The following is a 243,798-nucleotide window of genomic DNA, read 5'->3' as shown; positions in this document are numbered from 1 at the left end:
ACCGTCATGGAGGAGCTGGAAACTGCTTTAACAGTGGTTTTAGTTAGAGCTGGAGCAGTTTACGGATGGGATTACCTGGCGTGATGTGTGTAACAGCAGATTTCTGGGCTCAGTGACAGGGGACAGCCATGGGCAGCCTGAGCTGGGGTTTTGGGGATGCTGCAGAGGGATTTGGGGTACACTGCAGGGACCTCAATGGCTGTGGGGAAGGAAAGGCTGAGCAGAGGCAGGGCAGCGAGCCCTTGGCTTGTAGGCTCACACTCCTGGTAGTTCTGGGAGCCTTCAGTGAGGTTTTGGCAGAGGAGGGGTGAGTTTGCTCCTGCTCACAATCTGAACCTCTGACTCTCATTTCTCTTCCTCTCCCTTCCCCTACTAATGTCTCCCCAGGGAAAGTTCCTGCTGCAGTAATAGGGAGGAAAAGACAAATCACAAAAGCAGAGGGCTGGGGGATGCCGGGCGGGCGGGGAAGCAACTCCAAGGGGCCGGGGCCGGCCTGCTGGAGCAGACTCAGGAATGCTGGAGAGGGAGTGGCAGCGGGGCACTGGAAAATGGATATTCAAGGGAGAAAAAGATTTTTAAAATCAATGTTAGCAGGTCCAGGAGATAAAACTGCAGTGATTTCCCTAGAATGACATGGTTATAGCCTCATACCACAATTACATTTTATTTGGGTGCCCTACGTGTGCATTCTCACTGCTGAAGAATGCACTCAGACTGCTTCCAGCTTTTCCCTGTGTCGTAAATTGCTGGAATTTATAGCACTTACTTGGGAAACTGTGGTGATTTCCCCATTCCATATTTAACCCATGTCACCCAAACCACCTAAACTCCATCTGAATGCGAGTTGTATGAAGAAAAGTGGTATTAATAAAGTCAGAAACAAGTCTCTGGAGGGAGTGGCCAGCATGAGATGGTAATCCTGAGTTACACAGGCGATTTCTGGGTCAGCCAGACCCTACAGCACAGGGCTGGTATCCCCAGCCAGCTCCAGTGTCACTCAGGCCGGGATTTCCACCACGGTTTTATCATCAGCTTCGCAGGGCTGTGGATATCCCTTTCTGAATTTTGCATGGGCTGGTAACGTTTCATTTTGATTTGAATCTCTAGCCCTGATCAAATGGCTGTTCAGCAGACAGGAATAGGAGAAGGGGCTGGAAAACATGACTAAATATGGCTGTGTTTCTGCTTGCTACAGACTGCAGGATTAGCGGCCCCTTCTTGCCAGCAGCCACAGCTGAAGTTCCCAAGGTTTGAGGGGAGCTATAGCCCAGTCCTCTCCCCGCCATTTAAAATTATTTCTTTATTTGCTTATTTATTTTATTTTTTGTTTTTGTTTTCCACAGAGAAATCTGCAAGCCATTGTGTGGGCTAGCAAACTTGGCACCCTCCAGCTGCCTATAAAATTGCATTAGGCGTTTATATTTCCTGTAGTGGATTATGTGTTGTCTGGATTTCAGATGATTCCAGGCGAGAGGCTTAGCTTTTTTTTTTTGGGGGGGGGGGGAGGGGGGGGGTACAAATTGCATTTGAAATAATTTAATCTTGTTGGAGACAGCAGAGCACTGGCAGTCAGCAGATGGATGTGTTTCGAGACAGATGCAGGCAGCTTCCCTGCCTGGCACTCGCAGAGCTGCTCCAGCCCCGTGTGCACAGCACAGGCACCAGAGCCCTTGTCCTGTCCATGAGCACATCAACAACCTCATTGACTGCAGTGATATTTCTCATGCTTAAAGTTAAGCAAGTGCTTGAATGTCACACTGACTCACAAGTGAGGGATTTTTCGCGCCCTCCCAGAGTCAGTTCTGTGACCCAGCTGGCTCCACACACATCGGGAGCTTATCTGAAATCTTGGTATTCATGCAGATGTAGCATACATGGGGGATTTTCTTTTCAAACTGGAGGTTGACTTACTTTGAAAATATCCTCTTGGCTTGTATACAGAGTATTTATTGTGCTTTACCACTGTTTTCTAATTTGGATCTGAGGCCAAAGAGGCAGTAACTATTTTTAGAGTGGAGAAATCACACTGAAAAAGAAAAAAGGACAATTATGTTTTCAAATCTTATTTGAAATCTGAGCTGCATCAGCAGCAAATGGCATTGTGAAAGGGTAAAATCAGATTGCAAGTGCTTATTGGTACAATGTTAGCATAAATTCACAGAGCACTTTTCTGCACGAAGGAAAATCGATCATCGTTTGCTGCAAATGTACAATCTCAGGGCACGATTTTTGAGTCATGTTTATGCGAGTGAGTTGAGTCTCAAGTCCCTGTGATGCGAATGCTGCACTGCTGGACAGCCAGCAGGTGGAGTCATCTATAATGGATGTGCTGTGGTCTGGAAAGTTGAGTAAGTACGGGACGGGACACGTGGAAATTTCAGTTGGAAGCTGAGACCAAGGAAAATATAAGCAATGGAACTGGAAAACTGTGAGCGTGGCAGATACAAACAGCTAAAGCTTTAGCAGCAACAGAGGAGGGACCTGCAAAATGTTTGGAACAGTGAAAAGCTGGAGCAATCCTGGAAGCACTGCTGTGGCTTGGATCCCGAGGCGTAATTCATGCTGTTGTAATTTGCACAGATGGCGGATGTCTCAAGGGAAGGCTTGAACAGCTGGGAAACATCAGGGTGTGGGCCAGCTTCAACCACACACCCTTTCTTTATCCCTGAATCAGTCACAGGAGTGAAAGGTGATACCGAGATCGCTGCAGAAAATATCTGCAGCTATTCTCTGTGCTGGGAGATGGCTCCTCTTGCACCGTGAGTCCTGTTAAGGACCAGCTTAATTTGGCATTTCGTGTGTAAGAATGAACTTTCAGAAGCTTTTCAATGAACCAGTTAGGGAGGAAGAATCAGCCTCAACTCCAGAGATCAGTCATGTAGTAAACTGAGTTGTAGCTGAAGGGCCCTAATAAACAGGGTTCTTCACTGAAAACGAACGGGAGTTATGTGATAACCCTGCCCCCCGCCCCATTCTGTTCCACGATGTGCCCAGCCACCACAGAAAATGTTTTGCTTTGTCCTTTGCTCTATCTGCCTGTTACACCAGGAATGAATGTTGCCTCCAGCAGGGCATTTGCCCTTCTCAAGCTGTGCGGCCTCCAGCCTATTTGGAAATGCGCAGTTGCAAATAATGATTGGTATTCTCTCTTTGTCTGTGTGCCCGTGTAAGCTGGGTATGTCAGGCTGCTACAGACTCGTGTCTGAGAGAGCAGAGGGTGGCACAGCCCTGAGGTGCTTCAGAGACACAGCCAGAGAGGTGCAGCCAGGCCTCTGGAGCACTGCACCCACAGCAGCCACTGCTGGCCCCTGATGTGGAGTCCACCTCTGGTTCACTCATGACAGGCAGCCGAGGGGAACAAGCGCCAGGTATTTCCCAAGTACTGGATCTCTGGCATCAGTGGGTAGGGGAGAGCCAATGAGGTTTTTTTCCTTCTGGTCCGTGTCCCCATGAAGGGAGGTACCCTGTGGTACCTCTGTGGCTCACACTGTTTATCTTGGTCATTACCTCGGTCTTATTTATCCAGTCAGCCCTGTCATCTCAACGGGAACACAAGAGACCCTTCATGTCCCACATGTGCTCTTCACACACCTTTCTGCCATTACACGTTTTTAGGATATAGAGGGATGCTGTTTCATGTTAGAAGTGCTGAAGGATCTACTTTATTCCCCATGCCCCCAGGCATAAGCAGTGCAGGCAGATGGCATTTCTATGCTAATTGCATCCATGCAGGTAACTGCATCTGTGCTGCAGGTGCCATTTGGGACACCTGAAATGCCACACCTGCTGCACAGCCTGATGCCCCACAGAACCACAGACCAAGCAAACAGCAACCATAAATGTGCTGCAGGGATGTTTGCAGGAAACAGGAAAATGAGTCAGGAAGGTTTTGCTCTGAGCTCTCTGGTGGATTCCCAGCTGCTGACATGACACTGCTGCCTTGCTGGAGTGCCGAGGGGCTTGGAGGCGTTTCCTGAGGCCAGGTGTCCTCATTGCCAGAGGTGGCACTGGGAAAACAGGGGGTGCATTGTGGTTGCTGGCCCAGTGAGTGACAGCTGCAAGCGCCTTGCGTCACAGTGACATATTGATGTTGGCATTGTGCCTCTGCTTGGGCACTGGCATCCTCCTGGCACACGGTTTGGGCCAGGTGACAAGGTCTTCGGATTTTGCTGACTTAGGTTATGTATTTTCAGCTGTGTGCTAATTGGTTACAGGAAAAGGCAGCTTCTGTGGTAAAATTTTGTAGCAAATTGCTGGCCTGAGATAAGGAAGAAGAAACATTTACCCACAGTAGTTACTACTGAAAGCTCCATCGCTGCTTCCGGCGAAACCAGGACCAAAGTCCAGGCTGAACGTTACCTTGGCGGCACTTTGTCACCTGTGGGAGCACTGTTGTCGGGAGGAACAGCATTTGGCTCCAGAGGTTTGTCTGACTGGACAGAAACTGCAGGAAGGAGCAGAGTAGGGCACGGTGCTAGACCCCACCTGGCTCACTCAGCAGAGAGACAAAATCCTCCATGAAGGAGAGGAACAAAGCTGCTGGAGGCTGACAGGGCAAGAGGGAGCTGGTCAGCAGGGTGAGATACGCGGTGTAGATGATGGAAGCAGCAAGAAACAGTTCTCAGTTGTGGTGGTGGAAAGAAGACATTTGCTTTGAAGTGTCTCTGCATGATTTCTATGCCTTAGAGCCAAAGGCTAATAACCGAGTTTGTGCCTCTCTTCATGTCTGTGCCTTAGAACCTTCATGAGTCACTGCCTCTGCTCCATTCAAGCACCTTCTGGGACCCAGCCCTTTGTACTTCCATAGATGTTTCACACCCAGCATCCTGATGCCACCTGATTTCCAGCCCAATGGGAGCACCAGCATATGTTTCTCCAAGGAATCTCTTCAGAAGGTATCCTTCTGGGGGAGGAAACCACCACAATTTTATTCTAAAATTGTATGAATCTGTTCAGGAAAGATACACTCTTCATGCCAGCTTCTGGGAGCTCTCTGCAAGGATAACACATCCTAGGATTGCCTCTCTTTGATCTGTCAAAGACAAAGCGCTGGTGAGCGCTCTGCAAACTTGCCCATGAATTCACAGCACATAGGGGCCTTTGGGAAGAGTGCTGTGCAGCAGAGGAAGGGTTAACAGAGTCAGCTGTCTATTTAGTATGTCTCAGATGTCACATACAAATACCTAAAAGGCAGCTGGGTTGTGTGAAAGGAAATCAACGGATTAAGATTGTGTCTCAGCTCAAAAGCTTTTTTGTGACTTCAGGAATGCCTCATATCCCATCTGTTAAATGGAGATAATACCTATCCCACAAACATACCATGAAGATAAATTAATTAATCTTATTTTAAGAGGAAATGGAAAGACCTGGATAAATGGCAGTATGCAGCAACACGGCAGCAGTGTCAGAAAGCTCACAATGGCACAGAGCATGGTGGTGGCAGCTGCAGGTCACTGTCACCAAACTGCAGGTCACTGAGGACCCCTCTCAGCTCTTTCCACCTGCACCACAAGTCAGGGTGCTCCCCTGGCAGGCTGCATACCACAGCCAGCTGAAAATGCCTCTCCAAGGGATGTGCCTATGGCACTGCCAGCTCTGCCAGGAGCTGCTGTGCAGCACAGACCATGTGCACACAGGATGCAAGGCAGAACTGGCAGCAGCTTTGGCACCTGCATGGCAGGAGATGGTGGAAATGGGGTTAGGAGAAGGAAAAGAGAAAAATGGAAGCTGGGCATCATAAGGCAACTCCTTTCTTTGATATCCCCAAGGGAAGTGTCAGACACACTCTCACTTACCACAGTGAGAGGAATGCTCCCAAGATTTCTCTCCTAACTGTTTATTCCTAACTTGTCTGAAGGTTGAAGCCTTCTGCAGCTCCTCACAGGCAATACCTTAACCTGGACCATTCATGTAGAATTCCTTGTCAAAAGTAGGGGGAGAAAGAGAAATACAGAAAAGCTGTTTTTCTCTGTATGAGCAGCATCCCAGTCATGAGAATTTCAGCTTCTTTCCGAGCCAAGAATGGACTGAACACGTTCCTTCACTGTTGTTTGACAGTCTGGCTCATTTTATCAAACCCAGTCAAGATGAATGAGACATGTGTTTACCCTTGGTGGGTGAGCAGACAAAAGCTGAATGTAATTGTCTTCTGGGTGCCTGCCACTCCGTGGGGATTTACAACCATTTTGAAAAAAAGAGATTTCCCCCGTCACTGGAGGAGACAAGCTGGCACCTCAGCAGAAAACATACCACTTAAAATAGCTTTCAATGTGGCCTTGAAAACTATTTTTGGATGAGGAAAAATGTGGTGTAAAGGAAGACTGGAGTCATGTATGGTAACTGTCACTCAAAACTAAAGGCTCTGTAATTTCATGAAGATCAACAGATGTAGCATGTACAGGGGATATGAAACACTAAGATAATCTAACTGGTCCCCAGGCTTTCTTGCACATGGTGATATTCTAGAAGTCAAGAAAGGCTTCCTCACACTGACCAACTCCATTTTTAGTTTCTTCCTTTTTCTCCAAATTGTTGGCAGGCAGGAGTGTCATTCCCATCCCATAATCAAGCCAACCACAGATTTGTATTATGATCTGTGGATTAGCTTCCCATCAAGTTGCCATGGCTTCCAGACTACGTTCAGGACAACGCAGGCTGCCTATGCCTTCCTCATTCTAGAGCAGATACTGCACTTAGTGCTACCATATAGCAGCTGAATAATAAAAACAACTTTATGTGTTGGTAGAGGATCCCAAATTTGTTCCTCAAGATCAAAACCATGGAGACACACAGAAGGGCTGATGAACAGGCTTTGGGCTCTTGCAGACTGGTGTCTCCATCTGGTTGGACGTCATATGCAGCAGAAAAAACGAGAAGATATATTTATACGTATGTAGGTGCAGCAGAAACCCACGGAGGCCATTAGGGACAAGAAACCAGCACAGCCCTTTCTCAAGGGATCAGATGTGCTTTGGGGCTGCGAGGTGAGCCCTGGAGGGAGGTGCAGGGAGGAGGCCTGGAAAAGGCCGGAACGCACACAAGGCACCGAGGGATGCGAGGCCGCTCTGAGCAGGATACGGGGCTCCGGAGCTGGGCAGCACATCCCGTGCCGCTGGATCCTCCTAACCTAGAGCGGGGGCACCCATCACCCCAGATTCGCCTCAGCTCCTTAGGGAAGCTCTGCGGAAACCTCACGCCGACAGGCAGCTCTGCGCCGGCGGGGCTGGGATCAAGCCGGCCCGTGACGGGGGACCCGGCTGTGCCCGAGGGCTGGGTGCCCCGCACTGCTCCGGCCACCGTGACCGCCGCAGCCCCGCCGAGGGTCCCAGAGGGCGGTGGCGGCCGGAGGGCGGTGGCGGCCGGACCCGGTGCGGGCTGGGCCCAGCCCCGGTGCCGAGCGCGGTGCGGCGGGGCCGGCCGGGCCGGGCCGGGCCGAGCGGCCATTTCCCGCCGCCCCGTGCGGCTCCGCGGCGCCCGGAGCCCCGCGCCGGCCCCGCCCCGCCCCGCGCTCCGCCCGCGCCCCGCCCCGCCCCGCCCGGCGCCGCCGCCGCCGCCGAAGGTTTCCGAGCGGGGGTCGCGCTGCTCCGGCGGCGTTTCCGGAGATTGCCGAGGGGCTCCGGCCCCTCCCCAGCCGCTGCCGAGCCCGTGACCGAGGCGCTCCGGTGGGTCGGAGCCCGGCGCGCCCGCTGCTGCTCCGGTCGCGGCGCGGGGCTCGCCGCCGTCCTCCTCCTCCTCCTGCTGCTGCTCCCGCTCCTCCGGCAGCGCCGGGCGCCGCGGTGACAGAGCGGGGCGATCGGGGCGGGGGGCGGCCGGGGCTCCGGCGGCGCGGATGGCGGAGGGCGGCCAGCCCCCGCAGCAGCAGCAGCCACAGCCGCAGCTCCTGGCCGGTGGCGGCGCGGGGTCCGCCCGCGGCGTGAAGCGGGAGCCGGAGCTGGAGCAGCCCATGCCCGGCGGGGACGGCGCGGAGGGCGGCCACAGCAAGCGGCTGCGGACGGAGGCGGAGGCCGACGGCGGCGGCATGCAGGTAGCGGGCAGGGCCGGGCCGTCCCCGGTTCTCCCTCCCGGGGCTCGGCCGGGCCGGGCCGCGTTGATTTCGGTTTGCGGGATTCGGCGCGTTGCGCTCGGGCGTGCGGCCCTTTCCCCGCGGGCAGCCAGGCGAGCGCGGCTCTCCCGAGCCGAGCCCGGCGGCTCCCGGGGAGCAGCCCAGCACGTGGGGCGGCGGCGCGGGGCCCTGGGGGAGCCGCCGCCGGGTCCGCGCCCCGGGCACCGCCGGGCACTGGGGGAGGCCGCGGGGTCGGGGTCGGGTGCGGGGCGCCGGCAGCGCTCCGGGCCTGGCGGGGTTTACGCGCGGCGCTTGGGGCTTGCACAGCGCCGGGAGAAATCCCAGGTGCTGCTTGGGAAGGGGGAAGCGGAGCAGTGGGGAGTCTTCTAGGGTGGTTCAGAGTCCCACGTTTCTGTCGTCTCCTGCCAGCGCGGTTTGATCGTCCCCAAAACATCGCTTGTTTCAGGTGCGTTGGCCTTTGTGTTTATGGGGTGATGCTGCCAAGGTGTTTCTGCCTCCCTTTGTCTGGGTGTTGTGGAGGGTTGTTTTATTACGGCAGTTGCACTGGCCTTTTCTACTTCTCTCTCTCGTGATGAGAATATCAGAGCTCTTTGGAAGCAGCGTGATTTATTCATCTGAGCTTGTTTCTCTTCTCACCTTTTCTGGGGTTGGTAAGCGCTCCTGGCTTTCCAAAGGGAGCATCCTATTCTTTCCACGGTGCTTCTCATCAAGATGCTCAGTGCTGGCCAACACTCTTCCCTTTTTATTTCCCAGGCTGTCCCCAGTTTTCACGCTCAAGAATTACTTATTTTTTAAACAGCTTGTGGCAGGAACGTTTTGTTTGTGTTCTGTCTGATGTTCAGCCTTTCATGGTGGTCTCTCCACCCCACAGCATCAGTCTTTCCCAAGTGTGACAGTGTGGCCTGAGCGCTTGCTGGAGCTTTGTACCCAAGCGCTGCTGCTGCTGCTTGTGCTCTCCCAAGGGCCAGTGCCCATCGTGCAGTGCTCCTTTATCCCTTGAAGTAGTGTTTTCTCCCACACGCAGGTATGACTCAGGCAATGTGTACAATTGCAAGGAGAAAGATGCTCAGCATCGCAGTGTTTGTACGGTGTGTCTTGCTAGGAGTTATGAATGAGTGCACAAGCATGGTGACATGAAATTCTTCCAGCTCCTCAGCGTTCAACTGAGGCAGAGATCCTGTGTACTTAGAGAAGATGCACAGTTTACCCTGCACATAGTGGTTTAACTGGCTGTTTTTGATATAAACCTGGGTAAATCAACTGAAAATTGCCCAAGAAGGGACTTGGGCTGGTTTAGCAAAAGTCTGGTGTTTCTTTTTTTTTTTTTTGTTTTTTTTTGTTTTTTTGTTTTTTTGTTTTTTTGTTTTTTTTTGTTGTTTTTCATTGCAAATTAGTACAATTTCTCTCCAGATAAAAGACTCCCTCCTATATGTACATTGACAAGTGTCTTGTCTGTTCAATGAATGGTAAGATTGCAGTGTTCAGCCATGGAGCTACAACAGTGTGTGTGTGAAGCAGTTTGTGTAGTGCTGGTGGTCATGATAGTAGGAATTGGTTGTCAAATTAATTAGCAGAAAGCTGGGGTTTATTTCTGTACCAAATAGTGGGAAACAGTGGAGAAATTAAGTGAGGTGCAACTAGTAGAGCCCAATTTTTAAGTGTGTCTGTAGTCAGTGTAGCTGTTCTTCAGATTAAGACACTCATATTGTACTTACTTGGCATTCTTAATTTTAATCTTTCCATATGTATGTATATGGAAAATTTTTTCAATCCTTTTATTATAAAAGATGAAAATAAACATATATATGTATGTGCAAATACATACCATCATTTGGAACTAGGTGATCTTTAAGGTCCTTTCTAACCAAACTGTTCTATAATTCTGTGTCCAGAAGTTTCCCTTGACTTTTTTTAGTTTTAAAAAGTGTAGTTTATATATTTGGAGAATCTTCTCGTGTTTGCAAGCAAGAAGTACCAAATTAGAAGCCAAACTTACCAATAATATCAGAGGTAGGAAAAATATCGTCTTTAATGTTTGGGAAATTCGGTATCTTTTTCCTTAAAAGACAAAACACAAGATTGCCCTTCATAAGGATTTCTGTTCAGATAGTGCCTTCTTTTGAAGTACCTTATTTTAGAATAACAGCTTCTTTTTAGAAAAATCTCTATGTTTAACTGTATGTAATGCTTGCAAGAGGAATAAAGAGCCTATTCTTTAATGGTTTTTTTTCCTCCCTCTCCTATGTACTAGAGGCTTTCTGAAAGCTGGAAATCAGACCAGCAACCGTTGTACCTTGTTTTTCCTGGAGATCCTGTCAATTTTCTACTTCCTGTTCCAGAGCCACGGGTTGTTGCTGTGTAAACTTGGTGACCTCGTGTCTCTGGGTTGATAGCAAGGAATCACGGAATGCTGCTATGCCCCCCCACCATTTCTTCTTTGAATAACCTGTACCTACCGATGGCTCAGGATATAAACACAGTGTGTAAGGCTGAAATAAATCATTTAGCTGTACAAATTACTAGTGTAGCTGTAAAACTAATAGATTTTTGGGGGTCTATTAGCATGAAATATCAAAACTAGGCTATAGGGAGATAAGACAGTAGCTAGTTATTAATACCTTGGGACTGGGGGTACCTGAAAGCTTCGAATAGCCCCTAGATTTACTGTTCTTCTTGTTTTCTGCTTTCTCAGGCCAGCATGCTCAGACAGCTTATGCAGTTAGGGTTTCATTATCTAATCCATCTTTGATCAGGCTGGATAAATGGTGTTTGGCCAGTGCTGATCTTGTTAGGAGGGTGGTGTAAAGCTGCTTGAGTTGGGATTGGGACAAATCGGATCATGGCTGCTATCTGCTTCTGGGACATATTTCAGCTAATCGTGGCGTGGGAGGAAAAGGTCTACCAGGAACTGCTGGGTTTTAGCTCTCTCTGTGCCATAAACGGCAGAAGTCAAATGCGACCGGCCAGGAATGTCACCTGGAAGTATTTGGACAGGTTTGTAAGCTTTGGCCCCAAAGGTACTGCTGATTTAACTGTATAAATACTAGCAAGGAACTGCCTCATGCTCTGTTTGCTGACTTGGATGATTGAATCATTTGGATCAGCTTGCTGATCTGGGTAAAAATAATGCTTAACACAGGGGAGAAGACAAAAAAAGAAAGTTATATTAGCCTAAGTCACTTGTGAAACTGCACTGAAATGCAGTTGTTGATGCAGCTGTATTTGCTTCTTGTTAGAAAATACTGATTGCTGCAGAGATGGAAGAGAAAGTACCCTTGCAACAATCTCTCTCCTCCTCTGCTCCTTGTGTGATGAAAGATGAGAAGTGTTGTGGCTAGCTGGGAAGTGTCCCTTTCTCTTTCAAACTGCAGACAAGGGTGTTATTCCAGGGTGCTGTTTTTGTCTTCTCCTTCTAGGTGCTAGAGGTGTACAGACAGTTTACTGCTGGAAAAGTTACTAAACTATCATCCTCTTGTTTTGCATGGGGCTGAATGAGTTAATCAGCTCCTCTTTTACTCCCCAAGCTGAATTTTGATTTAACTTTTTATGGGGTCTAGGCTGGTTAGTAAATTAAAATCATACTTTGTGGTAGTACATAGGTGGAATTAGATGCAAAGTGTGAACAGAGGTGATCTGTTCCTCTTTCATGGATGACTTGTGTGCTCAGTGTCCCTGAGTATTTGGAGAATTACCTTTCTTGCAGCCATGAGCGTGGCCAGCTGGTCAGGACAGACAGTTAATGCAGCTGTGGTCTGTGCCTTGCCCAGTCCACATAAACCTTTAGTGACAGCAATGAGTGGTGACTTTGTGTTGTCATTCAGCCATGTCAGCACAGGGTTCATAAAGATGACTAGTGGTGTTGAGATCAGTCCCCTGTGACTAAAAGATGATGTAATAGATGATAAGTCTTTGCTCCACAGGAAAGTCTGTGGTTTCTCATCCTACTGTGAGCCAGAAGATGGTCTGTGACACCCTCTACCAGCCTGACTTCTTTCCAGCACAGTGACTGGAGACCTTGGACCTGCAGGGTGCCACAGAAAGGGGACAGTGGGGCATGGCTGGTGCTTCATGACAGCTGGTGTCCTTGTCCAAGCTGTGGCCTGTTTGTGGTGCTCCAGAGGATGGCAAGAAATCAGTCTGCTGATAATTTCTAGATAGATTTGGGTTTACAAGTAAGAGGGCTGACTGGGATTGTAATCAAGACGGGGGCAGTGAATAACAGCTTTTGTGCTGTGAGGGACCCTTTGGAAGTCTGTATTTTTATATCTTACAGAAGAGAACATCTAGTTCCAGTAAATTGTGGAAAAGCTGTGTAATCAGGTTAGCTTTTTCCTCCCTCTTATTTTTCATGGCATGGCTGTCTTTGTAAAGAGATGCAGAGCAGTGCAGGGGATACATGATATTATAGTGCAAGGAATGAAGTTCCAATCTTTCGACCCCTGCCTTGGATCCAGGATGAGGTTTCCTGGGATGCTGTTTCGACAGAGAGTTGCTGATGTGATGAGATGTAATGAATCACCTCTAAGTTTGTTGTTGTTTCTCCGTTTGCTGTTGCCCTTTGTTTTTTTTTAAATATTTGAATGTTATGAGTTAGACTTTACACAGTCTGGGAACACTTAGAAAATCTCCAGTTCAAAGAAAACCTTTGGCAAACAGACTGAAAGTTAGGATTTTAGAGTTGTTAAGGGTGCTTTAATGTTGGCTCTTTTCTTGCCATATTCAGGAAAATAGAAAGTCCAAGTGAAGTATTCTGCTTGCTTTAGTACTCCTCCCAGCTCTCTCAGTATTTCTCTGTAGATTCCAGAGGTTTGTGTTCAGAGGTGATGGCCATGTTTGTGAGGTTGGAAGCCAAACAGAGATCTGGCTCTACTGGAGATGGTTTCCTTCTGCATATGTCTACCAGCTGTAGATATAAGCTTTTTATTTTTCCTTTCAGAATTCCTGTTTAGAAACACAAGCATTCTGGTATTTTGCAGGAGGCCTGCTCTCTCCCTTGCATGTTGGAAAGGTTGCCCACCCAGCTGAGTTTGGAACAGCTTGCAGGCACATCCTGTGCAATACCCTCTGTTTCTCCCAGTGATGCAGCAAGCAGGGCCCCTGCCTTGCCCTTCTGCACTGGGGGTTTGCACTTCTGTGTTCAAGGCAGTCTCAAAGATGTGCTGGTCACTGAAGGTTTGGCAGCTGTGTCCCTGTGCTGCCTTCATGCTTTACTGTGACTGCCCTTTCAGCCCCTGCTGCTGAGGCTGGTGGCAGCAGCAGTGCCAGAACACAGGAGATGCAAAGGAGGCAGCAGTAAAATAAAATGAAATGAATCAGCTGCTTCATTTGCACTAGAGGTAGGGAAGCCAACCCGAAGTTGAGATGGATCTGAATGGGATTCTGTGTGTGGTCTGTGGCCCCCTGGAAACTGCTGCTGAAGGACATACCCCTGTTAGCTTGGAAAAATAAAGCCTGTTGTTAGCAGTGTTTGGTTGGCTGCACAGAAACCTCTGCCCCTCTGGAAAATGCAGGAATCACATTAGTTGAAGATGTTTTAAAACCTGTCACTCTGTGCTGCTGACTTGCCTTGTGGCACTCAGCAAACCTTAGTTTTTGTATGAAGTGAAGGAGAAGGGCAGATGTTTTTGTTGTCTGGACATCTCTTATTTAATTTGCCCGTCTCTGATATTACTTGACCTTCTGTCTGTGTGTTTGCTGTTGAAATGCAGTGGCTGAGGGATCAGAGGAACATCCAGAAGAGAAGTGAGAGAAGCAATTAGAGGTAACGAGTTCCAGTTCATTGGAGCATTCTGTTGATCTACATTTTACAGTGGTATTGAGTGGACACCCGAGTGTAGCTGTCATGAGATAATCCCAATGTTTAGGGATTAGAGCTGCTTGACTGCATTTTGGGCCTTAACTCCCTTTGCTCTCCAGTAAATTTAATTTTGCCAGCAATCTTTTGTAAATTCAGTTTGAAAGATATGTACACATTTCCCCCAGCATGCTTCCTCCTCCCTCTGCTTCACTTTCTTGCATGCATCTCATTTTTTCCAGGCTGAGTTAGAGATATTTGTAGGAGCCAAGTCCAGCGATGGCAGGGACTGGATGAAAGAGTCCTCACCAGTCCTGGAGCATGCCACCCTCCTGACCCTGCAGTGTTCCCTGTCAGGGCTCTGCCAAGCTCTCCTGCTGAGCTGTGTCTGGCTACCTCCTGCAGGAAAGCTTTGCTGAGAAAGGCCATGTAGTTTTCTAGATTTCTAACCTTTATTCTGCGTTCTCGAAGATTTCCAGGATGTTTGTGAACTGTTCCAGTCTCTCTCTCATTTGGCTTGCCATACATACATACATACAGCATCTATCTAAACCACCCCTGTCAGCTCTCTTGCTGGACCAAAGAAATGGGACTCCAACTCCTTAGCAGTGATACGAGGTATTTAAGTGGCCACAAAGAAAGGAAGGTTCCCTTGTTTAATGAGCAGCATCAGCTGAACTGGAGCTGGATCCAGCATCAGCTTGGGCAGAGCAGGAAACTTTGGCAGTTTCTGTCAGCTCACTTGGGGCGACGTTGGTGTTCAGTCAGCTATACCATTGTGCCAGCTTCTAACCTTTGGAGTGTGGGCAGAGGTTGCTTGTGGTTCACACTGATTAGAAAAGAGGTAATGAGATCTTCTACTTGGATAGGACAGTGGGATTCAGGCTGGCATGTTTTTGAAGTGGCTGTGTGTTACTGGGGCTGTTGCTTATGTTTGCCTTTGTCTAGGAGAGTTTGTGGTGCAGAAAGATTGGATGATTGCTTCAGAGAGCATGGAATAGAAGCACTTGTTGCTGTTCTTGCATGAATTTATGGGGTTTTATCTGCTCATAATTGCCTCAGCAATAATGCAGGTATTAGCATAGAGATCGAGAAGAAGCTGCACCAGTTAAGGGGCAAAAAACCCTCATAATGTCAGCACTTTTTCCCTCTGACTGTGCATAGCTAAATTTCTTTAAATAGAGAGGCTAAAGAATCAACATTATGTGGCTTTTCTGTGTGTCACAAATATCAAAATATGCTCCCCAGAGGCCTCTGAGGCCTTGGGATCTGGATCCAGCTCAGATTTCTTCAAGGGACTGGGGCATTGTGCACTTTAAATTGAGGCTTTCTGCACAGCTTTCCCACTGCTATTTCTGTAGGAGATTCTTGCAGACATTTGGAGTGGTGGTCACTGTTAGGGTGATGCCCAGGAAGAAAATCCCACCAAGGCATCACTAAAAAGCCTTGATTTAGTGCTGTGTGGGCTGAAGGGAGGCTCTAGCTGGGATCCTGGTGCTATAAATTGCTGCTTGTGGTTGCCGTTCTCCTGCCCGGATAGGGGTGGGAAGGTCGCCTTTCCTCCAGCCTGCTCACTGACCTCAGGCAGGGAGCTGGGGGAAGGCCAGGCTCTGCCCAGCTGCAGGGCTGGGCACCTTCTTCCTGGGTCCCTGGATGGAGTAGCCAAGCCTGTCTGTCCAAGCAGCTCCTGTGAGAGATTGTGCTCCAGAGCCATCTCTGTCTGACTCTTTGATTTTATTCTGTTCTGTGTCTTTGCTTCCCTTTTGTGGGAAGAAGAAATGAGAGGAAGTGTAAGCAATGGCTTCTTCGTTGCCCTTTGTACTCTGCTGTCCTGGAAAGCAGGTCCATCAGAGGGCTCTTTCCTACTCTTATTTCATGTTAAAAGCCCTGTGCAGCTTTGGAGCAAAGCTGGACCAGGATGGAGTAGGTCTTGGAGGTGCTTCTCCTTGCCTGTAGGCACTAGTTCTTGAAGCTCAGCTTTGGAGTCACCTGGGGGTGTTCCTGGGATTTAAGACCCCTTACTGAGTGGTGCTGCTTCTGCTGCCATGAGTAGGACCAGCCACCCAGCCTGGGGAGCTCCAAAAGGTTCATTCAGGGAAGGAAGCCTAGGCTGTGATGTTGCTGCAGCACATGGGGCATACCAAGGGAAGTGGGGGCCGGCAGCATGGTATGGGCAGATGTCCTGGGGCCGGTGGCATGTGTGAGGGTGGGAGACACGTGTTTATGTTACAGTGGCCTCAGGAATTATTTGAATCATGGGGGAAACTGAGGCAATAAAGTGTATGCAGCACTGCTGCTGATTTGCAGCAGCAGATTTGAATGTCTCTTGGACAGCCTGCAGGAGAATCCAGCTGGCTTCTAAAGCACCTGCCCATCCTGTAATTTGTTTTGTCCAAAGCAGAAGTTGAAGTGTGTGGAAATCCAGAATGCTCTGAGTGCTCTAGTTCTAGGAAGAGGTGTGCAGCTCTGCAGTGGTGCTGGAGTTAGGTTTGTCCTGGGTGGTCTGGAACTCCAGGTGCTGTCTCCTCCTTGCAGAGGATTGAGGAGACAGAGAAGTGAACCTGGGTGAACCTGTGTACGGCAGGCTGCAGCTGGGGAGACTTTAATTCCTGGTGCATCTGCACTAAAGGGGCTGGGACTCATAGCCAGTAACTGCCCAGCAGGAGGATGTGACAAGAAGGCATCAAGTGAGGTCATAATTCTGTGGTCATAGCTTTTACATTTTTGGAGATGATTTCATCTCTGCAAGTGCAGCTAACGGATGGTGCTGAGGCGCTATTAAACCTAATGGAACCAGTTAAAATGGGTGTAAGGTCAGGTTTTGGACTATGCAATATTTCATTTCTTCTCTTTCATCTCATGTATGACACCAAACTGAAATACTGCAGATAACCTAAACCTTGTACTGAGTACAGACCTATTAATTTTTAATGGTCTCTTCTACAGTACTCACCACAATAGTGTGGGTGCTTCACAGGTACTAATGATTTTATTTTTTAGTTTCCTGAGAGGTAGAAAAGGCATACTGTGTCTTATTGTGGAAGTGGGGGATTGAAGTACCTGGTAGCAAGACAACATTTGCAGAAAAAAAAAAAAAGATTAACATTTACAATCTAATTTATTTTTTTCTTTTTGATTGTAGCTGGGGTTTTTTTTATTGAGGTCAGGTTTTGGTGATGTTTTAATCCTTGATCTACAGCTCTCTGCAGCTTCCACTATATATATATAAATATATATATATATATATATATGATGCCTCCTGCTTCCATAGACTGATGCTTGAGGGTGTCATGTTGGGCAAATGTACAATGATGTTGTCTTTATCTTAAAACCCAGCAAAATAGCTTGAATTAAGGAGATTGGTCAGCAACACGGTGAAATTTTACTTGGAAGATAAGGTTTGAAATTGAACTAACTTTTAAAGTAGAATGGATGCTGCTTGTCTTAAACTACTAAACCACCTAACTTTTGGTTTCTGCAGCTGTTTATACTGCTCAGAACACAGCACTTTTTAGGCTTGAATGTAGTAGGAATTAGGAAAAAGTAGCACATAATCCTGATTTATTGTAACATCCCTGCACATGAGGAAACACTGGAAGTTGCATGGATAGTTGCTATTTTTTAATCTGCAGCCGTTGACTTTTGTAGTTGCTATTTTAGGAGAGAATGTAGCTACACTGCCTTTTGAGTTAAAAAGCATGTTTTGGTCTGTTAAGAGGCAAAGAGCTGCTGTGTGGACAGCAAAGGCAGGAACTGGCTTCTGACCCTGTCCCTGTGCTGGCTCCCAGTGGGGTCTGGCAGCTCTCCCCCTTTCCTTGGAGCACAGGTCTCAGTGTGGTTGCTTGTGGGGTCAGCAGGGAGGACAGAGGCATGTTTGCTGAGGAGACTTCATGACACATTAGGGCTGCAGAGGAATCCTGCCACTTGGGATACAGGTGTCTCAGGTGAAAAATACCTGGTTGATCATGGACTTGCTATTTGCTTTTTGTTTGCTGAATAATGAGTCCTTCATGGGTCCCATCACTGCCTGCTTTTTATTGCTTCTTCGTGGGTATTCAGTTCTCCTTACCCGAGTAAAGGTGGGGCAGAATTGTGTTATAGGGCTGGGGTTTTGTCACTTTCAGAGGGCCCCAGACGACAAGCCTAGTTTTGGCTGGATGCCTGATCTTACTGCTAGGATTGTCAGACTACAACATTGGAAGTAGTATAAAGCTGTAGGGGAGGAATAAACACCCCATCCCACTGCTTTTTGGAAAGAGGATATAAAGACTGACCTGGTAATGCCTTCTTTGTGCCTCTCCATGTGTTGTGGGAATTCCCATTGCCTTGAAGTGAGGGGAGAAGATGAAGCTGGTGTCCTTTCCAAAGCTGACGTTAATCCAGTGGAGACCTGGCATCTGCTAGTGTCACCAGCTGGATCTAGCAGGTTTTTCCCAATCTGACCTTTATACCTTACCACTTCTTGGAAAAGTGACTTCCTGGGCTGGGTAGAATTTCCCTAAGAGGCATGGCAGGTGCCTCATGTTGTGAGAGCTGAGCCGAGATGTCACAGTCACAGACAGAGGAGGCAAGGCCATTGCTGTCGAGGGTGGGATGGACTCAGCAGGAGCTGATGGTGGCATTTGGGAACAGTGCTGTCTGTGTGATGGTTGGACATCAACCATGGGCCAGAGAATACTTCAGAGAAGAGGAGCAGAATGTAAAAGGAAATGGACCAACTGTGGATTTTGATTGTCAGATAGAGAGGGTTACAGTGGAACTTCACTCTGTAGTGTTTCCATCTGTTGTGGTTTAATCTTAGCTGGCAACTAAGCCCCACACAGCTGCTCACTCCTTCCCGCTGGGATGGGGAGAGAATCAGAAGACTGAAAGTAAAAAACTTGTGGGTTGAGATAAGGGCAGTTTAACAGGTAAAGCAAAAGCCACGCATGCAAGGAATTCCTTTGTCACCACTTCCCATGAGCAGGCAGGCTTCAGCCATCCCCAGGGAAAGCAGGGCTTCATCATTTGTGATGTTGATTTGGGAAGACAGACTTCACTCTGAATGTCTCCCCTTTCTCTTTCTTCCCTCAGCTTTATGTGCTGACCATGATGCCATGTGGCATGGAATATCCCTTGGGTCAGCTGGGGTCAGCTGTCCTGGCTGTGTCTTGTGCAATTTCTTGTGCACCCCAGCCTCCTCCTCACTGGTGGGGTGAAGTGAAAGGCCTTGACTCTGTGTAAGCACTGCTCAGCAGTAACTAAAACATCCCTGAATTATCAACACTGTTTCCAGCACAAATCCAAAACACAGCCCCATAACAGCTACTGTGAAGAAAATTAACTCTCTCCAAGCCCAAACCAGCATACAATCTGTCCATCCCTTCTCTCAGTGCCCACTTGTGCACCATCAGTGCTGTTGTGATGGATGTGGTGAATGAGGCTAAGACTGATATTTGAGTATATATTGTCTGACCACCTGATACCTGTCTATATACATACATATGTCTCTTCGTGGCTTTGCCAGGAAATTGAAATTATGTTCATGGTTAGGTCTGGTTTTTGTGTTTGTCTCTGTCCCCTAATTAGATCCTTCCAGGACAGGCTTGCAGCATTTCACTTGCCTGATGTCTTCTGTCTTTCAACAGGAATATCATATGGTCAGGGCCAAATGCTACAGTTTCAGAAAAAGTTTTATCTGTTGATAAATCACAAATTAACACCACTAAGAATTCTTCATGCTTTGTGTTCTGTCTTGAAACCTCTCTGTCTATAGGTCCAATAACATATCTGAGTGTATCTCTCTTTCAGCCAGACCAATGTATAAGTTCTCCTGGGGGTGCTTTTTCCCATGGGGAAGGTGTTGACTTGAGTAGATGGAAGTGCTATGAGACTTCTTGTGTGTATGTTTTCCTCCTGTTATTTATTGCTTTAAGGGTTAAGTAAGAATTCTTTCTTTGCTGGTCAGTGGGTTGATGTTTTCATCTTGGGCAGTATCAAGTATTTGTGACTGCTTGGCATGCCAGGAGTAGCATGAGTTGGGTTTGCTTCAACCACGACCCCTTTAAGGACTAGGAATTCTTTGATGAGTGATTACACTTAACTCTGGACTCTTAGTTGATGGATGTGATGGAGCATATCCATGTTCTTTGGGAAGGTTTCCTTAAATAGGCATGACCTTTCTAGTGAAAACAGGAAAATAGTTTTTGCTCCCCCCCCCCCCCCCCCACCAATGGGGTATGTATTTCATTTTTGGACCTCATGATTACTGCAGACATTTACCATAGGAGTAGCTCATAGGGGTAGAGTTTGGCCACTCTATTGTTCCAGCATTTGTTCCATTCTTTCTGTAGCAGCCACTATTTTTGACCTCTGGTGACCTGGTTCTCCTTTTTTATCTTTTCTGGCATCCAAAACTCTGAGGCATCAGAGAAAGACTAGCCAGTCTGCATGTTTTAATTTGTAGATGGAGAGTGGATAGTGATTCAGTAGATCTGGATCATCCTATGTTCTTGTTTCTGTTGGATTTCAGTAGATGTGTGGAATCTGTGGGCAGAATGGAGAGAATTGGCCCTGTTACCTCAGAATGAGGAACCCTCTGGCTGTGACTTGAATGTGATGACAGTCTGCCTGAAGTTGTGCCTGTCCCTGACCATGCTTGGGAAGTGTAGCAGGAGGTGGGTGTGTTTGACTCTCCTGTGCACTGAAACCTTCCAAGATGCCTGGTGTCTGCTAGTCACTGTTGCTGACAAGGTATCAGCAAGCTCTTTTATGAGGTTTGTGATTAAATAAACATAAAATCTCTGTGCTTGGGCTCTCATGTCTGTTGTAAGGTATTCTGTGAAGTTGGTTCTCTTGGATATGGTGCTTGATAAAGAGATGATGCATGTAGTCTGGAAAAGGTGCCCTGCAGTGGGCAAACTGACCAGACCTGCTGGCACAGTAGTATCAAGTGCTTTGTTTGGCTTGTGTAGTTTACCTAATCCTCAGGTAAATACAAATTTTATGTACACTCTCCTAAGCAATTTCTTATACGGTGTCACCAGTTTCTTGATGCCCGAAATGTTGGAAGCTTGCAATTAAAGATTCTGAGGTCTGTAGATCTGTCTGCTTGGTTCTGGGATTGACAATTTTTACTTTTGTTTTTAGGACAGGATTTTAAAGACCGTCCCTAAATCTCTGAATCCCTTGTACTGGAGTAAACATGTGGCATTGTTGTTCTTCCATGGGTGAATTCCTACCATTGTAAGGCTTTCTCTACCTCTGACTTCCTGGGCAGGATTTTTGATAATGAATACAGTGACATTAAGTAGGGGAGAGCTTCTTAATAGGTCACTTCCCAACTTTACTTTGCAGGTAAATATTTTTGTCTTGTATGGATTTTCCTGGGCTGCAGAGTCTGTTGGATGGTTAGCTTTGCTCTCTGAACAATGTGGTTATACACAGATGGTTATTGCATCGTGGAGGCAACTATCTTCATGAAGTTGCTTGAAAAAAATTACTGTTGCATTTGTACAGGCTGCATTTGAACAGGTGTACTGTGAAAATAAGATTGCAGTGGGAAGGGAGCATGGGATGTGGTTATCAGTGCTCTCCCAAAGGCTGCTCTGTCCCAGTGGAGCCAGGGCAGGTAGTCCTGCCCTTCCCTGGAGACTCAAGGGGTACTGTCACATCTGTTAAATTAGCCCTGGATTGGAGCTGCTGAAAGTGTATCTAGTCAAATGCTAATTCAGAATTTGACTGACATTTCACACACACATTTGTGTGTGAAACTAATTGGCAGGTTAGAAAAAGCAGTGTTGCCTGTAGGAAACTTTCTTCTTACCTGCAAGAGCTTAAACAGTAAAAATGTAAAATATCCAGTATGAAAATTTCTTCTTCCTTGCATGGTTAGCAGTGATAACCAAAAGCAAATTTTTCAGTTCTGTGTTCAGAGCCCTCTGATAGTATTGTCATGGCTTGTGCTTCTGTTTACAGATTTCCCATGTAGTTGAATTAAATTAACAAGACCAGTCAATTCATTGCTGCTGTATTCAAACCCCTGGGCAGCAATGAGACTGGCAGGGATGGAGCATCATTTTCATGTGCTGCTTGGAAAGGGAGGATGTACAGCGAAATGAGGTAGTGTTTCTGCTTGGGGGAGGGGTTTACAGTCATGGCTCAGGTGGCAGATGAAGAGAACTGTAGGTTCCCAGAAGTCTTTTTTTGTCCACTGCTTCCCATGTGGCTCAGTCACTAGGTAGCAGGAGGTTTTTTCTGTCCTGTATGGGCTAGCCAAAGACTAGTGTATCCACAGAGTTTATTCAAGGCAGATAGCATTACAGGAATCAAAACAGAACTCTTGGTTCCTGTTCATTGATTTAATCCTTTGTTTTTAGCAGTTAAATGTCCCTGTATTCTTTAGCCTAGCCTCAGTTATCCTGGATTTGAGCCCCTCTTAAATCCTAATTGCATAGTATTCATGTTAGGAAGAAAGGTGGTGTGAGGTGATGCACAGAGAAATGAAACAAGTCCCAGGTCAGCTGCAGAGGAGCAGAAATCTCAGAGCACTGGGTTCAGTGGCCATCTTTCCTCCCCTTGTTTGAACTAGGTGGCCTCCTTTATTGCTGCCCCCTCCATCTAAAGGGTGGTCCTTGGGGGCTGTTTGGAACACATGGTGAGCTGCACGCTGCTCTTGCCTTGCTCTGCATCAGCTTGCTGTATTAGCAAAAGGTAGTTTGCAGTGTTTTACAGCATCTTTCCCTAGCACCAAAATTCAAAATTCAAATTAATTACATATATGAGTCTGCATGCAGCTGTTGGATGTTTCATATTTTCTTTAGACTTGTGTAAAATACATGATATGGTGGAAAAGGTGCTGCAGATTTACTTTTTTTTTTCCCTCTCCTATGAGTCTGCATAGCTTGTGAGACTGGAATGATACTATATGCTTCGTTTTGCAGCTAATTTGGAATTCTGGGCTTCAGTGTATCATGTTTGCTCCTCTTGTCTGTTTCCTCCAAGTCTTTTGTGTGGAGTTTACAGATACTGGTGCAGTTTGCATAGCAGAAATTGTCCCTTTGTAGCAGCTGGTGAGTGGATGATGGACAGCTGATTAAACTAAACCTTCAAAAGGCTTTTGAAAAAACCCCAGTAATACTAAATTTATGATTTGCAAATGTTGTGTCGGTACTACTGGGTTAGACAGCTTTAGACCACCTGGTGTAAGTTGGTCTGACTGGTAATACCCCTTTACTCTGGGCCACCAATCCTTGTGTTTGTGGGGTATTTACAGTGGGCACAGCCTCTTTGTTGGGGTGCATGGTGTGAAATCATACCTCGAGGCTAAGCTGGGAGTAAATAGGTTCTGAAAGAAGTGATCCTTTCTCTCTGTGCTTCATTTGGCTTGGAGCTTCTTTTTCTTGATTTCATAGAAAATAAGTAATGCCAAAGAGAATAATTTATCTCTAAATTCAGCTGCCTCCACCATGGTGGATGTGTTCCTCTGCTGTCCTTTTGAGAGGCAAGCTGGTGTCCAGTGCTGGCTGTGTCCATCTCAGCAGTGCTGACAGCAGCAGTGTGCGGGGTGATGTGGCACACCATACCCACAGTGCAGCTGCCTGTCACTTCTGTCACCTGGTAGTATCTGTAGCTCCTCAAGGAGAGCCTTTGCACATTTAACACCACCATACCACTGCCCACCCCTCTCACATCCACTTTGCTTTAGAAGTGAGTGGACATCCATTCCTCCTGCAGAAGAGGGGGGTAACTGTTTGCTCATCCACTGTTTCTCTGATCCAAGTGTGTTTTCAGCTCTGTCTTTGTATTTGGTGGCAGGTCCTCCTTCCCCCTGGCGCGTGTCTGCAACGTGCTCATGTGCCGGCACGCGCGTGCTGCCCTTGAAAACAGACCAAACTTATTAAAATCATTGCTGGTTGCCATGGCAGCTGTTGTCGCTGTGGGCTAATAGGAAAGGCAATTACTGCTGCATGCTGGGGAGTGTACGGGGAGGCTCTGGGCAGGGGGGTACAGGCGGCTGCACGCTGCTGAGTTCTGTGACTGATAGCTTGGATGTCACAGTGAGCAAGCAGCAGAGGAGAGAAAGGCAGGAGATGCCCTGTAATGAGGTTTGGCCAGTATTCCACCTCCTGGGCAGGCTCATTGAGAGATTCCCACCCTTCCTTTGATTGTCAGGGGGTTGAGTTTCACGTTTTCAGCTGGGCACAGCGCAGTGCTGCTCAGTGACTCTCAGCTGGCCCAGGAAGTGAAACGGAGCTGGAAAACTTTGTGTGTTGAAGATACTCATCTAGTCCCTTTCCTGCTGTTTCCTCTCTGTGAATATTCCTCTTCAATACTTTGCTGTTTCCTGTAGGTTGAATGTCATGATATAAAATAGCTCCGATTTTCTTGGAGTGAGTAGGATCACTTAAGAAAAGTGCTTCTTATAATGAATTTAAAGCTACAGGAAAATTGCATCCTTCATCTTTATTCTCTGCATTTGGGCAGCATGTGTCCAAGCAATGCCAGCACTGTTTGTGCCAAATGCAAACATGAAAAGAACTGGGATTGTTTTATAGTGCAGAGCTTGTAGAAAATCAGTAAATTCCATGAAAGATTTGAGTTGGGGAAGTAGGTGAGAGCTGTAAATCTTGGGGATATAAAAAACTGCTTTGGCTGTGTTTGACAGAGCACTGTACTCCCAAATTGAAACCCTCTGTCCCCTCCAATTTGTTCTGCTTTCCCTTTTCCTTGTGCTAAGTAATGGCCTGAGACCTTGCTGCACAGGAGCTCTTCCAAGAGGCTCTCTCTGTACATTAAGATGTACATCATAGAAGTTTCTTCTGGCTTACAAAATCCATGATGGTGTCAGTGAAGCTAAAACGATGGCTGTCACCCCCTTCAATAGGGAGACAGATCCCTGGAGGCATGGGGGAGACAAAGTGAGAAGAATAGAACAATCCTCTTGGAGCAGGCAGAATTGGGATCTTGTCTGATTTCTCTCTTTCTGCTGCTCTCCCAGCAGCTGTTTCCAGAGGCCCTGTGGATCATGCCCGTTGGGGGATAGCGCTGGTGACTCACCCGGCTGGGATGGTTTCCGCAGCAGCGTGAGAGCCTGGCTTCCCAGGGAGCCGTGGCACCAGGAACGGGAAGGTTTCTGGTGCGTTTGATCCTTCAGCGAAGATTATGCTGTATCTGTTTAATTAGAGACTGCTGCTTTCTTCACTAGTGTACTAAATATAAATGGAGGAGCTGGTCTAATATACTTGAAGTTGCAAATGTCAGGAGTCAATAGCTTTATTTTCCTCTCGCCAAATCTGATTTGGTTTTAAGTACTGCTGCTAAATCTAATGATGCGGTAATTCCTGTTTGTTAAAAGGAATGAGGGATTTAGGCTGAGAGAGACTTCATGCTCTCCCATCCTGCCTCTGTTTTACAAAGGAAGAGCTACTGGTTTGCAGGTGTTTGTACAGTAAGATCTGAAGGTCAAAAGGCTCAATCTAAATACACTGTGTACTGAGTTTGTATTCAGCTAATATACCGTTCTTAAGGTTTTCTCTCTGCAGTTTTTGGTGCAGATTTGTACATTCCAAGCATTACCTTTGTGAAAGTCAGCAGAGTGCCAAAATTTTTTAAAAATACAAAAAATGCAATAAAGATAAAGAAGTTGCTTCTGGAGCCCAGGCTTCATGTTCTGTCTGGGATTCTTTCTTTGCTGAACTACAGTCGAAGTCCTGGCAGGCCCCAGGGAGATCTGTAATGGGACGGACATCTGTGCTTAAGATGCCTTGCCCTGTTGGTCGGCTGTGCAGGAAAAGGAGTAAGTATCGAATGAGATATTTTTTTCCCCTGCTCTGGGCTCCTACTGAGCACAGTGGACCCAATCTACCTCCATCTGCTTAGCCTTGTGCAGTGCCATTGCAGACACTGTTTGCTTGTGTGTGTCTGTGAGCTGTAGCGCGATGCCTGGGACGTGCAGCTCACTGGGAAGTGCAGCTGGTGCTGCTGCCTGGCCGCTGTGTGCAGTGTGCGATCCCAAATTGGTTGGGAAGTCCTTGAGAGCGGAAACGATGGGGAGAGCTCCTTATGGTGAAGACTGATTCAGTGCTGCTAGCAGCAGCGGGGAGGCTCCGCATCTTGCCCTCGGCTGCAGTAACTGCTGCTTGTTCATGCCCTGGCCGATCTGGAATGATTTTGTCCTGGCCAGTAGGATAATGTGGGCTACCTTGTCTTGGGGCAAAACTGGCTGCTGGGCTGGAGCAGGAGGAAGCATGCTCATTATGTGCTGGAGTCATTTTTGCCGTGTTGCAGCATGTGCTGCAAGATGCATGATTGAAAAATGAGAGCACCTAGAACTTTGGCCTGATCTGCCAGGTCTGTTCTGGCCTCAAGACTCAAGGTCTGGCAGAACAGTTTCAGCATTAGATGTCTCTTGATGGAATGAATGAGGAGGAAAGAAATCCAGGGATACTTTTTGCCCTTTTTGAAATTTTCCCATTCTAATGGTGGCAAAAAGAGGTTGTGTTACTGGAGTGTGTTGAATTGTAATCATTGTCTGTTCTCGGTCTGCATAGGGTAGATGAAAACTGTCCCCACTGTTTCTGTGTGCTCCAGGTCATTGTTAGACTTGGCCTGACATAGACTGACCAGCACAGAGGATTTTTTGCAAAAGCTGTTTACTCTGCTGTAGGATGCAGTATTATAAGCCTATTGCTTTGAAGGTTAACATTTTTCATATCCCCAACACTTGTATATTGTCTTGCCTTATCCCTCTTTTCCCTCCCTGCAGCTTTTTCTGTTTCTGATAGACTAGTCTAACACAAACATTTCCAGGGACAGAGCAATGGCTGCAAGAGAATAGCCTTCAACCTCTTCTGCTTTAAGCTTTGGGAGCAGGGCTGATGGAGAGCACATGACGCTGCCGGTGGCTTTTCCTTCCCGGCGGGACACAGGGAGCTGTGTGTGCGAGGGGAACAAGCCGTGCAGTGTAGTGTGCCGGCGCTCCGCTCCCGCTGGTGGCGAGGGCAGGCCGGGCTGCTGCCAGCGTGGCGCGGCTCTCCGGGCCGGGCCGGGGCTCGCCCAGCCGGGTGGCCCCGGGCGGGAGTGCGCGGAGCGGCTCCAGGCGCTGCGAGCGGGCTTCATCTTTCCTCGGTACGGTGTGAGCGAGCGGGGCGCCTGAATTATTCACTCCTCCTCGGCCTGCTGTTCCTATTGAATTCCCGCGCCGAGGCACCCTGCCAGCGCCCGCTGATGGATTCATTGCTGCGCCTGCCCCAGGGGCGCCCTGTGTGTTCGGGCGGGAGGGGCGGGGGCGGCCGCCTGCGCCGGGCTGGCCCTGCGGCTGTGTGGCTGCGCTCGGGGAGCCCGGCTTGCCCTGCAGCCCTTCCATCCGCGGCGTAGGTGGGCGCCGGCCCCCTCGCTGCTCCAAGGGTTGTTGGCAGGGCTGCGTGTGTTTTTGTCTGTCTCTGCCTTGTAGCCGTGCTGAAGCCTGCCTGGGCTCCCCATCCTCATCGTCTTGTCCCAGCTCTCCACGTGCGGTATCTGGTGTTGTGTCCTATCTGTATTTCATCTTGGTGGAGTGGATTTCTGTGCAAACTACATCCTGATGTTTCACACACCATTTGAGGTTCTCCTTACTTCTGTATCCTGAGCTTTCAGGGGTGATTGTGCTAGAAAAAAAATCACGTTTCACAATTTCTGAGAGGAAATTTTAAAAAAATTGTTCTAATAGAAATCATTTCCCTTTTGTCTATGATGTTGCTCTTAGTAGTCTGAATAATTTATTTTGCTAAACATTTAAAACATATCTGCTGTTCACATTATCACAACTCATAAAAGCTGTTGAAGACACATCTTTATACCTTTGGAAGGAGGTTATCGCTTCTCTTAAAAAGAACTTCTGGATGTATGTTTGGTACCATCTTCATTGTGTAGATCCTCTGCTTTGTTCCTCTGCATTTTCTTTTTTAAGCAATTACAGCAGGTGGCCGGTCTTTGGGGAAGCTTCCTTTGACCCCAGTGCTCTCTGGTCCCAGTTGACAGGGGTGGATGGAGTTTCAGGTCCTCCTCCTGGCTGCACAGAGGAGTGTTTTTTCACCTCTAATTGGATCATGTAAATCGGCTCTTTCTTTGTCTGGTCGTCTTTGTCCAGAATCTCCTTCTGGATTTTGACCAATAAATCAGCCTTGACAATGGATTGACTTTTCCTTTAGTAATTACACTGATATTTGAAAACTGATGTAATTGATTAGTGAAATAGGTGTAATAATCAGAATTATTAATAATAATCAGAACCAATAATATTCCTCAAAACCTGATTTCTGTAGTAGAGGCAATATGTAGGTGATGGAGTACAAAGTAACAAGGGCTTTTTTTTTTTTTTTTTTTTTAAATCCTGCACTGTTACCGCCCTCTGGGACTAGTATTTGATAAAGTGCTAAGGGGTCCCCAGGGTCTGACAGATGCTAGAGAAAACAGAACTCCCTTCCAGAGAGAAACCCAGTCCTTTCACGCCTGTGCAAATGCTGGATGGTGGAGTGGTGCACCTTTCTCCTGGGCCTTGGAAAGCTTTTCTTGTTGGATGTTGTCCTCCCAGCCAAAGGCAGAGTGTTTGAGAGTCACTGGCCACAGTTTGCAGTGTGTGGTTATGTTGGCAATAAGGGAGGATTGATGTGCTGTCCTTTGTATCCCCACTTTGGCACTTATGCCTGGGGCAATGCAGTGTGCTGTTACCTCGGAAGTGGTGGCTACAGTATTGCTTGCTGTGGCTTCTCTGCAGCACAGAGCAGAGTAAGCCAGTGGAGAAGGAGGAGCAAGACAAACCCCAGGAAAGCCTAAATCACAAACTGCATGAGTATCGACTGGCTATTGAATCAAAAAGGCCAGAAGGAAGGGAACAAAGGATAAAGTCATCTGTTTTGTCCTTTGTACAGGCAGGAATGGAGGAGAGGTATACTATTCCCTGTCTATAGAGGAGAGGGAAATGTCTGAAGCAAGCTTCCTCCTATTGCTTTTTTAGTTGGATGAGTGGGAGACATGGAGTTGTGAAGGTGTGAAGCCTTCATGCAGCAACCGGGAGAAAGTCTAGGACTGCGCTTCCTGATTAGCACACAGGGCTTGCAAATGTGTTTTTGCTGTGGCAAAAGCATCCAGCCCCTCCAGAAGAAAATACAAAGGGTTGCAGACTGGGACTCATAAATGGTGAGGCCTGCAGGCAGTGAGTTGGGAAGCTGAGCCTGGTTGAAGTGCGTGGCTTCCAGGATGCAGGAGAGCTGGAATTGCCTGTCCTCAAAATATGGCCCTCTATGCTTTTATGTTCTCTTTGTGGAGTAGAGATTCTAAGTTTTGGAGTTTCTCATTCGTAGCCATTTTGGCTTCAGTAATGGCAGCAGGAGAAACAGAAAACTTTTTCTTCCTTCCTTCTTTTTTCTTCCCCCAGGAGATTTTTGACTGTTTTCTGAAGGGAGCAGATTTTGGTCTTTTTCTCTCATCTTCCTGATCTGATTGAAGAGCAGTGGGGGACAGAATTCAATCTGTGATTTGCATGTGTTCAATCCTTCTGTCCCAAATCTGTACAGTGTCCTTCTGTGCGGCGGATAACAGCTTTCTCATGCAGCACTTAAATCTATGTGAAATTACAGTAGCCTTCTTTTTTTTTTTTCTCCTCCTTCTTTCTTTGCTGCTTCTTCAAAGCTGCAGCTAATCCTCCAGGCACCAGTGCTATCTTTCAACAGGTGCAATGCTGACTTCACATGGGATGAGATTTGGGAGATGCATTTTTTCACCCAGGAGGATTACAAGCTTCATCTTGAATCAAACATTTTTACACTACAGTTGGTAGTGTTGGTGCCTCAGGACTTTGTTTTTGGCACTAGAAAGATGCACTGCAAATTCAGGAATGCTCCTAGACCTTCCTTTTTGTGTCAGTTTTAGAGCTACAAAATCTCCATTGATGTTGGTAGTTGCCTAGAAAGTTTAGGGGTCTGTTATGTTTCAGTTTTGGTCAGGTTCATATATAACTATGTATAATATAGGTGTAAAAATATAAGCTGTATATATACACAACCTTATCTTCTGTGGTCATCATTTAGGTGCTTTCCTGTAATGCATTAAGCAGTGTGACTGCTATATGAGATTAGTTTTGTTCTTTCCTATCCCTGCGAAGGAAAGCAATATAAGCTCTTTTAAGATTAGTTTTTGAAGTTTTTTTTTTCATATTCTTCTTGTGAAAGAAAAGGTATGCATACTTTTAGTATGCCTGATATGAAGTATTCTACATGCCTCATCCTACCTTTGACATTCTCCCCCTAATCAGTGTTCTGCAGTTGGTCTTGTCAAATCTGTGACATCTGTTTGTAGCAGTGGTGGATGGGCCTGTAGCTAAGAGCAGTGCTTTTATGATGGGAAAACCTAGGGAAAAAGGTATTAGCATCTATTTTTGTAGGTCTTCTCCAATTACTGATCTGAAAAATAGCTACCAAGTGTAGATAGATTTAATTGATGAAAATGCCTTTTCCCTCCTGGATTCTCACAGCTCTGGACATAGTTAACGGATCAGGCATGACAGCTTGGTTTTGAGTACTCATTGCTACTATCCTTAGAACATCACTTTGCTCATGAAAACTCAAATAAGCAGCTGCAGTCTCTAGTAAAGCAGCAGCAGACTTGCATTGCTCCATGCTTCTGAGGGACAAAGGAACAAAGTATGAGCCAACATCACCTGTATCTGATTAGGCCATACACTACTGGATGTGTTCTGGCATGAGGAAGGGAGGCCATGAAATGTGATGTTATCATGACTTTCTTCTGTTGCTTCAGATGATTGCTTGATGTTTCTGATGATCGGTTCTTCAAGGGAGTAAAAATTTGGAATCCTAAAGCATTGTTTTAGATACTGTGTAAAGGGTCCTGAAATGCATGGAGATCAAGGACTGGTAGTTTCTAAGGAGGAGTCTTGTCAGCCAAGTTCTCATTGCTGCAGTTGGTTTAAGCTGGTGGGAAACTATGCTTTCATTGAAAGAGAAGCCTTGCCTTCTCCCTGGCTCCAACCATGTGGTCATGCACCCTCCCATGTACAGGTGTCAGGGATTACATGGCCTGTAGCGACCACCTTTGTTCCTGAATCTAATCCTTCTCCTTTTTGAGGGATTAGTTTCCAGGAGGATCAGCAAGCTGATCTGACTTGCAGTTTTCTTCTGTGATTCCTACTGTGCATGCAAGGGGTGAAGTAGGGGTGCACACTTGGGAACCAGAGAGGAAAAGAACCAGAGTGATTTACTTTGTTGGTACAGTGATTTTTGAGGTTGGCTTAATCTGGCTCTAAACCCATACTCTTAAAAGTTTTGTATCACTGTCTAGCTTAAGGGAGTTTGAGGTTTAATCCCTTTATACTTGGGCTGAGCAATGTGCAGAAGGAAGGCTCAAGTAGAACTGAATTTGTAGGACTGCAACTGTCTAGAGCTTTGACTAAAAATGTTGGCTATATTTTCAAAGGAACCTTGAGAAATAAAACAAAAAACCCCAAATGGTGCTTTGGCAGGATTTTAAGATTTGACTGGCCCTCTTCTCTGCTGTTTGCCACAGTGCCTTAGGTCTGCTCCCACTCGGAGGTTTGCTACACTGCCAGTTTCTCTGTACCTAATTTAAGATGTTTGTGTGTTCGGTGGGAGGGTGGCTCCCTTTTTGTTTCCTTCATCTGAATGCCCTGCATAGGAAGATACACGATGCTGTAATTTCAGGAGCCCAGTGCTTTTAGCTCTCTTTTGTTCTGCATTTCATCTGTAGACTCAGGCAGGGAAATGTTACTTCTTAATGCAAAGAAGTCTCCAGGGATTGCACACAGGAGAGAGGTTTTTAGACTAAATTGTGAAGGAAACAAGCTTTAGGTGAATGTGCTGTGACAATCCCTGCCCACACATGCACACTTACAAACCAAGCAGCAATTTCAATTCCATTTTAAAGTTGGCAGAATTGTAATGCTATCCCCTTCCTAAAAGCTCTGTGAAAAATGGTGGTGGGGCGGGAGAGATGCAGAGAAGTGCGCCACGGAAGGCAGGGCGGTCAGGACTTGTGGGTTCTGCACTCCGTGTGGAGCAGCTGGGCGATCGTCTGGCCACGCCTGGAGGGACCGTGGCAGGGGACATGGTGAGGGGGCTGTGGTTATGGCTGCAGGGGGCTGGAATGGGAATGGCTGCAGGGGGCATAGGGTACAAATCAGCGAGGAACTAGTTTGGGTTAGTTCCACTGCCTTGTTCGTTCCATTGTCTTGCAGGCAGGGAAGGGAGGGGGCTTTGATGCTTTTGTATGGTGCTGGCAGGAATGTGTATTCTGGGGGTTTTGAGACCTCCTGGAGGGGGGTGTGGGTCTTTTTCCAGTGGCTTCAGACTATCCATAAAGACAAAAGAGTGGAACTGAGGCTCTGTGAGGAGTTTGTATGCTGTTCCTGAGGACTTCCTGGGCTTTAACTAGACCTAAAGCTCTTAAAAAGAGACAAATGCATTGGAGGCATGTAGGATGCTGCAGGGAAGAACTGTGTCTGTCTCCTGCCTGCTTGACAGACCCAGATCTCACAGTCTCCCTGGTTCCTGGGGTGCAGCAGCCTGGGGCTTTATTACTGCAGTCACCACAAAGCTCTCTGGCACCTTTCTTGACCTTTCTCAGGCCCAATTTCTTACTATGAGCTTGTGCTGTTTAATTACGATCTTATTTTTGTTGTTGATGGCTGTATTTACACACAGGATGTATAAGAATATCCAATACCTGAGACTACTGAAAGTCTCTCACTTAATTTTTCCATTAATAGATAAAGTTCTTGTCCCTTCTGGGCAGAATGGGAAGCAGCAGCAGCTATTCCCTTATAAGCGGGGCTAGCATTCCCATCTGGACCAAACTGAAGAATTCAGACCACTCTGGTTAATTTTGCTCTCCATGGTAGCATGACCTTTCTTAGAAAAGTCTTTGGAGAGGCTTGCCTTGCTTCCCTGCAATGAAATGGAAACAGTAGCTTACTGCAAATACCTGGTTTGATCCCCATATCAGGTGGATGGTGTTTTGTTTTGTATCTTTCTCTCTTTCTTTCTTTCTATCTTTTCTCTCTCCCAATTTTTTTGTTCCTTTTTCTTGAAATTTTGAAACAAAGCATGTACTTAAACTCAAATCTATTCCAGAGAGGATGTGTTCCTCCTCTGTGAGAGAAGGAGATCCTTTGATAAGTGTTCCTTTTCTCCTTCTTTTAACAGTGTTCTAGCTGTGACCATTGCTTGCATGGGAATGCTTTATCCCTCCTGCATAAGTTATTTGCCTAGCTTGGGATATCAGCTGTAGGCTGCCATCCTGTGCAGTTTGTCTAGGCTGGGCATTTTTGGTAGCTTAGGCAGGATTTTGTTTTTTTCATATGCTTCGTAGTAGGGAGCTGTGGCTGCAGCTGCCATGCAGGTAACTCAGGGTAATCATGTTTAGCAAGAGCTTTGCATGAGCAGTGAGGAGGTTTGTATAACACAAGTGGATTCCAAAGAGTCCCTGGTTAATGGCTTAGAAAACTTGTTATTTTAAGACTTTCTTTTTTATTATTTTTATAAATTGCACTCTGGTTACAGAGAGCTTTGGCATGTGACCACATCCCATTCCATCTGTCCCTGGCCCATAAGAAGGTGGCAGTCAGCTATAGGGTGCATGTAAAAAGAAAGGCAAAGGTGTGTTTTCTGTAGTGGAATAGTGTTGTGTTATAGCAGGAATCACTCCTTACTTTTCATATGGAATTGCTTAATTGGGATGTTGAAAGGTTAGCTTTGATTTTGTTTTGATACTTCTCTACATTTTTGTAGGCAAATGTGTAACACTCTGGTGTCTAATTAGAAGGAAATCCCTGAAAAATACTGATGTGTGTGGGAGAGATGAATAAAGGTAAAGCAAAGAGGGAAGGGTAAAAGCAGGCTTTATTTCTTTGTGGAGATAGGAACCCTTGCAAGGGGAGTAACCCTCTAATAAACTGTTACATGAGGATTTATTCTGGTAAAATTCAACAGTCATGACCTCTACTTTTCCCTTTTAAAATTCTCGTGAATGGCACTTTGGAGACAGACACCTCCTTTGTCTTCAGAACATGTGCTGAGGCACTAAGAGGTTGTTCCCTTATCAGAAGGAGCCTGTCAGGGGTGAAATGGCTGGATCAGTCTCTGCTGCCCTTCTGATCCTTGGTACCTCTGAGGCAGTAGGGGAGCCATCACCATGATGATGTGCTTTGCATCGTGGTCCTTCTGTCCTCTTAAGAATAGAATTAGATCTTTTGTGTGTGTCTGGAATATTTGTCTCTGGTGGAGTGGCTTCTCTCAAATCCATGTGCTGATTTATGGCAGAGAAATGGGAGATTTCAAGGGCCGGAATTCAGGATATCCCTGAATGTGCACAGCTCCCATTTGGGGATATTCTGGCTGTGGAATGACTTGCTGTCCGTTTTCCCCCCAAGTTGATCATATTAGGTGCCATTAGTGCCCTGGATACCCTTTGGGATGCACTTTGGGGTGTCCCTTGTAAGCAGAGGGAGCTGCCTTGCTGTGCAAGTTGCTCTTGCAGCAGCACGAGAGGGGGTTCATTCCCTTTTAGAGGTGCCCTTTTGTTCCCTGCTGTTGCAGGGAGAGGAGCTTTCCAGGAGGGGGATGAAGAGGCCAGACTTAATGGTCTTAAGAGTGGATTTACTATTTTTTTTCTATTTTGCGAAGGAAGGCCTGGGAGTTGTTTCTCTCTAACTGTTTCCAGATGGTGCTGCTGGAACACAAAGATTTCCAGTGTGTTTGGGATGGCGGCTCTGAGACCCTCAGCCCCCCAGCACTTCCTGTGCAGCTCCACAATCCTGCAGGCTTAATCAAAACCAGTCCTGGCTGCCGAGGCAGGCTGCCCCAAGCCCTCTGCTTTCTCCCTCCTCCAGGCATTTTAACCCCTTGCCATTACAGCTCCAGCCCATCAGCCTGCCCACCTCACTTCTCTCCGTTCTCAAGCTGGCTCTGGGAACTTGCAGTATCCCAGAGATGAAACTGCATTTGGCTAGACTATTTGAACAATTTATGTCTTTGGGGAAAGGGAAGATGGTTTGTAATGTGAACCTGGGAAAATAATTTCTGTAGCTATGTAGGGCAGCTTATGCAATCAGGCCAGTGTGTCCAGGGCACAGAAAATTTCTCTTGCACCTATTTGCCTGCAGCACTTAGTATACAGTATGATTTTTGTCAGTTGTGTGCTGTTGAGCCTCTATCTCTTTTTTGTGCCAATTTCCCTTAGAGCAAGCCAGACTTAATTTTATATCACAGCCTCTTCACACCCAGCTGACAAATTAGCTTAAGCTTTTTTCTTCTGAAGGTAATATGACAACTATAATTTCATTTGCAAGTAGGAGTACACTTGTTTCTTTTTAGCCTTTGAGCAACAGCCTGTGAACATTTGTAAAATCAGTTAAGAAGCTTGTGATCAACTGACTTCCCTTCTGGATCCATGGTGTCATCTCCCTTGTCCTGTTCTGTCATGTATTCTCCATCCTGTTTTTTTAGAAAACAGAACAGTGAACCGACTGCTAAGGCAAAACTCTGTAGTCCTCTTCACCTTGTGAAAGCTTGTAGTCATCATGTTTGAGCAAGCCAGATTTTCGTGCCATGAGCATGTTGCCCTGTAACGAGTTGGCTCAGTGTAAATTATGTGTGAAATGCTTCCTCAGCCCCATGTAATAATTATGGCATCCAAAGATGCCCCCAGTGCTATATTTTAGAGCTTTGTTGTGAGCCCTGTCCTGTTTCTGTTGAGTAAGAGCATGAAGATGAACTGCCATTTTAAAATGCTTCTGCTTAGTAAAAGAGGAGGGAAATCAATATTTTGTGCTATTGACTTCTGTGCATGCAGAGTGTCCTTGTATTTGCTGGATCACAGACGTCACACAGTGCACAGTATTCCCAGGGGCTTTAACTTGCACTGGGTCTATTGTTGCCACTGTAGGTCATGGACCAGCAGAGTCAGACTGTATTTTCTTCATGCCTGGAGTGGTATGAGGGTGCTGCCATATGTAGTCCAAAGAAAGTGTATGTTTTGCATGTTTAAATTACAGTGAATTAATGAAATCTTATCTCTCTTCAATTATATTTGAGTAGCTGAAAACATCTGTTGGCTCATCTGGAGAATGAAAAACCTAGCTGGAGGAAAGGCTGCTTCTGACCAGAGACCTGCTTCCATTATTTAGGAAAAAAAAGTCCGGGAAGAATCAGCATTGTTATAAAGAATATGTATAAAATACTTCAATTTTAGCTGTGGAAGTACTTTTTGTGTATGAAAATCCCCTTTCTCTGCAGCATTAGACTTGTGTACTGTAACTCCATATGGACATTGTCAGCTTAAAACCTGAGTATGCAGTAAACTTGTTGCATCATGAATATTTTAACAGACCTGAAAGTATTTAAACTTTTCTGTGTGGTTTGGTCAGATGTGTATTTGTCTGTGTTTCATTCTGCGGCCTTTGCTATGCCAATCAGCTATTCTTCCTATTGTATACATATGATTTCACAGAAACCAAGTGCCAGGAGAGTGGAGTTAAGAAAATACGTATTTCAAAATACAGAAAATTGCACTGACACATTTGGGTGGCATCACTGGGGCTCTATTCAACAGGGATGCAGCCATTCCCAAATTGCCCTGTTCTGTCTGACCACCTTGTGGGCTTCCCTAGCCGACTGCTCCAGACTATTCAAACTCTGGTCAGGGCAGGAGACTATTTTTATTAATCTGACATCACTTTCCTTTCTTGTCTTTACTGTGTCACTGGGCTTCCCGCCCGGGGAGCCTCTGGCAGGCCTGGCCTCTCTCCAGCCGGGCTCCGCCGGGGTCCTGCCCCTTCCCGATGGCCGGGTGGAAGGGCTGCGTCCCACAGCAGCCTGTGGGCTCCGTGGGTGCCATGGCCCTGCTACAGGGCTGGGGGTGCAGCTGAGAGGCTGGAGTGGACCCCCGGGACAGGGACCCCCTTCTGCTGTGGGGCTGGAGTGGGTGAGAGGCTGCAGGCGGGAGCTGCATTCCCTGGAGCCCTCTGAGGCACCACAGCCATGGCAGCACGGGAGCTCTCCTGCCCCGTCCTACCGGCTCTGCAGAAAACACGGGGCTTTTAGGATATGGAGCAGGGTGGGGGGGGCCTAGGCCGGAGGCTGCTGTCGCTGCAGCAACAGGGCCAGAATTCCAGGAAGGAAGAGGGGCCGGATGAGCCTCTGTCCGGGCCTCTACTGGGCTCAGAGCAGCTCGGGGGCGCTTCTTTTCTCTCGTGAGCACCGGGTCCCTTCAGCCAGAGCCCTGCGCTGGCAGCCCCACCCCTGCTTCTCCCTGCCTCAAGAAGGGGCCTCAGCCTGTGGGGTGGGTGTCGGAAGCCAGGGCTGTGCTAGCCAGCATTCCTCCCAGCCATCAAGGGCAGCTGTGCACAGTGTACTTGTTGGGGTGGCTTTTATCAAAATCTCAAGCTTTTAGTCCCCAAATACACTTAGAAAAAGGGGGGGATAGGGGAGTGGATGGGTGAGAAGTGGGTGAAAAGTAAAATGTAAGTCCTGCTACTTGCATCCAGCAAATTGTACAGGTTGTTGATGTCAGGGCACTAACAAGGAAGCAAATAAATGGAAGGTCTTCCCTAGATGATGTCTGCACATGTGGAAAACAGCCAAAGCCATGAAGCAAGTTTAATTGAAAGTGAAGACAGCTGAGGGGAAGCGTCCCATACTATAGACACAGTTATTGGTGCTGCAGAGTGATTAGCAAGAGCTGTATATCAAATTAGGATGAGTATGGAGGGAGAAGGGTGACATTAAGATCCATTTAAGAACTGCTTGGTTCAGTTTTTCATTAATAATTGGTAATTCACCCTTAGATGCTACTTACCCCATTAATTTTATCCAAAAACAAGTTGGGGTAGGAGGCAGCACACACAGTTGAGGAGGCACACCGAATGCATCAGATAGACTTGGACAAAGAAATGGTTATTTCCTTTTTGTTTATATGCAATAACTTGTGCAAGTAAGGATCTTATAAAGAATTGCCTATTTTCTTAGCAACTGATAATAAGATCAAGGCATTTACAGTTTTAGCAGTGCTCTGCCACAGTTAAATACTAAAAAGCCTTTTTCAAGATGATCCCCCCACCTGCCCCCCCTTTCCTCAACACAGGGTTTCTGTCTTTCCTGTATGCAAGAAGTAAAACAAAAAAGATGGTGAAACCACTGGGCTGTGATGAACAGCACTGGGATTTCTGTCTGGCTCATGATCTTTACTTTTTCTCAACTGTCACTTTCAGATTAATAGCTTCGTAGCCAGTGTTTTCAGCTTTTTTTTTTTTTCGCATTGTGAACATCTTATTCACTGTGCTCTGAGAAAGTGGCTTCTGTTTGTCTAGTACAAGTCTGATAAATGTGTAGCTTGTGCTATCTCATCACTTCAAAATCCCATTTTGCTTTTGGGAGGAACAAGTAATTTCTTGTTGCCTTTTTTTCATTGCTCTGTGTAGTCCGAGGGTTTCTGGCTTTCTCCCTTCTGGTTGCTTCTTTCCAAGCTACCAGGTTGCTGCACCAGCCTTAGCTCTTGGGGGCAGCCAGAGCAGAGACAGATGAGCTGTTCCTGTGAGTTTTGCTGCTGCTGTTCGGAACCCAGCAGGTGGTTATGGAACTTGAAAGGACTACATTAACCTCACTCCACTTATCCTGGCATTGTCACAAAGCAGGAATGCTGCAGATCCAGGGAAGAGATTGCTTGGTCATGTTTCTGAGATTATCTTTGCAATGGAAAGGACTCAGCACTTGAGGCTGAAGCTTGGATTCAGCAGGAATTGATTTTCTGGCTGGGGGAAGTGTGGATGAACTCACTAAGCTAACGATTCCTATGAGCAAAGTTTTAATCTGCAGACTCTAGGTTTCATTCGGCTATCAGGAAAGAGTTGCTGATCAGGCCTCAGTGATTGTTGCATCCGGCAAAATGGCAAGTTGTGATGTGAAATTGATTGATTCTGGGGTCAGGTTAGTCCAAAAATAGGATTATTGCATTTTTAAGCTAAAATTTAGTTTTAATTTTAGGAAAAGAGTAGAAGGACTTTCAGACCTTCCATTATGTGTTGGAGTTGTGACATTTTCCATAGAGGAATGACTTTATTCCAGTCCTTTGAGGCCTTCCATAAGTTAGTGCCACCTGCAGAGTTGATCACTTCTTCATGGCATCTTTGTTGATTGGCAATTTCTTATGTTTTTAAGATGTGTCTAATTCAGCTGCTCTTAGAATGTGTCAAGTTGAGAGGTATCAAAACTCCGAAAAACTCCAAAGCCTGGCTGTTCTGCATGTGCAGGAGTATCTACTTTGAGCTTCAGTCATCTACAAATGACTGTGCTGAGTTTATATTCTGACCCGAGGCTGTACCTGTGACTTGCAGTTTGTGGCAGACCTTACTATTGCAAGTGCCAGTGGAAAAGGTCTTGTGTTTGCAAGGCTGGGAAATGAAAGAATAGGAAAACTTTGAAATAAATGGGGGGTAAAGACTTTGTGGATTTGACTGAGTTGTGACTTGTACCCTGTCAAATCCAGTTGGCCTGCACAGGGGCTGTTGCTGCGGTACAGCCACAGTGGTCACCCATCCTATGGAAGTGTGGAAGCTCATGTGTGAGATCATCAATATAGTTTGAATAAAATCCCAATATGTATTGCAGAAAGCTGATTTCTGGTATTAGCTTCCAGTTTTATTCTCCCTACTCTAAAGCAAATTGCAAGTGCCTGAGAAATGCCTTTCAGTGGTAAACAAAGTAATGAAACATCCCAGTGGCAGTTTGATTTGATTTTGCAGGCTAGTGCTACCTAACTCAATTTCTTTATGAATGTCTGGCTGCATGTTGGCATCGAAAGAGAATGTAATTGGCAGGAGGGAGCTGTGTGAACGGGATGGAGTTATCTGGGGATTCCCTCTCCCATCAGGCTGCTGCCAGAAGGCAGAGTCCCTCTGTGTTTGTGGTGGGCACTTATCTGTGTCAAACCTTCCCTCTCCCTTTCCCACTTCCATTTGGTGAGATTAGTTTTGTTCATGTGCAGTCAGAGGAGGAGATTGAGCTGTATCCCCAGCCTCTGCTGCCTTAGATTGCCTACTAGCAGGGGTTTTCTGTGTGGATGTTGCTGGACTGTGCTGTTCCAGTTGCAGGAGTTTAACGCTTTCACTTCGTGCTCTGTTTAGTTTTCAACAAAAGCAAACTCCGTATGGAATAATCGTGCAGCAGGCCCCAGATTCACCATTAGTGACCTGTAAAATTGGCAGCACTGGAGATTATTGGCCGGAGACGGTTTCCCTAGGCGCTTCCTGCCTTCTCTTGGAGAGTTAAGTTCAATTAGAGCAATGATACGCACAGCAGGGATTTTGCAAAGAGTCCAGTACTTGGTGGTAGCATTGCTGTATGAAAGGCAAAGAGATATCTTTGGCCTTTTTGTGACCTCAGTGCTCCAGCTGCTGCCCTCTTTCTAACCTCTGCTATCTCGGAACTCTCACTAATGTAACACTCTTTCACCTCTTCTTTTACCTCCTGATGCAGCCATATCCCTCAGGCATTACTAGTCTGCATTCTGTGAGGTTTGTCCTTCAAAAAACAAAGTAGAGATTGTGGGATGTGGGGCATTTCCCCCTCCATTCAATTTTTCTTGTTTCTTTCTGGCTTATTACGTATTGTGGACTGCCCTCAGATCTCTGTAATCATCTTTCTATTCACACTTTTGTGATTTGCTTCTACTTTCGAAACTGTTCTGTTTCTGGTTGTGGTTTCTTGGCATCCAGGTTCTGTGATTTCAGGAAATCCCACAAAGTTCAGTTCTGTCTCTTTTCTGCCACAGCCTTGTGATGATAGTCCCTCTTTATTAGTCCCTTATGTGAAGAACATAATCCTGAAAATAACAATTATATTTTTCTTTCTTTATTGTAACTTTCAGCTTGCATTCACTGCCCATATCCTCAATATCCATTAGGGCAAGTTGTCCATTAATTCCTTATTCTCTTTGTAGAAATCTTTCTGGTTTTGAGGGTATTGAGAGACTTGCACAGGAATTTGTCTGAGATACTGACCTTGCAGGTGTCTGTGTAAGTACTGTTAAAAGCATTCCTGGAATAGTCTTTCAAGAGAAGACCATCTCTCCTGATATAGGGTGGATGTTTATGGTATTTAGCCATACATTGGTAAACTGCAGTTTGTGGGATAAACAATCACAGTGCTTATAAGGTGTACTTACACTGAGGGAGAAAAAGACTAACTGTACATTTCCATCATGAGCTTGTTCCATCAAGTTCATAGTTTAAACTTTGAGTGATGTTGTAGTTGATGATCTCCATTTGCTTCTTCCAATTTCTGTGTTTTTCTTTCTGTTTCTGAATAGTTTGTGGAGTTTTGTGCTTAACCTGCTTTCTGGCTGCTAGTATTTGAGAAGAATGTGCTCACACAGTGGCCAGCCTAATTAATTACTGTTAATCCCCAAAAATTGGCTGCTAAAAGTTTTGTTGTCCTTGAAGCTTTCATACTGTGCATGCTACTGTAGCATGAGAGCATGAGGAGAGGGTGATTGTTTCCTGGCAGGTTTCCACAGAGAATCCCCTGGGTAGGCTTGAGGTAAAGAGGAAGAGAAGGAGGATGGATACAAACTTTAAATAGCATTGCTAAACTCTGCCCTGAAATAATAGCACCTTGCTTTTCAGCAGGAGTTGTGTTAAATTGCATTTTGTGCAAACTGTGAAATTTGTGCCAGTGGCCACAGGCTGTGTGTAGGGTAGGAGACCTCTCTCTGGTAGGAGCTGGCCTTTCACTCAAATGTCCCAGCACAAAACTTTAAACATTCAACAAAACCTCTTTCCTGACAGTGACTGTACATTCCAGTCAGCTTCATGCCCATAATGTATTTGCTTTTGACAATTTGAGATTGTTTTGCTGTGTTTTGTCAGGGCCTCTCTCTCCCTCCTCTCCTTCTCCAAGAGCTGCTGGAGAAAGTGCAGGGCTCACTTGAGTTCCTTCTCACAAGTCATAACAGGAGATAGACTTAGAAAGTGATTGTGGAGGGTGGCTCTTTCCTTTCCTCCTCCTCCTCCTCCTCCTCCTAGCATTCTGCTGGGAGTTGCTTGTGAATGCACTGGGGTACCAGGGTGGAATTGATACAGACTTTGTCCAGTTTGGTTTATCCTCTGCTCAGACAGAAAGGCATGTGAGTGCCCTTTCCCCATTCCAAAGAGGATGTGTTGGAGGGAGAGGAACCAAAAATAAATTTAGAAACAGAAATAAAAATTTAGGAAGTATTATGTTATCTTAATCCTCACTGCACTGCTAAAATAGAGATGGGTCTGGGAATTTCATAGAGAAATTCCAGAAGTGTTGGAGGTTCATATATTCCTGCAGAGAGGATGGTGGAGCTGCCAATATGTGACCAAACATGTGGGCTCAGAATCCCTTCTGGGCTGAAGAAATGAGGCCTAGAGGATTGATTTCCTGTTGGGAGTGTGACATATTGTGCAGGCTTACTGGGTGTTTGAAGTTACATTGACTACTTTTTAACTTCATATTAAACTATTAATATTGTTTTGAAAAGGTAAAAAATATGACACATTTACAGCTAATGTTTAGGAAAACATTTCTTCAAGACTGGGCGAGGTGCACAATAGCTTCTGTAATTTTATGTTCTGGTTTTTTTTCAGTTTTCACCATAATAAATGTGTTTGCATATAAAAATTTTTTGGAAAAGGACCAATATTATACATAACTGATTTTACAGAGGGTAGAGTAGGATTAGTTTAATGCTGATTTTATGGCTTTTATTGTTTTTTTTTTCCTTCTACACAATTTGGCACATGCAGTTGAAAATAAATTTTAGGTGTATTGGCTTACATGGAAAAAAGGAAGTTGGCAGAATGCTTTAGCTCATTCTTCCCCCATTTCATGCAGGGTCTTGTCTTTAGCTGAGTTAAGACAGGCCTATATTTCCTTGCTTTCTATTCCTTGAAACTCCTACATTCACTCTTTGTTTTCTTGTCTTGCAGAACGAGCCTCTGACTTCAGGTTATCATGGCTATCCAGCAAGAGACAATCAAGTAAGTGTCTGATTGCAGTAAATGTGTGTGTCCCTGCATCTCTGTACACTTAGGTGTGTTTTGTCTGACAGTTTCCTGGCTGTCATGTTATGGGGTGAAAATAGTTTTGTTCTATTGTGGATTGTTTGTGGAGACAACATGTGATTAATTGACTGGGGTTTTATGGCTTCCAGCAATATGTGGCAAGACGCCTGGTAAAGGGTTAAATATCATCCACGTTACTAACAGCTCAGGAAATTCTTGATACTTAGAAATGTCACAGCTTAGAATCCCTGTCCTAAGCTCCCACTGTATCTCCTCAGTGTTAATGAATGTAGATGTTCAGTGCCAGTACATGCTTGGCCCTGTTTTATACTTATTGCTGTAATTCTGGCATCTGGGGAGCAAAACAACACTGAGTTTTTGTGAGAGTCTGCTTTGCTGGTGGAGTAGGGAATGACACGTCCTGTTGGATTGTTTCTAATATCTGTGAACTTGTCTTGCATTCCTTTCAAGTCCTGCAGGGCCCCTGCCCCTTGCTCTTATTCAGGATGTGTTCCTACAGCAGTAAAAATTACACTGTTCAGTGCACTGCATCTGTAAGCATTCTCTTGCCTCCTGACAGAAGACAGAAATCCCAGTTGATGAATTTGCTCGATAGAAGGAGGAGATGCTTTGGAACAAATGAAATTTAATGGTTGTAAGATAGAACTGTCACACATTAAATCTCTCTTCTTAGAATGAAGTTTTTTTCAGTGTTCTGCAGTGCTACTGCAAAGCAGAGTATGAACCAGTGTAGCAGGAAATTAATATGCACGGAAAATCAATAATGCAGCACATTTCAGTAATGAGCAAATAACAAAACCAGAATCAAATTCTTTAATACTCTCAGGTACTGCTATATAAAGAAAGTGATTTTCATCATCTCTTGATGAGGTCTGGGTATATGTAATAACAGCTTAATGGGAGCTGTTTTTATGAAGGAAGTGCAGCATAGTGCAGCCTCAGCAACTGAAGAGCTTAAGTCTTTGGTGCCTGGTATGTGAGTACAAGTTTATAGGAGGAAATTATTCAGAATGTCTTCTGGGATATATTAAACTACTAACTAGCACAAATAAATACTGCACACTGGGATGCTGTGAGAGTTGTGTTCCTACTCTGTCCAGCCTAAGTGAGGTAAGCTAGGCTGTGAGGCAGAGCCTGTCAGATCCTTAAAGTGGCTATCTTTTGGCTTTCCCATTCTAGTAGCACCTTCTGTACGATATTTTGGTGCTTCACTTTACCTACCTGTTTAGGGGTGTTTTGATACCTACCAGTGCATCCCACTTCACAGGTTTCCTGTTTCTCATCCCATAAAAACTCTTCTGATTTGAATGTCCAGAACTGCTATTGCTGGCAGATTGCTAGATCAGCATAGATGGGCATGGGAGGGTATACTACAGCCAGGATGTGAAATGAGAATTACAGCTTGGGTAGCCCTGGGGAGCTCTGTATGGGTGAGCATGGGGAGTAATGAATGCTAGCAAGTGTGCATGTATTTCGGATGGCAGATAGCTTTTTCTTGGAGGACAAACAGCTGCAGTTTAACTTGTATGTTTTCATTTAGCAAATGCTTGTAAAAATATTTTTGACTGTTTTTTGTTTAATTTGGTTTTTCTTCCTGCTCTCTATGACATTTTGATCCGTAGTAAGTATTTGTCCTTCTGTCTTGCTTGTGTCCCTGAAGCAGTTTAAATTCAGATCTGGTTTTCACTAATGAGGTTTCAAGGCTTTTAGCTAATCTGATTGCAAGGCTTTAACTTGATAGCAGAAAAAGAAGTCTTCTGTTGCCACAGGCTGGGAGATCAGCAATGGCTGATCCATCACCTGCTTTTTTGCACTGGGAAAGGAGGAAGTGATGTGGGAATATGTGTAGGGGTCCTAACCTTGTAACAAAGTAATTATGAGACACAGGAGCAATTGTGTTGGATTTCCTCAAATTAGGAGCTGGATTTGAGCTGGTGAGGGTAAGTCAGTGTATCGTGCTCGTCCCCATTGCACTACTTTACTGTAAGTATTTGTACTGTGGTTTTTCCCCACACTGTTTTCTTAAGGAGGAATAACAAAGCTGAACTTATTTTTAGGGTTTTTCATCCTGTGATCACAATAGTCAAATTCTGCTCTTTCTTTCACTTTATGTAGCATCCTACTCCTCCTTCATTTGTTTGAATGCCTTTTTCATTCCTTCAGGCTCTGAATGCTGTTAAATTGCTGGCTGCAAACCTTTCACTGTGCTGTTTTTACACCCTCTAGTGGTTAAATCATACCCAAATGTTCCAGATTATTGGAGTTTTTATTCCTGCCAGTGGAAATGTGTGATTGGTTTGAGTCCTCACTTTGGCCACTTGGGAATGCTTAGGTCTCCAGAACAGGGTTTATTTTGTATCTTTTCCCATGTACTGAAGCATTCTGTTGTCACCATGCACGAGCAGCAGTACTGAAACAAGTGAGATGGGGTTCATGTTGAGGCTCTTTCTCACAGAATTCTGGTGTTGTGTGATTGCTTTATGATAACCCAAAGCTCTGGGTGGTTGTGCAGCCCCCTTGTTCCTCCTCTGCCCCACCAGAGGGTCAACTTGCTGGACTTTTTGTGGTCATAGGACCCAGGGAGCATGTGTGCTAAATCATTATTGTATAAGTTTGCCTAAAAAGGTGCTTTCTGTTGCTGAAGTATTGCACTACTAGATCTATGTTACACTCCTGTAAGGAGCTGGAGAGGTCTCTGAGACTGTTCTCAGAATTCAGGGTTTGCTCTGTGGGTGCCTAATGGCCATTCAGGAATGGCAGGATACCCTTTCTTTTCCCAGAGCTAGGCTGATGGCAGGGACAAAGCCCGTGGTAAAGGGAAAATGACAGAATATTGGTGTAACATAGTGTAACATTGCTGAGATGAGAACTAGGTCTTTTGGTGGGGAGAGCTTATTCCCTTGGGACTATTCAGTTTTTCAGCCTTCTGTTAGGTCTGCCAACAAAATGGTATTTCTCTTTTTGTAATGCAAGCGCCTGCCTAAAATGCAGTGAACCAAGACTTCTTTGCTTCATTTCCCGAGCTGTGACAAACAGCTCTGAGGTACTTTGAGCTGGTCTCAACATGGAAAATGACTGGTACAGCTACACTGATACAGCTTTTACATACAGACAAACTCATCAAGAATACATATTCTTCTTCCAGAAGGCTGTTGCATGCTGACTGTGCCAGCTCATTTTGTATATAGCCAAGGCCTATATTATATTGCTCTAGTGCTTTTCATGTCCAAGTGTATTAGACATGATATCTGAGATTTGTTAGAGTGCCGAATACTGGCACATCCATGGCAGAATTTGCAGCTGCACAGAATAATTTTGTTCCCCAACAGGAAGCAAAATGAGCAAGAACACCTTATTTAGCTGCCACTAAAGGGAAGAGAGGAGGAGAGAGAGTTTATGGAAGCAGGAGGTAATTGCATACACCAGAACTGGGTCAGGATGTTAGAGCTATTATACCTCTTCTGTTATGGAAAGTGATCCTCAGCTATCACAACGGGTTAGGATATTGGTTTGAAGCCTCTTTTAAAAGCTTGTACTTCCCTAAGTACAATTCTTAAATCAAACTGAACCATTGGCTTGGTGCTAATGTGGTGGAAACATCGTTACCTATCACAAGTGACATTTCCTTCAACAGCTTAATTTCAGTGGCTGGTTTTCCTTCTGAGCACTCGGTAGGCCTGACCTGCTGTTCTCCTGTATGTAGATGAGGCTGCAGCCCAAGGTAGTGGCTGCCTGTGGCAACTGCTAGGAACAGCTTTATCAGTATCCTCTCAGTTTTGAGTTCAAGCTTAAGGTGAAATGCTGTTAAATCCTCTCCAGTTGTCAGCCTTTCCCCTGGCTCTGCACTCCCTTGCTGCATTGGAATAACTGACGGGGCATCGCCGGCTCCAGGCGGATGTGAGCGCTGCCTTTCCTGGGCCACAGGCTGGTGAGGGGAAAATGAACAGCAGTGGTGGCAGCCTGTGAGAACAGGAAGCCTCCCCGTTGCTTTTTTCCCCTCTCTGTTTGTTTTCTTTGCCCAGTCCTTCTGATGTGGGGAGTTTGGCAAGGAAGACCTTCATCCTGAGATGTGAAGGGTGTGTGAGAGCTCTCATGGGGATGCAGGACAGCAGGTCACTGGGCTTCCTGTTGGAGCTGGCTGCACAGAGGCACTGCTGCTCATTGGTGGTCTCTTGGCAGCAAACAGCAGGGACCTCCACACAGAATTCTGAGGGGGAAACCTGTCCTCTCTCATTTGTGTGGTCTGAGACTCTTTTACCTATCTTTTCTTCTTCTCCATTATGTGGATGAAGTGTGAATTTGGGAATATTGCCACAACTTGATTAGCAGCTAAGTGGCCCAGCATTGATTAGGATATCCACCCAAAAAAACCTCTTTAGTACCAACAGACTTGAGATGCTCTTGCCATGAAGCAAACAAAAATGTCATCCTGGAGGAAAATGGTTTGGTCACTTGTTTGTTTTCACTTGTACCATGATAGCACCAACCACAGTCTCTCTAGTGCCCTGCTTGGTCATTTTTGTAACAAAGACTCCCTGTCTCAAAGTTGAAATCTAAGTAGTCTTCCTGAAAAGTTTTAGTTTTTAATTTACTTTCCTCCTAGTAACTATGAAAATAAAACCTCCAGTGTGTATGTTATGTGGCTCTGTAACCTGTGAGGTGGTGGCAGTGGAAGTGTAAAGTTATTCAGGAGCTAGAAAGGAGCATTGTTTCTGTGGTTTTGGGTTGTTTGTTTCTTACACTCTTTGTTTGAAAAGTGTATTTAATACAAATTATTAAACTCAGGGGCAGAGGGAGGTTCTAGAGAGGCTCAAAGTCTTAACACCTTGCTCTGTGAGTAAATAGCCAGGACAAAGATCAGGAAGCTTCTGAGATCCTCCAAGTAAAATGGAGAAGACCAGGCTTGGTGTTCCTGGTACTTTTAAGGAGTCCCTCTTGGCTTGAAAGCAATCAGCCTGAAATCTGGGATGGGACCAAGCTAATGAGGGAAAACTGCACTAAGCACTAAGCTTATGTTTAAAATTAGGTGGATTGGGGTAAGTCTGCTAAATCTGCTGCATCCTGACTCCTACAGCCCCTCTTCAGGCAAGCAGTGAAGTGTTTCCACACTGTACTGGACAGGACTGAAGGGATATTCTATTACTGACTTACCTGCAGTATCCCATAGAAAATAATGAGCTTCATTTCAGAGAATGTAGTCTGGGCAAAAATGTCCAATGTACTCAGGAGGTGAGAAGCATCTGTGAGGTGGCTGTGCACAAAGGGGTTCAAGAGTGTGTGGGGGAAGAACTGCTGGGATGTTACTGCCTCATGAAGCTGTGAGGAGTTTGGGCCAGTTCAGATGTGCTTGTGGAAAGCCATTTAACACTGCAGGAGGGAAGGAACCTGAGAAGTCCTTTACCAGATTGCATCCCACGCTGCTTAAAACTCACAGTACATTCAGAAGGTAAAAACGTGTTGAGAGAGTGAAGAGAGTTAAGTTAAAACAATGTAAATTGTGGTATGTGAGAAGGAAGATAGAGAACAGAATGTTTAGCTAAAAACTGAAGGAGGAGCTGGTTACAGATTGAAGTTTAAACAATTAAGGATGAGTTGGAAAAGCAAGATCTGCGGAGACTAATCTGGTGAAGCATCTCCCCTGAATCCAGAACTGTCCTGGTCAGGCACTTGCTAGATCACTTGAAGCATGAAGAAGTGGTTCCTTGTTTTCTCATGCCAGACTATATCCCTAAGATGCTGCAAGAAGGGGGATTAAAAAGGGGTTAAAAAAGTTATAAGGGGGATTAAAAAAGTTGTAAGACACAAACAACCAAATAGCTTAGCTTGTTATAAACCTTCTGAAATTTCACTCTGAACCAAGTCTCTGTGCTTGTATTAGCCACATTTCCCCAAATCTCTCCTTTCCTTTGTTTAGCAGATTTCCTAGCATCAAACCCCTTAAATAATACAGGAAGCACAATGTCTTGCAGTTGACATGAATCTTGCAAGTAGATCACTCTGGCTGTATATTTATTCCCCTCTTCCCTCATGTCTGCTGCCTTTCTAATCTCTGAATACAAGGCAGAATCCTTTCCTTACAGAGCCCTGAATACCTTCCAGAAACATATCCAGTGAACTCCATTGCCAGTGCATGCCTTTCTCATAATCAATAACAAAAGATAGTAAGTAACCACGTGGAAAAAAGTTGTAAGAGAAGAAATAGTTAAGAAGTGCACCTAATTCAGATACATGGGAAGACTTCCTCGAAGTAAGCTCCTTAAGGCCTATAAACAGCTTCTCAAAGGAAGTAACAAATACCTTGCTGATGAATAGTCCGGCCAAAGCTCTGGGGTTGTAAGGCGTTGGCAGGAAATGGGCTTGCATGATGTAATACAAATTCCTTTCATGTTTGAGTCCTCTGATTCAAGCAATTTCTCATCTCTGCTTAAGGGTTAAAGAGGGGAGATGTGAGTCATCCTTGGGAGATACCAGGAGACCACTTTTTCTCCTGTGGTGACCATATGAGTGTTATCTCATGTCTTAGAGATTCCCAAGCCCCTCGGTTCCTCTGGCAAGAGGGACAGCATCTTGTTTAGATTTTCCCTTCTGAATGATTACGCCAGAGTGTGGCGTGTGTGTTAGAAGTAGTCTGGATCAGTTGTAGGACTAAAACCAAGTGGTGCAGAGAAAATGGTCTGTTGATAGCTGATATCCTATTGAGGGCATGAAAGCAGCTATTCCGGGTCAGACAGAAGGTCTCTGCCTTCCAGTGTTCTGGCTTTGACAGTGTCTAATAGCAAGCACTTAAAACAGAGGGAGCAGCGCCAAGATTCGGGGATACTTCCCCTCTGCTGTGCTTTTGAAGCAATCCTGTGGCTTTGGGATTTCCTGGCTATAGATTTTTATTCTTTTTTAAAGTCACCTGTGATAGATTTTTTTCTTTATTGAATTTCTCTAAATGGTTTCAGAGCCTGTCTAAACCTTTGGCATCCACAGCATCCTGTGGCAACAGCTCCCTACTTAAGGTGGTTTTTTATGGGGAAAAAGTTCTTCTGTACATCACTAACTTAAAACTGGGGTGGTTTTAAAACTCTTGGATGAGGGGGGCACGTGGGGTCCTCAGCATATACATATACATATCTATCTATCTATCTATCTATCTATCTATCTATCTATCTATCTATCTATCTATCTATCTATCTTATCTAGATAGATATATATAGATATATATATATAGATCTGTATATAGATACATAGACATAAATTATTTTTTTAAAACCACTTGAATAATACCTGTGCAGCTGTTATTTCTAGGTGCCCAGAAGTGCTGCAGCGCGTTGCTTCTGGACAGCCCGCGCTCTTGGGAGCCAGGGCTCTGTGCCGTGTGGTGCCGTGCGGTGCCATGGGGTGCCCCGCGGGCCGGGCGGCGCTGGCGCTGCGCTGCCGGGAGAGGGCTCTGTGCTGTACCGTGCCGTGCCGTGCCAAGGGGTGCCCCGCGGGCCGGGCGGCGCTGGCGCTGCGCTGCCGGGAGAGGGCTCTGTGCTGTACCGTGCCGTGCCGTGCCAAGGGGTGCCCCGCGGGCCGGGCGGCGCTGGCGCTGCGCTGCCGGGAGAGGGCAGCCGGCGCACGGCCAGCCCAGCGCTCCCCGGCCCGGCCCGGCCCGGCCTTGCCCGCCGCCTCGGGCTGCCCCGCGCAGCACAGCCCGCCGCACGGACACGGGGGCTCGGCCTCTGGCGTCCCGCAAGGGTCTGGGAGTGATTCCTCATGGGTGCTTCTGGAGCGACTCTTGTGGGCGAGGGAAGCTGTGCTTAGAGGGATGGGGAGAGGGCAGCCCCTTCGTGCGTCCCGTGCCGCCGTTTGGTTCGCTGAAGAATCACGGTGGAAAAGGTTTCCACAAAAGCCTTTGGTCTGTGAGCAGAGGCAGATCTAGGAGGGTGGTTGGAGGAGGAGCGCTCACAATAGCCTTGCTTTTAGAGGGGAGCCCAAGCAGGCACTCTCCAGGCTTTCCTGGCTGGAGCAGGATCCTGGCCCCAGCTGGTTACTCCAGAGGGAGGGATGCTGCCCAGCGCTGCTGGCACTGTGAGAGATGGTCCCTCCTTTGGGCATGGGCTGGCGTGCTGGGTTTTCCCCAATGTGCATTCTGCACATCATGAAATCGCACAGCTTTCAAGTGAATGAAGAGCATGTGCGTGAATAAATATTGTTCTTGCATCTTAATTTTTTTAAAGGTGGCTAGAGATCCCAAGAAATTCAATTGGTCAGTGCAGTTACAGAATGTGGAAAGATGCTGGAAAAGATCAGATGCTTATGGTTAAATCCTTTACTAAAGGAAATTAAGCCAACAGCAGGCATACATTGCTAATTTTTAAGGGCTAATCATGTCAGATCAATTTTGTTTTTTTGTTTGACATGGCAGCAGGGCTGGCAGACAGAGAAAGCTACTGGCGTTGGACTTAGTCCCACATGACCTTTACATAAACTAGACAAATGAAAGGTGAAATTAAGAAGGGGCTGAACCCCTCATTGGAAAACCGTATGTGGAACAATTATATCATGCTTTTCTGTGAGTGTGTGTCTGATCTGGAGTCTTAACGTGGTCTGGCTTGCCTGCTCTGCTGTTCTCTAGTGCTCCTCAAAATTGAGGGTAATAAAACAGTGACTGAACATATGTATGTGCAGGGCCTGGCAGCCTTTGGAAGGTAGGATTAGAAATTGGAAAGATCACCGTAAATTCCAGGAATACCCTGAAATCCAACAATGTGAAATTAAACAAAACCAAGCAGTATTAACAAAAGGAACTGTATATACAGTATAAAATGGAGACTAACTGGCTAAGCAGTAATATCCGAGGAAAGATCTGGGGTAATAGGAGATAACAAACTGAGTATGTGGTGCTGGTTTTTGTAATCTTGAAAACCTGGAATGCATTTCCAGGTGTGTCAAGTAAACTGCAGAAGACAGTTTACTTGCGGCTTAATACAGCAAGTGGAGCCCTGTGCCTGCTTGTAGGCACTTCAGGACGTTACACAGTGAAATCTAGAAAATGTCCAGGGAAGACCAAGAAAAGGAGGCTCAAAGAGCCTGACATAATAGGAAAATACCAGGCTTGTTCCTTCTTTTAAAATCGACAGAGTAGAAAATGTGGAGGATGGGGATTGATTATTTACTATGTCCATTGAAGACAGCTTAATTGGTATCAAGAAAGGCTTAAATTGGATATTGTGGAGTAAACCAACATTTTCTGATTCAATGTAGTGAAGTAGTGGAAGGGTAATTTAGGGGATCAGAGTTCCAGTTTCTAGGAGTCTGTAATAACAAGTTAGGAAATTCCTGATGGATGTTTGTCTAAACATGCTCTGTGCTGTCCCTGAGCATGGAGGACCTCTTGACTCCCTTGCCCTGTATTTGTGTTATTTTGTGACAGTTAAAAGCACTGACATTATTCCACAGCCATATGTCTGCTCTTTCTCTAGTTTTTCTGGTTTTTTTTTTTTTGGTGTGTGTTTAAATTGTGAGATAGGAGATTCCTCTGCTCCTATATGATCTTGGAAGTGCCCAAGATCCTTTCTTTGTGACAGCTGCCTCAGCTCTGTTTCTTCCTGAGCATCCTTATTACTCAAATGGTGTGGGGTATTCAGCATCTCTGAGTCAGTCCTTCGTTCTGTCTCAGTAATATCTGCTGTGTATGGACCTTGGACTGGTCTGATGTTTTGATTTCCCTGTAAGCTCTCTGGTCAGATTTCCATTATGAATGTGTTTAGAAGAGAGATCGTTATTATTATTTTTCTTTAATTAACATAAACAAACCTGTCCTTGCTGCCGTACCTGCATGAAGAAAGGAATGAGAGGATTGAGGAGGAGCATTTGCTCAGGCTGGGCAGGGAGTGTGCCTCTGCCTGCCTGTGGCTGGGATCTGCCCCTGTGTGCCTTACACCAAGTCCACACAGCTTCAGCAGGACGCCGAGTAAATGAATGGGATTGCTCTCTGCTCTGCTCTGCTGGCTTCTCCTGCGTGGTGAGTGAGCAGCTCTGCATTGCCTGGGGAAGGATGCTGTGTGCAAGCAGCCTACCTCAGCCAGCCATGCAGATGCTCCCGACAATACCTGGTGGATGGAAGATGGTTTCATTCTTCTTAGTATTAAGGGAGAAGTATTTCCAGCAGTAGCATAATGTTGCTCAGAGTAGGCATTTGCCAGATGGTTTCAGCTCCCCCGAGGTTTTGGGATGTGAAAGGGAAGGGGCCAGGAACACACTTTTGATTCATTCCATTAGTAGATTAATCGGCACTGTCCTGGCTTAATAAGTCTCTTAGATTTCCCAGTGGAAATGGCACATGTAATTCTGCCCAGGTCACGCTCTGCACCCCTGTGTTGGAGCTTTCACAGCAAGATGCTGTGCTGCCGCAGGCAACATCTGCAAAGCAAGACTGGGGGTGGGAGGGGGCAGGTTTTCTGGTGGAGGGAGAGGTGAGAAAAATCTTTTTAGTAGAAACTGTTAAATAATGCTTGTGGGAGTGAAATAGGTTGTCAGAATCTGCTTGGATTCTGCATTTTGGTGGGGACATACTTAAAACATATTGCAGTGATAATTTGATGTTAGGGAGGCCTTTTTCCCCCCTTCCCCCCTTCCATTCTGTATTAATTGCCAGCTAGATTGCATTTTCCAGGAAGTCTGTGATTAGAGGACAAGGGTGCTCTTCCTGATAAAGGTCAGAGGCTGCTGTCTCCAGAGGCTGTTGATAAAATGATGAGAACTGTCTCATGGATTTTAACGGAAAACCTCAGCAGATACTGTGCTGTTATTTACCTGGGGGTGAGGGCAGGCAGTCCCCCATGACCTGTCTCTTCCCACCTCTGTTTCCAAAGGCCAGCCAGTTGTTCAGTGCATTTAATTGCTGCTGCTGCCCACACAAGAAGTTTGTAGCTCATGGAGTTTTAGGAGGAATCTGTGCTTTTAACTCTTGCTGCCTTTGGATTTCAACGAACTGCACTCTGATGTCACAGCAGCATCAAGCTGGCTTGCTGCCAGGCTCTATAAAGGTATAGCATTAGGATTGCATCTCATGAGACCCACTGAAATTCCTTTGCAGATGGATTTTGTTGAGGAGACACTTCAGGTATTACCAGCAAACATGTCTTCGTGTTTTCTGGTCCATTGTTCCTGCTACACCTGGCGAGCATGGGCTACCCTTTCTTACAGGTCAGGAGGACAGCAGCAGCTTACATTGGCAACAGTTTGATCATCATCTTTATTTCTAGGGCACCTGTCACCCTGGCTCCTTGCCATGGTCTCTCTAAGCTAAAACAGTGCTGCTCATTTCCAAGTGCTTGGAGAACAACATCTTGTTTTCCAACCATTTATGGCAGCTAGCTCCGATCCTTTGCGGGGTCTGGAGGAAGACTGACAGGGGCCAAAGGAGTAAATGTCATGAGACTCGAGCTTTCTGTTGAAAGCTGAGATAGAGATATTTTACATCCCGTGGTATATGTAGCCGGATTTAGGCTCCTTGGTATTTCCAGTAGAATGGCATTTCAGAACTGGGAGCTGAACTCTGACAGCAGCGTTGTCCCCAGTTGCTGTCAACTTCACTCCAGACAGAGAACTGCTGTTTTTCTTGAGCAGCTGCTGCTACGGAGCAGAGTACGGGAAAAATGATCGTCACTGAAATAATTTGAAATAGACAGATAGAGCCAGCCATCTGAATTTTACTCAAGAATTAATCTAATCACTGTGTAATATGTTCTTACTGGTTTATCCTACCTAAAGGGCAAAGTTAACTACATTAAGCACAATTTGGAGCATTTGATTTCCTTCAGACTTAGACTTTGGATGCAGCTGACTATCTGTGTACGAATTTCGAGGTTTCTGGGCGTCTCTAATCCAGTTTGTAGTGACATTACCATTAGATAACCATAGGAAGGCCTTTATCTGAAAGGGAAACTGCATTCTTCAGGTCGCACAAGGATGAAAAAAGATTTTTCTGGTCACTGTTGCTTTCTGGAAATTTGGGAACAGGGAACAATTTAATATATTGTTGCTTTGTTATCCAAGTGAGTAGTTTCTCTAGCAGTTACAATACTTATCAGATGGCATGGTTACACTTCAGAGCTTAAATCTGGATTCAGATAAAATGAGACTATATTGCATAGAAACTAGGACACAATAAATGCATGTGTTGACTAGCCATAGTTACTTCAAACCATTCATTTAATCTAAACCAAGTGAGTTGCTACTCATTCAGTCTGTCTTTATTAGAAAGGGATTGGAAGAATAAGGAGGTTGCAATTAATACCTAATGCAAGAGTCTGATTTTGCCAGGATTTGATCAGAAAATGCCACAGAATGGAATTCACAGTATTTTTTCTTTGGGTGTGGGGTTTTTAGGTTTGCTTTTTATCATGGTTGCCTGTCAGAGAAAGAAGGGAAGGTGGATGAACCTTAACGTGAGGTGTTTGAAGGTCACAGTATGTGACCTCACAGACTGCAGTGATGCTGAATATCAGATCTATAGCCAGTCTGCTCCTATGAAAGCCAAAATCCTCCCGATTCAAGTACAATCATTGACACAAATGCCAGTTTGTTGGGACATCCCATGTAACAAAGTGCAGGTGTTTTCCATACTCAGTGCATGTGAGATCTGTTAAATCACAGGTTGGTATCTATCTGTATGCCTCTTGGAAGTCCCATATTAAGTATATACACTGAAAAGACTTTGAAGAATAGATTCTCTCCTGTTTATAAAGTGGGAGACCAGTAGTGCAGTTAGTCTTTACACACACATGCTTTTCTGAATAGTCTTATGCCGATAGTTCCCCTAGGAACCAGTCAGATGGAGGGAACTGTTTGCTGCAGCCATGAGAGTAACCCAGCTAGATGGTAGTGGCATAGGTATGGTTAAAGAGTGCTTTGCTCAGAATGAGATCAGAAAAAGAGTTGCATTTCTGACAGCTGACCTTTGCTGATCATTGTGAATTGAAGTTGGGGATATTATATTCTATAACTAAAATTTTCTGGTAGCTTTTCTGTCATCTCGAAATCTTTCTCTGTTTTATATCTATTTATACCTCTTTTCTTATGCTTTATTAATGCCTTTTACATTTGAGCAGTCTGCTGTTTCTTTATGTGGCTTGACAACTGCCAATACCCTTGTTGAAATATTTTGCTTTTAGTTCTGCTAATGGCGATTTTGCCTGGGTTTTCTTACTCCCGTTATGTAATGGAAGTATCTGCAGTCCTTAACACGTGTGTTTGGTCTCTTCCCACCCACCCATACTTATCACAGGTTGGTGCTGTGTTTCACCAAAGTCTTTTAGCAATTGGGTTTTGTTGTTTTTCAGGAGATGTCATTCAGTGTTTATTGGTGTTAGCTCTTCATTAGCTGCAGTCATTCCTTTCTTCTTTGCTGATTATATCCTTGTGCCATTTCCCATGCTGAAGCCTTATTTCAGGCATTCAGCTATTTTGTCTTCATTAGGTACATAAGGCTGCTAGGGAAAGTCATGGATTATTCTTCTCAGAGGGTCAAATGAAAGAATGTTATTTGAATAAAAGAAGAAATAAGGCATCTGTGACGATAAGGATAAAAAAATGGGCAGAATGTAGTATTTGTTAGCTGATTTCTTCCCTCTCATAGGTGTATTTACAATTTACATTAAGGATTTATTAGTCTTTGAGTCTCTAAGTTGAAGAGAATGCATTTTATACCCTTAAAAAGGGACATTAAAACCCAGTTTTCAACCCAAGCAATAAAGGATAGAATTTTATTCCTCTCTCTAGCAACTTTACTATCCCAGGATTTGTAAACTGCTTTCTAAGCCATAGTAAATTAGATCCCAGCAGTACAGGGCCTCTGTAGATAAATATAGTGGCCATTATACCTTGATATAGTCGTATTGCCTAGGAAAGTACTACTGTTATTGAAAAGGAATTTGCTCAGGGCAAGAAGGTATCCATTACTTCCTGAATAACTCACTAACATTGTTAACCTTCCTTTGCACAAACAAGCCAGGAGGAGTCCGTTTCTGCAGGATGGTATTACTCTCCATCTGTATTCCCCTTTATTATCAACAGACCTAAACCAAAGTTTCAGCATATTAGTAAATGCCCCTGTGGTCCAGGCAAGAGAGCTATGCCCTGTCTTCCCCTTTACCTTCTGTTGCAATACTTTCATCTTCATACCCTTTCTTAATTTCTGCCATGTTGCTGTGCTGATGAATCGCTGATGCAGTGCAGCCAGTTGACATGGTAAACACAGACAAAAAAAAAAAAGGGAGGGGGCAATGATGCTGCAGCTTGATTGATAAGGTTTTGGAAGCAGTTTCCTTCTTGCTACCTGAAGCCTCACACCTTGAATTGGATGCCATCAGTTCATCCTTTGGTATAACTTCCTCTGTGGACTATGAAGAGATGAGTTGTTGATGTAGGAGCTGAGCTGTTTTTTTTTTTTTTGTTTATGACTTCCTCTTCAAAATCCACAGCCAAAGATACACCCTGTTTAGCACTGACAAGTCTAGGGCACAGAGAATCTTTCTGCCTTTTATCAGTTCAGTTGGATATTGTACTCCTGATTTGACACTAAAAATAGACTTTTGTTGGAATTTGATTCTGTGTAATAGATTTCTGGTACTCCATGGAAAAACTGAAGGGAGATCAACTTTTTTCCCTTTATGAAGGTATTAAGGCAGTTATTAGCTAACCAAACTTTAAAAAAGTTATGTTTAAATACCAGAGTTGGAGCTTACTCTGTTACCCTCTTACAAGTACCTAAGTATATTTGCTCTGTGCCATTCAGTGGACTTCAGGCTAGATCCTTGTGTGATAGAATGCAGAAGAAACAGCCTGGAAATCAGGCCTAGGGTGGCAACACAGCAGCAGAGAAGCTTTTTCTTCTGTAGATGTTCAGCTTGCTGGATTCTCCTCAGAAGGTGTTGGAGAATTGCAGACTTCACTCCTGATCCACCCCAGTAAGGCTGACAGGTATAATTCATGGAAATTCCCACTTGGCTGCCCAACTCATGTTTGCTATATCCTGGGAGTGGCTGCATAGTCATTCTGTTTCTGCAAATGAATGCCCAAACTGGAGCTGTGAGAATTCCTTACATCTAAATGCTTGCATGCTCTTCAGTGTTTAACTTTGAATTCTCTGCCTTCACAATTTAGTTTTGTTCATGTGGGTGTTCTTGGTTTTAATTTAAAAGTGTATTTTTGGGAACATGTTTTCAGTGAAGTACCTTTCCTAGTTACTAAGCTTTTTTCTCTTGAAGAATTGGCAGTGCCTTCCTGAATAGTGCTCTTGAGCATAGTTGTGAGGAGAGGAAAATCCCAAACAAACTCAAAAAAGCTTTTCTTGGTATCCATTTCTTTTTTTTTTTTTTTTTTTTACTTTATGTACTTGAATGATAAGCCTATGAATTGAGATCTCCTGAAGTTTATTTAAGGACTTAAATTTAACTACTGTGATAAGTCAGTAGCAGGACAGTCCTTAAAAATTGTTGGGTTTGTTTGCATGTCAGGGTGTTTTATTGTTTCAGGCTTTCTGCTTTTTGTGGAAGATGAACCAGCCCTTGATAGGCTGCTTTAAATAAGTAGTCTCTTTTCTGAAGCCTCCTGTTGTACCATACATGCAGAAGAGAAAACAGGGAATCCAGTTTTCAGTAATGAAATGGGTTGCTCTATAACAAAATGTTGGATTTTTTCTTGTAATATGCCGGCGTTTGGCTTATTTGCTTGGCAAAACATCTGAGAGGAACTGTGGTATTTTTCTGGATGATTTATTGTATGCACTTTGTATTCTTGCTTCCTTTCATAAACAGGATAATGCAGAGTGAGGCTTCCTGTAGTCCTTTTGGATGCTGAGAGGCAATCTACCTTGTGGCTCAGAAATTGTGATAATCACAGATAATCCAGCATCCTGAGCAGAGGCAGTCTCACAAGTGAGCAGTACTCTGCCGCCAGGGTAGTCTCCAGCGGCACCCAAAGGAGCAAACCAACCTCAAAGAAGATCCTCTTATCTCCACAGGAGCTGCATGTGTGCCCAAGGCTGCCTTCTGTGCCTCTCCCCAGATAGCTTCCAGCCCCATCTCTAATCTTCTTTCAAAAAACCAAAACAAACCCCAAATAAAAATCAACCAATCCAACCAAATAAAACCCTCCAAGACACAAGGCATGCCCAAACCCACGACTAGCAGAGGTCTGATTCCCCTGTTCTCTCCCTGGGATCTTCTGCTGGAGTCAGATAAGCCATGGAAAGCAGCCACTGAATTGGAGAAATTTCCCTCTGGGTGCTGCTGTAGAGCATGTTGCTGTTCCAGTCTCCAGTCAGACCTTTTGTAGATGGTTCTTGAAATGTTTGCTGTGGTAGGACAATGACTGAGTCTTCATCCTCAGTCTGAATCTGGCTTCTGCATAAAATGTGGACAGCGTGGCTTTTGGCTGTGAGGAGCTGCTTTCCTTCAGTTTGAAATTAAATTTCCCTGTTCAGCCTTCTGCAATCTCATGCCTTCAGCAGTAGTGCTGCTTTCCTGATGCAATCTTCTGGTATGATGGGGGCTGGCCAAACTCAGTGAGCAGCAGCAAGGCTTTAATAATAATGGGCTGCAAGGAACACCTGCATTTGCTGTTGCCATTGCATCACAGTGGTGCTTTTGGCCTTATGGCAGGTTTGATGTTAGTGCTTGTAGTTAGGGCTTATTAGAGCTCAAAGTGCAGGTGATGCAGTTCACAGCAGACTGTAGAGTGTCCACATTTAAATTTGTCCACAGCTGTAGTACAGTTAAAACCCACTAGTTATCTAGTTGCATCCCTTTTGTTTGCAAGCTTGAGCTAGATAAGAGAGCCACAGAGCTGTTTGTTGAGTAGCTGTTGGAACATCTTCCTTAGTTACTGTTGGAATGGAAGGCATTTTGTTATCACAGACTGCAACAGCTGACTTTTCTCCAAATATAGAACAGAAATACGTATTGAATGCTTTGGCTCTTCCTTCAGTATTGGGAATGTTTCTACCTTTTCCCCATAGTAGCAGATCAATGCAGTTGCTGGGGTTTCTATTCTTGAGAAGCTTTAAAAACACATTATCATCTTCCAGCTCTGACTATGGATTTTACTTCCTGTCGCTAGGATTCCCTTGTAAATTTTATTTTTTCCCTTTCTAATTTCCTTTCTATTTTCTTCTCTCAGCTTTTCTTTTTTTTTCACTTGCTAGAATATATGCAAGTGTTCAAGTGCGGGGATGTGACAGGGAAGCCCGATAAGCAATCTGTCTGTCTAGGAAAAATGTGCCACTGTACCTCTGGTCCCACTCAAGTGCTGAGTATGTACGTAGGTGCATTGCTTTGGTCTCTCTTCTCTTTGCACGTATCCAGATGCAATTGTCGCAATCATTTTAAACTGAGCTACTGCTAATTTCTATTTTTACAATTGATTGCTCTTTTCTGTCAAGATGGAATCTAATATGGACTTACTCATTTTCAATGTAACACTTCTTGAACTAAGAAATTGTTTTATCTAATTTAGCAATATGGAGGGTGTTCTTTGACACCAGCCCCTCTATGCCTCCTGCAACTGTTGTCACATTAGAAATTCCAGATGATCAGATGGGATTTTTTTTTTCCTGTGTTATGAAGAGGTGCTCATCTAGCCACTCATCGTGTGTGCTATCTAATATGATTTCAGTGGCGTGTAGCAGATACATCAGCTCGTACCATTTCTTGAGCTTTATCTCCTAGAATGTTAATCCACGAGCATTTGAAATCATACGCCTCTGAGACACAGTCAGCTAGAAACAGATAACAACTGTTTGAAACTGTGCCATGCCCATTCCCTGCTTGCCCACTCAGATCTTTCCTAAATAGGCTAGAACTTTCTGTAAATTATTTTTTAAGCATTTGTCTTATTTGAAACTTATATGCCAGCAGTATACTTGGGTTGAGTTTATGCACATAACCGAGTAGTCACAATTAATTCTTGTATGTAATTAAAGCTTTTGATACTGGTACAGAAACAGGTATATATATTTTTTTTTTCATTTTTCCCAGTGTCTCTCATTTTTCCAGATTTCTTTATACAATATTAAATAGGTGGTTACTTGCTCCCTTTTTTCTCTTTCCCCTTTTGTTACTTGCTAAGATCTTCCTTACTTCTCTAACAAGCATTAAAGTCTTTGCAGACTGCTTTCTTCCCCTTTCACTTTGATTTACACAACAGACTCCCATCACAGAAGAGGGACCAATGTTTCACTAAGCTACAGTTCTCTGAACATTTTTCTCATAGCTTGGTATATATTAATTTTAAAATCTTTTCCTTTCTACTTTTAATCCTGCTTGAGACATGAAAGATCCCTAAGAGATAATGTGTATTTCCACACACAGCAGACTTTACAAGCTCCCTGACACTTATCCTGTAAACTACTGTTGTTAGGATTATGGCAAAACATTTGCAGGGGATCCTACCTACCTGTATCAGAAGCCTGCCTTAGTCATGTCTGTCTTTGTTTTTCTGGAATAAGATGCATTGATGTACTGTTGTCCTCTTGCTCCTTAGAGAATATTTTGTGTTCTTTTAGAAGAAATTTTTCAGAAAGAAATGTGTTGTATGGATACTCTTAATATACCAGCTAATGTCATTGAAAAATCTGAAAAAAAGCATAATGAAGACCTAATTACTCATCTAGTTGTTCCTTGCCCCCCCTCAATTATATCAGCCAAGCCAAATCTTTTTCTTGCTTGTAATCTGAGGCTAAAATGGCACTGCTACCAGTTCTGCAGCTGTGGATAGTCGTGGGCATGTGTTTCATGTTCGTCGTGTTGGTTTGAGCCTCTGGGCAGCAGCAGCTCTCTTGAAGCAGGGTGGTGGTGCCTCTCGAGTCCTCCCACAGCCTCATTTCCTCACCTGCTGGGTACTCCTCTCACTGCTTGAGAATACTGGGTGTAGAGAAACCTGCTCTTGCAACTCATCAACCAGGGTTCCTGCTCCAGGACAAAGGCATTACATCACCAGAACTCTGCTGCTCTCGGTAATCTTTCTGTGTGCCTTCCATGAGGAGGTGGTGGCCTTGTAGCTACGGTGGCAAATAAATTTTGAGGTACTATTTAGATGGTTCAAGGAGGGTTCATGGGTCTTGTTTTGATTTGGAGGTTGAATGTGACCTGCATGATGTGGAATTGCTGGGATGATTTGTAACAAGCCTCAGTTATTGAAATTAACGAGTAGGCTTATTCTGAGTTTTTATTTTCTTTCCCAGAAGGTGGCCTATAGGATGAGAGCTTGGGGAAGAATTTTTTTTTTCCTTTTTGTTTCTTTTCCTATGTTTTTAATTTGGGGTGTTTTTAATAAATCTTCAGCTTAGTTTTAAGACTCATCCTTTTCAAGTCTTTTATATGAGCTAGGATTTATTTGGGTTTGTTTACCATGTGTCTTCTCACTTTTTCCCCTACCCACAAGGAATCTTGGCTTTCATTTAAATGACCATAAGATCATTTTTGAATTGTGATTCTGGAGCAGAAGAAAACCTTGAAAATGCCATCAAGGTTATCTGGTGCAGAAATGTCTGCTTCAGTCTGCAGGCTGGCTGAACTAGTTGCTGCTGCTGGTGTGACCCTGCTTCAGAGATGTTAACAGAAGTGTCTAATCGTGATGCAAATGTCAGCATCGCTGCTGTTTCGCTTCTCTCAGAGCCTTTGAGAACAGGTTTGTGGATCACATGCTTCACTCTTTGGAGACTGTGGGGCATAGGCTTCAGTGCAGTAAGTGATTTTTAGGAACATTGCTTTTCACCCTCTCAACCTGACCCATTGTGCCAAAAGGTGAGAGCAGATGGGAGACCTGAGCAATCCCAGCTTTCTGGAGGAGCTCTTGCTCCTTTCCCTAAGCAGCAGGGCTTGGGTTTTCTGGGCTGGAAAGAAGTGTTGTCTTGCTTGTCTTTAACCAGCAGATCCCTATTGACTGCTTCCTGGTAATGGGAATAAGCCTTTTCTCCAGGTTTCTATGTGGGACTGCACTGACAGTTATGTATTTATTTCCTTTGAGCCCATTGCCATCCCGGGTGCTCAGGTCTGTTCCTGGGACACGCCTGCCCTGGGGTGTGTCTGTGGCTTGCTGAAGGTGAGGGGAGCCCAGGGAGTGTGGAGCACATCTTGGGTGTCTGGGCTGGCTGTGACAGGGGCCCCATCCATTTGTCACCCCATGTCAACAGGGCCTTGTGTGGAGCCCGACGCGTGCTTTGCTCCAAGCCCCCTGGATTGCATTTAAGTAATCTGTAAGTAGAGGAAGCAGAGGTGATATGTGGAATAGCACCATTTCTATATCTTTAGCTGAGATAAAAATATTTCTTCAAAACTCATTTCCAAGGAGACCAGTACCTCAATGAAAACACTTCTTTTTTTTTTTTTTTACTTTTTTTTTCTTTCCCATTTGAGATGAGGCCATATTTAACTTAGCATTTGGAGCCTGGCAAGGGAAGTCAATTCTTCATTTTGAGGTGGGAAGGGAAGGGGGGAGAAACCCGTTTTCCTAGTTTGGAAGAGCGGTTTAACTGATTAATGAGATGCGAGGTGACACTCATCCTGTGGCATCGCGCACGGGGGATGGGACGGGGATTTGCTCGTGCGGGGAAGGGCTTGCTGGTGCTTGTCGAGGGAACTGGGACGAGTGTCTTTCGCTCAGCGCGCCTTTCCCGGGGCTGCCGCCCCGCCAGCAGAGCTCTGCAGTCCTGAAATTGGAGCAGGCTGGGAGCACAGGGCTCTGAGGGCACTTGCCCCAGTCAGACTTGGGGGGAAGCTGCCTCCAGGCAAGTGGGAACCCGATACACTCTGAGGAACCGGAGCCAGCTGCTGCTTTCCCTCTAGCAGTATGCGAGTCTGTAAAACACTCATGTGGAGCCACCTGCGAAAGCAGATTAACCCCTTTATCTGTCGCTTCTCTTCTCCAGCTCATGCCGGCAGTGATTGCTCTTCCTGAGGGAGCTCCAGGCTGGCACACACGGCTTTTCTCCTTAGCTTCAGGATCCCTGTAGTTATGCCCCTTGATGCCTGTCAGTGGTTAATGATTAAATACAGCTACTGAATTGTGACCGAATTTGGGGTGTTGACTGAGGGGGTAGATGAAGATGTGCATAACCTGCCTATGGCACCCTGCGTGGCTCCTGCATCTACGGATGATTTCTGGAGGAGCAGTTATTGGGTGTGGGGGAATGGGTCCTCACCCCCAGTGACCTTGGAGGACAAGGTCTTTCTCTGCTTCATTCACGGCTACAGTTCCCTTTTCTAAAGTAAGCGCTCTCCAGCACTGAGAGCCGGGCTGCATTTATTACTAACCCCACCCATCCCTGCCTATTGCAAGAATCTTGTGAGGCTGAGATTGTGTTTTTAGAAGCAGAATGACAGAGAGAAATTCCCTGGAGGCGAATGCAGAGTGTGTGCTGTGCACGCCAGTACAGACACACGGGGCTGGGAACTCCCAGGGAGAGATTAAGTGCGAGAGAAGAGCGCAGAGCAGCCGGAGCTGGAAGAGGGGGGTGGAGGAGGCGAGACGCTTCCTAAGCCTCAAACTGAGCCGTTCGGATTTTTTTTCTTTAAGAAAAAAACCAAAAAAACCCACCCTCGACCAACCTCGGTCTCGTCAGTCTTACTGAAGTGCCTCTTGTGTTGCCGGATCATCTCACTGCTGGGTTTGAAGGACCCAGGCTAACATGATGTACCTCTGGGTGAGTAGGAAGCGTGTGTGAGGGCTTGCACACTTTGCACATATAAGGAATGGAAAGCTGAAGGACTCTGCACTAACGTGAGCGGCCTTCACTGTTGGGCTTAGCTCTGTGCAGCCTCTACTCACTGTGGGCTAGTTTTCCCTTTGAAAAAAAATAATATTTTGAGCAAGTACTATTAACTGGGTATCAAGCAGACTTTTCCTGTGGTTATAAGTGCCTCTGGAGAGAACAGTTTTGGGCAGGTGCCTTGGAGACAAAATTTTTGGCATAATGCTGCTCAGTCTCTGCCAACTGAGAGACCTGTGTGTGTATATATAATTTTTTTTATGCATAAAGCTGTTCCCATGTGCCTCTGCTTTATGGGATTTTTGGTGTTACTGGGAGACATCCCAGGTAGTGAAGGAGTGCTGCTGAAAGGGATCTGTAAGTCTCAGAAGGCTGGGAGAGGAGCAGGAAGGGGTTAGATAGTTTTGCAGTTTGGGACTTTGAGGATGAGGGGAGAAGCTCTTTCGAGAAAAGCTGGATGCAAGCTTGTTTTTCCAGAAGTGGCACAGTTACTCAAGTTTCTGGTGGAGTATGGAAAATGTCAGGAAAAAAACATATGTAAAGTGTTATATAGATCCAGCAAGCAAAGTAATACCTTATACAAAGGCTTATATATTTTCAGCCTTTGAGCAAGGACTGGAATTTCCACTGGAGCAGTCAGCTTTTAGACTGCTCAATCATCAACGTATAGTTTTGTCTGCTCCTGGGCACCCTTCATCAGCAGTTTGCCCTTGGGTTTCCTTACCAGATACATGAGGTAAAGAATAGTTGGGTCCCAAGTTTTTGGTTTGATTTGTTTTGTTTTGTTTGGTTTTTTTTTTTTTTTTTTTGTTTTGTTTTTTTTAAACCCTTGTTTGTAACTCAGAATGAGAGGGTTCTCTCTGCCTCTGGCTGCTTTGAGTCCGGCTCCCCATCACTCCCAGGAACAAACACTGGTTTATTTTAGCAACAAAGCAAGCCTTGGAACCCAGGCAGAAGGATTTGACTTCCCTCCTTTGCACATACACACACTATCTTTGTTGCAGGGTAACCTGATTCTTCACAGGGGTATGCACACTTGCCTGGTTTCATCCAGCAGGCCCTGCTGGCAGGCACGTCCACCTTCTGCACTCAGCCCCTTGTCACAGCCTGGTGTGTGGGACCCCTGCTTGGAGTGCTGGTTTTAGGGAGAAAGACTGGGCAGCACCCATGGCTCAGCTAAGATTTGTGCTTGATTTGATGGGTGGGGTGAGAGGAGAAGTAATTCAGCCAATGCTGCTGCTGATCTTAGATAAGGAATGAACAATGGAGATGTTCCTTACTCTGCTGAAATGGGGAGGATGAGTGTGGGAGCAGAGGAGAGCTGCCCTGCTGTCTCACCTCCTGTGCTAAGAGGAGTGTGAGCACTCTAGTATAAAATATAGGTGTTAGCCTGCCTAAAGACCAGCTTTGGCCCAAAACATGAAGCACTGACCTGGATTCTTAAAAGAGGGTTGAGTTTTGGGATGCTTGCCTATGGATGAACCCCATTGGCTGCTGCTTCTGCCTGCACCCTGAACTTCAGGCAGCACTACTGCTGTGTTTGCATTGCAGTTAAACTTCAGAGAAGTGGAGAAAATAAGTATTAAATGCTTGAATAGCTGAAGGGATTTTAAAGTCATCATCTGGGCACTCTGCCATGATAATTAAAAAAATTAGTGAATTTTTGCTATCTAGATATGATCTTTCCCTTCTCTGTACAGGTTACACTATTTCTTTCAGGGAATCTCCTCCTTGGACCTTTCAGGGACCTTTTCCTCTGTGCCCATTTATGTTTCTGCTTTAAGCTCTTTTTATCCTGGCAAGCTACATAACCTTTAGCTGTAAGAACAAGGAGCCTCAACTGACAGATCTGGTTTGGTGTGGGGTTTGTTGTGCCTCGGCTGTGCCAGTTTCTTGCTTCCCTGCTCACAGGTTCCTCTCTGCCTCTCATTCTCTTCTTGTTGCCTGTGCTATCTTTTTTTCTATTCTGTGCCTCTTGTCCTTGGGATGTCAGGACTTCAGTAGATGCATGGAGATTTGTACTGAGTCATTCCTTAATTCAATGCATGAAGCTACATTAATGCAATGTTAAATTTGAGGTTTTAAATATGCAAGTCCTGAAATCCAGAATTAAGATTCCCACAGCAACCATAATGTTTCTCCCCCAGCCCCCCATCCCCCCGGGGTGCATGTTACAGAATTATCTTCTTTGAAGTGATTGTGCAATATTGAGTGCTGTCAGGTTTGACAAACAGTAAAATAAAAAGGATAATGCACCTTCCTCTGCAGCTGTGGTGTGGATACTGAACCTAGACATACAGGCTACCTGCAACATCACAGTCCCTGATTATAATGCTGTCTCTGGAATGAAGTGGTGGTGTAGCCTTGGTTCAGTCTGACATTCCTGCTTGCTGAACTGTATTCCCTCGGGTGAAACTTGTTGCAGGATACTCTTAAATATTTGAGAGCCTTGTAGACTGCGGGAGATTGTGGGCTGTGGAGAGCTGGGGAGTAGGAAACTTAAAATATCTGTTGTGATGACCTAATGCTCGGCATTGTGAGCGCAGTGAAGGGAGCAGACTATGTGTGCCATTAAATATCAAGAGAGACTATTTATCTTAACACTTTCATTGTGTAGGATGCAGCTGTATAAAGTCTTTCTGAGGCAGAGATGATGTGATAGTCTCTCTGATGTTGCAAACTGAGTGTATTGTGTGTTGCAACTCAAGGTGGGTATTTGCCTTATGTATAAGAGTGCATATAGGAGTTCTGTTTTTGCAGGCAAGTGTTTTGTTTGTGGGGGTCCATCTAACTCTAGTTTTGTCTCTTCTCACACTCATCCCCATTTGTGTGCAGCTGTCTGGGCTCTTGAATTGCTGAAGAGAGCTCCTAGTCATAAGTTCTCTAAATGGGACATGGGTAATTTGGGCTGTGAAGGCAAGAGGGTCTTTGTGCTGAGGGCGATCAGGAGTGACAACATGGGGGCAGGTGTTGTGCTGGTGACAGCCAGGAGCAGAGTGGTTTGAAGGTGGGAAAAGCATTAAACCCTTTAGTGGATAAGAAAGACTGAGTTTTTTCATTTATGAGCAGATGAATCTTTGTGTACTGTGAGTCATGAGATATAATCTAGAGTAATTTCATTCCAAGTATTTTCTAAAGAGCATGATGTGTTCTGAGAGTTACATGTATGAATGTTGCCTTGTTGGAGGTCTGTTGTTACAAGAAAGGTTGAAAGGAAGGGGCAGCAGCCCTATGAAGCAATTTATCAATCATCCTTCTCCTGTGCTCAAAGACAGCTGAAACTATCAAAGGCAGGAGGGACCAAGGTAAGGGAGGTCCATGCTGTTGCTAGGCTTCTGGTAGGAAAGCACCGGATTCATTGCTCTGTTTATAGTGGGTATGGATAATTTCCTCATTTCTCGCTGCCGTGTACAGAGTACATGCTGAGTGTTTGTCAGAGGGCTGGCTGCCTCTTGCAATGAGAAATTATTTCTTTCTCTAGAGCCCTATGAAAGTGAAGATCCTACCTAGACCCACTAATTACCATATAGCAGGAATAGTGCTAGTAAGCTTGCCAAGCTCATTTTGAATTTTTTTGTTGGTTTTCTTCCTGACATGTCTTTTACTTGGCTTTTTGTCACTTAAAATCTCTCTTTGCATTCACTGGAATAATTTTTCCCTCTAGGCTCCGAGCTCATCACCTTTACCACCAAGGGATTGGAAACCCAACTCTGCTGCCAAACTTGGGTCTTAGCAACGAGTTCTTCCTCATGCCAGGTCTTTCTATTATTTGTTTGGTCTTTTTTCATGAGAGGTAGCTACTGCCAGTATGGACATAATGGCGTGCGTTTGATAGCAGCAAAACAAGTGGCTATCCAGGGAAAACTGCCTCCCTGCTCTCTTCTGGTACAAAGCCTGGGGCAGCTCTTGCTGGGGAAGTCTGGCTGTGCCTCTAGGTCTTTGGCTGGAACCTGTTTGGTAGGCATGGCTAATGAACATCAGCATCACCCAGAGCTCTGACAGGAGGGAGAGCGCGGGTGCTTCGTGTGAAAGGTGTGCACATGGCATGGGCAGAGGTGGAGGTGGAGTTGCCTCTGGGAGACTGCGGCTGTGAGGATGTAGAAAGGTTTTCCTGAATGAATGTTAAGAGGTCAGGTCTGGGTGAATTTCTGTGAATATGTTAAAAGACATTTTGTGTTAATACAAACACTGATTTTTGGATTCTTGCTCTGGAGCAGAAAAGCCCTGGAAAATCATAAAATGGAGCTCACGCGAAAATCCTTGAGCTAGTAGCCTGTAAGCTGATTCCCCAGCCTGCAAGTCCCCGTGGTGCCATGCTGTGGCATGCATACGTAGCAGCTTGAATCCAGAAGTAATATAGTTATGTTTGTCCAGCACTGCAGCTGAGATAATGAGTTCTGCTGCTCGATAAGGTTTATTAGCTTTGGTGCAGCACCTCATGAACATGGTTATACTGCTTCCACACTCGAGCTGCTCTGTGCACAGCTGGGTTGGGGATGTCTGCATTGCGTTCCTCTGGGGCTTTGTGTGACAAAGCAACTTGCATCTATTTGCATCGAGGGTTTTATACAGGCTTTGGAGATTTAGGAAACAGAGAAAGAAGAGTGTATGAAAGAGATTATATAATGTGACTGCCTGTGTTATTAGAGGACTAGAGCTGATAATCCAGGTGATCTTCTCCAGTTGTGTGTTCCTGCAAGCCTGTAATCGTGGGAGATGCCAAGGTCACTACTGAGACAAGAAAGCCCAGTGCAGTTCAAAAAGAGAAACCATTTCAAATTAAGGTACTGGCTTCAGAAGATGAAGATTCAGGATCAGGATGCACTGTTCTGTAGGCTACAGTGATTTTATCCAGTTTTGTGTAAATCAGGTGTACAGCACATTGCCGTCACGTTCAGGAATTCCCTTCTCTGATGAGCCTAAACAAAAGAATTAGGGGGATGTAGGCTTGCTTAGTTGGTGTATTTTTCCAGTGGCTCTTCTGCCTGACTGCTGTATTCCCACCTGTCCAAACAGTGGTGAGCACAGGGGACACTGTTTGCGGTAAGCCTGTCCAAGTCTTGGAAGACTGACAGGGGCTGGGTCCTGTTTAAGTTAGTTTTTCACAAAACAGCCTGTTTATCTTGGAAGGAAGAGAATAAACTGTAAGAGAATAAGGAGAGAATAAACCTCAGCCTTTGTGATTTCCAGCTGAAAGCTTGAGGAAGAGTGCAGATAATAGCAATTTGAGACTGAACATCTGTGTTTCCTGCACTTCCCATGGTGCTTATTTGCTAATCTTAATTCCATTTGTGACGGAACTTTACTGTTTTCACAGAATTCTTAGGCTTGGAAAGAACCTCTGGAGATCATCTAATCCAATCCCCCTGCCAATGCAGAATCACTTAAAGTAGGTGACATAGAAACATGTCCAGATGGTTCTGAATGTCTCCGGAGAAGAAGACTCCATGACCACCCTGAGCAGCCTGTTCCAATATTCTGCCACTCTCAATGTAAAGAAATCCTTGTTCATCCTGAGGTGGAACTTCTTGTGTTTTAATTTATGGCCATTGCTCCTCATCCTGTCACTAGGCACCACCAGAAAGAGTCTGGCAACAACCTCTTGGCACCCACCTTTGAGATATTTAAATTCATTAATGAGATCCTCTCTCAGTTGTCTCTTCTCCAGACTAAACAGGCACGGCTCCTGAAGTCTCTCCTCATACGGGATGGTCCAGACCCCGCATCATCTTTGTGGCGTCTACTGAACCCTCTGTGTTATCTCCTTGTCTTTCTTGAAATGTGGAGCCCAGAACTAGGTACAGCACTCCAGGTGTGGCCTCACTAGGGCCAGCTAGGAGGGGGAGGATCAGCTCCCTTGACCTGCTGGCCAGTTTTTCTGATGCACCTCAGGGTACCAGTTGCCCTCCTGGCCGTGAGGGCACACTGCTGATGGTCAGGTTGTCATCCACCAAGAGTCCCAGGTCTTTCCTGGGAGAAAGGAACTGGTCTCTGGTAGGTCCTGTACTGGCCCAGGTACAAGACCCTACACTTGCCCGTTAGATTTCTCTCCACCCAACTTTCCAGTCTGTCAGAGCTGTCCTGACCCCCAAGGTAATGGCAATCTTACAGGAAAGGTCTCTGACTGGACCTGAATTGGGGTGGCTTTTTTGCCACAGCTCTAAGCAGTCACTAGGGTAACAACTGTGTATGTGTGCATGCTTAACTAAAAGTATGGTTGGACAGCTTATGCAATTAGCTGGAAAAGACCCCTTCATACTTCAGCAAGGGCGACTGGGTACAGCAGGAGCTTGAGTGATGTCGAGGGGTCAGAAAAATGTTCTCTGTATGGAGTTGTCAGTTTGGAGAAGGAACTGCAGTCTATCTCTGCAATACCACAGCTGTGGAGGGTACCTCGTACCCAAGGCAGTGTGATTCACCCTGCAGCCATGCACTGGAGAGGCAAGCTGTGCTGGTGGACCAGTGCAGATACTTCCACACTGGAAGTGAAAACAGGCTTACAGAAAATTAAGAAATCCATTGAGGATGTGCTTTGTGCCCTCCAGTGCTAAATTCTTTTGCTAAAAATGTTAAAGATTCCTCAAAGCTGTGAAGAAACTTAAACAAGTAATTAAGTTTCCTTCGTCTGTCCCTTAAATTTAGGTTTCATTGTTCTCAGAGTCCTGTGTCTCATGACTAATATACTGCCTGCACAATGCGCTGGCTGATTTTTTACCAGATGGTTCTTGGGTCTGAAGCTGAATCCAGGGTGAAGGCAGTTAGTTTTTCTCCTGCCTAAAATGAAAGATGCTGTCCCCCACACAATGCTCTGATTGAATCTTGGACATAAGACAATAATGAAGTGAAAATATTTTGACCAGATGACAGTTTTTAAAGATATTCTTAGGGATTATTATTCATGATATTTAAGGAGCTGGCATAGGATGATACTAGAACACTCCTCTGTACATTTTTTTTACAATTTATAAATCATCTAGTGTTGAAACAAAGTTTAAATGCAGAAAAATGCTGGAATTCAAATATGTATACGTGGCTAGAAGATAGAAAATGTGCAGTGTGAACTGCCTGTTCCTATTTTTTCATTTTTGTTGTAATGGTCTTCTTTTTCATTCCACCCTCAATCATGATGGTGATGTCTCCTTGCATCCATTACGTATGTTTTGGATGGAGAACCCTTGTGAGTGAAGACAAAACATCTCTCAGGAAGGTGCAACATAAACGGGGTGCATAGCTCCACGGGGACCATCTCAGCCGCACTGCAGAGCAGATTTGCTCTGAGGCCTGTTGGATCCAGCAGTCATTCCAGCTATTTTCCCTCCCCCTCCCCCTGATTTATTACACTGGGATTTTGGCTGCTGCTTGACTGAGGAGGAGCACTGAATGGTGATTACTTTTTTTGAACCAACCAGCTGAAAAGGAGAAGCCCATTCAGTGTAGGTGTGACATCTCTTAAGAAATGGGTGGTATTGGCATTTTTATATTTTAGTGCTAGGGAAAATTTTCTTCTGCAGAAGAAATTTGGGTGGAGTGTATACAGTGTGTGTGTAACTGCTGTTTCTAAACACCTTTTGGACTGAGAAGTGCTGTAGAAATATGAGATCCTTTAATGCTTTTTCCTTGCATAAGGAATGTTGCTCCTCAATGCAGCTGTTCAGCTGTTGCGAACAGGTGTGCAATAAACATCCCTTCCCTTTTCAACCAAGTGTGGTGGTGATCGATACCCTCTCATTTAAACATGCGTGGCCTTCTCTCCTACAAGAATTAAAAACTTTAAAAATAGCTTACATATCTAGAAAGAATATCTAGCCTTGTCCTGTTTCCCTCTTCCCCTCCCCCTTGCTACCAACTCAAATTACCGACAAGCACTGGAAATTTCGGGGCAGGGGAACAGAAGTGCAGCTGGCCTGCATGTGTTGCACCAGCTGTAATGCAAATGATACATGCTGAAAGAGGCTTTTCTCACTTTTGTAATTCTTGGATATTGTTGTGCAATGGGGACATGCGACAATTTGTCTTAAATGTGTTTGCTGATATGTTCTGCAGAGTATACTGCGTCCTTTGTTCCTTGGCGGCAAGAGACAATATCAAAATCCAATTGCCCGTTGGCAGCATGTCTGATTGCAGCTGGGACTGTCCTCCTGCCTTCCCCATCCATCAGGCCTGGGTGATCCCTCCACACTTGATACCAGTTAATGTGGGGCTGGCCAGAACACAGACTTTGGTAAATCGTCAGCTTTCTTGGCTTTTTGGACAATTTGTAATAAACCACAATATTTTTTTTCTTTATTTCTGAAAGTGGCATTGCCTATTGCTCTTCTGCCTGAGAGAGCCAAAGGAGAAGTGCTTGGCTGCCTGTGCCCTGGTTGTTTGTGGGTACTAGTCAACTTTTCTGCTGCTTATCTGAAGCAGTAAAAATACAGGCACTGGAGGTTCAGTTGTGTAAAAACAAAAGCTGATGTTGATTTAATCCCATTACACTGCGTTGATCTCTCAACCACTGGACTCTTAGTAGGATTCCAGCTTTAATCCTGTAAGGATCAATGTGGCCCATTGCTTTTCTGTCCTGATCCTAAATCCCCCTTTAATCTTGTTAATTATACCAGGCCTTTTTTGGTTTCATTTTTTTCCCTTGTGTACCAGAAAAAGCACACTAAATCTTCATGTTGCTGTCTCTGACCTAGTGTTTTTACCCTTTGCTCATCCTGTTGAGGAGCAAGTTTCTCCTGAAGGCTGGTTTCATCATTCATAGCAGTGCATTTGGTGGTCTGGTGTCTCCTGCTTCAGTCTCCTGTGAAGTCAGCTGGTTATGCTGTTGTGTTGAATCCCTCCTGGTTCTGTCAGGAGTTTTCTCTTTTTTTTTTCATCTGTTGTTTGATACTGTGCTGTCTGAAGGGGGTGGGGAATCATGGAACTTGACAGCCACTTTGAAATTGCTTTCTTATGTTAAAGAAAAAGGGTTTTTGGAGCAGAATCCCATCACTGGAGGAGAAGACGATGTCAGGGAATATGGAGCACTGCTCAGATGACGAGGCACATGCTCTGAGAAGACTCGAACCTGTGTCAGGGCCTGAGTAGTCCCATGGCCCACAGATATATTCTGAAGGTCACAGAGAAATTCAGCTGCTTAAATCAACCTCTTTATGTTTATGTGTGTTCGGTTGGCTTGAGGAGAGGAATAATGCGCATTCAGACTTGAGGCTCTTTATCTTCACATTGCACTGTCTGCAGGCCTCCAAACCCAGTGCTGCCTTTTCTGTGTAATGCACAAGGCCAATTTCTCACTGTGACAATCTGCTCCTGGCACTTGCAATAGAAACTAGCAGTGCTCAATGTATTCATCTCTGTTATTTCCTATAGTGTAAAGAAGAAAACCAACCCAAAATTGTACTTACATTTGCTGTAACTCGATCAAGAGCTGACAGATCATTTCTGGAACATGTCTATGCTGGGATCTTGACTGTTCTGCCAAATTTTAAGCCTTTATCTTGCAGTGTTGCTCCTTTTCTCTCTCCTGTCCGTGCTGCTCTGCCTCACCCTGCAGAAACTTCTACTTTTCCAGCCTTTCAGCCAAATTCTGATTTCCTACCACCTTGCCAGAGCACTGTGGGGCTGAAATCTCTCCTTGCCGGAATGCAGGCTGTAGGTGTGGGTCTGCCATAGAAGTAGCCAAGGTGATTTCCTTTTAAACCAGATAGAGGGGAAACCAGGTTGGGATCACAGAAGATGTGTTTATTCCAATTGAAGCAGCCCTTGTGCTTAGTTTTTGAAAAACACTTAGAGCAATGACAAGGAAGTAACAATTGCTTTTAAGGAAACGTGGGCATTTTCCCAGCACTTCTAGGGTTAAGGAAATTGTAGAGGGGTGACATGGTGACAGTGTTCCCTATTTTTGTGTGTTGCCAGTAGCGAGAAGAGGGAAACTTTGATTTCTAATCCGCTTTGGAGGAGGCTCCGTATCAGGGCTGCACAGAAACATCCAGTCAAGCAGCTCCTTTATCATAAAGGGGATTTTAATTAAAACTGTTCTTGCATCATGAGCGAAATGAGCGTCAGTGCCAGCCAGCCCTGTACTGGGCATTTATCTCCTTCAAACCACATTACCAGTAATTGCTGCATTAAATCAAAGTCGGGGGAGATTACAGGTCTGAATTGGGCGGGCGGCCGGTGCCAGCGTGGGGAGCTCCGTGCTGCCGAGCCGCTGATACGGGAACCCCCTCGGCCCCCCAGCTGGGGGTGAAGGGTTGGAGGGCTGCTGGATCCCAAGAAACCCTTCTCATTACAAGATGGGAATTTTTGTTATAACCTAGGAGGAGTGGCAGGCTGTGTGCTTGGAGCATTTTAAGCTGCTGGTGTTTTTCTATTAACTTCCTTTTAAAACAAACAAAACCAATAACAAAACAAACCCTGTGGCATTGCCATCCCACTTCTGTCTCCTGTCTGGATCCACCACAGACATTTCCTTTTGTTCATCATCTGCTGCTTATTCCAGCCCTGAAACTTAAGAATAAATCACCTCTTGTTTTGATATATCCCTTTTTCCTCTCCTTGCCACAGCTCTGTTGTGGAGCTGCTAACTTGGTTTCTCTCTGTCCCAATATGGGAGGGCTTCTCCCCTTCTTCACCTCTCCCCCCACTGAGGAATTGTATCTGCCTTGACCTGTGGTTCTTTGCTAACTATGGCTCATTAGCTCGTTTAATTATTTTTCTAGGTTTTTAAGCATTCTGTTGTCTCTAGGTCTAGAGCAGCTGTTTCCCTTCTTCTTGTCCCTGTACTTTAACCTTGGTTGCCCTAAAAAACATCTGATCATCCTAGCACTGCTGTTGCTTCCACTCTCCAAACTTCTGTCAGGGCAAGGCTGAGGAATGGCTGTGGCCACATGCGGTCTCAGGCATGTAGACTAACTGAGGTAATTAGATCTGTGTAGGCATTCACTGAATTATCAAAATGTGACAGCTGGACTTTTGGTGGCTGTTATTACCTCTGTCCCATAATTACAAAGAGGGTAAGCCAGGAACAAATGTGAAGAAAACATGGGTGTTTTTCCTTTTGAAAAGTGACTGTCATTTTCTTTGTTTTTGTCTTGATGGTGGTTACACATTTTCCTGTTCCATTGCTGACAATCTTGGGGCATTTGGGTGGCAGTGATGGTTTTTCTTCTATTTGCCCAGAGGTGTTGGCAATCTGCCATTCTGAAATTTGCTTCCTACAGTGTTTGCGCATCTACTACATTCCTATGCTGCAGAATAGGGTCTCATTCTCAGCACTGTACTGAGAAGATGGTTAATGTATGTGAAAATGATGCTGCAGCTGGATCTGCCTGCTAAAACAGGTTGCACACTGTCATGCTGTATTAGATTTTTAAGATTCACAAAAGTTTCTCAGAAGCTGTCTAGTTCAGAGCAGTTGCAGGAGTGTGCCTGCTGTGCCCCTTCAGAGCTTGAAGTTGCTGCTTTTGCTTCATTACAATGTGAGCTTGAGATGCAGCTTAAGTATTCCCCTACTTTAACTCTGGCCTATGCATGAATCTCTAGCCTGAGATAAGTGGTTCTTTTAAATTCATGCTAAGAGACCTGTAAAGCCACAGAGGCTGAAGGTTGAGTGCTGCTGATATCCCAGCTGATAATGCAGAGGGATTGCAGTTAATTTTTTTGCCTTAGTAGCCCTGTTACCACAAAGTGAGAGTAGTCCCATTGCAGAGTAACTGGAGAGTTGTGCAGAGAACATGAGCCAAGTCTTTGGTGGAGATTTCTTGATAGTGAGAGAAGGCAGAGATAGGAGTTTTCATGGGAGCCAGGAAACCATCTATATGGCATGGTATGGCATGGTTTTGGGACAGACAATGCAGATAGTGTGGCAGATTAGGGTAAATGAACATGAGTGATTTTTTTTTGATTTTTTTTTTTTTTTTTTGTAGAGGTCACAGAGGAGCAGGTATCTTGAACAGGCAGATAGTGGAAGCAGAGCAAGCCCTCAGTGGTTGTTGTCCAGGGATTTCAGCTGCTGTGGCCTGTTTTGAAACTAGCCTGCATGAAAGGGCTATGGACTGAGCCATGTCAGCCTTTATTCTGTTCTTCTGGCTCTTGGGGAGAAGTGTGGGTGGCAGTTATCTTAAGTGCCCATGGCAGACCTCTGTGCCCATGTCCTGGGACTCTGTGTGAGAATAAAAAGATTTCCAGAATTTTTCTCTCTCCTGCTTTCTTAAAACTAGATAGGTTTCAAAAATCCCAGTCAAAATGTAGCTGTTTTCTGCCTTTTACTATTTTTGTCTTAGTCTGAGGCAGAAAGTGATGTGAAGACTACTTCTTGCCTCTGAGCTGGCATAGTCTTAACATACCTCTTTCTGTTCTCCACCACAGCCTTATACTTCTCTACTGAAAGCACTGGAGAAGGGACACAGCAATAACTAGCACCTCTGCCTCCAGATGAGTAATCCCTGGGGTCCTCCCCTACATTAAAGCATGACTTGCTGCTGTCACCATTCATTTAGCCTGTCTTGACTCTCCTCTTTCAGGGTAAACTGCATCATTTTTGCCAGACCTCAGCTTTGCATGCTATTTCTGGATCCCTTCTGTGCACTCAGCAAATGCACCAAACTCTTAACTGCAGCACTTCTGGTATTTTGCTCTTGAATTTCTTTTGAGTTGCCTGACTGGGATTTTTAATTTTTTTTTTTTTAACAGGAATGGGGGAAAAAACAGGATTCATCATCTAAAGCTGAGCAGGTGGGCAAGATTTTGAACTGAGGCCTGCAGAAATTAATGGACAGATGTAATTCTATCATGAAATTAGCTTTGCAGATTTATGCTGAAAGTATCATATTTTGTATATTACTGTGCTGGAGCTGTTTCCAGATGACTTCCTGAGATTTATTTGGTGACCTGCTGTTGTGGCAGCTAAAGGTCCTGCTTGCATGATGTTCTCCAATTCCTCAGTTCCTACCAGTAATACAGTCTCAAACTCAGCTATCACACATAGACAGTGCTGCCTGTTTATTTCTCTCTTACTTTAATTCAATTAAGAATTTTGTTTAGTATTTTTGATGTTTTTTGCCTCTTGCTTACACTGTTACGGGATGTGGGCAGCTGCTCTGCACCAAGCTGGGCAGGGAGTGCTTTGCTCCTGTGTTGGAACAGCAGAATGCTGTCCCAGGAAACCTTTCCCCCAAATTCTGCTTTTGTTTGTGTAGCTGGGAAGCCATACCACTCTAAAGTAGGGATAAATTTAAGTTCATACTAGCATAATTTATTGTGTGGCCACTCGTTAACTTGGAACAAGTACCTTATTCTATTTTGGTTTGTCACGTGGAGGCAATTTGATAAGCTGGGAGGCGAGCTGGGGAGGAAAGTCCATACCAAAACTGTCTCTGCTAGGAAGCAAGTGCTCAGCTAGATGAGTAAGACACACAGCCATGTTCTGAAATGCTCTGCAGTAGTTGATCATGTTCTCCCTTCACCTCAGGCAAAGGAGGGGCAGAACATGTTGGCTCAAACCCTTGTTGGAAGTGGCTTATCCCATGAGCCGTTTGCTGGGATAGATTGGGAATGCAGGTGGCATTTCCAGCAGCCCCACTTGGCCGCTTGCTGGTGGCTCTGAGGTAATGGCAGAGCTGTGCTTACACTGCCTGGGAATCGTCAGTGTGGTCCAGCCCTAGTTTGTGATTCATTCAATTAAAAATACTTGGTGAGAGTATGTCTGATACTACCATCTGGTGACTTTTAATAATATTTATTCTTAGGAAGGTGGTTCTTTAATTAAGGAATTAACCTTAATTTTTGTAGGCTTAGCATAGATCTGAAGAAATGCTGAGACTTAAGCTGCTCTATTTCTAGAAGAGTCAAATCTTTCTTTTTTGGATCTCCCTGTTGTCCTCTTAAGGATCAACTAATTGAACTGCTGCTGCTTGTTAAGTGAAAAACCAGGTGGGACCGTGAGAGACAGAATGGGCAAAACTTTTCTCTGACTGGGGTTCTGGGACAGCTTCTGAAATGAAGGAAAACTGCCTCCACTCTATTCTTTTTGCTTCCTCTTTGTCCACTGCCCCCAAAGGAATATTCAAAGGCAGTGTGGCTGTTGTGTAATGTCTAAACTACCAAGAGAAAACTCCTTGTCTTCTTTGATGTTGAAATTCTGCATCTGGACACCTTTTTGTTTTCTCATGTAACGAGCAAAAAGCATTTTGATGGACATGTAGCATTACCAAGATCAGTGCATATATAAGTGGTCCCTGAAGAAAGCTGTGGTATGATCACCTTCATTATCAAGTGTCTTAGCCCAGAAGTATACTTATTTGCTTCCTAAAGCAGTGCCAAGTATTTAGAATTCTCCTTGAAAGAAGGCCCAGACCTAAGACACAAATAATTTTTTTCTGGGAAGTCTGTGTATGCTTTCTTTTCCCCCTGTTACACTGATACCAAGCCTTTGGTAATAACTAAGGTGATGGAGCCCACCTGGTTTTAGAAGCTTCTTTTGGACTTGCTGCATGTTATATTCAGGTATTCTGGAGTTGTCTCAAGATTTTATAATTGAAACGTTTCTGTAATGCATGTAAAGCACTGGATTGGGGTGGAAAGGAAAGCTGAAGTCGTTGTCTTCTATATGCTGCTGGTGTATCAAGACTACTGGCAGGTTCATTTTGCAACTTAATCACTAATAGATTCTTGTGAGTTATTGTTCTGTTAAAGCTGCCTTGATGGGAGCCAGCTTGTTAGTGTCGTGAATAGAACCTCAGTTCTGGGAACACAATCTTTTGACAGGGGATTTTTCAAATTTCAGATGAATGTTCATTGCTGCCTTACATTTTCCCTTTGTAGTAATTTCAGAGGTAGACTTTGGGCAATCTAACTCACCTGAATGAACTTCAGCTGCCAGACAAGGACTCAAGTTATCTGGGCAGGATCTGTACTTCCAAGAGTGTTTGTCTGACTCTCTTGACAGCTGAGACAGTGTAGGCTGGGCATTGGAAGAGTTTGGTTTCTGGTTGAAGAAGATCCAGGCTTGTGATTTCACGAGTCCCCATTTATACAGGTTTCTGGAGTTTGCTAATGTTACCATTCTACTGGATGGCTGTAAGAAAGCTGAACAAAATAAAAAGTGCCAATTGCCCAGCAGACAGAGGTCTTGCAATATGCTCCTTTAGCACACTGACTTAGTATTATTGTTCTGCCTTTTTCTCCATGTCCTTCCCTAAAGCAGAGTTTGTTGAGGCTTTGAAAATAAGCAGTAGTTAAGAAGTAATAACTTCTAATTCCGACCTGTTCTCCTCTTATGCTGTGTATTTGTAATTGTTTTTTAAAACTGTGCTAGTTTTCCAGTCTAGACAAACAATTAATATTTAACAGCTACGTGTAGATGATGCAGTGAAGACTCAAGGGCAGAAACAGGATGCAGGTATCTTATGTCCACAATTTAGGGTGTGTGTGGTTATGCCACTTTAGATTGGTTTCAGTACTATGGAACTTGGTTGGAGAGTGTTTAGAGTGGTAGTGGCACATGCAAACAAACTCTATCACTCTTAAGTAAATTGCCTTGCAAATGGAGAATGTGTGGCAGAAAAAGATGGAAAAGGGAGATCTCTGGCACTTGGAGGAGAAAAGACATGACCAGGAGCTATTTCAGAGCTCCAGTTTTATTCAGTACTATCTTTGGAATTTTTCCCTCTCCATTTTTTCTAATTGTGTGTTTTCTCCATGAGAACTGGATGTAATGACTGAAGTTCTGTTGTCTGCCTGGAGTATTTCTATGGCAGAAGCCGCGGGTATGATGGGGCAATCCTTGCTGCTTTACCTTTTTGCTCCTCTCTTTAGCTTTGGGTTCCTTGGGCCTTTTGCCAGGGGGCTTTTACTTTTCTGGGATTCAAAGTGTATTTTTGGTAATTTCATTTGTGCTAATGTGTTTTTGGACTATTAATCCTAATGAACATGAGGATTCAGTAGCACTAATCAGATAGGGTTTCAGGCAAGAAATGGCTCCTATGGCTTTACCAACCCATTCAAATTCTTTCCTGTCATGTCCTTATTATGCTAATCCAACACACTTTGGTTTGCTGCTACTCCACATCCCCCAGTACTGCTGGTTTCATTTCTGATTTAATGTATCTTGTTCCTGATCTGTGACATTTGCCTACTTAGTACGTTTCACTTGCCGAGAAGGCACTGGCTGGGTGCTGAGTTATTCACTCACCTGCACAGCTGATCCACCACCAAATCTTCTTGCTCTTGAGATCAGAACATCTATGTAAAACTGGCAGGTTTCTGAAACATGAGAAAAATCCGGTTTCTGCAGTCACCCATGTGTTGTCCTGTTTGCTTCTGCGTGCCATTTTGGAATATTGAGCTTTTCTGTGCATGCTCTGCTTACATTTATGTCCTCCCCACTTGAATCTCTTATGATTCCAGGGTCTGAATAACATCTAGACCATAAGTAAGTTTTCTAGTCGTTGGTGATATTAAATCTGTGAAGAAAAAGGAAAATCACACAGCTCTTTGAAAACCATTGCATCCATTCCAGCAAACGAGCAATAATTGCAGTCCTAGAGAGAGGAATGGGAACTTGCCAGTATAAATTTTCACCTGGAGTGAGCACAAGCCACCTTTGTGCTCAGGGCATGGGACCTGCTTTGGTGCAAAATGAGAATCTCTTGCAGCTCTGTTGATGTAATCTTGGTGCTGTTTGTCTAACACTAGTATGAACTGGCTGAGCTGCTTGATCTATTTAGCTGCTATGGAAATCAGTGCATACCCAGCCAGAAAATGCATCCTTGCTTGCTGGCATGTTTCCTACATTTACATCAGTCTTTAAAAAGCAGAGACATATTGTAAGCTGCTCATCAGATCCCTGATGACCTAGTTTAGCAGATGTAGTGATTGGCTAATTGTTAAAGATGCCATTTTTGGTGGGTGAGAGGAAGAGCATCAGCCAGGCTTCTAGCGATGAAGAGTTAGATTCAGCAGAGGTAAGAGCCCTTTAGTGGGAGTAACTAGATAAGGCTTGGATTAATTTGTCTGGAGACCAGAAAATTATGCAAAAGATTTATAAATGTAGTTCATAAAATGAAACTGTTGGTGTAATTTCTTAGTAAAGATCAATGTAGGGTAATGGTTATGTATCATGGAAATATCTCAGATTCCATGCTGTATTGCTGTGTCCCCACAGTACCACAGTTTTTTAGCAATTAAAAAAAAAAGTGTTAAATGTCTGGAACTTCTGTGGCTGCACTTCAAGCATCATGAGAGTATGGCTATATTATGTTCTTATAGCTGTACTTGTAATTGTGACTTAGCATGCTTGCTATAAACAGTCTGAACAAAGCAGGCAAAGCAAAGCCCAGGGCTGTGGTCCTGGCATTTCCCAAAAATATTCCTCTGTCTCCAGACATCAAAGAGAGCACTGCATGTGAAGCAAAGTACTGAGTTTTGAGAACACAGGGAAAAACTTGTGTAATCTCCATGCCTTGCTTAGTACACAGAAAGGGGAAAATAAGGTAAATGCAGCTACAGTTACATGTAAAAGAGTATCTCTAGAAAGAGTGATGGGTAGGTAGGAGCTGGAAAAAACCAAAATTAAATGTTAATAAATATCAGCAGTAACTAGATGGGTGATAGTTGAGAGAGTTGGGAGCTGTGTGATCAATAAATGCAAACATCAGAGTGCCTTTATTTTTTTTTTTTTTTTTTTTTTTGTGTGTGTGGTTTTTTGGGTAGACTTCTGGCATTTGAAATAACAAATAGAAGAACCAGAGCTACTGGTGCAGAACATGAAACTGGATATTATAGGGATAATATCAATCTGCAAGAATAGTAATCATGGCTTTAACATGCTTTCAAGATTATGTATGGTTCAGATAGGGTAGATGTAAAAGGTGATAGGCTGTATTGTATGCAGTAGACTGTAAAGAAGAAAGCAGAGTAATACTGATAATGTAGGATTTGTTTCTGGTCAAATTGATGTGGGGAAGAATGGTAAAAGAGGTCCCAGGGGAAGTACTGTGAGTCTGCTGTAATCCCTCATAGGATTGGATTCAGACAGAAACTTGAGGCTTGAAAATTATACTATTCCTGGTACCATTAGAGAGATAAATATTAGTATGAGAAACTTTATTTTTTCAGATACATCTTGGAGAACAAATGCTGTTAATATTTATCAGATCAAAAGATTTTGTCATGGTAGCATCATCACCTGTTGTTGGCACAGTTAGTGGATTATTGGTGCTATGAGTTTTACAGGAAAACAAGCTGTTTAGGAACCTCCATCTCCCCACCTTTGGATGGGATGATCATGATATAAGCTTTGATCCATGAAGCAATATATTTAATGAAGTCAATGCAGCCCTGAATGGTGTGGTTTGGGGTTGGTGGGCTTTTTTTTTGGTTGGTTGGGATGTTTTTTAATTTCTTTTTCAGAGGCACATTTGGGATACAAATTAGTGATAGTATATGTAAAGGGGAAAATCCTCTAAGAAGAAACTTTAGCCTAACTTTTAAAAGGTTGTTAGGTGAAAAAAGAAGCAAATTTACAAAAGAGAATTTATCAGCAGAGATTACTGTGCCTTTAAAATCAGTAGGGATGAAATAAGAACTGCCAAAAATCAGGCTGAATTAAACCTTAAAAGTGTTGCTAAGGAAATGGGTGACAGTTTCTCAAAATACAATTAGAGAGAAGGGAGGAGGCGGGGCCACTTAGTGTTGAGAATAGGGTTGTTAATGAGGATGCTCTTGTGGTCACAGAATTGAACCAGTCTTTGTTGTTTTGAGTTGATCTTGGGGGCAAGGGCAGTATTGCTAATGGGCATGAACCCACCATAGAAGCAACCACACTGGACATTTCAAAGACCTTAGTTAGGGCAGGTAGGCTGGGCTGGGAAGCAGGGGTGCCTGGGGAAGGGGGGTGCCTATTCCTGAGAGTGAAAGAACTGGTTCATGCAGTTGCAGATCTGATAGAAGTTTTAATCTATCAAATAGGAGTGCTGTCATATGTTTGGAGAACGGGAAGTGGAATTCCCACCTATTGCTGGTGGGGAATGATCTGAGTAAATACAAACCTAACCTCTGCTGCATGCTGGCACACAAATATTAATTAAAGGCTTGGATAAAAATAAAGAATGTGATAAAAGGCAGCACAAATCCATTAAAACTGGTTGTGCCTTATCAGTCTGTCTGTTTTTAAGATAACCAGTTTTCTTACCTTGATAATGTGTGTTTTACATAGTGGGATGACGTCTCTTACTATAGACAGGTTCTACAGCATCTGATGTCGTGCTGCAGAGGAGAGTACTAATGAGACTGGAGAAGATGCAGTTTAGTGCTGGAAATGTGAAACAGAGCTGATGTTGTTCTGGGTGATGTCTTTAAAAATAAAGATGAGCACAGGCTAGATCAGGTGCAAGAGCATGCTTCTAGAGGTTGGGGAGTAACCAGCCTGTCATGTGACAGAAGACTGGAACAGCTTCTTGTTTGGATGGTTAGAGAGGGAATACATGAGGAAGGTTAATTGTAAGGGAAAAATAAAATACGGTTAAGCCATAGGACAGTACTGGCACAAGAACAAAGGAAACACAGAAATTGCTCAGGAATAGCATTAAGCTGGAGAACACAAATCCCAGATATTCTAGAGCAGCCTTTTGGCTGGGGCAGTGTAGTTGTAAAACCCAGCTCTAAGATGCAGTGTGATAAATTTTATGAAAAGTTAAGATGATGTTGTGTGATAGCAGTTGATCTGATTCTGTGTGTCAGGAGATCTTTTCCACTCTTCATATTTCTGTAAATTTAAAATTATTCATAAATGTAAGCATCTGCAGGAACAAGGCTATGATTTTATAACAGTTACCTAACCTAACTGGTGTTACTGGAAATGCATGGGCATAGTAGGTTGCATGGTAATGTAGTTGGACTAATCCAGAAACAGAATTATGGAGTGCAGCGCCCTCTTATATTTGGCTAATATTTGTTGCAAGTCAGTGTACAGTAGTAAACCAGCCCCAGTGGCCAGTCTTGCGGAAAATTCAGTAGTTTATTACTGGTCATCAAAGTCCTGCTCTGTGCACCTTGGCACATATGATTTTAAACCAAGCTTTTGTCATTGAATTACCTGAGGGACACAAGAAGTGTGATGCTTTTTTACCAAAGTGTCACACGAATATCTTAGTGCTGGTTAAATCACTGTATTTAAGTTTGCATCAAAAACTTTAATGAAGCATGGCAGTTTTATTGGATCTGTAGTTAAAACAGCAGAGGAGCTTAGGTGATGCTCCCCTTTCTTGTTTTGTTTTGCCCATTTGATAGGTATTTATAGATAGGAAGATATTTGTTCTAGGATTTGGAAATGTTTTATTCCCCTGAGGCCTGGTTGGAAATGACAAGAACTGGATTGTGAAATAATGTAAGGTTTTTAACTTAGTTAGGGATTTGGTTTTAAAACCCGGGGCAGTAATATGAAGTGGCAAAAACAGGCTGTGGAAAAGTCTTCGGGTTTGTATAAATTAATGCCTTTTCATAAAAAGATTTTATTGGAGATACTAAATTGCTTGAGTGCATAGTAATGAGCTATGCAAAAGAATGAAGGGCAGGCACCTTTTGAACATGTAGTTACAGAAAAGAGAAGGAAATAAAAAAGTATTGGTCGTTCAGAGGAAACCAGATTCTATCTGTGCCCCCAGGCAGGGTATGCAGGGAGTGCTGAGAGGTAGCCAAAAAGCCCTCTGGTGAGGAAGTAGGGGCATAGTGGTGAGCCCCAGAAAGCTGTTTTGGGTCTCTTTGGGGTGAAATAAGTTGGCCAAAGGCAAAATGAGATGGAAGTTCATTGTGGGAGCCTCATCTTTTTTCCCCAGTGAAGAGATCTAGAAACATAGCTGCTTTCCCATTTATGGGCGACTAATTTCTTTGTCTGTGCAAATCTTCACACAGAAACAGTGGCTATAGAAACTTTTATTTATTTATTTATTTATTTAAGATGTAGAAAATGTCATGCTTTATACTCCCCAAATTGGTCATGCTCCTTTTGTAAGGAAGGAGGGCCCTGTGCCTCTAGGACAGATGATGAGAGTGGGCGACAGCTGCTATGAGCACTCACCCAGCTCATAGCTGTCCTTTCCTGAGGCTCTCAGAGGGAAAGGGCAGTGGGAGCTGAGGATGAGCCAAGAGCTGTCCTGCTGGGCCCAGTGGGTTGGAGGGCTGTGGATTAGGCACCCCTTACCTGAATGAGAAAGGTTTGCACATGCAAATTGTACTAGATAATGATCCACACATTTAACTCATGAAGAAAAGTAAATCTCAAGTTTAACTCTTTCTGTGGGGGAGGAAATTGAGTGATAATAGAAAGGCAGCTGCCCTAGAGCTAGGCTGAGGGAGGCTGTTTAGTGGTGCACAGCAGCACTACAGAAAAGTTAAAGATTAGAAATGCAAAAATCCCCTGACTTTATGCATTTAAAACGGTGTGTGTAGGGGAAATCTGGCTAGTCCTTCTTGGGTTTGATCACTGTAGCATGTTTATTTTTGAAACCTCAGAGGGAGGGGTTTTATCCCTGCTATCCTTTGGAAGAAGGTGGGAATCTTTTGTGGGCTTAGGCTGTTAACTCTTTGAGAACCCAGGTTTGGTCCAGTGTCCATCCATCACTACAAAAATCTTGGGGTGGTTTTTCTGTAGCAATGGGTGAAACCTCATGCAATTTGTTGTGGGAGTTCAGGCCCCCTCGGTGCTCCCCCGGCCACGGTGTATCCTTTAGGAATCGGCAGCGGGCCCTCGGATGTCTGGTAACGTGGCTGGCATGTGAGGCTGCTGGGGTGAGCCTGCTGGCCAGGCAGCTCCCCATCTGTCCCTGTCGGTCAGGGAGCAGATTCCTCCTGGGGAATGAGGAGGGTGAGCTTCCTAAAATGGGCACAACAACTGGCCCTGCCCAGTCTTGCCCCCTTCTCCCTGCTGCTCACCATCCCATGTGACAGAGTTAATCCCCTCGCCGCCCCCAGTTTGACTGGAACAGCTGAGGGGGACAACCCACCGGCCCAGGGCTGGGGCAGTGGGGGCCATTGCAGGGCCCAGCTCCCCCCGCCAGCCTCGGTTCCGGCAGCTGTCCCTGCTTGCCTCAGCTAGGGAGGGAGGGAGAAGCGTTAAATGATATGGGCACACGCTCCCTTGTGAAAGAGATCCCTTCAGTTTGAGATATTAGTGTGGCTTCTCCCCTCTCCCTCCCTCCTTCCCTGACACCAAAGGGTTTTACTATGCTAATCCCAGCACCTGTCCCTGCAGAGGACAGCAAGAAGGGTATGGTGGTGGGGGAGGAACAGTCCCATATGTTTTTCCCTGTCCTGGATTGGGAGTGTTCCCTCTGACGCACCTAGAGCCCAGAACATATGCTCTTTTCAGATCCTAAATGCTGTTTGCTTCCTCCCATCCCTGGCAGCAGTGGCTGCGAAGATCCTGTGTCCCCCTCTTCCTGGCAGTTGCTCTGTTTGCTGCCCGGGAATTGCAGGACACTCCTCAGTCGAGGCTTGCAGGGCCGTTTTCAGTAGAGGATTTCTAATTTTAGGAGCCTCCACCACCTATGGTTGAGCGCTGCCTTGCTGGATCCCAGAAGAGAGGGGCCGAGCTGTGCCGAGCCAGGCAGCTCCTTTTTATTTTCAGCTGAGCTAGTGTCAACCTGAGTGGCCCCAGAGGCCCGAGCCAAGCACTGCGCAGGGCTGCCAGAGTCCTTCCCACAAGGCTGAGAGACGGAGACTCGGATTTGAAGCTTCCAGTCCTGTGTCCATTTGGCCTTTAGCTGGAGGATCTTTGGCTATGTATGGTGTGTATTGTATGGATTACCAATACCCAGTCATCCAGGTAAGCAAAAGGATAGTGGTGACTTTAAGGAGTTTTGTTCTCTATGTTGTTTGGACAAAACTGGAGCTTACGTGCTGGTTTTGTAGAAGGACACTGCTTCCAAGCTGGGCTTCTTGTGTCCCAGGCCTCTGCCCAGATACTCTGCGGATGGCTTTGAATCTCCTGCACCTGAGCTGTACCATTTGATACTTTTTAACTCCAAGATTTGTCTTGTTTGAGACTTGTGTATTCTAGCTCACATTTCTTGCCTTTTTCTTTGATCATTTGTTTGTTTGTAGGGGATGTTGAACTGACAGCAGTGCTGTGCTCTGCGAACTGGCGTGTTGTTGTGTGTCTCACTGCGTTGTCGGGGCACATGTGACCTGTATGTGTGACTGCTGCCTGTCCCACAGGGGTGCTGAGCCACACTGAGCAGCTCCTCACCTATTCTCCTCCTCCCTCCTCCAAAATCACCCACAAAACCTCGGACAAAATCTCATTTGTCAGACTTTTGCTTTTGGAGGTGCAGAGGGGATGTGTAGGGTGAAGGGAGCGGGTGGGTTGGAGCGCAGCTCGGGGCTGGGCGCAGTCTGTATTGCAGCCTCTGCTGGGGGAGGGGGCTATATTTGGAGCACACGTGACATTTGCTGGCCAGTGTGTGCAGTCTTGGAGAAGACAGGCTGTGGGTCAGGCTCAAATACCTTTGGAGCCAAGTGAAAGATGATGTTCTCTAGGCAGTCCTTGGCTATTCAATGTCAGCACTCCATGTCCTTAAAAGCACCAAGTTTATCCAGAAAATGTGAAATGTAGACTAGCAATTCAAGATTATCTACGGTGAGATACATCAGATAGCCACTAAATAGTATTTTGTTAGGTTACCTTGTATTGGGGGTTTTATTACCCAGATGAATAGAATCCACCAGCAGAAGTGTGTCTTTTGGTTGTTAAGATTTCTTCCTGATAAATTGGTTCTTTGCACTTGAAACTCTCTTTTTCTTCCCTCTGGCCTTAGTCCAGCTGGCAGGTTTGCTCCATCTAAACTTGAGCCAGCACAGAAATGCAGGTAATGGGATGTTAAAATTGAAGGCTATGCTTGCTTTCCACCCTTAGTAGCAAAGGGTGGTAAAGAATATAGCCAAAAAAAGAAAAAAGGACAATATCCTGAAACTTTCTGAAAGCAGAGGGTTTGTGGACTCCTCCTCTTTGTAGTTCCATAATTTCTATGAGTGTTAAACTAACCCAAGCATTTAAGAGTGTACATGTAGACTGCTTAGTCAAACTAGAGGTTAGTTCTTCATCTGTGCTCTCATCAGTGTGATTTCAGTGGCCTTGTCCTTTGGCCTGCTGCATAAACATCCTTCTCCAGCTTCTTTTCCATTAGGATTTAAATGGTAGGAGCTAACCAGAAACCATCATGTATATCTCTGCAAACGCAGAAGAGAATATAAGTGTCACAGACATGCTCAGGTGGGAGCAAGGAACTTTGCCTGGCATGATGAGGATTATCAGCTGTGTCCTGGCACTGCTGAGACAGACTGGTTAAATTTGCCCATAGTTATTTAAAAATGTTACTTCTACAGCACAGTAACAAAGTTTTGATGCGTATATGTCCCTGATGTGTGAGAAACCGTAAGAACTCATAAATACTGGCATCTAGAGCTGCTCTGAATACGTTGCTTTTTGAATAAATGCAGTAAGTAGGAAGGGGTGATCTCGTGGCTCTGAGCTGTGTGTTCTTCAGGCTTCCAGCCTTCAGCTCTGCTCTTGCTTCTCTGTTCTTTTCAGCAGCAAGATTTGCAGTTTGGGTTTTGGTTTTTCTTGGCAGAGGTTGGCAAACTGTCGTGGTAAATTCAGGAGTGGTTCCATGATTCTCATGTAGGAGAAGCTAAGTGAAGGTCCACCAAATTACTCTGCATGGCCATGACACAACATCTGGACCCCTGTGCCTCAATGAGGAAAGATGAATTGCACAGATCCACCAATTTTGTGTAGGCCTTGTTTGTTATCAGACATTGCTCCTGGCCTCCAGTGAGACAGCAAAGATCTCAAGTGTCGCCACGTCTGGTCATGTTGCATGGTGTGTTTTTAGCTTTTGAAACTCTGTAGCAGATATTCACTGCAGCAGTGAGAACTCTTGCAGATTTGTGTTTCTTGTTGCCTGAGCACATCTACTGAAAATTGGGTGTTTTTTCTGGCTCAACAGGGGCAAAGGTGAATATATTCCAAGCATGGGGAAGAAGATGATTGGAGATTAAAGAGGGATACCAGGGATACCAGCAGCACATCACACTGAAGGGAATTCCCACTCTGCTGGCACATGAGCAAGGCAGATGTACCAACTAGGTGGTGGAGGCAGTGCAAGGGAAGGTTCAGTGCATTGTTGGGCATCTCGTTTTCCTTAGAAGACTCTTTCTGATGGAGGTTCCTCAGGTGAAGGCCAAAATGGAGTAGAAATGGTGCTATTCTGGTTAACAGTAGTGGGATGATGTCCAGGAGGTCTACAGTGCTACAGCCCTAGATCTGGGACAAGAAGGTGCTACCTCACGGCACAGACAAGACCAAGTGAACACAACAGTTAAAGTACTTAAGTGGAGAGAATAAGGAGATTATCCTGAGTTATTTGCAGAGGTCTGATGAATGAGATGCACAATACTGAAACCTGGTGCTTTGTCATGTCAAAGGTTTAAGGAGGTCACTGTGTTTTTTGCTGTTTTTTTACACTTGACCTAGAACTGTGCTCCAGAATCTCAGATTTGTAATGGAGGGAGGAGAAACCAAATCCACTACTTTCCCTGGTTTTGCAACATTGCATGTAAATATTGTAACTTGCAAGTTACCAGAGAGGGTGAGATAACACAGAAAAACGTGGACTCTGACTCAGAGACCTGTAGGCTGCAGTCATGGTGGCTGGCTCTCTCCCAGAGGATCCCACACCATGGTTTGGTTGTGTTGGGTGGCTGGCCCATGACTCTCTGCCTCCGTGTGCTGGTAGCATGTAAGGGCTTCTGGTGTCTTGGTCTCCTGCTTTTCACAACAGAGGAGAGACTGGCTTGTCACACATGCTCCTGCTGGCCTGCTGAATGAGGAGATTATGGGCAAGAGGAGGAAAGGAAGAAGGGAGGGAGCCAGAGGTCAGTTTGCAGCGAGTGAAATTGGGAAACTAAAAAGCATTGTGGTCAGCATGGGCTGCCTGGAGGGCAGTGCTGTAGCAGAAGCCCATGAAGCAAAACCACTGGGCTTTTTTTTTTTCTCCCATGTAAATCATAACTGGGCATATTTATGCAAAGAACACATGGGGATTCAAGGTGTTACTGCACTGTAATTTAGCAAAAAAAAGCAACTAAAGCCTTGGGAGTCTCTTGAGTACCAGGTGTCAAGAAGAGATACATCAGAAGCACAGCTTGCCTGAGCTGGTTTTATCTCTGCGTCATGAGCACTGGAGCATCAGTACAGTCTTCTTGTCTAACTGTGGGATTGGCAGACCTGCGCTCAGCCCTGTCCGTGGGTTTCCATGGGTGCAGTGTTGGGAAAAATCAATCTGAGCATCTCAGATCCTGTCTGGCAAATGGGGTAGCAGTGTATCACTCTGTTTTATGGGGTTGCTGAGAGAACAGATGCTGTCAACCGTGGCGTGCTCAGGTGCTCAGGGCCAGATGCTTGCTGAAGATAAATGGGAGGGAAAAAAGCAAGCTGGGAAGGAGTCCAGCGGTCTCCAGGTTTTATGATGATAGAAATGCAGATCCTGGCACGGATACTGCTTCCGGTTCAGCCAACACACCGTGTAACCCACGCGTTCTCCCTTTTGTGGCAGAAGGGAGGTCTGTGCAAAACTGACAGCTATCTCTCCAGCATCCTCCAGCCGGGAGATGCTTTCTCCTGCCTGCTGAGGTGCAGGCGGGGGAGGCCTGGGGCGCTGGGAATGGTAGGTGCGGAGCAGCTCGGGCCGGCCGTGAGGTTCTGCCGCCGGGACCGGCGCTGCACGGGTCCGCCACCTTCGCTTTTGTTTGCAGCTCGCGTTTGCGCCTCCGCCGAGCCTGCCGGTTCCCGGGGAGCAGTGGGGAGTCCCGGCGGGCGGGCGAGGGAGCGCCTGGCTGGGGCGGGGGCTGGCCGGGCCGTGCCGAGCCCAGCCGGGCGGGGCGAGGCGGGGCGCGGCGGGGGCGGCCCCGGCTCGCATTAATTACCTTCGGCATTCGGGGCGGCGCTTCCCGCAGCCATCTGGCTGAGCCGGGGGGGCGGCAGGGGGGGAGGGAGGGGGAAGAAGGGGAGGAACACGGGAGAAGAAAGAGAGGAAAAAGGGCTCGGGGAGCACCGCGCCGGCGAGGCAGCGCAGCGCAGGCAGCCGCCGCCGCCGCCCGCCTCCACGGGGCTGCTGCTTTTTTATTTCGTTTTATTTCTTTTCTCTTTTTTGTAAATTTTCCCTCTCCCGTGCGGCCGGCCTCCCCCATTTTGGTTTATGGAGAAAAAGAAAATGGTAACTCAGGTAAGGGTGGCGGGAGGGCCGGGCTCCGGCGGCTGCCCGCCCGGCTTTGTCTGGGCGGGGAGCGGGGCGTCCGGAGCGGAGCGGTGCGGGAGGGAGCCCCGCCGCGCCGGGCACCCGCGGTGGGAGCTCTGGGGAAGGGGCTCCTGCGATCCCCCTGCCCGGAGCAGCCTCGCAGTGCCCTCTAGAGAGAGCGGTGCGCGAGGGGCACGGCTTGCCCCTGCTTCGAGTTAGGCTAAACCCGCCTTTGAACGAACGGCCGATCGCGAAGGTGTACGGCTTCCCCGGCGCTCCTCCATCCGGCTGCCGGTCACGGCGGGGGCCGGGCAGCCCTTGTAGGTAGCTGTAGGCGTGGGGCTGCCCGTGTCTTCCCGGGGGAAAGCGGCTGACGTTTCCTGAGGAGCGCGCCCAGCTGCCAGGGCCATCGCGCATCCACCGCAAAGGGGTTTCGTCGGACAGTGCTCGCCTTTTAAGGCTACTGTATGCTTTTGGATTTTGAAATTTTTTTTTTTTTTTCCTGGCATGGCATATGCAACTCGCCACCGGAGGGAGCGGGCAAAGGGAGGGAGGAGTAGGAAAGCGGCATCGTGGAGCTGGAATCCTTTGGAGTTAGGCATTATATAATGTCCCTGCAGTGCCTTGCAGAGCTGGAAACCTTTGGGGGATATTCCCAAAGGGGGTGGAGGGAAAGACTCTCAGAAGGAACTTTTCTTCAAATCTGGGTTTCACAAGTGCTTTTTTTCTGTACAGCTTTGCAAGTCTTCAGAATAGATGCATACTGCCTTTTTGGCTTTCCTTAGCTCTGGCTGAAGCCCCCTTCACTAGCTGCTGCTGAGATCTGCATGTCCCACTACAAGGGTCATCTCTTTCACGGGTGCCTAACTCAGAATGAATCTGCTGGGAGAAGTAGCACCCACTTTGACCCTTTCCCTCTCTCATCTCGCATTGATTGTCAGTGGCTGAAAAATAGGTCTCTGTCCACTCTAAAGGTATCTTCCCAGGCTCCCAAGCCCCACCTTCTGCTTCTGCTGTTTAGTCCCTTCCATTAGAGAGTCCTTTTTATCTGGACCGAGGCTTTCTGTTCTGAAACAGATGAGCTCTGCAGAAATCTCGTGGGGCTTTCTGTACCTATATTTAGTTTAGCAAGTGATGCTGGAAAGCTGTGTCTCTGCAGTCAGCGTCCATTTGCGTTTTGCTGTGTGCTGAGTGTGCCTGGTCGGATGGAGGTGTGTGCCCTTAAGCTGCAGGTGTGCACATTTCAGAGAGTTGTTCTGCACAGCCTTGTGTAGCAATGTGCTTTCAGCCACAGCTGTCATGCTCGGAGCCCATGTCTGTGCAGTGCAGTCACCAGGACCCAGGCTTGGGGATGTGCAGAGCTGGGAAGGATGAGATTCTACTGGAGCACTGGCTGAAACAGGGGAGGGTATAAACTCATTTAAAGGTTTAGGATATCCTAATAGACTCCAGGGAAATCTGTCTTCCACAGAAACAATTTATTGACGTGGGGAAGGAGGTATCAAGACTGTGTGTTATTGTACTGTTTGACCTTGAATTACGATTGTCTTAAGAGTATGTGCTATTTAGTATAGGTTTTCAGGATTTGCATTGTGTATTTACATGCTGAGATGCTGGAGAAGATGCATATTAAAAAAACAGTAGGAGAGGAGAACTCGGACTGTGTTTCAGTTGGGGATCCAGATGAACGGTGGGTAGCCCTTGTACACAGAGTTGAGGAAGACAGCACAGGTGAATTCAGCTCTAGCAGAGTGCTGCCTTCTCTCAGGGGAATCATTTGGCTGCTAGTCTGGTCCTTAGCAGTCACTGCAGGTTTGGCCAAGTGTGGGGCTGAAGGAGCATGGCACATTCAAGACAACATCCCCAGCCACATTATTCTTATTCGGCAGTTTTGTTTGAAGCAGTGGAGTGCCATTACTTAAACCTGTGAACTTGCTTCCTTGGGGCTCTGTCTCATTTATGAAAAATAAATATTGTTGGTATGGTAAGCTGGTAATTGCCACTGAATGAATTCAGCATTGCTACAGTCTTGCTCTGTTTAGTTCAGTCTCTAGAAAACATTGCCTACCTGGTCTGAGTTCTCTTGCACTGTAAGGAGCAAGCTTGCTGTCTTCCTTGGGGATCTGGGAGACGAGCTTCTGCATAGGCATGACAAGCTGATAGAACAGAATAAGAGTGTGGAGTGACAAGACTAGAAACGATATAAAGCGATATAAAGAAATGGGAGATGCTGGAAAGTAGAAATATGCTTGAAAAAGAGGAAACAAAAATTGCTAATGAGAGTAAGAGCTCAGATTCATTAATAGATAGTACCTTAGCCTTATCCCCCTTAATCCTAAATCAGTGAAAATGAGTGTTAAACGAGGCCCAGTACATTATGTACTAATTGCAGATAAAAGAGAGAGTCTTCTGTGGATGGGCATTGTATGCTAAAAGGCTTTTTCTCTGTGTGGTGCATGCTGAGGTTGCTGGCTTGTGTGGAGCACAAAGCCCTCCCTTTCTTGGACAGCCCAGTGCCTTGCTGGCGTTTTCCTCCAAATCTGTTTCCCATCAGGGCTGGGAGAGGGGGAAGGTGTCGAGCATCTCAGAGAGCGGGGAGGGAGCTGCTGCCTCCTTAAGGGGTCCCCCCAGCCCATGTGGCAGCCGGCAGTGCTGGGAGTGTGTGTGTGTGTCTTTGTAATGAATCCCCCCGCCATTGTCTGCTCCCCTCCCCGCTCTCAGCGATGGAACCTTTCACCTGGGCTGCTGCCCGCTGGCGGGCCTTCTTCCAAGATAGGAGGAGGAGGAGGAGGAAGGGCTGCTTGTGGTAATTAAAGCCAGACCTTGGAGAACTGCTATTTTCTGACCTCAGCACCCCTTTTTCCTTCTTTATCTGTCTTGAGTTCCCAGCTTTTGATGTGGGTGTAAGCAGAAACATCAGAAAGTCTGCTTTTATGCAGCTGTAGGATCACCAGTCTCCATTTTGTGGCACCATTTGAAGCATCTTTGCTGCCCTGCCTGCCAGCATGCCCCCTCTTGTCCCCCCAGCACCCCTTGGAGGCTCCAGCCAGTGCCGTTTATCTTGGCACGTGTTTGACTTGCTACACTCTGCCCAGGGCTCAGGGAGGTGATGGCGTTTGTGGCTTTGAGACTAATTTATGTCCTTGTTAAAATGAACCAGCAAGCAGTCTCATTTTTTCCAGAGGTTTTCTTCCCTTTCCCTTCCCCCTTCTATAACCCTTTCCCTCCCAGACCCTGTGTAGCTGTGAGACAACTTGTGCAGCCAAAAGTTCCTTGCTTAGTCAGTGATTTGTTTTTGTAAATTAAGAAAACCCAACAATTGCAGTGCTCCTTAAATGGAGATCTTATTTAAATCAGAGCAGCGGCTGACTCATTAAAGGCTGCTCTGTCTCCTTTTCGTTCCTCTGCCTCATTCCCTTTCCCTGTCTTTCTCTGCTTCCCATTACAGTAATGGTGTGATAAAACAGATCTTTCTGTTCCATGTTGGGATCATGCAGGGGTGTGTAGTTGAGGAGGGGAGACAGGAGATGGGGAACCCTGTCACGACAGCCACCTTGTGCTAGATAAAAATGTACAATGCATCCCATTATAGGAGACCATCCTCCTTTGTCTGAACTGTCTGCGAGGGAGACTGAGTCCCAGAACAGCCTCCCCCTCCCGTCCCCTTACGTCTCCTTTAGGTTCTGTTCTCCTCCAGGCAAGCTGGATGCTGCAGAATTCCCCTGCTCCTTTAAAAGAAAGAATTAAGAAAGAAAAGCTTTATCTGTGTGTAGTAGAAGGCCCCCCTTTTTTCCTCTTGGACTTCTGTTAGGACCTACCATTATTTCCCTGTCCCTTTTCCCTGCTTTGAGGATTGCATGTTCCTTTCCTTTCAGTTCAGTTGTTCTTGCTGCTTGCTCTGTGCTTTGGTGTTATCTTGCAAACTTGCATGAGCCGTGTGAAGGGAATCGCTCTCTTCTCTGTCCGTGGACTTCTGCTCTTCCCCTTTCTTTGCTGTTCAAGAAATGGTGCTTGTTTACATGGTATCTGACTCAGTGCCTGTGCCTGTCCCCTAGCTTTTCATTCCCTTCTGCTGTATATCTTAGGACTTCTCCTTAGTGCTGCAAGACACCATGTCAGCATCAGAGATTTGTGTGAGAGAAATCCTGTCCAATCACTTTTCCAGGAGACTATCCCTTGGGAATGCAAAGATTAATCTGCATCTCACTTTTCCTGATATTAGGACATAGTTGCTTGAGGTGGGGCTATGGGTTGTGTTTGTAACTGCTGTTATACTTGGAGATTTAACTGCTGGTTAAGAAGGGCTTACTCTTAAGGGCCTAAAAGTCAGTGGGGCCTGTCAAAACCTGTTTTTTTAGTATTTCTCTCTTTGCCTCCTGTGCTGAGCACTTTGAGATGCATTGGAGTAGAAGTAAACCACTGCAGGTGTTTGTAGACCTGCATTGGAATGGCAGAAGCTTTATTCAACATTTCCTAGGCAGGATGGAGAAAAGCAACTTGATACAGCACTGCCATTTCCTTGAGTCCCTGTCCTAGAAATAACCTCGCTGCTCCCTAGTGCATTTCTTCTGCAGGTGACTAGGTGGTTATCCCCGGGAATTGAGAAATGAGGATGCCTAAGTTGTCTGTGATATTTGATTGCCAAGGCTGTGTAAATTTAACATACTGTTTTAATTGTATTTTAAGAACTATTAATTTATGGAGTATCTGGATCAGTAAAGAGGTTGTAGTGAGCTACCAAAAATTACGAAAGTTCAAGGTTGCAAAAACGGCAGGCTCTTAAAACCAGCAACATCTTTCCCTTCAGGTTATTAATTCACGATGGCTCCATTGCATTTAATTAGTATTGAGCAGCCTTCTACTATAAAATTCTAGCACCAGTGCAAAAAAGGGGTCTGCAATGGGTGTCTCTGTGTGTGATGTTTTTTAGACATGTGGATTCTGGTCTTACTGACTGCTTCAGGTAAAATGCTCCCTGTTCCTGTTTTAGATCCATTTCCAGCAAATGGTGTGTGCAGTTGGCTACCCCTTTGCAATGAGTTCTTTACCTCCCAGCTGCAGAGTCACAGACTTGACTAACAGGCATTCCTTGGAGGTCTGAGTATCAGGGAGGAGATGGTTAATTTGCCTCAGTCTTCTTTTAAATAGAATACTATTTAAAAGGATGTAGTCAGTATTCTTTTTATCAGACATGTTCTCTGGAATCAGAGTAGAGAAATGTTAATTTTCCTACCAAAAGTATTTTGGTATGCTCCTGTAGAGTCACTTATGATCCTCTGCTATGTAGGATGGTTTTTTTCTGTGCTGTTGGAAGCTGTGCTGTGACCAATGAGGGCAGGAGATGTATATGCTCAACTGTAAGCTTTTGGAAAAAATAGTGTGTTTTGCCTGCATAAAAGAAAATAAAACAAATGCTGTTCAACAGTGTGCTTTACTTAATACCTGATCTTTTTTTTTCTCTGCAGAACTGTTCATTAAGCAATATTATTCTTAAACTGAATTGAGAATGATCAAGATGGTAATGGGGAGGCATTTCAATCACATGGCATTTCTGTATTTTAAATTGGGAAAGAAACCTTCATTTGTTCTCTTTATTTCTGTGGCTATTTATGATAGTCTTTAATCACATGTTTGTATGCTTTTTTTTTCTGCAAGAAAGAAAAGAAAAAACAGACAACCCTCTAACTGTCCCCACCAGCTTCAGTGTATGTGATACCACGATGACCCCTGCAAGTTATCAGTGGCAGAGTTGGCCATCCCAGATACAGCCCACAGACCTCTGCCACTCTGACTGACTATGTAATTAGCTGTCATTTTCTGTGCAGACCAGCTTGGTCTGTGTTTGCCACTTGGTTTTGTGTATTTGCTGACAGCAGAGGAATGGTGACGTTTTGCAATATTAGGCTCTGGTTTAGGCTTTAGGGGTCTACACTGGTATGCACATTTTGCCCTCTCTTCCACCCCTGTGTGACCTCTCCTCTCCCCTTCATCACTGGAGGACAGATGGGTGCTTCTTCCTCTCACCCTCTCCCCATGATCTCTGGTCAGTAGCTTGTCCCATACAAGCCATACCATATCCATACTCTCCCAGCCTCCATTCCTCTCCAGTTACATGCCCTCCTGTTTTGCCAGACGACTACTTTACTTTGATCCCTTCAGTTCCTTCTCAGCTGATTTTTAGACCTGCTAATTCTTTGCTTTTCTTCCTTCTCCTCCCTGTCCTCACTATATTCTCCTTGTCATAGGCTTTTTTAACTCTCCACCCACTCCCTTCATTCCTCATTTAGTTTGCCTTTTCTGTTCCTATTGCAGTCATACTTGTCTGTTCTGTCTCTTTGCTCCCTGTCACTGCCTGTGCTGATAGTGCTCAGGCTTCTTGTCTCAATTTAATTTTCTCCTGCTGTACTTACAGGTCTGTTTCTTGGTTTTTTGGATTTGAACTGGGTAACTGCTCCTTGATGTTACATCATCCCTGCAAAGGAGATGGTGCAAAGTACTGGAGGTGGATAATTTCCCTGCTGTCAGTGATCTCCAGACCTAGATCTGACCTGGCTAGTATCTCCTGTGAAGCTGAGGATGATGTCCAAATGAGAGCATAAAATCACAGACCATGGGGTGCAAGGGGCACTACCAGCCACCCATAAGAGCATCTCTGTTTCCTGTTAGAATAAACAGTATCTAAACTATTCCTGATGACAAGTAAACTGCCTTAAAAGTATTTGCAATGTCACTGCTGGCCTTTCTGAGCATTGCTAAGTCTTTCTCTGACATAAAGCTTGTTGCCACCATTTGTTCTTTCTGTGAGAAACATAAAGAAGGGATTGGTTCTTTAATTTCTGGCAGGTTTTGCATACTGTTACTTCTTTCTTTTCTGTGTTCTAGCCTTTTTTGACCATTGCATATAGCTTTACTGAGAGATTGATTAAATGTAAGACAGCCACTGTAATTTTCTGTACTTTTGTTATAATGTTGGTCAGATTTTGGTGATCTAAATATAGATTCCTGAAATGCGAATTTTTGTGTAAGTAATAAGTTCTCCTAGACTTTTCAAAGCATATGTGGTGGTTTCCTCCTCTCTTAATCATAAACAAGACAAAATATGCCCCCTACTTTTTTCTTGGGTTGGGTTGCTATGGCTTAAGTAACAAAAGAAGTCACCAACTCCAAAATCATTTGCAGATAGCATGAAAAAAAATTCAGTTTGAATGGTATCTTGGAATTTTAACAACTGAACATTGGGTCCTACAATGGGAAGTAAACAGCCTGGCTTTACCAGCCCTGCCTGTAATGGAGATTTTTACCCCAAGTAGTCTCTAAATACCTAACTGGAATTGCACTCCAAGTAGCCTGTAATCTGAGGGTGCATGGATACACTAAAAATGTCCGAGTAATTGCAAGGGTAATCTTTCTAGCTTCTGAAGTCTGCCCTCAGGCTTGGAGTCTTGAGTATGGTTAAAACCCTCTGAACTGTCCTCCCGGTTATCCTGCTTAAAATTCATAGTGTCTGCAGTTGAGGTCCTGTGGAGTTTAGGATTTCTGTGTGCTGTATATAAGTCCTGTCTCCATGAGTTACCTGACTTGGAGGGCATATTTGACTTTCAGATAATTGCTTTTGATTAGCCAAGATGTAGATAATCAGAGTTTGACCTACGCAGTGCATAGACCATCATTCACCTATTGGGTCTCACTGAAGCTTCTTATCTAGGCCTATGCTTTCCCTCCAGTCTTTATAGCAAAACCTGCTTTGAATTACTTTAAAAGATTGATTTAAAAATGCCTTGGAGAGGAGTTTGGATTTCTTAGATAGTACTAGTCCTCCTTTGTCTGGTGTACCCTCCATGAAGAGTGAAACCATTAATTTGATTTGTTGTTCTTTGTAGCTTTTCTCATTTTTGCTATGGCATCATATGAAAGGAGGTTATCAAAACTGAACAATTATGCAAAGTACTTCAGAATATTAGAGAGCAGGAGTATGAAAGTCTTTTGTTTTTGCAGTGTGTGTTCCTTCCTGCTTTATAAAATGTGTTGAGATAAATAGGGCAGCAAGTGAAAGGATTTCAGTTTCAACGGGCATAGTTTTAAATCTGTCTAAACTTAAAAAGGATCCTTCCAGCCTGAATCAGGAGGTATAGGATGAATAGCATGTTAATTTGGTGAAATTAGTGAATTAATCAATTTGTTGGCTGACTATAAGATATTGTGCTGTGTTAGCTTTGCTTTGTGCTCAAATATTTAATGCAGATTTGTTTGCTTTAACTTTCTCTTTTGCTTTTCTTTGTGCGTGATGCTATTTAACGTTGCTACATTGGCTTTGCAAATCCTTTCTCAGGTCTGTTTCCACCCTGTTCCAGGATGAAGCATTCTATCTTGAAGCAGTGGGAAAGGGAGGCAAGGTAGTTCCAGGAGTCCCTTTTGTATGAGTTTGGTTGGGGAGGTGTAAATACTTTCTCAGAGTCATGTTAGACTGTGTGATGGAGCCAGTCTGTATGGTGAGATAGAGGAATGAGGAAGGTGGTGACTGAAGGCTGTGGTGAGAACTTTGGACAGTTCCTTGCTCCGTGTGTCCTTCACAGGGACATGGGTGACAGACTGTGAATACACCAAGTGTGACTGATGAGGTGCTGTAGTCAAGGAGGGGCTCACTCTCTTAGTGGCGGAAAGAATTTAGGTCATCCAAAGCCAGTTGCAAATCTTCATCCTAAGAGAATTTTTGTGAGGGACTCTAGCCCTTCAAAGCCTCTTTTGATCAAAATGCTGCAAGGGTGTGAGAGTGAATTTATCTGGGAACATGGACTTCTGAAGGGTGGAAAAAATACTGTGGAGATCTCAGCGCTTCATCAGAAAGCGAAACTTCTGAATACTTTTTCTTAGTCAATGAGATGAATCTAAATCGGGTTTAAGCAGATTAAAGGTCCATGATCCTTGTTCTCCATCAAGTCTGAAACTGTAGCTTTGAGCAGCCTGATGGTGACTTTGGCCCTAGACAAAATGAAGGTCTGCTAACAAGCCCTGCTGTGAGGAGGTGAGAAAGGCGGTGACTGCACTGTCCCTTTCAGCTCAACTGTGATTTCTCAGGAACGTTTTTTGGTTTTTGTTAGGAGTACTCTTAATTGGTTTTGACAGTGAGCTGCAGGAGTTACTGCAAACGTTGCACAGAAGTCAGGAGAAAGCTGCACTAAAGGCTGCAGACCCGAGTGTCTCCGTTCAGATCCGTGCCTGCCTGGCCCTCCTGCCTGCCAGCTCCAAGCCTCCCTGCCTGATCAGTGGCTGGGTCCTGCCTAGCAGCTGACATGGCCAAGAACACATCTCCCAAACAGACCTCTTCTTAAAGCAGAACTGTATACAGAGCCAGTGGCTTTTTTTTTTTTTTTTTTTTTCCCAGTGGGTGGGTAGGAAACTTTGAGCTGTGTTATTTGTAACGCAGAGAAGAAGAATAGCTAGAACTGAGTAATAGGAATTTGCTAATGTTTTGGAAGAGCATACAGGAAGATGAATTTCATTCTTCTAGGGCATTTGTAGAGGGCTGCAGTGGCTTTCAAAAGTGTAGTAGGCCTCTAGGTTAGCTGTGAGGCTCTGTGTGTCACTACATAATTATTCTGAGATCCAGTGACATGGTTTAAATGCAGAGTTGTGATGAGCCTCCTGGCTACTGTTCAGACAATCCTAGCAGAAGAGTGTTCCTGTAGCCAATCATAAAACCTTAAAATCATAGGATGATTTGGGTTGGAAGGGATCTTTAAAGGTTATCTAGTCCAACCCCTCTGAAATGAGCAGGGACATCTTCAAGAGTTCAGCTGTGAAGTGGTTCAGGAATTGCCTTCAGCTGTGTCTGTCCCAAATTTCTGCCAGGGGATTACTGTGCCCGTGTGAGCTGCTCCTGTGCCCTCATGTGAGGTCAGCTGTGGTGGCCCTGCTCTTGCAGAAGTGCATGGAGGTGAATCTGTTGATTAGGTGTGATGATGGTAGTACCCAGCAGAAGCAGAGCACCAAACCTTTTCCTTTATGATCATCAGCTATGGCTGTAAAAGTGGTCCTTGTGCCCTGTGGTGCCAAATACTGAAATTCTGAAAAGGCTTTATGTCCTAAACATGCAAGAGGAAACTATAAGAGTAATTTTCATTGCAAAGAATTTGAAGGAAGTTTTCCTTCAAGACAGATGTATCAGTCTTCCTGTGAATCATCTAGTGGATGTTGAAGGCCTAACAAATCAAGGACACTTCTGTTAACAATGAATACATTGGCTACTGTGGGCTACTACTCATGTTGTTGGCCACTTTTGAGCAGAAACACTTCCTGAAAATTTTATAGGACAGAAGTAAAGCTCAGTTTGTGATGATGGGCAGTTCAGATCCCATCAAATGAGGTTGAGTTAAAAGCGAGTGTTGAGGGCTGATGCTGAAGAACATTTCTCAGGTTTGACAGTGATGTCTGTGGGCTGTGCTGGCCCATCCAGGGAATGAGACCATGGAGCCCATACAGCAAGCTGGGTCTCTAAATTCCCAAGCTGCGTGTGTTAGGTTGCAGATGGATATCTGTTTTCAAGGAGCATCTTTTTAGGACAGAGCAACTGCCTGTCTGTTCCATGCAGTAGCCTCAGACTGTGGAGAAATTATTCTGGTTCCTTATGTCCTCATTGCTTTGCATTGAAAATTCTACATCTTCAAAACAACAACTCACTTTGCTTTGTTCTTGTTTCAGTTAATTTGGCTCATTCTTAATGTGATGAGGATTATTATCCGGACCACTTACGTACTTGTGCTGCAGGATCTCCTTCCTCCCCGACCTCAGTGTTACATGTTTCACACATTGCATCTCTTAAAGGAGGCGGTAGCTCCTTTGAAAATTAGAGGATCGGGTAGGGTCTGGTCAAATCTTGTGGCGTTTCAGGTCAGTTGTCAGCGATAGTAACCTGATCTATGGCAAATCTTTCCCTCCCTCTCCCCAGGGTGCCTGCTCTGCCCTTTGCATGCCAGTGAAGCTGATATGATCCAAATTAACTTTTTCATCTGTTTGCATTTATTTTCTGAGTCATGAGAGGTCCTCAGGAGCCACAGAATTAAATGTTGTTTTCCTTTCTAACACTTCTTGTATGGTATCAAAAATGTATTTTTTTTATTCTTGAGTGGGATCAGATGCTGGTTTTTTCCATGTTTAACATGCTGCTGGGTATGCAGCCCATCATGGGAATAACACGGAGCTGCACAGTCAGCAGAGGAGTGCTCATTATTTTGATGTCTGCTGTAAAATGGTGGCTCCTGCTCTAAATTACTTGGTGAGGTAATTTGCTCATCTTCCAAGATGTTTTCCTTTCTCTATGTATGAGGTATTTTAATAAGATAGGAAAGTACAAGGTGTTTTTTGGGCCAGGTTGCATCTGGCTTCTGATGATCCTTTCGTTTCAGTGATATATGAAGGACAGCTGGGGTGGTAGTTAGAAGCAGAGATATAAAATCCCAGGACTCACCGCTGGCAAAGCAGCAGGATTGTTGTCAGTCTCTGAATTACACTGCTGTGACTGCTATTTTATGCTTTTAATGTAAACAGCATCTTTTTGGTGGCGTGGCTGATGGCCAGTCTTGACCAAGGGATGCTGCTGCTCTTTGAGGAGCAGAAGGGACAGAGGGTGATGGTGGGTGATTGACCCACCTATCAGTAGGCAGGTGCTCTTCCTTGTAATGCTGTCTGGAAAGAGTCTTTGCTGTTTGATGGTTCAATACTTCACTTTGGAGCCATTTCGTGCCACAGAGCAGGAGGATGAGAGAATTTCATTAATAGGAAACTGGCCATCCCAAGAACGCTGCTCAGCACTTGGGGGTTGCCTTGGTCTCTTCCCTTGGCTATAAGAACCAAGGAGGAAATAGCAGGAGCTCTGGCTTGCGGTAGAAAACTCACTCAGAGTGCTGCAGGGCCCTTCCTGCGCATAGCAAAGACCCGGCTGTTCTCCTTCAAAGGTCTGAAAGCAGCTGAAATGAGACTGCAGGGGAATTTAGCAGTTTAATCCAAGACTGCATCTGCAGACCTTGCTGAGTTGTCGCATACCCTTGCACGCTCCCTGCTGTGCCCAAGCCATGGCAGGGCAGAGCCATTTGGTACCCAGCTTGTACCTTGAGCTGGGCCAGGATCCAGGTATGAAGAGTGTCTTCTTGTGCAGCCCAAGAGGCACCTTTGGCAGCATGTGACACGTTGTGATTGCGGTTTCGTTACCATCGTCTTTTAAGAGATGGTCCATGGGTGCCAGTAAACGCAGAGATTACTCTTTTCCTGTATGCTGTTAATTAAAGCTTTTACCTGGAAAGGAGATGCCATGGTGTAGCTCAGTTAGCCAGGGCAGACTAGCTTGTGTCTGTCATTCAGGGTAACCCTTTGGTTGCTGTTTGTGAGGGTGTCTTTTTGGCTTCCTTTCACTCAGAGTAGTAGGTGTGTTTGTTCTCTGAAGCCTTGTCGATATGCTCTGTGAGCAGCAAATATCTTAGGTCTTTTGAATCCAGGTAGATACACAGTGGAAGCTGCTACAAAAGATAATTTTTGAGTCTGGTTGCATGGTTTCATGGCTCTACAAATTTGATCTTCAATAAATGTCTTTATATGTGATTTTATGTATTAGTTACCCCCTGAAATTATCTTTAAAGGCCAAGGAGCTTAGAGGTGAGAGCATAACTAAGGTCCTACTTAAAAACCCAAAGCTTTTATCACTGTCATAGTGAAAATAGTCCCCAGTACATGGATGACAAGCAGGTGATAGCTGAGTAAATGAATGGGTTTTCTGTTACATCCTAAACTTGATTTCTAGCTGATTTTAGTTGTGCCAGTGATGGCCAAGCTGTGTACGTCTGTTAGCATCCCACTGAGAGGCTAGTGGAGCTGCTTGTACCTGAGAAATGCCTGAATAAGTGCGCTGCTGAAAATGAGGGACAGAGTTATGGGGAGTAAGGACAGATTGTCACATACTGTTTCTCAACCAGGTGCTGGTTGAGCTTTGGGTTTGGTGATGTTAGGATTTTTTCTCTTTTAAGGTGCAATATTTAAATATTTAAGACCCTGTGGGGTCTTCAAGCAAATTATTTTCTTCCCGAGTATGAGCATCCAAGAGCCAGAAACCCCAGGAGAGATGAAAGCAAAGCATGATCTAGCTGTGTTCTGCACCTCTGTGGAAAGAGAGCACCTTGTTACTTTTTTCACAGGTGTTTTTGCTTGTTTGGAAAGTAACTGGAACTGTGCTCATGAATATTTGAGGCTGTCAGGTGCCTGTTGAGGGCTGGAGGGAAGTAGGGCCAAGGAAGGGCAGGCAGTGTGGGAGCCAGAGGGGCAGGAGAGGGAGTGGCCCCAGCCCTGTGTGGTTGTCTCATCTCTCTTATGGTAGTAGACTTCTTATTGGGATGAATGTGCTCTGAAATATTTATTGCCCTGTTTAAATATTCATTGCTGCAAAGGCAGTGCAGCCTGATGGCAGCAGTGGAGCCTCAAGGGACATGGGCCACAGCAGTCCCTGGCATTTCCTTTCAGTAATATGATAAAAATATATTAAAAAAAAAAAAATCGGGCATTCCCCCACTGCAAGATTGACAGGAGCACTCAGGCATATGTCCCAGTGTTTCCTCTTCGTGCCAGAGACTTGTATTTGCTCTCAGGCCCGTATGCTGGGTGCTGCTCTTGGTTGCCAGATGCTAATGCTTTTTTTTCCAGGCCTGTATCCTGGAGTGAGGGGCTTTGTTTAGCCTGACACTGTGAGTGTGAAAGGGGATGTACAGAAGGGCAAACCAACTGGCTTGGGTTTAAGTTTTGCATAGCCTGTGTTTTTGTGTTTCTGTAGGTGTTGCAAGGAGGCGGGAGAAAAAGGACCTTTAATGCACTTGGCTGTGGAAGGTGGGGATCTGCTGAGAATTACGGAGGGGTCAATTTACCGGGAACTCACACAGTAATATATTACGGGAGCTGCAGATGCTGACAGACATGCCCTGACATGAGATGCTCTTATATCAATTTAGCTTTTAAGGCTTATTGATTTAGCTTCAGTAAAATTGAGCAGTTTAAAAGTACTAGTGCCAGTGATAAGCAGTAGTTTAATGTGAATATTTTGCATGTTGCTACTGTTAAACCAGCACATGCTTCATGTGTCCCAGGGCATTGATGTGGTGGTGGCAAGGGAGCAGCAGGTTTCCAATGGTGCTGCTGAGTGTGGGTGCTGCAGGAGCTGCTTTAGTGATACCCAGTCCAGGAAGAGGCACTTGAAAGATGGTCAGATGTGCTGCTCACCTCGAGCTTTGCCTATGAGCTGTGCAGGTGGCCTGTGCAAGGAAGAAGTCTATACTGGTTCGTGGTTACAGCAGGAATGTGGTAAGCATACATTAGCTGAAAGGCCTGGGGAAAAGAGGCTTTAAAAGGATTTTGTAACAATGGGAAAATTTTTCCTCAGATACTCAACAAATTCACTGTGTATGAACCAGCTTTATGCTGGCTTATGTGGGGATGCTCTAGAAGTTAAGTACAAGTGAAGCAGGTAGTGGCAATGGCATATGCTAAATGTCCATTCAGCCTCTTGCTCTGGGATGAAGTGGCTTTCAGGTGCTTTTCAAAGTTGCGCTTAATGTAGTGTAACTGTGGGCTGCTGTGAGAAGAACAGTCCCCCTGTCTCTGTGCCCCAGCCATATGCTCAGCCTCCTCACTGCTTTGGGCATTGTGCTTAAGCAGATCCAGAGCGAGACAGTTGAGTTTATGACCAAACAGATGACTATTGTTTGGATTAATTTTCTGGCAGTGGCTGTGGCGTGACTGGATCTCACAACAGCTGGGGAGGGGAAGAGCAGCCCCTGATTCCAAGGTCAGCTGGTAGTTTGTCATATTAGGTGGTACACTGAACTGCACCTATGCTTTTCAACAGCTTGTTCCTCTCCGTGAGGTTATTATGCTTATAAATGTGTATACTGCTTAGTTTAATCAGCTTTAATTGATGTGCATTGACTTCCACCAGTTCTTGTTAGCTTTCCAGGATATTGTTGTATAGATCTGGCTTTAGGTTGTCTCTTCTGGCTGTACCTGCATTGTAGGCTGTTATGTCTCACTCAGGTACCTGTGTTTTGGGTGACGTAATGTTTTCAGCACAAAATCTAGAAAAGATTGAAAAGACTGAGTTCTTCTTACCAGCTGACTTAATGACTGTCATTTAGAAATCAGTAAACAAAATGAAATGGTGTCTTTTACCAGAGCTGAATTTATCAGACTCAGCTTTTGGCTATTGGTTTTCTTGATGACTTTTTTCATTAGATTAAATATTATTAGCATCTACTTTGTTCCTCACAATTAATATACTTTAATAAAATAATCAGTTATCACTTTTTTTTTTTCATGATAAGCAAAATAAATTGGGCTTTTCAAGGTTTTCAGCGTGCAGCCATGTGGCTTTTTCCAGTCTTGGGGTCATTTATGTAGCTCTTTCATGTTCCCTTCTGAATTTTTAAATTCCATTTTTAAAATTTGCAAAATGAAGCATATATCTTTTGTCTGGCCAAGGCCACATACCCAAGTAGCAATCCTTCCCACACGCTCAGGTTGGTAATATATCTGAAAGCTGTAGTCACTCTTTGTACCAGGCTTCTGTGCTGGTGAGTTGCATCTCTATGGCTCTCTGCTCCTTTCCAGAACCTCTGCTTTCCAGGACACACAGTGGAGGCTTTTTTGAAAATGGAAAACTACTCTTGGAACAAATGACTAGCAAGAGATAGGAGAATGCTGGAATGGAAAGTAACTGTGGGAAGAAATCTGTGTTTTTAAACCGTCAAATTTCTGTTCTGAAATGTGTGCCAAGTCAGTCACAGACTTCCTCCGCCCTGCACCCTGAGAGCAGCTTGATATAATGTTGTTGCTGCGTGACTGAGTCCTGGTACTCGAGTCACAGATGGGTCCCCTTTGCCTCATCTCATCTCTTGTCTTCTGTACTGAATTCTGAGCGTGCCTGTGATAGGCCAGTGGCAGTGAAAATATGACAGGGCTGAGCCGTTTAGCTGCTTGCATGAAAAGAACCCCAGAGCCTCAAGAGGAGCTCTGGTTTTGTGTTTAAATATGCTGCATACGTCTCGTTCTGCACCTTTGCTGCAGAGTCACGTCCGAACACGCGGCTCCTCGCTATGGTTTCTGCCAGCTCTGCAGTTCTTTCCAAGGCATTCAGCGCTCTCCAATTGATTCCAGATGTGTTCTCCCCTTCCCGGCGCTTTCTCCCTTTTTCCTCCTCCTGCTCTGGCAGCAGAGGCAGGGCTGCTTTTTTTCTGTATGGTGCTGGAGTTAGTGCAGGCAGGCGGGAAGACTTCCCTGCTGTCTGCTGAAACCTGGGGAATTGAAGGGGCCAGTGTGTGTGAAGCTGCCTGACAGGGCTTGGAGGTTTGTCCTTACTCCAGGAGCCAGGTCAGCTCAGAGCAGCCCCTCTGCACGGCTCGCTATTTCCTTCAGCTCATTGCCTTCACAGCAGGGAAGAGAAGGACAGGAAAGCCTGATACCAACAGTGATCTTCAAAATCCTTCCTAGAAGAGCACTGGAAATATAGAGAGATCTGGAAGAGGCTATTGCAGATAGCTGTGTTACATAGCGAAGGCTTTGAGAAATCCTTGTCACTAAAGTAGATACAAATCTCTCTAAAGGGCTGAGTGAGCTTCATGAGGATTTAAACATTCAGGAAAGCCATCTGAGTTCTTGAGGTTGCAGGAGTAACTCTTCATGCTCACTGAGATCTGCAAGATGTACTTGCAGATGCAGAGCGATAGTCCATTTGCAGAGCAGAGACGTGATGAAAAATTGCTTATCTGTGCTAGGTCCTTGATTGGGGTTGGAGAAGCAGATACTGGTTTTCTGAAATACATCAGCTGGTGAGTTACTCTCTGCCTTGAAACAAAGCTGTTTGAACTGAGCAATCTGACTGCAGAATTAGCTGAGGAGACAGTAACCGTGACACTACCTTGCCAACCTGGTCAAGAGATACTGTGGGACCAGGTGGTATTTTCTTCCCTGTTATATTTCCGTGTGCTGTAGCCCTTCTTTTTCTAAGGAGCACCGGTAACTGTTGGTTAGCTGTCTCTGGAGTAAGGCAGAAAAAAGAAAAGCCAGCACATGCAGGTCCTCTGTGCCATCAAAAGTATCACATAGTGCCCAGGTATCCTGCTGCAACCATGGACCTCTCCTGAAAAGCAGTTACCCATTCCTTCCCCATGACTGGCCTCTGGTTTCTGCTGCTTCCCTGAGAGAGGATCCACAGTCATGCGATGGAGAGTGTGATTGGTTTGCTAATCTGCTGAATAGCTGATGGCAGCTAGCTTGGATTAAACATACGTGACACATCTGCAGCACACTCTTCCTTAGCTGTGACTCATTTCAATTCTGGTCCCAGAGAAAGAACTTAGCTGGTTTTGCCTGACAGAAGAGTAATCTCTCTTGTATGGGACATACTTGTACCACCCTGCGTGCCTGCTGGATTATGAAGGACTTGATCTGTAGTATTTTGAGACATTATTTTCATGCTGATTTGTTGGAAGCTAGTCATCTTATGGAAATCTTTTTTTTCCTTAAGAATGTTTGACTATGCATGTTGAGTGGAAAATAGTCACTTGGAAAGTTGCAGAGCTGAGAAGAACAACCAGGGTAGGTGCTAAAGGACCAATCTGGACCAAAAAATTGAGCCTCAGCTTTTCTCTTAAATTGCTGAGGATTTATCCATCCTGGTGACTTTTTCCTTTGTTCTCCATCCTTATCCCCTTCTCCCCAGTAATTCTCAGAGGTAGTTTAATTCCTAATACGGAATGCAAACAGATGTTGGGACCCTGATGTCTCTCAAAGCACAATTCTCTCTAATCAACCCCAGAGAGCATGACTGGATTGAAAGCATTTGGTGGGATGCTTTTGTGCCAGTAACATTTAATTTTTTTTTTTTTTTTTTTTTTTAGCGGGGAATAATGTAGATTTCAGGAGCAGAAATCAGGGCTTTTTAAAATCTGAAAGGTACATTTCAGGCTGGTAAGTAGATGTGGCCCTAGGCCTTATTAATGTTGGGTAACTCTAAAGCTTTGGTTGTATCCAACAGGAAGCCTCTTTGCAGGTTGCCCGAGGGCGTCTTACCAAGTGTGCATGAGAGCCTGTGTTTGTGCATAGGGGTAGAGCAAAAGTTGGCCATTACTGGAAGTGATGATAGCATGGGGATGAGTGAGTGCTTCCTGTGTATAACAGTAAGATAAGACTATAATTTTCTTTTATCCTTTCCTACAAAAGGGGGGCTTGAACTTCTTTTCCATAAACATGTACTTAAACACATTAAAAAAAAAAAAAAAGGCCAAAGCCAGCTGCTTTATTTTACAGAACACTTTTTGGTGGCCTGGAATGATAGAATGTGTATTGGAAGATAACTTGTTCTTCCCTTGCTTTACATATCTAGGAAGGGCAAGATTAGATAATCTAGTGCAAGCTTGCACCAGGAAGTTGAAGGATACATGCCTTTAAATGGTTAGCTAGGTGCAAGTGTGAGTGCAGGCGTCTCTTGTTAGATTTTTTTTTTTGACTGGTGCAAGATTAGCTTATTGAGGCTTAATTTAACCCAGTGGAAAAGGCGTTTCCTGAGTGATCACATCTGATTTAAATTTTTAAAAGTGTACCCATGAACTTAACTTCCCTTTATTTTAACAAAACTGCCATAAAATTCCAGCAGATGTTTACAGAACTACCTAGGTTTAGAGTTTGTTTTGGGGAGGATTCAAGAGGAATTGCTCTCATGCTCATGACAGTAGAGTCAAAATCCAGCATCCTTTTCTATTACCACAGTGTGTCATAGATCAAATGAAGATTAAGCTCCAGATGTGCAGATGAAATACAAAACCCCTTATTACTGTGATCCTCTTCAAGGTGCTTTTATGATCAACCCACACCAAGAAAGAGTGTTGATTTTATCAGTCTGTGTCCCAGACACGCAGGCATGTCAGTCTTGCTCTCTGGAGTTACAGAAATGCCTTTGTAGTGTGGAGAGTGGGTGTCAGGTTAGGGTCACATACCCCTCTGAATCCAGGAACGGGTTTGTACAAAGATGAAGGATATGAGATGGTTATATGCTTTGTACTTATCCTTTTCACCTCCAGATTTCTTTTCTGTAGGCATTTTACCCACTCTTCCCATTCAAAGCTAATCTGTAATGAAATGGCCACAATGGAGGAAGTGTTATTGCTGCATTTTGGAATAGAGAGTTTGTATCATGTTTGTGAGCACCTGAAGGGTTGGTGTGGCCAAATCACTGTTTTGGGGTGTCTCGGGTGTTGAAAAGCCATCACTTCAGCATTCTGTACATCACTTTGTCTCGTGTTTGAGTATCTTCATGGCCCTGAACAGTAAAAGCAGAGTTTTAAAACCCAGGTGTAGGTTCTGTGTGCTGTGAGAGCCACCAGTGTAGGGTGGAATCTGTCTTTGGTGTAATGAATGCCCCAGCCTGTGGTTTTTGGGCAAGAGATAATGCTGGACTGACCAGGGAGTTCCTGGTGCATGTGGGGAGCATCACTCCTGCTGCTTTGTATCTGTTCCCATTAGCTTGTTGATACATTTGTTATCAGCAGGCAAAGTGTGGGATTGCCTGAGAAGAGGGTTAATGCAGGCTGGAGACTGCAGCTTCCTGGCAGCCTGAGCTCATCCAAGTGCTGATGCCCATGGCCCTTCCCTCCCCAGCTTCTCCACCCCCTGTCCTTTCTGGCTCTGGTTCTCCTCCAGCTCCTTGCCAAGCTGTTTCAGCGCTCTTAACTGGGAACAAAACTAACCTGGCAATAAAAAGTGAGTAATTTTTTTCCTGGGATATGTGCTGAAAGGGCTCAGTGGTGGGCAGGCTGGCAGGGGAGAGAGGGCAGGAGTGCACAGCTGGAGGGGGGATGGTGGCAGCTCCAGCCAGAGCCCCTCTGAAGCTGCAGCTGAGAACTGGGAAGGGAGACTGTGTTGGAAGGGGCTGGGAAAGAGACCCTGCTTCAGCAGCTTTTTTGTTGATTTGTGAGAAGGGGAGGGGGGTGGAACACAGCCCATTATTAATTAATTAATTATTCTCATGCTCCTAAGCAGCAGCCTGGTATGGCAAGCCCTTTCTCTCTTGTCTTTGTGCAGCCAGGGAGCAGTGCTTTGCATGTGTGATGTTTGCATCCCTGACAGGAAGCTGTGACCTGGCTTCTAGGAGGGACAGCACAGTCCCTGCATTCCCTTCACTCAGAAGGATCCTGTTCTTACAGAGAGCTGAGGGTGGGCAGCAGCTCCAGGGTCCTGACAGGTTCTTCAGATCCCAGCTCCAAACATTTTTGCTGTTTACAGAAGGGATTAGGTTGGTGCAGAGAGCAAACAGTTGTAGCCTGGAACTCTGGTCTTCACAAACAGGTTAATTGCCTCTGTTAGCTGCAAGTCAGTCGCTTCGAGGATTCATAAAATTAGTTCAGTGAAGACATATGTATTAGAAACCCCATTCCACTAATAGGCTTATACCCACATCCCAGTGATTTGGGGGTTAGTAGAGTTCAAAGGCATTTTTAAGAGATTGTTTGATGTTTATATGCTGTACCATTTCCCTGCACCTTTGTGTGATGCTGATGACTCACAGTAGGGTTATGGATAACACAGACCAGTTACCTTATGGCACTTTGCCACATCTATACAGAAATTTTACTAGCTTAGCTTTACCAGGAGTGTAATTTTTATTTGGCTGGTTAGAGTTTTCTATCTATGCATATTATGGCATAGCAAAAGAGATCTGGAGCTGCATTGCTATAAGACTCCTTTTATATCCCTCTACTTACACCCATTTCTCTGATGAGGAAAACAAAACCACTCCTTCACAGAACAGACTGATCTTTGACAGTTTTATGGAAGCAGGAGGCCTTTGTGTGCATTTCTGGTGTTTGCTCTTTGCGCTCCAGTGCCGTGATCTTGGATCACCACCTGCTGTCTGCTGAAAGAATTCATCCTGTGTCACATTTGCTGAACCACATTGCTCCTTGTTGAGTTGTCGTCCCCAGCTCCCACCCTTCCACAAGGTATCGCCACGTGCAGTTACTCATCGGTTACTCATCGTTCCTCCGCTTAGCTTGGAGCTGCAAAGTTCATTAATTAACTTAAAGCTGCATAAGCTCTTAGAAATGTGTCCCCATTAGGGATTTTGCACTGCTTTAGCTAATTTGTTTTTTTAAACAAAATGTGGGATCAGTTTGTACTGATCTGTGTAGGCAAACCCCTGACTTAGGGAAGAAAGTTGGCATCTGCAAGGACATGACTGGACCTTTGTAGGGCTGAGAATAGGGGCCTGAAAGCAGAGCCCAGATGGGTAACCATATCCTTCTTGTGCCCTGAGGGCTTGCTCACAAATCAGATACCAACATTTTGCAAGGGGACAGCTGCTTTGAATTCCTACCTGATGTGAATGAATGATTTCTGTGAGAACAGAGCATCAGAAGGAATAGAAAACACAGGAATTATTGCTTTACTTTGAACTATAGGTCAACATATATCATACTGAAGTGTGGTTTGGTGTTTTGTTTTGGTTTTTTTTTTTTTTTTTTTGGTGTTTTAAGGAGTCTGTGTTAATTGCACTGTTTCACTGGCATTGAACAGCCTTTCCCAGTTTGAGCATGGGGTGGCAGTTATCATGGTTGGTGCATGGCAGCATAAACTGGCAGAGCTAATCAGTTCATCTGGAACTGCCAAAATTATTCCTGCAACCAAATGTCCCTCACACTCACCTCCTGGAGACTGCCAGCCTGATGCATTGTGGCCAAGAGAGGTGTCTGTCTGCTCTTGAACATGGATTAAAACTTACTTCATACCATCACAGAAGTTTAAGATGGTAGTAGTTTTTGTGGGGAGCTGCACCCAGATTTTCATAGTCCTGTGGTGGCATCCTTGTGTAAGTTTGGGGCGGGCGACTGCTCTTGGACATGATTATCTGGGTTTCTTGTTGCATTTGAGTAAATTTTAAAGACATCTTCATGAGCTTAAACAGGCAGGGCTGGCAATGCAGTGAGGTATGTCAAGATTGGATAGACAAGATACTTTCCTTTACCTGGAAATGTGAGGATTTCTCCATTCTCTCTACTTCCCTTGAAGTGTGGCAAGCAACACCCCTAAATGCAGAATTTTACATGGTGGTTTAGAAGTAGGGAAAGGAGTTCAGGTTCTGTATTTGAAGATTAATGGGATCTGTGTGTGTTCTGTGTTACCTCTTGAAAATATGAAGTGTTGTGTAAATGTTGAAATTTGGTAGAATAACAGAAGAGGTAGAATCTCCTCTGGGTTTGGAGGATATCACTATGCTGTGAAACCTGCAGAGATCTCATCAGGAGTCCTTTTCTGTTGACGCTAGTGGAAACAGGGGAAAAAAGTAATTCTAAAGCATCAAAGGAAATTAAAATTACAAAAAAAGAATCAGACGGGAAATATGTCCATAATCATATCAAAAGAAAAATAATTTGAGATACAGATACTCCATGGCATGACGAAACCTGGACAAATATAATAATGATAGATCTCCAGATAACCTGAGACATTAAATGAAGGATGCATTTGTAATAAAAAAATATTATTTTTGCATGTTAGTGTGATTTGAGGAGTGGAGGAGTGACAATGGTATTAAAAACATTTTATTCTGCCCCAGAAATCCTTCTTTGAAAAGTCTTAGGAAGGTCAGAGAGAAGTAATAAATAAAGTTACCAGGATATTTTGGCTTGAGAGGTGTGATTAAACTCAAACTAAATATGTATTATCAAAATGCCACAAGCAACAGAGGAGAGAGAAAGTATTTTTCATCCTTCAAACATTTATAGATAGATAATTGAAGAAAGGAGAGAAAATACTTAAAAGGTTGAAATGCATTTAAACTGGAAGGAACAGTATTAACTGAGGGGAAAAAACATTGAAAATAAGATTATATAAGGTTCCTGGCCTGTCATTTTAAACAGTCTAAGAGTGAGGTTGTACAGAATGCTATGTCCTTTGGGGAGCAGCCCTGCACTGTTGACACGATGGCAGAATAGATTTTGTTTTAGGGCTAATCAGCATTCTCTTCCTCTGACCTGGGATGCTGCTGGCTTGGAAATCTAGCTTGTCCAAAGAAGACTGGTGATGGTTTCTGCTCCTCCATTTTTCCTGTGGAAAAATCTTTCATTGAAAAGAAAAAGTCAGTTTCCTATTTAGCTCCTATTGGAAACGTCAGAATGGGGGGCAGACAAGGTGGGCTGTAGGGAACAATGCAGGCCATCAAATGCAATGAAATGCTGTAAACAGAAGAGCTTGGAAAGGAGACAGTACGTGGACAGAATGGAGCTGTCATGTCAGGGGATAAATGGTCTGAGCAGGTGAGCAGTAGGATTCCTGATACCTGGTTTGCAGTGGGATGGCCGTCATTCTGTCTGTCCTGCCTCCTGCTTTAGAACTCGCTCTGCAGATCCCGGTGATGGGTTAGTTTGAGTCAGAAGTGGCTTGCTTTGAAGCTGAGAATAACAAAGGAATGAGCAGAACTGGAGGGCTGGGGGGGCTGCCCTCCTTTTTTGAGGGGGAAACAAAAATCCTGTCCTGCTTTCAGAAAATGTGCTTGGTGCGTGAAAAACCTCTGCAGAGCTGCGAGCACACGACGCAGGGCTGCAAGTGCTTGGGGGAGTGCGTGCAAGGAGCTGAGCACTGGCCACGGCTGGCATTGCTCCCCTGAATTCTTCATTCTCAGATAAGGCTGCGGAGTTTGTGTTCCTGCAGGCAGCAAGGCTGGACTTGAAACCGCTCCTTCTTCAGCACGGGCCAAGGCTGCAGCTCAGCTCTGCTAAGTGGTATTGAATGCCCTTCCCTCTCCTTCTCCCCAGCTGCAGGAGCGCGTGGCCACGTGGCCCCCAGGGGAGGCAGACCAGATAGACTAATGTCAGAGCAGATTTGGGATTCAGCCAGTGTCTGAATGACCCGGTGCTGGCTGGAGGTGCACTGCGTTTATCATTGTTTCCTCCGCCCGGAAGGGAAAGCTGCAGGTAGGCTGATAAAGGGACTGAAAGGTTTGTCCGGCTTCTTTGGAGGTCCGTCAGCCCCTGCATGCTCTCTGCTGAAAGGCTGCTTGGTAATTCCCACTCTGCCTTTCCTATCCACGGGATAAGGTCTGTTTCGCCTTTACTCCATTGATTTAAGCATGCTGGTGTCAGAATAGCCTCGAGCACCTCCAGGCTTTGTGGGGGAGGACCCAGGGCTGGAACAGCAGCCAAAATTTAAAATCAGGATTAGTCTGTTGACATGCACATAAATCAAACAGCCCTCCTATCATAAATCTTTTCTGTGGATTTTTTTTCTGCTGCGGCGGTGAAAGCAGTAGGAGCGGTGCAGCAGCCTGGGCTTCCCAGGGTTGGGCTTCAATGTCAAGGCTGTTCTCCTTCACCCCAGGTGGCTGAATGCAGCTCTCCCCTTGGTGAGATCCCTGCAGAGGCTGTAGGGCTGCATGCTTTTTTGTTTCCTTCTTGTGGTTTTCTGACATGGTGGGGGTAGCATTTTTATTGTCTTCTGGGGGTATCTTTTGCATGGTCAGTTCTTTGTTTCTGAGTCGTCTGATTGGTGTTAGCTACATCTAAGACAGCGCTAAAAGCTTCTAAGAAGTCCACTATGCAAGAGGTCTCTGTGGGATACCCTAAGCTGAGGCAGGAGTGGGTAATTAATGCCTTGAGTGATTGTAGAGATGCTCAGGATTGGGAAAGAGTGACTGTGTGGCTGGCTTGTGATCTCAGCTTGTTTTTCTACAGCTCTTTGGTGTCTCCTGCATGGCCAGCAAGAAGCAAATGGGATATTCCAGCAACAGATACCTGTGCTGTGTATGCAGTGCTGTCAGGGCAAAGGAGGGGACTTCTGCAGATGGATTTTAAAAACTGTGCTTTTTATCACTGTAACATAACAGAGAGGTGTGCTTTAAACCACTTGGTGTGCTTGCTTATGGGGTTGCTTGTGAGCAATGAGGGGTCAGGCTGGAGGAGATGGAACCAGTTATGGTACTTCTAGGGGTGTTGAGAAACCCTGTTCTTCTCTGTTTTCTTCTCTGTTCCAATGTGTGAGTGCCTCTTCCCTCTTCTGAAATAATACCTTACTGTGTGTAAAGCTTTGTGTGAGATCACAGGGGTATGCAATCTGCAAACCCTGTAATTTGTTCGCTATATGCCACCCAGTAGCAAGAAAATTGCCCTGAAAAGATTAAGAAAACAGTGTCATGGCTCAGAGGAGCAAGGCATGTGCTTTTTGATAGGAGAGATAATAGAAGACTGTGGAATACTATGGTGACGGTGGGTGGGATATTCTCATGAACGTGTGTGTTGTCTCTCAGGCTGATGTTTTGATCTATCTTCTGTAGAATAAAGCTGTTTTCTCCTTTTTCCTTTCTTAAGGGTAACCAGGAGCCATCAGCAACTCCTGATGCAATGGTGCAGCCATTCACCACAATCCCATTTCCACCACCCCCACAGAATGGGATTCCCACAGAGTATGGGGTGCCACACACTCAGGACTATGCAGGCCAGACCAGCGAGCACAATCTGACGCTCTACGGAAGCACGCAGCCGCATGGGGAGCAGAGCACGAACACGGCCAGCACGCAGAACGGATCTCTTGCAGTAAGTGCGCAGGGTGCCCAGCCAGAGCGGCACACTGCTTTGGGGAGAGGCAGCCACTGATTAGATTGCTGTTTCTCAAGTGTGCAGCGAGCCAGCAGTAGACTTGAAAGGAGAGAATTATAAACAAAACGTGGCTTCTGACTTTCCATTACTGGGTTTCCCCTTTTGCATGTTCCCCTTGTAAATTGGTGCCTGCAGAGAACAGTAGTACTTGAAATCATGATCATGGTGATTTTACCATGGTGGTGTTGTCCAAAGACAGTCTCTGATGAAAGTGTTAATTACTTTGTGTTAATTGGCAAATGGTTCAAATAGATGTGATAGAGGCAAATTCTGGAGGGTTGACAGTACAAAGAATTAGGGTGAGCACATGCATCTTAGGTGTAATCCCAATGTGGTTTTGTTTTCAGGAAGCTAACAGAGTAGAAAATTACTTTTCTTTGACTTTCTGAGGACAGCAGGGGACTTCAGGGAGCAAGGATAGGAGATGAGCTCTCGGTTACTGGTCATCCATTTGCCAAACCAAGATTTTCGTCATCTTATATATTTTCTTTCTTCTTTCCATGGCCTGGAACTGGCACTGGGCAACATGCTGGCAGATTATCCCAGGAAAAGCTTTATCCACCCCTTAAGCCACTTGTTAAGACTTAACTTCCTAATAAAGAGCCTTATGGTGAGAGCCTTCGGCGCTCAGGGGCGGATTTAATCTGTTAATGCTTTCAGTTTTACTTGGAGTTGGTGTTTGGGTTGCAGAGATTTTTTTTTTTCCCTGGTAAGTACTGAATGAATTCAATGCCAACAGTTGGAGGAACTGATAGTGCCAGCTCAAATGTTCATGGTTCCTGATGTGTGCTTCTGCTCCTTCTGCAGTGGGCAGTGGCTGCATGGTTGGCACCATTGATCATGACTTCAATAAGATACCTTGGATTTCTTCCTGGGAATGCCACAACTTCGGCGTCTTGAAAAAGTACACGCTCTGTAAGGCACATTGCTAGTGCGAACAAGGAGCTTAGGGTGCCTTGCTTGGCAAAAAAAGTAGATAAGGAAGGACCACACAGGAAATAAAACCAAGCACTGATGCAGTGTGCAGAAATGCAAGTCATCATTTTAGCACCACATTGTCCTATACCATTCCAGCATGTAAGATTTGGGTTGCCCATCTCCAGCAAACTACTACCTCAGGCTCTGCCAGTTGGATGAGGAAGCTGGAAACAGGGAATAAAAAACAGGGCAGTGGCTTTCCCCCTGTGTTTTTGCTGTTCCCATCCTTGTCCAGAGCTTAAGAGCATTTCTTTTTAATGGAAATGATGTTAGCCTTGACCTTGGATGTAAGCTCTTGCCAGCCTTTCTGCTCCTCTTCCATATTAGGAGCCATCTCTGTGGCTCTGCAGGGCTGAGCTCTGTGTTTCATCAACTAATGCTGGCTCCAAGGAGCCCATAGCCTGTGGCTAGCCTGTGAGGAGGGACTGGGAGCCCATCTGTGTGGGAGGGAGTGTTGCTGGGAGACTGCTGGCAGGCAGTGGTGTTGCCAGGAGTCTGTGGAAGGAGCCTGACTGGCAGGGGGTAATCCAAGAAACAGGCTGAATAGCACACAGCACTTGTACTGGCTGTTGGAAACAGGTGTGCACGTCTGGAGTGACCGTTTGATGTGGTTAAAGACGTGCAAGCTGAGCATGCAGAGTCAGGCTTGTGGCCATAGCTGGCTGGGAAAGGCTAAGGGCACACACAAGGGCGTTGCTGTGGCTGCTATGCCTGGAACTGATCAAACCCAGAGGATCCCAGATGGTGGCACATGAAGAAACCTGTGGGAGCAGGGGTAAATTGCCTCAACCAGGGGCTTTTCTCACACAAGACTTTCACATGCACTTGGATCTTCCAAGTCTCTTTATCTTTCTGTCTAGGAGTCCTCTATGAAGTTATTTTGATTTTGTGGGCTGCCTTAGGATGTAATTCCTTTTAACTTTTCTTCTCCTCAGTATGCTGATTAATGATGTAGGACATAGGGGAAGCTAGAAGGCTCAGTAGTTACTCAAGTTGAAGAATGCTGTTAAAATACAGCAGAACAGGTTGGTTATTTAATCTAAAGCATCTACAGCTAATGCTAAGCATTTTGTCCATCTTGTGTGTTGGCTGTTACTTGTTTGATACACACGTTCAGTCTGTATGGACTAGACTGTTAGGCTTTAAGGCATCTTGTCCTTTAACCATTTTACCATCTTGCTCAAACAGTACTGCTAACTTTAACAGAGCAAAAAGCTGTCATGGGTGAGGTATGAGCCTTCCCTCCCATTATTGTGACTGACAAGCACAGCTGCTGTCACGTGTGTGAAGGCGATACCCCAAACTCAACAGCCAGTGGATTTTTTAGCTGCTGACTTGAAGCCTGTGCTCCCATGGGATGATTCAGAAATTCCTTCAGCCGGACAGATAAGTTCCCTGCTTGCTTTTAAGAACAAGGCCTGTGATTGGCAGGACAGAGGGAGATAGGGACCTTTCCTGCTTTTCAGGCTGATAGCCTTTAGGATAACTGCAAAAGTAACAAAGAATGTGGGCGTAGCTTTAAGGTCACTAATAGAAAGAGGGCTTGATCTCGTTGGTCATATGTTACACAGCAATGTAATGTGGTCTGTAACAGGGTCCTTAAGACACAGGTTGGGAGCACCTTCTCATAGAAACTTGGCTAGCTAGCTAGAATGATTTGAGATTAGTGGTAGTGTCTCAGTGAAAATACAGTGGTCTGGGAGCCTGAGGTCAAAGATCAGCAGTGAACTTATGTAAAATAAACTTTGAGAGTTGAAGTCCATGCCTTTCTACACAGACTAAAACCCTGAACAAAGGGGAATGACTGGTTGGTGTCATGAGTTGAGATGAGCTTGGTTACGGAGGTTTGGATGTAGTGGAAAGCATTTGGAGTCTCAGGATTGGGGCATAGAAAATAAGTTGGCACAGTAGTTGGTGTAATACAAACAGCTTCATATTTTGGAATCTCTATTTTAGGACCAAGTCTCATCTGTGGGGCTTTGTGTCTTGCCTGGCATGTGGCAGGAAGACCTCTCGGTCTTCATCTCCAAGCATCTGTCCTTTCTCTTGATACTGTCCCAAAGCACAGCTGAAAGACCTGGATTAAAAATAGGCTGAGGTACAGGACCTTATTTGGCCTACTTGGTCTGCCTGTGGCAGCCCTTCGCTTAAACAGTTGACGCTCAGCATTTCACTTATCGTGCTGGGCTGCCTGGTTTCTTCCCCCTTCCTCCTTCTTGGTTTACCTTAGTGCTCTTATCCCTAATGGAAACACCCAGCACAGTTAGCTGCAAGGGGAGATGCTAATTAGGCTGCAGTACCTCTGGCAGCTGAGCTGATCTAAGAGATTCACTGCTGTCAGAAAGGAGAGATCTGGCTCCAAGCACAAACTCCCACTCCTATTTACTGTCTCTGGCATTCCTTACGTGAGCCACTTTAATTCACTGACCTGGCAGAAAGCTGTCCAATTCTTTTGCTGGATTAATGAATTAGAGCAGCTCTTGGAGGGATCCAGCAAATGCTGTTGTTGCAAGGTAAGCGTGTTGAGAGCATGGCCAGAAGCCGAGAGCAGTTGTCAGCTCTCTGCATCTCCTGGTACTCTACCCGCAGAGGGAAGATTAATCATCTGCTGAACTAAAAAGGCTTGCTTGATAGTAAATGCAGTGCACTTACTACTGCAAGCTGATTATTCAACTTGTTTCTCTTGTTAATGTCAGAGGGAAGAATTTGTATGTCTGTATAAATTATGGAATGCAGCTGGAGGTATAGAAGTAGAGGAATAAGTTTATGTAAATTACTTCACATGAAAATGGCAGGTGCTGTCACCTCGGTGTTACGTTGTCATGAACCAGTATAAAGTATTATTTAATTACAGAGCACCGTGTCTCTGCTTCTTGATGTGCTCTACTGAAATGTACTTAAATCATCTGCTAGGCCATAAAGGGGTATTGACTTTCATATTCTCAAAGAAGACACCTTCATGGTGGGGACCCATATGTGCTGTGTTCAGAAGCAAGATAGGGAAGGTGCTTGGTCATCTGGCTGTGCATTGTATATCTAGCAAGGGCTTAGAAAGAAGAGAGCCAACCCACCAAGGATTCCTCAACTGACTTTTGCAACACATGGACAATGTTATAATGATTACTTCCCCTTGGGTATTTCTTGCCTAGACTGAATTTGCAGAGTTTTCCTCTGTAATTACTTTTCATCCCTTTAATAATCAAAACAATTGCTCATGTGATGTATTTCAGGTGAAGAATGTGTTTAATGAATATCATTAGTTATTTTCTGATACTGCTAAGCAGGTAGACATGAGGAAGAACTAGCTTCAAATAAGTAGTTTGCTGCTGGTTGTTTGGCCAACTCAGCTTAGAAATTGCTGTCTTGAGGTTGCAAACCCTGACATTTAACATCAAGAGTTTGCTTTGAATATGAGGCAGATTGTCAGCACTTGCAGACTTGTGTCTAGTGAGGCAGATTTAAAAATGAGAAATAGGAAATAAATCAACAAATATCATTACGTTAGAGTATATAGCTGTGGTAATTCTGCTTATCTCTCGAAGGTTTTAGCAGATCTAGCAGAAGTACTGGAAAGGATAAAAGCAATGATGAAAGGGATGTAGCAGGCTTTTTATGCGAAGAAATGAAATATTCACTTACAGAAAGAGCTGTCAGGACTAAAGGTATATGACAAGTACATATACCTTTGGTTTGGTAAGGCAACTAAAATATGGAGCTTTCCCATTTTCACTTACTAGGATGCAAGTGGGAAATAACTGGCTGCCATGTATGGAAAAAAGAGCAGGGTTTACTACTTATTTTTTCCATGTAATGAAGAAATTAGCATTGCAGCTCTTGTCCGTGGGATACTTTGCAAGTTGAGACATCAGCTGGCTTAGTTTGCTGGAGGAAAGTCAGGGAGCATTTGCCCTGTTCTGGTGTCCTTCCACAGATGCCAAACATTTGGCTGCTGTTAGAAACAAGATAATGGGATGGATGGATCTTAAGTCTGTCACTGTGTGACAGTTCTTCTGCCACTGTTGATGGAGTGGTGACCACTAGCTTGGGAAATTTTGCTCTCTCTTTCACCTTGTCAGGGCATCCCTGTTTTGCGAGGAATGGGCTGGAACTGCTCACAAAAGATTTGACAATCTGGCCAGCAGAGCAGGCCTTTCAGGGGGCTCCATTTCACCACTTGATTAAGAGGGAAAAGAAAAAGCACTAAAGAATTTCTGGTTAGAAATAGCCATCTTTGAGTTGAAAATGTTACTGGACACGTCGGAGGTATAGTGCAGCACAGCAAAGCTCCCTATATGCTTTCCTATGTTAGGTTTGTGTTCTGTGAGGTATGTCTGTAATGAGGAAAGTGAATAAAGTTACTTAAGCTTCATAATGTCTGAAAATAGATAACTAACAAAAAATATATATCAGAAAAAATATACCACAAATTCACCTGACTGTGTGGAAAATAGTAAAAAGCCTTATAGAAGTTAATTGGTATGTTCTTAGAATTTTTGGTTCTGTTTTTTTAGCATACAGAATATTTTGGATGATAGTTAATTGTGCCAGTAAGTAGTGCCCAATTTTTTTAATATAGGACTGCTGGCATCTCTGAAAACCAAGTACACGGATATAAATGTAAAATTGTATTTACTGCTATTGAAAAGTGATAATTAGCCTTAAGGTCTTCTGTCTGCTGAACAAGTGTTTAAGCAGCTAAAGTTCCCATGGCATTTGCTATTGGATGTGTGGGACCTCAAACCTACGTTAGTAGAGTGCGGTGGGGCAGGAGATGGGTTCTGTGTCTAGAGCCTTATTCTTCTCTTGTTTTTCCATGAAACCTCCTCAGTGGGTATCTGTTCATTTGTGAGTGACTGGTTTTTTGACACAGGTTCTTCACTAGAAGTCGTAGAGATTTTTCCACATTATCTGTGCTCTGCTTCATTGTGGGAAGATTGCCTTCTCCCAGTCGTTGCTTTTGGTCCTTGTCTCCACAGTTCTTCAAGCTCTTGATCCAAACAAGGTTGGGTGTTTGGTTTTGGCTTTTTTTGGATCCAAGAGTGATTGAGGAGCAGTGGAGTGAGCACAGTCTGTCTCCTAGATTTTGTAAGCCACCCAAATCCCCTTTTAAATATAGTTATTAGTTACAGTTTGTATTTTGTAAATATTTTCTTTGCAATGATTTATGGCTCTTAACCTCCTCAGTATGATTCACAACGTTTTGGACCGCCTGCTTCCTGGGGGAGAGAATGGGGGGTTGGTTTTTGTTTGTCTGGAACTTGGATCTGAAGCGGTTCCAGTTCTAGAAGCAAGTGGGAGATGGAAACAGAATGTGCTGGGTATTAATAATCTCTGTGTTGGTGTGTTGCACCATGTCTGCCTCGCCGGGGAGGCATCCCTCTGTCTAGCCACACAGATGAGATCTGCTTGGAGCTCAGGTGGTGCTGGAGCCCCTGCCTCCCTGCTGCTGAGGGGAAATCCTCAGCAATTGCTTGTTCACCTGCATTAGGATAGAGACCAGTTGAGAGGTGGGAACGTGGTTGTAGAGCTGCTTGGAACGCTCTCATGTTTCCAGGTGTCCTCCTTCCCTTTTACATGGCTATGTGCACAAGTGTAATCTGTGCTTTTCTTTGCAGCTGCCTCTTCTTGCTTAGGGTTTCCTTGCTGCTGGCAGGTGTAAGGAAAAAGCTGACCTAGGGGCACAGGCAGCAAGGAGTTAAAAGTGAAGCACATGCTTTGCTGTCCTGAGCTCTGATGTGCTTCTCAGTGACCTTGAGTAGAGCTCAGAGCGTTCCTGTGCAGGCATGAATGGCATTATCACCTGCATCAGTGCATGGTACACAGGCTGTGCTGAGGAGGTGCAGTGAATCTGGTACTGTTCCTGAGTGTGAGACCTTTGCTGCAGTGTGTTTGCATTCCCTGATGAGAGGCATTGGGACCTAGGGAATGTGTATTAGTGCCCTTCTGGGCTGGCTCTCTAGAGAAGGGAGAGGTCTCTTTCTTCACTGGGAAGTGCTGACACGAGGCCAGGAGCTTGAACGCCCTGTGGGGAAGGAGTCAAGGTGGGGAGTGAGCACTTGGTGAAATGAGGGCTTTCATCATCTGGTTTGGTCAGGGTAGCACAGCTGCCAGGCTCTGTTGTGTGGTGCCTGAGAACAGGCTCCAGGCCCCTCCTTTCATCTCCTTCCTAATGAATTAAGCCAAGGAATAACTGTAAAAGGAAAAAAAAAAAAGAGATCTGAAAAGACTGGTTTTTTCATTTACGTTGTAGTTGAATGTGTGGCAGTGGACAAATGTACTGAGCTAATGTTACAGTGGTGGAAAGTTCAAATCTTACCTTAGGGCCATGAATGATAGAGATGAGGGAGCTACAGCACAGAGAAGAAGATATTTAATTTTATACTACTGCTGAAAAATTAGGCTATGCGAAAGCATGAAAAGCATTTGGAGTCTCTCAGTGGAGTGAAAAATGTAAGAGTGGACCAAGATCCCTTTTTCCTTCTATCATTTCTTCTTTTTGCAGCATGTGTCTCACTGTGCACGTCTCACGTGCTGCAGAATGACTCCTGTGTGGCAACAGCTCTCTGCCATATGCAGGAACAGCTATGAGTGCTTTTGAGCAGGCCACTGTACATGATACATTGCACCCTTGGTAAAGGAGTTCTGCCCTCTGCCTGGGAGAAAATGGATGGGAGAGGAGTGCAAACAACATTCTGGCTTCCTCCCCTCTGGAAACACCAGATCCACTCCTGTGCAACCTATATTTTAATGTAGCTGTCCCTTTTAGCAGGAGTATTGGTGATTTTTGGGAGTTACTTTGGAGTACTTACTTGCAGGTGTTGTATGCAGTGGTGATAGATAAGCCACTCCTGTGTTTTGTCCTTCTTGGACAAATTTGCCCTGAGGAGCAGAGGACTCTGATGGAGGCATAAAAATAAAACCACTAAGTAGCTTGGTGTGATTTAATTGCAAGCCAGCTTCATTGATTCCTCCCCTAGGGTGTACTCTCTATGAGTTTGGAGAGCCTTTTTGTCATAGAGGTGAGGGAAGGAGAAGAGGTCAAACATACAGGGGACAGCTTTTGGATAAGATCAAAAGGAAGTTTCTAAAATTTTTCTCCAAAATTTGATGTTTGGGGGGGTAATTGAATCTTAGACAAATAAAAATGCTTCATTCTACAAGGCTTCTCCTGAGACTTGCACAGCTATTGGAAGTAGACATATTTGTCAGGGCAGTGTTGTCATTCTTCCTATCAGAGATAATTTATGTTAACCAGATCAAACATGTTTTGTGCTGCATGCACAGCTCTACTGAAATGAAATGGAAAGCTGCCACTGCTCTGCTCAGCATGGCAAGACCCCAGTGCTCACTGTTTGCTTGCTCTTGTCTTTGTATATACGCTTGCTTTGTAATCAATATGCGAGTTCAAGGTCATATCTTTAAGTGGTATTTCTAGGCAGAAGATATTTTCTTAGTTGCCAATTGAGTTTGTCTGTGAAGACATGTTTCCAAATGTTTGTGAAGTGTTGTATACTGAATTATGTGCAGAGCAACCTAGCAAGTCCAGTCAGTGGTTGGGGAATTGGTGTGGGCAACTCCCTCAGGTTTCTTTCATGTTTGGTGCACAAATTGCATATTTAAAACAGGTGGAAAGAAGGACCAAACCAGCAAAAACCTCAGCCCTTACATCTTTAAGGCCCACATGTTTTCTGGGAAGTGCCTTAAAAAGACTGACTCTTAGCAATTACAGTCCTTGCCTTATTGTAGGACTTCTTTTTACTTGATGGGTTAAGGGGGAAGTCAGGTTGGCATCTAAAGAGTTGAAATGACACTTTAAAGTGCATCACACGGGTAGTCAAAGCTTAACTCCTGGGAGTCTGAGGCAAGCAGCAGGAGACAGAGTGAGTGGGTGGGTGCTCTTTGAATACCTTGGCCTGTCAGTGAATGCAGTTGGAAAGGGACAAGAGCAATAAAACCGACTAAATTGTAGTCTGCTTTGTTCTGTGGCTCTGAGGTTTTGAGGTCATCTTTCTGACTAAAGTGTGAAAAATGCTATTTTCTCATCAAGCTATATTGCAAAGGAGCCTTGCCTTTATATTTGGTGCTGTGCTCAAATTTTAGCTCTTTTCAGTCTAAGCTCACACAAGCAGCTGAGGTTCTGTTCCCTACTTTTCTCCTGCCAGTAATCTCTGTGCAGGCATTAGGACTCTCGTCTGGCACACAGATCTCCCTTTTCCCTCTGCCTGCTTCTTGTACTTTTTCTGTGAACAAATACCCCTGGTGTACCCCTTGACCTCTCTTTGCCATGCCAGTCAGCACTTGAGAGCAGTGGAACAAATTGCCTTAGCTGTGGAATTGGTAGCAAAAAGCAGGACTTAGAGTTTTTCTAAATCTTGCAGTGGTGATGACTGTTTCCTGTTCCTGGGCTCACTTAAATGTATGCAAAAAGTTAATCAGAGACATCCGTAAGCTGTTCCTATATGGATTTTACCATTTAATTATAGACCTTCTTTTAGGGTAATGTTTCTCTGAAGGGAGCTTGACAGAGCAGATGCCGTTTTGCCTCGGGATGCACTTCTGGTATTGGCCCAGTGAAGAGCTGCCACTTCAGCTGTGGGATTTTGATGATTGCATGAACATCCTGCCACATGAGATTAGAGTGGCAGTGCTACCTCCCAGCTCCAGGATATGAGAGATCTGTCTCTTCATTAGAGCTTTCATATGGTAGCAGCTGAAGTGAGGAAGAATGGGCTAAAAGAGAGAAGCAATTTAAGAAAACCAAAGACAAATCTACTAAGCTGGAAGGTGATAGGAGGGGAGGGAGGCTGAGATCTCATTAGTGTTTACTCATGGAAAGGGAGGGGAAGAACAACAGATCGATTGTTAAGTGCTACTGGGTTTATCAAAATAATTGCCAGGTGCTAGATGGCTCCATTGCAAGTGCAGTGCTGATACCTGAGAAGGGGCAGACGAGACACGTGAAAGGAAATTGTGTGATTTCTGCTCATGCTCACACTTTTGTCTTTTCTGATTTCAGCAGACAGAAGGAGGGGCACAGACAGATGGACAGCAATCACAGACACAGAGCAGTGAGAATACTGAGAGCAAATCCACTCCAAAACGACTTCATGTGTCTAACATTCCCTTCCGCTTTCGAGATCCTGACCTTCGACAGATGTTTGGGGTAAGTTATGAGCACCTCTTCAGGCATGGCAGATTCTCCTCCTCCACAGGTGGGACACCTGGTGCTGTGTATTTGTGTGAATGAAAAGCCCTTCCCCCTCAGTTTAGTCAGCACGCTGTAATATATTTGCAGGAGTAGAACAATTGGTAGTGTTTAACTTAGCTGGTTAATACACACGAGAACTATAACAATGGTCTTCCTATTAAGATGTTCATAGAATCATAAAATGGTTTGGGTTGAAAGGGACCTGAAAGATCATTCAGTTCAAACACCCCTGCCATGGACTGGTACATCTTTCACTAGGTGTGTTTAAAGCTCAATCCAGCCTGGCTATGAGCATCTCCAGGGATGGGGCATACATCACTGCTTGGGGCAACCCACAGCTTCTCTGAACAGCAATGTTCAGTGTAATCTAACAATTGGTTTGGGAAAAAAAACCAAAACAAAATGAAACCTTACCTTATTTCTGAGTAAAGGCCAGGATTAAACACTGACTTGCAAAGCACTGTTTTTCAGTTGCATTAGAAGAAGCATGTTGAAGTATTTCTTTCCTCATGATCTATTTCTGTGATGAAAGATGGCTGCAAACAATTTGCCAAGCAGTGATTGCATGTGGAAAAACTAGTGCAAGTCAGATGGTATTTTATATTGTGTATGATATACCTTCCATTGCTTTTGACCACATAGTTTGTTTTCCCTAATCCTTGGATACTATTCATGATTCTTGATTTATAAGCTCTTTGAGGAAGAATTTGTTTATGTGAGTACACGTGGTGACTCTGTCCATGTGAACATGGATAAATGAGCTAGATGTCTCATGACCTAACCTTCAGGTGAAGTCATCTATATGTCATATCATCAACAGGGAGTATTTGACTTGTTGATATAATATGATCCTGGGTTGATGGCATGTTTTAAAGTCTTCAGAAATATTTATTATTATTTATGAAGTTAGCTGCTGCCTTTTTAAGGTGCAGTCCAATGAATGGAAGTCAGGAAAGCCCAAAGCTCTTGTCACTTTAGGCTTAGAGTGTATACCTTGGTCCTCACTTACAGCAGCTGCTTCTCCAAATTCTGCAGTATTTGTTTCAGTTGTTGCATCTCCTGAGCATCTCAGGTGTGGGTGTGTATGCATGCACAAAGGCACATGCTCACATGCAAAGTAGTGTTGCAGTATTGTAAATGTGTCTAATTCATGGACTTCAATGCTGTAAATGAGAGAAGAATTTGGCTTATCTGTCTGTAGCTTGGACAGTACAAAAGGAACAAAACAGTGGTCAAAATGCAGAAAGGCAAGGCTACTATTCAGAGGGACCTGGCCAGGCTGAAGAAATGGGCTGAGGGAAATGTTAATGTACTCAACAAGAGTGAATTTTCAGGCCTTTCATCATACTCAACTTTCCATCAACCAGGCTCCCCAGTCCCTTTCTGCAGCACTGTTCTCCAGCATCTCATTCTCCAATCTGTCAGGACATCCAAGGTTGCCCCATGCCAGGTGCAGAATCTGGCACTTGTCCTTGTTAAATTTCATATGGTTGGTGATTGCCCAACCCTCTAATTTGTCTAGGTCTCTTTCCAGGACCTCTCTGCCTTTGATTTATCAATTAGATACTGGGAAAATGTTAGGTTTTTTGTGAGGATGCTAAAATAGTGGAACATGTTGCCCAGATGGGTTGTGGACCCTCCATCCTCGATGGTATCTGACTTGACTGGACACAACCCGGCCAAAAAGATCTCATTGTACCTGCTGTGAGCAGGGGATGCACCAAATGATCTCTGGAGTCAATTCCCAGCCAAAGCCATGGATCTGTGATTCTGTTGCAAGAGGCCTGGGTTTGCCTCCATGTTGTTCATACCTTAGATTATTGTTATACTCTTGATGCCTGTGGGAATGTTTTCAGAATTAAACTCATCTGGCAATCTGTGATTGCTGAATCTTCTGCTCTGCTTTGTGGTTTTTCCAGCCTGCTTCTTGCTGTTGCAGGGCTGTGCAGCAGGCAGTTCTGTCCTGTTTGGACAAATGCTTGCTGAAATCACATCCAGTTCTTGGACCACCTGCTCCAGTCTGTATTTATCACATCCTGCTCTGTGCCACGGCTGCTCCCCTCTCCTGGGAGCTGCATCGCTTACATAAAGTGTTCCCCATTGCTGTCCCTTCTCCTGGGACTGGTGCTTAATTGACAGCTAGCCCTTTTCACACTTGTTCACCTTGATGCTTTTCTGCCATGTGCTCCTGGTGTGGGAGACACGGGTGAGATGGAATTACAAGGACATCCCTGTCTTGGTGGCTCTTGCCTATGCTTTGCAGGTTGGGACACCTAGGCAGTTTAAATTAACTGCTGTCCTAAGGAGTGACTTGTAGAAAATGCACTCTAACTGCTTGCTTTAAGATTTCTTCTCCTTTTTTGGGCCTACATGGTGCCCTTTTTGTGCATAGGAGGGATGGGGAATAATGCTATATGAATTGGTTTCTGGTGTTCCTCTGGTGTTTATTTTTTCTATAAATATGATCTCAAGTTCCAGCACATTGATGTGATTTTAACTGGGTAAATGATATATTCCTTGTAAAACCTTTTGGTAGTTCACCTGGCCCTGTGGTTGCTGAGAGTTATGCCTGCCAGCAGAGTGTTCATCTTCTGGGACACATGATACCCCAAGTGCCATTTTTCTGTAATAGAGAACTTTGCTACTTTGCCAAGGAAATAATGAATGATTCTTGCACATCTTCCTTTTTCTTTCAGTGCTGCCTCTCTCAGCATGCTCATAGCCTCGAGCAAGAGAGCATGCTCTCTGAATCCTGCTTGCTCCTATTTGTTTTTCAGGATCAGGATGCTTTCCTTTGGGTGACTCACTGAAACCTACCCTTACTCCTAAAGGGGACTCATGGTTGTCTGAGTCTTCAGCTGTGACTAGCCTGTAACCCCCATCTTCTCCCTCTCCCTTCTGTGTGTCAGGTCACATCTCCTCAACGTCATATCTGAGAGACTCAAAATCCTTGCCTGGAGTGATTTTCCCAAGCTACTGTACAAAGAGAGAAATTGGGTAGACAGTAAAGCCATGGAGGAAGAAATAAATGGGATGGTAGGGAGGGAGTAAAGAAGTCCCCTCAAGGATGGAACAGCATGCAAGAGGTCAGCCCAGTCCTGGGGCACAGAAAATATCTAATGCTTTTGTCCAGACTTGAGTAGAGGTGGACTTGAAACATGTTGTCCCATGTGTGATTAAATGCATATTACATAACGCTTTCTAAACCTGCACCATTTGGCAGAGCTGCACTCGTAAGGATTTCTTAACAAATTCAAATTATTTGGGTTCCGACGGTCTCTCAGCCATAATGTGTTTCTAACAGGTCCTTGAGATATCCTCAGGAAAAGACCGAGTATTTCCTTTATATATATATATATATATATATATATATATATATATATATGCATCTTACAGGGAGGCAAATAATATGATCTGCTTAAAACAGGTAATATTTACTTTACATTTCATGAGGCCAATGAAAAGACTTCCAGAAAGCTTCTAGAAGGAGTTGGTAGTTTTTTAATGCACACAGTTCTGCACCCACTGTGGAATAAATCAATAGTTGACCTTGTTCTTGCAGATAAAGAAGAGTTAATAGCTGACCTGAAGTCCCACTGTTGCCTAGGTACCGGTGATTGTTATTTGTCTGTATTTGCTTTGTGCAAACAGAATATGGCATCAGGCAGCACTGTAAGGAGCTTTAGAATAGTCTGTTTCTTGGAGTTTAAACAATTGGCAGGATAACTGCCCAGGAAGGTACCTTTAAAAGGGAAGTATTAATGGAAGCCATAAAGTATTCAGCAGCATCATACTGATGGCCAGGAAGGCATGACTCCACAGTTGGGGAAACTGTGGTAATAAAACTCAAAACATTCTGCACTTTAGGCAAGGAGGAGGAAGTAAATAGAAGTGAATATAGGTGCAAACTTCAGCAAAGAAGCAGGTGAGAAATGAAATGTGCTAGTCATGGAGATACCAGTGACCTAAGTTTAGGGAACCCATCAGGTTTTTTACGTGCAAAGATAAAAGGTCTGTGTATGGGTACAGTATAAAATCTGGAGGTAGTTGTGTGTTTTTGGGGAAAAACCCCCCAAACAACAGCAAAACAAAACATGAAACAGGGCAAAAACAGCCCCCAACTGATTGTGTTTAGAATTTAAGAGGGGTTATTTTTACCTCATCTGGTTTTCTACATAATTAATAACAGAGAAGGATGAGACAGTACTCACTAATATTTAAAAAACAGCAGATCTAGATAAGGTATGTCCAACAATAATAGCCAAAGCAAGGAGTTCATTATTCATCAATACAAATTTTTTAAGGCAATTCTTGTAAGCTAGGGGAGTTGCAGAAGGATGGAGCACGCCCACCAAGATTCACTATTGTAAAAAACCTGAAAGGGATGACCCAAAGAGCTGAGAACTATTTATCTGTATGTTGATCCAAGATAAAAATAATTTTGGAACATTTTAGAGAAGCCTATTAGAATCTGAAAAAAACATGTTGGTATCTATTTAGCAGAACTTTGTAATATACATCTTTGCAGACAAATGCTGTCTTGTCTATTTTGACAAGATTGTACAAAGCAATACTGATAGAGTGAAACATTGCTCAACCAATTGAATTTCTCCAAGTGACCAAATTTTAAGAAAAATAGTACTTATCTCAAGCACAACACACATTAGAGGGATTAAAACCCTCTAATGATAGATAATAAAAAGTAGTAGTTACTTGGGAGATAGCTGTGATCAAGACTGTTTCTATTGTCAATTTCCCCAGGGATCTGTTTCCATCGCTGTCTTGTTAAGTATCTGTATCAGCCCATGGAGATGGTACTATTAAAACCTTGCCAGTAAGGTTTGCAGTTAGAAAACTGTTTGAGGAGGAGGAAAGAGACAGATAAGGTTACTGTTAGAGAATGAGTAGATATGCCTGGCTGACTGATGATAAATCCAACAAAAACGTGTTTGATGCAGCTCATTGCAGAGTACTGAGTACGTGGGAACTGGACCGTGCTCCTAGGATGGAAAGCTTTCTTTGGAAAACACTGATTTGGGAGAGTACTAGTGATTGTTGAAGATAGTTGCTTCAATAATTCAAAGGGCTTATCAGGTTGAAGGAGGGATGTGATCTTGCTCATGTTCCAAATTGAAAAGACTCTGACTCCATAATTTTATTCAGTTCTGAGATCAGTTTAAGACCAAAAGAAATAAACTAGGACTTGGAAGGTGAGTGATTTTTTTTTTAACTTACTAAGGTATTAGGTACATTATTTACTCAGCTTATTAAAAAGAGCTGTTAGGAGATGGTAAGTCATTTCTATACAAATGCTTAAATATGGGTAATACCTGCTGACAAGGGGTTTAGGTCTTGTTTAGGGTCATAAGATTTTCCAGTTGGAAGCTGAGATTTAACACAATTCCCCTTGAAATATGAAAAAAAAATTCATAGTCATTGAGGTTTATTTGAACAATGGAACAGCTTATCAGGGAGAAGAAGAGTTGCCATCAGTGTTAAAAACAAATTAGCAACTCTCTTTTCAGAATCTTACTATCCATTTTCTGAGGGACATTCTTTGGCTAATGTGTGCAAGGCCCCTGACATGATGGTAGTCATGTTCTCCTACACTGGTGGTAGGATGTTCCCTTCCGTTCTGGACCGTGTGTTCAGAAGAAAGTTGATATTTCCCCTCAACATATTTCTAGTCCTTTCAGCTTTGTGCTCTGATAGTGTCTGTGCTTGCACCTCATGGTTTGTAGCTTCAGCCCTTCCCTTTCATGCTTCAAGAAGCTGTTGTCCTCCCAGTGTAAAATTGGCTGGGATAGTCTGGCCATTTCTGGACTTCTGAGCTGGATGGACTTCAGAGTCTCCTGGTGAAGATAGAGGCAGGGTTGAACAGCCTTCAAGAGCAAGATCCTTCTGTTCTCAAACTGAATCTTGAATTGTCTCCACGACAGCAAGCAAGTGGATTGTTTTGATAGTTCATATGGATGAACATTGCACAAAATCTTTCTTACCTGTTGTGAGAGCAGCAGTACAAGGAGTCAGAATTGATGTTTCTCAGAATTTACTGTGGTCAAATGCTCTTCAGTTAAGGGTAAGATTAAAAAAAGGGCTATGTTGATGAGGGTTGCAGATTAAGGTGGGTTAGCACAGTACAGGCTGTGAATTTTTGCAGACTCTGGCTTCAAATGGAGACCCTGCTTTTACTAAAACTTGCTCAATCCATAGCTACTACTTCTGGACTGTTAGCTGGGGAGCATAATCAACCCAATTGATGAAGAGGTTTTGTGTGTTATCAGCTACAGCAGTAATAACCCATAGATGTTTTCTGTAAAGGTGACTATTATGTCCCATTTAATTAATTTCAGTTAATGAAGTTATTAATAATCTCATTTATTACAGGTGACAGAATGGTAGCCACTGTTTTTTTACATTGTAAAAGGATGACATTCAGGCAGGTGATGTTATCCTTTTTCTTCTCTAAGCATAATTCATATTGCTACTGCAAGGTTCTTTATGATGTATCTTTGTGGTAGACTACTACTTTGTATGACCCAAGCTACAGAGTTCTGCAAGCTCAGATACTTTTGGAAGCTCTTGCAGCCCTCAAATGTTGGCCTCTGAGGAAACATTTTGTCACTTTGCACTTCCTAAAATATCCTGGTGGATATAATTTCTCATCCAACTTCATTCTGGTGTCAAGAGAGCAAAACACCTCCATAAGCCTATAGTTTGAGGCTAAAGCAATAACAAATTAGACTACAGCTCTTTGTCAGCAAGAACTTGATAGAAGTCAGTATTTGCTAGTAAATACATTGAAATACAGAAGTAATTAGTGATGCACAGGTATTGGCAATGGAAGAAGTACTTGTTAAAGTGTTAAGGTCTATGGGTAATAATATGGTAGAGCAAGAAGCTCTGACCTGCAGGTGTTGATGCACTGGGCCCAAAGTATAGCAATGGCACACTTGCTTAAGGGGACTCTGCTTCCTGAGTGCATTGGACACTCCAAGGAGGAGATTCTGTCTTCTGGATATCAAGATGTATTTTAGATTTTTCATCTCCCAGTACTACTGGCCACCAATTGCATGTAACAGGTCCCGTGTGCCATTATTGAAGAGCAAATATTCTGGCATAAAGTGATCTCTCTGTGGCTTTTCTTGTTTTCAAGCTCTCCCTGTGATAACAGCGAGCCCCTGTCACTGGGTGTGGCTTTGTTCTTGCTGGTGCTGGTTAGAGTTATAAGAGGTGCTGCTGATTATATTGATGTGGTTCACCTGGGTGTTTTCTGAAACCACCTTTCAGAAAGGACTTGTGTGCTCAGTGCTGCTTGAACATTGTGCTTTTTCTGCATGGCCATGCTGTGCAGGGGTGCTTGTGCCCCTGCAGCTGCCAATAGATCTTGTATTGTCTTTCTTTCTCTGAGAAAGCTCTCTGCTATCAACTTCTGTACTGACCCTCTGCTGGAAGGCAGTGATAGCTGGATCATACATTTATCTAAGATTTTTTTAGATTTTCTTAAGAGTTGCTAGGTGGGTCTGCAGCAAGGCTGTGCTGAATGTCATTCAGTAAACAGTGTTATGCAGTAGTTGGATTTAATTGGATAAAAGGCCTGGGTAAAATTACATGGAGTTGTCTTTTATTGACCCAGCTTCATATGGATTCAGTCTACATGCTAAGTACTCTCAAATTGATTTTGGAATGTATGCTGCTTTTGTGGGCGTGGGTCCAAGTACCCTTTTTCTACAGCATCAGTACCAGGTTACACTGCAGTCACACCTCTGGGGAATGGCACAAAGCAGGACAAGGAGCTGGAAGAGTAGACCTGGAAGATAGACTTGTGTTAAGACCTCTCTCTGGGTGGTGGCCTGCAATAATGTTCAGCCCCATCTCACTGTTTTGTGTGAAAATCTTTTATTTGGGATTTAGAGAACAAGAAATGACTGAGACCCTGTGTTCATCATTGTGTTTTGTTTTGATTTTTTTTTCCTGTGATGGCTGTAGTCTGTAAATCCTGTTAGAAATCTGCACTCTGTCTGGCTTCCTGTAAAGTCTGGTTTCTCAGAAATGTGTATTTTTTTGGGCAACAGCTCAACCCTACTAAGGGCTGCTTGGTGCTTGTTCATTATCTGTTCTCTTGGTAAAATGTGATGGTGCTTTGGTTTATAAATCCTTGATGCTTCCATCTTCCTGTCAGCAAAGCATAGTGGTGTAGCTTGGCTGACATGGGTTGGCCCCATTGCTTGAAGAGATGTGACTCAGCTCTGGGTGAGGAAGTTGGTGTGCTGACAGTGTACCTCTGGCAGACCATGCTGCCATAACTAAGCACTGACTAATACACAGTATGATGGAGCCAGTTGTGCTCAGCTGAAATTATATCCCATGGAGCTGGGACCTAGGGAGCGGACTCTCTCTGTAGCATGGATCTGTCCTGCTTATAAAATGCTCTTGCTCATGTTCCTCATGGTTTCCTGCACAAGATGTCGATTTCTTGGCTATTTTGAATGTTGACCATCTTTAAGAATGAAGTTCAGATAGCTCACTGGACTCATGTCTTAGTGAATTTTGTAGGGCTGGTGAAACTGCTTGGACATTTAGTGTTCTCTTGTAGGGATAAGGCTGTCACATGATGTCTCTCATTATCTTTTGTTGTTCCATGATTTCTAGAGAATTTGCCTTGTAGTCCCTGTTGTTTGCATCTTCAGGATTAAGTTATTTGTCTGGCACATTTTGGAGCTGATTTTGAAAGCCCTAGACAGGCATAGGAGTCAGGGCCAGCTGGAACAGAGCACATAGGAGGGGCCCTACCAAATTGTAAGTGCCTTGGAAGACAAAAGCTCTCTAGTGCCAGATCTCTCAAATTTATTATGTTTAATGTAGCTGTGGCCTCAGCTGGAAAAATCTGTTGCCTTCCTGACATCTGTGTGAAAAGAAACACACAGCATGCATCTCTTTTCTTGCACAAAGCCTTTGCATCTATGATAAGGTAGATTGTATTCAAGCAAGAAGATTAGTTTCTGGTCATAACTCCTGTCTGTTTGTATCTTTATGCCTCTTAAAAACTGTTACTTCCAACACTCCCTGCTACCATTGTAGAGGGTCTGATTCTCATTTACCTGCTTTACCACAAATAACTAAAAGCTTGTCAAGTTCATTCCAGGGAAGAGACCAGTAAGATAAAACAAGATTCTATAGCTCCTTTGCTGTGGCATAACTGGAATACCATGTGTGTGTGTAATTTCCCATCACATGGTATGTGTGTGAGCAGTTCATGGAGGTGGCTGCTTGCATGACCTGATGTGGTAAGGAGTGCTGGCCTCTTGGTCACATAGTAAGCTTTCTAAATCATGGTGGGGAGAATTTGAGACAGGTAGCCCTGCAATACCTCCTCCAGAGGCTGTGCAGAGTTCTAAGTAGAAGTTCTTGGTAATCATTGAGTGAGCCAATCAAGTCTATGAGCTCAGTGGTTCATGTCTCCAAGGTTAGAGATTAGAGAGTTAGTCCTCATGGATGACTTAAGCATGGGACTTATTTTATTTGGCCAGTCCCTATGTCTTTTGAGCAATACAAACATGCTTGTATATACATTATTTTAAAATATTATTATGAGGACACTTGGTGTTGACCCTTGTATTTAGATGGCCTAGCATTTCTCTTACAAAAATTGTGACCTTTCACTAAGGAGCTCTTAAAACTTCGATTGTTTGCAATAGACTGTTGACATTTGGTAGGCGAAGCACCATCGGGGAACAAAGTGCCTTTTTATGTTCCACTAAATTAGATTCAGCTTTGAAGGAGTTATAAACTGTTAAAATGAACTAGTCCTTTTTTTTCTGCTTTCATTCTTCAGGAAAATTCTGGCATGCTACCAAAAAAAGTGCCTTCTAGTGCTGGGACCTGCTGTAACCATTGCAGCAGTGGGGACAAGAGATCTCGTGTTAGGAGCTGTGGCAATGGCTGCAGCAGGGCCTTGAAGAGCCCAGCACATGTCCTTCTGCCTCCCAGCTCTGCTTTCCTTCAGGGAATTTTGGGGAGCAGGAAACCCCTCCCCAGTCAGCCCCCATTGTCTCTGCTCTCCACTCCCCGGGAAATCCTTCCCCTTGCCTCTTCAAACACGCACAAGTCCCAGGTGGAAAAGAGACTGGGGCGGTTTGCATGGTGGATGTAGCCCATTTCAGTAGATGTCAAGCCTGTGTTTGCTGTGACTGCAGGCTCTTAATTCTGTCATGTAGGAAACGCTGTACCTCCACCATCTCCTGTGCAGGGGGGGCCATGCCCCCTCTTGTGCAGCTTGCTCAGACCTCTCGTTGGGTGGGAGCATGGGGAGTTAAAGGCCCAGCACAGGGTTCCTGTTGGGTGGGAGCCCTGCACGGGGAGCTCAGCCCTGCAGGGCTGGCAGGCACCCCTGGCAGCAATGCCCCAGGATCCAGCCCAGCCGGCTGTGCAGAGAGGGGAGGATGGCACGGCCTAATTGTGCACCAGGAGCTGCACAGTTTGTTCTCTTTCAAGATTATTCTAATGAGGTAGAAAATGGTGATTTTTGATGGCTTTTAAGATTTTGAAAATAATTTTGGCATTTGCATTTATTGAGAGCCTGGCTGTTTCAGTGTGTGTGGCAAGGCTAGGCAGCTGAGCTGATCTGGCAGGGGACAGATCCTGCTCTTGGGCAGGGTGTGCTACTTTCTGCTCCCTTTTACTTCTTTGAACTGTAATGCTCACTGACCCTTCAAGCCACTTCAGCTCAGTAAATTGTCAAAATCTTTGTATATGTTCCTTTTCTTGGGCTGGGTTTTCGCAACGTTGCTGAGCTGTATCAGCTTATCTGCAGGTGAGAATGAAAGCTGCGGCCAGCTCTGGAAGGCTGGTGAGACCAGACAAGGAAGGACAAAGGAGCAGGGACAGCCCTTCAGCAGCCACAAGCTGCTGAATTGGTTCAGCCCCAGTCATGTAACGATGCTGAGATAGTCTACCAAGAAAGCAATCATGACAATCATGACTGATTCCTTTCATGGCAGTACCAAAGCTGTATGCAACAAAGACAACAAAAAGCAATCAACAGTTAATCTCCTTTATTGACAAGCCCACACCAAGTGTGGGATAGAAATAGAAAACGTATTTTAGCTGTGATTGGCAGAGAAGCAGTGAAAAAAGGAACCCGCATGGATCAAGCCTAAGTTGTTGAGATGTTGAGGTTTCAAGGAAGATGCATGTTTACATTAGCATTATTCAAACTTGTGTAACGTAGGATGTTGTGAATTCAATTGTTCTTGGGATGAATAGAGGATCAAGTATTGTCCTTAAACAATAGAACAGTAAAAACAACATCTGTGAACCAAGATCTCCTTTTTCAAAATGGAGAAGACAAGCAGACAGAAACTATAGCTAAAACTGTTGGAAGTGTTTTGTTTGCTTGCAGACAGTTGTGGAATACTTGTTCAAGGAACTCGGCAACTTTTTGTTGCTTAACATATTCAGAGCCTCTCTTCAGCCACCATGGCTCTCTGCTGTAAATGTTCCAGGTTTTCAACTCCGGCCACAAGCCTTTTGAGAGGGGCACCAACAGAATGAGTATTATACTCATTTGACTCTGAATGCAACTGTTAAATTAAAAAAAAAGAGGCAAATGCTATTTTAAGAATGCTGGGCAAAGGGGAGAGTGTCCCAGTGCCTAGACCCTGTGTCCACCGTCTTTTTTAACTGTGAAACCATTCTTTATTTTCTTGTTAATCCTTCCTTAATTTGCTATCAAACTTTAATCAAAACCATGTTGATGGAAGCTTTCCTAAATAATGGAATAGGAAAAACTGATCTAGCATTTGTCTGAGTACAGTATGTGTCTCTAAAATGAAGACTATTCCATATACACACTCCTAAAAGTGACATCTAGACCTGTCTTTCTAGACAGCAGACATCCAGTTTGGAAGTAGAGCGTTGACACTCCTGGAGGACAGAGCACCGTGAGCCTCTGTTGAAGTGGTGATACTTTCACTTCTAGGCTACTGTTCTGAGTCTGGCTGCTTCACTAAAATATTTTAATAAGTTCCTAGCAAGGTGAAAGATGTAATCCATACATGGTTCCACAGAAGTGGTAGATTTCCTTCTGTGCTAAATAGGGAGCTCTTTGGAACCTTGGAGCCTCCAGGCTGAGGCAGAGGACAGAATTCTATTACATGTGATAAGCTTGCATAGGTTGTTGACCACCTACTATATGTCACAGGTTTAAGTTGAGTGATCTTTTTCTGAAAAACAAACTGTTGGGAATTTTCCATTTTCATGGTTTCTGAATCTGCCATAAATTCTTTTGAAGGCTCGGAGTTTTGGAAAACAAAGGGAAGGAAAGAAGCTTTAGTATTTGAATTCCCTGAGGCTGGGAGTCTTATGTTACTATTCCCTCCAGAGAAACATCACTTTTAAGTTTCTCTTTGTGATAGCCACTTCAGGAGGAAGCTGAAATGTTGGATTATATGTGAGAAATGTTGTTGGATATCTGAGACGAAATCATAGAGCCATGTCTTAGGTGAAATAGTAGAATGAGGAAAGAAGAATTGTTTAGATTAAGGGGGGAAAGATGAGCTTCCTCAAATCCCTAAAACTCTTCTGGAGATTGTTTTTCTTCCTTTAGTCTTTTGTGAGAAAACCTGGAGTTTGTGACCATGATGATCTGCATCTCAACCCAGGAGAACTGGGTCATGTCACTGGAATTTTATGCCTTTGCCTGTATGCTAGAAATGGAGATATTCTCACCTACCTTCTTGCACTAAGCCAGCCCTTGCAAAAGGTAGGAAAAATGTACTGCCAAAAATAAATGTTTTTTTTTTCTTTTCCCTTGTCTCTCTGCAGCAATTTGGCAAAATCCTTGATGTAGAGATAATCTTTAATGAGCGTGGCTCGAAGGTAAGTCCTGTTTCTGTACCCACTTCTCTTGTTTTGATTGCAGAGTAAAAGGCAGTTCATTGCCTAGAGAACATATTCTGTAGAGATCAGCAGGAATTAGAGTGATGGGGGAAGGGAAAAGCTATTTCAGGGACTGTCTCCTGTTCCCTCTGACTTGAGAGTCTGAGCATGGTTGTTTCTGGGCAGCATGTACAAGTGCTCAGAGATGCTCCTGTCTGTGGGATCAGGTTCTCCAGCCTTTTGAACAAACAGGGTCTCAGTCAGCTGAGCCTTCATACCAACACGTTTCCATTGCATTGGCAATGGCTGCCCTGTGAGGAAGGCAGAATAAGGTAAAACAGCTTTGTGTGATGGGAGGCTGTAAAAACAAAAGCTAAACTCACTCCCATCCCTGCCATTTTCATTGCATTAAAATACTTCTGTAGAAAAACTGTCATATCTCATATGTGAAAGGATTTTATATACTCTGTTTTGCAGTCTTACTTGGCACTTCTGAGATACTGACCTTTCATGTTTGAGATATTTGGTGCTTTAATATAAGCACCCTCATTCCACTTGTCCTGCCCCATGTGGACCTCCCCCACAGAATTTGCATTCACACTCATATTTTCTTCTTACAGATATATTAAGAGGCAAGTTTTGTTGAGGGTTAATGGCAATTTATATCTCTGGAGATGAGATTTCAAATGTTGCTCAGGTCAGCTGCAGAGAGATTCAGTGGTCTCTGTCCTAATTGGCAATTGGTTCTCATCACATAACCAGTATCACCACAATGACAAATTGCTGTGATTCTCTCTCTGCCCAGGAGGTTCAGCACTGGAATAGCAGGGAGTTTTGCAGGTCAGGAGCAAGGTGCATTGCCAAAGCTCTATGGGGGAAGCTTGCACAGTGCATGTCTATACTCTGCTTGACTTAATCAATGCTAAGATTCCCATTTTCAATTAAAACAAAATTTCCCTCCTCCTCACACACACGTGTGTGCACATGTGTGCATGCACACAAAAGGTTTTTAAGTTGCAATTCAGCTAAGCAGTTTTGGTTTAGAGTCTATGCCTTTTGCTTCGATTTGAGGTCCACGGTTTTTATGGTGGCCTCTTTGCTTCAACATATATTCTGGGGTATGTTCACGTTCAGAGTCTTCTGCAAATTTCCACCCATGTTGCCCAAGATGCATTCTGAAATTCTTCAGTCCTGTATTATCTGGAAACCAGAAAGCCATTGATCTGTATACAAAAGACATGAGTTTTAGCCCTTTCCCCTCATCCTCTGTTTCTGCTTAATACCATGGTTTTCTCTTGTTTTGTTTTTTAACAAGATAGTCTGAACAAGTAAATGTCTATATGGTTTAGTTAAGAGTTTTACTTCCCTTCATGGTTAAAAATCTATATGCTTTACCAAAACAATCAGCTATGCTGAATTTGTAAATATTTATTCTGCTCTCTGCTGTTCTTTTGATATTTATAGGCCAAAGCTACCTGTGAATTACTCTTGATTTTAGTCATTATTGTTTGGTTTTGAGAATAGCCTCTGGCCTCTATCAAATCCCTACTTGCTCACATATAATTGCAAGAGAAAGAACAAAAATAACTGGCCTGGCAAAATGTTCTTCATTCCCACTGCCTATGCTTTCCAGAGCAGTGTTTTCCTCTTCACACATGAACTTCACTCTCTCTCTCTCCCATCCATACAGCCATGTGTATTAAACGCCCACGGCTGCCCTTTCCCTTCTAGGCAACATTGACATTGAAGGCTTTTCTGTGAAGTCTTGATTTATGACTATGAAAAGTACCTTCTTGTGCTGTTGCTAAAGCCCAAGGCTTCTGGTTTTCAGTTAAAACAAAATTTATTGCTGAAGAGTTCCTTGATGAATGTTAACCCTGAACTGTTAATAAATATTTGGAAAAAAAAAAGAAAAAAAAGAGAAATGTTCTTCTAGTCTTTATTAACCATGCAGTTTTCTACTGCTTTTTTGTTGTCTCGCAGCAAAAAGCAGTTACAAAACTAGTAGCCTGTGTTGAGGGTTGTCCAGAATCTGAACAGAATGAGAAAACAGCCAAAGAGTTATTTCATTGTATCTTTGCATCCTTCTCACCCAAAATAATTCCTTTTTTAAAAAGAATGCAAGATTCTTCCTGCTTAGCATGAAAATGGGAGGCCCCAGTGTTTGAGTGGGGTATAGCTGCACGAAGCACCTGGTATTCACATAATAATGGAAAAACTACAGTTTGGTGATCTGATGGTGAAGCAAAGGAAATGGATCTTTCTGGAGGCCACTCACTCACTCTTGGGTTCTTCCTACACCTTAGGAAAAAAAATCTGAATGCATTTTCCTGCCCTGTGGTTTCCATTCTAATCTAATGATATGAAACCTCTCTCTCTTCTTCTCCTCTCTCTTGGGAATCCGAAAGCAGATGCTCCTGCTGCCTGCCTTGTGCTGTGTTCTCAATGCTCCCTTCCCCTCCCTGGGTTCCTAAGGGTTGTAGTGTTTTGTGTATATGTTTTGTAAATATTTTAAAGGTACAGTGGTAAATTGCAAACTGCCCTGGGTTTGCCCCCACCCAGCGTGCCAGGGGGTTGAGCAGCGCTTTGTCCCCGCCGAGCTGTGGCGGGAGAACTCTACTGGGATCGCTCCAGTGCTGTCAGTAGGAGGGACTGGAGGAGGTGTTCAGGTAGCATTCTTCATTTTGAATCCACCTGAGATGACCAGGCAGTTTTCTTTGACAGCCTGGGGAAGATCTATCAAACCGGCTGCATCTTCAGGATCTCTGTGTACTTAGAGTTTGGTGACCAAAGAGGGAGCTGGGTGTATCCATCTCACCTCAGGTTCTTTCAGAAATGGTATTTGTTGACTTTCTCTATCACAACAGCGTAGGAGGCAGTTAATGAGTTTTGCTGATTCTTCTCTCAAAGTTATATGAATTCTTGTTTTGTAACTCGCTTTCTTCCCAGATTCAGTCTGTTTAGTAGGAATATATGGGCCCTGGTAGGCCTCACACTGCTACTGTTTCACTCTGTGTGAGAAACAAGATAAAAACTTTAAACATTCCTTGAATTGCATTTTATTTTCTTCTTGTTTAATAGAATGACGTCAGTCTTCCCTTGATGTATTTGGCTTTTTTTGCTTGCTTCCAGGAAACTAGCTGTTTGTTTCGTTTATCCTGTTTACCATTACATTTCTAGTTCTGACTGGTATAAGTGCCTTTAAATAGCATTCTGCCCATGGTTGCAGTTTACCATGCACTTCACTGAACCGTGAATAAAACACCTCCAGAGGAAGTCGAGAGGATTCCTGCTCCTTTTGTTAGTGGAGATGCATCCTCTAGATGGGTATTTTGCCACTATTGTGCTGAATCGAACAAGTGGACATATTTGCAGAATTAATGCAGTCTGCCTGTGTAATGAGTACCCTGTGGCATTTGTAAAACTGCAGGGGAAGGGAATCCAAGCTCTTTGCTCACCAGCTGTGTACCGTGTGGCATTCCAAGATGTGCCCTCATTGACATTCAGAGACCGGGAGTATGTAAGGATACAGCAAAATCTTGGCTGAATAGGGAGTGGATTTTGGTGATTTTGGGGTTGTTTGTAGCTTGTAAAATGGTAAGAGTTCATATTAATGCAGAGGAGCTTGTGGTTTCAGGATACTGTAAGTTTTATGTCCCTCACTGATTTCCACTTGGGAGACCCAAATCTCCAAATTCTTGTATAGGACTATAGGGTCTATAAGTGCTTCATATTTATTTTAAAAATTAGTTGTGTAGTTGGTTATGAAAGAAATTGCATCTGTTGGTGTTTGAATTTATGTAAGTAAACCTTTATTAACTAAAAACTTCTGTGGAAGCTGTGTGGATTTTCAAGTTTGCAGTTAACTGTAGGTTAAGATAAGAATGTGACTAGGTTTTGATAATGGTGCCTTAAAGATTGTAAGTTTGCATGTGCATTTATTTCTACTTTAAATGGATTAGGTACTTTGAGTTGAGGCACTCTTGTTCTGGGCCTAGTTTCCACTCAGTGGAAAGCCCCTTATTACATAAAATGAATTAGAAATCTTGTTTTCATTTTAATTAATTTTATAATTTTGTCAGATTTCATCAGTTGAACCAGAAATACAAACAATGTTGTTAATACAATGAGGTTTAAAAACAGTTTAAGTACTGGTGTTCAGCATCACTTTCTCAGGTCACCAAATCATTTTAGGATGCCAGTGGCATGAAGGAGACATGACCAGTCTCCCTTTATCCTAGTTCATTGGTTTCATGCCTTGAAGTCTGCAATACTGAACTAAAGAGATCAGTTAGTCCATATGCTGAACTGATATATTTAAACTTGCATTTCAGGCTGAGGTTTATGGTTGCATAGTATAAGCTCATCTACTGCTTCTGTGGGAGTGCTTTTCCTGCAGTGCTCAGTTCACTCTGTAGGGAGCTGGATCTAGGTGCTAAATTAGCAGGGAGAGGAATGAGCTTGTCTTCAGTCAGTTCAGCCTGTTAAACTCATGGACCGTGCAGTGAGGTCCAGGATCAGTTGAAGGGAGGAGGAGCAGCACACGCTGGGGATGGCTGGGGCTGTGAAGCCGCTGTCCTGAGCTGGCTGGAGCTGCTCTGAAGCCCCAGGCTCTCGCTGCCCAGCAGTGCAGGCTGGGCTCCAGCTCCTCGCTGCTGGCCTCTGCCCCCTCTGCTGTTTTGCAGCAGGGATTGGCAGTGGAGCAGCTCAAGCTGGATTGTGGAAATGATAGAGCTTAAAAATAGCCCTGCAGTTTTTTTTTGAAGATACACTTGCTTTTTTTTTCCAGTCAGGTTAATTTCTGCATCTGACTCACCAGATTGCACAGGTACACGGATAGGTTCTACATGTGTACGTACCTTAATGCAAAGCATAGCAGGGGCTGGGAGGAGCTGGAAGAGCTCCTGGAACGGTGGCAGCTTGGTTTCCACAGATGTTTTCACCAACATGAAGGGTGCATTTGTGTGCGTTACTTCAATAACTTGTTTCTGGGTTTTGTGCTGTGTTGCTGTCGGTGCATTCAGTCCTGCTCATCTCAGGTGGATTATAGCTGAAACCCTCCTACTCTTTCCAAATGCCTTGGAAACAGGTAGCCTAAACTGCTGCCTTTTTGGCAAATTTTTCAGGCTTCTAAAAGTTTAATATTGAAATAAGGGGAAAAAAAAGAAAAACCTTGGTTAGAAACAAGCACAGCAGCAAATAACAGCAAGGCTGGTTGTTGGCTGCATGTTCCAGTGGTACAAGGCAAAGACGCTGCTGCTGAGGTGACTGGTCTAAACTCCATGACAAACGAAGGGTTAACAATGCATGGATTTCAAGGGGCTCTGTTTAGTTTTCTTTGGTTTTATTTCTTTTTTATTTTACTTTATTTTATTTTTGTTGTTGTTTTTTGTTTAATTTCTGTGTTCTGGCCACACCCAGGAGAACCGTCTGGTTTTGATTTCTCCCTTTACGGTTACATGGTAAATTTTCTTTCTCATTCTTCAGAGATGGAAACGTTCAAATACTATATATATATACATTTATTATTTTTTTCACTGCTCATCATGTTGCTTGTTATTTATTGCAGAATCTGAGGCCAGACTAAAAGGGTGACAGTTACTCGGTCTCTTCAGGCCCTTTCAATAAACCTTTGGGTAAAAAGGGATTAGTCTGGTACTGCAAATTTCTCACCACTCCTAAAAATGTTTATTGGAATTTAGTGTTCGCTGGGTTAAACTTAACTTATCTTCTGCATGGGAGAAGTTAAACTTATTTTCTGCATGGGAGAAGTTTGTGGCAGTTTCTGGTGGGGAGGAATTGTTGAAAATTTCAGCCTTGTTATCATAACATTATTAAACTCAAACTATGTGTATAATCTAAATTTTAGAAAACCTAAGTATTGTTTTCATCTAGGATCTTCCCTTCCTCTGGCTCCATACCTATTACTATGGAGCAATCCAGTACCTGCTATAAAGCCAAGCTGGTAAATATTGGATACCTGCCCCATCTTTTTTTCCTCTTGCTTTGTTTCTTTTTTTTTCTTTCAAGGTCAAGACAACCTTGCTGAGGGAAAACTGAAAAGTGTTTGTTGCATATGTATTTAGTTACAAATTAATCCCTATTCTTTACAGGTCATCTGTGAGAAGGAATAAAAAATATATGTATGTTATTTTTTCTCTCCCACTTCAAAAATGTGTGTATATATATCTAATTGCTAGTTTTTAAACCTAGAAATAACAAAAATGTCAAGTGTGGCTCACCTGTTTTTCTTGATGAAAATTTGAATGTCTAAGAGATGCATTAATATGACAAACCAAGAGGACACAAATACTAACTGCCATAGTCAACTATGTAAAGTAATAATTCAGCATTGACACTAAATGGTGCTCAACAAAGAGTTGTACAAGCTAAGGGCTGATCTGTCAATAAAATATGCTTAATTAGTTCTGTTGTTCTGAATCAGATTAATTCTGGTTTAATTCACATTGTTAATTATATTCATACAGTCTGCATGTGGATCGTATTCTACCTTGAGTTAACTTAATAAAAATACTGAAAATTCCTACTCAATTTAAAGATATTTAATGATAATGTAGTTTTTAAAAATCCCATACAGACTTTACTAATTGCAAACAGATGTGAATTAAAATAGTCTTAGTTTGGTTCTAGCCCACACAGATTAATGTCTAAAGAATTACTTTCCATCTGCACTCCAGCTTTCAGTTCACATCATCACTGAAGACATAAATTTCATTTGTTCTCCACAGGCTTGTCTAGAACAAACAGAAATTTTAATGCAAAAAGAGAAGAGGGAAGTAGAGATTCCTGTTGCAGTCTTTACCTCCCCTCCTCCCCCAGCCTTTAAAGGATGTTTTTTCTCCATTATACAGGACCAGAGGGAAAGGAGTTGCTCTTTTTCTCAGGCTTACCTTTCTCTGTAGGGGCTCTTTAAAGCAGGCTCAGTACCCTATTCCTTCATAATCAGCTGTGCTACTACACCCCCTGCACCCACTCAGTTCTCTGCAACATATTTGAGAGTTATATGCAGTTGGGCTGTTTTATTAGCCCCTGTGTCTTGTAGCTCTGATTTTAATTCATTTAAACAGGGAACTTCTATGCTGTTCTGAAACAGGCAGAGCAGTTTGTTATTTATATAGCTCTTTATTTATAGCTGGAGAAATTAAATTATCTGAAGCTTTAGATTATTGGGTTGGAGCCCAAAGAAGCGATTTTGTTGATCTCAGCATTGCAGTACTGGCTAAGATCCTTTATTATTGCTGTTCAGGGGGAGGGAAAAAAGTAAACCTTCCCCCTCAAAAAAACAACAGCCACCACCCTGCATTTTACAAATTTGTGGCAGTTTTGTGCTGGAAACCTAGCTGTGGATGATAAAGGCCTGCTTGTCACTTAAACAGCTTGGGCTGTTCAGATTACTATTGTAAAGACCTTTAAAAAGCACTTGAAGAATAATAGCTTGCTTGTGTCTTATTGCTAACAATGCTTAGAAATCAAGATTCTATCTGTTTTTTGGGCTGTCCAGTCCAAATACTTACTGATTCCAAGGTGCATGAAGCAGGTTGCCTGGCCAGCATGCTCCTCTTCCCTGCCAAGCATAGCTGTACATCACTCTCATCACCTCACTCTTCAGTTAACATTGGGAGGGAGTTTCCATTGCATCAAATATAAGCTTTGTTGTTCTGCTCCTGAGGGTACTGGAGCCAGTGGAAATTACTCTCTGTACATTAAAGCAGTATTTGCTTTATACCAAGCCACAGGAGCCAGTTGTTGCTGTTGTTAAAATGTCCTGAAAGCAGAATGCAACAATGCTTTTTGTTTGGGTCCACTCTCTCTAATGGCATGAAGAGTATCTCATCACAGTTGTCTGTATTAAGATGCCATTTGCTCCTAGTTAAAATCCTAATTCATTTTGTCATGTTGGCTCTCTCTTAATGTCAGTGCACTCAGCTCTGTGGAAGGAAGCATAGTCTCTTACCCTGCCCTGTTATACCACTGCATGAGCTGGCAGCAGGATGAGAGTGTGTAGGACAGGCATGTGTTCCTTGTGCCTTCATGGATGTGGTAAACCTGAATTTATCTAACTAAAGTGACATTTTGGCAGTCCTTGAGCCTTTGTGGTTGCTCCAAGCAGGGCAAGTCGATTTTTCTGGAAATTTTGTATTCTAACCAGGCAGAGATCTGTTGCTATCCACAGTGCAGAGGTTGCCATCTCAGAACACAGCTGAGTAAGATGGGTAGCAGGGAGTCAGCAGTGTCATACAAAACCTGCCTTGACCAGTGAATCAGTATTTAGGTGTTTAGATTTACAGTCAAGTCCACCACAGTACTCAGAGATAAGAATATTCTGGAACTACAGTATGTGATACTCTAAATCTTCACATTAAAAATGCTTACTTTATGGTGCCTCCTGGAAGCCTTGCTTACTTTCAGGGCTCCATGTATCATTGGGGAAGTTACAGGCTTAGGAGTAGGCATGAGCTGTGCCCTGAAGAGCTAACAAGGGATGCTTTACAAAGAGCCCTTCCTTTCAACAGTGTTCTAAGGTAGGTAATTATTACTGTCTCCATTCTACAGGTAGGAAAAGTAAGGTTCAGCGTTTGATTTGCGCAAAGCTTTGCAGAATTCCTGGTACCAGGCATGAACTCTGGTTGTTCAAACTCTCATAGCAGTTTGTCAAGGGAACAAAGTGCTGCTCAGTGTCGATGCCTTGTACTGTGTCTGGGGTGGATGGGGGTCCTACAAAATTTGTGTGTTCATTAAGAGGGGAGAGAAGCCCTACTTGGGCTTACCCAGCTTGCCTATGTCAGAGCAGGGTTTAGTGTTTTTAAACAAAAAAACAAACCAAACCAAAATGAAAAATTGTCTCGAGTAACTTTGTACTTCTTTTTTGGTCTGGCCTCAATTGCTTTTATGTTTTCTTTTTTTTTTTTTTTAATTACTCTTATTATTCTTATTATGATTACAGTTCCTTTTTTATTGATTTTAATTTCTTTCATTTATGAAACATGCATGAACCAACAATGTGACTCTAGGAGGTTATTGCTGAGTTGTGCTGATGTCGATTTCATACTGTGATATTTTTTCTCTATTTACCTAGAGATCAGTATTTCAATATATAACGATGTGCATGTTTTCCCCCCTTCTCCCGCTGCATGCAGGGATTCGGGTTCGTAACTTTCGAGAATAGTGCTGATGCAGACAGGGCCAGGGAGAAATTACACGGCACCGTGGTAGAGGGCCGTAAAATCGAGGTGCATGTCTTCAGTAATTCAATTTCTTCTTTATATTTATTCTTTTGATTTCTTTTTGTGTCTTGCCTCACTTATTTCACATTTGGATCCCAGTCTCGTGTGTGCGTGTGTGTTTGTCTGTGTCCTTCACCTCCCTGCACTGAAATGAATAGAAGTTTACACCCTTTACAAAATATTTTTTATTGTTGTTTTGGGTATTTTTTTCCTTTTCTTTCTTCTTTTATTAAGTTTTATTCCCACCCACTCCAAGTTTTTGCCCTTCTGCTGTCTTGATTTTTCCTTTGCTTCAGTTTGCAAGGCTCCGATTTCCTGTTACCAGGCCTGAACAAAACTAACTGAAAGAGTACTGTCCAACTTCTAACTGTGTCCAAAAAAGAAAGCAGGGGGCCAGCCAGTATCCTCTCTTTCCTCTGAGGCCAGTTCTCCTCCATGCAAGTGTGAGATGATGCCTGTGGGAGGGGTGGGGACACGTGGGGCAGCAGCCCCAAGTGGGCTGTGCTATGTACACTGCTGGTTTCTTGATCAGCCCATGGTCAAGAAAAGGTTTGGTGAAAGCTAATCCTAAAAGCCTGCTAGCTCTCGCCGCCAGGGAGGGAAGGGTTAATGTTGGCTGGCCATCATGGCCATATGTTGGGCCTGTCTGGTGTTGACCAGTTTGGTGTTCCACTGTGTTGAAGGCTAACTGGCATCATCCCTCTCTCCTTCTTTCTTTAAAAAAAACAAACACAAACCAAAAAGTACAAATATTGAAACAAAAAAGCCGCCGTTTTTGAGTAAGATGTCTGCATATTTTGCCTTTTTTTTTTTTTTCTGTTTTGTTTTGTTTTTTTATTTCCCTTTCCGATGGTTTAGCGTTTAGGGCCCTTCACTTGACTCACTCTTTCCATGGTAACTATACACAATGCTGGCGATGGTACGAGTTGGCGGTAAGTGAAACAACAGTGCTAGAGAAGAAGCTTTTCCTTTTCTTTTTTTAAAATTTTTCTTAAAATTACAAAAAAAATTAAGAAAGAAAAAATCCATCTGCCATCTCACATTAACACTACGAAATGTGATTTGACTTGTTGTCCCCACCCACCTCCTTCCCCTTCTCCCCCTTTTATTTTCAATGCTGTTGAGTAATGCCGCCTGGACTTTGGATGTACATATTGTTTTGTAGCAGTCTGAGCTGTTTGATTACTGACTTCATGGTGATTTCCCCTTGCACATCTTACTCAGAGTTACTGAACTCCAGTTTGGCTGGTTTTTATTAATGCACCCATATCCTCTTCTCTCTCTTCTGCCCCTTCTTTCTGCTGCTCTTTCTATCTGAGACCTGTTTGTAGCTGTTATTGTTTTTCTCTCTTTTTCTTTCTGCCCCCTCCCCAGTTTATTTCTTTACTAAGTTAAATGCAGCTGTTGGTCTCTTTGCTGACTGGTGGTTTCTGATTGGTTCTGGCATTTTTTCCTTTAAGTGCTTGTGTTGCACTTTGCTGTAGCAGCTGATTTCAGGCACTCGCTCCATCTAATGATTGTCTGTGAGACCCTATCCCCTCACTCCTCCCCTCCCCACCCTCTGAATCAATTGTGGTGTGTTTTTTTTTCTTTCTTTTTTTATCTGTGTGTGTTTAACTGCATGCTCTCAGTCTCATCATTGTTGTTTCCCATTCTTTCTATTTTAAATGTGTAATGTTTCTATTGTTTTGGGTCTGAAACAAGAGTAAAATGTAGCTCTGGACTCCTCACCCTGTGTTACCCCCACCATCCATACATCTCAAGGGCCTGAGGCAGCTTCTATTTTTGTATCCATTTTTTTTCTTCTTCACCCTGGCCTCCGTTCCCATTGGGCATGTGTTTTGATAAATTATTGATGATTCATAAAGACTTCACCCTCCTTGCAAGAGCTTTGAGGCTGACACGGGGCTGCAGTAACTTGGCTTCCAAACTAGTCCATCTTTTCTTTATCAGCACCATCTCTGTGGTAACACCCCACTTGCTTGAGCAGTCAAACCGCTTGGAACTGTGCAGAGCTCTGTAAAGAGGGTGGAGGGCACAGTAAGCCCAAAAATGATCCAGGTCTGCTGCTATGTACTCTTTTTGTCCCATGAGATTTGTGACAAGGAAAAATTATCTGGAAAAAGATCTGAAAATGGTGGGTGTAAATCAGTGAATGTAGATCATTTAAAGAGTTGGTGATGTTCCAGAGATTTCCTCAAGCCTTGGGAGTTCAAATCTAATGCTGAGGGACTCCAGGCTACCTTTTTCTACTCAAGTGTTCTGCCAGTGACCTGCTGGGCCCCAGTTCCAGCAGTGAGCTTGAGAAACGAGTCAGCTTGTGCATCACCTGGTTCAGTTCCCCTGCCCTGGGCTGCAGAAATTATTCCTGCCTCTCTAAGAGAACCTGGACAAAGCATCTAGGGTTGTGCCCTTTTGATCACTGAGTTGTAAATAATCCCGTGCCTAGGGATGGCAGGGTGGTGGAGAATCTGCACTTTACTCTTGTTGGCCTTTTGTTTAATGCATAATTTTAAAATGCCACGTTTAGCTGTAACTTTTATAATTAAATGGCAACTGTTAAAAGTAATTTAAAGATTGCATTAATGTAAAATTAGCTGTTTAATTTTATTTTGCTCAGAGAAGTATAGTGTGTATGTGTGTGTGTGTGGTATCTGAGAGTTTTTCACCATATTCCCTAACGTTCTGTGCTTCCTTCCCTCTCCTCCCCCTCCCCTTTCTTACTTTTAGGTTAACAATGCCACTGCGAGAGTGATGACCAATAAGAAGATGGTCACACCTTATGCAAATGGTAAGAGAGACAGTTTGCACTAGTGATGAGCTGAAACGTTTGAAGAAAGACAAAAGGCAAAAGTCATGACCTCTCCTCAGGACCAAAAGGAACCAAGAAAACCTCACAAACTCTAATTTGTGTCATTATACCATTCAGTATAACCCAGAAGTGTTTGTGGAGAATACCATTTTCCAGTTGGAGAAGTGGGGACAGAAAGAAGTAGGGACCTGCCCCATGTGGCTAAGATGGGTGAAGGTGTCAAGGGCCAATGGGTTGCCTGCCCTACTACTGCAAGCTGACTCTATATGGTGGGATGTGCAGTACTCCTGTGTCTCACTCCATCACATACATACCTAAATATGAATGCAGAAACATAACTTAAGATGCTTAATCTAAGTCATTAACTTAATAACTTAAGATAGCTCAATTTAGGTTCTATCTGTAAAAGTACAGCTGTTCTCAAGCAACCAGCAAAACAGAGCCTTTGCACTGCTTGTTTGCTTGCTTTTTGTTTCAGACTGCCTGTATTCAGTGAATTTTCCAGTCAACCTAAACAGAGGAAGACCAGGTTGTTTGGGTAGTGAGGAATCCTGTTTGATTGGGATATCTTGGTGGTTCTCTGTGAAGTCATTTTACTTCATAGGCATATATAGCATAAAAAGTGATTCTCCCAGCAGAATGCTGCTTTGATAAAGATTTTGAATCTGAGTCTTCCTCCTGAAACGGACAGCAAAGTTCTTTTCAGTGTGTAAATGTTCCCAAACAGTTTCTTCAAGGCAGGAAGCTGCATACAAGTAGTAGCTGGTGTGACAATCTGTTTTGATTACAAAGTAAGACTCCAAACTCAGAAGATAAAAATTCTTTATGTTGCTGTGCTGCCGACTTACTGAGTGGTCCCTTGCAAGTAAATCTTACCTTGGGTACAGAGATGGGGAAATATAGCCAAGCAAAAGGCTTGGGACTGTGGGTCTCACAGTACCTGGAAGGAACTAGGAGATTTTGTAGCAAAAGGCAAGGCATCCATGGTACATTGTCCTGAAAACAAGAGCAGAAAATGTCATGTACGTGACTGTTTGGTAATGAAACTTGGCTTACTTGTGAAAGTGATAGTGTACAAGAATATTTTGCTTTTGCAGCCAGCAGTTTAAAGCCAGCTTTAAAGCTATGCAAAGAAATTTAGTATTAGACCAGGCTTAAGTAGTATTGGCAAGTATGGTTGTACAACTGTTATTAAATTTAAGAGTTAACAGTCCTCTTGTTGCCACTACTGGAGTATATTGCCATCAAGGTGACCAGTGCAGCAGCAGTATGCTTGTACTTGCAGAGGGAGCCTGCACTGCATCTGTCATTGACACTCTGCCAGCAGGTGAAGGTGTGGTGGTGATGGGGTGCAGTTCTCAGAGTTGTTCATATAGTTTCTAGAGTGGTTAGAGGTGTCAGAAGTTCAACAAGTGCACCAGAGCTCCAAGACAGGAACTGTATAGATTTATTTAAATAAAAATGCCTCTGTGATTGCTGGCTGAACAGCTGAGATCTTTCGTGAGAGGAATGCTTTGTGGAAGCCAACCCAGATCACATTGTTAGCTTTATATTTCTTTTCTCCCCCATTAGAGAGATGGAGGGGGAAAAGACAGGTTTCTAGATGTGACTGGACATATGTACCAACTCATACCCGTACTTCTTTGAGCTCTATTCTCTTGTAGGTTTTATCTTGATGATTTGCAGTTCTTGCCAATTATCCAGATTATATTGAAATCATTTCTCTGTGAAGGCTTTCACCTGAAAAGCAGCATAAAGGAGAGAAATACTGAAATAACAGTGAGGAGAAAGTGTGAGATGAATAGAATGATTTTTTTTTTAAATGAACTATAGTTGCATAATACAGTTAATTAGGAAATTCAGACACTGTTGCTTTTTAGCAGATCTCTAGCAGATGAGAGAAGGGTGCTTTGAGAATTCAAGGCTATAATTTGACTTGCCTGAGATGGCAGTCTGGGCCAGTGGCTTTAGGGAGCACTTGTATCTGCAGTGTTCCCAGTGAAAGTAGGGAGGAGCTGGCACCAAGGCTTCCACAGGGAATGCCAGGTCGCACGGTGCTCGTGGCAAATACGCATATAAGGTGGTTGGCATTCCCACAGCAGTGCCTCTGCCTGCTGCAGGTCAGCTGATTTTTTGCTGTTCCCTCTGATACAGTGACCTGCACCTAGAGCTTGATGTTAGGAGAGGGCAGTTGGCCTCCATCTACACCAAGGGGGATTGAGGCGAAGCAGAAATTGGAAAGAGCTGTGCATGTGAAGCTGGGGCGCATGCAAGAGACCATTCCCCCTACCCACGCTGCCCGTTCCTTCTCTTGGTGTAGATTTTGGCATTCACTGCAGTCTTTGTTGTTTCAGGTTGGAAGTTGAGTCCTGTGGTTGGAGCGGTGTACGGCCCTGAGTTATATGCAGGTAGAGCTTAAGTAGACACTTCCACTTCTGCCATTTAACTGCAGTGGTGTTTGTTTATGTTCTTAATCTGCTGTTTCTTTATAACCTTTTTACTGTTTTGTTTTTGTTTTTTATTCTTTTTTTTAATTAAATTAGCATCCAGCTTTCAAGCAGATGTCTCGCTGGGCAATGATGCTGCAGTGCCCCTGTCAGGAAGGGGGGGTATTAACACTTACATTCCTTTAATCAGTAAGTAGCCCCCAATGGCCCCTGTACTGTTACTGTGCTTGAGTTAATGATGACCTGTTACCCTTCTTCTCTCCAGTCTGTATAATATATACTTGAAAGGATGGGTCACACTGGGAATGAGTTTACCTTGAGCCAAAGTATAGTGTGCAGTTGCTGTAACTTGGTCACCTGCAGTGTCTTGCTGTACTGCTGAATGGGTCCTTCTGAACGACAAGGAGGCTGCAGAACAAGGGGAGGGTGTGTGTGAGGAACGGGCCATTCCCTTGCTCCCCTCCTTGTATTGAAATGGAAGAAACCTAACAGACAAATCCCTAAAGTACATATTATACAAGCTGCTGAACCACGGGTCTGCAGGGCCCCGAGTGGCATGCACCTGGATGCATGCTGGGTTGGGATTGTGCCCTGGGACTCGTTCCCTCTCAGTATCTGTTTATGACGTGTTTGCAGATGCCTCTGAGGTTTTACAAAGTTTCATTACAAGCCAGTTTACTCCAGTTTAAAGCATAATAATAGAGGCATTGCTATATGTGGTGCCAGTTATTGGTCACACTTGTTAAATGAAGGTGGGCTCTCAGTAAATTGGCACTTTATGGGAAATTGCTGCTGCTGTTATATGGGCTATCTTGTCTTTCAGGCTTTAAAATGAACATACAGAGGATTGGGTGGCAAAGAGTGGGAGGGGAAAGGAGGGAAGAGACTGATGTAAGTTGGTTGACTTTAAGGGCCTCTTGACAAATTATTTTAAAGAGCCTCTGCAGTTTTGGAAGAACTGCGTGCTGTATTGATAGTAACTCCCCATGCTTCTCAGACTCTAACCAGACTGCATGCCAGTATCGAAAGGTGGGGGGATTTGAGCCCTGTTTGGGGTGGGTAAGGCATGCCAAAACATTAACCTCTTGCATGCCAAACCTTTCTGCAACCCTTCTCCCCCCAAAGGCCGTGGTGTAGCAGGAAGTATGTATGGGATGCTTGCTGGGTTATAAGCATGTCCTTCTGCAGGATTGATGCCAAATGTCCCACCGCTGTGGAGCTGTTGTGTCACTTTGTTTGAAGCAGGTGGTTGCTCTCTGGAGTGGAGATTGTATCCTTTTCACCTTCCACCTTGTCTATCTTCACAGTTCCAGGCTTCCCCTATCCAACTGCAGCCACCACAGCGGCCGCGTTTCGGGGCGCCCATCTGAGGGGCCGAGGAAGGACAGTGTACGGGGCAGTGCGGGCAGTTCCTCCCACGGCCATCCCTGCCTACCCAGGGTAAGCACTGTCACAGGAGCAGAGTGCTCTGCACAGCCGTGTCAAAGAGCTAATCGGTTAACAAAAACCCTAAAATTGTCTGGATGGTGAGAGTCAAGATCTTGCTAGTGCCAGAGCATTCTGCACATGATGGCATCCAGTGGGGGCAAATTTAAATTTTTCTGTCTTAAGTGCTTGACTGAAACAATTTTCAGTACTTGCGACAGCTTAAAGTGCTGATGGGTTCCTTCTCATAATTTCTCAATTTGTCTGTATACGGTATTTGGGTCCATTGACCCAATATGTTATAGTGCTGCTGAGAAGGACATAAAGAGAAGATCTAAAATTCCTGAAAAACTTCTTCTCTTTGTACTCCATTTGTGTTTCCATATTCAGAATGAGGAATATTATCCATTAATTCATGCCTCACCATCTGGCAGTAGGACACAGAAGAGCCAGTTACCCACAATGGATTTGCTTTCTTTGTTGGAGACGGTTTAAAAAGGTTTAAAACAAAGATTAATCAAGTCCATTAATTTAAAGCTGGGAGCATTTGGGATGTAGAGAGAATGATAATGCAATGAAGCAATGGCAAATGTGTGGCCTTAGCATTCTTTGCCCTCAAATTTTCACTAGTAATGCAGTGCAAAAAATGCTGTTACAAAGGAGTATTCTGCTGTTTAAAAGTAGAGGGAACTAGACCTGTATGTGAGTTTTGATTTGGGTTTTTGTTGGTTTGTTTAAATGTGGTGGAATGACAGATAAATCAGCAAATCCCTTCCAAACTGTCTTTTTTTTTGTTTGTTTGTTTTGTTTCTGATTTTGAGGATGCTTTAATCATATTGTCTTGAGTTCTACTTGCCATATTTTCCAGGCAATGTTCTCAGAAAGAACAGGAGTAGAAACGAATCCTCCAGCACAGAGATGTGGACTGACCCTTCTTTTCCTTTACACTAGGCCCAAAGGGGAAGAAAAAAACCCATAAATCTTTTATTAAGAAGGAAAGTGGAATCCATACACATCAGTGCAGGGAGCTGGCCTGATCTATACTGGATAAGCTCACAATACCTTCTGCAGCAGATTAAGTGATGAGAGCTACTGTGACCCTTTTAGAGACTAGTCTGATTTTTAAAGTGGAGCTCCAGAAAGCAAGCTGCAGTGCTTGAGTACCTGTCCAGCTTTGCTCTTTGGCAATTTTGGCAATGTTTGTATGTAATTCACCAGAAGACTTTAAATGAAACCTCTCATGTAAATATTGATCTTCTGAACATTGTGTTTCTTCTGGGTTTTCAAATCCACTTTTTTGCCACCACTCCTAGTTTACATTCTCTCTCCTCTAACCATAGCCTCTGACCTGCAACTTGTCTGTCTATTGCTCTAAAAATGGCCCAGTCCAGTTTTACTGGGGAGTGCTCCACAGTGAAACAAAGCAGCAAAGCTAAGTGCTACCGTCTAGCAGAACATGAAATATTTGCACCAGGGAGGGGGAATGTGCTTTTCATCCCTGGGAGTAACAGCTAGAGCATTCCTAGCCAGAGGCTGTCATGAGTGGGGCACTGGGAAGGCCTTGTCTTTGATGTAAATCCAGCCTGAGTCCCATGTAAAAGGTTTATTTTCATTTGAAATATGGGCCAGGCTCCAATGATTAGCCCTTCCAAATACTGTCTCATGTCTGTGTTTACTGGTATTACACTGAATTTTTCTGACCCTGCTGACTGATCCCATGTCTTCATGGGCAGCATACTACCTAGTAAACATTTACAGGGCACCAGTAAGCAAGGCAGATTCACAGAGTCCCAGAACTGTCCCTAGTCCCAAGCAATGGGATGTAATTACCTACTACTGGTGTTTTTTGTCATCATAGTGTGTCTCTGCAAGATACTTTGTAGAACAAATTGGATTCCTAGTGGAATAATACAAAATGTGCTGTACAATTCCATGTTGCAGTAACTTGTAGGACAGCCAGCACTCTGTGTGAGCACTGTTGACCTCCATGGGGTCAGGGACAGGCACACGTTCCTGACATCTTGCCCTCCATCCGTTACTTTCTTCCTGGCCAGTGGAAAGATGACACCATAAGATCAGTCAGCAACATCAATGACCAAGACATAGTGAGTAATGTCGAAGAAAACAGTAAAGTGAGCTGCAGGTTAACTCAAACCTGATAGAAGGAATTGGTATTCCCAAACCTCAGTGGTGTTTAAGTTACAAAACTTAATGGAATCACTGCATTTGAGAGCTTAGCAGAATTTAAAAAATACAGAATGTAGATTAATAAAAGCTCATTGGTATTGCCATACTGGATCAGACCTGAGCACCATCCCAGCTAGAGTAAGTTTTGGCAGTGTCAAATGCTAAGCCAGAGGAAGGTGCAAGAAATCATAGCTCTTAATAGTTTTAATATTCATTTCAAGAACTCAAGATTTGCTAATGCCTATGTGGAATGCCCATACTTATGCATGGCCATGGTTGTTTATCCAGAGAAGGGTTTTGATACCTCAGAAAGCAACTGCTTAGACTATTGTAGGTGATTTAGATTGTCACCTAAACCTCACTTTGAACACTAATGCAACCTTCAGTTTTCAACTGAGGTGCCACTTGGTAGAAATAAGGAGACATTATAACCTCTGATATAAAGCACAAGTAAAAACTCTACTGGAATATTGCCCTGATTTGTAGCAGCCATGCTTTTTAAATGAGAATGCTAACAAATAACATTTCAGACCAAAAGCTGAAAGAATCCAGACAGTCTGAAAAAAACTCAGCTACTGTAAAACTCTCAAAGTTACATAAGCTTGATAAATTTTGTTTCTCAAACTATAGGTTAGTCATTGACTTGTGCATGGTATTAAGTACCTATATGAGGAATAGACTTGCCATAGTAAAGAGTAATTTTGTCTTGGAGTGTAAATATATATGAAATTCACTGATTTGAAGCCATAATAGATAGAAGACTAGATACAGGGCAGCAATCAGCTTTGAGGATTTGAAGTGTTTTTTTTCGCTCCTTTTCCAACACAACAGTCAGCTGTTGGTACACCTAAATGATATGCTGGCTACTTTACAAAACCAGCCTGTTTCTTTTTCCCTTGGATGTGTTTTAGCACAGCTAGTAGGCTTTTCACAGATTGCACCAAGATTTGACTGGCTGCCAGGCTGTTTTATACTTCTGGTCAAGCTACGTAACCAGAATGTGGTTCTCAGATGAAGGAATTCTCTCGTTTTGCTAGCATTAAGAATCACAAGTATGGATATTCTGCCATATAAATAAACCTTGCTGAATTTCAGCCCTGGAAGCTGATGTCAGTCAAATCCGAACTAAAGCAGAGATGGAGGATTCATGTGTGTTTGGGTGTTTGGATCCAGGAAGTCTTACTTTTACCTGTTATTAGTGTTCCTTGCAGTTTTCTCTGGAGAGCTGATGTTAGCATCTCTTGCTGATAGAAATAGTGGCCTGATCCAATGTGGTAATGCTGATGTCCATCCAACTGACTGTGTTTGGAATAACTGTTAAAACTGCTAACCTGTTCATAAACCAAGTCACTTCCTCTGTCGTGCGTTTGCCTTTCCTGCAGGAGCAGGTGGAGTATCACTGCTAAAACACTCCTGGTCCTAGATAGAGAACCCAGCAATGTAAGTCACTGCCCCAGGAGCCAAACTCTTTGTTATGTGGTTGTAAAAATTTAGCTTCAACAAACATGATCTTACGGCCTGCTTCTCCCTGCTGAAGTGGCTCCCCTCTTCCTCTAACAAGGGTCTCTATCTTCATACCTGCTCCCAGCGCTCTTGGAGACTACAGTAACTGTGTCCATTGGGAATGGAGTGTACTTTTCCTGGGGAAGGCAGCAAGACTAAATTATTCAAGCAGTAGCTAACACTGCAAGATTTTTTTTTAATTTTTTTTTTTTTTTTTTAGTAATAGCATGCAGAATTTTGGCAAGATCTGCTGGGCTTTTTTGTGTGTGTGTGCCTTACAATAGGTGGGTGTCTGAGGGCTGCAGGCTCTTGGCAGCATTTCACATTCCATCTGATGAGTAAAAAATGGTAGTCAAAAGAATAGCTAGTGTTCCATACCTTCTTTTTTCTTAATGCTATGGGTAAGTCATGCACATCAGATCCATGAGCATCACAGAGGGTGGGGTTAATGCTTTTTAAAGCCTTGAGCGAGTTTGTGTGTAGCTCTTCAGGGGACAAAGCTGGAGGAAATTCCTCAGTATGTGAAGCACACGCTGAACTCAAATGGGTGGGGGGCATCCCCTCTCTTCCTTCCTCATCCTTCCCCAACCCCTGTCCCCAGAGTGAGCTGTGTAGTCTTATGCCTAGTGAATGCTCTGGTAAGAGCAGCTATTTGGGAACCCCGGGCTCTGTTTAACAGTTTTTGTGCTTGAAGTTCTGAGAGAAACAAAACTATGGCTTAAAGCAGAAAAAGCACCATCCCATGGAAACCCTTCCAGTTGCTCCTCTCTGCTAAGGAATAAGTAATTACTACCAGGGACTCCCACTGCACCTTTCAATTTTCGGATCTTGGACCAGTCACCTAACCTTTTTAGCTCATTATCTCTGCTTGTGAAAGCAATGCATTGTGGGTATTTTTGGTTTTTTCTTTTCAATTACATTTCTCTGTGTTTACTTTGATCAGAATTGGTTGACTTGTTTTCCTGAGGTGTTGCATCGGTTCTTTAAGATGCTGAATAATAATACTTTGCATGCTTGTGTGATCAGCCAAATCTTATCGCATGTCTAATGTGCAGGGTAAAAGCAGGTGATGTATGGATGTCAGAAACAAAACTCATGCAGCCCTGTGAAGCCTGAAAAATGTAATCAGGCACAAGTCTCTGAACCACACTTCCTGACATAGGCGACTGCAGCCCCTGTGGGATGCCTTCTGTGAAGGGCTCCTCAATATCACAAGCCCACTTCATGAAGCCAATGTTTCCATGTGTTTTAGGGGGTAACTAAAATCATTCCAGGAGAATAACCAGAGTGGAGGCTTCTACACCCTTGTGTCTCTCTTCAGGACGTCAGATCTTTTTGAGTCGATATTTGCTGTACAAGATGGTGGTTCCCCTCCGTCTCTCCTTTGCCTACTGTCTCCCCCTCTGCCCACCCCCTGCCCCTTTGCATGCCATGGAAGATGACTTGGAGCCGTGCGTGCGCACACACGTTCTCTTGCTGATTTGCTCCTGCCAAAAGCCCAGGTTGTGGATTCATACATCACCTGCCTGTGTAAAACGCATGTGCATGCTGCCGTCCTCAATAACCGGAATGTGTTTTCTGTTCTTTTGTTTTTTGTTTGTTTTTTTTTTCTTTTGTTTTGTTTTTTTTTTTTTTTTTTCTTTTTTGTTTTGTTTTTGTGTGGATTTTCTGCAGTGTGGTTTACCAGGACGGATTTTACGGTGCTGACCTCTATGTAAGTACACACACCGGAGCCTTCTTTGTCCCCAACCCCTGACAAGCCAGCCTTTTTTTGTTTTCTTTTCTTTTTCTTTTGGTTTGTTCGTTTGGTTTGGTTTTTTAAATATCATTTACTTTAATTTTCTTCTTCCTTGTGGATATATATATTTATATATTTAGGAATGCAAGCATGCTTCTCTGTCACTGCGCTTGCCCCTGGGTGCAAGACCTAAGCCTTTGGGTTTCCTGATCATTGCCAGGGTCAGTTTATTTGGTGTCCTGTCCCCCACATTCACACTGGTACTAATCAACCTGAGAGATGATTAGCAAATTAAAATTTCTCTCAACACTTCTGTCATTTACATAATTTGGATATAAAAATAACAGGACTGGTTTAGCCTCAGACCTTCCCTTTCCTTCTCCCCCTCTTCCCTCCCCTTTCTCTTCCCTCTTGGGGCCCTTTTGGGTTTGATTTGTGTAGTCCACACTACACTGAACAAGTTGTATGTTTAAAACTGTTCATGTGCCACTGGGATGTGGAGATTATCCCTTTGGGGAAGACACTGGGACTGATTAAAAATGGAGGCTGAGATGCTGGAGTGAAAACTGACATCTCATTTTGCTGGTAGGAATGGCACCTAAATAGGCTAGATTCTCTCTCCAGGGAATTGTAAAGTACAAATATGTGGAGATGTTCGGTTACAAGAGTCAGCAGCCTCCTCCTGTTGGGGAATTAGCTATTATACCACGGGAGACTTTGTCCTGTCATTGTCTTTGTCCTGCCCAGTCAGTCTGTATTGCAAATCTCCAGGGAGTCTGTGTGTTCATAGGTGGGTTGTGGATGGAGGTATTTGAACTGGCCAGCGAGAAAAGTGCTTTCCTCTCCAAGGGAGAGCTGTTGCAGAGCAGGAATATGGTAGGAACTTGCCTTTCAAAGCCAAAATATTCAGTTGCCACTGCAACTCATAGCCTGCCCGGCTTTATCAGAGTTCCCAATTGTGGCATTGTAGGTCATAGCTCCCTGGAGCTGGGAAGTTTTGTATAGTTTGGGTTGTGATACAATTGTCAGCACGAATTTCACAGTCCTGCTCCTTTGAAGGTGCTATTCCTGCCATTTATAAAGAGGACTCTGGGGTTAGACTTAGGATAATGGATGGAACTAGCTTTTGGATTTTGTTGGCTGATATGGAGGAGGAAGTTCTGGACAGGTGCTTTTTCCAGCCCAGGTAGAGTTGGAAGATGTGCTCTCTGACACAGAAAGAACTGCGTGCATTTCTTCACTCTTCCATATACTGTGGTGTGTGCAGTTCTTTTAAGATTGATCTGCCTAGTCAAGTGTTTCTTTATAAAGCTGTGTCAAGGACTATGGAAGGTTCTGTGTTTTCCTGCCTCACTCCTAAAGCACTGCCTTTACAGACACTGACTTTGCTATGGCACGTAACCAAGAAAATGAGTGGTGCTTAGTGCCTCTTCCCACAGAGTGTGGCATATAAAAAGCTGCCATGTTGAAAGGGAAGTCTGACCAGCGTTACTCCCTATTTTTGAGAAAGCTTCTTCAGAGCTTTTGTTGGGGAGGAGAGGCTTGTATAACATGTAAGGACAGAAACTTCAGCAGTGAAGAACTCCTGTAAGCACTTGGTGCTGCAGAGCAGTACCACCATGTAACACAAAGCCAAGCCCCCAGGTCAGGTTAGAACCATTAGGTGGATTTCTGATGACTTTGCTGTTGGTGGCAGTGGTGCCACTATCAGAAAGCAGGATGATGGAAGAGAGGACTGCATCAAAGTAGATGGTGATGCTTTTACCTGTTTTATTGCTAGCCAGAGCCCTCCAATGGAGCTCAGGAAAAAGTTACCATTATCCAAACTTGAAGTTGCCCTTCCAAACAGTTTGCTTGGCACAGGTGGAATGACTTCAATGTCTCTGTGTCTCACTGATTTGTTGTGCTTTTCACTGCAGAGCTTCTATCCCTCTGGTTGCTGTGATAGGTTTACACAGATTTTGGAAGGTATGGCAGAGGATATTTCAGTTAGGACTAGGGGAAAGTTAAATCGAGGTTCTCTTAAGATTTCTGAGTCCATAGGGTTGTGGAAAGGAGCTGAGCTGGCAGGGAGTGGTTAATGGTAGGAGAGATGAAAGGGAAGTGTCCCAAGTTTGGGCTGCTTTTTCTGCATAATGCTATGCACCGATTTCTCATTTTCCTCCTCCTCCTTTTCCTCACTCCTTTTTTCTTTCCTGGGGCAACCATCCTGCTAGCCATTTCTTCTGTGAAGAAGGCATTCCATCTGTTGTTGGATGCGTCCCACTCTGGCAAGACACCTGAACTGATAAAACAAGCTGCCCCAGGATGCAGAGGGCTTCATTTCGGATCATAAGAAAGGTTATCTTTCTTCTACAATGGGGTCAATCTGGGTGGCGGGGGGGGAACCCAAACAAACCCACCTGTGCCAAGACTGCTCCTGCCTGTGAAAAGCGTGCTTGCATCCACTGGAAAGAAAAGGCTGGTGAGCCCCGCTGCGGGCTGTTTGTATGATTGTTTCTTTCCACAGCTGTGTTTTTTTGAACTGCTCTTCCTGTGTTCTGTTATAGAATAGTCTTACAGGAACCAATCATTAGCGCTAAAATACCTCAGGTAGGAGTGCCAGTGTGACCTGCCAACCAATCAGATTGTGGATTGCAGTGGAAAAAACTGAATTATACTAACCATTCCAGCACCACATTAGAGATGGGAACAGAGGCTTTTTTAGAGCAGCGCAGACTCACGTGTGAGCCAAGCCCCCGCTGCAGCAGGGTGGCGTGTGTCCAGATTTCATACCAAGTGGTATTTCACTCAAAATAAAAAAAAACAACCAAAAACCAACGAAAAACTAAAAATCAACAAAACTTTAATTCAGTGGAAAGGTTAACAAGGTCATGCTTGTCCCATTACCATGTAGAAGCACCTGCTGCAATGGACACTGTTGTCCTGTCACCTCTTCTAATTCATTCATGCTCATTCCTGGTGCACGTATGCCACCCTCCTAATACAGAAATACCAGAAGCGGTTCTAGCCCTTTCTGCTTCTTAACTTCTGTCGTGTGGAAGTATGGGGGTGGAGAAGACATCTGAGAGATGGCAAATAAAAGACCCTAAAATTGGGCTTGCTGCCTAAACCTGGCAAGCAGTAAATGTACCTAAGTGGTACCATGAGTTCCATATCTCTCTGGGGTTATGGACACACTTGTGTCCTAGGGGCAGAAAGGCTCTTTGGAGTAAAGAGGGCAGCGGCATACTTTGTGTGCCCTTCTAAGGCAGGAAGGGAAAAAGAAAAGGGACATTTATACCACACTTGCATAGTAAGCTCTAGTTTTGGATTTCTTCTTGCTCACATTGGATTGATCACCTGATATGGACTTAAAGAGTGGTGGAGAAGATGTACTTGAGCTGAACTGCATAAAATGCTAATTTGTTTTCATTAACATACTCAGTAATTGGAATGCTACTTTAGTTGGGATTGCAGCTTCCCATAGATGTTGTTTTCCCATGTTTGTCTTATTTCAGAAAATATAAGACAATACTGAAAAAGCTGCCATCTAATGTTAAAGAAGGAATTTAAAGTAAAATACTGCTTTGTTGATGAGCCAAGGACAGTAACATCACAGAAGAGTAATTTTAAATTGAGCTTTTGTTCATACCTAACAAAAACAGCTGTTGGACAGCTCAGGTCTGTAGGCAGAAACACTTTGTGGGGAAAGGGATCCAGCATAGCCCCAGCAAGACTGGAATACCAGATAGACAGTGAAAGAGAACTTGAATTAGAATAAGCAACATATAGGCTGGTGTTCATTTCTCTCACATGGTCCCCAGACAATCCAAAAGCCTGTACCAAAATGGGCTAATCTTAATTTGCACGGTCCTTTTGGTTGTTTCTGATGCCCAGTGACAATGCACAAGCCTTCTTGCTAGTTCCCATTCCCTTATGGAGGCAGTAATGAAAGTGTCCCATTGATAGAAACTTCTCAGACATAACAGCTGCACAAGAAGCTCAGCCACACTTACTTCCTTTGAGATGAGACTGAAGGTTTTTAAAAACAGAATCTGTATGGGTAACCTGTCCCTGTGGAATCAAATAGACGGAGTGGGAGTTTGCATGGCTGTCCTGAGTTTCAGGCACTATGCCACTCATTGGTTTCTTCTGTTGCAGTTTGGCTGTGGCACTGAAGGAATGTGTTGAAGCTGGCAAGGGCCTTTTTTTCTTTCTTTTTTTTTTTTTTCTTTTTTTTCCTTTTTTTTTTTTTAATAATTCTTTCTTTCATTTGGAAACACATTTTTCCCTCTTTGTTGCTGTGGTTGCAGATGCTCTATGCTATTATGTTTTTTATTTACTGGAGTACCTGAAGTGGGTGGCACCAGAAATCACTACGGGTCCTAGGACCTTGCAGATGAGCTCTGCATATCAGTTACAAGTTTTGTGTGAAAAGGAATAGCAGGAGAGAATATCTGGTGCATTGGACAAGCTGAACAGGCTTTAGATGCATTTATTGAATTATATAGGTGGATCCTGGGTTGTGGAGAACAGGAGCATCAGTTGGGTAAGGCAACCTGTACAGTGTCTGCTCTGTACGGTCCCAGAGCTTGGTGAAAGGGTTCATGTAAAAACAAATTATAGTTGCAACAGTTGTTCCTCTTTCCTTCACCCTATTTTGGTGTATTTGGACCTGCTGGTCATGCTAAATACATCCCGTCTCAGAAATCTCCCAGCTGTCCACACTCATTGCTCCAATGACAGGAATGCACCATGGCCATTATGATCCCCATTTTTGGTTTTATTTGAAGTACACATAAGTAGACTTTGCAGATTGCTTTGAAGTGAGCAGGTCTGCCTGTATGTGTGTACCTCTATCCGGAGATTTTTTTTCCTTTTTTAAATAACCAGTAGCTTCAATTTTGCATCAGTGCATGGTTAAAAAGCAATACACGTCAGCTATTTCTTAACTTCATTTCTCCAATGAATTATTTCTCCTGTTTTTTTGTTTTGTTTTGTTTTTTTTTTTGTTTGTTGTGCAGTTGACTGAAGAAATGTTAACATCCCGCTCTAAATCTCTCAGTGGAGTCTCTGTTCCCTTCTCTGATATAACAGATGGGTTATTGCTTGTTATAATTATTAACATTGTGGTGTGGGACAGGGCTGGGGTGGGAGCCATTCTGGGGGGCTCGGGGGGCTGTGGGAGTCCTTGAGGTTGGAATGTTAACTCCAGTGGTGACTGACTGTTTCCATAATAGCAGGTTGTTGTGGCTGCACGCTCTAGTACTTTGAGGCTGTGTACTTCACTGAGCTTGTGGTAGAGCCTAGGGCGAACTGCTGTCCCAAGAGAATGCTGGGATGGATAGAACTAGCCAATATGAGTCTGAACGTGGTGACTTTGCTGGTTGTTCTAGCTCCAGATGTCAGCATGCTTAGTTTTTAATTTTGATTAATAAATGTTACTCTGTTCCCCCTCCCACACCTGATTCCAACCCTTCTTTCTTCTTCTTTTTTTTTTTTTTTTTTTTGTTTCTTTTTTTTTTGGTTTGGTTTGTTTTTGTTCTGTTTTGTTTTCCTTTATGAGAGACATGAGTTAAAAGACAATTATATGATAAGCCTTTTTGGTTTCAAACTGCATCTTGCTATCATGTTCAGAGTATGTGCCAGGCACATTTGAAGCAGCTTCTGGTCTGAAATGTGACTGGCAAGTGAGGAAGTGTGGGGCAGAGTGGGAATCAAGGGTGCCTGCTAAGGCCAGCTGCCCTTTGGAAGGTAGTGCCTGGAGAAAATGCCTCCTACACTGTGCCCAAGTGACACCCCAACGGTTCAGGAAGCATATAGCCTAAGGGGAATACTACAATGGCATTGATACAAAGTTTTGGCTTAATTTGGTGAGGTTAATGAAGGTTGGATTTGGATTAAGGCTGCACCTCATTCCCCTGGCCTCTGTCATGTTTTACATGGTGGTACAATGATAGCATGGCAAAACCAAGCTAAACATCCCCAGCCATCAGTCCACAATGCAGGATTTGAAACAGCCAGGTGAGATTAAAAGGGCTAAACTGTAACATGGCATCTTTTCCAGGCCATGTGGTGATGGTTCACAGGTGTTGCTTTTTACATTTGTGTTGTTTTTTCTCCTTTTAACTAAAAGATTGAAGAGGCTGCAACTCCCTTTTCTCTGAAGTAGGAAAGGATCTGCAAACATGCTTTGGATAGCACATCAGCCTTCACAGGGCTAATGCAGGCCACATGAAAGAAACCAATATTAATTTAAAATCATTACTTCTAATTTAAAAGCTACCCAGGTTCAGATTGAGCAAAGACACAGTTCTGTAGTGGAGCTGATCTTGTACCCTTAGTTAGTTACACGTATGCAAAAGATATATAGGGAAGAAGTGGTAGAGGTATGTTGAGCTTATTCTGGAGGTGAAGAGCATAACTCTGCCTTCTGGTCCTTCAAACCCTGAAATGTCAATTGGAAGAAAAAAAAAAAATAAAAGCCAAAAGCAATCTGGAATTTTCTGATGTTTTTTATGGCTCATTGTGTTTCTAGAAAGTCAAAACTATGGTTCATTTACCAGGCCTTCACCCCAGGTTAAAAGAAGTGTTCAGAAATACAATAAAGATCCAACCAGGGCTTCAGAGCCCTATTTGCTGCCTGCTATGCCACCTTTGTCCCTGATCTGAAAGGTGCCTGGCCTTGGTCTTCCAGTACTGCAGGCCTTGCTCTGCCCCAAGAGCTCCTTGTGGGAGTTTCAGGAGGAGACTCACGGCTCTTCTCTGAGTCAGAATTCACATTTTGACAACACAGCTGTTAAGTACATTTTTAGTAACTACCTCTGATCACCTTTGCTACAGGTGTGTAGCATGGGCAGAAATACAGCAGCAGAACAGGCTGCTCTGGCATAATTCTCTTGACCTGTTTCTTTCTTGTATGGAGAGGAGGGGAGAACAGTCTGGCTGGCCTCAATATTGGTTTGCTTGTTGACAGCCCTGAAACCAACGAGACTGTCTTCTCTGACCATCTTTTCCTGATTACTTTTCACCTTCTCTGACTACTGCTACTTTTGCACATGTGGATCCAATTAAATTCTAGCCCTTTGGGTTTTCCTGGCTGTAAAAAAGAGAGGGTAAAAAAAAAAGTAGGAATTTCTCTGAATTTCTCCTTTTAAAAATACTTCATAGAAAATGTCCACCTTTGATTTCCCCTGCTTAAGAGGAAGGGGTCATAAAAAGTACCTTGCATGCAAGATTCCGAGTCTTTCCTAGTTTCCATTTCCTCCATGCCAAATTGCATTTTCTCTAGGGTTGTAACAATGCTCAGTCTTCCTTTAGTGTATTCCTTTTGCTAAAGAGGATAATGGAAGGGCCTCCCTGGTCCCGCTAAGGAAAGGAATATACATGAGTTAATGGGTGATGCTTGTGATAGACATGACATGGGAGCTGATGCAGTTTGAAACACTTCCTTTCCTTGTGACGTGTGTGCCTTTTTTTAATATTTTTTTTTAATGCTCTCTATGGGTGGACAGGTATCTGTAAAGTCAGTTCTCTTCTCTCCTGCAGGGTGGATATGCAGCCTACAGATATGCACAGCCTGCTACTGCAACAGCAGCCACGGCCGCTGCAGCCGCTGCAGCAGCTTACAGCGATGGGTATGTAAGGGAGAGGTGTCCATGGGGGCTAGCTTGCTGTGCTCAGGGATTCAAGGAGCATTGATCCATCACAGAACTTCTGCTTCTTTCCCCCATTTCTTTGTCTGACCTGCACTCGCATGTGCACACATGCATGCACCGCCCAACACGGAAGACTTGAGTGCACGATTTGTCTCTGCTCCTGGACAGTATTGCCCTCAGTGTATGTGAGCAGGCACAAATCCTGGCCTCCTCCCTATCCTTGTGATTCTCTGCACAAAGCAGGCAGTGTGGTTACAGCCTCAGTTGGAGATCGGGGTTTGGGCAGGCTACTAAATCACTGGGTGCGTTTCTCTCCCCGTCATAAAGTAAAAATGACTCAGCTCATGCAGTGCTCTAGGATGCTTTAGCATGCAGCTCTGAATAGATACAAAGGATTGTCTTGATCAGAGTGCTTGCCTTAAGATTTTTCATTGCCTGTGCAGTGAGGCCGTGTTTTAATCCTAGCACATTAAAGGTTATACTCCTCCCATAGTGGAGAATCCCTCAGTGCTTTCATTCAGCAGCTGTTACTGTGCCAGTAGCACCAGTGCCAGCAGTCCCTCTGGTCCCTAACTGCATCACGCAATTACCCAAAGGTAAGGGATGCACTAGCTGACATTTCAAAGGTGCTGACCTCTTTCCTGCAGGTCAGGCTCATGGCCTGTGCCACATTCCTCCTGGCAGGCTGTTCTCTTGCCCATCTCATACAATGCATGGCAGCATGCTCATAGGATCTCTCTGCAGAGGAGCTGCCTGCGTGCCAGTGTGTGCATGGATGCATACATGTGTGTGCAAGGGCATGCTGCTGCTTCCATTACCTGTGGTCAGACAGCTATTACTCTGCCCCTCCCAAGTGACTCTTTTTATATCTTTTCTCCCTCTCTTCAGTTATGGCAGGGTGTACACAGCAGATCCTTACCATGCCCTTGCCCCTGCCGCTAGCTACGGAGTTGGCGCTGTGGTAAGTGGGATTTTCTTTCTTATGCTGTTTCTCATTTCCAGCATGGGGAACAGCCACTGGGTATCATGCAATGAAACCTCACCCACCCAGAAAAACTTCTTTGCTGAGGGAGGAGGTCCTTAGCAGCAATGCTGTGTTCCCAGTTGTTCCACATTCATGTCTATGTGTACACTTATAAAGGAGCCAGGCTGTAGGAGACCAGTTATTATTTGATCTTGCGCATCATCTAGTACCATGAAAAATAGGAATAGCAAACAGAACTGCCAGGAGCCAGAGCACTGTTGGTGAATCAGTAGAACTGTATAGAGGTGATACATAGAGCAAAAATCAGCAATAGTTAAGAGATTCAGGATACCTTTTTTTGCCATTTTCAGTTCTAGGAAAGCAAGGGAATAAGTTGTTCTTGTGACATCTTGCAAGTGAAGCAAAGCTGCTTCACTTAGTTCCCTCTTGCTCTAGTGGAAGGGTGCGGTGTCCTGCCTGCCAGCAGTAGTTATGCAAGGGCAGGATGAGGTATGCTGGCATCGGAGGGGAGTGGAGCAGCTTGCTGAAAACACATGCTTGCCCATCTGCTAGCCAGCGCAGTATCTGTGTTGTTGCAAAGGCTGGAATACAAATGTGCTCAGAGAAAAAGACACCTAAAAATAGATATCTGCAGTGTAGCAACTCCATTTCAGCCTCAGCTCATCATGTGGATTCTCTTTAGGGTCAATGAGGGAAAACCAGGTAGTTCTAGGATACCCAGTCATCATATCTATTTTAGACCTTTACCTTGAGGTGAGGTGAAGAGCATCCTAGAAGTCCTGGTCTCCGCAGTCTCTAAAGGCAGCCTGGACAACTGGCTTGAGATTAGGACTGGTGAGTCCCTACTCTGGTACTGAATTCCCTTCCAGCAAGACTTGCCAAACTTCACCTCCAGCTGGCTGGCCATGAGCATGCCCTCCTGAGCCACATCTTTGGTTTTGCAGGCAGAGTTCTTTCTTGCTTCTTAGAGGTGCTCATGGTGGTGGGTCAGTGCCAGAACATGTCCTTCCAGAAGCATTTGGGTGCTGTCCTGGATATCTCTTCACAGTTCTCCTCCTAACAACCTTTTCTTCTCCCATTTCATTTCTGCAGGCGAGTTTATACCGAGGTGGCTACAGCCGATTTGCCCCCTACTGAAGTGACGTGAGCCCCCTGCAAGCGGGACAGCCCCCCCAGTTCATGAGGCCTGGCTATTGCAATATTTACTAGTAGAGGAACTCTATAGCAAGTCGAGGAGGAAAAACAAAAAAAAAACAAAAGAGAAAATACTTTTTTATACCTCACTATGTTCTTCAAATATGTATTTTTTTTTCCTTTAAATTTCTGCCTTTAATTCTTTTGTTCCAAAGATTGTGCTTCTTTTTTTTGTTTGTTTGTTTGTTTTTTGTTTTCATTTTTGGGGTTTTTTTAACTGTGGTAAAAATAATGCATTTCCGTGTCTGTATGTTGGTGCATAGCTTATCCTACCAATCACGGAAAAGGCGATTAGCGATAAGGAAAGCTGTTAGAAGTTGATATCATGCAATTAATCAGGAACACGCAGCCAGAGTTACTTCCCTGGGTCTGGTGCTTGGTGCCTGTGAGACAGGAGGATGTGAGGGAGAAGTCTCCACCTGCCGTGTTTCTGGTCTGCAGAAGGAAGCACTCTTTGGCTGTGGCTGGGACCTGAATGCTGGTGGGAAATAGTAATTTACATTTGGAAATGGGGGAAATGCAGAGACTTTCTTTGTTTCTATCACCATCTGACGCTCACAGGTTTGTGACAGTTTCAGCAGTGTCAGAACTTTAGACTTCGCAAGAGAAGAGTCCCTCAACCTGCCCAAAGACTTCAGCTGTTACCTGCTCTATAGGGGACAAGACTTTGAAAGGAGTTTTTGATAAGGATGATCTTTTCCCTACACACAGAACTTTTACTCACTGATTTTTGTCTGCTGCAGGTGGCTGTAATTGTCATAGTCTTCATTCCTCCTTTTGAAGATCTTTCTCTCTTGCTGTCCCTTTCCACCCCTTCATTCCTCGAGGAGTGGCAGATGCAGTGCAGGATCATGCAGAGTACCTCTGTTGTGGACAGCAAGTGATTAAACGTGGGGAGGTGAAGCACCTGCCAGCTTTCAGAGGAAGAAAGCGAGCAGAAGAGGCGAGCGTGGCACATGCTCTGAGGCCCAGCCTGCAGGGGCTCTGCTGCTGCTCATCCTGGGCTGCTTAGGTGCTTCTGCAAGTAATCTATTTCAAATAACGTGAGTGAGGAAAAACCAGTCATGCATAAGCTGCTCGAGGTGAAGGACAAGCTTGTGGGTTTGTGTGCGGGAAGAGGATCTTTTGTATCTAAATGTGATCCTGAAGTAGTTTTGTATCGCAGAAGCAGTTCATGCAAGCTCTGAATTCATAGGAACTTCTTTCCACAAGCTATTTCAGGCCCTTCCATAGCTGCATTGGAGCCCCTGGGTTTGTTTGCCCAGCTTCTCACAAAAAGTTGTGCACCTGGTCTACTGAGTCCATATAGACACTACATATTAGAAGACTTGGAAGGATAGAAACTATTTAGCTGAGAGGTCCACGCCTCCCAAGACCATCTCCCTTCTGCTCTCACAGACAGAGAATTCGCTGTGTTTCGAAGACAGCACACTTAGATGACTGTGAGCTGTGATGTGATGTGGAGTTGCTGCTCTCCAGATCTCCCTGTTCAGCTGCTGGCTCGTAGAGTGCTCCCAGTAAACCCAGTGGTCAGAGGCAGGCTCTAATTATATGCTGGAGAGATGCAGAAGTGTGGTTGTACCGGGCTGCCTCGACTCCATGCATTGGTGCTGGGGTGGGCCCCTGCCCTCAGAAGGGCAGCTCAGAGTATGGATTTGTTGGTGGAGCCTCTCCAGCTCCTGTCGAACACCTGCTTTTCCATCCACCACTGATACAGAATAGGAAAATTCCTGCATTTAACACTAAGCAACATCAGCAAGCAGAGGTCTTGCTCCTGGGGGTGTGTTCTGGTCCAGCCACACACAGCCACACATTTTTTGCTCTTCCCCAGTGATACATGGAGCCCCTCTGTGCACAGCAGAGTTGAGGCATCTCAAATGGGAAGAATGGGGGACACCATTAGTTAAGCTAGAGACCCTGAAGCTATTGATTTTTCTGGAGGAATTGCTAGATAAAGGGGACACCAAACTGCCAGCCTGTTGGCCACCTTTTTTTTTCCTGGTTTTATTGTTGGTTTTTTACTTTTTTTTTTTCCCAAGCCAAAGTTTGGTTTGTTACTGTTATGACAATTTTTTTGTTGTTTGTATATAAATACTTTAGCTTGAAAATAGGGAGGGGAAGAACAGGGTGTTGGGGCTTTCACAAAATCTAAGGAAATGAGGGAGACTCGGCATGTTTGGGGGTCTTCACTGCCCGAGTTGGGGTAGAAGAGGGAGGACTTGTGGTAGAGATAGTCATATTCAAGGGGAGTTATTTCCACTGCAGAGCAGCCAGGAGACTTGTGGAGCTGGGATGCAGCAAAAGCCTCTACTGGACTTGTTCTCCCCACTGTGGGTGGAGGGCCTGAGCGAGGCCATCCCTTCCCTTGCTGCAGGCAGTTCCTCAGGCTGTGAGCCCAGGAGCCTCTGCAGAGTCCCTGGGGCAGCTGCTCCCCCACTGCCCCTCTCCCACATTCAGTTCAGCTGGTTCTGACTGCGGCTCCCAAAATGCCAGGTTCTCCCACCCTGAGTGCCCTCCCCTGCCCTGGTAGTGCCACCTGCAATCCCCCCTGCCACTTGGCCTCCCTGGGAATGGGGAGGCCAGCCCCATTTCTGCCTCCTGGCAGAGTCTATGCATGGCAGCTTCAGCCCGCCCAAGGATATGAGGAATGTGAGGGGTTTAGTGCAGAAGCACCCAAACTGTGGGGGGCCGTGCTCCCCCGATCTCCGAGTAATACGTGTTCTGAGACCTTCCAGCCTGATTCCTCCTGTATCCCAGCTTGGCCTGCTCTGGTCCCTCCCTGCCAGGCTTCTCTGGTGCATTAAGCAGCCGGGGTCTCTGTGGCGCCATAGTTAATGCTGCAGGATCCCCTGAGGGGGCTTGCTGATGGCCTGGCTCCCTGCTCCCAGCACTGAGCTGCAGAGGGGACACCGGGACACTTGCATGGCTGGGGGCCAGAGGTAGCTCACTGGTTCCAGGTGTCCAAAGCACCAGACCTCCCAAAAACTTGCATGGCAAGGTTTCTTGAGTGAGTGTTGTGTGTGACAGGAGAGCTCTTCAGCCTTTCTTCTGTGCTGGTGAACAACAGCTCCAGTTTCACTGTGATGTGTTGTGAACTGGCTAGAGATGCTTTCAGAGTAGCCAAGGTGTGGCTATATCCAGCTTTCTGAAGAAGTGAGGACAAAGCCTATATCTCCCTATGCAAAATTAATTACGTTTAATAAATTGAACTGGGCCCTGGCTTATTAGAATGATGGCAGCTAGTGCTTGTCCGTGCGATGGGTCTGCAGTCACAGGTCCCTTGCAAAGCAGGGTTTGACTTTCTGAGGGGAACTGCACAGGCAGCCTGGCAAATAGCTTGCTGTTTGTCACCTTCTAGTCTGGTGGCATCTGGGATTCCTCTTGATGCAGAGAAAAAAACTGTATCTTTAACTGTAGCTGCTTGTGCTGTCTTGCAATAGGTCCAGCCAGCACACGATGATACCCAGATGAAGTTTTGGTTTGAAGAGTTGGTTTATTTAATGTGCTGGTCTGTATTTCCTTGCAGTTACAGTTGTGCTGGTATAAAGTAACTACTACTGCTATAGCATATTCTCTGCTGGGAATAAGTTATATTGATGCCCAGCGCGTTGGCAAACTGTTCTCCTGTCCCCGTGTGTGGGAGGCTGCACTGTTGTAGGTGAGTTAGCTTTTCTAAGAAAAGCCATGACAGGACCTGGAGGCAATGGGGAGCTCGGTATGAGCCTACTGTAGCCAGCTTTTCCCAGGTTAAGCAGTTAGGTGGGTCCTGTGTGATGAGTTCAGATAGACAAAGCCATGTTTAAAGATAGCTATGGCTTGGCTGTTCCAGTGCCTGAGAGGGAGCAGATTTGCCCAGTGAGGAGCACTGGCTCTGGAGTCTGAGACCGCTGTTTCAGACAGGGCTCTGTCAGTGACCCCTCAAGGGTCCCTGTGGGGCAGTCATGTTGCTACTTTAGACTTTGCTTCCCTGTCCCTAAAGTGAAGTTGAAGTTTATCTCTGTTCTTACCTGTTATTGGGATGCATGGATGTGAAGTGTACAGCGAGAGCTGAGGAGGGATTTCTGAGTAGCTGGCTTGAGTGCTGGTTGTGGAACGGTTAATGAAGCCATTTCCCTGTCTGAAGAGAGACACTGGCTGCTGGGCTTTCAATTCCAGCACCCAGAACTCTCTCGGTGGGGAATACAAAGCAGAGCTTCCCAGTTCTACCCATGTTTTTCCCCAGCCCATCCCTATCTGTATCTTCCCATCCTAGCCACGAAGATGGAGGCAAGTGGAAAACAGGTTTGGGGAGCACTTAGGAATTTAATAAAGGGAAACCCAAACAACAGCTCTGGGGAGTGCTTTTGCTGAATCTAGCTCCAAAGGGAAAGCACACAGGCAGCCTGGCAGAGGACCTGCTGCCTGTGACCCTCCAGCCTGGCAGGGTAGGGGAATGCTGTCCTTGGTGTAGAGGGGTGATTTTTAAAGTGTTTTACCTGTTTGCACTGTTTTAAAATAGGAGGGTGGGGGGAGAACCAACCTAGTGAACAAGATGAACATCCAATGTAAACTTCTTTGTGTTTTTATTTTTGACATGCTCTTGGATAATGTCAAACATTTTGTAGTATACACCAGTGAGACTTGATTCTTTGTTGCATAAAACACTATTTTTGGTGATGTTAATGTCTGAAAAGCCTGTTCCCTGCATCCCCACCTTACTGATTGCCCTCTCCACCCTCCAACCCCAGTAAACTTCTCTTCTACAATGAAAACTCCAGTCAACAAGGCAAGCAGGAGTCTGATAGCCAGAGTGTGAAATGGGGCCCTTTGCAAGTAGGCTGTGGGGTTTGTGCCTGGTCTGCTTTGCTCCAGCCAGGAGTTGTCAGGAGAGCCCCCATCCCTCTGCAGTGCCTGCATCAGTGGCAGCCTGCACGGGACCCAGCACGGCCAAGTCCTGTGTCTGTTGCCACTGCTGACCCTGGACGACAGCTTCTTGCTGGGGCTGCCAGTTCTGCCTGTGGCTGTCCTGTTGGGGCCGTGGGCTGCAGCTGGCCCAGGCTTGTGCAGGTGACCAGCTTCCCATGCTGCCTCTCAACTTGTGATAGAGCAGGAATGCATCAGCCAAAAACCTTGCCTGATTTCACCAGGAGATTGCTGGTGTCTAAAGCCGTCCATCAAGATACTCATTTGGCTGGCAGTCAGAGTCAGCAAAATGCCCGTTAATCTTAGGAATGTTTTTTCTTTTTAAATTTTTGTTGATGCTCTGAAGTTGGTCAATAAATCTCTTGCCAGATTCCCAGTTCTCTGCTGGTGGAGAGGCTTGTTGCTTCCCTGAGGAGTAAATTCCTTACAGAAATCAGGCCTCCCACATTAGTAGTCTCAGTTCTGGTCATATTTTTCTATTTTTTTCTGTTCACAGTATTTTGTGTGTGCGAGTGTTGTAGTTTTGGCAGCTCAATTTGGCTGCATTATCAAGTGACAAAATCATCCTCTTTTACCCTAGGGGATATGACTTTGTTTTGTTTTATTTCCTTGGGTTTTCTTTTTTGTTTGTTTGTTTGGGGTTTTTGTTAGGCTTTGTTTGGTTTTTGGTTTGTTTGGTTTTTTTTTTAATATGATAAATCCTGCTTGTAAATAGCTGGAGCTAAAACCTGGGGCTGATAGCAAATGAGAACCAGGGCTATAGAGTGATACAGAGCTGGTGGAGTATTTTACTGACCTCACAGGCTGATCTCTTTGAGACTTGGAGATTTTCAGTGCGAGGCTGAGTGCCACAGCACCTCCAATGGCAGCAACAGACTTGCCCCTTGTCGCAGTCTCCCCAGCACCTCCCATTCCAGGTACCCCGGGGAGCAGGGCGCGTCCCGAGGGGATGCGTTCCCTTCCCCTGGATCATTTCCTAGGACGCCCGAGCCGCTTGCCCAGGGTCCCATTTCCCTGCTGACTCTGGAGAAGCAGTATCTGCATCCCAGGGCTTTGTGACAGCCTTTAACTTCCCGCCCTCCCTCGTTAAGTATCATATTGTATAGTAGCTTTCAGACCATACAGTATTCATTGGGTTATTCCTATTATTATCAAGTAGCTGGAATTGTGAAGGTTGGAGTAGTTAGATCTTTAGCTTTTATTCCTTTTTTTTGTATTACTATCCATGTGTATAAATTATTGATCATGTTGCTGGCTTTTATAAACTCTAAGCAAGGGGGGAAACCCTTCCTAACCCTTTGCAAATGGTAATGAAGCACTGTTTTTAAATAAAAGAGAGAAACACCAGTCTGCTGGCTCCCCTGTGTTGTTTGTTTTTCAGCACATCTGGATGGATTTCGCTGGTGCATTGCCCTGGCAGGTAAAATGCAAAGAAGGGAAGCTGTGTGAAGAACGAGCTGGGAGCTTGGATCTTCTTAGCAGTGATAAAGGGCCTTGGCAACTCATGCTGGCAAAATCCCAGCCCCATCTGTTCCTATATCGACCTCAGAAAATCCACACCTTTCCCTGCCATTCTTTCCCATTGCTTCTTATTAGCAGAGAAGGGCCAATTGTTTGTTATTGGATAAGAAGCTTTTTTAATTTTTTTTTTCTCTTCAAGCCTAGTTGGTGTTTGAGCCTGTTAATGTGGAAGGAGAGACAACCATTTCAAATTACATATCTGCATCTCCTTTAGTGCCTGTGTGGCCAACCTTGCTCTGTCTCTGTTAGCACAGGTGTAATAGTTAACACACACCGCTGGAAGCTGGCGTTCCTCTGTCAGTGTAAATTTCCTCTGGGAGTTTGGACATGTCTTTTAATTACTGCCCCTGTTGTCCTGTCTGTAAAAAGAGCATTGCTGCAGACAAGCAGAAATTCATTCACATTCCACATAGTACTTACAAATCCTCCAGTGAAAGATGTCATGCAAATATAGATCTGTGTAATCAGGTGCCTTTAAAACTGAAATGATCCTAAAAATAGCAAATAATAAATCCCTGTGGATAATTGAAAGTGATTATTGAAACAATAACTGAGCAAAATTACACAGCCAAATATGCCTAGTACAGTTGAGGCTGGTGCTTTAATTGCTTTTGGAAATGCAAGGTACCAGGAACAAAAAGGGTGGGATAAGGTGTGTCCCTGGGCAGTAGGATTGTCGATTATGATGCAGGAAGGTGTGCTAGCTCCTTAAGTATTCCTTCCCAGTATTTACCAAGGATATGTTCCTGTCAGATGATCCTCATTTCATTCTAACAATAACTCAAGAGGATGTTCAACAGTGGCTGCTAAAATTAGATGCTTGGAAATCAGGGCTGAATAATGGTTGAAGAAAAGCTGGTTAAGGGATTCTGCATCAGTGGAAATGGGAAAGGTCTTGAAAGAAAGCTCTGCGATGCTGGGAGAAGGTGTTGCAGAGGCAGGCTTCAGAGGCACAGGAAAGGAGCTCTAGGTCTACCAGCCTACCCTTGTTTCACGGCAAAGCTGTAAAATGGCTGATCCTGGAATTTACTAATTAGTCAAAGTAATTTGTAATTCACTAATTAGTAAATGTGTTGTAATATTCAGCGTTGCTCAACATGCTTTATCAGAAGCAGAGCTCACCAAAGGAAGCAGAGGTTCTTTAAATGCACTGCAAGCTGGCTGAGGAAGCAAACACGGCTGATTTAATGCATCCCCCTTCCTATAAGCTGTAAATAATTGTAATAAGGAATAGACAAATCACATTAGTCACAGCTGATCGTGGGCCATGGTGCTTGTTTCTGTGTGTGTAGGTAGCATCACCTGAGTGACAGTGCCCCTGTCATCTGGAAGGACCTGGGCAGAGGGTTTGGCAATAGCCCTGGCATGGACTCTGTACCAGGGGGCTTGGTACGGGTCCACCAGTGTGGCTGCCAAGTGAGAACGTCGGTGCCACACAGCTGTGCCTGTCTGCTGCAGGGTGGGATGGAGTCAGTAAATGGTAACATTTGCTGGAAAGCATTTGGATCATATTGAAATGATTTATGAATTCAAACTGAACTTGCAGAAGAGCTCAAGGGTGAGGTTAGTGTGACAGCTAAGGCTGCATCTTAGGCTGGCACTGACAAGCTGCATCAGGAGATTTGACCCAAAAGCTGAGGAAGAAGTCCTGATCCCTGTGCCAGCAGCAAAGCTGACTTCTTGTCAGGATTTTGCCACTGGACTTCTATTGACTGTACTGGCTCAGAGACAGCAGCCTGAGCATCCCTTTGATAGGAGAGCTTAGCTTAGTAGCTGGTGTGGGAGGAAGAGTTATTTCCATGCCCTCTTTCTGTCTTTATGCAGAAAATTGCAAAGTTGTAGAATAATTTGGGTTGGAAGAGATCTAGTTGGGTGGAGGCCATCTAGTGCTATGACTTGCTCAAAGGTCAGTCAAGTTCATGTAACTGTAGCATCTTCTGTGTGAGTTCAGAGGGGAAATGCATTCTGCAGTGCCAACAACTTCAGTGTCCTGGGAGGTGAGAGGTGACCCCTGCTCCGCTGTGTGCTGCAGCTGTTTCCTGCCCTGTGCAGCCGGCCTTGCGTGTTGCTTGCAGCTGTTTCACTGGGGTGTGGAGAAGAAAAACTGCAATGTGCTTAACTTTGATTTAGACAAGATGTATTTTTTGTGATTGCTCTCAGTTTGCTTGAAACGCTATCGTTTCTGGCATAGCATATCCAGTGCTGGCTCCTGCTGCTTCCAGCATGGTTTGAGGGCTGGAACTGGGTGGGGGAAGAGAAGGGAAACAGGAAAACAGCTGTGAGAGCTCATCTGTTACTTGTCAGGAAGGATAATTGATTGCTTTCTAGAAGCACCTCCCAAGGAACAGAGAGCTGACTTTCTGTGTCTTTCCTGCCAATTGGTGTAACATTCCCCAGCACACGGCAGGTGAAGCCAGGCAACTCCAACTGTAGCTGTGGGTTAAGGAATGCCAAATACTAACCCAGGACCTTCCAGTGACTTGCATTATCCAGCCCTATTGCTGACTTCACTGGAGATGGACCATCCTCTGTCCTGGGTGCTCTCTGTCCACCTTGGCCTTGCACTGACCCTTTGGCCCAAACCTGGAACCCTTGAGTGCTGCTTCTCTTCCCTTTGCTTTTCCCCACAAACCGGTTCCTTGCCCACAGAGCTAGCCTGAGCGTGCCAAGCCCAGCATTCCCCCATTCCACCTGCAGCAGAGGAGAAAGCTCCTGGCTTGTGTGAGCCCCATAACCAGGAAAGCAATGAGAGTACTAGAGCTGAAAGTATACTGGAGGAGTTTTGTTTCTGGCAAGAGGCAGTCATCTCCTGCAGGTCTCTGACAGTGCAGCAGGGACTGTTTGGCTCCTGAGATGCAGTGGCCACCAGCCCATGACCAGACTCTAGGAGTCAGCCTTCCCACTTGGAGAAGCCTCGCCATGCTTGGCCCCTTTCCTGCTGCAGCACACCGATGCCAGAGTGCCAAGGAGGAGATGCACAGAGCCGGCACTGGGAGCAGCTGTCCCAGTTTGTGGAAACTTTCTTGCCTTTTTAAGGACATGCAGAGTGCTGTGCTCTAACTTTAGCACAAAGGTATGGTTGACTTGGCTTCTTTTATTAATGGATGAGTATAAATATATCTGCTCTTGCTGCCTGTCTTGTTCTTCCATGTGTAAACACTGAGCTCTGTCCCAGCTCCTTTTGATGATAAATTCCTTGTCTTTTGAATCACAAATCACCTTTTTGTGTGTCAGGAGGAAGCGTCAAAGCCCAAAGTCACTTTGTTTTTTATAGCACCAGCGCTCTCCAGCTGAACTCTGCTCAGACATTGCCGATTTCACGGAGCTCTGCAACAGCAGCAGATCTGGCGTGTTTACGGTCTTGCTGAAGTAGCCTTTGAGCTCCTCTGGAGCCCTGCTGCCACAGAGCGCCGCAGTCCTCTCTTATTTTTGCAAGGATGTCTCCCGTCCTTCCCGGCGGGAGGCTGGGAAACCTCGCTTCCTGCTCAAAACACCAGGGCCTTTCTTTTTCGGTCAGTGCTTCTGAGTTCTGCTGCTTCTGCTCCACGAGAAGCGCTTCTCCAGAAATAGCTCCTTGCTCCTGGCCCAGAGCGGCTCACGTGGGCGCGATGCCGCTGGCTGTCCCCGCGCTCTCCCCCAGTGCAGGGCAGCTGCGGATGCCTCTGCCCACGGCACAAGGGGCTGGGGAGGGACTTTGGCTCGCCCCAATGGGAATGTGGGTGTGCTGCCTGCCCTGCTGGTCCCACTCAGCTGCAGGGCTTGAAGGTGAGACAGGAAAAAGAAGAATTGGTGCCATCCGTGCAAAGCTTTGCACAGGGGTGTTGTGGAGGGCTGATTGAAAAGTTTGGGGACAAAATGAAAAAGTCAGAATTGGGGAAAAGCTGGAGTGTGCTGAACTTGCACAGTGGCCTTGAGGGTGAGGGGTGAGCTGGCTTCAGAGCTGTGACCCAGGGGTAACACTCTTATTTCTTCTCTGGGGGTCTGCAATGGGGTTTGTGGTAAAGGAACAGAAATGACCCGCTTGCTCCCCACTAACAGTGTGATGTGAGCAGTGCTGAGCTGAGAGCTGGTGTATCCAGAGGTCTGGAGAGGTGAGTCTGACACACTTCACAGGGTCACATTGGGTGAGACAGCCTTGAAGCATTGGAGATGACAGCTGTGGTGAAGCCGACTCATCCCTGGTGTGGATCCAGGTCCTGCTGTGGTTGAGAGGGTCATTAGCTCTGGAGGGGAGGCAGGCAGAGCCCGGCTCAGCAATTCGGGTCACTGAGCAACTGTGCAAAATATCTCGTCAGCTCTGGGCTCTCAGATAGCTTTGACTTGAAAAGAGCAAATACCTGGAGTTACTGCAGGGTTGAGGGGAAAACCCCATTCCCAAAGGCTCCTTACATCAAATACCTCTTGCACTATGGATTTGGTACCTGTCAGCAGCAGCATGAGTCAGGTACCTGTCAGCAGCACTGGGGCCTGTGCTGGCAAGTCACTGGCCCCCAGCGTTATCCATGAGCTGTGGGGACCATGAAAGGCCTCCTAACCATCAGCCAGTGTCCTCACACCAAAACTGGGCAGAAACCTCCTACACAGAGCTAAGGGAGCTTGCTCTGGTTGTCCCCCCAAAGACCAGCATGCAGGCAGCAGCTGTAAGGCATCCCCAGTAGCAAGGAGGGTCCTAAATAACCCCAGGCATGGGATGCCAGACCTCCTGATTTTCCTCTGATCCTGGAGCCTTCAAGCTCTCAAGTATGTTGCATTCCACTGAGGAATGGTGCCTTCAAAACAAAGAATATGAAAGTAAAGCCAAATAGCCCTCCAGGGGCTGAACACATTTGCGCCTGGCCAGAGCTTCCCAGATTGTGGGAGTGGTGACCATTAGTGGCTCCCAGCAATGGCCTGAGGTGCTTAGAGCCATGACAGCACCCTGAGAGGTGTCTCAGGTGGGACATCCCAGCAGCTGCACAAACCTCACTGTGATTTGCAGGCCAGGTGTGATCTGGCACTGCAGGGGGAACTGGGGAGTTCTGTGCATTTAGAAAACTCAATACTCTGCAGCCCTGCCTGTCTCTGGCATGCCCTCATCATGCCCTGAAACTAAACATCTCGACAAAAACAAAGGGGTCCTTTGAGGAACGCCTTGGCTGAGCATCCCTCTCCCTGCTGGTGACTGATGGCACCAGGGACATGTACTGTGTGGCCGTGGTGCAGAGCCAGGAGCCACTTTGTCCCTGTGATGTAGCAGTGTCCAGGTCTACTTGGAGCTGCACAGCTGCATGGTGGATTTTAACTCTGGTTTCCTTTGGGAAAATGTGAAATATTGTTGTATGTTTTCATTGTATGTGAAAAGGGATCATCTTGTCCCTTTTTATGACTTCCTGTCCCCTTGCAGGGGATCCTCACAGCTAGGAGGCTCTAGAGGAAGAGGAGCATCCTTATAGGCATTGCCAAGGCTGAGATCTCAGCAGTCCTGCGTGTGCAGGAAGTGTGTCCTGAATAAGAGCTGGGTCTGGGTACAGTATATCTCTGATGTGACCCCTGGAGATTTTGCTCACCATGTGTATCCACGTCATTCCCTCCCTGCCACTGCAGCTCCATCGGTCTCCTGGGGCTGCATGTTTCTAGAACAGTTACCAGCACTGAGTCTGAGCATCTGTGCCCAAAATACAATGAGGGTTGCCAGGAGGAGAGAAGAGGCAGTGGATGAATCTTGTCTTTTCTGCTTTGCAAACAACCATGTCCCAAGCTTTGAGCTCCGCTATGCTGCCCTGACTGATTGGCTTGGTGGTAGGTGGCTGCTCAGGGAGTGCTGCAGAACAGAAGTTATCTTTTTCCAAATCCTTTGCTTCTACCTTCTGGAAGCCAAGAAATCCTCATGAAACAAAATCCTAACATGCTCAGAGGCATATTTCATGCCCAAAAATGTTTCTGGCCTCAGTTTCACTCCAGGCATTGGGGAAAATACAAATGCTTTTAAAAGTTGCCATCTCATCTTCTAAGTCAGAGAAACCAAGAGCCATGAATGTGCCCAAAGGAATGACCCACGGGAACAACAGGGCTTGAGCACACAGGGTGATGCAAGGCAGAAAAAGCAGAAAGGCACATTTTGAATGGTACCTCAGTAGTCTGGCCATTTGGATAAAATTAAAAGAAGAACCAGGGCCAATAAAGCCAAGTCTAGCTGGCCTCCCAGGACTCAGCAGGGCTGTGAATACCCAGAGCTGTCTTACCCACCAGGGCAGTCAAGGCCATGACATTTCTGAGATTCCTCTACCCAGGACAGTTATTACTCCATTTTATAGTTTATTTTTTAGCACCTCTTTTCTTTGACTAGTGTTTCCACAAACAACTCAGAGAGGCTTCAGAGCTTGGGAGTTACCAGCCCTCACCTCCCAAAGCCACAGCGAGGCGCCTGGGTCTGGGATATCCCAGGCACCTCCTGGCTCTCCATGTGCAGGAAGGCCATTTCCAGAGCCAGAGCTGTGCTGCAGTGCTGAGGGTCTGTGGCCACACCAGGGACAGGACTGGCTTCTTCTCTCTCACCTTGCAGATGTCACTGACCAGTGAAGAGCAGCAAACCCAGGACCCAGTCTCAGACCCAGCCCACTGGTGGTCTGATTGTACAGCTGCTTCCTGCAAAAAAACCAAGCTCCTGGGTGGGAAATCTGAAGGACCAAAGGATTGTCAGCATGGTGCTAATGCTAAAAATTGGGTCAAAGGGTTGACCAAAAGGTGAAGGGACCACACAGCCTGGCCAGGGTGATGGAGTAGCCCTGGCACTGGGGCTTCCTGGAGGGAACAGGAGGAAGTCTCATCTGTGAAGTTTCATCCCAAACCTCAGGCACGGGATAGCAGGGATGGCTGTTAGCCTTAGTGACAGCCAAGGGGAAGAGGCAGGAGGCTGGTGTGGAAGGACTGATGGGCTGCATCCTCTGGGCAGGGCCATCATTTCCTTCTGCCCACAAGACCACTTTGGTGCCTTCTGCTCAGCCCTGAGTTTGAAGAACCAGACTAGCACCTCATCTTGAAGTTGTCTTCATTAGTATTTGTGCACTAGGGAACGATTCTGCCAGGAGCCACATCATGTCCATGTTTTCACTGCCCTCACTGCAGCTGCTTGTGTTTCTGATTTCAAAATACCTGGGTCATTAGACATTGGGATGACCTGGTAGAGACCCTGCCTTCCTTAGCCAGTGCATCCCCCAGGATGTGGGCACAGCCACTCAGGGATACTGTGTGATTTTCCTCATTTTTCCTGTCCCAGAGCTACTGCCTTGAAGATTTTCCTTCTGCATCTAATCCCATGAATGCCCTGCTGGTTTCCCACATGTGAAGTGTCGGTAGTAAGGTCTCTCATACTTCTCCTCTCCAGGCTGCCCCAGGTCCTGGAGGTCCAGCTGCATCTCCCATGTGGGGCCATACCCACATCTGGTAATAACCCTCCACTCCTTTAGGACAGCACAGGCTCCACCCATCCACACCCATTTTGTGGGTGGTGTGTGGCTGTGGAGTTCCTGTTTCTCAATCCCGCTCACCAAAGTTGGACTCAGGTCTGTGTCCACTTCTGCTGCAAGCTCAGGGCTGCTCCAGGAGCACCAGGGTTTGAGCCAAAGCTTTGGGAAAAGGTTGATCTCTGAGTGTGCTCTGTGGGCTTGGAGCTGGAGATGCTAAGCAGATGCAGCTCCTCCTGCATCTCTCTGCTCCTCAGCACGTCTGGGGTGTGACTGCTTGGATATGAGCTCCTCAGCACTTAAGGGTGAAAAGGTTACTTTTCCCACATTACCTGGCTCCCACCTGTCAGCTGAATGTCACAATAATTTAGGTGTGGCAAAGGTAGCAAGAGTCACTGAGGTTCCACCAAGCATACCAAGAGCTGGAAGTTAGGTCATCTGCATAAGGGGACAGGAATTTCCCTTAGGTCTTCAGGAAATGTAGGGCCCATGCTGGGGTCCCAAACCTGGAGCAGCTGGGTGAGCCCTGCCAGGGCAATGTTTGTGTGTTGCTTCAGTGCTGTTCACACAGGTTTATCACGGCAGCACCCTCAGAGGTGGGTGATGCAGTTCCAGTGCCTCCAGGTTCAGCTGCCATGAAATCCCCCATGGCAGTTTACAGGAGACATTTGCCTGTGTGGGGATGTTTGTGCTTGGGGTCATGTCTATTTTTGCTTCTATGCCTTGTATTTTTAAATTGGGTTTGATCGGCACACAATGCCTGCAGCATAGCTCCTTTCAGATCATCTGTCATGTCAGAAATGGGCTTTGAATATCTGTCTGCTCATTTCAAGCTAAATATTTACTCTGTAATTAGCTCATTTTGTTTCAAATGCTTTTAAAAAAAAAAATTTGAATGAAAAGTCAGTATTAAGTTGCCTAAGTGGGTGGGAATAAGCAGGTGGAAAGCAAAACAACTTCTGCAAAGCTGGTGTGGGTGTTTAGCCTTCACAAAATGTCCCTCTGTGTCTCCTTTCCCCTGTGTTCATCACTGCGAAAATCTGCTCTTATTAGTTTCTGTGCCAGGACATGCTGGGGATATTGCAGCTGTGTGCGTGGAGGTGAGGGAAAAGTCTTCAGCCCACGCTGTCCCCACCTGACAGCTCTCCTCGATGGTGTCCCCAGCTGTCCCCTCGATGGCTCCCTGGAGCCATCAATGCCCTGCCCCAGGATGCTGTCTGGGTCCTGCCAGGGTGGGTGCAATGCAGCTGTGATGTGGCAGTTCTTACCTGACACAGCCCCCCGGTCCAAGGCACATCCCATGTGTGCTGTGCAGGGATGAAAAACGATGGAGAACTGGGGCAGATGTGGTTTCATCTTTTTCTGCTGCCAGAGCAGTAAAAGTCGTGCTCTTGCAGAGACAGAGGGCTCATGCAGTCACATGTGGGTGAAAACAGAAAGGAAGGAGCAAGTTGCTTACTTCACTGGGGCACTCAAAAAGCATTTGCTGATGTTGTAAATTTATTTCCAAGGTGGCAAACCCGTGGCTTCTGGTTCACCTGTGAGTTCAGAGGGAAGAAAAAAGAAAGAAAATATTTACATCAACCTCACTCAGGCTGAAAATATTTCTTCTGGGTTCCTGGCAAGCCAAAAGCCTCCTGACACCCTGGCATTGTGTTGCATCAGGGGTCTACACGGTTTGATTCTGCCTTCAGATGAAGACATAACATTTCCAAGCTCCACTCCCAAGGCAGATCTCCTTCCTATCCTCAGTATGCTTCTGAACCCCTGCATGAGGGCAGGGAGCAAGACTCTGTGACACGGCTGCATCCTGGCTGCCTGAGGCTGCCCGGCTGGGGGAGCAGGAGATCCTGCTCCCCTGCACCAGGGCACTCAGATCAGCAGATGGAAGCTGCCTCTGGATTTCCAACTAGAAAGAAAGATAAGAAAGGAGGATAAAGATTGAAATTTAAACCTAAAATATAACTTCAAAGGACACAACAGTTTAGCTGCTGGGGGAAATGTCTGAAGTTTAGGGATTTGATTTTGTGAGTGGCTGCAAATGTGAACTTCCCACTGGACCTGAATTCAGTAGCAGGGGAACTCTGCCTCAGAGCATAACCTTACTTTTAATTACTTCTAGCTAAATCTGTATGAAGTAATTGTGTACTATTAAATGATCTCACTCAACATAAGATAACCCTATTTTCATTCTTCTTATCCTATATAAATAAGACACATATCCACTGGCTGTTGTGTAAATAACCTCACCCCTGCTAAGGGGTGGCCCTTCTCTTTCTGCTTTGTCTTCTCACCTCTGATGCCTTTTGGCTATGTTATCTCCTGTCACCATCCCTAAAGCCAAGTAAAATCATGCTGCTTGCAGTAGTCAGTTGTATTTTCTAAGCCCCTGCTCACACTGCTGTCTCATTGTATCTGCTCAGGTAGCCCTCTCTGAGCAGGGAGTGCTGAGCGAGATGCTCTGATCCACTGCAGGAGCTGGGATTAGGTGCTGGCTCTTCACACTGTGCGTTTCTGCACATGCTGGACCATCATAAGCTGCTCTAAAAAGTTAACTGGGTACATGAGCTCATGAGCCCAGTCCTAGAGCTAAAATTTGGAAGTGAATGAATAAATTTTCTACTTACAATAGGCTGGCTTAGAATTCTAAAGTCAAGGAATGGTTTGGGTTGGAAGGGCCCTTAAAGATAATGGAGTTCCAGCTCCCCTGGGCAGAGATACCTTCCACTAGACCAGGTTACTCAGAGCTTCATCCAACCTGGCCTTGAACACTTCCAGGGATGTGGCATCCACAAGTTCTCTGGGCACTGTTCCAGTGCCTCACTCCCTCACAGTAAGGAGTTTTTCCTGATATCTAATCTAAACCTACTCTTTCACTTTAAATCTATTCCCCCCCATGTCACTATGAGCCCTTGCAAAAAGTTTCTCCCCATCTTACATGTAGGCTCCCTTCAGGTACTGCAAGGATATTGTTAGGTCACCCTAGGCCTTCTCCACTCCAGGCTGACCAAACTCTAATCTCAGCCTTTCCTCATAGGAGAGGTGCTCCATCCCTTGGATCATCTTGGGGGCATTTCTCTCCTTTTAGCATTTCATTCCTCCCTGTCAATGTGCACCATCTTGCACAGCAGTGTGGATGCCCTGCAAGGCAGATCCTGAGGGTGTGCTGATAAATTTCCTTGGCCTCCCTGCCCAGTGCCCCCAGCTGGGATATGGACCATGCTCACCACTGTGGTGAGCTCCCTGGCCACTGACCAGCCTTAGGGGCTCCTGTGATTTTGTGTCAATGCTGCTTTCCAGGTCAGCTTTGTGTGCAATGCCTGACACATTTATGCCAGCACACACGTGCTTCAGAAGAAGTGCCCATGACCTTCTCCCTCAGGCAGAAAATCCCTCTCTGCAGAGAGAGCCAGTTAGCCTGCTTTGTTCTGGCAGCTGGAGGCTCATGGTGGCCAAGATATGCCATGCTTGGGGGTCCTGTGGTGATTTTGGTGATGTGGTTCATGTGGATCTCCTCTGAAGGCATTTCTCCAAGGTTTCAGGTTAGGAAAATGCCCCAGGAATGCTATGAGCTGTGTTACAGTTCCTGCTGAATCACCAGCCAAAATCATCAGAATGTCTCTGGAAAGTTTCTGGACTTGGGAGCATAGGAATGCTGTTTGTGGAGCTGGTGGAATGATCCCACAAGAAAAGTCTGCTGGTGCTCATGCTTTTCCAGCACCATGGAGCACTTCCAGCCATAGAGGCTTGCAGAGTGGCTATTTCCACATCACCGGGGCTTTCTGCTACTTCCTCACATTAAGCTTTGCCCTGCAGAAGCTCAGAGCCTTCTAGGATCCTGTTGCTGGTAGCCATCAACTGTTTTTGGAAAATGGATTGAAAATCCCATGCCCCAGTGGAACCTGCTTTAGGCTTGGAGTGTTGAGGCTGAGCAGAGCCCAGCAGGAATGGAATTTTCCATGTGTGCCCATGCAGGGTAGAGACCAGGGGTGCCACCTCTGAGTGATGAGCTGGGCAGGAGGGGGAGCTGCCTGTGCTGAGGCTGGTGCAGGGGTGCCCTCCCAGCACAGCACAATGTGAGTGGGAGGAAAGGGGAGCAGAAGATCTCGGTGTCTTTCCGATGGCAGCACGTCAGGCACCCACACGATGGGGCCTTTGGGCTCACCCCACACAAACAAGATGAAATACCAGTCATGTGGTGAAAGAGGAGGATGGGAAATACCATGGAAAAGGGAATCTCCAGGAGAGGAAAACATTTCTGTTGGGAGAAGTGGAGCAAGGGGAACGGGCTCTTACAGTTGCTAGGCTGGGAAGTGCTGTTTGCACAGAATCACTGTGGAGAGTGGCACCAACTCTCCCTCTTGTGGGCATTTCCCTCTGCTTTGTGTGCTTTGTGTAGAGCCTGGTAGCTGCTGGGCCTGCCAGCAGCCCTGAACCTCTGCTGGCCTCATCCTAATGAGAGGGTTCATAACTCCTGTATTAAATACTCATGTGAATTAGGCCAAGAGGGGGAGCCTGAGCTGCAGAGCCAGCACCTGGAGTGCCCTGGTGTTGTGCTTATCACTCTCCAGGTGAGAGGCACAACTCTGTCTGCAAAATGGCACACCAGAAAGCAGGACCCACAAAAAGGGAGCAGCAGATATGGAATCAATGACTTCCCACACTCAGTCCTTGCAGGTAAGACTGGCCAGGACTTCACTTTCCTGCTTTCCTCTCACTTTGTTCAAGTCAGTCTTTTTAGTTTGTTTAAAAAACCAAACAAGTAAAAACTTACCACATTTCCATCTGAGTTTCCATCTGAATTCCTCTCCTGTCCAAAGATTCTCTCTCAGCCCAGACTGTGCTCACGGATGAGACATTTGTACTACACGTTTTTGACACAAAAGGTCTGCCTGTTTTGTCTGGTCTATCTGCAGTCCCATTTCTTTTCCTGACTTTTTGATCTGTGGTCCCAGTGTGCCCTTGTCTGTTTTTTGTTTATGATTTGGACCCTCTCTGCCCCAGTAAGTAGGTGAGGCCCTGTATGTCTTTCTGCGGAGGCCAGTGTACCTCTCTCAGCTCCATGAGCAGCAGGTCTACAAGAGCAGCAGATAAATGCTGGCCTTTTGCTCAGGAGGATAATAAATCCAGTGTAATTTGGGCCTTGCTGTAAACTCATAGACAAGTCACAAAATTTGCACAGAAACACAGAGAAGAAGCATGAATTCATTTGGAGCAGAGTGAAATTCACCATGTGGAGTGAAATCTCTGCTGCAGCTGATGGGGAAGGAAATAAAAGGACCGCAGGCTAAGAGAAGCAATTTCCAGACAGATGCTGCCACAGACCAGCTGGATCCGACCAGCTGTGCCACCAACACTGGAGCACTTAGCAGGAGGAGGAAGATCAAAAAATAAAACCGTGGTGTTTGGGGAACTCGCAATTAAAAAGGCATGAGAGATGGGAGCCCTGCATGTGCAGAGATCTTTGAGGGTAATGGAGCTTCATTTTTGTTGCTGGTTTGGGTTTTATTTTGATAAGCATGCCTTAAAGCTGTTTGTGAATGGTTAGAAAGTGATTATCAGATTTTTTTGTCTTTGTGCATTGGCTGATCTTCTGCAAAATCACCAAATCAGCAGGTTGACCTACTAAGGCTGCAGCCATGTCTGAAGTATATTTTGAGGAGCATTTGAGTAAGAGGATTAATAAAAATTATTAAGAATTTTGCCTATGGCTGTTAAATGAAGCTTGCAAATATAACCTTGGGAAGTCCTTTAGCCTCAAGCTGCTGTGATAGAATAGAGCTGTTCCTGCTTCTTACACTTTCTCTGGGCCCCTGCCACTAGTGTTGTTGGGGGAAGAGGCTAGATGAGATAGTTGTCCATTAATCCTGTGTATGAAAGATGGTTAGAGGTGAGCTTTCCAAACGTGCCCAGACTGGGACATGTGTATATGCAACCCCAGACCCCAAAGAGCTGGAAGGGCTGGCCAGGCTGAGCATTTGGCAGGGATGCCATGTTACACCTGCACCACTGCCTAAGGAACCACTGGACTGGGATTCTTAGCAGAGGTGAAATCTTCCGGTATTTGTAATTTTTGTGCCAGTATCTTGCAGCCAGCAGCAAGCCCCACCACTGTGGTTGTCTTGCCAGCAGGACCCTGAAGCGGACAAGGCAAAAGATTTGTTTGCAAGCATAGCAAAGGAAACAACAGGGAAGAGATGCAGAACAGAGACCCCACCCTAACTGAGCAGTAAGTGTTCTGTTCGGGCAGCCAGGCCACAGGTGCTCACTGCTGCTCAGTGCTGATCTGCTTGAAGAAAACTGTGATTATTTTGCCAAGTATTTCTTATCAGAGGGATCAGTTTTCCTGCAGGAGTTCCTGGTAAAACCAGCAGAGCACAGAAAGCACTACTGGATTAGGGACTGCTTAAACTGGTGCTGCTTCTCAGAAGAGAAGGAGTCCTGGTTGTTCCTCTCCTCCCTAAGGGTGCACTTGGCGGTGGAACGATAATGCAAAATGAGACCTTGAACTTTGAAAAGGGCCAACTGCAGCTGGAAGCGAGAACCTGCTGGAGCTCATTAAAAGGCAAGTGTAAACATCAATAAAAATGAGGGGTAGATCTTGGCTTCCCCATGGGCTCTTATCTCACAGAAGCTCCATGCTTTGTGGATGAGAGGATGTTTTACAGGCAAAGGGAATGAAAACGTGTCTTTTTTCTCTCTTTTCACCCCATGAAACTCAGGCAAAGGGAAACCCTAATCTGTATGTGCTGTCCCCCAAGTTAGACAGTGCTGCCTGGGGTTTTGGAGGATGGCTCCACGGGAGTTCCTTCCACAAAGGATGCCTGCGTAAGTAGCTCTGCCTCCCCGTCCCCCCTGCCAGCATGTGTTGGTCCAGCTGTGTGACAAATCAGACCACAGAATTTATCTGGCTTCAAAATACACTCTCCAAAAGATAAACACATACTTCGAACTCAGACCAGTTTCTTAATCCAGTTCATTTGAAGCCCTCATAAAGAACTGCACAGGCATCATGGGGTGGGGGAGGATCTGCTGTCATTGCCTCCAAATCCAATTTAAACACATGCACAGCCTCATATTAAGTGCTGGTAGCTTGAGGGCCATTGCCTGCCCAGCAGACTGAGAAGGAAATTTGCAGCTGTATCACCCAATTTTACTATGTAGTGATGGGGTCTCCCACTCTTTTTTTGGGAGGCTGAGAGCCCCCAGCTAAGCTGTACACTGTGTGCTGAGGCCCAGTGCCTCCTCTTCCTCAAGGAGCAGCTCAGGCAGGAGGAATTATTTATTGTTGCTGGCTCCCTTCAGACTCTGGGCACGGCTGCTGGTGTGTCTGTAGGAGGGAGGGCTGCACTCAGGGCACTTGTTTGCACCGTGGCTCAGCTCTGTCACTGCTGAGGCTGCTCTCGCTCTGGCCTTGGCCATGCTGCAGTTGCTGCTGCCTTTGCATGCACATGGGTGAGCGCCTCTCCAGCAGCACCCAGGAGCCTTGCAAGGCACCACCCATATACCCAAGGCACTGGGAAGAGGAGAATTAGGACATTCTCTGGCATGAGGCATGGAGTGGGGAGCGGCCACCCCTTCCAGCTGCCTGGATTTCATCTAACCCATCACTAAATCCCAGCCTCAGCCACATTGTAAATGTCTCTGTGGCAGCTTCCTGTGGGTAGCTCTGAGCTGCAGAGCTCAGGGTGGCAGGCAGACACCCAATACTGAATGCAGGCTGATTGCTTGACCTTTACTGCCCATGTGTGTTTTTGTGGCCCTGCCTTTCTCGGTTGTCCTTCAACAGGCTCTAGTTACAATATTTTATTGATGATGAGGGATGAGGGAGGAATTCCTCTCTTGCTTTAGTGTTTCAAAGGGTAGTACACAAATTCTTGAGTGTCAGTATGGTGTTACAAAGTCTAATCCACCTGAAGAGACTGCTGCATGCCACATCTCCCACTGACTCCTGGTGATCTCCAGGGTCCCACTGTTATAACCTGTGTTCTTACCTCTAAAAAATAATTTTCTTCTTTTGCTCCTGAGTGGGTGAGACTTTAAAATCTGCCTGTTGTTCTCTAATCGTACTCTTCCTTTCTTAAACCACACTCACAGTTTCCCACACAAAATCCTCAGTCCTTTTGTGCTCTGCATTTCCCAGTCCTTCAGAGAAGGTTTGCATCCCCAGAAAGAGCTGCTGCAGCCTCAGAGACAGCTTCAGTTTCTGTATTGTAGCCTAAATATTCTTGTCCTGGATTGCCCTTCTGCTTTCCTGCACATTCTCCCACTGAATGCAAGCACTGGTGTGCAAGAAGTGTCTTGTTTAGCTGAGATAAACGTTTTCCCCAGGTGCTGTGCAGAGTTAACACACATTGTGAGATGCCTCAATAATTGCACAGGAGCTCTGGGTCATGCCTGTGTTATGTCTGATAGTCACCAAAGGCTGGATCCTGTGAGCACTGAAGTGAAGGTAAAGCTACCTCTGACTTTACAGCACAGGGCTTGATCGCAGAGAGAATCCATGGTAAGTATATAGCACAGCTCTGCAAACTCACAGCCCAAATCTTCTTGTCCTGATGCTGAAATCTTCTGCTCCTAGTCCTTCCTCTTCCTTTTAAGCAAGCAGGTCAGGTCACCTCTCAGCTGCTGAAATCCATCAGTGTACAGGAGCCCTGCCTGAAGGCATTGCTAAGAATAGTGTCTATGAACAAGGGGAAGAGAGGAGTGAGACTGGAATGGGATTTGGCCACTGCCATCATCAGTTAGACTCCATCTCATTTCCTACAAGCAGTGGAGGCTACATAACACTCAGTTAAGGATGGAGCTCTTACGTGACAGTCTTCTGCTTCCCAGAGTGCTGAAGTTAATGGCAGGCCTGCCCAAAAGCCAACGCTCTTGCCCTGCTGTAAGATCCATTACTGCATCCCTCACCTCTCCAGCTCAAGCTGCTGTGAGTGCAGGACTCTCACCTGTCTGTCTGCATAGACTGAGCTGCAGGCTCCTGAAACAAAGCACAAATGAGTCTCTTAGAAGAAGCTGTATTTCAGCAAAATGCCATAGAAACCACAGCTGCGTTACGGAGGGCCTTTTCCCTGGCATTATGCAAGAGGTAATTATGTAAGTTGTTGTTATATAATATTCCTGGCTTTTTTGGAGTGCCAGCCTCCCCCTGACCACAGCAGTGTGTATTACTTACGTCACGTCACTCTTTATACAACCCAGGCTCGCAGCAGAGCTGGGGCTGCTGTCATCACTGCTCCCAGCCATGGGACCCTTGGCTGCTCTCAGGGCTTTTTAAAAATTATGTTGTGGGGGAAAAAATAGCTCATTGAAAAGAAAAAGATTATTTGATCAAAATATTTGTTTGTTCCTCTGAGACATTTTGCTGTGTAAGCACACAAGATGGTTTGGGTTGTTTCTTGAGGAAGGACTGGATTTTGGAACATCTCTGTCTATTTCTTTCTGGAAGATTCATTTCACAAACGTACTTCAAATGGAAAAGAAATGTGTGATTTCTGCCAGTGCCTCTCTCTTGGGTGCCCATTTCCCCACTTGCAGCAGGTCTGGCTGCAGAGGAAACAGATATTTGTTCTCTTAACCACCAAGGCAGTGTGGGGGACTGCTGGGCTCTTTAACATTCACTTTCCACCCCAGGGTTGGATTTCTCTCTTCACAACACTGATACTCTAGGAAAAAAAAAATTGAATATGGCCAAAAAAACTTGGGTCTGGTCCATCCCTGTGGCTGGTGTGTGTTCCTCTGTGTCCCCCAGCTCCACCTGGGTGGCTGAGCCCCATAGGAATAACGCCAAAACAGCTGGTGAAACTATACCCAAGAGCCAATCCCTGCTCTTTCTCTGGTGTGTCTGTGGGCTCAAGTGAGTCACAGAATTTCCCACCAAAGAGGAGGACAAGTGGCATTTCTGTCCATGGAATTGTGGCATGTTCTAAATTGATTAATACCTGTAGAAAGGTTTGCCAGCTGTAGAGGGTGGAGCAAGGCAGGGGTGAGATTGCATCCACTGTTTTGCCAGAGACTGCTCTTCACCTGCCTGCTGAGCCTGTAAGGTCGGGATACCTTCCCTAAGCACCTTTGGGTAGCATTTTTGGGTAGAAACAAACCCCAGGAAGTTTCTAGAACAGTATTTCTCCTTGCGGCAGTACCCTGAGTCTCAGCGGTAGCTCTACTACTGTCCCATGGGATATTCCCCGGTCCCCATGCCACCACTCCACCCTCTGCAATATCAAGGCTACGGGGCAGGGGGGAAGGCACAGCACCCCAAGTGGCCAAGGAATAACGATGTCTCTACATCCCGCACTGAAAACGAGCCCCTTACAGAAGCTCTGCACCCAACGCTGCCTGCCTGCCTGCGCCGGGGTCCCCCTCCTACCTCCGGAATGGGAGCGCTGCCTCCCGGCCGCGGCAGGGCCGGACGTGCCCCGGTGCCCGCGGCTCGGTGTCCCGTGGCCACGAGGTGGCAGCAAGGCCTGGCCCACGGGGCCGGAGCCGCGGCACCCCCGCGCCGGGCCGGGCCGGGCCGGGCCGGGCCGGGCCGGGCAGCGCTGCGGGCCCAGGAGCGGCCGGGCTGGGGAGGGTGCCCGGGTCAGCCAGGGCACCGCACCCCGCTCCAGCAGGGGCTGCTCCTGCACGGCCGTCCGAGGCGCTTTGCAGTGGGGCGAAAGCGGCCGCACTGCGCCCCAAAGCCTGGCCAAAAGCAGCCGAGGTCCATTGCTGCTGGTTCAGTGACAGCTTCAGGTGTGGGGGCAGAGACGCAGCCACGTGTGCCGGCACGGCCCCGGTGTAGGCAGAGCTGCTTGAAACAGGCTATTCAGTCACCTGGTACGTTTTAAAGGCGGCAGCCCCTGTGCTGGCTCTCAGTGCTTTGTGTTTATCCAGATGATTATGCAAGTGATAGATTTTGCCCCATGGGGAAGACAAGAGGACTGTAGATACTAAAATGTTATGTCCTTTTCATGGCTGCGGGGTTGAGGGGTGGTCTGGTGCACTATAAAACTTCTAGTATTTCTTTAGACTATTTATTTAAGCTCCAGGGAGAAAAGCTTATGATTTCATTTCATTACTACTTTGCTTGCAGAAAAAAGCAATATGGAATCTCATACCCATTTTAAGTATTCTGACAATTTAATGTTAATGTCCATACCAGGACTTTTGGCTTCACAGCCCTGGGGAAAGCTGCAGAGAGCGAATAGTCGACCAGTTTCAAATGGAGTTATTACAGCAACTGCGTAGTTCCAGCTTGGGGAATATACAGAGCTTGGTGCATGAGCAGCAGCCTCTCATGTACCAGGAGCACGTTTCTGTTGTGTCTGAAAGGTGTGTAAACCAGTAAGGTCAGTGTTCAGGATCCTGCCCAAGCCCGGAAGGATACAAATGCTTCATTACTGCTGTGAGCACATGGGTAGTGAGGCTGCAGATATGTCATCTCCTCTGTTTCAGCCCTGTGCTGTGGACAACTGCACAGGGAATGAATTGGAGGAGTACTAACCTGTATTCCATAAGATTAGCTTAGTTTGGCTAATAGGTAGTGACCTGGTGTTTGCACAGGTAAATCAGGATGAAATCTTGAAACTGAAGTGTTGGATGTAGATTTTTGGATGTGAAGCAAACTAGTGCATAGAGGAGATGGAAGGGGAGGATTTCAGAGTCTCAAGTTGACTTGGCTGACAGAGGCTTGCAACATGTAATGGCCAAAATGTCCTTATCTCGAGGCTTGGATGCCAGCTGACACCTCCACTGGGCTTTTGCCACCCTTCTTACCCACAGCATTCCCTTTAAACCTCTGTGTTTCTAAGGCATGTGAGGCTCTGTACCTCCATCATCCTTGCTGCCCATTGCATGTGGGCACTTCTCTCCCCTTGCAAGGCTGGAGCAGGGAACCTGTATGGAGTGGAAGGGTGCAGAGGCACTGATGAAGCTCAGGTCCTGCAGCACTGTGCTAGACACTGTGGGGTTGAATCCTCTTCTCCTGAATTCCAAGGCAGGTCTTCAGCCTCTAGTTGATATTTCTTCCCTGCCTTCTCCTTGGAAACATCCAGAGCCAGGTGCACAGTTCGGGACAGCAGTACTGGCTGGGCTTTGTTATCAGGCTATGCTCTGACTGCAGCCACCCCCGGAAGGGACCAGTCACCCTACTGGTGTGCCAGGCCATTACCAGTCCTGACAGAAAGTTTAGGAGCCCTCCCAAAGCATATCCACATGGTTTGTCAGCTCACTGGCTTTTCCTTCCAACACTGAAATTTGTTTGGCTTGACAGAAGTAGCCAGAGAGCAGAACTGCTGATTGGGTGGGTGTTGAATGTAGCTTTGCTATGTCCTTGTGTCTCTGGTCTGCTGCAAATTACCTTCCTGGCTCAGTTGTACATCTCTTGGCTCTAATATCCAGACTCAGCCATCAGCTAATCCTAGGTATTTCCCAGAAGAGCAGGCAGCAGGATCCTGGCAGGCAGATGTGGGGGAACTGGCTCCGATACAGCTTTTATCCCCTCATTCCTCCTGCAGCAGGTGGGGAAATGGCAGGGCTGCTTTGAATATGGTTATCTCTTAAGGGCATGTCACAAGTGGTGTGTTACCCCAGGAGAAAAGGATGGTGAGATCATTATGGGAAAGGAAAGGCCTTTGAAGTGATGGAGTCGATGCTACTGGCTGTCCTGGCCTTTTCTCCTGCCGGCCCTTGGCAGGCCAGGGGACAGGGAGGCAGGGTGGCCTTGCAGATGACTGGGCTCTTCAGAAATCTCCTGCCATAAAGCTTGACACTGTCTCTGGGTCCTTAGGAACCTGGGACAGGCTCCTGGCACAGCATTCCGGCAGTGCCCTTTCTGTCTAGAGTGGGACATGTGCCAGTCCAATACGAGAAGCAGAAATTATGCCATCAGTGGCACCCACAATAGTACCTGACCCAAAATAGCTTCCTAGAAAAAAACAGAGAGACTGATTAGGTTAGACAAGCCTGAAAGAGAGCAAGAAGTCCAGCTGATGATTGACAGGTGTAGGTTTGTGGGCAGGGGCTATAAATCCCATGGGTGAGCTCTCCAGCTACCCTTTGGGGAAAGGCAAACGGCTGCAGGAAGCGCTCGGGACCTGTCTTTGGTGAACCATGGGGCTCAGTGACCAGGAATGGCAGCAAGTCCTGACAGTCTGGGGAAAGGTGGAGTCCGACCTCGCTGGCCACGGCCATCAAATTTTAATGAGGTAGGCAAGGAGCTTCAGTCCTAAGAGTAAAGCTGAGAGCTTTTGATGAGAGACATGCTTGTCAGTGTTTATTTCAACAAGGTGTTTTCTTTCTTGTAGAGTGGTGGTTTTTCTATTGCTATTTTCTGGGTTAAAAGTTACTCACTGTGTAAATTGGCTGTGCTTCTGTCTCTCCATCTCTCTATGGGTGCAGGAGCAGACCAATGCTGCTTTTAACACATGGCTGTGCTTTGTCTCTCTGCCTCTGGTGGCCAAGCTCTGCTTTGGATCCTCATTTCCCAAGCACTGCAGTGAGAAATGCTGGAGTGAAGTGTGTCATGGGGCTTCAGATGCTCTGCAGAAAGGATGTCGGGAAGCAGAGAAAGAATGAAAGGAGAGGAACATTACCTCTGTGGCAATTTTCTTGGAATCTATTTCAGTAAAATTAACTACGAAGTACCTGAGAGTTTCCCTCTCCCCACCTTAGTCTCACCTGGCAGAGCCCTGCCCATCCTGCTTTTTGGCCAGAAATCTGTGCGATAACACTTTGATGAATTTGAGGTCTAAGTATGAAATGAGGCACATCCTTCCCCTTACTTCCCTTCTCCATCATTCCAGTGTCAGAAGTGCTGCTGAGGTCTCCAACTGAGAGAGGACCCCATCCTCCACGTTGTCCTTGTGATCCTGGCACTTGGAGTGGTGAACACCCCAGATACTGCAAAGCAGGAAAGAACATTAGGTGGACACTGGAGCTTGTCCCTTAAGACCAGAGAGGATGCAGACTTTGAGGAGATTCTCTTCAGCTCTCCTCTCAGACTGTGCACACCCAAATGGGTGTGGTACAGACACCGAGGAGAGTAGTGGGGATCTGGCACCTGCTTGGGGGATATCTACCCTAAGCATGGCTAAGGCAAGGAGCCCACATCTCCAGGCACATCTACTACAAAGCTGTAAAAAACATTTTTGAGAGATGAGCCAAAGAAGGGGGCTGTTTTCCTTACCTGCATTATCATGATCCAGATCAGCTGCCATTTGAAGGGAAAGGAATGGAATGGGAATGAAGTGGGTGGAAATGTGATGGCTTTCCCCTCTTGTGGTCCAGAGCAGGAGTGCTGGAGGGATAACAGGAACCTGAGCCATCCTCACCCATCCATCTCTGAGGTGGCTACTTTGGCTCTGAATTTGCCACATGCTAGAAAAAGCAGTTCCCAATGGAAAACTAGTACCATTTTTCTTACAAGTATCACAGATTACAGCATGGCATTAAATAAATAGATGTCAGCCTGTGACTTTGCGCTCCCCTGCCAACCCAGGTCTCCTCCAAGGAGTTTCTGAGGGAGGAGAGAAGGAAGAGGGAAGGGAGATAGGGTGGGAAAAAAGGTCAGGAACCGAGTTCCTCCATGTCTGCAATCATAGGGTTTGGGGGCGCAGTAAACTCTCCCATCCAGATGACATTCAAGAACACAACCTCCAGATATAAGGGACCTGAGGCTGGGGGCTGGTTTTTTTTTGGGTTGGGTATTTTTTTTTTTTTTTTTGGTTGGTTGGTTTGGGTTTTGTTTTTTTTTTTTTTTTTTTTGCTATGAGAAGCTTGTAGAACTCTCATTTCCTGGCCAACAAATCATGGGCTGATAAGAGAGTTTGTGTGAGAGGCAGGAGTCTATAGGTGGGCTCTCCAGCAACAGTAAATTGATGAAGACAGGTGGCTTTGTCTACTTTTGGTTTTCCTTCACATGAATACAAGAACTCACCTCTCAGTATCATGACGAGCCTTGGCTCTTGTCTCTGTCTTAAAACCGTTGACATAATCCAGGGGATGGGTGCCAAAGAGTTATTAGAACTGTATGGAAAAAATACAGACACTTCCTCTGTTGCTCCAGTTGGACATGTTTAGGGCAGTGTCTCTGTCATGACCAGAGGGAATGGAAATAGACAGGGGTGATCATCTTAAGAAATGGGTAAGAAGATGGGAATAAAGTAGATTGAGTACTCAAAGGGAGGTATGTCAGGAGCTTCCCCTCTCTAAAGTCCCTCTGCTTTTGTCCACAGACTCTTTCAGGATCATCCTGAGACCCTTGATCGCTTTGAAAAGTTCAAAGGCCTGAAGACCCCTGATGCGATGAAGGGCTCTGAAGATCTGAAGAAACATGGAGTTACTGTTCTTACCCAACTGGGCAAAATCCTGAAGGCAAAGGGTAATCACGAGGCCGAGTTGAAGCCCCTGGCTCAGACCCATGCAACCAAGCACAAAATCCCTGTCAAATATCTGGAGGTATGGAAAAGGTCAGAGTGTCTGATGTGTAGTGAATGTGTGTAAGACAGCTGTGTGAGAGTTGGGCTTTCATTTATTGATGACTAGTTGGACTTCAGTGAGCTCTCCCTCAAGTCCAGGGTCTGTGTGTTCAAGCAGGAGGAGGCACAGAAAGGGCTCATGGTATGCAAATGGTATGTGAATATCCAAGTTTAGATTTCCCATTCCAAACATCACACGGAGTCTGACCAACCCTTGACAACAATAAGCCAGCCCATGCAGCCTATGCATGCCTGGGAAACTGTATTACATAAGGACTGTCAGTGACTGGACACAAGGGACATACAATTTTAGAGTAAGCCCTGGAGGATCCATTGGAGACCAACACCCATAAAAGTAAGTGTTATACAAACACAGGGCATGAATTTGCAGTCTTAATGGATGAGACCTACAAAAAGTGGAAAGGGCCATGGTCTACTCAAGGTCATGAAGCAGATCAGCGTCAGAGCTAGGAATAGAGCCCAGTGCTTCTGCCTAGCCCAGACTCCTTGCATACTAGACCTCACTGTCTCTCCAGAGGCAGCAGGAAGGCCTACTGAATTAGCTCAGAGATATTTCCAGGCTCTGCAACCTATTTCTTAGTCTGGCTTTTCTGAAAATAAACCTTGAGTGTCCCTTCAGTTTTTCTTTCTCTCTTTCCTTCCTCATAGTTCATTTCTGAAGTCATTATCAAGGTCCTTGCCGAAAAACACGCTGCAGACTTTGGGGCTGATGCCCAGGCTGCAATGAAGAAGGCTCTGGAGCTGTTCCGAAATGATATGGCCAGCAAGTACAAGGAGTTCGGTTTCCAGGGTTAGCACATACGCACAAAGGAGCGCCACGATGGAGGGCCTGGCCACGCATCTTTCCCCAGCGCTATTTTGGACATCTCACAATTGGCCATCTCTGCTGTGTGGGAAAGCTTTGATGAGAGGCCAAGAGTCACTCCAGGCAGCGTAGAGGCACAGAGTGATATCCATGATAAACTGTTGTTTCCTGGCTTCATGTATACAAAAGAAATATTCTGCTTTTTTAGGAAAAATAACATTAAGGGTTATCTGTGAGCTTCAGCCTATTTTATCCCCTTTCTCACTCCCTGAAACGCGGTCTCATCTGAGAGGCAAATGGCATGGCCAAAGATGAAGGGATGTGGAGGATCAAGGCAAGTGCTGAGTGTGGTGAATGAGTGAAGGAATGACTCAAATGAGAGATGTGAGAATGGGAAGCAGCATCCCATTCCTCCCACAGGTGAGACTGTTAGCAGGTTACTATGGAGAGCTTCCAGCACAGTGTTACCTAGCTTTGTGGGGGTGAATGTAGCCAGTCAGTCTCCAGTGCCTGCCAGCTCTGGAGGGTTTAGTTGTTGAACTTGCATTAGCAAAACTATAAAGAGCAGTACTCCCTGTGATCTGTAGGCTTTCTAGTAGCCACCACTATGTGTCTGAAGGTCTGTTGCCCTGGGAAGTGAAATATGTGTTTCTCAGAAAATAAAAATACCTGCACCAGAGTTGTGTGTTTGCTCCTGGCTGTACCGACACCCCAGTGAGAACTGGGGGAAAAGGAGAAAATGGAAAGGTGTTTTGCATACATATCTGGCTTCAGAGCAACCTGCACTGTCAGTCCATGATCTGAGCAGCACGTGGCATCTGTTTTAGCCAGGGACTTGGGCACTCAGATGTCACCATGGGGACATGACCTGATTACTGGACCTCACAGCACAAGACAGCAGCCTCAGCTCAGTGCCTCAGTGCTGAGAGAAGAGCTCCCTGACTAAAGGCCGTGGCCACTGCTGTGCTGTGGGAATATGATGAGGGAAGGTCCCTTATTCATTTATGGGGAGGTAGCATGTGCAAGCAGCCTTAGCTCCCAGCAGCAGTGCAGTGCATTGCTCTCTCCAGACACTGGAAAGGAGGGATGATCAGCTCAGGTGGAAGGCTGCAATGGCAGCATATGCTCTGAAGACCCAAACTCTGGTCTTTGCAGCCTTTTGGTTTTTTGCTGAGGTGCCTCTGCAGTGCATGCTGCACTGTGTTTACAGATGTACACCCACATCCTGTCGTGTACATCTGCAAACACAGTGAGACAGACATTATGGCAAGATACCTCCCTCTTCCTGTTGCCCTCTCCCCATCCCAACACCAGGGGTTTGTGGCTAGGGGAAATGCATGGAAGTGACACAGCTGCTCTTTTTGGTGTGAAGAAAGTAGTGCACCTCATCTCACAGAGACAGTCTGAGGGCAAGCACAAGGAAGAAAAATGAGGTGCTCAGTAACAGGAGCTACTAGCAGGACCTAGTTCAAGGTACTCCCTGCTACACTGTGTGCAGTGGAGACAGTGAAGGAGCCACCAGCTCCCTTAAAAATCAATCCTGTGCCAGCATGATCTGCTGTGTCTTTGGTCAGGGCAAAGGCCAAAAGAATTCAGTCTCTGAAAGGAGAAGGACAAATAAATTCCGTTGCAGAACTGTGCATATCTGATTTCTTGCTGTTTACAATTCCTCACTTTACCTCTGGGAGCTTGCTTGGTGTTTCAACCTTTCAGAGGAGGTCACAAAGGCATATGCTGTCACCTAGATGAAGTTACAGCCAGGTGGTCCCTGGCTTAAGCAGTGTGCTTCGTCTGACTCCAGTCTAGTCTGTCTGGTTTTGTGGGGAGGGCAATACATGTAATTAAGGTCTAGGATTGCTTGTCCAACACAATAAGATTTCCTGCCAATGACAACAGACTCTGCTTTAGGATTAAAAGCTCTGCTATAGCAGCTGCCTCCATCAGTCTGAGTGGGACTGGAGTTGTCTAGATATTTTTAAGTGGTGGAGGAAGGAGAGTTTGCATGTGTGTTGTGCCTAGTTACCAGTTATTAGGTACCTGGACTAAATGTCAGCCCATTGGGAGCACTGACCTTCTCTCTGCCTGCCTTACCCCACTGTGTCAGTGCACTAGGAACCATCCTTAAATCTCCTGGTCAGATGTGGGGTCTGACAGAGGTTTTCTGGTTGTGCCTATGGCTCAGTGAGGATGTGCAAGCCAAGATGAACCAGTACATTTGGGTACCAATAACAGTGAAGGTAACTCCAGCAGGCTCAGTGATTTGGGGTGCTTGTGGTGAAATCCACCTCCCTGCACCTTTGCTACTCTAGGCACAGAGTATGCCCTTGGCTGAGTCCTGACATGACTGCAGGGATATTTGTAATTCCTACAGAATGAGTCTATAAAACTCCTGCAATGGCCCTGGCTTTAAGGACAGGGGAAGTTTCCTACAACAAAGCAGATGGTGGGAAAAGGATTTTTTTAGCTCTGTGCTATATTGATTCAGAGTCTTTGTTGGAGGCCCCCCTTTCACTCTGCTGCTAGCACATAAAATTTTTCTGGTTCACATATAGGACAAAGTCCTTTAGTGGAGATAAACTGTATCAGCGTGAGCCCAGACATTTTCCTCCTTCTTTTCCAGGAATAGCTTTACATCAGGTGGATGGGTCCCAGGGACTTGTCCCCAGCCCCGGTGCCCGTTGGGACCATGTGGTGTCACATACTCATTCCCAGTCACACGATGAGATGTGGGCTGTGTGGCTGCCAGCCACCGTGCTCCAGCACGTACGCACCGGCTGCAGCCAGGTCGGGCTTGCGGCCCCTCTCCCCGCTGCGGTTTCCATTGCATGCAGAACTCACCATGGCCCTGAGCCAGTGACCTGTCTGGGATCTCTTGGGCTTCGGTGTCAGACACCAGCCACTCATCAGAATCTCAGATGAGGGGAGCAGGCCCTCGCTTCCCAGACGCTGTGCAAATGAGCTGTCAGCCCCAGCCAGGGTGCAATAACACTGCAGGCTGTGCTGCCTGTCCCCCTTGTCTTTCCCTCTGCCTGCTGATCCTGCTGACTCCAATACACCTGCCAACGTCAAGTGGCCTCACAGAACAAGGGCTGGGGACCATACTATTAATCCTGTGCTCTTCTCTTGGTCACCTCAGTGGGAGAAAGGGATAGGGCTCCGATGACTAATTATGTTAAATATTTAGCACATTAGTATGAAGCTTGTGACATCCTTCATATTTGCATCTCCCTGCAGGGCTAATGGGAGGAAAGGGCAGAGATGTTTCTAGTCCATGTAATAGTCACTGAACAGATAAATCTGGTTTCTGGGAATTGAAGCACAGACAGTGCCTGAAGGATGTAATGCCTATATTAATTTAATAAGGACACAAATGCTACCTACACTACATACTTTCAGATGAGGATTATTTTTGTCATGATCCCTATGGTTTCTACCACCTGGTGAAAACTTGTCCTGTGTGTTATGCCACTGAGGAAAAGAAATAGTGGAACCAGGTGATTTTGTGATGTAGACATCCTTGTCCATAACATTTTTTTCCAGAAGGTGCATGGCATCAGATCGTGTCCTCCTTCTTCCTGGACTCATCAATCTCAAGTTTGCTCAAGGCTGCTTTTCCAGGCTGTGCAGGGCTTAACAATCAGAGTCTGCTTCTCAGACTGAGCACACAGACACACAGAAAGACAGACAGACAGACACACACAGACATACCTACACACAAGCACCAGCTTCAAAATACACAATATAGCAAACATCTGTCCAAATCCTTCAGATTCCAGCATTCTTGTGCACAAGTTCTTCATCTGAGAGAATGATATATATGAGTTCTCACATTGTGTTCAAATGAAGTACAGCCTCGAAATAGCTAAGGTCTAACCAAATAAGAAGACAAACTATGCAAGAACAGGGCACATGGGGAGTACTGGTGGGTAGCAGGGCTGTTAAATTTCATGAAGTTGTGCCAACAGAGTCTAAGTAAGTAAGAAGAAAAAGCCCAATCAGCCTCTTTTATCCAACAGCCTAGTAAATGAGCATTTGTGAACACGAAAGAGTCACAACAATGCAGTGTTCTTAACCAGAACATAAAACCCCTCCCTCCCCTGTGATCATAGCCACAACAAGCCCATCTCACAGTCCTGTGACTTCTATAAAATCCTTATCCAAATGTCAGCAAAGGTGACCTTGTGCCTTTTTAAAGCAGTACTTTATAGTCACTTGACTGCACTTTACCAAAGTCCTTTCCCAGTTTGGCTTTCATGCCCTGCAAGTAAATAAACAGAGCAGGCTGCCTCCGCCTTCCCCTCCAGCCCTGCAGTGACCACCCGTGATAAGCCATGTCAGACAGGCAGGTCTGGGGCTCTCCTGGGCAAGGCAAGGCAAGCCCTGGCATGGGGCATGCCAGCATAGCTGGTAGCTGCATGGACAAGGCAATGTGCATTTGGGATGGGGAGGGATACATACTGGTGTGTACTTAGCTGCACCTTATGTCTGGAGGAGGGTTTAAAGGAAATTATGCCTGTTTCCCTTTTCCCTTCTCCAAGGAAAGCTCAGTATGAATGCAGCTGCTGGGTGCTCGATCTTATTTTAGATTGTCCTTAAAACAGGTTCAAATGTTCAAGTGTCAGAATAGATTTGGGTGGAAAACTTTCTGGATTATTAGCACTTAATTCTCTATATCTCTATGCTTAGCTTCTGGATCTTCCGTTACTTCCCAGTATATATAATTAATGGTGCTTTTATTAAGATTTTTTTATCTTCTGTCCTCCCTTAACATGTTTCCTTATTCATGATAAATTTCAGCATCCAAGCTCTCACCACACGGGTGGAAAATTCCTGGAGCTGATACCCTCACCAAGATCTGGGATTGCTCTGCTCAGGGCTTGCATGACATCATGCTTGTCCTTTTGGCAAGCTTTGGGGTTATCTGGAGAGTTAGCTGATTACAGTGTCAAAGTGAGTCTGTGTTTTTTCACTCAGCTGGATGAATAGTCTGGTGCCCTTTGAGGGATGCCACGGATTAACTGTGAGTTGGTTGGGTATAAAGGAGTAAAAATACCACAGAGTTTTGCCTAAACCAGCCAGATGGTGTCCTTGCAGAGTCTGTGGCTGAGCAAAGGGTTTGCACCAGTCACGCTCAGACAAGCTGTCCAGAGATGGTGGAAGAGCACACCAAGTGCCACACTTGCAGCCCTCAGCTCCCCCTCTGAGGGCAAATGAAGCTATGTGGCTCCTAAGGAGGAAAGAAAAATGAAGTACAGGTGGGAAATAGAGGCACAACTGCCCCCCCCCCCCCGAGGCTATTTACTCTCTTAGTGCCTCCTGAAGAGCAGTAGCATCATTCTGACAACCCTTCTGCTGTAATGCAAGGAGGTAGTTTCCTAATTCAAGCTGCCTAATGGTATGCTTTTGTATGGGAAGAAAGATGGAGTTTTCTCAAGGTGCTAAGATTATTGATGTGATGCTTTCACAAAACTGGCCCATAAACCATGAGAAAGAACCTTTTTGTACATTTTGTTTTTGCCATGATAATAGCATGTATTACTAACTCAACTAATTCCCCAGCTAATTTTAGCATGTCACATTTAAGCCGGTGTCCCTATGTCTTTTGCTATGTTCCCTCTACTGATGAGAAATGATCTCTCAGTGTATGAAGTCATCAATTTTTTTTTTCTTTTTCAGTCAAAATCCTCTGTCATGAAATGGAGTTCTTCATAACAGTCACAAATTGCTAGCTCATAACAAGAAGAGTAATTAGAATATAATTTTTAACATATTTCCTACTATGGTTTTTCTAGTTGAGCAGAGTCATAGCTCCCTTATCTGTTTTAGATCAGAAACTTGTTGACTGTAAGTGTCATCAGGGACAAGCTCTGTTCTAATTTCTAATGGTAATTAATAACAGTTTCATCCAGTTTAAAACTCTCAGTCTACAAAATACTGAAACAGCACCCCTCTTACAATATGCCTGAGTTATTTGCTCTACTGTTCTTAGCCTAGACTTTAGTTAAAGGCTATCCATCTACATGACTGTGCAGTTAAGCCCATTTTAGAGAGGGCAAACTGAGGCAGAGAGGCATGAGTACATTGTTTTCAGGCTTTTTTCATTCAGCTGTCCACTAGGTCAGGCTGCTGGCTGCAGGGCAGTGGATGCCTGTGATCTTTTTGTGTAGGAAGACATGTGAAGTTGTGCCATCTGCCAGTGAGCAGTTCTTGCTTTGAAGTGGTTGAGTTTTAGCAGTTGCCAAGGACATCCTGTGTATAGATGTGCAGTCACAATGCGGGCGCAGTGTAAATAGCCCAAGAGATTACAGATGCTACATGCAAAGTGAAGCAGTCTAAAGACTGTGGGGCTGAACTTGAAATGAAGTTCTCTGGAGATAAACTATGCACTATGGTGGCACTTGGGAAATTGCCAACCTTCTCACTTCCAAAGAAAAGAAGAGTCCCAGACTGAGATAATAAAGGACATGGATATCTAAATATGGCACCAGCAGAAGAGAACCTAGTGTATGAACCTCAGATCTTCCTGTGTAATTATGCACATGCTTACAATTTAATCTGCAATCCCCTCCTTGATTTCTAACATTTTGCCACCATCTTGGGTGGGTCTAAGCCATCCAGGTTTCATTTGCCTAACTTAATTTATAGTCCATGGAAGTAACCTTCTTCTGCCTACTTTGGCAGATCCTGTCATATTTTGTCTAATCCAGCCTCCAAAAAATGCTGTTCCAGCTACCTCCATCCAATAGTGTGACTAGTGAACAAGATTCAGGTGCATGCCTTTTATCACATAGATAACTCAGCTCATAATTCTTTGGTCTTTTAAAAATGAGCTGTGCCTTTCCATTTTGGAAAGGGCTTGACTTCAGGAGACCAGGTTTCAGTGAGGGATCCCTGCCTAGCTCATGTGCCTAAGCTCTAAAGGAGTAGGCTTTAAAAAATAACAAAAAACCCAGTGCTGGTTTTCATACTGACTGTATTTAGCTAGTCCTCCTCACTCAACACATGGCTGGCTGAATCCTTTTAAACCACCAAACTCTTTCTTGGTGTACTGGAGTCCTGGGCAAGTGGCTCAGCCTGGAGTATTTCTACCAGTCTTTCTAACCAGGGCTGTCTAAAAGCCTTCATACAGCTTTGAGGCGGTTACCACTCCTCCCCAAGGGCATTCTCTTTGAGAAGAAAAATGGAGAGAGGAGGGAGAAGATATTTCTGTGCCTAGCATTAAGTGACATATTGCAAAGCATGAGGCTGCTTGGGAACAACAGCCTATGTGACAGCCTGCTGTGTGGTGTTCAGAGAGTCTGGGGTTGTTTTTCCTGCAAGCTATGCTTCCAACCTCTCCTCCCACCTCATTGACGGTAACATCTGGATCTACCCACACTCACAGCTCTCTTCAGTGAGTACAACAAGAGAAAGAGGGTTTTCTTTCCTTATTGCTCTGTTTTGAGGATAGCTTGCAGCTGTGCCTGGCTGGAAGGAATGCACAAATTTCATGGAGGATGGTCGAGAAACATTTCCTTTCCCAGCTGCATCACATCCCTGTTCATACACAGTGGCTCATAACTGGGAAGTCTTCAGTTCCAATTCTTCTGGCAACATACAGTAGGGAAGAAGTAGAAATGGAGGCAATGCTTTTTCCTTCCATCTACGGTCAGGTTGGAGATGGACAACACTGCACCACCCTCAGTAAAGGGGCTAATTATGGAGAAAAGTGTGCTAGAGCTTCTCAACGTTAGAAATAGACCAAAACAGAGTAAGTGCTGCAGAGTACAGCATCCTTCCAAGTACTGGTGTTGGTGAGATAAGAGATAATACATACTGGAAAGTGTCTATTGAGAGAGAGGAGTGACACATCACTTGTATCTTGAGGACAGAGCATCTTAGAAATAAATGTAAAGAATATCCTTTCTTTGGGCATTTAATTTCCCTCCTGTTGGAAGTGCTTACCTACAGTTACCTACAATTAAGTCTGTGATGAGAGTGTGTGTGTGTGGGTGTACATGTGTGTATGTACAGCACAAAGGCTATAGTTAATACACAGAACTAAATGTTTTGTTCCAGAGTCCCAAATGTACACGGCCTCTCAATACTCATCAATTTCAGTGGGTGTGAGACCTTTCAAAGACCCGGATTCATGCAGGAAATTCTTTGCCACAGGCTTAGGATTAGTGATTTTTTTCTGCTCATGATGCAGTACAAACTTGGAAATCAGTTCTGCATCTATTCATCAGCTGAAGTATGAGCCCCTTTTATTAGTGCCTTTTGTGGCAATAAGTGTGATCTATTTAAAGCCTTCAAACTGCAATTCCCCACAGCAGATGTAGTAGAAGCAGATATCCATGGAAATCAGTCAAAATGAGCTCGTGTTGCTGTGCAAAGGGTGAGCTCTGTTCTGCTCAGCAACAGTTACCCAATTCCTGCCACATGGGCTTTGTCTCCTTCTTCAGTGGTTTGGGGCTTGGTGCTAGGTTTCCTGGGGAAGCTTTACTGCCATTTACAGTCCCTGCTTCATATTCCCTCTCTTTCATTTTTCCCCCTTATGGGGCATTCAAGGAGGAGACACTGCTCTTCCTGTGGCCTAGCTCTGCATCCTCAAACATGTCATGGCTAAATCCATGTGGTATGACTGCCAGCCATGGTCCCCTGTTAACAGCAGCAAACTCATTCTCATCTCATCAAGTGATCCTTAAACAAGAACTATGAAGCTGCATAGGTGGGTAAGTGTTGCAGGAAACCAGGGGGGACCAGCCAGATATTTTTATTTGGGAAACTGTTGAAATGCTTTGGTTTGTTTGTGGTTTTGGGTTTTTTTCCCTTAACGAACTGTTTTATTTAAATCTCATATCTGCACTTGGCTGACTGGTGTCAGAGCTGGCCAAGTGCAAGGTTTCTCTGCCTAGTAGGATATCATAGATGGCTATTAAGAATTCTGGATAGGAAATATTTTGGTACAAATTACTGTGTAAACCAAGGCTCATATTTACAACAGGAGTTGTTCCCTGTTAGGTTGTTATTATTGGAGTGGGACTGGAGCAAACTGAGAAAAGAGCAAAAGATGCACTAGATATGCCTAAGAGGGCAGAGTGGTGTCCTTGCAGTGTGTACTGACCCTTGAGGAGTGGTCAGAAGTCCATAGAAATCGCTCATAAGTCCATACAAGGACCAAAACTGTTCAATATTAGTACAATTTAATAGCAATGGCCCAGGTAGTGGGATCAAGCACATCCTCAGCAATTTTGCAGATGACACCAAGCTGAGTGGTGCAGTGACAAGGGATGATACCAAGTTCTGCTCCACTCTTAAGCTGTATACTGTTGTGTCCTGAGAAGACTATTCTGTGTTCTGTGGAGGAATTAATGCAACTCCCCAGTACAGCCTAAACTAGTTGTCTTGAGATCACTTGTTCATTTGCTTATTTCTCCCTGAGTAACTGGGATTTGGCCTGTGACAGAGACAGAAACAGAAGCATATTGCCCACCCAGGCTGCAGAGAAAGACTGTAAATGGTGACATTAGTCAAGTAGAAGTTTGAGTCATGTTTGGTACCGCAGCACAAGGGTCAAGAAGGAATCCTCTGGGAAACTGAACAAAGAAAAATGGGAAAGGGAAAAAAACCCCACTTTAACTAGCACTGACTATTTCTTCTTTCTTGTCATAATTTCCTTGGGATGTTGTCACATGCATTACTGGAAGAGATATTGTTTGGCCCAAGGATATGGGATTTCTTCCTCCCAACTCTTCAGTAAATCCTAAAGTTCTTTTCAAACCAAGATTGCTATAAAGCTGGGATTCCTGGCTCAGACTCTTTCTTCCATTCAATTCACTGTTACTGTCCAATGTCCCAGATGTGAAACAGTCGCTCACACAGCAGCATCTAGCCAGATGTTGGAGATCTGATTAGACACTGAAATGAGAAATGGAACAAGGGAAAGGACATTTATATCTTGAGATTTAACATGCTTCTTTATTACAGACATGGTGGTGGGCTATGTCATTCCACATTCAGATGACTGGTTTCAGAGTTTCATTGTAGAGCATCTTCCCCAGCCTTCTAAAGTACATCATTTATCCAAAAGAAAACCCAAAGAAACAACCCACCAAAACCCCACAATTTCCTTAATGAAAACTTTTGATGCATTTGAGGCACTACCTTTATTATAACAAGCGGGGGAATGGCTGAGTGTTTGGATAAAGCACAAGAGACCAAAGATAAATAGTCTGTGCTCTGTAGACAACCTTGCTGAGCTGACATTTGTTGCCAGTAATGGTTGCACTGAGATAATTTCCCAGTAAGGTAAAATTAATCTGTGTCACTCCCCATGAATGTAAAAAAATAAAAGCATGGCCATCATTCCTTAAGTCACCTGACTGACTTCTGCTGGAGGTTTACCTTTGTATTGATGTAACTGAAGACCACATCCAGTTTTGTAGTGCAGCTTCTAAAGTTCCTCTGGAAAAGCTGGGTGTAAGCACAGCCTGCCTGACATGCAGCTGTTGGCTCCTGCTGTTTCTCTTGTAGGCTTCACCTGCTCCAGAAAAGGACAGTCACTTCAACCAAGGACAGACTTTGCTCATTTGCTTCCAGATGCTCCATCCTGCTGCACAAGGTAATGTGACACGATTTCATTACATGGCCTCATATACTCAACACAGCTTTAAACTGTCAGACACAAAATACACTGAAATGGATCTACTTGTTCTTCACATAACTCCTGTGGGTAATTGTGAAAGACAGCGTGCTCAGTCTGTAGGAGTAGGCACCATGACACAAAGGACTTCAAAGAGTGATTCTAGCAAGTAGATGGTGACAAGATAGGAGGTGGTTTGGCTTACAAAACAGTCAGAGAAAGGAGATGAGCATTTCAACAAAACTGGATTCAGTTGCAGAAAATAACCCCAAATGACACACTTGACATTAGCTTCATTGTGAACTCAACTTGAAGTTTATGGAGAGAAATTCTTTAGCCATGCTGTATTGAAGGACAGAAAAAATGACCTCAGATAATACAGATGATCTCTACTACTTTCTAAAGAAAAAACCCCCAAATCTATTTTTCTAATATCATCTGAGGAGCACTTAGTTATACATAAGATGTAGTGGTTGATACTGTCACAACAGACTTCCCTTGTTTTGGTAGATATAATGGTTTGGATTGCCAGATTTCCAGTCAAGCCAAACAGCATCAAACCATTCCTTGTGAAAAGTTCAAATGCAAATGGTCATACTCTGTCAGCTGTGACTCATTGCATCAAGTCCAATGACTAAGAAGGTCAAGAACAATTAATTCAGAGATGAAGGCACCAAAGCTTTCAGTTCTGCTGCTGCACTTCAGAACCATGCTCGGAATAAAACTTGAGAACTCATTTCATCGTCTTCACTTCCTTAGCTTTGGGGCCATGATTGTTTCTTTGCATGTGAGCCAAGCACTCTGAGGTGAGCTACAAAGGACAGTAGCTGCCTGACAGCTGCTCACAAGGACTTTTATTTTGCCTTCCCTCTTCCTTTGACCAGAATTTCCATGATTGGTCATGTGAACCTTCCTGCAACACTGCCAAGACAAGCTGCCCATAGATGAAGACCTTAGCAATATCCAATTCCCCAGCTGAGAATTTTCCCACCTGGCATATGCAGCAAAGGAATGGTTACTGAGGTTTTTAGTTACCAGCTCGCCACCTGACTTCACAGCGGTTAAAGCACGATGTTTAACAAACTGACATTTGTTGATTTGAAGCGTGTTTTGTCAGAAAATTCCTCCCCGGCCCAGTGGGAAGGCTGGGCCGCCGGGAGCCGCAGAAGCATTCCGAGCCCTGGGGCCGAGGGGCTGCCCCAGGAGCCGCCGTGTTTGCACAGCTGCAGCTCCCTGGCTCGGGCCGTGTGACGGGTGGGAGCCGCCGTTCAGGGGACGCTCCCAACCCGCTGCTCGGGGGCATGACTGCCGCTGCAATAGTGGGAAGCGCTTTCCCGGCGGTTCAACTCCCCCACCCTCCAAATAATCCACTTCCTCAGAATTTTGCATTTTGTGCAGGAATTCGCATTTTGGTGGTAGCTCGGGGGGGCTTGGAGCCAGTTCTGGGCACAAGCGAGGGCCCTGGCGCGGACATGGCGCGGGGCCGTCACTGAGGGGGAGCCGCCACGAGATGGCGCCCTCGCGCCTCGCGCCCCCGCCGAGAGGGGGCGGGTGATTTTTTTTTTTCTTTTTTTTCTTTTTTTTTCTGCTGGTTTGCTTTTGTTTGGCTTCTTGCACCCCGTTCCCCATGGTCTCCCACAGACAGCCCGGGGCGCTGTGCAGAGCTGTGGGTGAGGGTGGAGGCGAGTGTGCAGCGCAGATCCCGGTGGGATCCCGGCCCTGGCGGAGGAGCGTGAGGGTGGCTCCCAGGAGAGCCCCCGGCTGGGAAATCCTGCTGGGCCATCCCTTTGCTGCTCCCACTCACATCCCCAGCCCCTCTCCTCACCCGCAAGAGAGGGTCAGCGCTGACACACAGCGTGGCTCTAATCCATACAGAACGTGGTGTAGGAGAATCCAATCTCCCCTCTCCTCCTTCCATCCTCTGGCACTCACACCTCCACCTGCCCCACTGGCCTCTCCTGTGGTTTTGGTTGCCCTGTACCAAAGGCTCAGGTGTTTGCAGGTGAGGGACAATGAAATGCAAGAGGGTGGAAATCCTGATGAAAGCCAGTGCCAAACCAGCTGGGCAATTCCAGCCCAACACTGGCAAAACTGCTTTTCCAGGAGGCTTTTTGGTTCCTGGAGGCCTGGGAAGGATGGGGACCCTCCTCTCCATCAAACTCCAGCATTTACTGAAGAGTGGTGGTCCTGAGCCATTGAACACGGATGAGCCCAGAAGAAAGATGTGGCACCAAAACAGACCAAGAAATTATACCTGCCTGGCATGAACCTGCTCTAAGCAGCTTCCCTTTCCTTTCTCCATGTGTCCTGTTGTCTTCATCAGCTCCAAGGAATGATTTTCCATGAGGCTGTAGGGATCTCTGCTGGGCAGAATGATCTGTTCTGTAAACTCTCATTCTTTTTTCCCCATTACAGGTAATTTGTTTGACTGTTGGATGCATTTCATCAGGGATGTAAACTAGATCATTGCACTAACCTCATCTTAAAACTTTTTACTTCTCTTGATTGTCCTTAAGAGCACTCAAAAACTCACAGGGCCTGCTTGGTGCTGGATCTTCTGAGCTCTGCAGCTTCCCTTAAAAACAGATCTTAGGTCTATTGAATTACAATGGCATGAAAGTCTTTGAGACAAAAGATGGAGTGGAAAATGTGATAGCTGTTCTGCAATTAAAAAAACAAAAATAAATAGCAGATTCTGTTCTTTCTGTATTAGGGGCTTAGTGTGTAGGAATTTACAGACTCAGTTAAAAATAAACCAACCCCAAGCTGATTAACATGAAAAGTCAATTTAAAAAAAAAAAAAAAAAAAGAAAGAAAGCTTCTAAACTGTAGGAAACAAAATGATTTTTTGGAAGCATCTTTTCCCTTAATTGGACATCTATTTCTAGATGGAGTCATTTGTGCACGGAATCCAGCTGTATGGCTTTTGTTTGGCAGTGAAATGATCAGTGCCTGAAAGTGTGAACGTCATGTGGAGAACCCCATCCATGCCTTGAAAAGGACTGCTGCCCAAGCAGGGCTTTGTTGGCAGTGTCAGAGGGTGCAGAATCAAGCTGTGTTGTAATCCCTAATAGTATGTATTCAGATAATGGCCTTTTAATGGTTCTGGTGGCTTTGTGGGTTGTAGTTAGTGGCCCAAGAGGGGGCTGGAAGTCCATGTGCCAGGTTAGTGCAGGATCTGAAGCCAGAGGAGGTGGGTCTGGGTGTAGGCAGGACAGGCACAGGGCAGCCCTGCTCCTGCAGTTGCCCTTGCCTCTGCCAGGGCTGGTGACGCTGGCTGGGGCTCCTGACACACTCTGGCTGGGGGCTGATGGCTAATGCTGGGATGAGCAGCTACTGCTCTAAGTAGTCTCTTACCCCTGAATGACTGCAGGAGGATCTGTCCCTACTCTTAAGAGCTCTCTCCCAGCTCTCCATTGCCTTTTACGTCCACTTCCCTTAAGGCTTCCTATCTCACATCAAAATTTACCTGTCAGACTCCTCATCCTGCAGATGTCAAAGCTCATAACACTCCAATGATATGGCTCTTTTAAAAGCCCAGTCCAACCCCATTGCAAACATCCCCTACTCTCTTCCTCCACTCAGATCTCACTGCCATCAGTGGAAGTGGTGGGGGCTCATTGTTGTTTGACTTTGGAGTGTTAGGTATTCCCTGGACCCTTTTGGAAGCATTCCTAAGCCTCACAGTACCTATTTCAGCAATATTAACAGCCTGATTTTGCAGAAGGTGGGACCCATGCCATACAGGTAAATCTCTGTCCCACTCCAGACAAGTCCTGCCTCCAAATGCACTGAATAACCACTATGCAACACAGATTTCTGTCACACCCCAGTCTGAGGTATAATTCCTGTTCTTTGTTTGCAGCCAGATAAAATTTAGGACCTTCCAACACTCCTTTCAACTCCATAACATCCAAATTAACCATTCATAGGATGTGAACACAGCTCCAATTCCCCGGCATGCTCAAGCTTTGGAGAGATACCAGTTCAGTTCTTTGCAGCTCCACACCATTTCTAGCTACCGTGTGTCACCTCTTCTTAGGCCAACATTTAGCAGAAGACTTCTCCATCAAGCTTCCAAGATGTTGGCTGTCAACATGCAGACATGAAAACCAGCCTCCCACTTCTCTCCTTCTTCCTTCCCTACCTCTCCATCACATTGCAGAGTCCCTTGGGCTCCTGCCATGTGGAAATTATTTCATAAAAACAATCTAGCTGTCTCTGGTAAATGGGTTTGGGTGACCTGCTTTCACAGAGACCCTCCACAAGTGGTGCAGTTTCCTGGTATATCCCTCACCCCTTCACCCTGTGCTGTTTTACTACCACACAGTGGTCCTAAAAACCAACCTACCTTCTCTCTTTTCCTCCTTAAACTAGACAGTTTATTTTTTACAAGTTAAAAAAGCAGCCATGAAGCCATGAGTCCTTCAAGGAAAAGATGTGTTCCTCTCCTCCTCCCTCCACCTACATGGCATGAATCTTAGGCTGTATTTTGCAAGTTTGATTTGAAGTAAGCTTCTTGCTGTTGGCAGAATCTGCCTCCGCGCCCTCTCTGCTCGTTCAGTGAGTGACACTAATCAGTGGTGTGGGAGGTAAGGACAATATCAAGTACCAAGGTGATTGACAAGTCTCACTCAGAAGGTACATGCTCCCCAAAAGGTATGCAAGAGTGAAATAGGGTGGATCAATCCATCTCTTTGCATCATTGCCCATTGCAGGCACAGTTTTTCATTTAAATTAATAGTTCACTGAGAAGAGAAGAAGAAACAAAGCAAGTTTTCTCCAAAAAAGCCCTATTTGTTGAAGATTTTAGAGTATTTTTGGGTTTTTTCCCCCCTGTTACATGAGAAAATGCCTCCATATTAATCACAATATGGAATCTACATGAAAAATCAGACCCTGCTGGGCAGGAAAAGATCCTCTGAATTATCTCAGTGGGAGAGCTGGCACTAATTTACTGCTGTTGTGCTCCAAGTACTTCTGATGCAAAAGATGAATGGAGCTGAAAGTTTGTAGCTTGACTTGCCTGTACATGTAAGCTTTTTGAATAGCATCAGCTGGGCAATGTAAATTGGCCCAAGACCCTTAACTCATGGTTAGAGTCAGCAACCTTGCCCTGTGTGACCTGCCCTCATATCTCATTTCTTTTTGAGCAGTCTTCCTTTCCTCCTCCCCCCTACCTATATTTTTTGCTACTCCAGAGCCCTAGACACAGAAATGTGCTGCTGTTTCTCTGCTTTACCTTCCATAAAGGTGAGTTTCATGCCTGTTGTAGTTTATTCCCATGAGTTTACCAATGAGCCATTTAATAAACAGAGATAGAGATGAAGGAAGCAGCCACAGCTCTCTTTGTCACAGAGATGTGAAGGACGATGTTGTTTCACACTATAAGCAGGTTGCATGAGAGATATTTCCAAACCCTGTAGTCTTTTCTGCCCTGCTCCTTGAACAATACTGTAGGCTACAGCTGTACTAGAAAACTAAATGTAAGATCTTTCTTTGGCACTGAAACCAACTGGAATGGAAAGGTCTGCATTTACTTACATTAAATGTCGTTACCTTCCAGAAGAGGCTGGCTGGCTGCAAACTCCTTATGAAGAATTGTTCTTGGCCCGGGCTAAATCACAGACAGTTTAAAGACATTGCCTGGTAGAACCCCTCCTTGGTCTGGGTCAAAAAGTGACAGGGAATGTACTATAATTTAAGAGTGGGTGATTCAGTTCTGGAGTCTGAGAACACAACCTGGCACCATTTAATTTTTAATGTGACCAAGACGTCTCTTGCTTCTGAGCATTTGATTTTGTGAATTCTATAACACAGCTTCCACCTTAAAGCCCTTTCTTCTGTGTCAGGATGGGAGGTGACAATGGACCAGAGAAGAAGGGAAGATGGAGGCAGAATAAATCCGGATGGACCAGAGCAAAAAGAAACACCCAGTGGAAATCTCCCATACAGTGTGTTCCTATCTGCAGGACAGAGGCTTGTGTCACCCCATTTCCTAGCAGAACACTGGAGACTGTAATTGTCCAGGTGGGAAACTGTCCCAGCTTTCTTGGTGGCTTCTGTTTTGTAGTGTCCTTTTGCCTGAATGTGCATTTGCTGTTTCTGTGACCAGGAAAGGACTCTGAAGCTGTGGTCCCCAGGCTGGGGAAAGCAGTCAAGACTTCTAGCCAAGCATGAGACCTATAGCTCCAACAGGTAAGTTGTCTCTTTAAACCACTGTTCAGCTTCTCAAGTTTAATGGTAAGATACAAAAGACCAAGTCTTTGGGGTATTAGTTTCCAGTGTTTTTGTTTAGCATTCAGGATCAACACCTCCAGCTTTTTGGGCCTGCATCAGATTACATGCTAGTATGGGCTCACCCTGGCAGCATGTTCTCACAGCCTAATTGGAGGCACAGACTTTTGGAATACCTTGCATGGGCTTGTGCTTTCACATCAACTCAGCAAGTCATAGGCCATTGGAGCCCAGCTACTACTGCTGGCCTGATGTCAAACCTCAGAACCCAGGATTAGCACCACTACTCAGTTAGAGAGGACATCTGACATACATACACCCTTAGATATTTGTTTGCTCATCTGAGTTTGCTTCTCAAAGTTTCCTGTTTCCTTCTGACTTATTTCTGTTTGAGTAAAATGAAAGGTTTGGCTTTTGGATTTTTTAATTTCTTTTCCCATCTCCTCTTGAGAAAGAGAGTGAAGCTTGTAGCAGCCAGAACCCAAGCTCAGGAGTGTGGTGCTGGAATGCCTCTCCTGGGTCAGGGTGTCCATTTCCTGACTGCAACATCCTATCATGTCACACAAGGTCCTTCATAATGCGTCAAACTTATCTTTAAAAATAGTCAGGCTCTTGCCTCTGGCCTCTGGAACACAGGCAGAAAACGAAACTTTTGAAACTATTCCAGAGAGACATTTCCTGTCCACAGGACAGTCTTCACCCTGTGACAGCCCCATCTGCTTATTTTTTCCCATGTTTTGCCCACTTTTTTGTTTTTTTCTCTTGTCTGTCCCTTCCAGGCTTCAGGAAGTAAATTGTCTTTCACTGTAGTGGGGTAACCTGAAGATCGACTCTTGTCACCCTTGGCCTGGCCTTTTTTGACATACTCAGTTCCTGGCAAAGAGGCAGGCTGTACATCCCACCACAGAGCAGTTTCTGGCTTAATGCCCATATTCAGTTGGAGTCATGTCAAGGGATGAGCTTCTGATGTTTCCTGTCACAGCGGACAACTAGGGGACCAGTTATCGTATGTCAGGCCTTTGTGAGGTTGCTGCCTTGCTGGCATGGTCTCAAAGTCCAGTTTGTCCCTAAACTTGCCCTGGAACCTTGTTAGGGTTGTGCCAACATAGTCTGGTCCCTCTGAGGCTACTGACCCTAAACTCTGGGCTCAGCTGTACTTTTGTCTAAGTACCCCAGAACCAAACTGTTTGAACATAGCACTGTTTATCAAGCAAGTCTTGCATAATTGCCCTGGTGTAGCACTGCCAGACTTCCAAATTGCTCTCACTTGACTTCTCACTTCTGAAGTTAAAGTCATTTTGGCTGGCTGTACACTTATTTCTGGGATGGTCTGGGACTGTGCCCTACAATGGACTTGTTGGAAAACACCATGCATCTGTTGGAGCATATCACAAGTCCCTTTTTAGAGTATTATCAAAAGTTTCATTTCTCTGCAGACCAAAACAGTTCTGTCTTGTATGGGACACAGACAAGATAAGCACTGTAGCCTGGAATTTCAGAAAGATTCCTGTGATCTAGGCTGTTTACCATACAGTTTCTAATGCTTTGCCTGGCATCAGTGTTGACTTATGTGAAGCAAGACAAGACAGGGGAAAGTCCTCAGTTCCAGCAGTAATTTGTCGCTCTGTGTGACATGGCATGAAATGACATCTGATGGCTTTCTGAGGTGGAACACAACATATTGCAGAGAAGAGTCACTGTGCCATGGATACAAAAAGACTTTTTCTCCTCAGTCTCCTCCCTAGACATGCCAAAAGGGAATAGGCTGTGGAGACTGTGTCTGTATCTGTGGAGACTCTCGTTGCAGGCTTCAGCATACATCAAGGTCATGGACTAAAAGCCATCAAGGAGGTACAAACATGGCACTGCAGTAACAACAACATGCAGGTGATGAGGACAGGGCATGAGTCTGACATGCAAAATAAGGAAGTATCTGGCAGTATCAGCCCAGCTCAACAGAGACATTTGATTCCCTCTTCATTCTGGCTAAGCAGAAAAAAGAGGAAGCTTTCACCTGAAGTTTACCAGGGCTAGAAATAACAGGTACTCTCTTTCCCTTCTGGGCTTTTCATAAAAACTTGGAGTGAATAGAAGAGGACAGGACCTTCCTAGTTAAGAATAGTGGCAGACACAAACCATAGAACTAATTTAGAGATCGTTTTATCACTCACTTGCTGATGATGTTCTACTGTGTTGGGGTCAGGACCCACATACCTCTAGTCAAAACAAAATTGGCTGCTTTATATGTTCTTCCTTCATATTCTCCTATAGCCAGTGAGGTAAAAGGTAGATGTAGGGAATACAGAGCCAGACAAATGCAGGTGGGAGCACAGATTATTCCTGGAGTTCTACCCTCCATTTTCTTTTAATTCTTGGTTGACAAAAAGATGCCATGGGAAAAAATTAAAACTAAACATTTCACTTGGGAATACACTCCTTTTCTTAGTTCTTTTAAGAAACAGAAAGCTTCTCTTTTTTAAATTTGTTTTTCTAATGTTAATGAATGGCAAAGCAGAAGGGCCTCTCAGTTCTTGTTTTGCTGAGAAAACCTTCACTACTAAAGCACCTCTCAAGCAAAGTCACTTATGTTTTCAGTTTTCTTTTTAGTGGAATTTTGTTTCAAAACAATATTTCCTCCTCATAAATCTCAGTTCTTAAATGTTCCTTCTTCACTCAACCAATTTGGATGAAGTTGAAAAAGTGCTTAAGTGAGCCTAAGCTCATTTCATTTTCAGAAGTCAATTCAGAGTCTGAAGTTTCATGGAAAATCATCAAAACTCAAGGCTCCTTAATTAATGAGGTGCTTTCAGACATTTTCCTCTTTGGCAGAATTCTTGTCTGAAAAGAGAAAATTCATTGGGGAAGATGTGAAATCTCAAGCAGGGATAGAAGACATCCGTAAGGCTCTCCTTTGAGTCAAGCGTGTTCATTTCTTACACATCTGCTCACTGTCTAGCAGAGCACATCATTCTGCTGCCACCAGGGCTCTCTCCATTGGCTGGATTCTTTTTCATCTGTCAGGGTTTTACCATGGAAGGGCAGTCCTTTCTCCAATGATCATCCTGTGGAGGGAGGAAACAAAGTTTTAGGGTACTGTGAACTATTTTCTAAAAGCCTGTGCTGGAGGTATTTCTCTCTGGGAGGTCAAGGTGAAATAGCAGCTCTTGCTTGGACTACAGCTCTACAAAGGGCTTACTGAGGAGTCGTTGTGCTTTTTCACTGCTTTCAGATTTAAATTCTGTAGGTGTTATATTTTAAATCAATCTAAAAATGTCTGTTCTATCAACTTGTATTTCAAAAGTGTGTGCATACCCTGCTCGTAGCAGTACATGATGCATTTCTTTCTCATGAGATCTATGGGAGGTCCCAGATCGCAGGCAGGAGAGGGGCACACATTCCTTGAGATACCATCTGGTCACCAAAGGAAAGGACAGTCAGCAGGCCTTTGCCATGACTTGGCAATGCCAGCATGGCTGCCTCACTTCCTGCCCTGGTTCAGATTTCACGATGGCTTGGTGTAACAGGGCTTCTCTGCTTGTCTCAAGACACAGTCCAGAGCTAGGTCTGAACAACCATGAGCCACAACTGGCTTGGGGCTGGCACAACAACTGGACTACAACAAGCCACAGAGATGCTCTGTTTGCCTAAGAGAAGTCTCCTTGGCAAGGACAACTGGGAAACACTGTGAGGAACCAGTGCAAGAATAATAAAGAATTTACCCATCCCATGAGCTTTTTGGAAGCAGTGTATAATCCTTACACCTGCTTTCTCTGTTCCAGTGAGACCACCTGAAGGTAGAGAATTACTAAATCACATTAGGTTCCGGATCCTGCTACTGCCACAATGTAGTAGTTCTGAGGTCTTCACTGAAATAATTAGCTCTCAGATGTTCACCAGGAAATTGGTGGGTTAATATAGCTGCATACAAAAGCTTCTTGTCACTTTAGGTTGCATATAAGATACTGGTAGGAAACAGGTAGAAGCCATCATAGGATATAAGACAGATGCTGTGGAGGGCAGGAGATAATGAGTAGGACTCTGCCCTTGTGTTTGCATACATTGGGATTTCCTATTTGTTGTGCATTTATATATTTTCTGGAATAATGGGGTCCTGGTCTGTGGGCAGGACTCCATAATACAAATAAATAGCACTATGGCTGATGGCAGACCTTGTGTAACTGCCCCAAAGTTGACAAAAGTTGCAAGCAGTCTGAGTCAGTGCCATTGTGTAAGGAGATAATTTCTACCTTCACAGTGTTGTGGCCAGCTGGAATTGTTCTCTCTGATAATTGGCAATCCAGATTTCTCCCAGATGGCAGCATCTCATAAAGAGTATCTGAGAAGAGCTTTGCTCCTCTCTTTAATAAGACTCCACAAGAGAGCTGTTCATCCCTGTCACCCCTTATCCATTGCCTCAGGCAAGTCTCCTGTCAATTTGCAGAATAAGTCGTTGCTCTGTGTTTATTTTTCCTTTTTTATTTTATTTCTTTTTAGAAACTTCTATTTGTTACCTTGGCAGTGAGCCACCCAGCAAGGAACAAACTGTTTTGTGACAGAAAAGATGACACATTCTGCCCTGGATCAACCAAAAGCGCTGCCACTGATCTTACCCATGCCATCATCTAACCCCTCAGGCTGTGTTTAACAAGGCTGTATTTTCCTGAGACACTGGTTTTTCCATCAGAGAGAGGATGAGAGAAGATAGTATACTGTGCATCCACCCAAGGGTCCCTGGGCTAAAACCTTTCCACAGCACACTCCTGCTTAGCACACAGATAGGTAGTGGCTGAGGGACAGGGGCTTGCCAGAGTGTCATTTTAATCCTGGAGCTTTTAGGACTTCCCAGCCCAGCAGATGCTGAAGAGAACCAGTCTGTAGGTAGAGCAGAAAGCAGGGATTGTGCAGAGTGCAATTGCTCTCCTGTGTAGCTGGCACTGCAGCAGCTCAGCTGCTGATTGAGGTGATTATTGTTTCCGGTCTGCCTCTTCACCTTTTAACGTGTTTATCCATCGCTGTGGTACCCAAGTGCCTCGCAATCCAGATGATGTTTATCCTCTCTCAGCTATCCCACAAGTGCAATTTGCCCTCTCTCAGAGATGGGAAACCAAGACACTGATTTATGTAAAGGGTGTGGAAACTGGTAGAACTCTTCCTAGGGGTGGTTAGATCTCCAACCTGAGGAACAAGACAGAAACTCAAGTTACCTAACACACAGTTATTTTACCAGCTTGAGCTTTCTTTAGCTCTGAAGCTCCTGAAAGCTTTGCAGAGACATTGAAGAACTGGTTGGGATCTGTCACAGTCCTGATGCTAGTGCGTTCTGAAATGCAAGATACAGCTCCACTGCTGGAAATGTGTTTCTTGTGGTTTGGTGTGGTTTGAGTACCCAGTGGAACAAAAAGACCACAAGTCCCAGTGTAATAGTATTGTCTAGTTTTCCAGATAAGGTCCCAATGTGTGAAGGAATTGTTTCTTGCAGCTGGAATTGTCCATCACCACCCATTCATTGGCCACAACTCTGGAAGCTGTAGGGGGTTTTTGTTTTGCTTCTTTTTAACCTCAAAATATAGACTCAAGACATATTGTTATGAAAAGGTGTAAAATATTCAATGTTTTAATGTGTGAATTAGTGTTCTGTACTAACTGCTGAAAGCCAAATGCTTGTGAGAAGACACTCTTGAATAAATACAGTCTGTCTGAAATGCCTCTAGGTCAGAGTAATGAGGGGACACATACTCAAGTTGGATTTTTTTCCTTTATGTTATTTTGCTTTGCTACATGATGTCCTGAAACACAGTGGCCTCATTTGTCCTTGTTTTCCTGTTTAATCTGAACTGATAATCTTAGTTAACCACCCCAGTTAAAGCACAGGACCCATTTGCATTAATGAGTCATCAAATACTTCTGAACAATAAACAAATGCACAAAAAGCTGCTCATGGACTATTCACCGAAGGAGCTGTTTACTCCAAGTGGTCCAGGGATCTTTGTGGAAATGCTCTAAAAAACAGGGTCTGACTTAAGAAGTGTTGTCTCTATTGTTAGTGGTTTCCTGGGAGAGAACCAGTGAACTACCAACCCTCCACTTGTGGGACTGGGAGTGTGCAGTGAGGGCAGATAGTCTGAGGAAATTTCTTTGAAGCAGACTTGGGTTCAGGGTCCATCACAGAAACAGGTGTGTGGGATCAAGAAAACCTACTGGCTCAGTCAGCCTAGCCCACGGCCAGCACCAGGTTATACCTGCTGCCCATGTAGTTTTCAGTGTTTTTCCCAGTGTTTTTCCTAATTGGACTTTACTGATGTCTCTTAGAAAATTAAATTTTCCAGTAGATTCCACTGCTCTAAAATCTGCTCTGTCTTGCCTACATTTTCCTGCTTAATACTCCTGTTCCCACTGGATTATCCCCCTGTCCAACTCTAAAAAAAGAGCTGTCTCAGTTGTCATCTCCACCTCAAATACATCAAGGGGTTTTCAGCCAGGCTCTCTCAGAGTTTGTTTGCCTGCATAGCACAGAGTTATCCCTTTCAGAGTTTTCTTAAGGCTTACTCAAGTCAATTCCCTTAGGCTCATAAAATGTTTTTCTTGCTAGCTCTTGGTCTCCTTCCAAGCTGTCAATAACTTTCTAGGAACACGATGCCTGGGACTTAGCGTGGTTCTGCTCACTGTGGATGACAAATGGTGGTAGAGGCAAGGAAAGGTCTTTGGCTGATGTTGCCATGATGCAAAAGGAAATGGTTCTCTGGGAAATCTCAGGCTCAGAGTGAGCCTGACAGGCACAGGGAAGAGTGGAGATGGTGAAGGCTCACAGTTAGCTCGAACCATACCTGTATTTCATAGCACTTTGCCATGTGTATTCCCCATATCAGGCACTGTGCCAGGAGCAATGCCCCAGATGACAATCACATCATGGAAATGGAAATCATGCAATAAAACTTTCTTGTCTGTGGTAAATATCCATCCCACAGCTTTACAAGACATATAGAGTAGTCTGCAAAGCAGCTCTGGCTGTTGGTCTTTGTTTGTCCACATAAGAGAAACTGAAGGGAGGAAAATTTCCCATGAGGACTCAGAAGTGAAAGATCTGAGCAGGGCAGAGCTACTGCTACTCATCTCCCCCCTGCAAATTCCCTGCTCTTTCTGAGAGCAGAGAAAAGGCTGTTGCTATAGAAACCAGTGGGGAAAATGTACATTATATCATGTTTTCTATACTTTTTCAAGGAGATCCTTTAATCTGAGCCTGCCACAGTGTAATTTTACAGAAACAATAATGCCAATAAAGCCCCTGAATGTAACAGTGATTTCAAATCAAATTAAATAATCATCAGTTACTTCAAAACCACTTTTTCTTGTAACCTTCTACCCTAGCCAAGATACTAAGACAGGGTTAGCAAAGCAGTCCATAATAAGGTAGATGACAGGAGAGTAAATCTAAGGCAAAAAAAGGTGTAATGAGAGGTGGGAGGTGGGTTCTACGCAGCAGTAAGCAGCGGCTAACATTTGAGGAAGGAAAAGAAGGCTAAATAAAATGTCTTCTTTTTGAGTTGTGCGTAGAGAAGCGTGAAATAAAGATGAAAGGTACATTTTATAGCTTACATTCTAGCCTATCTTTTCGATTATTTACCTGGACAACCTCCTGTGGCTCACCCTTTGTGAGCACCCTTTTGAAGCTCTCTTCTGCTGCCCTTTAAAAAATTATCCCACCATTTCCTACTTGCCTTTGTGAAAGACCTTTGACCTCTCAAACAATCAGACATATTGGACCCCAGGGTCTCAGGGAGACAATGCTCTTTGTGAGGCTGCATCATGAAAGCCTCTCTAACATCAGGCTGGCCTGGTGGCAGCAGCTCTCCTGGGGATCCTTCAGAACAGAAGCCTAATTTAATCCTTTGGATGTCAAAACAGGCCTTCATTCTGTCCTCTCCACCCTCAGATTGTTTTTTACTTAATTCACCAGGATCACTGTTTCCTTCCTGATTAGTTCTGACCCTGTGACTTGATTAGATTTTTGCCAATATTTATAGTAGCTCCTATGTGTTGATTGGTAATTTCTTCAGGACAAGGACTATCTTGCTGTGTTGAGCAATATAAAAAATAAATCTTAGTCCTGTTCCAGAGCTGTGATTGATCCTCAACTGGGTCTCTGCTTGTTGTCCTGAAAGTAAATACACAAAAACCCTAAGCAAGGCTTTGCATCACTAGCGACAGGGTTTATATACTGCAATGTAGGATGAGGTAGCTGTGGGAATAAAGCAAATTAATTACACCAGGTAAGACCAAGTAAAGGTACTCTTAGCATCTCTTCCAGACAGATTCCTTCCTCCAGACCTGCCCTTAGTCCTGTGCATTTTCATGACTTCTTGGGTTGCAGTAAGTTCCATGCAGGTTTCTTGAATCTTAAAGGAAAAAACAAAAAACAAAAAACACCAAAACAAACAAACAAACAAACCCAAAAAAAAAAAAAAAAAAAAAAAAAACAAAAAAAGGAAGGAAAAAAAAAGAAAAAGAGGTGGTTTCTCTTTTTGGTGGTGCCTCTGGGACCTGGCTGTAGGCCTCTTCTTGGCTTCTTTCAGGGTCTCACAGTTTTTGAACACACATAATAAGAGTTTCCCATGAAGCTCTTCCCTTTTCTGTTCTATAGCCAGATGCATTCAGTGGTTAGCAGGAAAGAAACAATTCTTTCCTCTTCCTGCCTTGCCTTATGTCGCCTATGCAGGAAGGTAGCCTTGCTCTCTGCTTCCCAGTCCTTGGTCTTTCCACAGAACATAATGGCTGCTAACTGTGAATAAACAACTGATACACATACTGTCTGGTTTAGGGGCTGTAAGCACTTTTAGAGCCCAAATAAGATATAGATATTAATAGAATGACTGTAATGATGCAATAAAAGAAAAAAAAAATGTCCTCAGGAGCATGAAAATCTAACTTCAAAAGCAATTACCATCAGTAACAAAATGCAATGAGAAGACTAGGATTACTTTAATAAGATTATCTGCTTATTGCCATTTGTTTTTGTGGGTGACTGTAATGCTGCTTCACCTTCATTCCCAGCCAGTTTCTCAGATGCCTCTCACCTTGAGCATTAGCTGGCCCAGCTGGACTATGCAGCTGGAGATCACTGGCATTCCTGTGGCATCCAGCATATGTGAGCACCTGCTCTTTGGTCTTCAGCCTCCCCTACACTGGTGCCTCTGTTGTCACTGCAATGTTGCTTTTCAATGCTGGGTGGCTTTGTGTCCATGATGGAAGAGGCAGGAATAGGAGAAGATGGAAGGGTGTGGAAATCTGGTGTCTTTGTGGAGATGGAAAGACTGTGTTTGTGGAGGTGTGGAAAAGTAAGGAAAATAATGGTAAGGTCAGTGTTATAAGACAAGGACAGAGACTTGATGTTGAAGACTCTTTAAAAGTTCAGCTTTATCCTGCAGGCCTGGGAGAGCAGGTGCAGGGTCAGTAAGGAAGTGCATGGTCTATAGGGCAAGCAGTTCTCATTTAGTATTCCAGGGTCCCTTAACCCAATCAATATCCATTATTTATGCCTTTCTCATTCCAACTTCAAACCCACTCCATGTCCTTGAGGCACTTGGGTGGGGAGTAGTCGGGTGGTGAGGATGTGCTCAGAGGGACCAGGACTCACAGAAGTGGGAGGTACAGATGGTAACCTGGAGAGATTGCTGAGATAAACAGCGAAGTCTCTGCAGAGACCACATAAAATTGCACCAGAGATCAACACGTCAGCTCTGTGCAGGGAGGACAGAGTTGTTGTTCTCTCATTTTGGAGGCAGCTTAGGGAAAAGTAACTGTCTGCCTCTGCAGATATCTGTATATATAAGTTAGTGGTCAAAAAGGTGATTGATGGATAGATATGGGTATAGACACAGTTCTGTTCCGAACAGGAAAATGTGTAGCCCCTGGCGTCTGGAGGACATAAAAGGCTCTTCCAGAACTTACTGGAGAACTAATCAGGGCTCTCAATCCAGAACTCACTTACCTAGATTCACCTGCACAACATAAACACAGGACCTTCCTCACAGTTCTTGGAGAAATTGTAAAAAAAACAACAGCAACCAAACAACCAAACCAGGACACAGCTAATAAATAAATCAGGTTTAATCATAAGCCATATACATATTTATAGATAGGAAGGGAGATGTGGTCAGAAAGGTGCTGCCCTGGCAACAGGAATAAAAGAACAGTGTATTTTACCAATACAGTACCAATGAAGGGTGGAGTTGATAAATGAATATGGGACTTTGAATCCCAGAGGCTAATTTTTACAGACAATCATAATTCTTGGTTTCCTGTCAAATTATAGCACAAACTAGCTCACAGGTCTGCCCAGGACACAGCAAGGCAGATGCAGCCAAACACAGAACTTGAGGGTGAGGGAGGGACAATATATCTGAAGGTCTTTCTGAGGTATTTATAACATATATATTCTACTGTTGTTAACTGTCTCGGGGCCATGCTTTGCCCACAGATATGTGTGCACACATCTCATTCCAGTCAGCAAGAGTGGCAAGCTCACATTTAAGAGAATATATCGGACTTTGTGGGGGAACAGGAGCCAGAAGCAGAACAGGGAGAGAACTGAAGATAAGGAAGCCTGAGAAAGGAAAGAAATGAGTGGACAGCCCCAGATTTATCTGACCAGTCAGTTCAATCCTGTTTGAACAGCCAGGACAAAACTTCTGTTCTGAAGGACTTCTGCAGTGCAAATGATCAACCTTTACTGGACAGTGAGGGAAACCATGAACAAAATTACTAGAAGCATGTCAGCAGAAGAAATATGAAGGAGCTGGCCCTATAACCATTTAGTTCTTATTTTTGAAAAAGAATCCAATCCTGCCTCTGAAATGGTCTGATTCTATATATAAGCCTGGTCACTCTCAACTGATACAGGCAGAGAAAGGAATCATTAGTCCAGTGGCCAGAAAGGCAAAGAGTGACATTTGTATTATGAAACTCAGAATTGGTGTGGCTGCTTTGAGAAAAAACATCACACCAGGCTTGCAAAGCAGCCAAATGCATTGGCTTTTTGCAGAATAATTTCACTTTCAGTCAATGTATGTATTAGAAAGTGTTACAGATGAAAACCACCTTTCACTGGTAGAAAGCAGACACTGTTTAATATCAAATGCGCTTGCCATCTGATTTTGCTAAAAACTCACCCCCAGACAATAAAAAAACCCAACAAATCTCAAAAAAAAACTATAATACAAACCAACAATCATGTCAATGTCAAATGGTAACTGTTCCAACAAACATAAAACCAAATTCTTAATGGAGGTGCCCTCAGAAGTGAGTGAAAGTCATGCATCCATATATAGAGTCCACTCCCAATCTGGGAATGCTCAGTTAAGACTGCTGCTCTTTGAAACGCAAGTCCTACTTTTTAAAAGGAGAGCTCCACACATGCATGCACACGTGCACTTGGGCACACAGAGATACACACACATGAACACATATAACCTTCTCTCTCTTGGCAAGAGCTGCATGCTGGGTCACTGTTAATGCTGTGCATTTTTGATCTATTTTCTTTGTAATGATAAGGTTGAAATGTCTTCACTTCTCAGGACTCTATTTTTCAAACAAAAAGGGGAATGAAGAGGAGCTACATTACAAAGACAAAAAAATGCACTTGTATCTCAGCTGTATGATTATTCCCAGTCCTCTTCAAGGTTGATGTTATCTACATTTGTGACTCAGCAGAATCCACAGGAAGTTATCCTTTCTCCCTGTTAGGTTTTCTCAATAAACCCCATGAGCCTGTTCTTTGCTTCCACTGACCATTTTTCTTTAAGGCACTGCACGTGGACGTTGTCTTCAGACAGAAGCGCAAGCCTCCTTCACTGGACTGTGCATTTCTCTCTCTCCCTGGACTGCCCTTCCCTGAGAACTTTTGATTTGATGTACTTCAGGTCACTGTTGACACTTGGCCGGCGAGCGAAGGGAGAGATCATGCCATAGGCATCCATGTCCTTGATTCGGCGCATCCGGAAGGATTTCTGCTGGAAAGTGTCACCATACTGGATGGAGATTTTCCTGTGGAGGGAAGGGCTCATCTCATGAGGTAGCTTGGCCATGCTGAAGAGGACATAAAACATCTCATCCACATTGGTGTTCTTCTTGGCCGACACTTCGAAGTAAGCACAGTTTTCATCACTGGAGACAAGATTCTCACCTTCGTCAGTGCGTACCTTGCGGAAGATTTCACTGTGGTCATTTTTGTTGCCACAGATGACCATGGGGAGGTCAGCTGATTCCTTTGTCTTGTTCTTTAGGCAGGATTTGACCTCAAGGATCTGTTTCTGGAGTCGCTTGACCTCATCAAAGGATTCTCTATTGTCCAGGCTGAACACCAGGATGAAAACATCCCCTGCAATTAAAAAATATATATACTGTAAAGGCTTGTTGGTCACAACCAGTTTCAGACAAGCAAATTTTTAAGAAGCAATTATTTTATTTCCATCTCCTCCCCATATTTTTTGTTTGGTCTTTGGCACCTATTCACTCGGTTGTACTTTAGTTCTTCTCATTTAACTCCCCACATCTTTCTATAGTACTATGGAAAAGACTTTTGGTTATGATGTTACTCCAGTCATATCCAGTTGCATTACTAGTTTGTACTGGGCTTGCAAGTTATTGCCTGCCTTTATCTCTTTTGTAGACATGTTTCTATCTCAGCTCTGCTGCACTGCTTTTCTTTTTATTTCCTTTCATTTGTATCTCTGTGTAAAACACATCCTCTTCTGACACCAGAAAGAGTGGAGAGCTGGTAGCTGCTCAGCCTTAACCCTTTGATTACACAATACATGAAGGTACACCTGAACTGAGGGTTTATAGCTAATCACTCCTGAACACCCAAGTCAGGAATGAGAGGTTTTTCAGCGCGCTCTGCTATCATTCTATTTCCTCAAAGAAGCAGACCATGAAAAAATAATACATAATGACACACATCCCCTGGCATTTCCTCTTGACATTTCCTGACTTACAATTCCTTGTAGAAGGAATAGAAAATAGAAATAGGAATAGGAAGTAGAAAATAAGGCAAATCATTGGCTGTTGAATGACATTTGTGTGGAACGTGCTAAGAGAGCTTTCAGGGACTAAAGCGTACATTTGCATCCCAGAAACTGGTTCTAGGACCTCATTGAATATGGATTTTAGCCTTGTCAGATGTGAATGTCATGTTTCACTGGCCAGTTAGAAAGGTGGATAGTGAATCCAGAGAGGTGTGTTGTGAGCTGTGGCTGAGTATACGTCGACTGTCACTTTTATAATTAAAAAATATATTTTAGCTCAAACAGGAATGGCTTGACAGTGAGAAGAGGCAAAATGGTCCCACCATTTCCCCTTTTTTTGTCTTCAAACACATTTGATTAGATGCAGATTAAGGAGAAAGGGTAAAAGTAAAGCTATCCTTCTACTGGAATATTAAATCAAGGAAATCCAGCTGGAAATTTTCAGAATAAAAAAATCCTTGGGACTTTCTTGGTTAGAATTCCCTTCCTGTGCATTTTATATTTATTTTTCACTGTATGTGTCCTACAACAACATGCTTAATTTGCCCTTTGCTGCTCTTTATACCCACAGAATTGCATTCAGCCATTTATTTGTGACATCAGTAAAAGTACGAAGCAGGAAGGGAAGGTAGATGGATTAGGGAAAACCTCAATTTTAGACCTTCACCCACTGGACTTCTCTACTGTGGCTAATGCATTCTTTATAGTGCTGGGAAATGCCAGCCAGGAAATATGACTCTATAGAAATGCATCTTGCACTAAATCAAGCAATCCCTTTATCTATGTCCCAAAAATCAGCCATCCCCAGGCTACATGTTTCAAGCTAATGTCTGTCCTTATGACCTTCCCCCTGACTTTCAGACCTGTTAGGATGGAAAGCCTCCTCATGGCAGGGAAAGGGTGATTCCCAGAGGTGTCCAGGATGTCCAGCTGATACATGTCTCCCCGTATGTTGTAGACCTTGCGATGGAAGTCCTCGATGGTGGGAGTGTACTGATCCTCGAAGCGGCCGTTGAGGAAGCGAGAGACGATGGAGCTTTTCCCCACCCTGGAGGCTCCCAGCACCACCATGCGGTACGAGTTCTTGGCTGGCACGTTCAGGTTGCAGTTTCCTCCAGACAGTGTCTTCATCATTGCTTGGTCCTGAAAGAGGAAATAGCAGAGTTGGAGGAAAGATCACAAAGCAAATAGAGGGTAAAATAAGGCAGCTCCTCACCACCAGCTTGCCAAAGAGCACTCTGGAGCACAGTCCTGCACAGCAGAGCAATCAGTGGTTCACACGGAGATTTTTTTCACTGGAAATGCTTAAACTTTCCAGTCTCATTTTCAGTGAGTGGTTTTTTGTTTTGGTTTTGTTTTGTTTTATTGTTTTTGTTGCTCTTTCTTTTCTTTTAAAGTAGTATAAAAATGAAGGCATTTACACTGAAAATAACATGCTTTTGAATTATAATATGCTGTCACATTTAAACATTAAGGGCTGAATTTATCAGCTGCTCTTCATCTGAGACACCAAGTTCCTTCCCACCATCTGTGTCACACATTTTACCAGATTTTTCAGTAGAACTTGGTTCTCATTTAGATACATAAACATAGAGGTCAGATTCCCCAGTATACTACAGCCACTGCAGCTGCCATTAGAACCTAGATTGCTTCATGTGGTTGCCTAAATAGGAGCTGTGCTTAATACTAATTTTCTGAGATCAGCCAAAAGTCAGACAGAAACAAGAATCATGCTTAACATCAGTGCAAGCTAGACATCTCAGTAACTTTAAATGACTGGCCCCATGCAATATTAATTGCTGATGCAGGGAGTGTGAGCCACAAAACAGCACTGGCTAGTGACAAATTCAAAGATCTGTGCCTCCAGTAACCTTTTAGAAAACAGCTTTTAATTCTGCTGTTTGGCCTGGTAGTGTGGGAACTCCCTATAAGCAAACTATCATTGTTGCAGCAGGATGGCTGTCAATGGTTGGAACTGCAGAAACACTGATTATTTTTAGGAGCTCCAGTCTTTATACATGCAGATGTTGCAGGTGCCACTGGCTTTGCCAAGCACGGGTGGTAAGTACAAGCAGGAGAAAAGATGAAGGACAGCCATCTTAAATAGCTATTAGACAAGATTTCCAACCCATGACATCTAAAATGAGTCTAGAGACTCTGGAGACTGCATTTTGACATAGCACTCACATGCAGGAAACTTTGGTAGGAAAGAAAAAGTGCTGCTCAGACTATTTTAGTGTACCAGTTCAAATGAACTGTGTGATGAAAGAAAAATACAGCCCCTGTGTGGGGAAAGCTGTTACAGCAAAGGAGGCACACTTTGGACTGAGTTTATTTTGGTTACTATGTTCTTATTAAAGAATATTCAAGTTCCCACTGTGCCATTTATTTAACTTAGGTGTTGTTTATTTAATATTACAATGCAAGTACTTTATGTACACAGAAAGATAATTTCTGGGTCCAGATCTGGATTCCTATCTTTCCCTTGAGTGACTTTTATCTCCAAAGCTTTTATGTACCTGACAATTATCTCAGGGAAGAGCTTAAAATATTTTACTTTGTTTAACATGTGCTAAGCACCAAAGCAGCAGTGAAAATACAGTCACTGCTAAATAAAGAAGTCTCTGGAATTCTGATCCAGCATCATTACAAGCTCTGTGCTATAGCCCAAGGAAACAGCAAAACATGACTATTTATTATTATTGCCATAATTTGCAGCACAACAATGGCATATTCAGCCCTACCTAATGCACAAAAGAAATGCAATGGTCTCCTTGGAGTACCTATACTCTGAATTACATTCAGAGGGCAGGACAGCCTAATATTAGAGCCAGATAAATGCCAGAACACAAATGGCATTTTTTTTGGATGGACACACACATGCAGAATTATGGTACTGTTGGGATTACTGTGGCAGAAATGACAGCAAGGAGCACAGCTGGTATTTGAACTGGATTCTGTGTTCTATTTACCCAGGACCTATCTCCAATAGTGCAGAAATACCATATTCAGTCTCTGAAACACTGCCATGTACACTATCCCTAGCCACTCCAATACAGTTTTGCATCCATGGGCAGACAAAAAAAAAAGCTTATTTTCACCCTCTGAGGCTTATTTATTTGGCAGAGAAGAGCAGGGAAACAGATGAGTTGTAAAAGCTACAAACTACTTTACCATCCAGGATCAGTATCTAGAGGCGAGGCAGCTCTCCAGGCCGTGATGGACCGGTGTAGCTGCATGAGGGCAAGTGGATTGTGTGGTTTACACCTGCTAGAGAGCAGTTCTGTACAATTCAGTGCAAAAGCATCTGGGAGAGAGCAGTTATGCATTTTGAGCAAATGCCTTTTATGTCCTGTACAGAACATGCATGCTGAGGAACCTGATCACTTTACACTGTCCTTGTTCCACATGTCAAGGCCTTCAGTCAAGAGGACTCCTGTGCTTTCTTAACTGCATTTCATTTCCCTCAAAGTAAAATATGCTTTCCAGCATTTCAATTTGTGGAGTTGCTACTCATCACCTCTGCTGCAAACCTGACTCAGAGCGTGCCATTGAACTGGGAGCTTACATTTTTGTTTTGAGCCTTCTCTTCTTATCCCCTCCGTTCAGTTTTTCTCTAGTTCAACACAGTTTGTCTCCTTTCCTCCTCAGAAAAAGAAATGAAACTTCAGCCTTGACACCCAAGAGTGGCAGGGTGGAGCACAGGGGCTCATACAGTGAAAAAGATTTAAGACAGTGGAAAGGAAACGGAGAGACACCACATGTTCATGTACTAAGTAAAGAGAAATCAATCAGAAGAGAATGAGGAGACAAACAACCTCCAGCTGGTTTTAATCTACATCTTTTCCTTCCAGTTTATTAAATGCTTAAGCATAGATTAATTCTCGGTGGTACCTTCTGCTTTATGTACTGGCTTGATGTTAGAAAGTTTATATTGGTACAGTGCAGGGATTTCAAAATGTTATAGAAATACAGGCAATTAATGTTGTCTCTAAATAACACTAAATGAAGGGAAAAGCTCATTTGCCCAGAGAAAGCTGAAACCACAGTCCAAAATCAGCATTAAACTCCATTTCTCTTGACTCCCTGTGTTATCCTCTACCAGCTAAGCACCACTTCTCTTTTTTTAGGCAGGCATCAGAATGAATGACAATGAACCTGCTTTTGTATGCTCTGGAGAGCACTTGTCTGAATGCCGGTGAGCTACTGACAAATTTGAGCCTGAGCACCTGTAGGGAGATACCTAAGGAAGATATTCTTTATTCACCCTACCCAGAGCTATTGCCCCTTAGTTCTCCACCCTCCCATTAGGGTGTATGCTCTCCCTACAACTCCCCATTCATGAACAGACTTCTGAACTACCTCCCTTGCACTCCTCTGTCTTCAGCTGCTGGTTGTGTCTCTGCCACCCCAGTGTTAATCATTGCACCCGGCTAAAAAGGACAAGACAGACACAAACTGTAACATGCATAACAGACCTGTCAGTTCTTACTCACTGCTAGTGTCCCTGTTGTTTTCATGCACACCAGAAATCACTCCTGTGGCATGTGTGTTTCCTATTTTCACCCCAAACTCCGTGCTGATTTCTTACCTCTCTTTCCCAGGAGGAGCAGTCCTGGGTCTTGGTGCAGTCTGATGAAGCTGATAATTTTAATCAGAGGTGGCTGCTGTTGTAAAAGGCTGTTGTTCTGTGGATCCCACGCTGCTTGTTCTGGGCTCAGTTGTTCTCCAGTATTTCCCAAGAACTTAGCAGGATTGGGAAGGACCGCAGGGCTCCAGAGGGCGTTCCCCCATGGATGTAAGTACTGGATCAGGCAACGGACTTAGGCTAAAGAAGAGTCTCAGAATGGTGGCAGTTTTTCCCTTTGGGCAGATGAGCTCTTTTCCTCACAGGCTCAGTTCAAGAAAAGGAGAGGCAGAGTCTCTCTCTCTTTCACTGCCTTTTCTTGCAAGTTGTACTTTGTAGGCTCTACTGTGGGGAAAGAATTTCAGGAGCAGCACCTACTCGTGCAGGGTAGTGGGTGCATCCAGCTGGCCCACCCTGCCTCTGTGCTGCCTCAGATCCTCTGCAGAAAGATCAGGGTCGGCATGGAAGTTGGCTTTGGTGACCCTATGCTTCTCCAGATCTTGCCTGGCTCATCCCTTCCCACGGGCTTCTTTTCTTCTGGTCTGAGATTTGCTTTAAAATATTCTCTCTCTAGGATAAAAGGGGCTTTTCTTTACATTTGCCAGTTAAGTCTTTTTGCCTTCCCTCCCTGCCCTTCTCCCTCTCTCTCTCACAACTACTGGCAAATTGCAGATTTTCCTTCTGTAGGACTCACAGATAATTGGCTCAACTCCTCCCTTGAAGTCAGTGTCAGACACAGGGGAAGGAGGGGTGCTGAGGGGGTGGGATTTTGTGCTTATTGGAAAAATCTTTTCTCCTCTAAACAGAAAGTTCATGTGCATTGCAGACTGCACATTCCCTGTCTTTCCACCAGAGACCTGTATGTATGCATTTGTGAGGAATGAGTTAGTGTATGCGTATGAGGGACACAGAGAATTCATTTACTTAGCAAGCTGCAAATTCATAAGCTGTTTCTAAAAGCTCTGTACTTCCCTGCTGGTTTTTTCTGTGAGACAGCAGCAGACAGACTCAGTCCCCAAGTAAGGGCTTTCTGTCCATAATTTCTGTAAATCTTTTGCTGTATGGAATGCTTTCCCCTGTTTGCTCAACCTCAAGATATTTACGTGGTTTGTTTAAGAAATAAGAATAATTTGCAACTGTTATTCTTTCATTAATATTTAAATAAATGAAAACTAAACTAGAGATGAGTAATAGAAATGGTAAAAAGGTCAAACAAACTGAAAGTGTGTGGAACTGAAGCTCAGGAAAAAGAGAGAAACAAACTAAAAATAGGGTGAATTCAAGGCATTTGTTCAATCCCAAGTGAAACATGGTTGCTGTTTATTTCATTGCTGATCTACTTGAATTTTTTGTTCTTCTTTTTGAACTGAAATAGTTTCGATCTATGAGTTTATTTTAAAATATGTCAAAAACTTGATTTTGAAAGATTTGAAATTAAATACTTCAGCATTTCCTACTTTAAACTCCTAATTGGGGGTGGAGCAGGAAAGGAAGAAAAACACAGTTATTTTCAGGGTATTTTGACAATAAGAAAATGGAAGGGAGGCACAGTCTTCCAAATGCGAACACAGTTTCAGCTCTCCCACAGTTCTCCCTCTTTTTTTTTTTTTTTTTTGTTTCCCCTGAGAAATTTACTCTTTGCTGAACGCAAAGATTCTTGCAACTACCGTGTATGTATCATCTCAAAGCCTCCTCCCCTCACCAATTCCTGCAGCTTTTGAGGAATTTCCAAGAAGCTTCACTTTCCTCAGAGTACAGGGATGTATCTCTTGCCACCCTTGGAATAAAGCTTCCCTCCTGTGCTCCTGGTGCTGCACTGAACCCATCCACAGCCATCCACAGCAACCACTGAGGAGGGTTCCACAGCTGTTGCAGGCACAGCCTGACATGCCTGTGAGTGTCTCTGTGCTCCCAGACCTCAAAGGATACAACAGAGGCTGTGGGATGAGTCCAGCTGGAACTGTCTGCAAGAGGAAGCAGCTCCCACTGAAGTCAGGGTCATGGTCATCCCAGGCAGGATGTGCATCTGGGGACTCACAGGCTAACACAAGGCAAAACAACACTGATCAAATTCGGGAAGCAGCAGATCCTGCAAAAAACTTCAGATTTGGGAAGAAGGGGCAGGACATGGCAGAGCACCATTGAAATTTTGCAGCAGTACTGAACTGGTATTAGGTCATGAGCAGAAGTGGACTCGTTTTGGACCACAGTACCAGGTCTCCTTTGTCAGCTCCTGAGCCTTTTGGCAAAAGGTGGGAGGGTACTTTCATGGCTCAGACAAATTTTTGACTTAAGATATGATGCTTCCCATTTCTAAGTCATTAGTTCAGATAAAACCTGGACCATTTCTGATGTCCTGTCAGCTCTTGTGTAGCTCAGATCCAAAGAGAGTGACCAGCATCCTGGTATATTGCCATAGGAGCAGGAATGGCCACAAAACCCAGCAAAGTGAGATCCTGTGGTGCTCCAGAAAATAAACTCGTCTTTCATCCCTATGGCTCACGTGTCAAGTGTATCAAGTTCTCTACCAAGAAAGAAGTGTAGTCATAGTGGAGACCATCTCATCAGCCTGGAATTTCAGCCTACCCATGCTCTTTTGTAAACCAGATGCAAAACTCATGGCTTGCTGGCTTCACCCAGCCCAAACTCCTACTCAGCCATTCTCTCCAGCATTTCAAATAACCAATCAAGTTCTTCAAATGGTAATAAAATAAAATAAGAACATTCTTAACTAGGCACCTTAGCTTTATTTGATATCTTACCGAACAGCTAGTAAAATAATAAATTCCTTTTGAGGTAATAACTTTTGAAAGATAATTGCTAACTGTGAGATTTCAGAGGCTTGAAAGACATTGTTGTTGCTTTTTGGGCTGGTGTTTTTTGTTTTATTTCTTCTGGTGTGGTACCAGTTAAGGAGTTGACAAAAAGCTGGGTTTCATACTTTCCCTCAGGGCTCAGGAGACCAGAGGTCAAAAAATCCCTACTTTTTCAAAAGACGTCCCATGATTGGCTCTGGTGGAGAAGTCACATTACATCTGCCCTCCTCTGAGGAGGAGGGATGGCAGCACCTCTTTGCTTTGAGGCTTATAAAGGGAATAAGTGAATCAGAGAGACAAAGTCTCAGCCAAACAAGAGAAGTTCCCAGTCTCAGCAGTTTCCTCTGATTAGTCAGAGACCATCAGACTTTCTTAAATCTTGCAGATATTTTTCAATTTAAAAGACAGGCTAGCAATGTATTAGTCTCTAGAGGCATTTCTCCCTCCCACTCCTCCAGTCTGTAAAGAAAGCCTAAATGAGGTTTTTATCCAGCTAAGCCTGTTTAGGAGGATGACAGACAGTGGCTACAGAGAACCACCACTGCTATGAAGGGCTGTGCCTGCCTTGCTGAATATCAGGCTGGAGGGAAGGAATACCATCCAGAGGGACTTTGACAAGCTTGAGAGGTGAGCTCACATGAACCTCATGAAGTTCAATAAGGCCAAGTCCATGGTCTTTCATACGGGGTAGTCCCAAGAAGAAATACAGGCAGAGCAGTGAATTAATTGAGAGCAGCCCTGAGGAGAAGGACTTGGAGGTGTTGGTGGATGAGAGGCTTGACATGACCCAGCAATGTGCATTCACAGCTCTGTATGCTGGGCTGCATCAAAAAAAATGTGGCCAGTAGGTCAAGGGAGGAGATTCTGCCCCTCTGCTTGACCCTCAGGAGACCCCACCTGGAGTGCTGCATCCAGCTCTGGAGTGCCCAGCATACTAGGGACATGGACCTGTTGGAGTGGGCCTAGAGGGCCACAAAGACAACAGGAGGGATGGAGAACCTCTCCCATGAAGGCAGCCTGAGAGACTGTCTCTCCTTTACTGGAGAAGAGAAGGGATTCCTTATAGCACCTTCTAGTACCTAAGTAGAGTCTAAAAGAAAGGAGAGGGGATAGGACAACTGGTAATGATTTCAAACTGGGAAAAGAGAAATTTTGTATTAGAGTTAAGGAAAACAATATTTACTATGATAGTAGTGAGGCACTTCCAAAGAAGTTGTGGATGCCCCATCCTTGGAAATGTTCAAGTCCAGTTTGGCTGGAGCTTTGAGCAACATGGTCTAGTGGAAGAAGTACCTGCCCATGGCAGGGGAGGTGGAACTAAATGATCTTTAAAGTCTCTTTCAAAAGAAATTGCTCTGTGATTTATGGTTTGTTGATGCACTGGCCATTGGCACACGTAGCTGTTGTCTCTGCTGGCATGCAGGTCCTGCCAGCTCATCCGTGGGGTGCTCAGCTGTGGAGGGTGCCACAAATCGTGCACCAGTTGTGACTGGTACACAGGGCACCTGTGTGGCTTTTGGCCCTGCCTAGACTGTGGGTGAGCAGAGATGGAAGACTACAGAGGGCAAGTCAAGGGGAGTGAAAGAATGTGGCAGAAAGAGGCTGGGTAGAAAGATGTACAGAGGAATGAGGAGAGACAAGAGGAAGTTACAGCTGCTGTGTGCTGCTGGTTTTAAATGGTGAAGACCTAAATGAAGTGAGTTACTATATGGGGAAGTACAACTGCCCCTCAGACCTCTCCAAGGAGTTTCCTTCTCCAAAGAAGAGTGCAGCTCTCGGGCACTGCACATGCTGCCCACGCTGGCACCAGGATGCAGGGCAATGTGGGCTCATACAGTTGCTTTGCCACGAGTAATTTAATATCTTCTGCAGCTTCAGGCACTGGCTGCAGCTGGAGACAGAGTCTGATGTGCTGCGCTGATGCAGCAGGACCAATCTGTTTCTCTCCACCTTAAGGCAAATGACAGAAGTGACAATCACATGCCGTTCATCTCTGGTCACAATTAGTTCAAGACAAAAGATGTTCCAAGCCTTTTGTTTCCTCTTCAAAAGCAAATGCAAGGGAGATTAAATATTTAAACCAGTTTTTCTCTCTCTTTTCCCATTCCTTTTCACTTTCCCCATTATTCAGTAAAGCTCATTTTTCCACCCCCTCACCTTCCTTCCCTCCCTCCCACATTCATCCCTCCTGCTTGGTGCTTCTCCCTTCCAGCAGTGCTGAAAAGTTAGTGTTCAGGAGCCAGTAAACTGCAGGTACCAACTCATATTCTGAACAGCAAATAGATGAGCTGCTGATCTGTTACTGCCTCTGAATTATCCATAGCTCCCCCCCAGTGTTTAAAGTCAGTGAAGGGCTCTCCAGGGGTGTTACACTGACTGGGAAAATAACTAATAATCATTAGTTATGAGTGAGAACAGTAATACTTGAGAGAATGTAGTTGGAGAAGGCAAGCAATTTAGAAAGTGGTGGTTTGACTTTTATTCTTGGTCCTGTCACAGAATTTGTGCATGGCTGTAATTTCTCAGTGTCCTAGGGTGTAAAATGTATTAATAGTAATTACTGAGATCCCTGCAAAATGGAAAATATTGCTGTGAAAAATGAATTCAAGTCACCTCTTTTTTTTTTTTTTTTTTTGCTGCATTTCTTGTGAATCAGTGCTTTATTACATTTTAATTAAATATTTTTGAGAAAAGACTGCATTTCTAGTCCCCCTCCTTTCTATTTGCCACTGGCACAGTATGTCCAGATTTCCTTATCAGATATGCATGCATCTTTACATTTGCATTTCACTGCTGAACTTTTTAAAACTCTTCCAATCTTGGAAAAATTACTCAAAAGCAAAATTAAAGCTTAACTCCCCTCCCCGTATTTGGAAAAGACTCAGGATAGAACATGGGGGGAAAAAACCATTCAAAGTGTACAATTAATTTCCTTGCCCTCGGTGAATATCAAGGTAGGGTTGTTTATGGTCTCTCAGGCTCTGATGAAGCAAAAGCATTCCCCAACACATCCTTCTGTGTAGCTTATGATCCTGCTGGAGCAGAAGGGCAAGTCAGCCACCTGACAGTGACTACAGAGTGCTTCAGGAAGGAGTGGCTGTAGGCAAACTTCACCATTTCCAGTTTCTGTTTAGCATCCCATTTCCCTAGCTGCTCCCAGGCCCTGTGTCCACAAAGATAACTGCAGACCTGAGCCGACACATATCTTTCCTGCTGAATGATGCTGGTAGGAAGGGGTTCATTCAAAAAGGCCCCAAAATGTCTCCCCTCACTGACATCGTTCAAAAGACAGAGAGGAAAACAATTCTTTTTGGGCCATTTCTGCAGCTGTGTTCCTAGTGATGTTGCTTGGATCCCCAAGATATGTACTCACTTGTCCTCTTTCACCTTCCATTCTGACTTCCTACCAGGGCTGATGATAATCTGTTAAACATTTTTATCTGCAATGGGAATATGGACAACTAAGGAGAGCAGAGGGGAAGGAAGACTTGGGAGAAGATGAAGAGGACTGGGATGAGAGCCCTGTAAGACTTCACGGAAAAATAGCTAACCAAAAGCACAATCAAGTCTCATTAGATACAGCTAAAAACAAAGACAAAACAAATGGAACAAGACAAGGTGCATGAAAAATGCATGAAAGAGAGACTGACAAGGCAGAGCCCTCTGCATCCCACGTGGTGCTGCCTTTGACCAGCTATTCTATTGGGGTCTCCATTAAGAAGTGGCAATTGCAAATCTGGGTCTGGCCACTATATTTGGTATCAGCTGGTTCCATATAAAGATTCCCAGTCAGAAACTCTTCTTGCCTAGTGATCTGTCAAGGGGAGAAAATGGTTTCTCTAAGGATCTGCTTTCTCACATTCCTTCATACTCCACCAACACATTCAATCTACACCCGTGCCTCCAGAAAACAGGGTTAACTCACTTGTGAAACCTTTACAGGTCTTTACAGGTACATCCTTCTAGCACAGCTCTGCACACTCCAAGGTCTTTTTATGTACATCCTTCTAGCACAGCTCTGCTCACTCCAAGGTCTTTTTATGCCTGGCTGCCAAGCTTCTCTAAATCCAGTGCTTCTCCCTGAAGCCATAAGTGTGGACTGCATGATGACAAGCTGATCTCAGACAATTCCCTTGGTTGTCTTCCTGGAGCCAGAGCCTGAGCACTAAAGCTGTCTAATACTAAGTTATCTTCTTGGGTTACCACCACTCCATGGTGGCTCTGGCTCTACATCTGCATGATTCTACACAGGTTTTGTTTGAGACTTGGTTTCACTGCAGTTATTAACAAGAACATGTGAATTAGAGCTCTGTGTCTTCACACAGGGCTAATTGTTTCTGTGCCTTCCTCTATCTAAAGGATCAGTTCCATGTTAGAACCTGGGCATTTACAGTTCCTTTATTAAGAAAATAAGAATGTGCCAGGCATTGAAAAATGCCTTATC

The 243,798-nt window shown here is 44.8% G+C and overlaps 3 protein-coding genes and 1 long non-coding RNA gene across 24 annotated transcripts; 3 read left to right on the top strand and 1 right to left on the bottom strand.

The window, feature by feature from the left end:
* Positions 1 to 7,828: 7,828 nt before the first annotated feature.
* Positions 7,829 to 178,128, top strand: RBFOX2 (RNA binding fox-1 homolog 2). 21 transcript variants are annotated; one of them, XR_010027549.1, is made up of 15 exons: positions 7,829 to 8,023; positions 42,853 to 42,903; positions 117,351 to 117,575; positions 127,633 to 127,779; positions 140,650 to 140,703; positions 149,862 to 149,954; positions 152,679 to 152,739; positions 155,115 to 155,168; positions 155,304 to 155,396; positions 156,515 to 156,647; positions 160,202 to 160,259; positions 161,997 to 162,036; positions 164,277 to 164,400; positions 164,610 to 164,652; positions 169,591 to 169,684. XR_010027549.1 is itself a non-coding variant. In XM_063154425.1 (15 exons), exons 1-15 carry the CDS (start codon positions 7,829 to 7,831, stop codon positions 171,830 to 171,832), a joined length of 1,440 nt encoding a protein of 479 aa, XP_063010495.1. In that variant the 3' UTR covers positions 171,833 to 178,128. The 21 variants fall into 21 exon arrangements, 9 of the variants coding, with proteins under 9 accessions (XP_063010495.1, XP_063010486.1, XP_063010487.1 ...); XR_010027557.1 differs by lacking the exon at positions 160,202 to 160,259 and adding an exon at positions 156,031 to 156,098; XM_063154425.1 differs by lacking the exons at positions 160,202 to 160,259; positions 164,277 to 164,400; positions 164,610 to 164,652 and adding exons at positions 167,067 to 167,143; positions 170,589 to 170,661; positions 171,778 to 178,128 and having other exon boundaries at positions 169,591 to 169,679.
* A 12,134-nt stretch (positions 178,129 to 190,262) lies between these two features.
* Positions 190,263 to 192,303, top strand: LOC134418048 (uncharacterized). Its single transcript, XR_010027664.1, has 3 exons — positions 190,263 to 190,421; positions 191,877 to 191,973; positions 192,086 to 192,303. It is a non-coding gene; the product is annotated as an uncharacterized LOC134418048 (long non-coding RNA).
* Positions 192,304 to 198,756: 6,453 nt separating this feature from the next.
* MB (myoglobin) lies at positions 198,757 to 202,710 on the top strand. Its single transcript, XM_063154415.1, has 3 exons — positions 198,757 to 198,934; positions 200,963 to 201,185; positions 201,875 to 202,710. The coding sequence occupies exons 1-3, from the start codon at positions 198,840 to 198,842 to the stop codon at positions 202,019 to 202,021; spliced, it is 465 nt and encodes a 154-aa protein (XP_063010485.1). The 5' UTR covers positions 198,757 to 198,839; the 3' UTR covers positions 202,022 to 202,710.
* Positions 202,711 to 228,978: 26,268 nt separating this feature from the next.
* Positions 228,979 to 237,242, bottom strand: RASD2 (RASD family member 2). The gene is made up of 3 exons (XM_063154414.1): positions 236,503 to 237,242; positions 232,775 to 233,054; positions 228,979 to 231,265 (listed from the first exon to the last, which is right to left on the bottom strand). Exons 2-3 carry the CDS (start codon positions 233,043 to 233,045, stop codon positions 230,736 to 230,738), a joined length of 801 nt encoding a protein of 266 aa, XP_063010484.1. The 5' UTR covers positions 233,046 to 233,054; positions 236,503 to 237,242; the 3' UTR covers positions 228,979 to 230,735.
* Positions 237,243 to 243,798: the final 6,556 nt, after the last annotated feature.

The sequence above is a fragment of the Melospiza melodia genome, chromosome 4, assembly GCF_035770615.1.
Source record: "Melospiza melodia melodia isolate bMelMel2 chromosome 4, bMelMel2.pri, whole genome shotgun sequence".
In the NCBI taxonomy this organism is placed as follows: Eukaryota; Metazoa; Chordata; class Aves; order Passeriformes; family Passerellidae; genus Melospiza; species Melospiza melodia.
Note: the sequence above shows the minus strand (reverse complement) of the source record. Positions and strands in the feature narration are given on the sequence as shown.

Excerpts from the sequence above, each read along its gene's own strand:
- MB (XM_063154415.1), top strand. The coding sequence starts at position 198,840 with ATGGGGCTCAGTGACCAGGAATGGCAGCAAGTCCTGACAGTCTGGGGA. Across the intron at positions 198,935-200,962 it reads GGCCATCAAATTTTAATGAG|ACTCTTTCAGGATCATCCTG; the intron begins GTAGGCAAGGAG and ends TTTTGTCCACAG. Across the intron at positions 201,186-201,874 it reads TCCCTGTCAAATATCTGGAG|TTCATTTCTGAAGTCATTAT; the intron begins GTATGGAAAAGG and ends CCTTCCTCATAG.
- RBFOX2 (XM_063154425.1), top strand. The coding sequence starts at position 7,829 with ATGGCGGAGGGCGGCCAGCCCCCGCAGCAGCAGCAGCCACAGCCGCAG. Across the intron at positions 167,144-169,590 it reads TTCTCTGATATAACAGATGG|GGTGGATATGCAGCCTACAG; the intron begins GTTATTGCTTGT and ends TCTCTCCTGCAG. Across the intron at positions 169,680-170,588 it reads GCAGCAGCTTACAGCGATGG|TTATGGCAGGGTGTACACAG; the intron begins GTATGTAAGGGA and ends CCCTCTCTTCAG.
- RASD2 (XM_063154414.1), bottom strand. The coding sequence starts at position 233,045 with ATGATGAAGACACTGTCTGGAGGAAACTGCAACCTGAACGTGCCAGCC. Across the intron at positions 231,266-232,774 it reads GAGGCTTTCCATCCTAACAG|GGGATGTTTTCATCCTGGTG; the intron begins GTCTGAAAGTCA and ends TTTTAATTGCAG.